This window comes from Marmota monax, unplaced genomic scaffold (assembly GCF_021218885.2).
Source record: "Marmota monax isolate L192 unplaced genomic scaffold, Marmota_monax_Labrador192_F-V1.1 WCK01_AAM20220418_F8-fsc00021, whole genome shotgun sequence".
NCBI classification, from domain to species: domain Eukaryota; kingdom Metazoa; phylum Chordata; class Mammalia; order Rodentia; family Sciuridae; genus Marmota; species Marmota monax.
Window position 1 is genome coordinate 11,419,951 of NW_026695228.1, and position 288,358 is coordinate 11,708,308.

Genomic DNA, 288,358 nt, shown 5'->3' on the forward strand with positions numbered 1-288,358 from the left:
TCCCTAAGCCACATGCTTGTTGTTTATACAGAGAGGGGGAGATGTTGAGAGCCACAGCCAAAGGGGCCCCAGCAAACTTCCAGCTGCCAGCAAACTTCCAGCTGCTGGCTGATGATTGGCTCACAGCGGCCCCAGCAACATCTAGCTGATTGGCTCCTCGGCCCCAGCAACATCTAGCTGATCGGCTCCTCTGCGGTGATGCTAATTGGGCTGTTTCCCTGCCCTTTCAGACCACGGAGCTGCTCATTGGGGGACTTTTTTGGCTCCGCCCACGTGACCCAGCCAATCGGCCTCAAGAGCACGAGGATTGTGGGAGGTGGAGAGAAGCTTGTGTGGGAGAGAGAGGCTTGTGGAAAGCCGGTGGTGGCAGTTGAGGCTCTGAGGGTTTTTCCTGAGAGGCTGTTTTGTTTGGCGTGTGTGGTTCTAAAAATAAAGTTAGTTTCTTTTGACAAGTGGCTCCTGATTGTGCCCAGCCAGACTGCGGCATCCAGACATTCTCAGATGGAAATCTGCAAGAATTGCCAATAGCAGACCTATCCTAAGAGAAGAGCTACAGTAAATTCTTGAAGCAGAAAGGTAAAGATAGGAGGAGGACTCTTAGAACATTAAGAAAGATGAACTAAGGAAAGAGTAAAAATAGGAGCAAGTCCAAAGTCCTTTCCCTTCCTAGATGGTTTGGAAGTTCTACTTGTTAATTCTTTTCCAGTCAATTTTCTGTCTACTGTTCAGATTGGGGTCTGTACACTGTTCCATCCAAAAGACTAGTTTAGTGGTTGTGTACAAGATATATTAAGGAACAGGAGAAGACAGGTTAAAGGACTGTGGTAATTTCTGCCTCAGGCAACTTCACTAATGAAAAAGAGAAGAGAAATGATGAACTGTGGGGTCCCTGGAGAACCTTCCTCAGAAGATCGAACCCCACTAGCTCCCCTGTCATAAGAACCGTGTATTGTGATGTGGCTTCAATTCATGTAGAGGAAATATTCAAGAGGATTACACGATGGTGGGGGGAGTTTGCAGAGTGACTGAGTCTACACATGTGATATAATGGCCCAGAGCTACACACACATTCTACCAATGTCACCTTCCTGGTCTTGGTATTGTCCTGCAGTTACATTCAACCATTCACTGGGGGAGATTGTGTGAAGAATACAGCAACTTCTGTGATATCTTTTCAACTTTCTGCAAATCTACAATTATCTAAAATTGAAAAACAAATTAATTGTTAATATATAAAGCAAAAAACCAAAGCCCATGGTGCCTAAGTAATGATTAAAGCTTAGTTTTCCATCATTTTTTAAAATGAACATTTCATTATAAAAATTATCACTGATAACTCATTTACGTGTGTGTGTATCTATCTATGGATAGGTAGATATAGAGATAGATAGATAGATAGATAGATATAATCTCCAAACATCATTTCATTTCATGAACTCATTTTTGGAGGAGCTGCTTACTGTACTGGTCTAAACCAAGGCAGAAATGAAGGAAAACCAAGCATGGCTTTGTCCTCAAGGAAATTAAGACTCAGTGGGAGAATCAAGACACAAAGCAGGAACCTGAGTGACGCAAGGAGGAAGACAGCAGAGCCCTGGCAGCAGTTATACTGCTTGTGCCCCAGGCAGCAAGTCCTACAAGTCCCGAGGACAGGCCTCTGTGTGCCACATGCCTGGAAAGGGCCTCTGGAGGCAGATGGCCCTGAGGTGGGCTCTAAAAGATGGTGGAATGGGCAGAGTGGACAAGGAGGGGAGAAGGAGATTCAAGCAGAAAAGGAATAATTTAAGTGAATGGGAAAGCAAGAGGCACATCTGGAGAAGAGACTGGTGGGATAGGACCCTCAGGGTTTGGCAGGGATGATTAGGAATTCAGGCTGTAACAGGGCCCTGGACTGGGGCTACCAGCGCAGGGTTGTTGAACCTCAGCATGGAGAGGCTAGCTGGGTGGCTGCATGCAAGGTGGATTAAGGAAATGGAAAAGCATGGTGGTATTTCTGCTTCAGGCAGTTGTGCAAACAAAAAATGAGCAAGGAAGTGACATTGACTAGCAGGAGGGACTGTTGTTTCTGAATTTCCTCTTTCCCTGAGCAAACCCCACTGGGTCCATCCCAGATGACCTTAACCCAAGGACACATGCATCAATATCACTTGCCATGAACTGCCCCTGAGGGCCAAGGGAAGCTGGAGCCCAAGGACCCATGAGGGAAGTCTCCTGTGCTCTCTGGTGCAGATAGGCTGCTCTAGTTCTCACCCTAAGTGGAAATGAAGTGTGTTCAGAGTGCCAGCCTCATCGACTCCAAGAATTACTGCTTTCTAGTGGAGCTCTAGTCAACATGTTGACATGGCATCTGAGCCACACATGTGATTTTAAATTTCCCAGTAGCCATATTTAAAAAGTAAAAGCAAGCAGGAGAAATGAATGTGAGTTGCTGCTTCTAGCCTCACTGCTGAGATTTTCAGTTACATGAGATAGCAAATTCCCTGTTTGTTTTAAACTACCTGGTGGGCTCAGGTGCTAATATTGACTTCTCCACATCTCCTCCCCTTGTACTCTAGTGGGCTCTGTACCCCCAAGTTAATGACCTTCAAGGAAGATAGCCACAGGCTCCCATTGCCCTCTGGTTTGCTGTTGGGCTTGGGCCTTGGGAGGAACCAGCATGAGATCAGAGTTCCTGACTTGAGGGCAGTGGCTAATAGGTGGGCCAGCTGGTCAGGGATTTGCAAAGAGCAGATTGGAAGATTGGTGACAAAATGCCAAGGGGAAAGATATCTATCTATGGATGGACTCTGCAGAGTGTGACCATAATCATGTCCTGTGTAAGTGCTCATCCAAGAATATTTGTGATGAAGGAGAGTTAATCATTAGGCAGATAAGGTGGATAGCACAACCTGGGGACATCAGTTGGCTGCGTCCTCAGGCACTCTGGTGCCAGCTTCACAAGACCATTTACAAAACATGCATGGTATCCAGGTAAGAGCCTCACGTGACATCACATCATGAGCTTATCCCCACCACCCTTATATGGCTACTGTACCTTTTTCTTTGTAACCTTTTTCTTTTTAACTACAAACCCTTTTTAAAATAAATGTAGGTTTTTAAGTTGCCTATTTCTTCTCAAGACAGTTTTGACACTTGTGTTCTGCAAGACATTTATTCATCTCAGTTGTTTCATTTATTGCCATACAGTCATTCACAATAATCCCATTTACCCAGTTACCATCTGTACAGCCCAGCTGGGGTGATGCCACCTCTCTCATTTCTGATATTGGTCATTTGTGTCTTCTCTTTCTTTCTTCCCCATCAGTCAGGCTAGAGGTTTAACAGCATTAGAGATTTTTAGAAGAATCAGATTTGGGTTTTACTAAATTTTCTCTATTTTATTTTTGTTTACTATTTCATTTATTTCCTCTTAGTTGTTATTCTTTTTTTTTTTTACTTACTTTGAGCTCCAGCTACTCTCTTTCTCTTAAAATGGAAGCCAAGGTCATTTGATTTGCAATTATCCTTTTTATGTAATAGACATTTGTTTTCCCCTAAACCCTTGCTGTTATGTGTCTCGTTCACAGGCTGTGCTGAGCTTAGAAATGGTACCATTTCCACTGGACACAGTCAGACTCCTGGTTCTTGATCCCCTTTCAATTTCTTGGGGAAATTGTTTGCCTTTGCAGGAATAGACACATATTTTGGGCATGCATTTGCCTCCCCTGGCTGCACCATTTTTATCAGCACTACCAGTTAGTGGTATTGCAGAATGCCTTTTCTGTTACCACGATATCTCACATAACCCTACCTTCCCAGAGACACATTTTGTGGCAGTGTAACGATGACCTCACTCTCAGAATCCCTGGTCTTATTGTATGCTCTATGATCAAGAAAGAGAAGGTTTGGTAGGACAGTGAGATCTAGAGCAGTTAAGTTCTTGGGCAGAGCATTCTGCAGGACACTCATATAATTCTATGTAAAGGGTCTATGTGGGGCTCTCTTGTACTCAGGCCCCATTAGACAATATGGAGGTAGGGTGAAGAACGGCCTGGGGACAGGGGTGCTAATTGGATTGGCATTTACCTATGAGAGGCCAATTTAGCACCAAAAGATAACGCCTTCTGCCTGCTGGATTAGGAGGTCAGGGCTTAGAACTCCACTCTAAGGTTTTGGGATCCCTCCCTCTGTGTCATGGTCCATTGTCATTCAGCAGAAAAGCACCCAGGTTCTGGGACCCAGGCAGCTTTGGACAATGGGAGATAATCTCCCCTTCAGGCAGATTGCACATGGTGGTGTGCGCAGAGAATAGCTCATTAATGTTTATTATGCATTTCGTGTTTTAGAGCCAGAGCACATTTCAGCAATAAGGTATACCATTCACTCTGAGGGTGAAGATGTGCTGGGCTAGGAGGCCCACACCTTGTGACTTGCAGGCCAAGGCTCTTAGTGCAAGAACAGGTATTACCTTGCCAGATCTGAGGCTCTGCCCACCTCTCTGCCTTGTCTCCAGATGTGGAAATAAACATGGCTCCTGACTTATGAGCAGGTCTTCTGGGAAGTAGTTTTGATGAGGCCATAGGTTAAGGCAGTCTGGTAAAAATTGGAAGAGGATGAGCTAGTACCTCAGGCCTTCAGCTACTCGGATCATCCCCTGCAATGGAGGAGGCCCCCTTCCAAAGGAACAATATATGACAATTTAAGATGCAAAGGAGAAATTTAAAAAAAAAAAAAAACTCATGCAAAATTAGAAATAGCAAAGCACTTCCTTAGCTACACAAACCACAAAAATCATATCAGTGTTGAAATGGTAACTGCTTTCCCTTTAAACCAGAGGTCATGCAAGATGCCTGCTTGCATGGATATTTTTCTGTGCTGTTCTGGAGGAACCAGCTTGTGCATTTGGGCAAGAGAAATAAACTGAAGACTTGAACATCAGGAAGCAAGATAGTATTTGATAAGGTTGTGGGTAGAAAATCAACATATAACAAAATCAATTGCACTTTTCACTATTAGCAACTAGTGGAAAATGAAATTAAGAAAAAAACCATAAAATCATCATTTATAATTCCTTAGCATTGATTTTTTTAAAAAAAAATCAGTTGCCAGGATTAAATTTTAAAAATGAACAAGTCTTCTAAGGAGAAAACTATATAAACTAAAACTTTATTGAAGAACTTCAGAGATCTAAATAAATGTAGAGATAATCTAGCATGTTCTTAAGCTGGAAGACTTGATATTGTAAATTGGTGTATAGACTCACCATCATCCTGATTAAAATATCAGCAAGCTTTTTTTTTCTTCATTTTTGTCATGGAACTTATCAAACTGACTCTGAGATTTGTATGGAAACATAGAAAGATAAGAACAGAACCCTCTTAAAGAATAACAATGTGGAAATACTTCCTCTACTGGATATCAAGACTTTAACACAATATAGTACTTAAAAAATGTGGTGTTGCTTAGTAAATATCAAACATATCAATGAAGCAAAATGAAAAACTCAGAATCAAACCTACTTGTCCAGTCACTTGATTTATGATAGCACTGAGAACAGTGGGAAAAGGCTGTCTTTCCAACAATCAATCCTTGAAAAATCAGGTATGTGTATACACAAATGTTATGAGTAGAAAAAAAATGAAAATAAACAGAATTAAGGCAAATCTAAGGAGGAGATGTTTTTGTAACATAACGTGACAATGGGCCCATGACAGGAATATCTGGTACTCCTGAGAATCTCTCTGAAGAACAAGGATGCGGGGGCTGGGGTTGTAACTCAGTGGTAGAGCACTTGCATAGCATGTGTAAGGTGCTGGGTTCAATTCTCAGTACTGCATAAATAAAGTTTCATTGACGAAAAAAAGAACAAGGACAGACCACCCAATGTAAAAATGGATGAAAGATGTAAACAAATACTTTACAAAACAAGAAATCCAAGTGGCCAATAAATTTATGAAAAAAAATGCTTGTATTAGTTTTCCTTCATGTAACAAAATACCTGAGAAAGACAATTTTTGAGGAAAAGAGGTTTATTTAGTCCAGTGTCTTGGAGGCTAAAAGTACAAATGGCAGAGCACAGGCTCTGATGAGGATTCTTCTCTCAGTTGTGTCACATCATGGAAATAGCAATGGTGGGAACAGATATAGGACAAATAATCATATTACCAGTCAGGAAGCAAGAGAGAACTGGGTGTGGCCAAGTTTGCTCCTTTTATAATAATTTTCTCTGGAGAACCAACTCATAATCCCATAAGAAATACTTTAATCCTTTCCAAGGGTACATCTTCAATGACTTAAGGACCTTCCACAAGGTCCCACCTTTTAAAGGTTCCACCAAGCTTCCAACACAGGAAACTTTGGTTATTATACCTAAATTACATCCAAACTCTGTGCTCGACCTCCTTAGGAATTGGGGAAACACAAATTTAAACCCCCTAAATATACTCAGCCACAGATTGTGTAAAATAAGAAAAGTGTTATCCAAGATACAACTCACAGAAATTCTTCTCTGCTGCTTTTTGTAAGTATAAATTGAAATACCACTTTGGACAATGGCTTGGCATATCAAGGTTGAAGTGATATATATTCTGACCCAGGAATCTTGCTCCCAGGTCAAGAATCTAGATAAAGGAAGGTTCATAGAAGGGATTATTCATCATAGTTCATTTTCACCATTTGGGAACAACCCAAACTTGTTTATGAATAAACTGTTGATTCATTCATGTGATGGAACATGGCACAACATAGAAACAAATTACTACATGTGACAACATGGATGAGTCTTTGAGTGGAAGAAACCATACACAAGACCTCTCTTACAAAGTTCAAATATGAGCAAAAGTAACATATGTTGTCAGGGGTGAATAATTATCTCTAAAGAATTGGGCCTGTGACTGGAAGAGGAAGGGCGGAGTTCGAGAGGCTAGTAATTTTCTGTCTTTTGATATAAGTGATAGATCTGATATAGGCATGAACTTTGTGATAACTCAAAACCATACACAAGATGATCCACACATTTATTTGTATATTATTCTTTTTTTTAATTTTTTTATTGTGGGTTGTTCAAAACATTACAAATTAATTGACATATCATATTCCACACTTTGATTCAAGTGGGTTATGAACTCCCACCTTCACCCCATACACAGATTGCAGAATCACATCAGTTACACATCCATTGATTTACAAATTGCCATACTAGTGTCTGTTGTGCTCCGCTGCCTTTCCCATCATCCACCCTCCCCCCTCCCCACCGCTCCCCTCCCCTCCCCTCCTCTCTCTCTACCTCCTCCACTGTATAACCCTGGGGGTCTCCTTCCATTACCATGCAATTTCCCTTCTCTCTCCCTTTCCCTCCCACCTCTCATCCCTGTTAAATGTTAATCTTCTTCTCCCGCTCTTCGTCCCTACTCTGTTCTTAGTTACTCTCCTTATATCAAAGAAGACATTTGGCATTTGTTTTTTAGGGATTGGCTAGCTTCACTTAGCATAATCTGCTCTAATGCCATCCATTTCCCTGTAAATTCTATGATTTTGTCATTTTTTAATGCAGAGTAATACTCCATTGTGTATAAATGCCACATTTTTTTTTATCCATTCGTCTATTGAAGGGCATCTAGGTTGGTTCCACAGTCTTGCTATTGTGAACTGTGCTGCTATGAACATCGATGTAGCAGTGTCCCTGTAGCATGCTCTTTTTAGGTCTTTAGGGAATAGACCAAGAAGGGGAATAGCTGGGTCAAATGGTGGCTCCATTCCCAGCTTTCCAAGAAATCTCCATACTGCTTTCCAAATTGGCTGCACCAATCTGCAGTCCCACCAGCAATGTACAAGTGCACCCTTTTCCCCACATCCTCGCCAGCACTTGTTGTTGTTTGACTTCATAATGGCTGCCAATCTTACTGGAGTGAGATGGTATCTTAGGGTGGTTTTGATTTGCATTTCTCTGACAGCTAGAGATGTTAAGCATTTTTTCATGTACTTGTTGATTGACTGTATGTCCTCCTCTGAGAAGTGTCTGTTCAGGTCCTTGGCCCATTTGTTGATTGGGTTGTTTGTTCTCTTATTGTCTAATTTTTTGAGTTCTTTGTATACTCTGGATATTAGGGCTCTATCTGAAGTGTGAGGAGTAAAGATTTGTTCCCAGGGTGTAGGCTCCCTATTTACCTCTCTTATTGTTTCTTTTGCTGAGAAAAAACTTTTTAGTTTGAGTAAGTCCCATTTGTTGATTCTAGTTATTAACTTTTGTGCTATGGGTGTCCTATTGAGGAATTTGGAGCCCGACCCCACCGACTGTAGATTGTAGCCAACTTTTTCTTCTATCAGACGGCGCGTCTCTGATTTGATATCAAGCTCCTTGATCCATTTTGAATTCACTTTTGTGCATGGCGAGAGAAAGGGATTCAGTTTCATTTTGTTGCATATGGATTTCCAGTTTTCCCAGCACCATTTGTTGAAGATGCTATCCTTCCTCCATTGCATGCTTTTAGCCCCTTTATCAAATATAAGATAGTTGTAGTTTTGTGGATTGGTTTCTGTGTCCTCTATTCTGTACCATTGGTCCACCCGCCTGTTTTGGTACCAGTACCATGCTGTTTTTGTTACTATTGCTCTGTAGTATAGTTTGAAGTCTGGTATCGCTATACCGCCTGATTCACACTTCTTGCTTAGCATTGTTTTTGCTATTCTGGGTCTTTTATTTTTCCATATGAATTTCATGATTGCTTTCTCTATTTCTACAAGAAATGCCGTTGGGATTTTGATTGGCATTGCATTAAACCTATAGAGAACTTTTGGTAATATCGCCATTTTGATGATGTTAGTTCTGCCTATCCATGAACAGGGTATATTTTTCCATCTTCTAAGATCTTCTATTTCTCTCTTTGGGGTTCTGTAGTTTTCATTGTATAAGTCTTTCACCTCTTTTGTTAGGTTGATTCCCAAGTATTTTATTTTTTTTGAAGATATTTTGAATGGAGTGGTTGTCCTCATTTCCATTTCAGAGGATTTGTCGCTGATATACAGGAATGCCTTTGATTTATGCGTGTTGATTTTATATCCTGCCACTTTGCTGAATTCATTTATTAGCTCTAATAGTTTCTTTGTAGAGCCTTTTGGGTCTGCTAGGTATAGAATCATATCATCTGCAAATAGTGATAATTTAAGTTCTTCTTTTCCTATTTTGATGCCTTTAATTTCTTTCGTCTGTCTAATTGCTCTGGCCAGTGTTTCGAGAACTATGTTGAAGAGAAGTGGAGAGAGAGGGCATCCCTGTCTTGTTCCAGATTTTAGAGGGAATGCCTTCAGTTTTTCTCCATTCAGAATGATGCTAGCCTGAGGCTTAGCATAGATTGCTTTTACAATATTGAGGTATGTTCCTGTTATCCCTAGTTTTTCTAGAGTTTTGAACATAAAGGGATGCTGTACTTTGTCGAATGCTTTTTCCGCATCTATCGAGATGATCATATGGTTCTTATTTTTAAGTCTATTGATGTGGTGAATAACATTTATTGATTTCCGTATATTGAACCAGCCTTGCATCCCAGGGATGAATCCTACTTGATCATGGTGTACAATTTTTTTGATATGTTTTTGTATCCGATTCGCCAGAATTTTATTGAGGATTTTTGCATCTAGGTTCATTAGAGATATTGGTCTGTAGTTTTCTTTCTTTGAAGTGTCTTTGTCTGGTTTAGGTATCAGGGTGATGTTGGCCTCATAGAATGAATTTGGAAGTTCTCCCTCCTTTTCTATTTCCTGAAGTAGCTTGAAAAGTATTGGTATTAGTTCTTCTTTAAAGGTTTTGTAAAATTCTGCTGTATACCCATCCGGACCTGGGCTTTTCTTAGTTGGTAGTCTTTTTATGGTTTCTTCTATTTCCTCAATTGATATTGGTCTGTTTAGGTTTTCTATATCCTCCTGACTCAATCTGGGCAGATCATATGACTTAAGAAATTTATCTATGCCTTCACTATCTTCTAATTTATTGGAGTATAAGGATTCAAAATAGTTTTTGATTATCTTCTGTATTTCTGAAGTGTCTGTTGTGATATTGCCTTTTTCATCCCGTATGCTAGTAATTTGAGTTCTCTCTCTTCTTCTCTTCGCTAGCATCGCTAAGGGTCTGTCGATTTTGTTTATTTTTTCAAAGAACCAACTTTTAGTTTTGTCAATTTTTTCAATTGTTTCTTTTGTTTCGATTTCATTAATTTCAGCTCTGATTTTAATTATTTCTTGCCTTCTACTTCTTTTGCTGTTGTTTTGCTCTTCTTTTTCAAGGATTTTGAGATGAAGTATGAGATCATTTATTTGTTGGTTTTTTCTTTTTTTAAGGAATGAACTCCAAGCAATGAATTTTCCTCTTAGAACTGCTTTCAATGTGTCCCATAGATTCCGATATGTTGTGTCTGTGTTTTCATTTATCTCTAAGAATTTTTTAATTTCCTCCTTGATGTCTTCTATAACCCATTGATCATTCAGTAACCTATTGTTCATTCTCCAAGTGATGTATGCTTTTCCCTTCCTTCTTTTATCGTTGATTTTCAGTTTCATTCCATTATGATCAGATAAGATGCATGGTATTATCTCTACTCCTTTATATTGTCTAAGAGTTGCCCTGTGACATAATATATGATCTATTTTTGAGAAGGATCCATGTGCTGCTGAGAAAAAAGTGTAACTGCTTGATGTTGGGTGGTATACTCTATATATGTCAATTAGGTCTAGGTTATTAATAGTGTTATTGAGTTCTATAGTTTCCTTATTCAACTTTTGTTTGGAAGATCTGTCCAGTGGCGAGAGAGGTGTGTTGAAGTCTCCCATGATTATGGTGTGGTGGTCTATTAGACTCTTGAACTTGAGAAGAGTTTGTTTGACGAACATAGCTGCACCATTGTTTGGGGCATAAATATTTATGATTGTTATGTCTTGTTGGTGTATGGTTCCCTTAAGCAGTATGTAGTGTCCCTCTTTATCTCTTTTGATTAACTTTGGCTTGAAATCTATTTTATTTGATATGAGTATGGACACTCCTGCTTGTTTCCGAAGTCCATATGAGTGATATGATTTTTCCCAACCTTTCACCTTCAGCCTATGTATGCCTTTTCCTATCAAATGCGTCTCCTGTAGGCAGCATATTGTTGGGTCTTGTTTTGTGATCCATTCTACTAGCCTGTGTCTCTTAATTGGTGAGTTTAAGCCATTAACATTTAGGGTTATTATTGAGATATGGGTTGTTCTTCCAGCCATATTTGTTTATTTCTGTTACTAAACATGGTTTGTTTTCCTCTTTGATTATTTTCCCCCCCTTTACTGTCCTACCTCCCACTGTTGGTTTTCATTGTTATTTTCCATTTCCTCTTCCTGTAATGCTTTGGCGAGGATGTTTTGAAGAGATGGTTTTCTAGCTGCGAATTCTTTAAACTTTTGTTTATCGTGGAAGGTTTTAATTTCATCCTCCATCCTGAAGCTTAATTTCGCTGGATACACAATTCTTGGTTGGAACCCATTTTCTTTCAGTGTTTGAAATATGTTATTCCAGGATCTTCTAGCTTTCAGAGTCAGTGTTGAAAGATCAGCTGTTATCCTGATTGGCTTACCGCTAAATGTAATCTGCTTCCTTTCTCTTGTAGCTTTTAAAATTCTCTCCTTATTCTGTATGTTGGGCATCTTCATTATAATGTGTCTAGGTGTGGATCTCTTATGATTTTGCACATTCGGCGTCCTGTAGGCTTCTAGGATTTGGGATTCTGTCTCATTCTTCAAGTCTGGGAAGTTTTCTTGTATTATTTCTTTGAATAGACTGCTCATTCCTTTGGTTTGGAGCTCTGTACCTTCCTGTATCCCAATGACTCTTAAGTTTGGTCTCTTAATGTTATCCCATATTTCTTGGGTGTTCTGCTCATGGTTTCTTAACAGTCTTGCTGAGCTGTCCATGTTCTTTTCCAGTTGAAATACTTTGTCTTCATTGTCTGATGTTCTATCTTCTAAGTGTTCTACTCTGCTGGTAGTATTCTCCATTGAGTTTTTAAGTTGGTTTATTGCTTCCTGCATTTCTAGGATTTCTGATTGCTTGTTTTTTATAACCTCTATCTCCCTGTATAGTTGATCCTTTGCTTCCTGGATTTGTTTGCGTAATTCGTTGTCGAAGTGATCTTTCATTGTCTGATTTTGCTGTTTAATGTCTTCCTTGATACTCCAGATCATCTGAAGCATGTATATCCTGAATTCTTTATCTGACATTCCATCTGCTGCAACTGTTACCTCTTCTAAAGTTGCATTGACCTGCATTGCTTGTGGTCCTTTCTTTCCTTGTCTTTTCATACTGCTTGCGTATCTTTCCTGCAGGTGCGGGCGGCGGCTCTGCTCTCTCCTTATTCCAATTGGGGTGTCGTGGCTACCACGCCAGCAGGTCACTGGGCCTGTTCTGGGAGCTGGCGGCGGCTCTGTTCTGCCCCTACTCCAATTGGGGTGATGAGTGTACCACACTGGCAGGCCACCGGGCCTGATCCCCCGGTCGGTTGCAGGTTTGCCTACCCTGCAGGCGCGGGCGGCGGCTCTACTCTGCCCCTACTCCAAATGGGGTGACGTGTCTGTCGTACCGGCAGGCCACTGGGCCTGTCCCGCTGGTCGGTCGCAGATCTGCCCACCTTTCAGGCATGGGTGGAGGCTCTGCTCTGCCCCTACTCCAATTGGGGTGTCGTGACTACCCCGCCTGCAGGATGCTGGGCCTGTTCCTGGCACGGGCGGCGACTCTGCTCTGCCACTACTCCAATTAGGGTGGTGTTTGTACCACACCGGGAGGCTCCTGGGCCTGATCCGCCGGTCTGTTGTAGGTCTGCCTACCTTGGAGGCGCGGGCGGCGGATCTGCCCTGCCCCTCCTACCACGCCTGCGGACCCCTGGGCCTGATCTGCAGGTTGATCACTGGTCTGCTCACCCTGTGGGCACGGGTGGCGGTTCCGCTCCGCCCCCACTCCAATTGGGGTCACGTGACCACCACACCAGCAGGGCCTGATCCGGGCGTGGGAGAAGGATCTGCTCTGCCCCTACTCCAGTTGGGGTGACGTGTGTACCACACTGGCAGGCCACTGGGCCTGACCCGCCAGGCTGTCACAGGTCTGTTTACCTTGCAAGCGCGAACGGCGGCTCTGCCCTGCCCCCCCTACCACGCCCATGTACCACTGGGTCGCGGGTCTGCCCACCTTGCGGGTGCGGGTGGCGGCTCCGCTCCGCCCCCTCTCCAATTGGGGTCACGCGGTCACCACGCTGGCGAGCCGCTGGGCCTGCTCCGGGCGCTGGCGGCGGCCCGGCTCCTCCCCTCTGGCTCCAGGACAAATTGAGGAGACTCGGGTGACTGTGCCTCACCCCCCCTACCAGGAGACCAACTGCTTATGTCACCGCTGGTATTGATGAAGTTCTCTCCTCCGCCGCTTTCTGCTGACATCAGATCTCTGCCATGTTGGTATCCTATGCGAATGGCAGCATTTCGTTCCCTTTGCCAGGCAACCAAAGCAACGGGTGAGTCCTGACCGGCCCTCAGCAGGACCCGGACCGAGACGCAGTTTCCGCGGGCTCCTAGCCCCGGTCCAGGGAAGTTCTGGGAGCCGGAACTCGGCCGCTCCATGCTCGGTGTAAGCTCCTATAAGTGTAAGCTCCAAGAAGCAGCCCCCGCGGGCTCAGTTCAGGGAGCCGGAATTCGGCTGCTTAGTGCTTGGTGTATGCTCTGATAGTAGCAGGGTCCAAGAAGCAGCCTCCGCAGGCTCCGCAGCCCTGGGCCAGGGCGGTTCCGGGACGGTTCCGGGAGCCGGAACTCGGCCGCCCCACGCTCGGTGTTCGCTCCGATAAGATCAGGTTCTAAGAAGCACCCAGGCTCTGAACCCTAGCAATCTGTCTGCAAGCCGCAGGCGAATTGCAGCCTGAAATTACCTGTTCTATGGCTGAATGAGCTGCGGTCAGTCGAAAACAGGGAAGGTGACGTCAGTTTACCAACATGGTGGCTGCTGGCCTCCTCTGTGGTCTGACCCGTGTGGAGAACCGAGATGGACCGCTTCCTTCCCCCGTCTCGAACCCAGAATTCAGCCCTGAGTACGGTGCTTGCGCGTCTGGCAGAAACTGCAGCACTGTAACCCTGCGTCTCTATCCCAGCGCACGCTGCAGACTCTAGCCGCGGGGCGATTTGCTGAATAAGCAGTGTTACCCTCCGTGCGACAAACCTCTCGCGTTTGAGTCCCCGTAGCCGATCCTTGTGCGATGGAAATCCTTCCTCCAGGTTCCGGAGCACCCCACTATTGCTGGAAATTCCTAACAAAATATCCTTTAGCCGTCCTGACTTGTCATACTCCCACACAGTGAAGCAGCACACGGGGGCAATGCACTCCCCTCGCCGCCATCTTCTCCCCAAACCTTTTTGTATATTGTATATTATTCTTTAATTTAAAAGTTTAAAAGATGGGTGCAAAAGAGTATCAAGTAAAGGAGTGTTTATGGCAAAAAGCATTAATAGAAACAGAAATATTTCATGATAAAAGAATCAATCCACAAAGAATATTCAAACAAACGTGGCGTCTATTCTAATTTCACTTCTTTGTTGCTTTCCACTTCAGTCACTATATTGTTCATTTCTACAATTTATAGCTGTCAGTTTTTAAGTTTGTGTCTGAGGAGTTACATTTTTTCATCTCTGAACATTCTGAACCCATGCCGTGTACTCTTCAGGGAGCTCCATCACTACTTATTCATTGATGGCAACCCTCCATTTATTGATTCTGCACTTATATCCTTTTGTTTCTTCACATGCTCAGTAATTTTTACTTACAAGTTTCTTTTCATTGAAGTTTGTCTTCCCTAGAAAACCCTAGAGGTTTGCATTGTTGTGGCAACTATGCTTTGAATTCATTTAGTGTTTGCTTCCACCAAGACTTTAGCAGGATTCCCAGGTTTTTATACTTGTTGCTGGGTTTGGGGCTTGCTTTCATGAGACTGAGTTTTCTGCCCATGTTCTGGGGGCCTAGTCCAGTCCTGAGCTCCTTCACACTCACCATGTACAATCCCTCACACCACAGGCTCATATGCTCTGGTAAATTATGAGCAGCATCCCATGTCAGGGGTGGGGAATATCATAGGATAAGGGGGCTTGGTCTCTTAGTGGTGGAAATATATAAGCCATTGAAAGATGAAGATGAGATGAGAATTTCACATAGCTAGTAATCAGTGACCAAAGAAATGAGAGTCCCAGAGTTCACAGGTATCTGCATGTACCATCACAAGTTCTAGCATTACTTACCTGTCTTTGCACACAGGGAGACCCTTGCTGACATGTTTCATACTATTTAGTGTATCAGAAAAATGTCAGATTTGTGGGAGAGATAATTTATTAATGATATCTAATTTCATAGAATTTTGGCATTTAATTGTCAATGTTACACTAAGACACCTGTATGGTAAGAGTAATGTGTGAGATCCCAGGGTCTCGCTATCCTGGCTCCATGAGAACAGATAGGCTTTTCTATCCTCCTCCTCAGAAGCTCCTTAGGAATTAGATCAGAGATACTCCTTACAAGTTCATAATCTTCCAACAAACTGGGCAAGAGTGGAGGAGATGATTCAGGTACTGACCTCAGGAACTTCCTTGCCCAGGGAAAGATGGTGTCAGAGCCTGACTCTAGGGCTTTCCAGTCTGGCTAATGAATGAGAAGTGCTGGTCCCAACTTGTCTAGCCCCATGCTGGCTGTGGAGGGAAGATTCACCCAGGGCTGTTGGGACTATGACCTAGGGTGTGGGGCTTATCTCAGAGATCAGATAGACTGGAACCCCTAGGAAGGCATTCTCCAGGATGAGGACTGAGATTTGAAAATATCAAAGGAAAACAAATGAGAAAGCCCTGTGTAATGGGACAAATGGGAGAAGTTCTCATCATTCCTCTCCATTCTGCCCCTGCATGAAGTGCCTATTCTCACCTTGCATTTGAGCTAGGAGCCAAGTACACTGACAGATGTCGAGGCAGAAGGATTGGTTGATACAGAGGCACAGTCAGTCTCACCCTTGCTCTACCTCTAGCACACAGAGACATTGCCCACCCTACCCCCCACACCATCTAGAGAGCGCTTCACTGTCCCTGAGTTTAGCCAAAGACACACTCAGGAATCTGAGGAGCCTATCTAACCCCTTTCTCTAGGCCAGGGCTTCTGGGTTCTCTGATATAGCCAACTTGGACCTAGCCATCTCAAGACCAACATGGTACCTTTATTGGAATGAATCACAGCCAAGCTCCCCTAGAAGGGGCCATTTTTTTTATCTCAAGGGCTGGCCTCAGAGCAAGACTGATCCTGCCCCCTCCCACTGGGCTGGGCCTGGAATTCATGGCCTGGAAACCACAGTCTCATACCCAGCCACTCATTTCCAACCCGAGATAGTCTGGGGCCTGGCCCTCAGGAAACCTGACTGTCTGTTTTCTCTTCTCTGGATTTCTTCAAGCTAGCGTTGGAGTAATAGTTTGAGTCCATTCTCAGAATCTGGGCATTGTGAATGGTATTCTTTGCCACTTCCTCAGACATATCATCAGGTGTGTCCTCATCGTTCCTCCTCTTCTTGAAACTGCTGTCAGAATGCTGAAGGGAATCTTTCTGTAAGCTGAGACAAAGTGGCTACTTTGAGGCACCTTCAGCCATGCCAGGCTTTGCACTCTGGGAAATGGGGCTTTCTCACTTCCATATGCCCAGGAGGGACCCTTGCCTCCCGGAACAGGCTGGTTCTATCTCCCTGCCCCAGCTAGACCCCTTCCCTTTGCTAGCACTTACTGAGCATCTGCCATATACCAGAACTGCCTCCAACTGCTCTATATGGGTTTAATCCTCTCAAAATCCCTATGGAAGAGGAAGTCTGGACTACACGGCTTTACCTCTCTGTGCTTCAATTTCCTCATCTGCAAAAGGGTAACAGGTCCCACTTCACATCTTGTTCATTTGAGGACAAAATGAGAGAAGGTACACATGGAATGAGACCTGGCACATGGTAAATATGCAATGAGTGTTTGCTCTAGTTATTACTATGTTCTTGTGCACATACTAGGAAGTATTAGCACAAAAAATTGAAATCCAGGCTCTCTGGCTGCAGAACCCACATTCTCCACTGCTCTGCTCTGTTGTTCATTATATTTCCCTTCTCTACTACAGTGGGGCAACCTCCTATCCACATTTCAGGTTCTACATAAATATCAGTTCCTCTGTGACATTCCTCAACTCCTAAGATAAAGTTCTTCCTTCCCTGGGCTGTTACAATAGGTCCTATACATCCACGGTCAGAGACCACTCATGATAACTGTTTGCATATCTACCTCCCTATAAACTATGGTTTCTCAAAGGTGAGAACCTTTGACCTCTGATACCCAGCCTTTGGACAATTCCTTACACTGGTGGTCCAATAAAAGTCTAAGGAGATGGGGAGAGAAGGAGAAGAGTAGAAAGGAAGACAAGAGGAAAGCCAGAGGCAGCAACTCCTACAGTATAGAGCAGAGGATACTATAGGACCTCAAGTGACCTCTGCTCCTCACTGCTGCTCAGCTCCCCTCAGGTCCAGGGAGACAGTGATGAACTCTGTTGACCCAAATCCCCAGAAGAGATGGTTCTGCCAATTATGACAAATCTTATCCAGGGGACACTTAGGGAATCAGAGACCAGAACTGCCTAAGGAGATATGGAGTGGAGCTCAGTTCCCAAATGGGGTCCTGGGTTGTTGGGGCTAAGAGTACAAAATCATTAATCAAGGCTGGGTTCTTTAATCCAGAATCATTAATCAAGGCTACTCCCTTGAGGGAGTAGGGACTCAGACAGAAAAGGAGAGTTATTCAGAAAGACAATTCCAAGTCAGTCCCCTGTGTCTGGGGAGGGAAAGATGCCAAGGTACCTCTGGAGTATCTCTGGAGAGCAGTGCTCCAGTCCAGACAGGCAAATGAAGCCGGGAAGAAGAGAGCCAGGCGGGGTAGGAGCTGTCAGAGGCTGGGCTGGACCTCAATGAGTGGCAGTACCTATAGATCTGGGAACACTGCTATGGACATAGGGCGTTCCTGTTATCCCAGGCCCTCTGGCCAAGGGGCCAGGATGGACAGTGCCTGACATATTCTCACTGCCAAGGGCAGTCTCATACACTTACCTTGCTCTTGAAAATTGCTCCATACTGTCAGAGAGGAGCTGGTTTTGTGTTTCCGGCAGCAGGGCGGAAAAACACAAGGCTGCGATAGAGGAGATGAAGCAGAGAAAAATGGGCAGGAGGGCTGGGAGCTGGCTGATGATCATCAGGGACAAGATGGCTCCACCTGATGAGGCCAGAGACACCAGCCCCAGACCTGTAGACCTGAAAAGTGGCAAGGAGAGCTGGTCTGGAAGGCTCGTCAGGCCCACAGACCAGGTAAGATAGGGGAGAAGCTACCTGGTGCTCCACACCCTTCAGTCTCCACCCATCCCAGCTCATTGGGTGGCTAGGGGGGAGTTTAGTTCTCCATGAATTTCAAGTAGGTAGTAATTCTAGCCTTCTTTTATGGGTATCAGGAGTAAGAGAGGTAAGAACCACAGGGTACTGTGTGGATGTGCAGGGAGCCGTTCTGGGTATACAGGAAGACATAGCTGCTGTCACGGAGAGCTCTTGCAGGGTCGGGGCTGAGCCTCAGGTGGCCCAAACACATTCCATCCAGTGAGTTGTGAGGTGGAGACTGGAGTCAGACCCACCCAACCTGGAACCCAGCTCTACCACTTGCTGTGTCTCACCTACAACAAGTACCCTTATCTCTTTGCTTTAATTGTTTAAAACATGGTTAATGGTGGCATTTGGGAGATCTTTTGAGGACTAAGTGAGGTCATCCTTGTGAACTGCTTAGCACCAGGAGAACGCTCAATCTTAGCTGCTATATTAATATTGTCATTGTCCCATACTACCCCTCCATGGTCTCCATGGCTCCCTCATCTACCAGACCCCATACCTGACGATGGTGGGGAAGAGCTCAGCAGTGTAGAGGAAGACCACAGAGACACTGGTGGCCAGGCTGAACTGTCCAAGCACAAGCACCAAGATTATGGCGGATTTTAGACCTGTGTCCAGAAAACACAGCTACCTAAGGCTGAGGCCATCTTCCCCTCAGTGCCCATCAATCCTTGATCCCTCACAGAAAGCATCTGAGCAATCCACCCCTACCACCTGGTCAGCTGTCCAGCAGACTCAGGCACTCTGTCCAAGGAGGATCAATCTGTAGAGGCCCAGCCAGGCCAGAAGTTAGCATATCTGCTGTAGGAGAATTGACCAGGAAGTCGGAGATACTACACTGGAAACCCAAAGGCCCCTCAGGCCACCCACCACCTTGCTGGGCCGAGCCCCCATATCTCTGCCTTTAGGGCTGTCTTTATTCTACATCCTCAAACAGCTGTAGCTTACCATACCCCACCCACCTGCTCCTTGGCCATCACTTGCACTAGGCTTCCCACTCAGGGTTCCCATCTGTGCTCTGCAAGGTGACCTGGGCAAGGATGTTTGGTCCCTGGGGTCTGCATGGCTGGGATTGGTCCTAAACACTCCAGGATGCCTGCCTATGGCAGCTAGACATGTGCTCTGAAGGAGAAACAAAAGACTCAGCATCTGGGGGAGTGTCCCTCAGCAAGTGCAGTGGGGCTGGAGCCCTTGTTCACTGCCTGCCAGGTTACCAGCTCTTCCCTGTCACCCCCCTGCAGGGTCCTGCTCCAGCTCCACTTCCCACCTTTCTTGACTCTGGGATGAAATCAAGATTGACAACTTTTCTCTATTAGGGAGTCTGTTCCTAGGTGCTCTCATGTGGGAGACTGACTAGCACGTGACCGTGTCTGACTCCCCTGCTGACTAGTGTGGCATCTGGTGGTCACACTGTAATCTGGATAGCCCCGGTCTTCTAGGGTGCGAGCAACTGTGTCTTCGTGCATGGGCGTGCCTTCCTATATCCCCATGGGTTGAGCTACGCTCACCTGTTCCTTTGTAATATTACCCCTTGCCCTGTTTGGGATAGAATGTTCATGAAGCTAGAGAGAGAGAGAGAGAGAGAGAGAGAGAGAGAGAGAGAGAGAGCACACACACACACACATGCTGACCCCTTTTATTGAGGAGAAGCTATTCAAATGAGGCAAGGGATCAGTTTTAAGGGGGCTGAGTCTAGCTTCATGATGTCCACTGTCAGTAGGTTAGCTGACATCTAGGAAGGCCACACCCAAGGACAACAGTAAGAGAAAGGGACACACAAAAGGCATTTCCATGGAACATTCTATCCCAAACAGGGCAAGGGTAATATTACAAAGGAGCAGGTGAGCGTAGCTCTACCCATGGGGATATAGGAAGGCACGCCCATGCACGAAGACACAGTTGCTCGCACCCTAGAAGACTGGGGCTATCCAGATCACAGCGTGACTGCCAGATGCTGCACCAGTCAGCAGGAGAGTCAGACACAGTCATGTGCTAGTTGGCCTCCCATACTCTCACAATCTAAGAACTTTAAATGTTTCTGCTTTTTTTTTTTTTTAAACCACCAAGCAGTAGAAATCTAATCATAAATTTGTTCAACCATTTTGATTTAGTCCATCAACATCTGCCAACATTTGGGAGGGGAAGAATCTCAACAGAGGACATACAATTCCAGCACCCAGAGAAAGGGAGGAAGCACCAGGAAGGGCAGACCCCAGATATTGCCTTCCCTGCCTGGGCCCCAGTCGCTGAAGGGGCTTCCTGGGGTCAGCAATTCCAAGCAGGTGTATACTGACCCTGCAGTCCTGTGTGCTGCAACCCAAGATCCTGGGACATGTTCATTGTCTACGGCTCTTTGAAATATTGAAAATACTGCTAGCTATCCCCTTCCTCCTTTGGGTTGCATTTGTGCACAATTTTTAGTGAATAGGTTATTCCTGAAGTCACAGATAACAACATGTAGTTCCCAATCAGAGGGGCTATAAATGAGAGGCAGAGCCTGGGATAGCAACTGGAGGAGTATCTGTCTTCATTCATTCACATTGAACCACTAGATCTGCTTCTGATGTGGGCTGGAATCAGGTGGTGAAGGTGGTCTGCCCTCCCACATAGGGATGATTTCTCTGAACAGCACACCCTCCTCTCTAAGGCCTCTGAGAGTGTATGGGTGTCCTGTCTTGAGGACTCCCACTTGCAACCTGATCCTTAGGGGCTAGGCCTCCTCAGGGTGGGTAAGCTGTGCCTGCAGAAAGCTAAATCCTGTGTGCCTAGCTGGCTGGCCAGGATAGGAGCCAGCAGAGGGGTTTTGAGGAAGCAGGAAAGTTGGAGGTGGCCTATCCGGGCAGGGTGGGCTATACCTTGGGGGAGGAAAAGCATAAGAAAGCACATGAAGGCGGTTTGGATGAGAATCACAGCCAGGCTCCATTTCCTCCCCATCTGTTCAAGGAGAACGATGCTGCACAGCCGGGCGGGCACCTCCAAGATACCAGGGATCGCCTGTCTGAAGTGGATGCTCACTCCAAAATCTCTCAACTTGAGACTCAGTGTAAAATAGCTGTAACTGATGGTAAGCCTGGAACACACATGCAGAGAGAGATGGCGCCAGGAACAGAGTCAGAGGCTGAGCAGAGAGGGGCAGGGTAGGATTGGAGAAAAGAAATAAGCACAGGGACCTGCAAGAAGCGTCCCCCTAGGCCCTGCTCCTCTTGCAGCCTGACCCTCCCCTATAGCCCTCCCAAGAGCTCGAGGCTGGAATATCAGTTTTCTATCCCTGCCAGCCAGCCCTAAATACTCACCACACGCAGCCCATCACCAAGGTCACCTTACAGAGGTATCTATTGCTGTAGAAGTCTAGGACAGAGGCCTTAGTCACCTTCTTTCCAGGCAGCTGCAGCTACAGGACAAACAGGAACAGCCAGAGGAAGGCCTGAGACCCCCAGCAGGCTCCCCACCCCCACAGGATCCACAATGCTCACCCTATCCCCAACAGCACTTAAGCTGGCTCTGGCCTTGCCCTGTTATCATCATTCACCTGGAAGGATGAGGGTCTTCCCCCAGCCCACTGCCTGGCCCCACTCCTGCCCCAAACCTCTTACCTCTTCCAGCAGGTTGAGAGGAATGGTCTTCTTGTTGACCTCAGCGGCGTAGCACAACACCTCCTTGGCCTCTTTCACCTTTCCTTTCATCATCAGCCACCGTGGGGACTCTGGGAGAATCCTGTGTTGCCCACCCCTCTTCTTGTCATTCCAGGATGCCCCAGAGAGCCAAGATGACCCCATCCTAGCCTCGGCTGTGGCCATCTTGCTCCAGCACGAGGTGACTGAGGTGCCTCCAAGGTCACTGCCAACCTCAGGATGCCCTCTGACCCTCCCTGGCAGTCAGTCCTTCCTCTAAGATACACACAGCCCCCACAGCTGCTCAGTGACACCCAGTCACTTGCTGCCTTCACCCTCAGTCATCTCTAAGAGCTCTCTTCTTTCCTACCTCAGGGGTTGTCCCCATCTGCCCACATGTGCCGAGGAATGTCTTCCATGCCCATATCCTCTGTGAGATCCCTCCTTGTCACGGGGTTCTTGCTATTCCCTCTCTGTCTCCTTAACAGCCTGGAGAGTATGGGGGAGGGGCCAGGACCCTGGATCTGACCCAAGAGCCGAGCACCCTACCTGGGTGAATGGAGGGGTGAGTGAACCTCTCTGCTGTGTCCCATCTCTCCCCTGTCACACCTTGCTGTCTTTGACCTCAGACTACCTTGCCACACTCTTTTTTCCTAATCCTCTTTGGCTGTCAGAATTCACACAGGTTCCCAGCTAAAGCACAGATGAAGTTCTGGGAATTATGCTCTGCGCCTTTGTATCATCTTGTTTAATCTCTACCCAGCCCTGGACCTATGTGATAATCCCATTTGATTCTCAGCCTCAAGGAGTAAGGACTTGGCCCAGGTCACAGAGGCAGAGCTGGTAAAACCTGGGTCCCTGTCTAAGGCATTCTCTACAGAGCTGTGCCACTGCCCTCTACCCACTTCTCACACTGTCACTGCCTCCAGAGCCTGGACTCTGTGGCTGATTGTTGAAAATACACCCAGGACCCTGGAGACCACTTTATCTACGCTGCTCCTACCCTCTTCCAGCAGGGTCCAGCAATTAGGCATTCTTTTCTACTGTAAGACTATGGAACTGTCCTGGTGAAAGCCCCTATGGCTTCAAAGAAGATAGGGGATTCGATGGCATGCCCACTAGAAAATAAGAATTTAAAAAATCAACTCTCAAGGACAGAGAGAATGGGAAAGGACACAGTAGGAGAAAGATAACAGTGAAATGAAGCTTAAAAGTGGATAAGAGAACTTCTGACTGAGCCAACTGAGTGGTCTGAATGTCTATGTCCTCCAAATTCACAAATTGAATCTTTTCCCCAGTGCAAGAGTAGTAAGAGCTGGGACCTTAAGGAGACAACGAGGTTACATGGGCAGCACCCTCATGAATGGGATTAGTAGCCTCATAAAAGAGGCCCAAAGGGAGCTTGCTTGTCCCTTCTGCCATGGGCAAACACATAGATGGTTCTTTTCCATGAGAAACAGGCCCCAACCAGACACCAAATCTGCTGGGTCTTAATCTCAGGCTTCCCAGCCTCCAAAGCTGAAGTGAGAAGCTTATGTTTATAAACTAGTCTAAAGTATTTTTGCAGCCTGACAGACTGACATCCAAGCACAGCCTGTGTTATATGGAATGCTGTGGGAGATACAGTGGACTGTCCTGGCCCTACAGGACTCTGAGCACCCAGTTCCCACAAATGGGACTATTCGTTCCCCCTGCATTGTGCACCTAGAACATAAGGAAGGCCAAGGAATCAAACACAGAGCAGGGGCAAGGGCCAAGGACAGATACAGGAGTTAAGAGAAAGTTCTCACAATGACAGCTAGAGTCCCAGCCACAAGTTTCAGTGGGGAGCACAGCAGCTGGAGCCTGGCCATGGTCCAGCTTTGGGATCCTCCGAGAACCAGCAGCCGCCCAACAGGAGTGATTCTCAGAGTGTGGTCATCAGCGCAGCCTGAGGAATGCAGATTCTCAGGCGTCACCTGGGCTTGCAAATGCAGAAACTGAGAGAGATGTCCAGCCCCTACCCCCACATCTTAACAAGCTTCCATATGATGCTGATGTTCTACACAGATTTAAGATCCATTTCCCTAAAGGTCACCAGCCACTTAGCTGCTCCTCATGATTTCCCTTTAGTTCCTTAGTGACTCTCTTAAATATAAAGGAATGACCCAGGATGGCTGGATATTGAAGAAAACCTCCCAAGTTTAAGAGGATGCAAACCAATCAAACATAAAAGAAAAGAATAATCCAGAAGGACATAGATAATATGGAGAATGGGAGCTGGGCGCAGTGGCGCACACCTGTAATCCCTGCAGCTTGGGAGGCCGAGACAGGAGAATCTCGAGTTCAAAGTCAGCCTCAGCAATGGCAAGGCACTAAGCAACTCAGTGTAGACCCTGTCTCTAATAAAATACAAAATAGGTGCCCTGGTACAAAAAAAAAAAAAAAAAAGATAATGTAGGGAATGGGGGGGGGGAAGAAAATTAAATTCTAACTTGTATTCTTCAAGAACATCTGAGATGTTTTGCAATTTCATATTCATGAAGTTTCAAATGCTACTGAGAAAAAGAAATCAGAGAATAAGGAATCACAGTGTAACCAAATGGTAAGTGAACTTTTCTGTTCTGGGATTTCAGCAGCAGCTCCCAAATCTGGGAACAATGGACAAAAAACCCTCACATTCTAAAGATACATTAGGGAGAGGAGTTGCTAAAAAAAGAGAGAGATAAAAAAGCCACATGATGCAGTGGACCAGTGGCCGTTCATGGAAGTGAAAGGGTCTTGAATATCTTCTCTACCCCATGTTCTCATCCACTCCAGCCAGGCCCAGGGGAGTCCAAGCAAACTCCATAGGTAGATTTGGGATTCTTTTCCAGAAAGGGGGTCTTGCTCTCCCACTCTCTGGCTGGAGTTAGAAACTTGAGGTCTTGCCCTGGTACTCTAGATAGTGAGAGGGTTTGTGGGAGGACAAACAAGTGTCTCCTGAAGTTCGAGGGCTACACAAACTTAGAGAATGGTGTCATCTCTTATCTGGCTAAGAGGAAGGCAGTAAGTTGGTGAGAGCCACCGTGGCGGGGGGTGGGGGGCTGAGGGACAGTAAGATTTTTGGCCAAGTGAACCCTGCAGTCTTGCAGGCATGTCATGTGCCAGGGTGAGGAGACTTCTACAGGAAGAAGGTGTGGATTGAACTGCCAGCAACAGGAGTTGGGGCAGGGGATCACAAAGAATGCAAGACCATTAGAAAACGCCAATGCTCAGAAGATCCACTGGAAATCTGAACATCTTTCCTCCAGAGGATACTGACAGCTCATCACAGCTCCTGTCACGCAAGTGTTTGGTCTCTTTTCTCTGATGCCCCATCCCCTTCCTAGAACCTGGAAAATCAAAGCAGGAAGAGGATGGTGAGGAATGATCTCATTGCCTTAGGCCACTAGCCTGAGCAGGGGCCAGGGAGCTGCTGAGGATTTGATACAAGCTGAGGTTTCAAGTTGGATTGAACTGGATTTTTTAGTGTCTGAAATTAAGTCTTTATTATCAAAATGAGACTTATTCTAGTAACTAAGAATGACTAGAAAGAGATAGTATCTGCCCAAAATATTGCCACATGTCAGGGAAGGGACAGCTGGTGGGACATGTCTAAAGACTGTAGATGAAAAAAACATCTCCCAGAGAATTCAACCCATTAAAAACTCCAGTGCTCTGAGTGCGTAGGGCTACTAAGACATCTACCAGCAGAAAGAGCTAAGAGTTCAGAGTGATGGCTTCTAAGAAAGGAACCAGGGACTATGATAGGGAGAGGACACCAGAAACTTATTTTTTATTGCAAACCTTTTTGCATTATTTAGTTTGTAATCATATTCTTCTGTTACATTAATTAACATTTCCAAAAATGTTTTTTAGGTCAAGTTATGCATGAACCTCAGTTTCCCAGCTACAAGATGAAGACATGGCACCTGGCATCAGATGGTTCCCACATTCCTTTAGGCATCTCAAGGACTGGCAAAACTGGTCTCTAGCTTCTACAGAACTGGGAAAGCCCCTGAGCTACATCCATGCTCTCCCTCCTAACTAGTAACCCCAACTCCTATAATCCATTCTGTGTATAGCGCAGTAGTTAAAACACACAGAGGCTTTGGAGCCAGATAAACTGAGTTAAAATCCCAGGTCCCCCACTTTTGAGTCATGTGACCTTGGACAAATTATTTGAAGCCTCAGTTATCTACCCTAATGCTCATCTTTCAGGGTTATCAAGATTAAATGTGCCAGGCATGGTGGTACACGCCTGTAATCCCAGCAGCTTGGGAGGCTAAAGCAGGAGGATCGCAAGTTCAAAGCCAGCCTCAGCAATAGCAAAGCATTAAGCAACTCACTGAGACCCTGTCTCTAAATAAAATATAAAATAGGGCTGGGGATGTGGTTCAGTGGCTGAGTGTCCCTGAGTTCAATCCCCAGTACCAAAAAAAAAAAAAAAAAAAGATTAAATGTGGTAATTTCAATATTAAATTTGGAGATTTCTTCACACAGAACTATCTAACCCTTAACAAGTGAGTTATCTCATCTCCCCTCCTCTCACCTCTATGGCCTTCTGTTCCTTTACTTTACCCACTGCCCACCATCAACAGTGCCCTCTCATTCCTGCTTCACTCCCCTCCTAACCCCTCCAAGCTTTGATCCACCCATGGTCCCTTCATAGCTCCAGTCTCTCAGGGGCCTGTCTGTGCCTCCTACAATGGAAAACCCCAGACACCCTCTCCTGCCTGCCTCCGCTGCCCATGCACACCATCCCCTCCCCCTCTCCCAAATCAGCTGTTTCCCAGGTGGCTCCTTTCCTTCCACTTCTACTCACTTATTTCCACTCCTGCCATTCTATTGAAGTCACCTCAAGAAGGTCATCAAGGCCAGCCTGCCCTTCCTCACTCCCCTCTCCTGCCTTGACCCTGACCATTCCCTGACCTTGAGCTTTGTCCTTTAGCACTCTTCCTCCTGGTCTCCCCATATCTCTCTGACATCTTTTTAGGGTGTCCTCTGAGGGGAAGGTGAGCACTGGGGTTCCAGAGGCTCTGCTCCTCATCTCCTCCACATGCATCTTTCCCAGGGGAGCACTGCCATTCCCACATGAGGACCCCCCACACCCTCCGTCTGTGCCCATCAGACCCAGCCTCATGAATGCCCTGAACTCATTTGCTCACCAAATGTAGGAGATGAGGGGGAACACGGGTACCGCGCCCACCAGAAACAGCATCCGCCAGTGGGGAAGGTTGTAGGCGAGCCCCGTCAGGAACATGATCCCCACAGAGAAAAAGCAGTGCTCCAGGATGACGGCATGGGCCCGGTGTTCCCCCACAAGCCACTCAGTGACTGTACGGAAGTAAAAGGACAAAATGGTGCTCAGCTCAGGGTCCCTGGGGCTGCCCCCGATCCCTGGCATGTCAACAGTGGCTCTTCGACCTTTTTATGACTTAACTCCATCCTGTTGGCTTCCAGTAGGTTGGTGCCAGCCCACCCTTGCTCCCTGAAGTCCAAGACACCCCTCAAAACTAGACAGACCACTTCTGTGAATCCCCACCAGGGCACATGCTGGGCTTCCTAATACACACCTGCCTTCCATCTCTTCTCACCCTGTTGCCTCTACCCTTGCTGCCTGATCAGTGCCTATTCCGGGAACTGTGTGCCTCACATGGCCTGTCTCATAGCCAGGCAAGGAATCACTATCTTGCCTTAGAGCACATTAGTGTTTTGTTCACCTGAACATGTTCCCTCTGTCAGGCTTCCAATAAGAAGTCTTTTGCCAGAGAAACTGGAGCATACCAGGAATTGCAGGTATAAGAGTCTAGGCACCAAACCTTATGAGGGTAGGATATAAATGTATGCAGACTGGGGACTTTTAATACCACCTCGCCTGCATTGAAATCCAGCTCCTTACTCCTGTAGGACCCTGAGAAAGTTGGTTAACTCTGAGATGAAATATCTTCTTCAGCTAAAGGAATGATAGAATAGTGCCTACCAAAGAGTATTGTTGGGATGAAATGAGCCAATACAGATAAAAAGGCTCAGCAGCTCCTTGACCCTTAAGGGTTCCACATATATAAGCTGGGTTGGGGGACAGGGTACATAAGGGGAATGTGAGGGACACAGGGGACTAGAATGGAGGACAAGGGTGGAAGGGTAGTCTGAACACTGGTTCTCTGACATCTCCAGGCAGCAGGAATGGAGAGTCTTTCCACTCCTACCTTCCCTGATGAGGCCTACGTCATGTTGGCTCCCAATCCTTTTGGCTGCCAGCCCACTCTGGTCCCACTCCCACCTTGCCTGGGGTCCCTGCTCCCATCCCACTCAGCTCTTAAGGCCCAGTCTCACCTAAAGTCAGGCTGACAATGGCATAGCCCATCACAGCCTGGGAGACACCAAAGCGGAAGAACAGGTACTGGTGAAAGCTGTTCACAAAGGCTGTCCCGAAGCCAAAGAACATCAGCCCCAGCAGTGACAGTAGGATGGTAGGGTAGCGGCCCAACCTACAAGCATTGAGGGGAGGCTGCACCAAGTGCCCACCTCCCTGGCTGGCCCCCAGCTGGACACCTGAGCCAGGCTCTGAGCTGTCCCAGGCCCCCAGAGCACCCCTACCTTTGCCTCCCCAAGCCTGGGATTCTTCAACTCTGAATGCCCTCAGGTAGAAGGCGGGGCATCCCAGGGACCAGAGGGAACTCCAGGAGACTCACTTGTCACTTAATAACCCGAAGATGAGAGACCCTATCAGTTGGCCCGTCATGAACATGGTCTGCACGGTTTCCTTGTCCAGTTCCTTGCCACACACCAGGTCAAACTGGGGGTTAGATACAGGGATTGGCCACAGTCCTCTCACCCAGGATCAGCCTTTTGAATCCAGAGACTGACCCTGGCTTGGGTGGACTTACAGGCAGAGGGCACCTGTGGTAGGGGTAGGTAATTGTGTGTGCAGAGTGCCTCAGCTCCATTATGTCTGTATCTCACCCTGTGCCTAGCAGACCCTGGGAGCTAGGCCAGGAGAGAGGGACCAGAGGCACAGGCCAAGAAGTGGTATGGATAGGGAGGTAACCATGCACAGTCACAGATCACTGAAGATCCTTTCCAAAACACAGGTGCTGGTCATGTCTGTGCTGGAAAAGATCTCGGGTTATGAAACCCTGTGAGAGATACCTGAGAGAAGTTGCTTCTTTCCCATCCCTATCTTCTATGAATTCACAGGGCAGAGCCACAACCTTGGAAGCAATTCCCTGATCAGATAGAAAACTCTGCCATCCATCACCTGTCTCTATCCCCAAATGCTCTCTAGCTTCCTGTCTAAGCAAGGCATGGTCAAGGGTGGACATTAGGAATCCTGATTTTCTGTCCAGGTCCCACCTCTGCAGGGAAACTTCAAAGAATTGCTGACCCTCTTTGAGCCTCAATTTCCCCACCTGCTCAGTAAGAGTGGGCCATGTCTATAGCATGGTGTGGGGACAGCTTCAGACAACCCAGGACAAAACATACCTCACTGATCAATGATCGCCTCTTGGACTCAGGGTAGATCCATCCATCTTCGCATGGGTCTGTGATGTTGAGGCCAAACTGAATGATGGACTCCAGATCCCAGGACACGGGCAAGTACATAAGACATGTCAGGAAACTGCCATTGTGTGCTCGGGGCAGGGTCAGGTTCATTTGCTCAGCCTCTGAGAGGTTGGGGTCCAATGCCAGGATCCAGCTGGTGTTGCAATAGGGCTTCTCTTCTGAGAACACAAAGTGGTCAGCAAACATGAAGAAGGACGACATGATGTTGGGAATAAAAGTGAGGACTATTAGCCTCCACTGGAATGTGCCAAACTCCCCCACTGCATCCAGGACATCAGCAAACTTGTCATCCTTCTTGGTATCCATGGCCCTCAATCTGCGTAACAGAGTGTCAAGGGAGCAGGAATAGGAAGACCCTGAGGTCCCCTGCCTGTTCGAGCTTCCGGAAACCTGGAATTCATTCTCTGTCCCAGAGTCCTTTTCTCTCGAAATCTGTTTGAAAAAGGGATGCAGTTCAGTCTCCTGTCACCAATTCCTAGACATCAGACACCAGCAATGGGAGCCACTTACCAGAACATGGCCTCTGGCTTGGAACTACGTGGAGTCCATGGTTTCCTCCTTTTCTTCTACAGTTTCTTAGTTCATATAGAGTGTTGTCTCCCACCCACTTTGGCTAAACCATCCCTGGATTTTAGTGTAAATAAAATTTTTAATGTTTTAGAAAAAGTTTGTGCTTCTATGGCCATGGGTAAGTTCTGAGGAACTCTCTTGCAGTTTCCCCACAACTGAAACTTTGTTTACATGCATACTGATGTACCACTGGAATTGCAAGAGGTAGGACAGAACCTTTCCTTAAATAATAAATATCTGCATCCGTGACCAAGAGCAGAGGCCAAGGTCCGTAGCTGGTGGCCTTGACCAAGAGCTGGGGTTGAGGAATGATACATCAACAAGATCTAACCATCATAAATATTTATGCCCCCAACAATGAAGCATCTAAGTGCCTCAAACAAACCTTTCTTAACTTCAAAAATCAAATAAACCATAACACAATAATACTGGGTGACTTTAAGACACCTCTCTCACTACTGGATAGATCTTCCAAACAAAAACTAAACAAAGAAACAGAACTAAATAATGCAATCAATGATTTGGACTTAACAGACATATATAGAATATTTCATCCATCAATGAGTACACTTTCTTCTCAGCAGCACATGGATCCTTCTCTAAAATAGACCATATCTTATGCCATAAAGCAACTCTTATCAAATATATAATACCCTGCCTCCTATCAAATCATAAAGGAATGAAATAAGAAATCAATGATAGAATAAAAAATAGAAGCTACTCTAACACCTGGAGACTAAATAATAAGCTATTGAATGATGAACGGATGACAGAGAAATCAGGGATGATATAAAGAATACTTACAGGTAAATGAGAATAATGATATAACACATCAAACTCTCTGGGACACCATGAAGGCAGTGCTAAGAGGAACATTCATTGCTTTGAGCTCATTCATTAAAAGAATAGAAATTCAACAAATGGGGCTGGGGATGTGGCTCAAGCGGTAGCGTGCTCGCCTGGCATGCGTGTGGCCCGGGTTCGATCCTTAGCACCACATACAAACAAAGATGTTGTGTCTGCCGAAAACTAAAAAATAAATATTAAAAAAAAGAAATTCAACAAATGAATAACTTAACATTATACCTCAACGCCCTAGAAAAGAACAAATCAACCCCAAAGCAGCAGAAGACAGGAAATAATTAAAATCTGAGCTGAAATCAATGAAACTGAAACAAAAGAAACAATTCAAAAAATTGACAAAAGTTTGTTCTTTGAAAAAATAAATAAAATTGATAAACTATTAGCCATGCTAATGAAAAAAGAAAACCCAAATTAATAAAATTCATGATGAAAATGGAAATATCACTACTGAAATATAGAAGATAACTAGAAACTATTTTGAAAATTTATACTTCAATAAAATAGAAAATCTGGAAGACATCAACAAATTTCTAGAGATGTATGAACTACCCAAACTGAACCAGGAGGATATACACAATTTGAACAGATCAATCTCAAGTGATGAAATAGAGGATGCCATCAAAAGCCTACCAACTAAGAAAAGTCCAGGGCCAGAGAGATTATCAGCCAAATTCTACAAGACCTTCAAAGAAGAATTAACACCAATACTTCTCAAATTATACCAAGAAATAGAAAAGGAGGGAACCCTTCCAAACTCATTCTATGAAGCCAGTATCACCCTGATACCAAAACCAAACAAAGACACATCAAGGAAAGAAAACTATAGACCAATATTCCTAATGAACATAGATGCAAGAATTCTCAATAAAATTCTGGCAAATTACATAAAAAACATATTAAAAAGATAGTGCATCACAATCAAGTCGAGTTCATCCCAGGAATGCAAGGTTGGTATAACATATACAAACCAATAAGTGTAATACATTACATCAATAGTCTTAAAGAGGGCTGGGGTTGTGGCTCAGCAGTAGAGCACTCATTTAGCATGTGCAAAGCCCTGGGTTCAATCCTCAGCACCATATAAAAATAAATAAATGAAGGTATTGTGTTCAACTCCAACTAAATAATAAATATTAAAAAAAAAGTCTTAAAGACAAGAATCATATGATCATTTCAATGTAGAGAAAGCATTTGGCAAAATACAGCACCTCTTCATGTTCCAAACATCAGAAAAACTAGAGGTAGTAGAAACATACCTCAACCTTGTCAAAGCTATCTATGCTAAGCCCAAGGCCAACATCTTTCTAATGGAGAAAAATTGAAAGCATTCCCTCTAAAAACTGGAACAGGACAAGCATGCCCTCTTTCACCACTTTTGTTCAACATTGTCCTTGACTCTAGCCAAAGCAATTAAAAGAAGATTAAAGGGATACAAATAGGAAAAGAAGAACTGAAACTATCACTATTTGCCAATGATATGATTCTTTATTTAGAAATTCCAAAAAATTCCACCAGAAACATTCTAGAACTAATAAATGAATTCAGCAAAGCAGCAGGATATAAAATTAACACCCATAAATCAAATGTGTTTCTACACAAAAGTGATGAATCCACTGAAAGAGAAATTAGGAAAACCACCCGATTCATAATAACCTCAAAAAAAAATTTAGGAATCAATCTAACAAAAGAGGTGAAAGACCTCTACAATGAAAACTATAGAACATTAAAGAAAGAAATTGAAGAAAACCTTAGGAGATTGAAAGATCTCCCATGCTCTTGGATAGGCAGAATTAACATTGTCAAATGGCCGTACTACCAAAAGTGCTATACAGATTTAATGCAATCCCTACAAAAATCCCAATGACATTCTTCATAGAAATAGAAAAAGCAATCATGAAATTCATCTGGAAAAATAAGAGATCCAGAATAGCCAAAGCAATTGTTAGCAAGAAAAATGAAGCCGAAGACTTCATAACACCAGAAATTAAATTATACTACTGAGCCATAGTAACAAAACCAGAATGGTATTGGCATCAAAAACAGATACATAGACCAATGATACAGAAGGGAAGACCCAGAAAGAAAACCACTAAATACAGTTATCTCATACTAGACAAAGGCACCAAAAACATACATTGGAGAAAAGATAACCTCTTCAACAAATGGTGCTAGGAAAATTGGAAATCCATATGTAGCAAAATGAAATTAAACCCCTAACTCTCACCCTGCACACAAAATTCAACTCAAAGTGGATCAAAAACATAGGCACTAGAACAGACCCTGCACCTAATAGAAGAAAAAGCAGGCCCAAATCTCCACCATGACAGCTTAGGAAATGACTTCCTCAATAAGTCTCCCAAAGTTCAAGAAGTGAAATCAAGACGCAATAAATGGGATGAAATCAAACTAAAAAGCTTCTTCATAGCAAAGGAAACAATCAATATTGTGAGGAGAGAGCCTATATAATAGGGAAAAAAAATCTTAACCACACACACCTCAGATAGAGCACTAATCTCCAGGATACATTTTTAAAAAAAAAAAAAACTCAAAACTTAACACCAAAAAAAAAATAACCCAATCAATAAATCAGTCAAGGAACTGAACAGACACTTCACAGAAGAAGAAATACAATTGATCAACAAATATATAAAAAAAGTTCATCATCTCTAGCAATTAGAGAAATGCAAATCAAAACTATACTGAGATTCCATCTGACTCTAGTCAGAATGGCAATCATCAAGAATACAAGCAATAAGAGATGTTGGTGAGGATGTAGAGAAAAAGGTACACTCATACATTTATGGTGGGACTGCAAATTGGTGCAACCACTATGGAAAGCAGATTCCTAAGAAAACTTGGAATGGAACCACCATTTGACCCAGTCATCCCACTCCTAGTTTTATACCCAAAGGACTTAAAATCAGCTTACTACAGTGACCCAGCCACATCAATGTTTATAGCAGCTCAATTCACAACAGCCAAACTATAAAACCAACATAGGTGCCCTTTAACAGATGAATGGATAAAGAAACTATGGTGTATATGTACACAATTGAATATTACTCAGCCTTAAAGAAGAATGAAATTATGGCATTTGCCAGTAAATGGATGGAACCAGAGAATACCATGCTAAGCAAAACAAGCCAATCCCAAAGAACAAAAGTCCAAAGGTTTTCTCTGATATGTGGATTCTAATTCACAATTGGGATGGTGGGGAAGGGAGAATAGAGGTAATTTGGACTAGACAGAGGGGAGCAAAGCAATTTGTGATATAAGTGAGAAATTCAGAAAAAGCAATAGAGATCATAAGTAAGAGCCATTCAGAAATTATGGAGCTGAATAACTCAATAAATAAAAAATACAGATGAGAGCCTCAAAAACAGACTCAATCAGAAAGAAGAAAGAATTTGTGAGCTTGAAGGCAGGTCTTTTGAAATATCTCAGATTAAAAGAAGAAAAAAGGCTTAAATTAATTTAAAAATTAAATTAAATTAAAATTAAATTAAAAAGGCTTTGAGATTTTGGGATACCAGAGAATAAGCAACATTTATACTATTGAGGTTCTAGAAGGATATAAGAAAGAAAAAAGGTATGGAAAACATATTCAGTTAAATAATTGCTGGAAACTTTTAAAATCTTGGAAAAGATATAAATGTGCAGGTCCAGAAAGCCCAAAGGATCCAAAATAGATTTGACCAGACCCTCTCTGAGGTATATTATTGTCAAGCTGCCAAAAATACAAGAAGTGAGAATTCTAAAAGCAGAAAGAGAAAATGATCAAGTCATTTTTAAGGGAATCCCCAATTGAATAAAGGTAGTTTTCTCAGCAGAATATTTTCAGAGTAGCAGAGAATGGAATGAAATATTCGAAGTCCTGAAGTTAAAGGAAAAAAAATCCAGCCAACAATACTATACCTAGGCAAAGCCACCCTTTGAAAAAGTAAAGCTGATCCATGATAAGCAAAACCTGAAAAAAATTATCACCATTAGACTAGCCTTACCAGAAATGTTTAAGGGAGTCTTAAATTAAAAGCAAAAGAATGACAACTATCATCACAAAGATACATCAAAGTACAAAATTTAACACTAGAACAGACACACAAAAGAGAAAGAGACAAGTGTCAAACTATCAATATAGAAAACCACTAAACTACAAAGATGAACATGAGATGAAGAAAGGAATAAAAGATGTACTAAACAACAAGAAAACTTTAACAGAATGAGAGGCGTATGCTCTTATTTATCAACAATAATTGTGTTAGTCAGTTTTTTCATTGCTGTGACTTAAAGATCAGATAAGAACAATTTTAGGAAAGGAAAAGTTTACTTAGGGGCTCACAGTTTCAGAGATGTCAATCCATAGACACCAGGCTTCATTCCTCAGAGCTCGAGGTGAGGCTGAACATCATGGTGGAAGAGTGTGGCAGAGGGAAGCAGCTCTCATGATGATCAGAAAGCACAGAGAGAAACTCCATTCTTCATATACAAAATATATACTCCATAGCTACACACCCAATTAACCACTTCCTCCAGCCACACTCCACACCTGAGTCCAGTTACTACTCAATTAATCCCATCAGGGAATAATTCACTAATTGAATTAAGACTCTAACAACCATTTCTGCTCCAAACCTTCTTGGGTTGTCTCACACATGAGCTTTTAGGGATACCACATCCAATCCATAATATTCTGCCCCTGGCCCCCCAAAGCTCACACTTATCTGACAATGTAAAAATACACTAAGTTCATTCCCAAGAGTGCCCATGCTCTAACAGTTCCAAGATTGCTCAAAGTTTAAGTCCAAAGTTCTTCTCTGAGGCTCAAGGCAATCTTACAGTGTAAGGTCCTAGAAAATTAAAAGCAATTTATAAGCATTCAATATATAATGGTACAGAATAGACATTTCCATTCACAAAATTACAGGCATAGAAAGAAGGGATAGGACCAAAGGAAGACCAAAATCTAACTGGTCAAACAGGTCCTGTAGCTCCACTTCTGGCACCTGGAGTGCATGGCGTTGTGATGCTCTGTCCAAAGGGCTTCTGCAGATCCACCCTGTGGCCTTGTTGGTTGCAGCCCAAGTGGCCTTTCTGTTCACTTGTCTACTCAATTCCTGCAGCTTTCCTAGGATAAGGTCCCATGTTACTGGCATTTCTTAATCTTGGGGGTCTCCACTACAGCTTTGGCTTCCTCCTCAAATCTGTAAACATTGCCCTGTAAGGGGCTGCCTGCAGGGACTCCAACTCTGTTGAACTTTTCTGGTCTCCCAGACCTTCCTTTGAAAACTTGGTGGAAGCCTTCAGGACCCCCTAATTCCAGCATCCTGCATTCCAGATCCAGCAACATGTTGTTGTTGCCAAGGTCTGCCACCGTTTTGAGCAGGCTTCCAGGAATCCTGGCTGCATCAGCCCTTGACTGCCTGGTTGACGAAGTATGTTGAAAAAACTTCCTAGCCCCCCTTGTGCAAGAAGTTTTCCCCCAACGGTCTTGTCTCAAGAGAATTTTCACTTTTACTCTCTTTAGCCAGAGATGGATGTGATCTTGCTAGCACCTGAGATGCCTCAAGCCATCTTTCTTAAGACTTTGTCTCTGGGCAAAGTCTTTAGCATTTCTTTAAGGGCAATAATATCTTTAACAACTGCAAATTTCTTAGCCCTAGTTTTACTCCCATCTTTTAAGTCCAAGTTTTTTTTTTTCAAATATTTCTGCTCTACTTTCTGATCCTGAATAATACAATAAATTTGGCTAAAAGCCACCAGGAATATCCATGCTACATCCTGAATGCTATGCTGCTAGAAATTTTTTCCATCAGATTAAGAAGTCCATCACTTTTAAAATCAGCATCACAGAAAGTCTCAGGAGAAGGGCAAAATGCAGATGACTTCTTAGCCAGAACATAATAAAAATGGCCTCTACTCCAAATTCCAAGAGAGTCTTCCTCTGAACCCCCTTGAGCCCCATTCTTACTGTCCATGGTCCTATTAGCATTCTGGTTTCTGAGTTCCCACCAGAATTGGCCATTAAGCTCTGCTTGCAACAATCTAAAACATTTCCAGCTTACACTGCTAAACATCTTAAAATTCCTCCCACCAATTTCAAAAAACTTAAAAAGCTTCTGAACCACATGGTCAAGTTAGTCATAGCAACAACCCCACTTCTTGTTACCAATTTCTGTTTCAGTCAGCTTTTTCACTGCTGTGACTAAAAGACCCAACCAGAACAATTGTAGAGGACGAAAGGTTTATTTAGGGGCTCACAGTTTCAGAAGGGTTCAGTCCATAATGGCTGACTCCATTCCTCTGGGCTCAAGGTTGAAGCATATCATCATGGCAGAAGAGTGTGGCAAAGGCAGCTCACATGTGCCGCAGTCTGGCTGGGCACAATCAGGAGCCACTTGTCAAAAGAAACTAACTTTATTTTTAGAACCACACGCGCCAAACAAAACAGCCTCTCAGGAAAAACCCTCAGAGCCTCAACTGCCACCACTGGCTTTTCACAAGCCTCTCTCTCCCCAACAAGCTTCTCGCCACCTCCCACAATCCTCCTGCTCTTGAGGCCGATTGGCTGGGTCACGTGGGCGGAGCCAAAAAAGTCCCCCAATGAGCAGCTCTGTGGTCTGAAAGGGCAGGGAAACAGCCCAATGAGCATCACCGCAGAGGAGCCAATCAGCTAGATGTTGCTGGGGCCACTGTGAGCCAATCATCAGCCGGCAGCTGGAAGTTTGCTGGCAGCTGGAAGTTTGCTGGGACCCCTTCGGCTGTGGCTCTCAACACACATGATGATCAGAAAGCAGGGAGACAGACTCCACTCACCAGATACAAAATATATATATACCCCATAGCCATGCCTCCAATGAGACACTTCCTTCAGCCACTCCCCACCTGACTTCAGTTACCACTTAGTTAAACCCAGAAGGGATTAATTCACTGATTAGGTTAAGGCTATAACCCAATCATTTTTCCTCCAAACCTTCTTTTATGGTCTCACACATGAGATTTTGGGAGATACCACATCTAAACCATAACAATAACCTCGAATATCAAATTCAATTCCCCATTTAAAAGACTATCTGGACCTGGGGGAATAGTTCAGTGGTAGAGTGCTAGCCTACCATGTGCTAGGCCCCTGGTTTCCATTCCCTGCATTGCCAAAAACAAAACAAAACAAAAAGATAGAGACTGAATACGTTTTTTTTTTTTTAAATGAGATCCAGAGATATGCTGCCTAGAAGAAAATTCACCAGTAAGAATGCATATAGGCTGAAATGAAGAAATAAAAAAAGATATTCCATGCAAATGGAAATTAAAAATTGGAAGGAACAGCTATACTTACATCAATACACTTTAATTCAAAAACTATAAAAAGACAAAGAAAGTTACTATATAATGATAAAGTGATCAATTGGTCAAGAAGAAATAATTATATGTATATATGTACTCAATACTGGAGCATCAAATTACATAAAGCAAACAGTGTTAGATCTAAAAGGAGAGATAGACAAATACAATAAAGTGACTGAAACACCCACTTTCATCCACTGATGGATCACCAAGACAAAAAAATCAACAAAGAAATATCAGAGTTAAACTGTAGGCCATATGGACCTAACAAACATTTAAAGAACATTTAATTCAACAGCTGCAGAATACACTTTATTCTCGTTAGCATAAGGAACATTCTCCAGGATAGATGACATGTTAGGACACAAAAACATGTCAGAAAATTTTTTTTTAAATGTAATCATAACACATATCTTCTCTGAGCACAATGGAATAAAACTGGAAATCCACAATAAAATAAAATACTCAGGAATCAACAAAAGAGATAAAAGACCTCTATGCTGAAAACTATAGAACACTAAAGAAAGAAATTGAAGAAGATGTTAGAAGTTGGAAAGATTTCCTACGCTCTTGGATAGGCAAAATAATATCATCAAAATGGCCATATTACCAAAGCGCCATACAGATTCAATGTGATTCTAATTAAAATCCCATCACTGTTTCTTATAGAAATAGAAAAAGCAATCATGAAATTCATTTGGAAAAACAACAGGTCTAGAATAACCAAAGCAATCCTTAGTAAGAATAGTGAAGTAGGAGGCATCACAATACCAGGCCTTAAACTATACTACAAATCTTTAGTAACAAAAACAGCATGGTATTGGCACCAAATTAGATATGTAGACTAATGGTACAGAATAGAAGACACAGAGACAAACCCACAAAAATACCGTTATCTCATACTAGACAAAGGTGCCAAAAACATACATTGGAGAAAAGACAGCCTCTTCAACAAATGGTGCTGGGAGAACTGGAAATCCATATACAGCAAAATGAAAATACACCCCTATCTGTCACCATGCACAAAACTCAAAGTGGATCAAGGACCTAGTATTTAGACCAGAGACCCTGGACCTAATAGAGGAAAAAGTAGGCCCAAATCTCCATCATGTCGGATTAGGCCCTGACTTCCTTAACAAGACTCCTAAAGTGCAAGAAATAAAATCAAGAATTAATAAATGGGATGGACTAAAACTAAAAAGCTTCTTCTCAGTAAAGAAACAATCAATAAGGTGAACAGAGAGCCTATATTTTTGAAGCAAATTTTTGCCACAGGCATGTCAGAGCACTAATCTCCAGGATATATAAAAAAACTCAAAAAACTTAACACCAAAAAACTAAACAATCCAATCAATAAATGGGCTAAGGAGCTGAGCAGACACTTCTCAGAAGGAGATATACATTTGATCAACAAATGTATGAAAAAATGCTCAACATCACTAGTAATTAGAGAAATGCAAATCAAAACTACTCTAAGATTTCATCTTATGCCAGTCATAATGGCAGTTTATCAAGAATACAGAAAACAATAAGTCCTGGTTCCCCCTGACCAAATAACAACCCTCTCTGAAACCTCAGTGGTGCCTCATATAAATTCTGATGTTGGGATCTAAATTTATTCCCTACCTTTAAATGTTAAGCCATGTAGATCATTAACCACTATTTGCCTTTGTATTATGCTTCTCAAAATTCTGTTATCTGTAAATTCTCAGGACACCCCCCTTTTTCAAATTTTTGTGCTATAAAACTGTGTTCCTAAAGAGCTAGGATACTAATCTCTAGCCCAGGATTTTCAGGAAAGACAGTCCTGGCTAGCTCCAGTACACCAACACAAGCTTGCTTTAATTTGATTTAAAATTGGAGTCGGCAGTCTTTTTTTTGCATCGGAGTTTAACACTGATACCAAAACAAGACAAGAAAAGCTAACTTCTAACAATATCCCTAATGAACATAGATGCAAAATTTTAAACAAAACACTAGCAAATCAAATCCAACAGCACATAAAAAAGAATATACACCATGACCACCAAGTGGAATTTCTCCTAGAGATATAAGGATGATTCAACATATGCAAATTAGTAAATGTAATAATCACACCAACAAAATGAAGAATAAAAAATTGTATGATCATCTCATCAGTTGCAGATAAAGCACTTAATAATATTAATTGAACATCCCTTCATAATAAAAATCTTCAACAATTAGATGTAGAAGGAATGTATTTCAGCATAAAAAAGTCTATATATGGCAATCCCACAGCCTATAGCATACTAATGGGGAAAAACTGAAAATATTTCCTCTAAAATCAGGAGCAAGCCCAGGGTGTTCACTTTCACCACTCTCAATATAGCATTAGAAGTCTTAGCCACAGCAATAGGAAAAGAGAAGGAAACAAGAGTCATCCAAATAGAAAAGGAGGATGTCAAATAATCCCTGTTTGCACAAGACATGATATTATATAGAGAAAAACCTAAAGACTTCACCAAAAAATACTGTTAGAACCTCTAAACAAGTTCAGTAAGGTCATAGGATACAAAAGCAACCTACAAAAATAAGTAGCATTTTTATACAACAATTATGAAAGGGAGAAAAAAAATTGACATGATTCTATTATCTACAAAAATAAAGTAAAATAAAATACATAGGAATAAATTTAATACAGGAAATGAATGATCTCTAAAATGATAATTACAAAATATTGATAAAAGAAATTGAAGAGGACATACAAAAAATGGAAAGATGTCCAATTTTCACATATTAGAAGAATATTGTTAACACTAGACATCTATCTGCTCTCAGAGAACCATTTCTGCACCTACCATGGCCACCTTTGTGGAGCTCAACACTAAAGCCAAGATGTCCATTTTGGGTCTGGACACCTAGAAGTCTCCCCCAGGCAGAGTCAAAGAAGGTGGCCAATGATGCAAGATATTGCCACATATACTGTGCGTATTCTATGAAAATGAGGTGAGAGAAGCCATCCAGAAGAAGATCCAAGAGAAGCTGGTGACACAGGAGGACTTCTTTATTGTTAGCAAGTTGTGGTGCACCTTCTTTAAAAGAAACCTTGTAAAGGAAACCTATTAGAAGACCCCCACAGGCTCTGAAACTGGACTATCTGGGTATCTATCTTACTTACTGGCCCCAGGGATTTCAGTCTGGGAAAGACTTATTCCCCAAAGATGATAAAGGCAACAACCTTATCAGTAAAGTAACATTCTTGGATGCCTGGGAGGTCATGGAAGAGCTGGTAGATGAGGGGTTGGTGAAATCCCTTGGTGTCTCCAACTTCAACCACTTCCAGATGGAAATAATCTTGAACAAGCCTGGACTCAAATATAAACCACTGACTAATCAGGTCGAGTGTCACCCATACCTCACTCAGGAGAAACTGATCCAGCATTGTCACTCCAAGGGCAACACTGCCATACCCTATAGACCATGGGCCAAACCAGAAGTCTTCCAGGTCACTACTGGAAGACCCCAATATTAAAGCGATTGCTGCAAGCAAAAAAAAAAAAACCAAATCCCTTGGCCCAGGTTCTGATCTAGTTATAGATCTAGAGGAATGAATTCCCAAGTCTGTGACATCAGAATGCACTGTTGAGAACTTTCAGGTTTTTTACTTCAAATTGAGTGATGGGGATATGGGCACCCATACTTAGCTTCAATACAAACTGGGGTGTTGGGGGGCATGTCCTGTCTGACCAGGCTCATTGGGTGGAATACCCCCTCAATGCTGAATCTCCTGATGAGACATCTAGTGGATTCTTTCTCTTCACTGAACTGGAACTTGTTCCCCTTTAAGGCCTATGTTAGCCTATGTGAAATCATACTGTGCCTGACCTTGTTATAGGTCAGAATCTAAGCAAGGTTTATTAAAAATTTTGTTAGTGGTGCATTATAATTATACATAATGGGATTCGTTATGCCCTAATCATACATTCACACAACATGGGTTACCCAATCTCCTCAATCTCCTTCCCAGAACCTTCCTTTACCACTCCTCCTCCCTACCCCTAGGCAAGGTTTTATTTAGATCCATATGTTGAACTAGGAGATTTATCATAGAGAAGTATGACTCAGATGAGCCTAATTTTTCCACTTTTTTTTATCTGACCAATGTTTGTTTAACAACAGGATCTCTGCTAACATCGAGGATGCAAAAATGAAAAGAATTAAAAAACAATAAAAGTTAAAAAGATAATATTGTTAAAACATCCACAGTATCCAAAGTGATCTTCAGATTCAATGTAATTCCTATCAAAATATTGATGACATTCTTCATAGAAAAAAGAAAATTCATATGGAACCATATAAGACATGGAATAGTCAAAGCAATCTTGAGCAGAGGAACAAGCTGGAGGTATTATAATATCTGACTTCAAAATATACTACAAAGCCACACTGAACAAAATAGCAATGTTAATGGCATAAAAATAGATATATAGACCAATAGAACAGAATAGAGAAGACAAAAAATAAATTCATGGATTTACCACCACCTAATTTTCGATAAAGGCAGCAATACATATACTGGAAAGAAGATACTCTAAATGGGGCTGGGGAATATGAATATCCAATGCAGATGAAAATCGACCTCTATGTCTCCCTTATACAAAAAATCAACTCAAAACTAATAAAAAATCTAAATGTATGAGCTGAACTATGAAATTACTAAAGGAAACGCTTTAAGACATCGGTCTGGAAAAATATATGTATATTTTTTAGATTAAGGCCCCAAATTGCACAGGTAACAAAATTTAAAAATGGACAAATTAGATCATATCAAACTAAAGAATCTTCTGCATGGCAAAAAAAAAAAAAAATACTCAGCAGAGTGAAGAGAAAACTCACAGAATGGGAGAAAGCCTGCAAAATATTTATCTGTTAAGGGGCTAATATCCAGAATATATAAAGAACTAAAAACATTCAACAACAACAACAAAAAAATATTAGTCCAATTAAAAATGGGCTAATGATCTGAAAGAAAACATATGGCCAAAAGTATATGAAAAAACATTCCATATCACACACTTCATCATGGAAATGCAAATCAAAACCATAATGACATATGCCTCACTCCAGTTAATGCCTATAATCATAAGATAAAAAAGGAAAATTACAAGTCAATGAGGATGCAAGAAAGGGGAACTCTTCTACACTGCTGGTAAGAAAGCAAATTATTACAGCCAATGTGAAAAATTTTTACAGTATGCAGTTCCTCAGAAAACTAAAAACAGAACTGCATACAATTTACTACTGGGTATGTACCCAGAGGAAATGAAATCAGTATGCCAAAGAGACAAGAGACAGCTGCACTGCCAGGTTTATGGTAGCACTATACTCAAGAGCTGAGATATGGAATCAGACCAGTGTCCACCAATGAATGAATGGATAAACAAAATGTAGTATATGTGTGTTCCATTGAGTATTGCTATGGAATATTATTCAGCCATTAAAGAACAAAATTCCATCAGTTGCAATGACATAGGTGGAACTGAAGGACATTACGTTAGGTGAAATAAGTCAGGCACTGAAAGACAAACACTCCATGTTCTCATTTAGCTCAAGGCAAAGTTGATCTCGAACAAGTAGAGAACTGAGCAGTAGTTACCAGAGCTCGGACAGGTGGGGAGAGAGAAGTGCAAAGAGGATGGATAGGAGAATAGCATATATTGTTCTACAGCACAGCAGGAGCACTGTAGTTGCTGACAATTAATTGAATATTTCAAGATACCTGATAGAGAAAATTTTGAATGTTCCTAGTACAAAGAAATGATATATGTCTAAGGTGATGGATATGTCCATTACCCTGATTTAATCATTACACATTGTATACATGTTTTGAAGTGCCACACTGCACCTCATAAATAGGTGCAATTGCTATGTGTCCATTAAAAATGTTAATCAAGTAAAAAAAATAAAAGAGCAAAAAAAATTAAGTCAGTGTTCTTTTTTTTTTTTTTAAATCATGGCTAGTGTTTCCCAGTTTCCATAGAACTTACTCTGCATATCCTTCTTGGGCTGGTATTGTCATCCATCTTGCTGCTTTCCCTCTCAAAAGTGTTGTGATGTGGATAACAATTTGGTCACCCTGTAAGAAGACACACGTAAAAACAAGGTCATGAAAAGGCAGGGAGTAAAAGCATGGAAAAAAATTATATTGGGCAAACATGAATCAAAAGTCAGCTGATGTACCTCTTTTACTAGCAAACAAAATAAACGTCAAGATACAGCATCATTTGGAATAGAGAGATTCACTACCTAAAGATAAATGTTCATTCACCAAGACTGTTAATTTTTAAAATATCTGGCCTAATAAATGTTTTCAAAGACTTCATACAGTAATACGTAGAAAAGGAGAAACACAGTTCCAATATAATAATGAGAGATTTTAATGCATCTCTTTCAAGAGGTCAAATATATAGATTGAATAACATTATTGGAAAGCTTTACCCTAATAGTCATTTATAAAATTCTTCATCTAATAACTAGAGAAAACAATTTTTCCCTCAGGTTATTTGGAGCATTTACAAAACTTTATTATGTAGTAGGCAATAAAACAAGCTTCAACAAATTTCAAAGTATATATAGACCTGTCTTCTGAAACAGTGCAATTAAATTAGAAGTCAAAAACAGTTTAAGAGCTTGATTTAAAATTTGTATGTATTTTTTATACTTTTGAAATACAGTTAAGATTCATTTGTCACAATCTGCAACTCCATCCTAGGGTTTCCCCACCTCCTCAATGATTTTTGTAAAAATTTGTATATATTAAGGTTCACCCTGGGGGGTAGGGGTAATAAAAGTTCAGAGGGTTAAACAAAGGGGAATGAAGGGAAGGGATGGGGGAATAGGAATAGGAAGATAATGGAATGAATCTAACGTAACTTTCCTATGTACATATATGAATACACCAGGAAATCTCAACATTGGTACATCCACAAGACTGGGATCCTGATTAGAATAACATATATTCCATGCTTGTATGAATATATCAAAATTGATTCTACTGCCATATATAAGTAAAAAGAACAAACAAACAAAAAGTTTTACCCTTTGGGCTTTGCAAATGCAAAGGGTGATATATCTACCGTTAAACTATCATACAGCAGCAGCTCAGGAGGCTGAAGCAGGAGGATCACGAGTTCAAAGCCAGCTTCAGCAATTTAGCGAGGCCCTAAGTAACTTAGCAAGCCCTGTCTCTAAATAAAAAATAAAATGGGTTGGGGATGTGGTTCAGCGGTTAAGTGTCCCTGGATTTAATCCCCAGTACCCCCCAAAAAATATCCTACAAAAGTATCACAGCCCTTGTGATATTTTTGTAAGATACTTTTGTAGAAAACCCCTTATGCTGCCTATTCAGCTCCTTTCCCCTTCTCAAACCCCTGGCAATTACTTAAGTTTTACTGCATACTTTGCCTTTTCCACAATGTCATCAGTCCTTGCAGACTGGCTTCTTTCATTTAGTGATATGCACTTAAGGTTTATCCATGTTTTTTGTGGCTTAATAGCACTTTTAGAAAATCACTGAATACTCCTCTTTCATATCCGTGTATCACAGAGTTTTCTCACCCTTTCGTCTCTATTGAAGAACATCTTGGTTGCTTCCACTGTTTGGCAATTGTGACTAAAGCTGTATAAATACAAAAACTTGTGTGGACATAAATTTTCAAAGCAGTTGGGTGAATATCTCATGAATGCTGGATCATATGGCAAGAGTATGTTTAACTTCGTTAAGAAACTGCCAACTGTCTTCCAAACTGTCTGTACCACTTTGCATTTGTACCAGCAATGAATAAGCATTCATGTTGCTTTGGTTCCAGACCAGAAACTGGTATGGTGGTATCTTATTGTGTAGTAAATTGCATTCCCTAGTGACAAATAATGTTGACTGTCTTTTCATATGCTTATTTACCATCTGTAATCTGCTTTGATGGCTTATCTCTTCAGATCTTTTGCCCATTTTTAAATTTGAGTTTTGAAGTCTTTGTACATTTTTATATAAGTCCTTTATCAGGAATGTCCCAAACATTTTCTCCCAGCCTGTGACCTGCATTTTCATTTTTCTAACAGTGTCTTTTGCAGAGCAGAAGTTTTTAACTTTAATAAAGTCTAAATTATCTACATTTTCTTTAATTCTGTCTTTGGTGGTGTTATCTCCTAAAATCTCATTGTGTTGGGGCTGGGTTGTGGCTCAGCAGTAAAGTGCTTGCCTCCCATGTGTGAGGCACTGAGTTCAATCCTCAGCACCACATAAAAATAAATAAACAAAATAAAGATACTGAGTCCATGTACAACTAAAATATATTTTCAAAAAATTAAAAAATAAAACCTCATTGGGGAACTCAAGGTCATCTATATTTTCTGCTATGTTTTCTTCTCAAAGTTTTATATTTTGTTTTACATTTAGCTTTCTGATCCAATTTTAGTTAATTTTTATAACAAAGTATAAAATCTCTATCTAATTATGTTAATATTTTTACATAGGTACTTCCACAATTATCCCACTACCATAGCATCTATCTATGTTAATGTTTTTACGTGGGTTCTTCCAATTATCCCACTACCATTTATTGAAATGACTGCCCTTTCTCTATTGGATGGCTTTTGTGTCTTGTCAAAGACTGGTGGACTATACTTGCATGGGTCCATTCTGTCCCAGAAATCTATGTATGTACTCTCAATACCATACAATCTTGACTGTGTTGGCTTTATAGTAGTAAGTCTTGACATCAGGTAGTTTTGAGTCATCTAACTTGGTTGTTCCTCACTATTAAGTTGGCTTTCCTAGGTTTTTTGATTTACTATGTGAAATTTAGGACCAGTTTGTTATCTATAGAACAACTTGCTGTGCTTTTGATTGAGACTGTATAGAATCTATAAGTCAGCAGGGAAGAATCACCATTTTAACAAGAGGAGTAGTTCAGTCCATGGACATGAACTATAGATATAGATATCTCTATATATTTTAAGTAAAAAAAAAAATCTTGTAGATCCCTTGCAAGAAGGAATCATAGTGGAAATTTTAAAAAATTGCAAATGAGTAATAATATAATTTCCACATGTCAAAAGTTGTGGATGGTAATAAAAAGTGGCACTTTGTGAAAAATAACAAAAGAATAAATTCAAACTAAGTAAAGGAGATAATAAGGTTAAGACAAAAATAAAGGAAATTGAAAAAAATATATAATAAGAGGATCAAAAAGGTCCTATTCTTGGTTCTTCAACAGATTCATAAAATAGACAAACCTCTAAAGTTATATTAAAAAAATAAAAAGGTACAAGTGAGTCTTCTATATATACAAAAATAATATCCAAATACAGCAAAATTTAAAATATTAACTGAATTCTAATATTAACTTTATGCTAAGACATATGAAAACTTAGGCAAATTGAATTCCTAAAACAAAATTAATCAAAACAGATTGTTAGATTCTATAAGGCTTAAAGAAATAGAAAGTCTGCATGGTCTGGCAACCAGGAGAGAAACATGTCCTGTGCCTGCACGGACAGGCCCACCCCACGCTGGTGTTCCTTATTCACCAAAGCGTGGCTCTACAGCCCAACATTAGGGTACACATAGGCTTGAGGCTGCCTATATATAAAAAACTGGGATATTGCCACTTCTATCAAGGGACAACAATAAGGACCTGGTAAGACATCACCAAGGTCCCTGTGGGCCTGGCTGCACCAGAGGTTATCTCTACCAAGGGTGATAATAGTTATCCTGTTGCTAAGGTAACAGGGAGTCTTGCACGGGGTTGCCTGTCTCTTGTTTCTCCTACTAACAGCCAACTTCTTATGACTACCCTCTCACTAATCACATAATCTAATACCTCTTTATTCTCACATCCTACTCATAAACATCTCAGTCAACCCCCCCAGTCCCCCTTCTACCATTAGAAACTGTAAACCATTATGCAAATCTGTTGACTATATGGTAGAAGATAACCAAATTCATCATTTCTGATTGTAGCTACAAAACTGTACATGTAAAAATAGAAGCTAACGGATCTATAGCTGCATGTTGGGTACATTGAATGCTGTAATATTGATCTCCCCCTTAAAGGTGAGGTCTTGGTAATCTGTAAGGACACTATAAGATAATAGGGCAGAAGCTGTAATACCTTGGAGCTACACTGCAAGAGAGGAAGACACATAGACATCATGAAAAAACAAGGAAGAAAAGTGCCCCAAACAAACCAAGATACTACAACCATAGAATCCATAGATAGTGCAGTAGATAAAATGTCAGAGAAGGAGTTCAGAATATACATAACTAAAATGATCTGGGAATTAAAGAATGACCTAAGTGAGCAAATACAGGCAAAAATCGATCACTCCAATGAAGAAATAAGAGAATAGATACAGGTGACCATAGATCACACCAACAAAAAGATAAGAGAGCAAATATAGGTAGCAAGAGATTACTTCAAGAAAGAGAGATTCTGAAAAAAAAAAAAAAAACAGAAATCCTTGAAATGAAAGAAACAATAAGCCAAATAAAAAACTCAATAGAAAGCATCACCAACAGACTAGATCAAGTTAAAAAACCAAAGGAGAAACCCAGTCAAGTTAAATACCAAAAATAAACAAAAAATTACCAGAAATACACTATCAGTAGAAGATAGGGCCTCAGACAATGAAGACAAAATATACAATCTTTTTTTTAATATTGATTTTTCAGTTGTAGTTGACATGTGGTAATTGTATTATTACTCATTTTCAAATTTTTAAAAATTTCCCTTATGATTTCTTCTTGCAAGGGATCTTGTTTATTTATTTATTTTTTATGTGGTGCTGAGGATTGAACCCACAGCCTCGCATGTGGTAGGCAAGCACTCTACCACTGAGTCACAACCCCAGCCCCAAAATATGCAATCTTGAAAATAAAGTTGACCTCACAGTGAAGATGGTAAGAAACCATGAACAGAATATCCGAGAATTATGGGATACCATTAAAAGATCAAATTTAAGATTTACTGGGATAGAGGAAGGTTCAGAGATTCAAACCAAAGGAAGGCACAATCTCTTCAATGAAATAATATCAGAAAATTTCCCAAGCATGAAGAATGAATTAGAAAATCAAATACAGGAGGCCTATAGGACACCAAATGTACACAATTACATCAGATCTATGCCAAGATACAAGGCCACAAGAGAGAAAAATCATATTACTTATAAGGGAAGACCAATTCAGATCTCAGCAGATTTTTCAACCCAGACCCTCAACACCAGGAGATCCTGGAACAACATATTCCAAGCTCTGAAAGATAATGGATGCCAACCAAGAATCTTATATCCAGCAAAATTAAGCTTCAGATTTGATGATGAAATAAAAACCTTCCATGGTAAACAAAAGCTAAAAGAATTTACCGCAAAAAAGCCTGCATTACAGAACATTCTTAGCAAAATACCCCACAAGGAGGAAATGAAAAATAACAATGAAAATCTGCAAAGGAAAGAACTATAATAAAAGAAAAGCCAACCAAAGGAGAAACCAAGTCAAGTTAAATACAGAAATTACCAGAAATACAAGTTATGTCTCAATAATAACCCTAAATGTTAATGGCCTAATCTCACCAATCAAAAGACAGACTGGTATATTGGACTTTTTAAAAAAAGACCCAAAATATTCTGCTTTCAAGAGTCTCATCTCATAGGAAAAGACAACCACAGACTGAAGGTGAAAGGTTGGGATAAAATATACCATTCACATGTTCTGCATATACAAGCCGGGGTTTCCATCCTCACATCAAATAAAGTAGACTTCAAGTCAAAGTTAATCAAAAGGGATAAAGATGGACATTTCATACTGCTTAAGGGAACCATACATCAACAAGACATAACAGTTATAAATATATATGCCCCAAACAATGGAGCATCTATGTTCATCAAACTCTTCTCAAGATCAAGAGTCAAATAGACCACAACACAATAATTCTGGGTGACTTTAAATCACCTCTTTAATCACTGGATAAATCTTCCAAACAAAAGCTAAACAAAGAAACTATAAAACTCAATAATACAATCAATAACTTAGACTTAACTGACATATACAGAATATATTGTCCATTCACAAATGAATATACTTTCTTTTCAGGAGCACATGGATCCTTCTCTAAAATAGACCATATATTATGCCACAAAGCAACTCTTAGTAAATATAAAAAAGTAGAGATACTACTCTATGTTCTATCAGACCACAATGGAATGAAATTAGAAATCAAGGATAAAATAAAAAATAAAAGTTACTCCAGCAGCTGGAAACTAAATAATATGCTATTTAATGAACAGTGGGTTGCAAAAGATATGAAAGAGGAGATTAAAAAATTCTTAGAGGTAAATGAGAATACTGATACAACATATCGAAATCTCTGGGACACTATGAAGGCAATATTAAGAGGAATTTCATTTTATGGAGTTCATTCCTTTAAAGAAAAAAAAAGTCAAAAACTAAATGACCTAACATTACATCTCAAAGCCCTAGAAAAAGAAGAACAAATCAACCCAAAAGCAGCAGAAGACAGGAAATAATTAAAATCTGAGATGAAATCAAAACAAAAGAAACAATTGAAAAAATTGACAAAACAAAAAGTTGGTTCTTTAAAAAACTAAATAAAATTGATAAACCATTACCCATGCTAACGAAGAGGAGACAGAAAACTCAAATTACTAACATACATATGATGAGAAAGGAAATATCATAATACACACTAAAGAAATACAGAAGAGAATTAGAAATTATTTTGAAAATTTATATTCCAATAAAATAGAAAATATCAAAGGCATCAGCAAATTTCTAGAGGCATATGATATGCCCAAACTAAATCGGATGATATACACAATTTAAACAGATCAATTTTAAGCAAGAAAATAGAGGACACCATCCGAAGCCTACCAACAATTCTTAGCAAGAAGAGTGAAGCAGGAGGCGCATCACAATACCAGACATTAAACTATACTACAGAGCAAGAGTAACAAAAACAGCATGATATTGGTACCAAAATAGACCTGTAAACCAATGGTACAGAAGAGAGGATACAGAGACAAACCCACATAATTATAGTTATCTCATATTACACAAAGGCACCAAAAACCAATTATATTAGAGAAAAGATAGCCTCTTCAATAAATGGTGCTGGGAAAACTGGAAATTCACATGTAACACAATGAAATTAAACCTCTATTTTTCACCATGCACAAAATTCAACTCAAAGTGGATCAAGGACATAGGAATTAAACCAGAGACCCTGGACCTAATGGAAGAAAAAGTAGGCCCAAATCTCCATCATGTCAAATTAGGCCCCAATTTCCTTAATAAGACTCCTATAGCACAAGAATTAAAACCAAGAATCAATAAATGGGGTGGATTCAAACTAAAAAGCTTCTTCTCAGCAAAAGAAACAATCAGTGAGGTGAATAGAGTGCCTACAGAATAGGAGCAAATCTTTACCACAAGCACATCAGTTAGAGCACTAATCTCCAGGATATATAAAGCACTCAAAAACCTTAACACCAAACAACAACAACAACAACAAATAACCCAATCAATAAATGGGTGGTCAATTTTATGCTGTGTACATTTTACTACAATTTTTAAAAAATGACTTAAGTATGTTCAAGACCTGAGTATAAAATTAAATCTATAGGAATGTGATAAGGAAGAAAAATAAAAGATAGCTGATGGTCATAAATAAAAGCTGTTAATTTTTCCCTCTATTAATCTACAGATTCACTAAAACTCTAGTCAAACTCAAAATGTAAAAAAAAAAATTTTAAAAACCCAAATAGTATTTTTCAAAAAATCATTTGGCAAGATGTTTCTAAAATTTATATGGAAAAAAGAAAGTGTATTAATACCTAAGCGAATTCTAAAGAATGTTAAAGAGGAATTATTTACCATCATTATCAAAATTATAAAAATTATACAAATTTGTTATAGTTATATTAATTACAGACAATGTAGTATTAACTGAGGAACAGCTAAATGGAAATCCCAGAAATATATCTTGGCAAAGTTTCAACATATGAAACAGAAAAAGTGGAATGACAGATATAGATAATTAAAATAAAATAAAAATAATTAAAATTGGATTCTTCATGTCATAAAATTTCCAATTCTATTAAGGACTTAAGTTTCAAGACGAATACTTTCAGTAGAAAATACAGAGGAATGTTTTTCTGACTTTTGGATGCGGAAGGATTTTCTGAATCAGGACATGCTATTTTATGCTAACAATAAAATTTAAAAATGAATCCCACTACTTAAAAGGGAAAATCTTAAAAGTAGAAAAAAAAAAAGCCACAACTGGGAGAAGCTACTTGTATACACACAAACTAATAAGGATGGAGATCAGCCTATGTCAAGAACCTCCACAAATCAATAAGACTATGATGATAGTAAAATGGGCAAGAGCCATGAACAGGCATTTCAAGAAGAGGAAGTTCATGTGACCTGCAATCATAGAAAGAGATGCTCAAGCTCAATAACAATGAGGGGAAAGCAAATCCATAAGATCTTTACACTGATTTGATGACAAAACTTGAGAGTTTAACAATACTGACTGGGTAGAATCTATTTTTCATTCATAAGAACAAAAATGTCCATGACGCATTTCAAATAAGGGCGTGGGGAGAAAGAGCTCAAATGCCCATCAAGAGCAGAAGGCCTCAATTGTGATATATTTGCATAGTGAAATACAGCAGTGAAAATGAATAAGCCTCAGCTCCATCTATTAACATGAGGAGTCTAAAAACCAGTTGGGTGTTTGAGCTTTTTATAAAGTTCCAAAGCAAGCAAAGCTAGATGTGGTCTAGGTATGCTTTGCAAATTTTTTGACAGCAAGGATGAAATTCAGGGTAATCACCTCTTGGGGGAGGAGGGAAGATTTGGGGAAGAGGTGGGTGTAAGTCATTAGTAATGCTCTGGTTCTTTGGTTGGGCGAAGGGTTCGCAGGTGCACAAGGACCCTTTCCTAAAATGCACATTCTCATCCTTTCTGCAGGAACGCTTGTCCTCTGATGGAGATGGATGGAGATGGCAGGGACATCTGTCATTTAGGGCGTCCTGTGAGCCTTTGCCTGCTCTTCCTTGCTCTCTGTATTTTCCACAGCCTGAACTCATCTCACAATGACCTCGTTACTGGCTGCAGTTTTCATCAAGGCATTGTTTACTTTGTCATGCTGCTGAGCATCCGGGTCTCCACATTGTCTTCTCGGGATTCTAGGTAACTCTTTTGTACCCATCATTGTGCAGAGGGCTCTCTGTCCCGGGGCTTGTGTCCAAGAATTGGGACTAGTTGATTACCCTTATACCTTATGTCCAGGTGTCACCCAAAAGGAGAAAACTATTTCATTCTACAGCTGTTTGTGACTGTGTTTCCTTACAATCCCACTAGCCCTGGGCTTTATGGTTTGTATTGATTTTTAGTCATTTCATGGGTATGATGGGACACTGTCCCATCTCTGTCCTTGTTGTTTCTTTTTATTCTGATGGAGGCTGAACACCTATAATGTCAGGCCAGGTCCTCTGAAGGGACATCCTTACATGTGTTCATACTTGTCCTGTGCTCTGGCCTTTAGTTTAATAGAAACTTGTTTCTTGAGTACTGAATAAGATACACAGAGACAGAGTTCAGATGATGAACTTGGGCATCTCTTCCTCTCATTTCTGTCAATCTCCCTGCAGACTCTCTGTCATCCAGGAAGGTTTCTCCAGAAAGGTCTTTCAAGAAGGGTCTTGGCTGAGACCCAGGGGCTCTTGCCTGGCTGGGGTTTGCACAGTTGTGGGGCCAGAGGGTGAGAAGCTGTAGGAAGACCAAGCTGCACACACCAAATCTATCCCCTTAAGCCTGGCCCTTGAAGAGTGGCCCAATCTGGTCATCAGCCCTCATGTGGTCCTCACCTAGCATGTTACCATGCTACCCTGCTCATCCCAGCTATGGCTAGGATCACTTTCAGGAGCCACAGTAAGCCCTGCACTCTACTCTGGGACAGAGTAGACAGGAATGGAGAGGAGTTCGCTCTCTGCTTGGACACACACTCAAGTACACATCCCTTTCCCCCTAGTTTCCTACCAGCCACACTAGAAGGCTGCCTCCCTCCCAGACCATGACTCTTCTATTCCATAATCCAGGCAAGATGTCTCCAGCTTGTTGCCCACTGGACAAATCCAGCCTGCAGACACCTGTCCTTTGGCTAGTCCCCATGGATGCCTCTCTCTGGCTTACAGAGTGAATTAGCTGCTCACAGATTTCCCATAAATTCAGCATCTTCTTTGTAAATTCTGGCCAATGGGATGGTATGCCCACATGGTAAAGCTGTACAGGGTCCACTTCGTCAGACTGAGGAGCCACTCTGCTTCGGCATGGGTCATGCTATTTCTTATTTTTGCCAACATGAGGCGCCTGGCATCATTCTTTCCTTTTTCACTGGCTACATCTCCTTCCCAGCCCCAGAGTCTGGAATTCCTTGATATCAATAAGAATAGAAGGAGGAGCAGAGAGCGCACATGCCTGGATATAGGAGTGGAGTTAGTTGGCTGGGGATTGATCATGCCAAAGATGTCCACATCCCAGTCCCCAGAACCCGTGAATATGTCAACTTACGTGACAAGGGGACTGAAGCTGAAGATGAAATTAAGGTTACTCATGGTCTGATTTTAAAACAAAGAGATTATCCTGGATTAGCCAAGGGGGCCCAAGGTAATCTTGGGGTCCCATGTATGTGGAAGAAGCAGCAGGAGGGTCAGAATCAGAGAGAGGCAGCATTCAAAAGATTCCACTGGCCATTGCTGGCTTTGAAGATGGAAGGTGGCCATGAGCCAGGGAAGGCAGCAGCCTGGAGAAGCTGGAAAAGGTCAGGAAATAGTCTCCCCTAGGGCCTCCAGAAAGGAGTACAGCCCTGTTGACCCCTTGACTAGAGCCTGGTGTTACAAAGTATCCATGTGTGTTGTCTTAAGCTAGCAAGTGTGAGTGTGTTACAGGGACCATAGAAAACCAAGGCACTGGGTGGAGACCAGAGGGGAGGAGGTGGGTGAAGGAGACTGCCCAGGGAAACCAGGAGGGAACCTAACAGATCTGGTTTCTAAACAGCCCCAGCTGTCCCAGCTTCCTGATGCAGGGTCCCTTTCAGTGTTCCCTCGCACCACCTGAATACCCACAGAGGCTGATAGTCTGCAAGGCCCCAGAGCCCCCCTCCCTGAACTGATCCCAACAGTCCTCTGCCAGGTGGGCAGGCCCCAGGCAATTGGCTCTCAACATACAAAGGAAGCTGAGGCCTAGAAGAGGTATGGCCAGGAGGAGCACTCCACCTGAGGACGGGAAATGGCCAGATGCCACGCCTGAGAACTCACGCTTTCCGTGAGGGCAGCCTGCTCTTTCCACAGACTCCCCACAGCCGAACAGGCCCAGGCAGGCTCCTGTCCACATCTGCGCTGAAAACATGGCCCCACAACTGCCGGGTGTTATCATAATTGACACCCTCCACACCCTCCCAGGCCCTCCTCCCTGGAGATAGGACCACAGCCAAAGCCAGGGCCCACCTGACCACAGTCCAGGCCAGCCAGACCCTTGGGAGCGGAACCCTTGGGTTCCATCGGTGGCTAAGGGATAGTGTCATAATGGGGTGGAGAGGGTGGGCTGGGAATGGTGAGGGCAGCATTCTATTCCAGGGGCACAACTGGCACAGCCCCTAGGGACAGAATGGGACAAGACAGATTGTGCACATGAACCAGCTCTATGGCTTTGTGCAAAGTATTTCCTGTACCTGCAACGTCCACCCTCCCAGGAGGGCCCTACCTCCACTGAGGGAAATTCTCCCATCTGTCGAGATACCACTTGGTTGTCAGCTGTCCTTCAAGCCTTCCTGATCCCACAGCTGGGAACAGCTTGTCCCTGCCCCCAACACCTCTGCTCTGTCTGGGACACACCCCAGCCAACCAGTCTTGGTCAGAGCCACCTGTCTCTGAACCACTTTCCCATGAGCCAGAAGCCTCCTCTGCCAGTTTGTGGGATCATGGTTCTAATCTTGGTGTGGAGTATGGGTGGGGAATCAGCATAGGGCCCATTAGGAGGCAGGCCCTACAGGGGAATTGAAGAACCCTTGCTGAAGAAGAGAAGCTTGGTATCTCTGAACAGTCTGAGCCAAGCAGGACATCGCCCCCACGTGCCCTGCTCTCTCCACTGCCCACTGCCCAGCACAGGGCCCAGAGAGACAGGAACAGCAAGGAAGGCTGAAATCCAGGGCTGCTTGATTCCCTGATCGGAAACGCAGCATGTACTCCGGATGCTGGCAAAACTGGGGCACCAAAATACATTAAAAACACTTTTTGAAGATTTCCCTATATTTGAGGAAAGCCATTGAAATATTAATCACGGGGAAACCTCCCTCCAGTGACTTTGAGATTTACTTCTGGCTTCAGTCTTCCTGTGTTGGGGCAGTCACTGCAATCCTCCCTCTTTTACCAGGCCTCCCTGATGTCTGTGGGTCACCTGAACGGCTGGTCCTAGTCCCCTTAGCCTCCTCTGAATTCCCCTAGCAGCACTGCTAGGGCCAAAGGGACCAAGCAGGTGGCACCTACCAGTCTTCCATGAGGCTGATGACCAGGGTGAGGAGTCCCCTTTGTTCTGGTTATAACAGACCCCCGTCTTTTGGCCCAGTCTCTGGACAGAATGTTCCATCAGCTCAGTGAGGCAGAAGTGCATAATCCAAAGAAACATACTATTTCTTACACATGTGAGTTTACTCATACTAGCAACAGATGTTAATTATCTATACTTAAAAATCATGAGGTCATTTTTTTTTTCTTGATCAGAGACTGAGAAAGTTAGTAAATATCAGGGTCTTTCCACTCACCTGGGCTGAATGCTCAGGACTGATGGTCCTCATTGCTGAAATCTCTGAGGAGGGAAGCAACCAGGCACTGGGGAGGCCACCACTTCCACCTGCAGGGGAAAGGTCAGCACCAGGAAGACCCTGGCCATGTCCTGGGAACTTGGAAGCTAGACATTTCCCAGTCCCAATACAGATGACTGTCAAGGCCTGTCCCAGGCCCCTCTGTAGGCAAGTGGCCTGGACTCTCTGGCCAGTGGTGATCCTGGCTTGATTGAGAGCCAATGACTCATCAGACCAGTGGGATCAGGAGAAACTTCAGGAGCTGAAATCTCTCACCTCAAAGGAAAGTTGGGGGCAAAAGCAAATTCAATTCAGAGGTCCCCACAAACTCGCCTGATTGCCCAGACCCCTTGCCTAAGATGGGGGGTCATAGAGAAGAGAGACTGATAAGGAAAAGGCCCTGCCTTCAGCAGCTCCCAGGTCTGGGAGGGGGGTTGGAGGGGGGAGCAGAGGAAAGGGCCTTGCCCTTAGTGGTGTCACTGCCATCTCTGTGCACGATGGTTCCCTTCATGCAGCAGCAGGGAACATTGAGCGGCAGGTGAAAGATTAGGTGGTGGGCAGTCTAGGGAATGGCCACATGGTGGCTCCCTATTTCTAAAAGGAGGAGAAGGTGCTTTCAGTGAGGAAGTGGAGGATGGGAAGCACACCCAGTGGAGGTTAGAAATGGCCATTGGAGATGGAAAGCAAGCTAGCTAGGGGTCCTGGGCCCTTACAGATCTGGTTGAGGCTGGCAACCATGAATCCATGGAAAATAGACTTGGCCAGCATGTGACTCTCTAGCAATGACCAGTGGTCGGGGGTGCAGAGAAAGAGCAGGCAGATAATTGAGCTTATATGCTGCTGTGGTTTTGCTAGTGGGAAACAACCACAGGGTAAAAGAACTAAAGTGTAGGGCCAGAGATGGAAATGCTCTCTCTCGATAGAAATTAAAAGGTTGGCTCCATTCTCTCATCTGAGTAGAGAGGACAGAGAGAGGTAGGGAGAAAGCAAAGGGTCAGCAGACCAGAGGGCCCCAATGAAACCAAAGATAGTGTTATAGGAAGAATGCTTGTATCTTCCCCTGCTTCCAAATTCACATATCAAAACCCTAACCCCCAATGTTCTTGTATTTGGAGATGGGACCATGGGGAGTTAATTAAGGTTAGATAAGGTCATAGATAAGAGTGGGATCCTCCAGATGAAATTAGTGGCCTCATAAAAAAAGAGAGAAAAATTCCTTTCCTTGCACATGCACCCAGGAAAGTCTGTGTGAGGGCATAGAGAGAAGGTGGCCATCTGCAAGCCAGGAAGGGGGCCCCCACCAGAACCTAATCATGCTGCACCCTGATTTTGGACTTCTAGCATCTAGAACTTTGAGAAAATAAATTTCTGGTTTTAAGGAAATGTCTTATGATATTTTGCTGTGGCAACCCTCGATGGCTAGGTCAGTTGGGAATGAGACAAAGAGACCAAGATGGAATGCAGTGGTCAGAAGGCAAGACGTCTGAGTTAGAGGGCCATTCATCTTTTCATTTATATGCCAGAAATGTCTTTAAGAATTGGAGGTGGAGAGGGATTTTCCTATGAGGATGGCAGCTCTGGAGGAGAAGGGGTGACTGAACCAGGCACGAGTTTTAGATGAATCGGACTGTGTGATCTGGAGGTCAAGAGGTGGGAGCAAGGGAGAGAAAGAGGCCACCACAACAGGGGATTTACAAGAAGGCGGGGACATAATGGTGGAGAAGTAGTGGAGAGTAAAGAGCCCTTTCCCACAGCTCCCCAGCTGTGAGCAAGCTCAGAGTCAGAGGAAGAGGCTGGGGATGCAAAACCTTCCAGGAAGGGCTGAAGATGTGGGGACATCTGCTGGCTTTTGAGTGGCAGTTCCAGAGATACAGTGTCATGGTCTGAATATGAAGACTTTTGTCAAAGACTTATGTCAAAGTCCTGGTCCCCAGTGCAGCAATGTTCAGAGGTGGAAATTTGGAGAAGTGATTGGATCACGAGGGCTTTAACCTCATCAATGTATTTATCCATTGTTGGATTTGTGACTTGATGGCATTATCGGGAGATGAAGGAATTATCGGTGGTGTGATCTAGTTGAAGAGAGCCAGTGCTTTGGGATGTGCCTTTGGGGACGATAGCTTGTCCCCAGCTGTTTCTTCTCTCTCTGCTTCCTGGCTGCTGTCAGGTAAGTATCTTTATTCTGCCACATGCTTCCTCTGCCTTACCACACGCCCACAATTAAGAACTAAAACCTCTAAAACCATGAACCAAAATAAATTTTGCCTCCTGTAATTTTTTTCCTCCAGTATTTTGTCACAGTGACACAAAGCTGACTAACATATACAAGTTGTACCTGTGGGTAGAACTGGGTGAGGTGGAAGATAGTTTATAGGGGACAGTGTCAAGGTAGAGGGGCAGTTTGGCTGGGGAAGTATGGGGACAGCTTAGGCTTTGGAAATGGAAGCAGAGAACACAAGATGAGAAGAATGGTAGTTTTAATTTCAGAGGTCCCCCTGACAAGGGCAGATTGCTAGACTCCTTTGCTCTCCATGCCCAGTCAGGGCTCCCAATATTATAATCTTGGAGGATTTGTGCAAAGGGACCTATGAAATTGTCCATTCTTTTTCTTTTTTGTGGGGTGCTAGGGATTGAACCCAGGGTCTCATACATGCTAGCATTCTAAAATAAGAAGGCTGAGACCCAGAATGGGAGGTACTCCTGCCAGTTAGGCTTGAGATCTGAGTCCTGCACCAACCCCTACAAAACCAACCATAATATTGGTAGGTTCATTGCTAGTATGTGCCATAAATATGGGTTGTTCTGTATTCAATAACACCCTCTGGAGGACAGCCACCATTTGGCATATGCTGGCCACTGCCTGGCACAGTGAGATCCCCTTTCTGCTGTGCTCCTCAGGGCTAAGACGAGATCAGGCGTCCGACAGGTACCAGCTAGTGACCTCCCATCAGCAACTGCAAAAAGACAAACATTTACCCACTAACCAGAACAAGCCTGGGGATACTTATAAATACATAGAGAAAGATCTTTTGTCTCCAAGCACCCATAATTCCTAAAAATAAAAATCCCGAAAGACTCCCAAAAGCATTAGGTGAATCTCTGCATTTACACTGGTGTCAACAAAGGGTCCCCTTTAAGGCTCTTCCAGGAATGACAAGCACTTTGCCTCCTTTGAGGAGCATGTGTCCAGAATCTTAGGGAGGAAACTCCCTGCAACTCTGAAATGGTCCTTTCCCTAAATCTATTCAGGGTGTGTTTTGTTTTGTTTTGCCATCACATATTGGAAATTTCAACCTGGGTGGCTCATTATATCAAGGAAGACTCTGTGTGTCCCTACAAGGAGAGTTTAGCTTGGTATTTGATGAGTTTGTATGCTGTAGGAAGTTGAACAGAACTTTTACCCATCACTTCAAAACTGTATGAAATATCCATGTATTTGAAAGAGAGGCTCTGGACACTTCCATGCTGGATGCACAAAGAACTGGTCCATCACTGACCACCTCTGTACATTATATAAGAAAAGTTGAATGCAAGGGAGGAAGTTTCTGGAAGAACCTGCCATGGTTTGGAAATGGTTTCAGTGCCGTCCCCACCAAGGGTTCATGTTTTGGGATCTTGGGCCAAAGTGTGGCAATGTGAGAGATGACAACACCTTCCAGATATGGGGCTTAGTGGCCCCTCTGCTCTTTCTGGCTTGTGATGTGATCTCTCACTCTCCCCCACACTCCTGCCACTGCAATGCCATCTGCCATGAGGCCCTTACCACACCCATGCCCTTAAACCTCCAGAATTGTGAGCTCAATATAGTTCTTTTCTTCATGAAATCACCCAGTCTCAGGTATCTCATTATAGTAATGGAAAAAAGACTAATACAAAACCCTTCTAAGGGGTGCCTGTGAGAAAAAAAACTAAAATCTTCTTCTTGGCAGGAGGTGAGCTGGAGCAAGGACTGGGGAAAATGAATGAGCAAGCTCTTTTTCCACCACTTGGTGGAGCAATGATACATGGTGTTCTGTGGGCCAAACAGATGCTGGGGAAGGTAACCTGGCTTGAAGTAGCTTGCTGGGAGTCCCCCACCCAACAAGGTGGTCTTCTAAAGTCTGGGGATGCCAGCAGTAATACTATATGGAACAACGCTAGGGTGGGAACTGAAGAAGGGTCTAAAGAGAAGGTTGCTCATATTAAGGAACAACACAGTGGCCCAGAGAAGATCTCTGAAAGTCTCATGAATATGGCCCCACGGAAGAGCCAGAGGTAAGAAGCCTGTCAAAATGCACTGGAAGATCAGTAGAAACCTGGAAACAGTGACTGGTGGCCAAGTATAAAGACCTATGTCCTTCTCCTTTCCCTGCCTGGGCCCTAGAAGAGCCAGAAGCAGCAGAGCACAGTGGGTAGGGGCAGAGCCATGTAGTCTCCCTCTGCAGAGCTCATCCCTGAGCCTCACGTAGGTTAGGCAAGAGCTAAGTGTGGGGCAGGGGATGGGGCAACTTCAAAGAGAATATAGGACAGTCTTCTCTTAGCAGGATTGAAGGTCCTAGCACCTTAGCCAGAGGGGCCTGGTCCAGCCACTGGAAGAAACTACAACCTTCTCCTCATCGACAGCCCTTTATCTACCTGCTGCCTAGAGTCCACAACTTCAAAATTTATTTCCTCTCCACTTGATCCCACTACTCAGAAAGGCCCTATCTAGTGCTCTGCTCTGGATTTGACTGAGTTTGGGGGGCAGGGGGTGCTCCAGACTGAGGGACCAGGATGCCATAGCCCCACAAACTATCAGAGAACAAATGAAGCCCATGACACACCCAAGACCCTAACTCGGGGCATTGGAGTGGGGCTCTGGGAATGAGAGAGGTGAAGGAAGGAGGGAAGTCCTGTCCCAGATGCTTCCAGGATTGGACTCAGCAGTGGCAGAGAGCTGGGGCCATGTCCTGTGCGCTCCTCTATAAACAAGGCTCATCTGTGTCCTCTTGGGGACACAAAGGGATGTGTAGGCAGCTTCCTGCTGCTGGTGGTCTGATTCTTAGAGACCACAATCAGAAATTTGTGCTGCTCACAGTGGTCACCCCTAGAGTAGAACTTCTTCCCGTAGCGTCCATTTCTTTCTCTGGGGGCACTGCCGTCGGAGATCTGCAGGGAAAAGAAGGCTCTCGTTGTTGTCCAGAAATTGGTCCCATGGCATCACCCCTCACCATCTCCCTCCTGAAAATACGGGAAATCTGACCCAAGGTCAGTAAGATGTGTGGTTCCACAGGGATCCATATTGGCCTCTAAGCAATGATGGACTAATGGTGAAGAGGAGGTCTGGGTTTCTGGTAGAGGGGCCTCTGATGTGGGGCCCAGGTCCTGGGCTTCAAAGCTAGAAAGCTGCTCACCGTGTGCTGGGCCCCTGATCCAGGTCCTGGATGGTGTCCTTCAGGGCCTGGCCACGTGTCTCTGGCAGCAGAATACAGAGTATACCTGCCCCGATGGGGAAGCTGCCGTAGATGAGCATAGGGAGTTCCTTGCGGTACTCGCCCAGCAGGAGCACAAGTGGTGTGAGAATGCCACCTACTCTTGAAAAGATGCTCACCAGCCCCATGCCTGTTTGCCTGCAGGAAGGCCAGTAAAATTTGAGCAGAATAGGCCTCAACCTGAGGCCACAGCTCTACCCCCAGACCCCTAATTGTAGCACCCCCCCACACCCCCAGCCAAAGGCCAGCAGGGTCTCCAGTCTCCTCTGGCTTATTTAGTGCTCCTGCCCCTGCATGTACCTCCCACCTCCAGGCCTCCCTGTCTGCCTGTTCCCTGTGTGACCTGTCCCCCTCTAAGGTCAAAGGCTATGGCTCCCAACCACCCCTTCCCTCATCTGAGTGTTTCTTCTCCTGGGTCATTCATTCTGAAATTTCTCCCACATTCCTGTCCTGACAAGGCCAGGCCATGGCCTACATCCATATCTGTCCTCTGCCAGCCTGGAGATACTTGAGGACTTGCACTACAGCTCTGGTTGTCAGGGACCCAGAACCAGCCTCATTAACTATTTGTGGGCTGGTGGTGAGGGTAGCAGAGGACTGGCCAAAATCAAGGCCCTAGAAGCAGAAAAGCAAGAGTCATATCAGCAGCTCTTACCGGACGACGGTGGGAAAGAGCTCAATAGTGTACAAGTAGGAGATGGTGAAGCCAGCAGAAGTGGCGAACTTCCCCACCACGGCCAGCACGGTGACCACCAAGGGCATATCTGCTGGAAGATGCTGGTCAACCACACGTAAAGTAGGCCACCCACCACTTGGGCCCTGCCCGCCACCTTGTCCACCCAAACTCCTCACCTCTTCTGTACCCAAACCCTGGGGAAACCTTTACTCCCGACAGGAGAGTGATGGCCATTGGTCCAGCCCCTGCAGCAGGGGTCAGGGAGGGAGGGAAACATCCAGTCATACCTTCTGGGATAAAGATGATGATAATACACATGAGGCCACCCAGAATCAGAGTCCCCATCTGGCTCCACTTGCGTCCCAACTTCTCCATCATGAAGATGCTGAGAAGGCGGGCAGGCACCTCAGAGGCTCCAAATATTAGCTGTGTCAGGTAGATGTCCAGGCCAAAGTCTCCCACTTGGAGGCTGAGGCCATAGTACCCAAGACTGTCCACAAACCTGTAAGGCACCCAAGGGTTCCTGTCATTGCTGAGTGTTCAACACCATCACATCCAGAGGACGAGCCTGCCTTGGTCAGTGTCACAAAAGGAGAAACTAGCACAGCTAGGGAGAGAGCACACAGCCTGAGAGCTACCATCCCACCACTTGGTGGACACACGGGAAAAGTGGCCATGGAAGGGGCAGCGTATTGGCACTGTCCTCAGGAAGGGGCATGAGCCCTGGGCAACTCACCAGACACAGATGAGAATCAGGGTCACCTTCCGGAGATGGGGGTGTCTGAAAAGATCCAAGGCATTCCCTGAGGAGGCTGTCTTCTCTGGGGCCAACTGAAAGAAGATGCAGGGTGAGGGGTCATGCAGAGGCTCTTTGGGGGTCAGCGTCAGGGGCAGGGACAAGCCCTGGCCTGCTGGAAGTACCTGGTCCAGAAGCTCTGGGGAGATTTTCCGCTTGTTGACTGAGGCTGCCTTCTGAACTAGTTGTTTGGCTTCCTCTATCCTCCCCTGGGTGAGGAGCCACCGAGCAGATTCTGGCAGAATCCTGTTGACCAGGAGCAGCTGTGACCTTGGGGTCTGAAGTCCCGTGGAGCCTTCCTAGCCTTTCCGCACCTCCATACTTGGAGACTTCCTCTCCCAGGCCAGCCTCCGACCGCCCCAGGAGGTGAGTGTGATCACTGCATTCCACCCCACAAAGCTGGCCTAGGGGTGGTTTGCTCCTGGCAAGTGGCTCCTCACCAGATGTACGAGAAGAACAGCAAAAAAGGAACAGCGCCAGCAATCTGAAGGAGCCTCCAGTTGCGGATACCATATGCAAGTCCTGCCAGCACCATCTGTCCCAAGGCGAAGGTGAACTGGGCCAGGATCACAGCCCGAGTCCTCCACAAGGGGCTCACCCACTCTGAAACTGTGGGGACAGAAAAGCTGAGACTGGGCCACACCCTGCCCCTTCACTCCCTGCCACTCTCTAGATGCTGCCAGGTCAGCATGTCCTCAGTCCTCAGGCCTCAGTCCCTGCACGAGAAGCTCCCCTGGGACTGCCTCAGGTATGGGCAAGGTATGTGCCTGACAAGGCTCCCACAGGCAGGGTACTCACGCAGGGTAACAGTGCTTATCATAAATCCAGAGACAGCGGTAGCCACAGCAAAGCGCAGGACCATGTAGAACTCAAAGCTGGGCACAAAGGCCGTGGCCAGGCCCACGAAGGCAGTCAGGAGCAGCTGCACCAGGAGAGAGGCTTTGCGGCCAATCCTGAGGTAAAGAAGCAGAGCTGTGTGTGGTAAGGGAAGGGGCCCTGCTGGGGAGGAAGCAGGTAAAACCCCACAGGCCTCACCTGGGCTGTCTGAGGGAGGAGACGTGGCCCTTCTCTGGGAGCCCCATGGAGGGTGGTGGGAACCAGGCCTCTTCCTGGAGGCCGGCATGAGGGGCACTCGGGGAAACTTGGGCCCTAAGGAGTCTAAACACATGCTAGGTCAGGGGAGAGCGGGTCAAGGTTCATACCAGTCACAGAGGGGCCCAAAGATAAGGGCCCCAGCAAGGAGTCCGGACATGAACACCGACTGTGAGGTCTCCTTCAGGTGCTTCCGATGGCACACCAGGTTGAACTGAAGCAAATACAGGCAGATGTGAGTCTGGGGGAAGTGCTGAGGGCAAGTTCTTCACCACCTAGCCCTTAACCTCTCTTTTAGGGATCGTGTCTATGATTTCCAAACTGTGTTCCAAGGTACTCCAGGGTACTACAGTGAACTCACTGGGCACAGCAGAGTATATTCAAAGGGAAATAAATAGAGTGATATTTGACATCTGTCTGACATGACACAAAACTACCAGCCCAGGATAAGTTTGTACTTCAACATGAGATCACCCTACTTTTCTGTCAATGACATCATATCTCTGTGAAGTCCTGTTTTGGGTAATAGCTGTGGAACAACAACAACAACAACAAAAAAGTAAACCATGTACAAATCAGCAGGGAACCAAAAATGGACCTAGCAGTATCCAAGGGCTTGGAAACTATGTGTGCTCAGGAGCCACATACATCCCATTAATAAGTTGTTGCCTTTCTTTAAGAATGAAATAAAATGTTTTTTCTTTGAATTTAGGTGTACTATTCTTTCAAACCACTAGTAAATTGTTAGGACATAAACACGTGTTATTCTTTGGACTTAACAATACATAGAACCATATTTCTTTTAGCCTAAAGGTACCATGTATAATCCCTGACACATTAAGGATATAAAATTTGAGAGCCTATGATCTACCACTGATGGTTGCATCCTGACAAGTAAGTAGGGTCTCTTCCCCTCAGCTCAGGCATCCCTGTGACCCACTTGGGCCTCTCCAAATTTTCTCATCTGGCTGCAAAATCCCCTGAAACACTCACCAAACACAGGCAATAAGGAACATTCACACACACCTGACTGGGACAGAGGAACATATACACATAGTGGGAGGGCGGGGTGGGAGATACATCTGGGCAAAAGCTGCCAACCCACCTGGAGACTTAGAGACAGCCTAATCCACAGTCTAGGAAATGAAGTGGAAAAAATACGTGGATCCACACAGCTCTGCACACATGTCCGCTACATGTGCACGTACAGTACACATGACTCCCTCATGGGCATTCTGCACCCTTTGCACACAACTCAGCTTACACATGAGTGTTTGTAGGGGAACGTGCCATGTGAACCCTCCTCCAGCTTCCCTCCTGTGAGGATGCCTTTGAGTGCCTGTTTTGTGCCATGCACAGGGTGCTAAGCGCTTTACACGTATTACCTCAGATCACTGCCACAACAGCCACTGACTTATTGTTATTTTCCTCCGAGGGAGGTTAGCAGCTAATCCTACATCCCACAGCTGGATGGCAGCTGGTGTAACTGACACATTTCTATTGTCTAGACAGGGAATGAAACTGAGTGGAGTCTAAGGGAATGTTTGCTGAAAACGAGCAAAGGAACCAAGGCCAGCACATCGATGACCAGTCAATCACTATCAGTTAAATAATCTTTAGCAAGAAATTAACCAATCCAGGAGTTACCACTGTGCTCACACTTCCATTCTCAAGGACAACTGTTAATTTTTAAGGACTTTCAGTAGATGTCAAATGATTAACTGATTACCCCTGAGAATGACATGGGACACAGAAGGGCTCTTAACTGTTGGTCCATCCTGTTTGTTTTTGCCTAGTAACTATGGATTGCCTTTGTAGTAACATACCATTTAAAATAAATAAAGGCTTGCAACTGCCAAGCTCTAGGGTCAGAACTGAGTGACTTTGTGTAACCTTGAGCCTGTTAGTCTATCCATCTGTGTTTTGGTTTCCAACGTGTACAAAGTTGGTGATAAAACCTGCTATATGGTATGTATCATCTGATAGGATTAAAGGAAGTAACACATGTGACATACTTGGCTTGGTGGCTGTTATACAGGCTGCGCTCAGTAAAGCTCTGTAGGATGGCTACACTAGCCCTGTGCTCACCAGGCTTTCAAGGCTACAGTGTTCTGCAGGCATGAATGCCAAGCTATGGGGGTCTTCCAAGTCTGGCACCTCTGGTCACTAGTCACAATTCTACTACCTCCCTATAGTTTATACCCCTTATATCATTAAATTCTCACACTTAGTCCATTGTTCAGCAGCAGCAGAGACTGTGTCTTGGAGAGGTGCCAAAGTACACCCAAACTCACATAGTGTCATCATGTTGCAAATGGCGCAGAGATGAAGAGGACTGCACTTGGGATGCCATTTATCCACCTCCCCAGCCCTAACACCAATAGTGTTTGGTTCTGCTCAGGGACAGCCACAGTGACTTGCAGAATTCCACCCTCATTTCTAGAGCATGTCTTCCTTATTCTAAAACCTTCAAGGCCCTCTTGGATCTCTAGCAGAAATCCCATATTCTTCAGCACTGAACCTGTAACCCTACAAGAATTTCCAAACTTCTTTTTTTGAGTATTCCTCAAAGATGCCAGACATTTTTATACCTCCAGACCCTAAAAATGACTGTTTTTTCTGATTCTCATTCTTTGCCATTCCAACGTTGTCCACAATCCCAGGAAAAGTGCTACTGTTTCTGCTATTCGTTGACAGTCTGTTTCCCTCCCCTTCAGAGTTCTATATGGACAGAGCCAGGAAATATTACACTGATAAGGTAAGAAATAGACAGGTACTATGACCTTCAAGGGCATGTAGCCTTAAGGAAACATGTTTTTTCTTTTCAGATTACTGTGGTTTTTATTTTGGTTTGAATATGAAGCCACAGGTTATACTAAGGACACTGGGGTGTCTACTTAGAGAGGACCTTCTGCATCAGTGTGCAGAGCTCTTTTTCATAGATTAAAAAAAAAAAAAAAAAAGCAGAAGCAGAAGATCTCATTCCAAGGGAGCTCTGCTCTAGAACCAAGCTTAGATTGTCCTGTGGCACAGGTCACAAAGTCCCAATGTTGTACATTCCCTTGAGAGTCACAGTTCTTGGAAGGGTTGGAAGTGGGAGGGTAAGAGGTCCAAGGCCCAACCCAGCCAACATGGACTAGGCTGCTGACTGAGGCTGAATTGAGGCCTCTGAGTGCTGCCCACAGGTTGTTGAAGAAGCTGAAGTCAGTTTCAGGTCTGTGCACGTCGGATCAAGTGGATACAAAACAATTTCAGTGAGGCAGACCACTGAGTGTGTTGCTGGGAGCCATAGTGCCATTGGGAACCTTGACTCCAACACAACAAACAAATCTCCACCTGAGTATGTGCTGTTTTTGAAAAGTATGCAGTTACCGGATTGGTGGAGAGCCATAGACTCTTGACCTTTTTGACACTGTAGGACAAGCCAATTATGAGAGATTATGGCAGTTGAACATCCACAAATGAAAGTGTTTCTTTTCTGTTTTTCAGGGGTCTCTGACCTCACTAGAAGTAAAAGAAAATGGGGTGCCTGAGATAATGCATCTACCATCTTGCTTGTTGAGACACAGATTGATCTCAGAGATGACCCCTCTCCTATTGAGAAATTTGCCAAGAGCAAATAGAAGACTTCAGAAAAGCTGTCCTTGACCAAAGGGCTGTCAAATGGGGTATTCTCACTCACATGGAAAGGCCTAATCAATGTGTTAGACACAGTAATATTAGTTGCCCTGGAGCCTCCTGTAGCTAAAGAAGGGCTTCAGGTGTGTGCTGTCATTTATTAATATATTCCTCATGTTAGTCAATTTTCCATCTGCTATGACAAAATACCTGAGGAAATCAACTTAAAGGAGGAAACATTTATTGTGGCTCATGGTTTCAGTCATTTGGACTCATGGCTATGGGCTTGTAGTGAGGCAGAGTGTTCTGATAAGGGTCATGTGGTGGAGCAAACTCATTTATTTCTTGATCCCTAAGGCATGCCCCCAAGGACCCACTCCCTTCTACTAGGTCCCACTTCCTACAGTTTGTACCATTCCATAGGAGTCGTTTAGTTAGGAATCCATCAATGGACATTGATGAGTTTAGAACATTAATGAGTTTAGAATATTAATGAGTTTAGAACCCTCATGACCCAATCACTTCCCCAAAGTTATACCTCTGAACTGCATTGGGGGCCAGGTCTTCAAAGCATGAGCCTTGGGGGACATTGGAGATCCAAACTATAACATTCCTTGACAGGTGCCTTTTCTTTTCCCCCTTGAGTAGATCCAGTGCTTGATGAAACTCAGGTAGCAATCAAGAAAATTTGTTTGTCATTTGCTGGTTTTTTAAAGGGGAAGTTACTTTTTAACAAATAGCAACAGCAAAACAGGTGCCAGATCCTTGAAAATATCCCCTACAAATCCTAGTTTACATTTACCACCCATATTCCAGGCACACCAAGTTACCTACACCTTGAAAACCACCTGTTTCTGGCTGCCAGGCCTTTCTTTTGATACTCTTTCTGCAAAAAAAACTCTTCTCTGGCAACATTTTTGAGCATCTTGTTGCCCAGCTCACATTAACACTTCATTTAGAAAGTTGTCTTCAGGAGAAAGCAAATTCTGGGTCTCAGAGGCCACCTAGCCCTCTACTCCAGTACAAGGGGTCCAGGTCTTCCCTGACCACCAGAGGTCCTTGGAGAGGGACTCTGTGTCTAAACCTTACCACCCGGGAAGCCACACAGGAAGGAGCTAGATGTTTCTGAGGGCCCCTCTTGCTCCGAAGTGGCTAGAGGGAGCATCTTTCTGTAAATGTACCCAAGTCTCTCCTAAGAGAATGAAGTTAGTAGGAGCAAGTGCTTAATTATCCACAGGATGAGTCTTAAGAGTCGAGAGTGTTCTCCAGCATCCCAGAGGCAGGGGCCTACAGAGAGAAGCCGGAAAGTAGGAAGCCAAGTCAAGCAAGCAGGATGGAAAACAAGTGGACAGAGAAAGCAACAATCTAAGAGTTAGGAAAGCACAGGACAGGTAATCAGGCCGACGTGCAAGGGTGAGCCGAAAGACAAGGGGAAATAGACAGCTAGGAACACGGGGTAGAGAGAGGCAGCATCAGAACAGGAAAACAGGGCACAGGCATAAAGGCAGGTGCCTGGGCAGACAGACAGAAGGACAAGCTTGGAGACAAAAGGACAGGCAAAACTGAACAGAGAGCTGGGCAGGCAGACCATACGGAGAAAATAGAGACTAGATGGACCAACAGGCAGAGGACAAAGAGAAAAGAGGTGACTGCAAAAGGTAAAACAGGCATAAAAATGGTCAACCACACAGGAAGAGTTACAGAGACAGCAACAGTCAGTGCAGGGTCAGGCAGAGGGACCAAGACAAGTGGACAGATAGGCACAAGGCCAGCCTTACCTCGTTCAACAGCGATCGGGGCTTGTCCTCAGGATAGTGCCAGCTGGTCTCACAAGGCTGTGTCTCATTGAAGCAGTGGCTGAGGATGTCCTCCAGGCTGGCGTTATTGGGGGGTGGCCGGAACATGAGGCAGGACTCAGGTCTGCCCTCAGCATCCAGAGGCACGCTCAGTGTCAGTTGCTCAGCTGCACTCAGGTTGAGAGTGTGGTTCTTGACCCAGGCCACTGAACAGTAGTGGGCCTCATCCAGGACCATGAAGACCTGGCTAAACATATAGAAGGGGGACAGGAAGTTGGGGATACTCATCAGGATCGTCAACTGTACCTGGAAGCGACCAAAGTCACCTATTTCAGCTAGAACCTGGGCAAATTGAGCCATGACTGCTGTTCACCCCTCCTCAGGTAACTCTGGAGATTAGCTCTGGTGCACTTGTTCCTTTGGACAGCAGTGACAACTGCATTAATGTTTAATCCAGCCTTGCCTAGATACACCTGTCACACAGCTCCCTAGTTGTGATCTGAGAAAAGCAGAATATAATGAAAAAAAATCATCCCGTCTAGCTTGTAGCATCTGAAGCTATTTTATTTACTGTGAGCAGGCATCACAAGGGGAATTAAGAGCAGTTTCTTGGGCCCTGAGCTTTAGCCAAACATTAATACAGCTTACAGTAGCCATACCCGCCCCACCTCCAATTGCAACATCCTAAACAATTCACACCAGCTCAAACATTTCCATTTCCTAGAGAATCCAAATTCTGAGACAAGTGTCTCCGAGAAACAGGAGGCTGCTCTAGACACCAGCCCACATTAGACAGTGTAGGGTAAGGTAAGTCCTCCTATTTCAGCAAGAAAAACCAGCCTGCAGACTCCATCTCCTGGGGATCACAGAAATAGTGGTGGTGGGTGCCATGTTATGTTGGGACAAAGGGTGACTTCTACATTAGACATCCAATGGGTTTGTAAAGCCTTACTTGAATTATGCATGTCTTTTAGTAATAGAAGCAGCAATGCACTTTACCTGTAATGAGGAAGATGGAAATGGAAATTAATTTCTCCCACTCCTTGGAACCTAGGGGCACTCCCATGTGTGCTCCAAAGAATGATGTTCAAGGACATTCATTGTTCTAGTGAAAGTGAAAGATTGGTGAGAACTTGATTCCAGAACCAAGACCTGAATACACAGTGAGGCGTGTCTGTACAGAGAGGCATTTTAGGCAGCTCAGGGAAACCAGGCACCTGTCTGCACTGATAATGAGCTCCAAATTAAGTATTGAATGTGCGAGAGAAGTACAAGCAGTGAGATAATATCCCCAACACAGAAAGACCCATGAATTCCATGACTATGTGCCCTCGGTGCACTTTGTTTCCTGTGAAGCCAGTTCCTACGTCAGAAGTGGTGTTATGCGAAACACCACGATGATGGATACAGCAATCCATGAATCCATGGATGGTGGTTTTGGCGGAAGCAGTGCGTTCAGGCAAGACAAATCCCAATCCAAAGTATCTATTCCAGGAAGAACAACATGCTGCCACTTCCATGAGGGAAGAGGTCCAATGTAATCCACCTGTCCCTCAGGTGGCTGGCTGATTACCTGAGAAATGATGTCCCAGGGAGGCTCAGTGCCATTCTCCACTGCTGGCAGATGGGGCCCTCAGCAGCGGCTGTGGCCAGGTTGGCCTCAGTGAGAGGAAATCCATGTTGCTGAGCCCATGCATAACCTCCATCCCTATCACCATGGCCACTTTGTTGATGAGCTCCTTGGGTGGTGACGCAGGTTGCTAGGGAGAGAGGCTGACTGTTAGCCACTGCGAAAGCAGGTTGTCCTGCACACTTGACTATTGAAGGCTTCCTTTGTTGAGGTCCCTCTTTGGAAAGCATTCACATGAGACATAACTATTTACTTATTTATTTCCCATTCATAACCTGGTACTCCATTGCCAAGTACTCCTGTAAGAAGGACTTCCACTGTTCAGTTTTTCCTGCATCTCTGCCTTCATTTGGCATCTGTCTCCTTTGTTCTGAGTCATCTTGCTCTCCAGGAACAACAGTCTGGTCAATAAACATCTTGTGATTAGTCAAAACTAAGAAAAAAAAAAACAGCCTGCATATTAACTCTGCCAAGAACCTAACCCAGCCTCTTAACCCTGATGGACTTCCTCTTCTCCTATGGATGCCTAGTGTTTGATAGTATGCAACACCAGCCAAGCCCAGGAGGCACTACTAGGTGTGTCAGGCACAGGAGCCTTTTCTTTTTTAAGCACCAAACACAATCCAAGAGTGCAAAGTAGTTACATGCAAAAACCATGAGTTGCATTTTGAGTACTACTCTAATCAGTGAAGAAACCATTATCATCTCCAAGAAAACAATAAATGCAGCTGCCTGAGGTTAGTGCTGAGAAAAGAGTTCTCAAACAATCTCAGTGATAACAGGAAGACAGGACAAAGTCTCCCTCCACCACACTCCAGGCACATCACACATATATACCATAGCACATGAACATACAATCTGCTTGTGTATGGGAAAAGTTCTTCCTGCTATGAATTTGAACCATCTTAAAAGATGGGCTGGGGATATAGCCCAGTTGGTAGAGTGCCCCCAGCACCACCAAAAAAGAAAAAAAAAAAAGATGGGCAGAGGAACACTAGTGGAGAAAACACAAGGAAGCAAGATTGCGCAGGGCAGTTCTGGATACTGTGTGCCTATACTGGTCACCTAGCTGGCCCAGCTGTTGAAGGTAGGGTAGACTGTGGGGGATAGGCTGCCAAAGGAAAGCACTTTCCTCTTGGCTCATCCCAAATTCCCTGATCAGGCTCATCACTGTCCTCAGCTCTATCTTTTTCTCTACCTAGCCTGCTTGAGTGTTCTCATTCTCTGCATCACCTCTATTGACTTGCCAAGAAAATGGTTGCTAGGAGGTAGGAAGCTTGGGTTCTGCTATTTATTCATCCTGAATCTGCCCCTTCCCACCTCCAAGCCTCAATTTCCCTATCTGAGTAAAGGAAAAGTTTGGACTGGATGATCTCCAAGGATTCTTCCACTTCTTGGATACAGAAAAAGAAAGATTAGAAAATCTCCAAAAGAAAAGCAAGACATGACTAAAGACCTTCCTAGAACTCATCTCCAGTTGGAAGTAGGATCCCCAAATTGGTACTGAGACAATGGATGTTTTAGTCAGCATTCTCACCACCGTGACTAACAAACTGAACCAGAATAATTTTAGGGGAGGAAAAATTTATTTAGGGGCTCATGGTTTCAGAGGTCTCAATCAATAGACAGTAGACTCCATTTCTCAGGGCTCAAGGTGAGGCAGGACATCATGGTGGAAGAGTGTGGCAGAAGGAAACAGCTCACATGATGATCCAGAAGCAGAGAGAGAGAGAGAGAGAGAGAGAGAGAGAGAGAGAGAGAGAGAGAGAGAGATCTCCACTTGCCAAATACAAACACATCCCCCAAAGCCATGCCCCAATACACACTTCCTCCAGCCACACCCTATCACTTCATTACTACTCAATTAATCCCTATCAGGGGATTAATCCACTGATTGGATTAAGGCTCTTACAACCTAATCATTTCTCCTCTGAACCTTCTTGCGTTGTCTCACATGTGAGCTCCAAACCATAACAATGGATGTCACTGGTCTCACTTTGCCTCTAATAGTTTTCAAATTCTATTTTTTTTGTTGTTGTTGTTGTTTACTTCTTTCTCCTGTTAACCTTGCCCTCCCCAATTCCCAATCCCAGTGAGATTGCCAAAGACTCCTCATGATGCTTCAAGGTCCAGAACAGGTTTCCTCTTGAAGGAAGCCTTTCCAAGATCACACTCAACTCTCCGTCCAGGGATCTTTCTCTAACTACATGAACCTGAGAGATGGGGCCTATCTCCAGTGGGCATGAAGGTCTCTGACTTCCCCATGCAATCTAGTTGTCCCTTCTTGCCAGTGGGACCGGAGTGCGGTTGCCTCCCTTCAGGAAGAGCCAACAACTTGTATGGCTCCTTTTCTCCATGTGAAGCTGTCTCTATTTTAGTGCACAACTAAAACCAAAAAGGGGAGTAACAGGAATCTTCTAACAACTAGGACACTTTTAAGTAGAATGAATAATTTTCTGTATGGGAAGAGTCAGTAAGCTCACCAGGAATCATCTTTCCATGGACTGGAGGGAGATGTTTGTGTGGGGGGTAGAGGCAGAGGGAGGTTGTCAAACATCTTATTAAAAGAAAAAAAAACAGAAGACAAATTAAACTTAACAGTATTGGAGAAAAAAAGACAATTAATGAATTGGACCATATCCTGAATCAATAAAAGTTCAGAGAGATCCACCCAATGACGTGGGCAGGGTAGACAAACAAAAGGAAGACACACACAGAAATAGCCTGATTGGTTATAGCCAGGCACTTGCTTTACTTGGACATGTTTTGGCAATGTGCTAAAAGCTCAACTGCTGCTTTTGATGGGCTGAGGCTTGGTTACATATTAAATTCACTACCTATAGAGGCAACTTCAGGTCAAATTTAACAATTTCTTGTGCCAATGGACTTAATGGCATCTCCAAACTCTTCCAAATTTGAGAATAACTTTAGCAAATAAAACCTTGGGGCAGGACTTTTGGTTTCTGGTCTGGCATGGAAGGAGCTACCTACCATACAACTGTAGCAGGTAAAAATATGAACAAACTGAAAACCACGTTAAACCTGTCAGAGAAAGTGAGTCACATGAAGTCACTGCCTCCAACTGGAGAGAGGTAGGTGACACAGAAAATTACCATTTACCTGAGCAGAAATCCACAAGAAGAAACCTCCACAGGAAATAGGACATGGATAAGAAAACCTGGACTGTCGATGAAAAATTACTGGAGGTTCAACATGGACAACACAAAAGTCCAAGGAAGGGCCCCCATACTTCTGCGAATTTTACTCCAGAGGCTCTCCTGGGTTCACAGTAAATAACAGGGTGGAGGGGGATTCCTTATGTTTCTAGCAGGGGAAGAGGAAAGTAACCACTTGAAATGAGTTAGAGCATTCTATTTTTCTTAACAAGGCCTACCCTCAAGAGAAGTTACTTTAATAGAGCCGAATTTATTGAGATTTTATCAGGCCCTAACTAATCTGGGTGAAGAGAAACGTTTAACTCATGCCTGGTCTAGACATCCTGTCCCAACTAAGGGGGTGGAGGGGAAGACTGACAGGCACTAGTTAGTGAAGGCTACAGCCCACTAAATGACTGAGACCTAATTCCAGGGCTACAGAACACTTCCCGCTCCCCACACCTCACCACATCATTAAAGAACAATTTACTGGAATTTTTCTTATACACAGAACATCATGTTGAGTTTCAATAAAATATTACCAGACATTTTAACAGGTGAAAGAACAAGCATCAGAAACAAACTCAGACATAGATAGATATAATATTGGGATTTATCAGATTGGGAATTTTTTATTGGTGCATTATGATTATACATAATAGTGGATTCACTATGATATATTCATCTGTTCACATAACACAATTTGGTTAATTTAGTCCCCCAGTATATATCTCCTCTTTCCCTTTCCTCCTCCCTCTTCCTGAGCCACTTCCTCTGATCTCCTTTGATCTATTTGTCTTCCTTCTATTTTTAAAAGTGGTGGATTTTTTATGGTGGAGATTGAACTCAAGGGCACTCAACAACTGAGCCACATCCCCAGCCCTATTTTGTATTTTATTTAGAGACAGGGTCTCACTGAGTTGCTTAATGCCTCACTTTTGCTGGGGCTGGCTTTGAACTCGTGATCCTCCTGCCTCAGCCTCCTAAGCTGCTGGGATTACAGGCATGCACTACCACACCCAGCTCCTTGTGGTGTTTTTTTTTTTTTTTTACTTTTCTTTCTACCTTCTGCATATGAAAGAAAACATATGACCCTTGACTTTCTGAGACTAGCTTATTTTACTTAACATGATGCTCTCTAGTTCTATCCATTTTCCTGCATGACATAAATTCATTCTTTGAATAAGACTCCATTGCGTGCATGCGTATGTGTGTGTGTGTGTGTGTGTGTGTATGTGTGTGTGACATTTTCTTTATCCATTTGTCTGTTGACAATACCGGGGCTGGTTCCATAACTTGGCTACAGTGAATTCCATAGCTATAAACATGGGTACTCACGTATCACTGTACCATGATGACTTCTAAATTTTTAGGATAAATACCAAGGAGTGGTATAGTTGGGGCCATGTGGTAGTTCCATTCCTAGTCTTTTGAGGAACCTCCATACTGGCTTCCATAGTGATTGTACTAGTTTACAGTCCCACAAACAGATTATAATTGTTCTTTTAACCCCACATCCTTGCCAGCATTTGTTATTATTTGTATTCTTGATGATTGTCATTCTAACCAGAAAGAGATGGAATCTCAATGTAATTTTATTTTGCCTTTCCCTGAATGATAAAGATGTTCAACATTTTTTCATATATTTTTTGTTGGTAACTGTAGGCAGGTAGGGTATGGCTGGAAGAAGTAGGTCATTGGAGCCAGGCCTTTGGGTTTTATACTTTGTCCCTGGAGAGCAAACAGTGATAATTCAACTCATTTTCTTATTGGTATCCTTTTTATTTCCTTCTCTTAAAGAATTCTCTGGCCAAAATTTTAAGTACTATATTCAATAGGAGTGGTGAGTGAATATCTTTGTCCTGTTATCATTTTAGAGGAATGTCTTTCCCCATTTGGTATGATGTTGGCTTTGGGTTTGTCATATATTATTTGTTAAGGAAAGTTCTTATTTCCAGATTCCTTCTGTGTTTTTATCATGAACAGGTAGTACTTAATTTTGTCCAAGCCTTTTTTTTTGCAACTATTCAGTGTTGGCAACAGGTCCACCTTGGCCCCTGGAGCCCTACCTCCACTAGTTTGTTCTGCATGCCAGTGTGGCCAGCTCACAAGGCCATGGCGAACTTGCGGTTTTTCTGTTCCTGCTTATCCGTCTGAGACATATGTATCCCACGGGAATGCCTTGACCTTTTCTGGTCTGATGGACTTATTGTTAAGGGAGGTTTCGGTACCTGACAATAATAGATGTTGAAACTAAATTTCTCCCCCCTCCCTCCTGCTTTTGGGTAGTTTTCCACTTCTGCTGCTTGGGGTATAAAAAAAGGTGTGTTAGCAATAAAGATTATTGACTCCTGGATGAAGAACCTTGGTGTCCTGTGTGTCTTTTAACCTCGCCGTCCCTCGCCGGACTCGGCTCCCTTGGCCGGACGCGGCAATTGGAGGTTCCCACCGAGATCCGGAAAGCAGGGGTAAGCGGACGGGGCTCACCTTCTAAGAAGGAAGGGGGAGGATTGGTTTAAAGATATTTTAAAGAGACAGGGTACGTACCATGGGTAACTCAACAGCGAAGGTTCGTCTGGCCAACGAACTGAAAGAGCTGTTAAATACACAAGGAACAGGAATAAAAACTAAGACTGCAACCGAATTCGTTGAAATTATTGCCCAGGCTTGTCCTTGGTTTCTGACAGGAGGATTTCTTAATAATAGTGACTGGGACCTGGTGAGGCATGACCTTCAGAAATTATTGAGGGACCGGGGCTCGGATAGTGTCCCAGTTGCCACCTTTTCCTTATGGAGGTTGGTAAAGGATGCTTTATTAACAGATAAAGTAAAGATCAAGGATCAGCTTGCTGAATGTGAACAGGCCCTTAATCAGGTGCAGGAAGAGCAAATGGCAGAATCCTTAAAGGATGAGGGTCCTCTTGAGGACTCGGGCTCAGGGGGTAAGAAACACCTCCAGATTTCTAAGCCCAAAAATGATCCTGAGGACCTCAGTTCTCTCTCTGAGGAAGAGGAGGGATTAGAAAGGGGGATAGAGGAATTAGAACATCGCCTTAAAAGGGCAAATGTGAGGGTGCCTAGGGCCCCCTCAATTGCCGCACCTCCTCCCTATAATCCTGATTGGAATGAGGACGCCCCTACTAGACGGGCGGGGGTCCACTGGGGTTCTAGAGCGGCTCAGGTTTTTCCAATGATTGAAAACGCCGATGCTGATGGACAGCCGGCCAGAGCCCATGTCCCCCTAGCCTTCAAGGACATAAAACAGCTTAAGGAGGCGGTCATTAATTATGGACCTCATGCCCCTTTCACATTGACCCTCTTCGAGTCTTTCTCAGCCAGTCAACTGATACCTAATGATTGGCAGCAACTTTGCAGGGCTGTGTTATCTGGAGGGGATTTCTTATTGTGGAAAAGTGAATATCATGAAAGGTGCCGCGAGCTGGCTCAGATTAACCTGAATGCGGGCCATCAACGGCGAAATGCTGAAATGTTGACAGGAACTGGGCAGTATGCCACCATAGGCCAACAAATTAATTACGACCCAGGTGTTTATGCTCAAATAGCCTCAGCTGCAGTCCATGCCTGGAAAGCCCTGCCCGTTTCTAAGACTGAAGCAAAAATTTCCAAGATCTCTCAAGGACCCTCTGAACCTTATTCGGACTTTATAGCCCGCCTAATGCAGGCTGCTGGAAAGATATTCCCTAATCTAGAACAGGCTATGCTACTTATTAGACAACTGGCATATGAAAACGCTAACACTTACTGCCAAAATGCTATTAAGTCCTCCCGGGCCAAAAGTATAGATGACATGATTGGAGCATGCAAAGATATAGATGGGCCTCATATTACTGGTCAGGTTTTGGCTGCTGCCCTTAAGACTGGAATGCAAAAAGCTGATAACAGGGGAACCCGCTCTAAGGGGTGTTTTAAGTGTGGGAAAGAGGGACATATAAAGAGAAACTGCCCGGAGAGGAGCGAGGGTGCTGGCAGAGGGATGCCTGGACTTTGTCCTCGGTGTCATAAAGGAAATCATTGGAGCAGTGAGTGCAGGTCAAAATTTGACATCCAGGGTAACCCAATACCATCGGGAAACGGGAGCAGGGGCCCGCCCCGGGCCCCGGGAGCCAAAGTGTACGGGGCAGTGCAGGGACAGAACAGTGCCCCAGGGAGTGGGCGTCTCCGCCGCCTCCCACTGACCAACCCCTTTCTATCTGGGAACTCCCCAGGGGAACACCAGGAAGCGCAGGACTGGACCTCAGTTCCACCTCCTGAGCGGTATTAACTCCCCAAATGGGACCTCAGACGCTGCCTACTGGGGTTTTTGGACCCCTGCCAGAGGGGACGGTGGGACTAGTGTTGGGACGAGGTAGCGCAACTCAGTGGGGCTTGAAGATTCTTATGGGGGTTGTTGATGCTGATTATCAGGGAGAAATAAAAATAGTAGTAGAAGCTACCCAAGGAATTGTTATTCTTCCCCCCCGGGGAGCATATAGCTCAATTGCTGCTGCTACCTTTAGCTTCCATTCCTGGGCACACCCTCCGTGGGTCCCGGGGCGACGGCAGCTTTGGCTTCACTGGAACTCCCCAGGCCTTTTGGGTAGCTCATTTGGATTCGCGTCCCAACCTGACCATTGAGATACAGGACAAGGCTTTCAAGGGAATACTAGATACGGGGGCGGATGTCTCTGTCATTTCTGAAAAACAATGGCCACCTGCCTGGCCCCTCCAGAGTCCCTCGGCCATATTACAGGGGATAGGACAGACCCGACCAAAAAGAAGTGCCTCCTTTTTAAAATGGAGAGATGGCAAAGGACATAGTGGCCATTTCCAGCCCTATGTAGTGACTGGACTCCCCACGAACCTTTGGGGGAGGGACTTGCTTCATCAAATGGGGGCTATTCTCACTACCCAGACTTTGAAAGGAAATAATGACTTTGTTAATGATGCAATGCTAGACATGGGATGGATCCCTGGAAGGGGACTAGGAAAGAGACATGAGGGCAGAATATCACCCGTGGATCCAGCAGAACAGGTTACCCGGTGGGGAAGAGACTGGAGAGGACTGGGAAATTTATCCTAGGGGCCACTGAAGTGCGGCCACCTCCACTGTCCATTACTTGGTTATCAGATGACCCTGTGTGGGTAGAACAGTGGCCCCTAACTAAGGACAAATTACAGGCCACTTCCCTATTAGTTCAAGACCAGCTTGAGTTAGGACACGTGGTGCCCTCTACCTCCCCTTGGAATACCCCTATTTTTGTTATACAAAAGGGGTCTGGGAAGTGGAGACTTCTTCAGGACCTACGAGCTATTAATAAAACTATGCAACCCATGGGACCCTTACAACCAGGGCTACCCTTTCCTACTGCGATCCCAAAGGATTGGCATCTTATTGTCATAGATTTAAAAGATTGTTTCTTCTCTATCCCCTTAGACCCACGAGACCGAAAGCGTTTTGCTTTTTCCTTGCCTTCCACAAACTTTAGGGAACCTTACCAACGGTATGAATGGACTGTCCTACCTCAAGGGATGACTAATAGTCCTACAATGTGCCAATATTTTGTAGCTGAGGTTTTATGACCCTTTCGACAGCAGTTCCCACAGCTCTACCTCATTCATTATATGGATGACATCTTACTGGCAGGGCCCAAGAAAAAAAGGCTTCTTCAATCTTATGAAGTCCTCCAATCCCTTCTAAAAGGGGCAGGGCTGGTCATAGCACCCGAAAAGGTGCAGTTTCAACACCCTTACAATTATTTGGGATACATCATTAATAACATAGGAATCTTTCCCCAGAGACCCCAGTTCCAGATAAATCAGCTCAAAACTTTACATCAGTGGCAGACATTCCTCGGAGAAATACAGTGGCTGCGCCCATCCTTTCATATTCCAACTGGAGAGCTCAAACCCCTGTATGACCTCTTGCGAGGAGATCCTTCTCCTACGTCGTGTAGAGTACCTACACCAGAAGCCTTACGAGCACTGAGGCTAATAGAAGAGGCTCTGCAGGACATGCAGATTACGCAGATAGATTATTCTCTGCCCTTGTCATTTATAGTTCTACCTTCTAAAATTACTCCCACAGGAGTGTTCTGGCAAACGGGTCCCATTTATTGGGTCCACTTGCCGGCTTCTAACCCCCGGGTATTGACTCCCTTTTATGAGCTAGTTATTAACTTAATTTGGAAGGCTAAATATTTGGGTGATGCATTGTTTGGAAAAACCTTTGACATACTTATTCAACCTTACACTCAAGATATGATACACAAGTTACAACAAGAACATGACCTTTGGTGTCTTTTCCTGTGCAGCTTCAAGGGTCAGATTGATAATCACTTCCCTAAACATAGACTTTTGGAGGGCTTTAAAAGGTGTCCCATTATCTTCCCAAAGATTATGAAAAGGGAACCTATTCCAGAGGCCCAAACTGTATATACAGATGGGGCCAAAAATGGATTTGCCGTCGTTTTTGATGGATCTCAAATTCTCCGACAACCTGTGTCAGGTCAGTCGGCCCAAAAGGCGGAAGTTGAAGCTTTAATCATAGCTCTCAAAGTCTATAGCTCTATTCCTCTTAATGTATATACTGACAGCTTGTATGTAGCCAATCTGGCTCTAGTCATAGAAACAGCATCATATATTGGAAAGCAATCCACCATCACAGAACAACTACAGGTAGTTCAGCTTCTCATTTGGGCTAGACGAGATCCTTTATACATTGGCCACATCCGAAGCCATTCAGGGCTCCCTGGACCTTTGTCAGAGGGCAACGCAAAAGCAGACGCTGCTACTCATGCTGTTGGCCTTTCCTGTGTGACGACCGAATATGATAAGGCCTTACAATTCCATAACAAATTTCATTTAAATGCACAGTCTTTACGCTTCCACACAGGATGTTCACGAGACCAAGCTTTACAGATTGTCTCATTATGTCCAACCTGTGCACCATTTATTCATTCTCCTTCCCTTGGAGTTAATCCAAGAAGACTACAACCTAATGATGTCTGGCAAACTGATGTTACACACTTCCCTAGCTTTGGTAAGCTCTCCTTTATACATGTTTCCACTGACACATATTCTGGCTTCATTTTTGCCACCTTACATACTGGAGAGAAGGCTAAGGACGTAATCAGTCATCTTCTAAAAGCCTTTTCCTCCATGGGCACCCCACGATGCCTCAAAACCGATAATGGTCCCGCATATGTAAGTCAGGCGGTTCAACGGTTTTGCACCCAATGGGAAATTAATCATAAGACTGGAATCCCTTATAATCCACAGGGACAGGCTATCGTGGAACGAGCCCATCAACATTTAAAAACTTATTTACAAAAAACAAAAGAGGGGGAGATATACCGGAATTGTCAGGGACCACAAGCACTTCTAAGCATAACCTTATTTACTTTAAATTTTTTACTCACTGACACTGGAGGGCGCACGGCTGCACAACGCCACTTTTCCCCTCCCACTGTACAAGATGCTCAAATAAGGTGGAAAGATTTATCCACTGGAAAGTGGCAACCCCCGGCTCCACTCTTAGCTAGAGTGAGGGGAGCTGTATGTGTTTTTCCCCCAGGAACTGAGAAGCCCATTTGGATCCCGGAGCGCTGCACCAGACCGGTGAATGAAAATTCAAGACAAAATGAAGTTCCCAAGATGGCTGATCCTGCCGCTGTTGTTCTCACCCCTTCAAGTGAGTGCCGAGACACACCTCATGAGCTGGACCCCGCTTGTGACATTCATTCTGGACAGGTTTGCTGAAGGAGGGCTTGACCCCCCCACCTGGGAATATTCATGAATATCTTTTTGGAGCCCCTTGTGAGTGTAAGGGAGGGCCCCGGCACTCGGCCCCCTCTGGTTATATCCAGAGCATTGATTGTGGGACTAAAGTAGCCTACATGGCGGCTGAACTCAATGAAAACATCGAAAGATTTAAGCAACCAAAATGGGTATGTGTTAATAAGCCCGGACTTGTTGTCCCTAATCCGACCGAGACTCTTGGAAGCTGTCCTGCCACTTGTCGTTACACCCCGGCAATGCACATCTCTTGTTATACATCAGCCTCAATTTGTGTTAATAATCAAGGAAAACAGTATTTTGAGGCCATCCTAACTAACACCCGTGGAGAATGGGGGACCACTTATAATTATATTCCTTTTCTTGGTGACCGGGGAAGGGAAGGCATCACGACTCGGTTAACGGAGGCGGGATGTGAGGGTGTCGTGGGTAAACCTTCCTGCTGGCCCATGCAGGCCCCTATCGGAATCTCTGATGGAGGGGGACCCACTGATGCTATTAAACACCTTCAGGTGATTAAGCTTTTAAAGCCAGAGATCCCTAAGCCTACATACCACCCCTTGATATTGCCCAAATCCCAGTTTCCTGATTTAGATGCCAATACATTAGATATCCTAGAAACTACCTTTTCTTTACTTAACAGTTCCAACCCTACCCTTGCTGGTGACTGCTGGCTCTGCATGACGGCAGGTGCAGTCATGCCATTGGTGGTTCCCATCAATTATACCATTGATGATGACAACACATGTCAATCTGGGCTACCCTTTAAGGTGCAGCCTCTAGGTGGTTTTATGTCATGCCTTCTGGGCATGATGCAAAATAATACCTATGATGTTGATGTTGGAATCTCTTCCTTTGGAAACTGCTCATTAGTAAAGAATTACTCCTCACCTACTCCGCCCATTTGTCCCCCTAATGGTACAGTTTTTATGTGTGGTGGAAATTTAGCTTTTCCCAGGCTCCCAGCAAATTGGACTGGTGGTTGCGTTCTGGCATTACTGCTTCCTGATATCACAATTATCTCAGGAGATGAACCCCTACCCATTCCTAGCCTAGACATCTTAGTTAGAAGACACAAGAGAGCTGTTCAGGCCTTACCACTCCTTGTTGGCCTTGGAATAACAGCTGCTGTGGGTACAGGCACGGCAGGATTGGGTACGGCTATACATTCTTACCGCCGCCTATCTCAACAGCTTATAGATGATGTGCAAACCCTGTCGGGAACCATTAAAGACCTACAAGACCAGATAGACTCTCTAGCAGAAGTAGTTCTTCAGAACAGGCGGGGTTTAGACTTGCTTACTGCCAATCAAGGGGGAATTTGTTTAGCCCTTGGGGAGAGGTGCTGTTTTTATGCTAACAAATCTGGCATAGTTCGCACAAAAATTAAACAACTCCAAGAAGACCTAGAAAAAAGGAGGAGGGAATTATTTGAGAACCCTCTCTGGACTGGACTTAATGGATTTTTGCCTTATCTTCTTCCCTTATTGGGACCATTGTTAGGCCTCCTTCTAGTAGTGGCAATAGGACCCTGCATTGTAAATAAGATAGTACAATTCATTAAGGATCAAATTAATATCTTAGCTTCTAAGCCGATACAGGTTCACTATCAACGCTTGAAGATGGATGATCGCCTCTCTGAGATATACTTCAGACCTATCCGAAGATGAGTGTCCTCCTTAAAAGAAGAACTCCTGCCATATCTTTTCTCTATGCATACCTCTCCCTCTTGCTTTCCTGTACTAGGATCTTTGCTGTCTAATCTCTCGGTCCAATCACATCTGCCATTCGGCGGTCGTGGGTCCCGTAGGTGGAGACGGTTAAGCGTTCACCGCAATAATGTCTTGATAGGTCATAACACCTTGAGCTGATCTTGTAGTACCCAGTGACGGGCAACTTTCACGCTTGCTGTGCGACCTAAGCCAGGGAATCGGGGCCTTCCCAGAGACGGGTAAGCATCGTAAGGGCTGTGAACGACCTAAGACAGGGGCTACTTGATTCCCACTGGCATGCAAAAAACAAAAGAGGGGGACTTGTTGGCAACAGGTCCACCTTGGCCCCTGGAGCCCTACCTCCACTAGTTTGTTCTGCATGCCAGTGTGGCCAGCTCACAAGGCCATGGCGAACTTGCGGTTTTTCTGTTCCTGCTTATCCGTCTGAGACATATGTATCCCAAGGGAATGCCTTGACCTTTTCTGGTCTGATGGACTTATTGTTAAGGGAGGTTTCGGTACCTGACAATAATAGATGTTGAAACTAAATTTCTCCCCCCTCCCTCCTGCTTTTGGGTAGTTTTCCACTTCTGCTGCTTGGGGTATAAAAAAAGGTGTGTTAGCAATAAAGATTATTGACTCCTGGATGAAGAACCTTGGTGTCCTGTGTGTCTTTTAACCTCGCCGTCCCTCGCCGGACTCGGCTCCCTTGGCCGGACGCGGCAATTCAGGTGATGATGTGGTTTTTATCCTTGATTCTATAAAGTGGTGAGTCACATTTATTGAATTGCATATGTTGAGTCATCCTTGCCTCCCTGGAATGAAACCAACTTGATCATGATGTACAATCTTAACATGTTGTTGAATATGGTTTGTTAATATTTTGTTAAGGATTTTTCAGTCTATATTCATCAAGGATATGGTTCTATAGATTTCTTTCCATGATATGTCCTTAACTGGTTTGGTTATCTAGGTGATACTGGTTTCATAGAGTAAGTTTGGAAGGGTCCCCCATTCCATTTCTACTTGATGGAATAATTTAAGAGAAGTATTTGCATTATTTCTTTAAAGGGATGATAGAATTCAGATGAGAATCCTTCTGGTCCTAGGCTTTTCTTTGTTGGAAGGATTGTTTTTTGTTGGGGGGCGGGGATACTGAGGATTGAACCCAGTGGTGCTTTATCACTGAGTCAGGGTTTTTTACTTTTTGAGACAGGGCCTCAGTAAGTTGCTTAGGCTTTGCTAAGTTGCTGGGGCTGTCCTCAAACTTGCAATTCTCCTTCCTCATCCTCCCAGGACACTGGGATTACAGGCATGTGCCACCATGCCTGACTGGAAGGCTTTTTATTACTGGTTCAATCTCATTGCTTGTTCTTGGTCTGTTTAGGTTTTCTATATCTTCTTGGTTCAATTTTGGTTGGCCATATGTGTCTAGAAACTTGTCCATTTCTTCCACATTTTCCCTAGTGTTGGTATATAAGTTTCCAAAATAGCCCCTAAAGATCCTCTGAATTTTAGCAATGCCTGTAGAAGATATGTTCGTTTTCATCTTTTAATTTTTCTTAATTTGGATAGTCTTTTTTTTTTTTTTGGTTATATTGGCTAACAATATAGCTCAATTGGTAGAGTGCTTGCCTTGCATGCATTTTTTTTTTTTTTTTGGTCTTGACTATTTGGGTTCTCAATGCATCCTGTATTTGAATGTCCACCAATATTATTCTCCAGGTTTGAAAAAAAATTCCTGCTATTATTTAACTGAATAGATTATCAATGCCACTAACCTGTATCTCTACTTCCTCCATACCAGTGATTCTTAAATTTGGTCTTTTAATGTTGTCCCAGAGTTCTTGTATATTCTAATCATGGTTCTTTTCTTTCTGAGTATTCAAATTTACATACCTTGTCTTCAAGGTCTGCCGCGGTCTGGCTGGGCACAAATGCCGCAGTCTGGCTGGGCACACAATCACGAGCCACCACACAGCTTGTAGATTCAAACAGCAACTGTTTATTCCCGAACTCACACCAGCCGTCTACAATCACGTTCTGGGGAAATCCACGTTCTCTTCCCAAATCCACGTCCACCTGGCTTCTATCTCCCAAAATATACTGTCTGAATCCCGTGAGAACTCAAGGGGAACTCAGGCAGCAGGATACGCCCTATTCCCAGCAGGAATAATCTTAAACATTAAACCTGGAACCTAAACTGGGAACGCCCTAAACACGATTATCTTAAAACCAGGAACACCCTAATCTGCCTTGGTCCTTGAGCAAGGTCACGTACATTCAATGTCACTGCAACATGGGGTACGCTGGCAAGGAAATTGTCATACCTACTTGGCTAATGGCTCCCAGCAAAGGTCTGAAGTTTCATCTTCTCTATGACCTAATATATTGATGAGACTTCCAACTTTTTATTTGGGTTTTTCATTTCCAGGATTTCTGCTTGGTTATTTTTCAGAATGTCTAACCCCTTATTGAAATGCTTTCATATCCTGAATTTTCTCCCTTAATTCATGCCTTATATTTTCCAGTCAACTTTTTAAATCCTTTATTCACTTCAATTGAGTATGTGATCAGTTACTGAAGTGTTATGAACTTTGGGTGGCATCTTATTACCTCATTTTTTTATGTTACCTGTATTTCTGTGTTGATTTTTTTGCATATCTACTAGAATGATTCTCTCTCTCTTCTGTTGTATGTGCCCCAGGCTGGGTGTAGATCTGTGTCAAGACTCCCACTCACTGTGTTATGTTCAGTCTTTAACACTGTTTTGATAAGAAATAATAATCCTAGTAACTGCAAATGCTTTAGAACAAAGCCATGAATTAACAAACCCTTAAAATCTTATTGAAAACATTCTCTAAAACTCCATTTATCCAAGTGGAAAATGGAAGTAATGCTCTAAAATAGGCTGAGAAACTGAGCATTAAAAAAGTAAAATTACTATTCAACTATATAGGAAATGAAAAGGAAAAAAGAAAAATGAGGAGTGGTAAAGTAGGATCAGATAATGCAAGAACAGAGAGATAGAGGAGTGAGTAGAAACATAAGCAAGGAGAAAAAAGAGGTAATTCCAACTAACACTTCAAAACATTAAAAAGAAATACACAAAATTGGATTAAGGAATGTAATATCAAAAAATAATAAGGGAAAATCTATCATGCCAACATAGAAAATAGTATCTGTGAAATAAAAAACATTAGAGAGTTTTATGTTACTCCATACTGGGCTATCTGAGATGGACAGACTTCTCATTGGGCCTTCCTGATTAGGATTTTATCAGGTTTGGGGAGGCTTAGTAAATGCCCACTTCTCCTTGGCTTTGCCTCCAACTTTCTCTGGGAGTAGAGGTAGCAATCTCACCAGTCCACATCTGTTGGCAACAGGTCCACCCTGGCCCCTGGAGCCCAACCTCCACTAGTTTGTTCTGCATGCCAGTGTGGCCAGCTCACAAGGCCATGGCGAACTTGCGGTTTTTCTGTTCCTGCTTGTCCGTCTGAGACATATGTATCCCACGGGAATGCCTTGACCTTTTCTGGTCTGATGGACTTATTGTTAAGGGAGGTTTCGGTACCTGACAATAATAGATGTTGAAACTAAATTTCTCCCCCCTCCCTCCTGCTTTTGGGTAGTTTTCCACTTCTGCTGCTTGGGGTATAAAAAAAGGTGTGTTAGCAATAAAGATTATTGACTCCTGGATGAAGAACCTTGGTGTCCTGTGTGTCTTTTAACCTCGCCGTCCCTCGCCGGACTCGGCTCCCTTGGCCGGACGCGGCACACATCTGATGTAAATCTAGGAGGATCCCTCTGCCCTTTGGTGTTTCCAGGCACATACTAGCTTTCTGAAGGATCAGAGGAGACAGCCTGTAATTATTTTTGGTTATATGCTCACCTATAGAAACACTTTATGTACCTGGAGCTCTCCAAACAGGTGGTAAGCTAGCTTATCTAGGTTTCAGATTTCCTGGAGTGCAACGGCCTATAGCAGGGGCACGGCACTCCTGTAGTAGTGGCACAGGGTGGCCAACAGTGTGGCCTGTTAGAAGTGCATGACAACTGCCCACAGTTGGAGTACATGTGGGCCATGGGCCAACATCTGGAACTTGGTAGGGCTGGTGTCTGGGATGTCTGTCGGTGGTCCACCTCTGTGGGACACACAGGGTTGCTGGGGTGCAGGCTCTGCCAGCTGTTAGGGGCTTGTGCAGCCACTGTGGGTTGTACAGATTCTGCCTGTGCTGGGTCCATGCTTTGCATACGCTGGCATCTGTGAAGCATGCATTTGTGGGTTGCTTCTGTGGGGTTTACAAAGCTGCTATAGTGTTGTGTGTGTGTGTGTGTGTGTAGGCAGGGCTTCTGTTGGCTGTTGTGAACCCGCAGCTGTGGCCAGCAGCTGAGGCACTTGCTATTCCCCAGGTATCACACTCTCTGATAAGTGATTTGCTTTCCAGTTCTACTCCACCCCACACCCCTTCAGTTTCAGCTAAGTTATCTCTCCATGCAGGTTACTCACAGCCCATATCAAAGTTGTTCCCTGAGATAGGATTTGTTGCTGTGTATAGATAAGATGCAGTTGTGTAGATTTAAGTGTTGTCTCAACAAAATGGCTGCACAGCAGAGTTTTCTAGCAATTTGAGATAAGCTGTGCACTTTTGCTAAGTGGCTTTGTAGTTCCTGTCCTGGTTTAACACTTCCTTTCTTTTCTATTGTTGCCAAGGTAAGCTTATCTCCTCTGCCTCTCCTCCTTTCTTTGTTACCCCTCTCCCATGACCTACCCTTAGAAGGGTTTGGGTTTAATGAATTCTGTTCTATTTTCTGTTCCAGTAGCCAGACTCTGTCCCACCTCTCTGACCAGCTATTCTCTCACTATTTCAATTCTGGACTGCAGAGGAATAGAGATTCGCTACCTAACTTCATTCTGCCATCTTGCCCCTTCCTCCAGATTGGGAATTTAAAACCATGATTGAGATGTTAAGGAATCCACTTGATAAAATAGCATAAAAAGAACAGAGGGGCAACATAAGCAGAGTTGGAAATTCTAACAAGGAACCAAATTCTAGACATAAACAACAACAACAAACAAACAAACAAACATTGTAACAAATGAAAAATGCTTTTTTTTTGAGACAGGGGCTTGCTAAATTGCCCAGGCTGGCATCAGCTTGAAGCAGCTGGGATTATAGCATGGGGCCTGAAGAATGCCTCTAATGGACTTATTGATAGACTAAACATGGCTGAGGAAAGAATCTCTGAGCTTGAGGATATCATTAATAGAAATTTCCCAAATTGAAAAATTAAGTGTGGGGGGTGGCAGGAGATGGGATGGTGTGAGGAGCCAAAACCCATACCAGAACAGACTATCCAAGAACTGTGGGACAACTACTAAAGGAGTAAATATGTGTAATGAGTGAAAGAAGTAACACTTGAAACAACAGTAACTTAGAATTTCCCCATATTAATGTCAAGACACCAAATCACAGATCCAAGGAGCTCAGAGAATACCACGTAAAATAAATGTCAAAAACAAACAAATTAAAAAAAATCCTACTTCTAGGCATATCATTTTCAAACTACAGAAAATCAAAGATAAATTCAGAGAGATGTCAGAGGAAAAACCACACCTTAATTATACAAGAATGAAGACTAAGAATTATATCTGACTTTTCCTCAAAAACTATGCAAGAGTAGAATAGGGCTGGGTTGTGGCTCAGTGGTAGAGTGCTTGACTCCTATGTGTGAGGCACTGGGTTCAATCCTCAGCACCACATAAAAATAAACAAACAAATAAATAAAAGTATTGCATCCATCTACAACTAAGAAAATATTTTTAAAAAAGAAGAAGAGTAGAATAAAATATTTAAGGTGCTGAGAAGGAAAAGCCACCAACTTAGAATCCTATATCCTATAAATTTATCCTCCAAAGATAGGAGAAATTAAGACTGAGGAGAACAAAAATTGAGGGAGTTTGTTGTAAGTAGACCTGCTTTGTAAGAACTGTTAAAAGAAGGTCTTTAGAGAGAAGAAAAATGATATAGGTAAAAAACTCAGAACTACATAAATAAAGGAAAAACACTGTAAAATAAATTAAACAAAGGCAAAACAAAAACATTTTTTCTTAGCTGTGATAATAGCAACAGATAATATGTGTGTTGTGGGGAAAAGGAGCGGGTTATGTATACTTGAGATGAATGACAGCAATGATACAAAGGTTGGGAGTAAAGAAATAGGATCATTTTAAACTGGCACTTTCTGTGAAGCAAAAGAGCTATTTAAAAGTGTACTTGGGCCCAGCACAGTGGCACACACCTGTAGTCCCAGCAGCTCAGGAGGCTGGGGCAGGAGGACAACAAGTTCAAAGACAGCCCCCACAAAAGTGAGGTGCTAAACAACTCAGTGAGACCCTGTCTCTAAATAAAATACAAAAATAGGGCTGGGGATGTGGCTCAGTAGTCAGGTGCCCCTGAGTTTAATCCCCAACCCCCACCCCCAGATAAATAAATAAAAATAAAAGGGTACTTGGGGCTGGGGCTGGGTGGTAGAACATTCGCCTCGCACACGCGGGACCCTGAGTTTGATCTTCAGCTCCACATAAAAATAAATAAGTGAAATAAAGGTATTGTGTCCAACTGCAACTAAAAAACATTAAAAAAAGGGGAGATACTTGGATTAGTTACAAATATATATTGCAAACCATAGTGTAACCACTAATAAAGGCTTTTTAAAAATAGTATAGTCGGATACACTAAGAGAGAAAATGAAGTCATATGAAAATCTCAATTAAAACCACAAAAGGCAGAAAAAGTTGAAGGCAAAGTACAAAGTACAAAAACATGGGCAAAAAAAAAATAGTAACAAATAAAGCAGATATTAACTCAACTACATCAATCGTTACCTTAATGGCAGTAGTCTGAATACATTAATTAAATAACAAAGAGATTATCAGACCGGATCAAACAAAATAAACACTAAGACCCAAGCAAGTGTTTTCTACAAGAAACCCACTTTTAATATAAAGACACATAGATTAAAAGGGATGAAAAAGATAAACCATTTTAACACTATTAAAAGAAAGTGTGGGGGGGCTGGGGTTGTACTCAGTGGTGGTGTGCTTGCCTAGAACATGTGAGGCACTGGGTTCAATCCTCAGCATCACATTAAAAAAAGGCATTGTGTCCATCTACAAGTTAAATAAATAAATAAACAAATAAATAAATAGAAATAAAGTGGGGAAGTGGGGCTGGCTGTGGTGGCACACACCTGCAATCTCACCTGCTCAGGATGCTGAGACAGGAGGATCATATGTTTGGTGCCAGCCTGGGCAACTTTATAAGGCTCTGTCTCAAAATAAAAATCTTAAAGAGGGCTCAGTGGTACAGTGCTTGCCTAGCATGTGCAAAAGGCTCTGGGCTCAAACCCTGTACATGCACACATGTGCATACACTCTCACACACATAGTGGAAGCAGTTGAGTTCATTTCAGCAGAGAAGACTTCAGACCAAGGAAAGTCATCAAGGAAAAAAGAGGAGGTATTACATAATGATAAAAGGATCAAGCTATTACAATCCTTAATGTGTATGTGCCTATCAAAATACAACAGATAAAACTGACCAAAGTGCAAGTAGAAATAGATGAATCTGCTATTATATTTGGAGACTTCGATCAACCTTCTATCGAAATGGAAAGATTCAATAGTCAGAAAAATCAGTAGAAGCACAGTGGAACTCAACACCACCATTGATCAATTGGATATAACAGACATTTGTAGATTATTTCAATCAACAATTATAAAGTACATATACTTCTTTAGCTCACATGCAACATTCCCCAAATTTGGGCCACATATGGGCCATATAACATATCTGAACAAATAGAAAAGATTAAAAATCATACAAATTGCTGTTCTCAGATCACAATGGAATTAAACTAGAAATCAAAATAGGAAGATAGCTGGAAAATACCATAATACAAACACACCCTTCTAAGTAACACAAGTAACACATGGGTAAAATTTAAAAAAAAAAACAAAAAACTCAAAAGAGAAATTTTTTATAATATTTTGAACAAAATTAAAAACATCAAGGGCTGGTGTTGTGGTTCAGTGGTAGAGTGCTTGCCTAGCATGTGTGAGGCACTGGGTTCAATTTTCAGCACCACATATAAATAAATAAATAAAATAAAGGTCCATGGACAAGCAAAAAAAATTAAAAAAGAACACATCTAAATTCTTGGGATACAGAGAAAATAGTGCTTACAGAGAAATATAGCACTGAATACACGTGTGTGTTTAAAAAAAAAAAAAAAAAACAGACCTAAATTAATCAACCATCTAAACTCCCAACCTTAGGAAACTAGAAAAGGAAGAGCAAATTATATCTAAAGTAAACAGAAAAAATGAAATAATAAAAAATAAATCAATGAAATTGAAAACAGGAAAATCAGAGATCAAAAGCTGGTTCTTTGGAAAGATCAACAAATTGGTAAGCATCTACAGACTAATTGAGAAAAAAAAAGTCAGAAATTGCTAACATCAGAAATAAGAAAGTGGACATCACTATAGATCCCACAAACATGAATACTTAGAAGGTTGAGGTAGGAGGATTGCTTGAGTCCAGGAGTTCAGGGTCAGCATGGGCAACATTTGAAATCCTGTCTCTTAATAATATTCAAAATAATAGAAAATTAGAATAAGCCCATGTCTATTTCTATTTCCATTTCTATTAAAGAAATTAAATCAGTAATAACATCCAAAACAGAAAGCACCAGGCCCAGATGGTTCCACTAGTGAATTCCACCAAACACTGAAAGAAATCATAGTAGTTCTCTACAATTTCTTCCAGTAGATAGAAGCAGAGGAAGTACTTCTTAATACATTCTATGTGGCCAGCATTACCATAATACCAATACCAAAGACATCAGATGAAAACTATATGGAGCAGTCTCTCTCGTGAACGTGAAGGGAAAATCCTCAATGAAATACTGGCAAATTAAGTCCAATAATGTATAGAAAAAACTATACATCACAATCAAGTGGGACTTACAGGTATATACACTTGAAAATCAATGTGATCCATCCCACTAACAGGCTTAAGAAGGAAAACCATATGATCATGTCAATAGATGGAGAAAAATCATTTGACAAAATCTAACATGCACTCATGATAAAAAATTTGGCAAACCAGGAACAGAGGAGAACTTTGTCAATTTGGTGAAGAACAAAACCCTTCGGTTAACATCATACTTAATGGTGAAAAACTAGAAGTCTTTCCTCTAAGATCAGGAATAACACAAGAAGGTCCACTCTCACCACTCCTTTTCCACATTGTACTTGAGTCCTACATAATGCAGTAATAAAATACAGCAAAATGTATAGAAGTTGTAGTCATCTTTGTGTTACTACAACAAAATATGTGAGAAAGGTTACTTGTGAAGAAAAGTTTATTTAGCTCAAGTTTTGGAGGCTCAAGATCAGGTACCCCCACTGCTTTGGAACGCTGGTGAGGAAAGTAGATAGCAATGACAATAGTGTATGGCAGAGCAGGTAGTCCCATCTTAAGTGAGGAAGCAGAGAAGGAGAGAATGGGTTCCCCTTATTCCCTAAAAGGGTAAGTCCCAACCTAAGGACCTCCCACGAGGCCCCATCCTAAAGTCCTATAGCACAGTCACCCCAAGGGCCAATTCTTGATTATGTACCTTTGAGGACACTCAAATTATACACAAACCAGAGCAGATTGGGAAGGAAAAATAAAACCTTTCTTGACTACAGAGGACACTATTGTTTATAATAGAAAACTCACAAGAATAATGGTAACTAAAACTTCTTGGAAGGAGTAGACTATAACAAGGTTTCAGAATACAGGATTAATATACAAAAGTTGATTGCTTCAATATACCAGCAAAGAGAAAATGCAATTTGAAATTAAAAGCATAATACCATCAAGGATGAAGCTCAGTGGTACAGCACATCACGCTCAGTATGCATGTGGCCCTGGGTTTGCTCCCCAGCACCACAAAAATAAATTAACAAAACCACTTACACTGGCACCCAACAAAATGAAATGCATGGGCATAAATCTACAAAATATGTAAAAGTTCTGTATTAAAAAATACAAAACTCTAATCAAAGACACCAAAGAGCTAAATAAATGTTCATGGATGGGAAGACAGAAGAACTATGACAGCCAAATACAATATGGGATCCTGGACTGAAACTTGGACCAGAAAAAAGAGCAGTAGTGGAGCAACTGAAAATTAGCATTGGGTCTGTAGATTAGTCAGATGGTATCATATCAGTGTAAATGTCCTGACTTTGAAAACTGTGTGTTGTTATATAAGATGTTTACATTTGGAGAAGCTGGAGGATGGGTATAGGTATATTCTTTGTACTGTTTTTGTATTAGTTTTTTTCTGAGAGTACAATTTAAGAAAAGCTCACTGAATACATACTTCAAAGATATATAGGTAGCAAAATGAGCATACAAAAAGATCTCAACAACATTATGCATTATGGAATTATGGAGCATCAGGAACTCTCACTCATTGCTGGTGGGAACACAAAATTACAGTCAATTTGGTGGTTTCTTACAAAATTAAACATACCATTATAATATGATCCTATAGTCCTTCTCTTTGGTAATTTACCCAAATGAGTTGAAGACTACACAAAAACCTGCACATGGATATTTTCAGATTTATTTATAATTGCTAAAACTTAAAGCAATTGTGATGTCCTTCAGTAGATAAATTGTGGTACAGACAATGGAATCCAGTGCTAAAAATAATAAGCAAGCTATGAAAAAACATGGAGGAACTTTGGATGCATATTACTAAGTAAAAGGAGCCAATCTAAAAAGGCTTCATTCTGTGTATTATAATGGTGGCTACATGTTATTACATATTTGTCAAAACCCACAGACTAAACTACATTGAGTGAACCCTAATGTAAACTATTGACCTTTGGTGATAATGATGGGTCAATATAGTTTCTCAATATCAAAGGTAGCACTCTGGTGTGGGATGTTGATAGCAGCTAAGGCTGTTCGTATGTGAAATCTGAGGGTAATTTGAAACTCTCTATACTTTCCATTCAATTTTTTTCCCAATTCTACTTCTAATTCAGCTGTCAAAGATATCAGTTTAGATCACAAGCCTTTTTTTATTCTGTTATATATGACAGCAGAATGTATTATAATTCATATTATACATTATAGAGCTCAATTTTTCATATCTTTGGTTGTACACAAATTAGAGTCACACCATTCATGTCTTTATACATGTACTTAGGGTATAAAATCGTGACATTTGCAGGTAAATGAATGGAGTTGGAGAATATAATGCTAAGTTAGCCAATCCCCAAAAAACCAAATGCCAAATGTTTTCTCTGATATAAGGATGCTGATTCATAATGGGGTTGGAGGCGGGGGGAGCATGGGAGGATTAGACAACTCTAGATAGAGCAAAGGGGAGAAGGGGGAAGGGGTGGAGGGAGCATGGGGGTAGGGACGAGGGTGTAATGAGATGGACATCGTTACCCTAAGTACATGTGTGAAGACCTGAATAGTGTGACTCCATTCAATTTTACTATGAAACCGAAACTGTTCTAAAAAATATAGTCTATCATAAAAGAAAATGGGGTAAATGATCTGACCCCCAAAGGAGGAACCTTGAACTGTTGCACTAAGCAACCATGCAAGAAGTAAAACCTAGTAAGCTGCTCTAAGCCTGTTTGAAAGAACGGGTAAGTGAAGAGGTCCAATTTACTCTTCCCCCAGCTTCTTATACCTTTTCCCTGTCCCATTAGGGTAATGATGTCCATCTCAATCCACTCTCTTCCCTACCCCCATGCCCTCTCCTCCCCTTCCCCCTTCCTCCCCTTTGATCTGGAGTTTGTCTAATCCTCCCATGCGCCCCCCCACCTCCAACCTCATTATAAATCAGCATCCCTATATCAGAGAAAACATTTGGCATTTGGTTTTTTGTGGATTGGCTAACTTCACTTAGCATTGTATTCTCCAACTCCATCCATTTACCTGCAAATGCCATGATTTTATACCCTAAATACATGTATGAAGACATGAATGGTGTGTACAACCAGAGATAGGAAAAATTGACCTCTATATGTATAATATGAATTGTAACGAACAATACTGAGTTCACTTTTATAACTCACTTGAAAACAAACACATCAGCTGCAGGTGATATGGGGCTCTAATGCCAGAATCCATAGCCTTCTGCTCTGAAATACTGGGACCCATAAGCAGGCCTACCATGAATTTTGGCCACTTCTCTTGGGAAGGATTACGATCAGGATCTAGTTGTTAGAGGACATGAATACAAAGGAGCCTAGAATCTTAAATGGAACTCAACCATTTGGTATCAAAGCTGAGCAGGGGCAGGTTTAGTCCTGCTCAACACTTCCTGAAAGGGATTTCCAAGGGCTTGACCCTGGCATCTTTCCACTGCCCCGAAGCATGAACAAAAAAACCCAGTGACTCAGAAAAGATCAAAACATAATACAAGAAGTTCCATATCCCAGCTTCTCAGATTTCCTTGGGCAGACCTCATCCTTTCCTTTTGGGGTTTCAGTTTCCTCAATTGTCAATGGTTTTAAGCAATTCTAGATAACCTATAGGTCAATAGATACATTTTATAGCTTATATGCACTTTCATTTTACATGAAAAATTGAAGTCAGTAATAACTCCATGACCTAGTCCCCACAACTCTCAACCAACAGCCACTGAAGTAAAGGATCCATACAACACAAGAGACAATTTATTCTTTATTGATTAAAAATGAAGAAAACATGCAGTAAAATACAAAGTCAAAAAAAGGGGGAGAAAGTTGAATATTTTACATCTTCCATAATCTAGCATATGTCATAAGGAGGAACCTCCACTTATTGATACACCATTATTCTATCCTCCAGATTATTAAACAGTATCAGCTGGCTCTAAGATTTGGTTTAAAACTTAAGCAAAAACCCCAAACAAATCCATTAGTAATTTAGAAAGACGATACTTTTCACAAATAGCATTGGCACATATTACCTTGTGCTATAGTTAGTCCCTAACTCCAGGGACAGGGGTATTCTGGGGACCTAGTAACAGAGATGCACCCTGAACCACTACTACTGGAAAGGAGTGAGGAGGCTCCCTAGGTCACATGCTATCGCACCTGGGCAGTTTCTGTTCACCTGTTTTCTCAGCATCACTGCACAAGCTGGCAGAGGGAATTCACCACACAACATGCAGAAGAAGAAATAACACTGTCATGGGACTTGGTGTTTGTCTCCTATTTCCCAGCAAGGCAACCAATGAACTGAACAACAAAAAAAGATAAGCCCCAGCTCCCACCTTCTATTGTCATGCCAATCCCACTGAAATTCAAAGCTACTGGTCGGCTAGAGACAGTGAACAAGGCCACTCACTCCCAGCCTGGGCCATACCACCTCCAAATGAAAAGCTAAAACAGTGATGTCACCCCCACCATGGGTTCATAAATAATTAAATTATAATGGGCTTGTTTGAAATAAAAAAAGGACTCTATGGCAAGCAACTAGCCTGTTGTCAAAGAGGACATTGTATCTTTTCCACACCTCATTACCAACTCCCTATCCTTGCTTCTCCATCGTTCACTACCATGATGACCACCACCACCACCCCCAAAAAAGGAAAAGGAAAAGCTAAATATTTTTCCAGCAAGCTGGTCAATCTCTTTTCTCTCTGCTGATTCAGCAAACTCCCTTCTTTTACCAATCATGCTGGGACCTTGAACTTTGGTATCTAATCTTCTAATCTTTCCTCCCAATCCCCATCCCAAATCCAACTCCTCTCACACTCCCCAACATCCACCCCTTTACCAACATGCCTTTACACCTGGAGCAGGTAAAGAAAGCCCATGACTAAAACTACAGATTCAGAACGAATGAAATAAAGGTACATCAAGTCAGTTATGGGGAAAACTTTCAGGTGTTTTCCAAGAGAAAACCAGGTAATCTTGTTCAGACCAACAACATTGGAAAGGGCTCAAGAGATTCTGTGAAAGTCAACTCTCCCTTCTCCGTGGGGCCACAGCCCATCGTTGTATGTCTCTTTAAGGCCAGATGGAGTATCCCATTCATACATAAAACTTGGTAACTTGGCAGGGTTATTAGCAATTAGACAAGTCTGACAATGAAATAGGAAAAAAGAAAACTCAAACCCACTGATTATTCACATATTGCATTATGAGTGTTCTTTTTTAAACCTAAAGAATAATTTATATAACTTCTATAGAAAATCAAATGAACACTGTCTACTCATAAAACCTAAAGGTCACGGCACATGTGGTTTCACTTTCCATCTTGAGTCAGTTTCAGCGCACAGGGTCCCCCTCCACAGAGTCAGTGCAGGAGAGGGATGGAAGCCAGGCCTCTAGCCCAGTGTGAGTCTCTGTTATTGCTGTAGTAATCTCAGCCTTTTATACCCACTTCCTCATGACTCAGAGGCCAGGTGCACTGATTTTCATTGGAGGATCGAGGAGCAGTTTTTCTTTAATTTTATTTCTTAAAATTTGAAAATAAATACTTCCCTAGTGATATGAATTATGATTATTTTTCCTGTTCAAAAACCACCTCTGGCAAAATTTACTTTCACAAGCTATTACTTGATGTTTTCTGCAAAAACAGTCCAAAGTTCCACTTTGAAGGATCTGATGGCTGAAGTTTGACTACAGTCAAATGTTTTGCACCAGCTGAAGTTAAGGCTAGCAACCCTTTCTGGAGGGAGCAATGAAGGGGGTGCCTGAGAGCAGCTTTAGCAAAACACTTAGAGACACCATGAACAAAACAGGAACACAGTTTAGGCTGCCTCCTCCGAGGCTGTGCTTTTTCCTAACAAAGGTTGCTAGAATTCACATCAGATACAAAGAAAAAAACACTAATTAAATTCTCTGGGCTCCAGCTAAACAATCAACTTTTAATTGCTACTTCAGTGGTAGAGATATCCCAAGATGCCCACCTCTGGGCAGGTGTGGGAGAACAGGTAGGAGAGGTTGCCCAATGTAGCTGCTACTTTCCACCTGGGCCATTACTGGAGTAAGGCAAGAATGAGCTGAGCGATCTCCCTCCTGAGCCTTGAGGCACACGGGCCACTTCTCAGATGGCGGAAGAAAGGGGACATGTGCAGCACATTTACTAACGGAACTCTTTGAGGGGATGCTGGCCACTGGTGATCCAACTTTACTTTCCCTGTGGGAAAAAGGGGAATGATGGCAGGAAGAACATAAAGAAAGAATTCTAAAGCTCCTAGCCGGGAGGTTCGTTGCTGGGTTCTTTGGCAGTAGTGGGTTTAGGCCAACAGAAGCAACAGAGATAACGCTTGTGTGGAATCTCCTTAGGCCGCCTCTTCTGGGGCTGTGTTTTAGCTGATGCTGAGCTGGGCAAATCCTATTAGTTTGCCATCATCAGGAATATCCGAGCCTTCAACACCAGATGCCTGAGGACCAAACAAAATGACAAGCTGTGGCTATTTATAAACAAAACTGCAGTAGCAATTAAAATTGACATGGGACTATGGGAAGGCAGGCAGTGGGTAAAGAGTCCCTGGGACACAAATGGGAGGTTGATGAAGGTGTTTTTTTCCTGAAGACAGGATATACAGCTGAAGTCAGACTGGCTTATAATTTCACTTGAGAACAGTTAAGGGCTTGGGGTTAGAGGGTTCTGAAAAGCAGAAAAAAAAACAGGGGTGGGAGGACATGGGGGAGAGACAGTTAAAGAGAGAACACTGCCATATTTTAATATTCTCATTATTCAGGGAATATAAAAATCTGGTCTGCAGAGGCTGTTGATGTGTAAATGGTAAGATGGTTTAATAAAGAGAAAGGGATGAATACCAGCTTGAAAGTGACAGATCGATTTGACTGAGGTTCTTCCACAATTTTCTGCAAATTAGCTGCCACTGTAATCATACAAACAGAGAAAAGCAATAAGAAGTTACATAAATCCACTATCAAAAAGGTTAAATGGTGGTTAAGCTTTGTACAATCAAAATGGAAGTAGAAAGATCAATCATTCCTCAAATGAAAGCATTTTTTAAATTCAACCCCAAACTACACAATGAATCTTGAATCACTGGCAAATTAACTTCATTTAAAACTTATCAACTAGCCTGGGAAGGACAGGTATGTTTTGTCCATTAATGGACCAGAAATTCCCAGAATGGAAGTCAACAAAGTATGACCTATGGTCTGGTTTTGTTCTGCCTGCAAACTAAGAATGATTTAAAATGACAGATGACATGTGGCCCACAAAGCTTAAATGATCCATTGTCTGGCTTTTTGAAGGGAAACTATTCACCTTCTCAACCTGATGGTCTTTCCCATCAGTAATGTACCTATAGCTTGTGCTTGTGCCTTTTCCCTTCCTTCTTGCTTTTCTAAATCGCTAATATTTGCTCACCTCTGTGCTCCACAGACTAGATACACCAAAACAGATGAAAAATGACCAAGCTCCCATTTTGTGACTTTTACTACCACTTTTACCAAAGTATCCCAGAGACCTGGGTGTGTTTTCATCTACTACCACTGGAAGTCACAAAGCAAACTTGAAAGTGGGATATTTCTGTTTGGTAAGGGAAATGTCCTCAGTACCTATAGTTTCAGCCAAGGCAAGAATCATTTCAAGAATCATCAGACCTATTCAGTGGAACACAACCCTGATTTTCTAGGCACTAAATATACAGACAGAGACATGGGGCACAAGGCACAGCACAGTATAGTTACCTATTACTAAATCCCTTCCGTCGACCAGGCCAGCAGAAATGAGTTCCTGAGAGACACCCTCTGCTGTATCTGAAAGGACAAACAAGAAGGCATTCCATTTCTTGTGCACATACATCATTGCTAACACTCAAAGCCAGCATGTGTGACAGTATTGCTTGGACCCAAATGAACTACTAAGTTCACAAAACCAGGGTCCTGTTCCACTGGCAATGATCTCAACTGAGAAATTCTCTTAGGTCTGGCTAGAAGGCAGAATTGGTATGAACCAGGTGTCAAGTATCAGCTCATTGTACAGATAACTTTTAAAATGGTGGAATGTAGAGGGTTAAGGCCCATGCCAGAAGAACCTTCAATAGTGACTCTACAGAGCACAATCCTAGACCCAGGCTCTGAGATATGATGTTGAATGTGGAACATCTCAAGTGCTAGTAAAACTTTCTCAAAACCTGAGAGAACAAATTATAATCTCTTCTCTTTTGGTATTATGTTTTAAGTTTTTGTTAAAATCATTTTCTTATTATCTTGTGGATTTTCTCCTTACTTAGTCGTCCCAGGTGGTATAATCTGAGCAATGGGTATAAAGAGAAAGTAAAAAAGAAGAAGATGGACTACCCCAATTTATCTCATTTTCAACTGACTCAGTGGTGCTGGTTCCTGAGGGCTGGACACTAAGCCCTGAGTGGGAGTAGGAGAGCCAATGGGAAGGGGTGCATATACTTTTACATGATGACCAGAAGTTTCAATTAATTCCTGAAAATGTGAATGAGTTTTGCATTGCTCTAAAAAATACAGATACACCTTAGTACATTTACATCTGTTCTCTTTAATGGCCAGATGTTAATACTGAGACAGCAACTATGGGATGTAAGGAAAGGTAACTGCTAGCTTCTGGCCACTCCTCAAATCAGAACACTGAATAACAACAGCAAAGCAAAACAAAACCAACCAACCAACCCTTGCTCTAGGGTGAAGTTCACAATCAGAAACAGTACATGCCAAGGTTCAGTTCTGCCTGAGGAGAAGGGAAAATGGAGGTGGCTTCTTCTTTACTACCACAAAGAATGAGCATGTACAGTGAGATAAGAACATGAACTATGAACTCAGATCTTGTTTGAACTTTAGCTACCTCTCTGCAGCTGTGTGACCTTGAACAAGTTACCCTGCCTCTCTCTAATCCTTGACATCATCATCTAGTAAATGGGGATAATAATTTTTCATTAGAAGGCTGTTGTAAGAATTTAATGAGCTAATGTAATGTATAGCAAAATACTTGGTCCATTGTAAGCAGTAAATAAGAGCTACAGTCATTTACTATTTGTATTATTACATTAGATTTTCTAAATGAGTTTAGTAGTAAAAGTAAACTACATTTTATTTCATTCTATTCATTTGACCCCCAAAACCTAAACCAAGAAATTTTTATCGTCTTAAAAAAGCAAAATATATCTAAAAGACAGAAATTTCACACTTGATGAAACAACACATTAGAAGTTAATCTGTTTTTAATGGTTTTGATGCCTCACCTCTCCCAGGAGTAAATTCAAATCTAATATCATTTAGTTCTTTTTTGGAATTCCTGTGGGGAAAAAAACAGATTTAAATAAAATAAGAATTTGTGAATTTATGCATAAGAGTCTTCCAATATATATCAGGAAAGCTGTGCCTTAGAAAGATTAGTCTGTTCCCACAAGTTATATGATTTGTCCTGGTGTGCTGACACTTCAGGGCTCAGAGCCAACAATTCAGAATTATACTCTAATTGTCCTAAGCCTTTGAATTTACGTCTCCCATTGAAGAACATAAAAATCTCATACTTTGGGGGAGATTCTTATATGTCCACTCCTACCGTATTTCTTCTAAGATGATGTTATGGTTTGAATAAGTCCCACAAAGTTCACATGCTGAAAACTTAATTACCAATGCACTGGGTTTTGTTTTCCCTTTTTCTTTTTCTGTTCTTGGTATTGGGGTTTTAAGACATGGTCTCACTCAGTTGTTTAGGGCCTCGATAAGTTGATAAGACTGGCCTTGAACTTGTGATCCTCTTGCCTCGGCCTCCTGAATCACTGCCCTCAGAAGATTGATTAATGTTGTTAAAGCAGGAGTGGGTTCATTATCATGAGTGAATCTGTCATAAAAGTGAGTTTGGCTGCCACTTGCTATCTTATTCTTCCACCATGGGATGAAATAGCACCAAGGCCTTCACCAAATGCGAGGCTCTTCTTGCTGCAGCCCCCCAAGCTGCTGGGATTGCGGGTGTGTGCCAACAGGGCCCAACACACTCTGTTCTTAATACATAATTTCTTAGTCTATTCTTTCTGGCAGCTGAATAAATTAAGATAGAAATGTTCAGCACCAGTTTACTGATTTAACTGGCACGGTAAGCACAAACAACATGATATTTAACTTCCCAAAACAGTCTGGAACATTAGTCATTAAAAGTTCTCTAAAGAATTCTATCTGCTTCTATCTCTATTATGATCCTATTGGGAAGACAACTAAGAATTCAGATGCAGAAGTGGGGTTAGTCAATAGTAAATCAGTGGGACTCTTTTTTAAAATGTTATTAATAGTTAAAGAGGGTTTGGGCTGTCTCACATGACATTTTTTCAATACTAATTTTTTCAAATATATTTATGAGTAGAAAGAGACCTAACTGGAACAATATAACACTAATAGCTATTTTGACATGAAAACTTTGGAATCCTAATCCAGAGTTCTTAATCCCCTGGCAGAAATTGAGGGGTTAGGGGTTGAGGGGTGTTTAAAATGAACAGATTGCTACCCAGGGCACTTACTGCTGAGCAGTCTGCTAGGACCACTCTGTACATCCCCACCAGAACTACCAACATTTGCCATATAACAGAGAAACAAACTAGGAATATACTTAGAGGTTTTCCTTTTCATCTTTATTTGATCTACCAATCACAAAGCACTCCCCTTCTGAGTTAGTCAATCCCAGAGTCCATAATGCTTATATAATCACTAAACTTCAGATAAGCCAGTGAGTGCTGCTCCCCTAAAACATTCTCAACTACAGACTATACTTTCTAATTCAAACTATGCTGCAAATGTACACATTTGTCACTATTAATGGACAAACTAGGAGGGTATGTGCATCAGTTAGTCACAGCAACTGCTAACTGCCAGGCCCTCACACTTTGCTATTACTTCTAAGAAAATAATACACCAGCAAATTAACACCTACTGATGCTGGGGGGACACAATCATGGCTTTAGCTATTCTCAGCACAGATTATTCAACACCTACAGGGAACTCACAAAACAGAAAATGTCCTCTTACCTTAATCTTAGTACTAGACTGATTGGGACCTTGGTTTCTTGTGAACCTGCTCCTGAAGACAAAGCCTAAAATGCATTGAAAAGTATAAAGTCATTGCCTGTGAATGTTAAGCATGAAGGTAACTGCAGAGGAATCATCCACTGGCAGCAATTCTCTTCCTCTCCAGCTGAGGTCATCCTGCTCCCTAAGACATTCATTCCCTGCTGTGGCAGGACAGGCACTCCACAGCAGCAACAAAAGCTAAATATCAACTTGTATAAACATAATTAAATAATTTTCAAACCCAGATGAAATTCCATATATTTTATATTTTTCTTGCCCCTGTTCCCCTATACAAAGGTGAAAAATTAGGTTTATCACTTTTTAAAAAATCTGCGCCTGTACCATTTGGCAACACATAAGTAGGGCCTAAATCAGCTGCCCCTCAGGGATCCTTCAACCGAAGGTTCCAGGTCTTTCTATAGTTAAACTAATCTCTCTGAAAACTGTCTAGGTATCTCCTGTTTAATGGCAGACATAAACTCTAAGTTACTTGTAAAATAATTCTAATCATTAGAACTTTTTGCCCCTATGATGGCAGAAATGGAAAGCTGGAAGGATGAAAGGTTAAAAGAAGTTATCTCCATGATTAACTAGACATGCCCAGTGCACTGGTCTTCAAAGCCAGAACACATGATACATGGCGCTACAAAAGGAAAAATCACAACTTTCATTTTTTTTTTCACTTAAACTATTGGGGGTGGGGGACAACTTCTAACAACTAATAAATCGACACAAAACCCTTACTTTAGCAATATAGCATAAGGTCACATATGTACTATCAGAAGTTTCCTGAAGGGAGCATGGGAGTTACACAGCATACTGGGGATTCACAGGGAGGACCTCATTCAGCTGCTTTCAGATAAATACAATTTAATGAAGTTTGTGTGTACTTTATTTGAGTTTAGACATCACTTAGTTTTAATAAAATCAACTCTCACAAAATTAGTATTTTTAAAAGAGTAATTTAGAAAAACCACAGGCTGTAAAAATACTAATAAATGATACAAGCAAAAATGAGCAAAAGAAAACAGTAAAGCAGATGATTCTCCTAGCCCCACCATGAATGCCATCATTTGCAATCTTAAGTTAATAATGATCTAACACACAGCCAATAAGAAATTAGCCAAAGAATTCTGATGTTTCAAAAGTTTTCAAACTTAACTTATTGTTGCTTAAGATCTTTATGAACTCTCTTACCTTCAGGTGAATATTCAAAACTATGAAGACATAATTTCTAACTTCTTCCAAAATCTACTAGGACAACAACCTGAGCACATTAGGCTATTTCACATAAATATCTGCTTTTCTTATCTACCAGTACTAGGTGGCCATTAGAAGACATCCCTGCTTTACCTGAGCTGTTTTTGCTGGCTCTGCAGGTGGTGGGAGAGAGACTTGAGTTGGCTGGGTAGACATCTGTCCAGCTGGCTGAGGTAGATGAGTAGAAATCTGTTCTGGAACTTGGAGCAAAGTACCCATGGGATCAGTTGTTGAAAAGAGCTATAATGAAACCATGCATACAGTGCTGTTAACTTGATTGGAAAGAGAAGCAGACTTACTGACAGTCAAACAGAGCCTTACAGGGTGACATTTTCAAAGCAGTTTTTATGATGTACTGGCTTGACAACACTTCTCTAAATATACATATCAAACAGAAGTCAAATATTTCTAGGCATTTTAGTTTTTTACAGACTTCCGATACAATTTACGTGCTTTTAGCTTCATCCATTTTAAGTGTATAATTCAAGGGTATTTGCACAGTTTAAAGAACTACACAACCATCACCAAATGCAGTTTTGGAACCCTTTATCACCCCAAAAGGTTCACAAACCCTTTTCGTAAATTCTTGCTTCCACATCCAGCCCTACACAACCACTGATCTACTTTCAGTCTCTGTAAATTTGCCTTTTTTGGGCATTTTGTGTAAATGGAGAATCTAACAAAAAGTGTTTTGTGTAGTTTTTTTCACTTTGTATCATATTTACTTATTTTTTTATTTTTTCAAAATAGTTTGAAATAGTTATAAAGTAAAAAGTTATTTTCTAGGTGTAGTTGGTCACAATGCCTTTATTTTATTTATTTATTTTTATTTGGTGCTGATGATCAAATCCAGGGCCTCGAACGTGCTAGGCGAGCACTCCACTGCTGAGCTACAATCCCAGCCTGCATCACATTTATTTTTAACCACATTTACTCCATCCCCTTCACACAGCCAAAACAGCTTCTCCAAAATAAAAAGTTAAGTAGGTAAAGTATTTATAAAGTATGTATAGTGTTTCTGTAAGAAATTATTGAAGCTACATTTTTTAACACATGGTGCTTCGATTTAACTGAATTCCCTGAATTCCCCAATACAGTGGTATAAAAAGGGGTGGAACCTTTAGGAGGAGGGGCTTAGTGGGAGGTAACTGAATCATGTCTGCCCTTGTGAAGGGATTTATGCTGGTCTTGTTGGAGTGGGTTAGCTTCCTTCAGAGTGGGCTGTTATAAAAGAGACAGCCTGACCCCTCCAGGTCTCTTGCCATGTGATCTTTCATATATACTCCATGTTTCTACCATTGATGCCATCTGCCATGCTACAATGCAGCCAGAAGGCCCTCTCCAGAGGCCCACCAAAGGGGGCCACATCATCTTTAACTTTTAACCTCTGAAATCATGAGATAATTAAATCTCTTTTCTTTACAAATTATCCAGCTTTAGGTGTTTTGATAACAGCAAAATAAAATGGGTTATGACGTGGGGACTTTTATTACATATGAAGAGATAATCAACCAATGATTCCTTAACATATCTAAAAATATATTTCAAAAATGGGTGTGAAGCTTTATAACAAACAGACACAATATAAATTATCTTGCATTTTGAATTATTTCATAAATTTTGATTATGCAATGTTGGGAAAAACAAAATTAAAAATTACAAGTTAGGGAAAAATACCAATGGCAATGGCCAAAATTTAGAAATGAAAGAGTAAAAACTTTCAAAAGGCAACAACAGAGGTCTAGTAGCTGATGAAAGTAAAATAAACGAGACCAGAAGTAAAATTTTATATCATTTAATCTCATACATCAGAGGAAGTAAAAAGTTCTTCATTGGTTTCAGAGTTTGACAGAAATATGGCACATTAATATTAGTTGGCCTCAAAGTAGAAGGGGGATTTTCAGGGAAGGGAAGGGGAAGTAGAGGTGCAAGGGAGGTAGAGTGGAAAGAAAGGCAAGGACGATAGAAGGGAAGTTAGGTATGATCAAAGCACAATTATGCATGTATGTAAAAATTACAGTGAAGCCCATTAATTTGTAAAATTAATATGTTGATAATTATAGTTAAAAAGATAACTTTTGAAAATGTACTATTTCAAAAGGTTAGCTTCCAAAGTGTATGTACATGTATGTTTATCTATAATAAAGACAAAAAGGATACATATAACAAAGCAATAAGAAGATGTACAGAAACTGGGATCCCAGTGCACTGTTAGTGGAAATGTGAAATGGTGGAAGTTCTAATGAAAAATAGTATGGTTGTTCCTTAAAAAATTAAAACATAGAATTACCTCATGATCCAGCAATTCTATTTCTAGATGTATACCCAAAAGAATTAAAAGCAAAGTTTTGAACAGATATTTGTATACCTATGTTCATAGCACCATTATGCACAACAGCCAAAAGACAGAGAGGTTCAAGTGTTCACTAAAAGATGAATAAACAAAACAGTATATACACACTATAATATAATATTTGGCTTTAATATGGAAAGACATTCTGACATAAGTTACAACATGGATGAACCCAGAGGACACTGTGCTAAGTGAAATAAACCAGTCAGAAAAAGACAAATACTGTATGAATCCACTTATATGAAATACCAGAGTAGTTAAATTTACAGAGACGGGAAGTAGAAGGGTGGCTGCCAGGACAAATATGGAAGAAAATGGAGAATTACTATTCAATGGGTAGAATTTTAGTTTGGGAAGATTAAAAAGTTCTTTAGATGGTAGTGATGGTTGTATTCCAAGCATGACTATATTTAATGCTACCAAACTAAAAATGATTAAGACAGTAAACTTTATGTCATATAAATTTTGTCATAATTAAGTTAAAAAACAATGTAATGAGTATAAGAATATGAGTGAGAATTCACAGAGAAGTTATTTAGCAAAAGCACAAGAAGAACACTAAAAAGAAAAACTATAATAATCTATAAAATAACTTTTCATTCAATTTCTGAGAAATTATCAAGTTTGACATAATTAGAAGTAACAAATAATTCTAAAACATCAGCAGATTAAAACAACGTTATTTTTAACTTTACTTTTTATTATTTCTTACACATACTTCAAGTATATCTCTGACCAGCATGAGTTCATCCCTTCATTCAGTCAAGGATGCAGATTATGGCAGCAGGATTAAGGAAACACAGAATCACAGAGTGACTCTTCTGCTAACTTTACATTGGTCAAAAGAACTGACATGACCATGCATAATTTCAAGGGTCAAGGACATACAATTCTACTAATGTACCTGAGGTACAGACTTATACACTGCTGATGGAACTGCATACTACTGCACTCTATAAAGCAGTATGGAGATTCCTCAAAAAACCAGGAATGAAACCACCATAATGACCTAGCTATTCCATTCCTTGACATTTGTCCAAAAGAACTAAAATCAGCATGCAATAGCAATATAGCAGCACAATTCACAATAGCCAAATTATGTAATTAACCCAGATGCCTATCAATAGACGAAGGAAGGAAATGTGGTGTATACGTGTATACACACACACACACACACACAAACACAATGTAGTTTTACTGAGTCATAAAAAGAATGAAATTATTATTTGCTGATAACTGGATGGAAATGGAGAACATTATGCTAAGTCAAATAAGACAGTCTCAGAAAATCAGGGTCAAATGTTTTCTCTCCCATGTGCAAGCTAGAGCAAAATAATGGAAAGAAGGAGGAGAGGACAGGATTTCATAAAGTCACAGGGAAGATCAGTAGAGCAAAAGAACAAGATCAAGTGGCAGAGAGGAGGGATGGGAAAGGAGAGGAAATGCAGAATGTTTTTTTTTTTTAAATTGAACTATGTGCATATACACATACAGTACAGGGAATTTCACTTTTATATATAAGTACAAAGAACCGATCAAAAATAGATGAGCGAAAGAAGATCAGTAGGAAGATCATGCATATACAAATTTGTCAAGATGAGCCCAACTATAATGCTCTAATAAAAAACTGAAGTATAACCAAAATACATATATTAAGGTACAGAATTTATTTTCTTTGTACTAGGGCTTGAATCCAGGGTGCTTTACCACTGAGCTACATTCCCGGCACTCAAAGAGGTTGGCTTTTAACTGGTTATGCTTCTGCCGCAGCCTCCCAAGTAGCTGGGAGTAAAGGTATGTGCCACTGCACTGGCTCATTTCTAAACTATAAAGTTCTATGTACATGAATCATGTATATAATTATACATACAAATTTCGTGGTATGTACATAAATGAAGTGGGAAAATTGTTTAAGAGATACGCTTGCCTTTAAACCAAATACTGAGCTCAGAATGGAAGATGCTGCCAGAGGAAGAATATGTACAGAATGGATCCATGAAATTATTTTTCTCAGGTAGTGAAAAGAAGGAAAGCCAACCTAACTGGATTCTGTTTAGTAATATTTCCTATCACACTGAAACAAACTACAGAAAATACAATTTACCTGAAAAGAGAAAAAGCTGAAAAAAATTTCAAAAATGTATAACAAATTCCTGGGCAGAGTAATGCATAAATATTGCTTCCCACTTCAAGCAGCACAAACCAAAAAAGCAAATCACGAAGTTAAGCAAGCAAGGACCAACATTCCAGGCTCTTAAACCAACTTTTAAAATGTAACTGGTAAACCATCTCTTCAAAACATCCTTGGCAAAACATTACAGGAAGAGGAAATGGAAAATAACAATGAAAACCAACAGTGGGAGGTAGGACACTAAAGGGGGGAAAATAATCAAAGAGGAAAACAAACCATGTTTAGTAACAGAAATAAACAAATATGGCTGGAAGAACAACCCATATCTCAATAATAACCCTAAATGTTAATGGCTTAAACTCACCAATCAAGAGACACAGGCTAGTAGAATGGATCACAAAACAAGACCCAACAATATGCTGCCTACAGGAGACGCATTTGATAGGAAAAGACATACATAGGCTGAAGGTGAAAGGTTGGGAAAAATCATATCACTCATATGGACTTCGGAAACAAGCAGGAGTATCCATACTCATATCAAATAAAATAGATTTCAAGCCAAAGTTAATCAAAAGGGATAAAGAGGGACACTACATACTGCTCAAGGGAACCATACACCAACAAGACATAACAATCATAAATATATATGCCCCAAACAATGGTGCAGCTATGTTCATCAAACAAACTCTTCTCAAGTTCAAGAGTCTAATAGACCACCATACAATAATCATGGGAGACTTCAACACACCTCTATCACCACTGGACAGATCTTCCAAACAAAAGTTGAATAAGGAAACTATAGAACTCAATAACACAATTAATAACCTAGACTTAATTGACATATATAGAATATACCACCCAACATCAAGCAGTTACACTTTTTTCTCAGCAGCACATGGATCCTTCTCAAAAATAGATCATATATTATGTCACAGGGAAACTCTTAGACAATATAAAGGAGTAGAGATAATACCATGCATCCTATCTGATCATAATGGAATGGAACTGAAAATCAATGATAAAAGAAGGAAGGGAAAAGAATACATCACTTGGAGAATGAACAATAGGTTACTGAACGATCAATGGGTTATAGAAGATATCAAGGAAGAAATTAAAAAATTCTTAGAGATTAATGAAAACACAGACACAACATATCGGAATCTACGGGACACATTGAAAGCAGTTCTAAGAGGAAAATTCATTGCTTGGAGTTCATTCCTTAAAAAAAGAAAAAACCAACAAATAAATGATCTCATACTTCATCTCAAAATCCTAGAAAAAGAAGAGCAAAACAACAGCAAAAGAAGTAGAAGGCAAGAAATAATTAAAATCAGAGCTGAAATTAATGAAATCGAAACAAAAGAAACAATTGAAAAAATTGACAAAACTAAAAGTTGGTTCTTTGAAAAAATAAACAAAATCGACAGACCCTTAGCCATGCTAGCGAAGAGAAGAAGAGAGAGAACTCAAATTACTAACATACGGGATGAAAGAGGCAATATCACAACAGACACTTCAGAAATACAGAAGATAATCAAAAATTATTTTGAATCCTTATACTCCAATAAATTAGAAGATAGTGAAGGCATAGATAAATTTCTTAAGTCATATGATCTGCCCAGATTGAGTCAGGAGGATATAGACAACCTAAACAGACCAATATCAATTGAGGAAATAGAAGAAACCATCAAAAGACTACCAACTAAGAAAAGCCCAGGACCGGATGGGTATACAGCAGAGTTTTACAAAACCTTTAAAGAGGAACTAATACCAATACTTTTCAAGCTACTTCGGGAAATAGAAAAAGAGGGAGAACTTCCAAATTCATTCTACGAGGCCAACATCACCCTGATACCTAAACCAGACAAAGACACTTCAAAGAAAGAAAACTACAGACCAATATCTCTAATGAACCTAGATGCAAAAATCCTCAATAAAATTCTGGCCACTCGGATACAAAAACTTATCAAAAAAATTGTGCACCATGATCAAGTAGGATTCATCCCTGGGATGCAAGGCTGGTTCAATATACGGAAATCAATAAATGTTATTCACCACATCAATAGACTTAAAAATAAGAATCATATGATCATCTCGATAGATGCGGAAAAAGCATTCGACAAAGTACAGCATCCCTTTATGTTCAAAACTCTAGAAAAACTAGGGATAACAGGAACATTCCTCAATATTGTAAAAGCAATCTATGCTAAGCCTCAGGCTAGCATCATTCTGAATGGAGAAAAATTGAAGGCATTCCCTCTAAAATCTGGAACAAGACAGGGATGCCCTCTCTCACCACTTCTGTTCAACATAGTTCTCGAAACACTGGCCAGAGCAATTAGACAGACGAAAGAAATTAAAGGCATCAAAATAGGAAAAGAAGAACTTAAATTATCACTATTTGCAGATGACATGATTCTATACCTAGCAGACCCAAAAGGGTCTACAAAGAAACTATTAGAGCTAATAAATGAATTCAGCAAAGTGGCAGGATATAAAATCAACACGCATAAATCAAAGGCATTCCTGTATATCAGCAACAAATCCTCTGAAATGGAAATGAGGACAACCACTCCATTCACAATATCTTCAAAAAAAATAAAATACTTGGGAATCAACCTAACAAAAGAGGTGAAAGACTTATACAATGAAAACTACAGAACCCTAAAGAGAGAAATAGAAGAAGATCTTAGAAGATGGAAAAATATACCCTGTTCATGGATAGGCAGAACTAACATCATCAAAATGGCGATATTACCAAAAGTTCTCTATAGGTTTAATGCAATGCCAATCAAAATCCCAACGGCATTTCTTGTAGAAATAGAGAAAGCAATCATGAAATTCATATGGAAAAACAAAAGACCCAGAATAGCAAAAACAATGCTAAGCAGGAAGTGTGAATCAGGCGGTATAGCGATACCAGACTTCAAACTATACTACAGAGCAATAGTAACAAAAACAGCATGGTACTGGTACCAAAACAGGCGGGTGGACCAATGGTACAGAATAGAGGACACAGAAACCAATCCACAAAACTACAACTACCTTATATTTGATAAAGGGGCTAAAAGCATGCAATGGAGGAAGGATAGCATCTTCAACAAATGGTGCTGGGAAAACTGGAAATCCATATGCAACAAAATGAAACTGAATCCCTTTCTCTCGCCATGCACAAAAGTTAATTCAAAATGGATCAAGGAGCTTGATATCAAATCAGAGACACACCGTCTGATAGAAGATAAAGTTGGCTACGATCTACATACTGTGGGGTCGGGCTCCAAATTCCTCAATAGGACACCCATAGCACAAAAGTTAATAACTAGAATCAACAAATGGGACTTACTCAAACTAAAAAGTTTTTTCTCAGCAAAAGAAACAATAAGAGAGGTAAATAGAGAGCCTACATCCTGGGAACAAATCTTTACTCCTCACACTTCAGATAGAGCCCTAATATCCAGAGTATACAAAGAACTCAAAAAATTAGACAATAAGAGAACAAACAACCCAATCAACAAATGGGCCAAGGACCTGAACAGACACTTCTCAGAGGAGGACATACAATCAATCAACAAGTACATGAAAAAATGCTCACCATCTCTAGCAGTCAGAGAAATGCAAATCAAAACCACCCTAAGATACCATCTCACTCCAGTTAGATTGGCAGCCATTATGAAGTCAAACAACAACAAGTGCTGGCGAGGATGTGGGGAAAAGGGTACACTTGTACATTGCTGGTGGGACTGCAAATTGGTGCAGCCAATTTGGAAAGCAGTATGGAGATTTCTTGGAAAGCTGGGAATGGAGCCACCATTTGACCCAGCTATTCCCCTTCTCGGTCTATTCCCTAAAGACCTAAAAAGAGCATGCTACAGGGACACTGCTACATCGATGTTCATAGCAGCACAATTCACAATAGGTAGACTGTGGAACCAACCTAGATGCCCTTCAATGGATGAATGGATAAAAAAAATGTGGCATTTATACACAATGGAGTATTACTCTGCATTAAAAAATGACAAAATCATAGAATTTACAGGGAAATGGATGCCATTAGAGCAGATTATGCTAAGTGAAGCTAGCCAATCCCTAAAAAACAAATGCCAAATGTCTTCTTTGATATAAGGAGAGTAACTAAGAACAGAGTAGGGACGAAGAGCAGGAGAAGAAGATTAACATTAAACTGGGATGAGAGGTGGGAGGGAAAGGGAGAGAGAAGGGAAATTGCATGGAAATGGAAGGAGACCCTCAGGGTTATACAAAATTTCATACAAGAGGAAGTGAGGGGAAAGGGGAAAATAATACAAGGGGGAGAAATGAATGACAGTAGAAGGGGTAGAGAGAGAAGAGGGGAGGGGAGGGGAGGGGAGGGGGGATAGTAGAGGATAGGAAAGGCAGCAGAATACAACAGACACTAGTATGGCAATATGTAAATCAATGGATGTGTAACTGATGTGATTCTGCAATCTGTATATGGGGTAAAAATGGGAGCTCATAACCCACTTGAATCAAATTGTGAAATATGATATATCAAGAACTATGTAATGTTTTGAACAGCCAGCAATAAAAAAAATAATAATAATAATTAAAAAAAAAAAAAATGTAACTGGTATAAAGGCTCATTTCCATTTAGGCACACATATAAAGACTTTTAAAATTAAAACTACAACAAAACAGAAGCATATATAAAACAACAAGGATTTAATAATTGCAATTACTTACCTCAGAATTTGTTAATGATTCTTTCACTCGAGGAGACTAAAAGAAATACAGAAAAGGATGCTTGTTAACTCAGACTTAGGTTACTTATAGTCAGTTCCAGGTAACTTCAAGTAATGTTGAATGCAAGCCAACTTTACTTCATTCTGATTCATAAATTAACTTATAAGTTATTACAGTGAGTCTTCTGAAAAAAGAAAACTGCTATGATACAATTGTATTCTTTGTCTAATTAGCCTATAATAGATGTATCAATATACTTACTGTATTTAAAATTTTTTACAGTTTCAGCTATATAAGTGAAGAGATGATGGGGACTGTCATTAGTTCTCAGGCAGTAGGGAGGTCACATTCAAAGTAACTATGAAAATACTGTGTGCCTAAAATTCTAGACCAAATAAACCTCAGGCCAACTATCCAACACACTCTCAAAGCACAGATTTGAGACAAGTGATTGTGGACTTTAATGGAGAAAAGTCTTGAAACAAAATTACAGAACAATGACCTGAAAGTTACTTTTCAAGAATCTACTACCTACAAAAAAATTCGACTGGGATATATATAATAGTAATGACTAGAAATTAGGAAAGTTGTGATAGTATGGAGGCAGCAGATAGAGGGATACTGGATCAAGTTACCCAAACACAAGTAAAGAGAAGTATTAAAGTCTAGTGTTATACAGAACAGTAGAGTGGCTAAGATTCACAATAAGCAATAATACTAGAAGAGCTTGAAAGCTCGAAACACAAAGGACCGACAAGGAGACAGAAACATTAACCATCCTGATTTAATCAATATATGTAATACACATGTATTGGAATACTGTACTGCACCCTATAAATATATACTAGTAGTATGTGTTAATCAAAAATTTGAAAAAGAAATGCTTAAGGAAATGAAATGTTAATGATTTGATCATTATACTCGAAACACATAGATCTAATTATCATACTGTATCCCATAATTTTGTCAATTACAATAATAATTTTAAAAAAGTAAGGAGAGGCTGGTCATGGTGGCACATCCCTGTAATCCCAGCAATGCAGGAGGTTGAGGCAGAAGGATAGCAAGTTTGGGGCCAGCCTAGGCAATTTAGTGAGGACCTGTCTCCAAAAAAAAAAAAAAAAAAAAGAGAGAAAGAACTTGGGAGAGCTGCTCTGGGTTCCATCACCAGTACTAAGAGAGGGGGAGGGGGCAGGGAGAGAGAGAGAAAGTAAGGAGGAAGGGATGCCTCCTACTACCCCTTACTCTTATTGCTAGATATTTAGAGATCTGGTACATAAATAAATGTGGGTTGTCTGAAAATAAAAATGGCTAAAAGAAAAAAATTAATATCTTCATACAAATTAAGGTGAGATGTCAGGTACCTGGTACAGATTAATATTTATTTGAAAATAACCAATTACAATCTGCCACATGAAAACCTGAGCTGTTTATTTAGTAAATCATAACAGCTAGAAATGATTCTGGGATCCAGACATTGTCATTTCAAAAAGAACTTACCTCTACACAAATATTAATGTATGGCAAATCCTACCAACTATGGATTTAGCCAGGCTACTTGAAAGGCCAATTCAGGTTTTATAATTTTCATCACCATTGTATTAAGTAAAATCAAGGTTCAGATAATAGCTAAAGTTATCACAGCAAGTAAGTGGCCGACCAAAACCCTTTTTAAAACACTTCTCTATTTGAGGGCTCTGAGGACAGCGGGGAACAGGGTATACCCTAGTGATAGAGTGTTTGCTTAATGTAAGCCAAGCCCTGGGTTCAATCCTCAATACTACTGGGGCGGGGGATTCTGTATTAGGAAATAATTCCAAGTTTTATTTCTCTTTCTTTTACAGAAAAGATGCTACAATAATAACAATACAAAAGATGCTTTTTTTTTTCACCATGTAAAGTTTGGGTGCATAATAGATATTTAAATCACTTTTCCTGTACCATGTGAGAATAAGCTGCATATACCATGGTTTACCACTTAAGAGAATGTGTGTTTCCTAAGAACAGAGACATTTTCTTAAAAAGTTTCACAGTACAGTTTTTTAACTTCAGTAAATTTAACAAAGATACCATACTTTTATCTAATTTACTATCCACAATCCAAACGCCAACAGACCCTTATGCTCCTTATAATCTTGTGATTTTCTTCCAGTGTAGGATGAAGTCTAGGATCATGTATTAATTACATTGTCACTGTTTCTTTAGATTTTTAAAATCTGGAATATTAACATTTTTAAAGAATATAGTACGCACTACCATACCACTACTTTAACAGAATATTATTTACTTGGGATTTGTCTACTGTCTCTTCATGATTAGACTTACATGAACTTCCAGTTGGAAATCTGCATAGTGATGTGTCTTTCATAGGGTATGAAATCTTCATCTGCCCCCACCAGTGAAGATTAATTTAATCATCTGGCCAAAGAGTTTTCTAAATTCTCCAGTAGATAGTAACTATGTTTTTTTCTTTATCTAGCAACTAAAAGGTAATCTTAAAAATATCCTGCTCCTCAAAACTTCCCCCTGTATTTGATGATTCTTCCCTGATCCAATGACAATGGCTATAAAATAATAATTCTTCTACCTCCAATTCTCATCTCCACATTTACCAGACAGCACTTGGCAGTTCAGTGTAATGAAAAAACATCTTTCTCCTCATTCGTTTATGTATCTATTAATAATTGGTACAGACTCAAAAGATTCCTATTTTTAAAGAAATTATTTGAATGGTTAAATTGTACCACACTGCTTCAAGCTGATTTCTGCATCATTTATTCCCTCAGATTTTTTTTTTAAACTGGTATAAAAAGATATTCGTGATTCATCTAATATTTTCCCTGTCCTGGAACCACTCATTTTTCAAAGAGCCCAGTTCTTTTAGTGGGGAATGATATTAGAGAAAATTATCTGGACATAAGGTATGCTCACTGTTATTGTGGTATCTTTGTTTCTAGGCCTTTCAGTAGACAAAGACTGAAAATACATTCAAGCATATACATACTTACATACATACATGTGCACATACACATTCAGATCACGCACACTTCAGAAGCCTGCATCCACACCAATGCCTACAATTCAAATCCACCTCCACAGAATCCTTTCTCACTTTGCCTATTTCACATTTGTATGTCTCTTCTTCTTTCATAATTAGAATCTTGGCTCCCAAGAACATTAAGACATTTACTCATTTGCTTAACCTCATTATACAAAAGAGTTTCAAAACTGCTTTGCATGTACAAATATGAAAAAAATCGTAATAAAAGGAGTTTATGATTTATCTGAAGTTTTCCCTCTCCTCTACCAACTCTTCTAAAAGAAGATAGTCAATTACCATGTCCCTAAATTACCTGGATTAGTTGTTTTTGTACCTCTTCAGTAGTTTCATATTCCCTTAAAATACAATTGTAGGCTCCACCTCTGTCAACAATAGGTAACAAGGGGCTAGATTTACCCTTCTGTCTGAAACAATAACCAGAAAGGAAACAAAGAAGAGCAAAGCAAAGAAAAACAATAAATGTTTTCAAGATACTGAAAAACAAGAAAGAGTGTGATCCCTGAAACACAGGAACCACCTTGAGTGTTTTTTGGATGCTGTGGCACAGGGAAGGGGAACCTAGGTGGAATCCAATTAAATGCATGAATAGAAGAAACAGAGCTACAAATCCAAGGAGGCCAAGACAGATAAGATAATAAGACAGAGTACTAGGGAAGAAAGAGCTACATAATGAGAGAACCCTAGAGATCTGCAGAGGATTCCATTTGAATATTTAGCAGAACACTTATCAATACATATATGTGAGAAAACAACTTGAGACTGGGGAAAAACATATTTTCAACTTACTTTACTATATAATCCAGAATATAGCTCAAGAAGATCTACCAGAATACAAAATGAGTGCCATGTGACAAGGTAAAATTCACAATGCTTGGCAGCCAGTCAAAAATCACCAGGTATGAAGATGTAGGAAAACACTCCTGTACCAATATGAAGAGAGTTATAAAACAAGTAAAATCAATCCAGAACTGACATGGATGTTAGAATTAGCAGGAAAACCCGTTAAAATAGTTATTATAAATGTATTACATATCATTAAAAGGTAGAAATGTGGAAGAAATAAGATAAAAAAAATAAACTTCTAGACTATTAGAACACCTGCAATATAGACTGAATAAAATTAGTAGCAGATTAGAAATTACAGAAGAAAATATATATGAACTTGAAGGATAGCATAGAACCTATGAAAAATTAAAAGAAAAATTAAAAAAAATTTTAGTTGTAGATGGATATAATATCTTTATTTTTATGTGGTGCTAAGGATTGAAACCAAGGTCTCACATGTGCCAGGCAAGCACTCTACCACTGAACCACAATCCCAGTCAAAAGAAGAATCTTTAAAAAATAAAAAGACAATTAATGAGCTCTGACACCACTTTGACCAGCTTAATAAACATGTTATTAGGAGAAAGAACAATTATTTGAAGATATAATGGCTGAAAATTTTCCAAACCTGACAAAAACTTATAAATCCACAGATCCAAGAAACTCAACAAACCCCAAGCACAAGAAACATGAAGAAAAATACATGTAGCATATTGTAATCAAATTGCTCAAAGCCATTTAAAAGAAAAAAAAAATCTTCAAAGCAGTCTGGAAAAAAAAAAAAGATACATTATTCAAAAAAAAAAAAAAAAGAGGGGTTGGGGTTGTGGCTCAGTGGTAGAGTGCTTGCCTGGCATTTGTGAGGCACTGGGTTTGATTCTCAGCACCACATCGATGACTAATAAAATATTTAAAAAAAAGAGAGAGAGAGAGAAGAATGTAGCCAAATTTCTTAGTGGAAACAGGGAAGATAAAAAATAGTGGAAAAACATCTTTAAAACACTGAATACAGAATACAAATGATGTATTTTAAAATAACTAGAAGAAAGTTCCCAGTACATAAAAATGATTAATATTTGAGGAGATGGAAGTGCCTTGTATTCTTATTTAACCATTACACACTGTATACACATATTGTACTATACTCCATAAGAGGTATAATTATGTCTCAATAAAATACATATTTCTAAGTCACAATAAAATTAGAAAGACTTGATTATAAACATAGTTTATAGTGAGATCAGAGGCAACATATTAATATATTTTAAAGTTTTTAGTTATAAATTTTCACAACACAATACAATAAACATTAAAAAATTGCCACATAACAAATACCAAATTAAACAGAAAAGGAACAAACACTCTATAAAGACATTTATCTCTTCCTATACTTGCTTCCTCAGTCAACTAGGAGGACATTGATAGCAAGAATTAAGACTATATTTGATACTCAAAAACTTGTAAAAGTATCTGACACATGGTATAACAATAAATAACATGTAAGAGGATCTGATGTATGGTATAATAAATATTTGTTGATTGAAAAAAAAAACTGGAAGAAAAAGCTGTCAATCAAGAATTCTACAATCTGCAAACCCACTTTTTTTTTTTTTAATAAAGGTAAATGAGAGATGTTTTCAGTCACAAAACCTTAAAAAAATCCTCACCAGCAGATCCACCCCCTACTCCGACCCCTACATACATATGCACACACACGTTAAGGGAAGTCCTCTGGGAATAAGGAAAGTAACAAGTGGAAATCTAGATCTATATGAATCCTTATTCTGAACGTGAACTTTGTCAATGGCTTCGACAAAATAAAAATTTACGAAAATAACAATATGACTTTTTGCCTTCTTAGACCTGTTAATATTAAAAGTTTTCTTAACACCAAACCATCATTGTCCCCATCAGATCATAGTATATTCTTTTTTTTTTCCCCTCCCTGTTAGGGATTGAACCCAGGGCCTCATACATGCTAGGTTAAAAACTCTACCACTCAGCTACATTTTCAGCTTCTATCATGGTATATTGTTTTCTTAATATAGTTCAACTTAGTTTTAAAAGATTCATTTTCTTAGAATTCATGGTCTCAAAAACATCTATAAATATAACATAAGAAATGTTGAACATAAATTTACTTATTCAGTAGATAAGCCCATAATTTTCTATGATATTTAGACACTAGTGTGTTAGGTTATGAAAATGCTAGTGTAACTAATTTAGAAGTACTAAATTTCTCTTTCTGATAAATAGCAGGTAATAATCAGAGAGTGAAAAGCTACAATTTATCTTTCTAAATATTTGTTAGAGGGAAAATAATATCATCATCTCTTTCACAGGGAGGAAGAACTACAATATTCATGTAGCTCTAGGTTCTATTAGAAGCTTTAATGTAACATTACACAAGAGCATCAATGTGTCCAGAGAGGAGTCACATGAAAAGATAAGGAAAAAAGGATGCCATGATCTCACATCTGTTAAATAATAAATTCAATTACATGTAATTAATGTTTACAATTCTTATCTTTTACAGAGCTTTTCCAAGCTTAGAGCTTAATAAAGTTTTGCCAATTTTCATTGGCAAAGTCTTAACAAATAACTCAGCAAAAGGACTAGACTCCAAGACTTCAACTGATAAACAAGTTCAACAAATATTGAAGGTTGATAACAGAGTGGTAAGTATTCACAGTAGAGTAGATCCTGAAAGTAAGCAGTGGTATTACCACTATTCCAATATTCATCTCACAAAAAAGATCGAGCAGGCAAGGGTATGACACTTACCTTTACACAAACTTCTGTTCTTGGGAATGAGTCCCCACAATCAACTTGAGGCATTAACTAACTTTAAGTAAGAATTATGAAAGAAACAAACTAAAAGGAAGGCCCTTGTCTTTGATGCTTCTAACAAAAACTAATACACACACACACACACACACACCCCAGACAGATAATCCAGGACACCAACTAAAGAACTGTTCTTCTTCAGGCAGAAGGACACAGACTTCAGGGACAAAGTTTTTTTTTTAATTGGCAGGCCTTCAAGTTCACTATTCTCTTCTGCAATGTCTAATTAGCCATTAATCCTACCTACTGTATTTTTTCATCTCAAACATAGTTTTCATCTCTAAATTTGGGTTTGGTTTTTTTTTTGTTGTTGTTGTTTTGTTTTGTTTTGTTTGTTTTAAATTGCTGAGGTTAGCTCTGGTCACTGGGATCACAGGTGTGCACCACTATGCCCAGATTAAATTTGGGTCATGTTTAAATAGTCTAAATATTATCATATTCAAACAGATGCACCAAGTCCAATTTTCCATGCAGAATGAATTAGACACCTGCTAAGTTTTTCAAAGAAACTCGGCCAGTTAACACTCGTACTCTACATTTTAGCTGGTTAGGCTGAACAAGAACCACATACAGTTAAATACAAAACTTGCCCTGAGTTGTGAAATTGCCGCTTTTCCTTCTTCGCTTTCTTCATCAAATTCATCATCACTCCATTCCCAGCCTCCATCCTCTGTTTTGTGAAGACGGCCACTGGAACCTGGTACTCTCCGAACCTGCTCATTAGAAACAGATGTGGATTGTTTAACATTTACTAAGCAGAAAACACAACCATACCCCACCTCTATCATTTCAACCTGCTAAATGAATAATTATTTTCCTCATGAGTAAGTATTCCCTCGTAACTTCATACCCTCCAAACCTTACTTGCTCTCTATTCACAATCTCCACTTATCAGTCTTTAGTCACAACCTTCTATACTGAGCCCAAACAACATAAAAACATTTTCTATGCCTCTTCGAATCTGACTAATATGTTAATGTCCTGAGACAGTTAAGAAATAAAAGGTTTTGGTTCTCAAAAATAAAACCAAGATAAAGAGTATTCTTTTATTTTTCAATTTCTTAAATCAAAATTATACTTGAAAATAGTTTACTTTCAACTCATTTTAGCTTATTATTTTAAAATAATGTATCACATTACTACCTTTTTGGTTTTAGGAATTATCTATGGAACGTCCCACTATGGAAGATGACAATTTTCACTGTATTATCAACTCCGTACTCTTTTTTCAAGTTACGCTGTAATCTTGGTTAGATCAATACTTGGTATTTACATCACATGATTATACATACATGATATCACTTTTGAGCCTTACTATAAATTATGATTAGCTCTCTTTGCTGCGTATCTTGTTTTCCTTGAAGTTAATATTTACTCTTTCAGCTGGGTAAATCTCCTCTCCCTCCATCTGTCCAGCCAGCCTAGTTTCATATCAGGGCTAATTCAGATAGTGCTCTACCACAAGGCAGAGGATTGAGCTTCCTGGGTCATACAACTGCCCTCTTTTTAGTTTAAATACTTCCTCCACATTTATTAAAGTCAGGCATTTCTAAACATATCCTGTCTGTATTCCCACATTTCATTCACAATTTGGTAGAGAAAAGGAATCTAAGAAATATTTTCTCCCTCCAAATTTTGAACTGTTCTACTACACTCTGGCTTACTGAGGTTATTGTGACTCCTGATCTTTCTTGTGACATATCCCCCACCCCCCACCACCACCCCGTACCCAGCATCTTAAGAGAGTACTATACAAATATTGCTAGTGCAGAAAAAGATCAAATTTCAAAATCACGGTATGTTTCTACTGAAAACCATTGTGCTTATTACTTAAGCACAATCACCAAGTTGAAAAAAATCCTAAATTGAACACCATCTGTACTTCATTATTTTTATTCCTGAATAATATCCCATTGTATGGACATACCATATTTTATATATTCATTCATCAGTTGATGGACATTTGTGTCCATTTTTCAGTTACTATAAATAATGTTGCTATGAGCACTTATGCACATTTTTGTGTGTACATATGTTTTCAATTCTCTTGGGTATGCCTAGGAGTAGAAGTGCTGGGTTATATAATAACTCTGGCCATTTCAGGAACCCCGAGGCTATTTTCAAAACTGCTGCTCATTTTACATGCCCATCAGCAATGTATAAGGATTCCAGTTTCTTCACTTCTTTACCCACAGTTGTTACTTTTTTTTAACTATAGCCATTATTAGTTGGTGTAAAGTATATTACTGTTATTTTAATTTGCACTTCTCTGATGGAAAATGATACTGAGCATCTTTTAACGTGTTTATCAGCCATTTGTATATTTTCTTTGAAGAGGTTTCTACCCAAATCCTTTGCCCATTTTTTTCAACTGAGTTCTCTTTTCATTATTGAATCAGTTCTCTATAAAGTTCTGATTCAAGTCCCATTTCACATTATGGTTTAGAAATATTTTCTCCCACTTGGTAAGTTTCTTTTCACTTTCTTGATGGGATCTACTAAAGCACAAAAGTTTTTCATTCTGATGAAGTCAACTTATCAATTATTTTCTTTTATTGTATTTTTGGTGTCATAGCTTAGAAAGCTTTGCCTAATTCAAGGAAGGTCCCAAAGATTTATTCCTATGAACAAGTCTCTCCTTCCCTAGTAAATACAATCCAATACCCCCAGTGGATTCTTGAAACCAAAGATAGTACCTAATCCTATATATACTGTTTTTTCCTATAAAGATACCTATGACAGTTTAATTTATAAAATTTTGTATTACTAGATTAATAATAACTAATACTAATATAGAATAATTATAACAACTTTCCTCAATAAAATTGCCAGCATTATTACTCTTATGCTTTAGGTCTATTATTGAATAAAATAATGGTTACTTAAACACAAGAACTGCAATACCACGATAGTTCAATCTGATAAATGGGATGGCTACCAAGTGACTAATGGGCTGGTAGCATACACAGCATGGATATGCTGAACAAAGAGATGGTTCACACCTGGGACAGAGCAGGACAAAGTAAGATTTCATTGTGCAGAATTTTCAACTTATGAATTATTTCTGGAACTTTCCATTTAATATTTTCACACTATTTATGATAGGTAACCAAAGCTAAGGAAAATAAAACTGCAGGTGAGAGGACTATTGTATTTTCTTTCAAGAGTTAAAGCTTTAGCTCTTACATTTAGGTCTACAATCTAATCTAAGCTAATTTTTTTGCATGGTGGGAGGAAAGGACCCAACCTCATTCTCCCAGTTGTCCCAGCACCATCTGTTGAAGACTGTTCTTTACTCATTGAATTATCTTGGCACAAATGCTTCTTTTTTAATAGTATCATGTTCTTGTTTTATGAAGGCAAATTCTTACCTCTGAAGAGTTATGATTTTATTTAAAGAATTTTCCTCATATACCCTTCGATCCTAGACACCTGCACTATTGCACTATTAAGATCCTGAAACTAAAAAATCAATTTGAAGCACTAAGCTTTTAAGGGAGTAAAATTTGCTGACTATGAGTTTTGCTGCAAAAAGATCTGGGTAGGCATTTCACAGGAGAACCCTAAACATCAGTACCTTTTAAATCTTTCCTCTGGGGCTAGTTGGATTGATCTTCATTAGATCTTCCAATATTCTGTCTGAAGGACAATAAGCTTTAATGCTTATGTTGAAGTAACTGAATAAAGTAATATGACTGAAGAGTTTTAACATTCAGTATGTACACATTCAATCAAATATCCATTTTCAGTAAGTTATTTCTATCTTCAACTATGCTTGGTGTCCTTTAGTATAAATACCATTTCTTTTATCTTTCTGCAGAATAAACTTCAATACAATGCCTAGTGTACAGCATGGAGTGAGGGACAGGAACTGTCAACCAATCTTCTGGCTTTTGGCCTTACTTATATTCTAAAGGTACCTGGTATTGCTACCGCACCTAAGTTTAGGGGTTTTGCTGTGTAAGGCAGGTTCTAAAACTTTAATGATGATTTAGCAATTGGAGTCCTCTGACTTGCCAAGTTCCTTACCACTAGCTTATTGACATCATAATTTTGAAAACTTGGTTGCAACCTTCATTTCTCTCATATTTTGTCAGTTTGGGGTTTATGAATTTTCTTAACATATCTTTTATTAAGTAGAGAGTGGGAATAAATGTAGCTATTCACTGTGCTATCTTTTTGAGGGTTTGTCTTCCTAAATAAATTACACTGAAGATATTAGACATCTCTCTCAATTGGGATTTATTGCAAACAATTATAAGCATAAAGATTTTAATATGCATTCAAATTATTTACTGGATATCTACAGAGTGTCAGGAACTGATCCAGGCCTACTGAAGATACAGCTACAATCCAAAGTCCTTGATCTCATTAAGCTTTTGTTCTAATGAAAGATAGTAAATGTCAGATGGTGATTAAGTCCTTTAAAAATATATATATATAAAGTAGGATAAAAGAACAGAAAGTGATAGGAGGGGACTATTTTAAGATAATCAGAAAAAACTATTTTGAGGAAATGAAGCTTGAGTAGAGACCTGAATGAAATGGAAGAATGAGCCATGAGTGTCTGACCAAGTGACTATCCATGAAGAGTAATCTTCAAGATTCCATTTCCTAGAGATGACTTAATTGGCTTGGCATTACACTACTTATGATGCTTGTTTTTTTTTTTAAGTCTCAAGGTAATTCTGATGTTAACAATGGATATAACCATTGAAAAAGGGGGGGGAAAAAAGAGTATAGCAAGTCAAAAGATCCTAAGGCAAGAGGGGAAATTTTTCCAGAAGGGAGGTAGTATAACTCTTTAAATGTAGGTTTAAAAGTTAGAAAATAGTAACCTGGTACTTCTCAAGAACTCCTTGTAAAGAAAAGAAGGACCCTGAGTGGTTGTCTATTTGTTAGTTGGTTGGTTGGTACCAGGAATTGAATCCAAGAGCACTTAACCACTCAGCCATATCACCAACACTTTTTATATTTTATTTAGAGACAGGGTCTTGCTAAATTACTTAGGGCCTCACTCAATTGCTGAGGCTGGCTTTGAACTCATGATCCTCCTGCCTCAGCCTCTGGAGCTGCTGGGATTACAGGTGTGTGCCATCACACCCAGCAGGAAGGAACCTTAATAACAAGATTTAAGTATCTAAGTCTGCAGAAGATGTATCTCTATGAAGTAGAGACGAGTTAATTGTGCTACCAGTGCTACAAATATCATTTCAAAGTGTTAAATATACTTTTCTGATTCTTTATCAATAAAAACTTTCTAAATAACATCAGAATTCCCAAGTACTGAAATCTATGGAGGTGAATAAGTCACTTATTAGATTTACTCGAACTTCCCAGACAATCCTACCACCATGCTCCATGAGGTACAATACCTTTCTTTACCTTCTCCCTCAAGTCTAACATCAGCAGAAGCCAACTGGCCTCATTTCCTTTAGACTGGATAAGTCTGTGTTGAGGAAAAGAAGGGAAAGGGAAGAAAGGGTTTTTCCCTACTGGAAGGAAAAACTCACATTTGCTCAAACTTAGATCTTAATGCATTTCTATGTTCACATTCTGACCAAAGTTCTTAGAAACGACTTATGAACAAGGTTCTTTTGGTCTTTCAGTCAAAGCAACAAAAAGTTTGCAGCTAGCAGGTACTGCAGCTATAAATGCTACATAAAATCACAACTCACTCAAGAAGCTGGAAAGCATGATTAAACAGGGGTCAGAATTAACTCACAGATTACTGTCCAGCATACCTTTGTATTCCAGTAGATAGCAGAGTAATGCCCTAGCATATGATATTTGTTGGATGAATATACCAAAGAATGCTTTAGAAAAGGTTGAGAGAAAATGAATAATCCTGCTTCAGTTAACTGAATATTAATTAACATTTACTTTCAAAATCAAAAATAAATCAACTCTTAAGAAATTTCCTAAGAAAACTTATTAGATCCTCCATTTACCTTTTTAGCTCTTTCAGAAATGGTAGGTGCTCTCTGCAATATTTTCTCTTGAAGAAATTCTTTATTCTGGAGGGGAAAAATACGTATTTTCTTTTTATAAAAATTTTTTGTTGAACCAATAAAATTGACAAGGAAATGTTCATCACAATTAATATGTCTTATGAAGTAGTATGAAACTACTACAGTACATTACTGCCATGGTTTTAGAAACTGAGACAGAGCTTCAATATGTTGAATAAACCATTATGGAAAGTTTGCTTTATTATATGGCAAAATTTGTTGATCCTGAATTTCCAAGTATAATAACATACCACTATCTCTGGGAAACAAATTATTCACAAATTAAGTAGTAAACTTTGAAATGAGAGTTCAATGTTTTTCACAGATTATAATGGCAAAAAATTAATATTAAATATTGCCATAAGTTTAACTTGACATTTAATTTATACCATAAAAAGATATTTACTGAATTCCAAAGCAAGTGTCTTATATACCAAAAATTATATTCATAATACCCTCAGTAATTATTATTTTATCTTCTATCATTCTTCCACACAGAATCATCTTAAGAAATACAACTTATGAACACTGAACATAATATGGCAGCATCATTTAAACACATATAAGATCAAAAGATAAAATATCCTACCTTAGCTTTCTGGAAAAATTTGTGCCTTAATAGTTCTGCTGCTGTTGGTCTAAAAGCAGGAAAAAAACCCACAAAAAACAGTTTTTGCAGTTAATTCAAGTGCAATGTGAGTTTATATCTTCAAAAATGAGAAAATTACTTTTTGAGCAGCAAAAATAAAAACTGAGTAGGCTCCACTTTCCTTAACCTGCTAAAAAACAAAAGTAGAATAACCTGGATATAAGACATCAAGTAGAATAAAACACTCAAATAGAAATGTTTTGATAATAATTAAGACATTCTTTGAAAATTTCATTAGTGAAATGTTGTTTCTGGAAGAATACTTCCAACATATTTACTATTTAATATTATTATTTCCCAAGAGAAATTATATACTCTAATTTTTTAGCAAAGCATAAAAACATATTTAAGATCACAAAGAAGAAAGTGAGTTACATTCCTAGACTTGCTAGTCCTCGAGGCATTGGTTTCCTACTGAAAGGAAAAACTCTGCTTCTTGTTACAAGGTTGCCTGACAAGTTTCAACTAAAGGCAACTAGATTCTGAAAACCAGACTTCACAATTTCCCTTAAAAATCTGAAGATTTGGGCCAGGGATGAAGCTCAGTAGTTAGTAAAGCACTTGCCTAGCATGTCCAGATCCTGACTTCAATCTCAGTATGAGAAAGAAAGAGGGAGGAGGAGTGAAGAAAGGAGACGGAAGGGGAAGGAAGACCAGAAAATTCCAAAAGTAAAGTATATTCCCCAGATTTAACCAAAGTTAATTTTTAATTCAACTGTGAGCAATATTTTTACAGTTTTGACTAAATTCATCACTAATTTAAAAAACTTTAAAAAATACATTATTTCAGAATAAAGAATTTTACACTTAAAAAACCTACACCTGATTATGTCACACACATAACACATATTTCTACAAAAATCACAATTCATCTAAGGTTCAATATTACCTAGTCAAGCCTCTAAGGGGTGGGGGGGAGGTTGTTGTTTCTTTGTTTTTGCATGCTGCAGATCAAACACAGGGCCTCAGCACACACTAGGCAAGCACCATCCCCAGCCTGAGCAGCAGTTCTTAATCACTGCTGTGTGTTAGAGTATCTGAGGTGTTTAAAAATCCTAACGAACAATGAAAGCAGAATGTATTGGAACAAAACCTAGTATCAGCAGTTTTTTTGTTTTTGTGTTTTTTTTTTTTTCTAACTGTCCAGGTCATTTCAATGTGCATTCAAGCTTAAGAACCAATCCCTCGAGGACTAGCAATCTAGGAGTGTAGCTCAGTAGTAGAGAGCTTGCCTAGAAAGACTGAGGCCATGGATTTAATGGGAGAGGGCTTTTAAGAAAGCAGTTAAATGTGAAATTAGTCAAGAGTTCATTGTTTTGGGGCTGGGATTGTGGCTCAGCGGTAGAGTGCTCGCCTAGCACGGGCGGGACCGGGGTTCAATCCTCAGCACCACATAAAAAAAGAAAATAAAGGCATTGTGTTGTGTCCATTTACACCTAAAAAATAAATGTTAAAAAAAAAGAGAGAGAGTTCATTGCTTCAACAATTTGCCCAAGATGGCTCCTTACTATTCGTTCTTCTAGGTTCATTTCCTTCTTTTTAAAGTTTTTTCCCCAGTATTGGGGATTGAATCCAGGGGAACTCTACCATTGAGTTGCATCCCCAGCCCTTTTTATTTTTAATCTTGAGACAAGATGTTGCTAAATTGCCCTGGGTCATCCCAAACTTATAATCCTCCTTTGTGTCTGGGATTGCAGGTGTGCACCACTGCACCCTGCTCAAAAAGTACAGCTTTTGAAGGGTTAAGTGAAAGGATGTGATTGGAAAACAATGTTTGTGTGAAAAACATCTTCACTTCATGCTCACTCTTTAATACTAATTAGACTAGATGGTGAATTCTGGGCTAACAGTTAACTTCTCTCAGCATTATTTAACTATATGCTGGCCTCAATTATTGTTACAGAGAAGTGGTTTTCAGTCTACCTGCTATTCCTCAGTAGGTAATGTGTTCTCTGAGGCTGAATATAAGAAGATTTTCAACACTGGAAAAGGTAGACAATGCCTGGAACCTGGGGAAAATGGTTCTTTAATCTGAGTTATAGTGTTTAATAATAAAAAAAAATGTTCAGCCATTATTTCTTTGACTATTGCTTCCCCTACATTCTCTCTAGTCTTTACTGGCTAGTTCATATATGTGTATATGTAAATATTTGTGTATTTATTTATATAGGTTAATCATCCCTAATTCAAAAATCTAAAATCTGAAATGCTCCAAAATCCAAAATTTGAGTGCTAACATAATGCCACAAGTAGAAAATTCCATGCCATGAAACTGTTTCATGCACAAAATCAACAATATTGCATTTTGTGCATGAAACAATCTTTAGGCTATGTATATGCTATGCAAGAAATAAAAACAATTTTGTGTTTAGACTTGGATCCCATTTCTAAGATATCTCATTATGGAAAATGCAAATATTACAAAATTGAAAAAAAAACCACTCTGGAATCCAAAAACTCTCTGGTCCCAGGCATTTCAGACAAGAGACATTCAACCTGAACACAGATGTGCGTAAGCACACCCTCACTCTCTGAATTTTCTCACCCTTGGAATGTTCATCTTTCTTTCATAATTATACCATTCATTTTTTGTGCTATATGTTGAACAATTTCCTTAATAAAGTGTAATGAGATTGAAAACAGGCACTCTGAAGTCAGATTGCATAGGTCAAAATCCTAACTCCACCATTTATTAGATGTGTGACTTCAGGCAAGGTTACTTAACCTATGATTCAGGTTTTTTTATTGGTAAAACAAAGAAAATAAGAGTGCCATCGTCATGGATGGCATGAAAATTAAACAAGATGACATACACTAAATGTTTATAAAAGTGCCTGGTACTTGCTGAGCCAATAGTTATCTTTTCTACAGGCTCTTTAAGGGGAAGTGGTTTACAGTCTACCTGCTATTCCTTAGTAAGTAATCTGTTCCCTGAGGCTGAATGTGAGACGTTTTGCAACACTGGAAAAGGTAGATTTTTAACCAGTTCATTTAGGGTTCTTTCGTTTTATCCTAGAAATGCCATATATATTAGAAATGCCCTAAACAAAGTTTGATTTTGGTTTAAATAACAGAAATTAGATTTTTTATACTTCCCAGGGTTTTTTTTTTCTTTTTTAAAAAAAACCACTTTATAACAATATCAGACTTATAGATTTGAGTTGCAAAGGTAGTACAAAGTTCTCACTTACCTTTCATCAGCTTCCATTAAGGTTAGCATTTTACATTACCATGGTCTAATTATCAAGCCATTAACTAAAACACTCACATTGGTACAGTACTATTAACTAAACTACAGGCTTTACTCAGATTCTCCAATTTTTCCATTACTTTCATTTCTCTCTCTCTCTTTTTTTTTTTTTTTTTTTTGGTGTGGTGCTGGGGAGTGAACCCAGGGTCTTATGCATGTGAGGCAAGCAGTCTACCAACTGAGCTATATCCCAGCCCCTCATTTCTTTCATTTTTCTACTGTAGCATCTAATGCAGGACACCTTGTTGCACTGAGTTGCCAGTCTCCATCATCTCCCCCTATCAGTGATAGTATCTTCTTAGTCTCTCCTTTCCTTGACACTTTAAAAAAGTACTGGCCAGGTATTTTGTAGTATACTCCTCAATTTGGATGTCTGATTGTTTTCTAGTTATTAACTAAAATTACAAATTCAAAGAAAGAATACTTCATAGGTGATGTGCCCTTCTAATTGCATCAAATAAATTACACAGTATCATTTCATTGTATTAATGGTGGTGATTAACCTTTATCACTTGATGGAGTTATGACCAGATTTCTTCTCTGTAAAATTGCCATTTTTTTTCTTTTTCATACTTTAATCCGAAACAAATCACAATCCAACCCACACTCAAGGGAATCTATTAAGTAATTTTAATTACTATATTTTTTCATTTCTAATAGTGCTACTTACATTTTCGTAATGCTCAAACTCTTGTGGGTTCTGATTTCTTTTATGATTTTAATTATATCATTGAATTATCTTAATATCTTGAACAAATAATGTTTCTACTTATACCTGCCACCTCCAATTCATAGTGTATTGTAATTTTAGACTGTGATCCTATCTTCAGTAGGACATTATATGCAGGAATCATGGGACCTGAAATTTGGAAATGTGCTTCTAGTGCATTTCTCTGAGATTCCTTCAGCCAAGAGTAAAACTGGCTTTGCAACAATTTTTTTTTTTTTTTACTTTCTAGTATGTGGGTTCCTGGGTATGAATTTAGACTGTCAACTTGTGGAACATCAAGGTTGAGGGTTTGACATTTAATCGGGAAAGATCTCTGTTTTCTCTTAATGATGATGATATGATGGACAGTTTTATTCTAGTCTACGGTTTTACTGAGTATGTAGACTTCTGAAGATCTTAGCTTAAGCAGCATGTCAGTGCAAAATCTCCTCTGTGGTGGGGAGCCCAAGATCTCAATTCTAGTCATAACATGGGAGTTAGAAATCCAAAACCTAGCAGGTTACTAGAATGAACAGTCCCACTGAAGGCAGCTACTGGATTAATTCCTAATACTTCTTCCCTAATCTATGGTTACCTCATTATTTCTGGTATCCAGGGATTTTTAAGTTTGATAGCTTTTCTCTGGCATTTCTAATTATCTGTAACAAGAGAATTTATTCTTTTTGTTCACTAACTTGGGAGAAGCAAGTGTTTCCTACTTTTAGGTATGAACTTTGCTGCCTATTTTTCTTACCCTTTCCAATAATTCCAACAGTAAATTCTGAAGCCCCATTATATATACTAGAGATATGATCAAGGATGTCAAAGTCTTACTTTTGTTGACCTTTAGAGAAAACAAAATTAAAGAACTTTAAGTGCTAAGAAACTCAGTGGAATACACAGTTGTCCCTTGGTATCTCAGTAAAACTGGCTCCAGAACCCCTCACCACTATCAAAAATCTGTAGATATTAAAGTCCCTTATAAGAAATGATACAATATTTGCACATAACCTATATACAATTCTCCCATGTACTTTAAACCATCTCCAGATTACTTATAATATCCAATAAAATGTAAATGCTATGTAAACAGTTTTTATACTATACTGCTTATGGAATAATTACAAGAAAGTCTATGTGTTCAGTACAGTTTTACTTTTTTTCTAGAATACTTTTGATCCATGGTTGGCTGAACCTGTGAATGTAAAACCTGTCTCTATGCAGAACTGATATACATATATGAAACAGAAAAATAAGGTATACAACAGAGGCCTAAATTATGATTAAAGACTTTTGAATTCAAGTTCCCACATCTATGACCACAGAGAAAAGCTTGTACTCAATGACATCCAACATTCTATAATGCTGTTTAATAGACAAAAATATATGCATTGAATATTTTTACTTATTTGTTCACTTGCCATTCAATCTGTCTAGAACTGACAAAGAAGCAACTTAAAATTCTGGTCCAGTTACTAAAAGCTTTCTAACATGGAAAGAAGTACTATTATTTGACACTAAATATAAACTTGTTATGTATATTCCTTTTGTTATTAAATTATAAATGATATTTGTTTACTTAAAAATTTTAAGTGCAAAGTAAATACAAACATCTCCCATTAACCTGACTTTTTACTAATACAGCATTCATAATATATAATTTTATAGCTCTAGAACACTAAGAAATAGTTAAAACTATTTAGGGTACACTATATACTAAAAAGAAGACAGAAATCAAGACCATCAATGTGAAACTGTCTTGTAAAATAGTCTCTGTATACTTTTTAAAACTTTATAGTTAGCCCTTTAGATATGAATCTCAGATCACCCACAATGTTTTACATATCAATGGACAGAAAAGTACAGTTTCTTTTACATTTTACCTTTTTTCTGGATCCTTTTGAAGGCACAATGAAATCATTTTTCTAAATGATTTGCCATATTTTTTCAGCATTTCTTTATCTTGAACACCAGTTTCCAAAGAAGGAGGATCATTCTGTAGTGTCAGCATTAAAACCTGTAAAAATTTTCAATACAGTGTAAACTTCTGAAGACTCAAAGAAATTTAATTAACAACTATGGTCCAGATTTTCAATACAGACATACTTTCCCTGCTACAAAATAAAAACAAATTAGGGAGCTGGGGCTCAGTGGTAGAGTACTTGCCTAGCATGCACAAAGCCTGGGGTTTGATTTCCAGCACTGCTAAATACGTAAATAAACAAACAAAAGTTCATATTAGGCCAGTTGTTTAAAACCCAGAGTTATTTGTTATTTTTTTTTTCTTAATTAGTCTTTATTTTATTTAGTTGTTTTTATGTGGTGCTGAGGATAGAACCCAGGACCTCACTGGTGCTAGGCAAGTGTTCTACCACTGAGCTACACCCCTAGCCCTAGAACCAATTTTTATTTGTGACTTCCACAGTAATAAAAAGTATACAGCTGGCTCTCCCAATAGTTTTCTCACAAAGGCCTACTGTGTCAACATTGATGTTCTTTAGTTAGAATCCTTTGTTTCTTGATGTCCCTCAGTCCTAATTCTTATACTGCCAAATTACTTTTAAAACAACATTAAAACCACAGCAAAATTAAGAGTGTGACCTCACTAATTTTACATATTCATGGGCCTGCTTTACTTTGACTCCTTGTACCATGGCCTTCCCTTTCTAGAGCTTCCACGACAGAAATCGCTAAAGATGGGCTGGGGATATAGCTCAGCTGGTAGAGTACTTGCCTTGCATTCACAAGGCCCTGGATTCAATCCCCAGCACCACAAAAATCAATCAATTAAAAAATATATACATATAACCAATGATGTGCAAATTAACAAAGCTATGTAAGTTCTCAGTCCACATTCTTTCTGCCTCCCCTGCAACAACTGACAATTTTGATTTTTCTATCCATCATACATTCCTTCCTGCTTCGGATTTCATGGCAATATACTAGCTTGATGCATAGAGATATAAGGAATGAAGGTCATAGTTATATGGAAGGATTCAAGTTATTTGTGTTTTTCTATATTGCTTAACTTTTTGTATAAAAGCATGCAAAATTTTTTAAAATATAAAATCAACACACAAAAAAAAGAGGCCCGAATCAGTGTTATTACTTGCTCTTCCGATTCAATTTATACTTACATAATTGGAATCAGTAAGGCTGGCAATGTTTTTTTTTTTTTTTTGAGCAAATAAGTTAACACGTATGTCCAGCTAGAACTGCAGGAATAATAATCTACAATGTTATGATAAGTAGACCTCACTCATCATCATCTTTTTAAAAGTAAGCCATTTGGCCTAAAAAAAGCCTCCCACCTTGCAGCTGTAAAAACATATCCTTTTAAAAAATGGATATATAAGGAAGGAAGATGGCGGTGAATAGAGTGCATCACCCCCGTGTACCACGTCACTGCGCAGGTGAATAACGAGTTAGAACAGCCAAAAGCTATCTTGTTAGGAATTTCCAGCAAAATTGGGGTGCACCAAAACCTAGAGGAAGGATTTCTATCCCCCGAGGATCGGTTACTGGGGCTCAACCGCGAGTGAACCGTCTGCCTGGAGATTCAGGCTGTTTGATCGGCGGCCAGCAATGCAGAGGAACGGTACTGAGGATTCTGTGGGGTCCTGCCGGCTGTGCCTTCACTGTGCTGCGGGCTGAGTTCTGGGTTTGAGATGGGGGAAGGAAGCGGTCCAGTTCTGTCCTCCACACTGGACAGCCCACCGAGAAAGCCAGCGGCCACCATCTTGGAGAGCTGACGTCACCAGCGCCAGTGTCTGACAGATTGCAGCACGCTCAGCGATAGAACAGGTGTGTGTCATTTAGACCATATCTCCCATACAGTGGGGAAATCGCATAAAATCTCTCCCTGGCTTTCCGGGAGCATGAATAAAGGCGTGGGGAAAGGTAAAGGCACCTGACCTCCAACTCCCCCCTCCCACCAGCAGCGAAAACGAAACCTGTCTTGCCAGCTCTCGGAGGAGGGGCTATCGGAGGGAATCAAAACAATAGGGGCCGGTTCCCAATAGCCATGCTACACATCCAGGAAACTGCAGGCCCAGAGTGTAGCTTGAACTGTGGAGAGGTATCACACTGGGAAAGGCCTGGCTGGCAGGAGAAGCGAGGTGACTAGAGACCAGGAATAAACATAAGCTAACAGATTTTGCGAGACACCAGGGTGGGAAGGAGAGAGCAGCCTCACACGGATTGTTTTCTACAGCCGGAGGGCAAAATCTTGGCCCGGAAAGCACAGCACCATCTACTGGAAGCGAAGAAAATAGAAGCCTAACAGTGCCCTTTTTTAAAAAAATTTTTAAATTTTTTTAATTTTTTAATTTTAAATTTTTTTAATTATTTTTTTATTTTTTTAATTGTAATTTTTATTTTACTGCATTTTATTATTTTATTTTTTTATCATTTTTCTTTTCTTTTCTATTCTTTTCTCTTTCTTTCCTCTCTCCCTCTCTCTTTCTTGGTTTGCTTCCTTACCTTTTCCCTCTTAACATGACCACCCAGATTACGTACAACTTACTAAGCCCTTAACTACCCCCAAGTACTCCTGTCTATTCTCTTGTTAATATCCGCCTGCATTTGAGCAACCCCCCAAAGAAGCTAACATACACTAACCTCCATACCATCAAAGCGCCCGACCTCAACATAAAATCCTAAGTTCAAACCTCAATTCTATACATGCCATCAAATTCTGTGGGCCTCTAATGAAACTAATGAATTTACCTTAATTCACAATTAAATCCAACATCTCTAAACATTGTCTCCCAACATAAAGGAGAGATGTTGGAACTATAAAAACCAAAACAAATTTAAAGAAGAAATCAGAAACACAGCAGTCAAACAGAGTTGGAAAGCAATGTGAGCACCATGAAAAAACAAGGGAAAAAAGGATTACAAACAATGAAGGACAACTTAAATTCACAGGAGAACCTAGAGGCATCAGAAAAATGGACAGAGAAAGAACTCAAGGCATACCTAACTCAGATAGAACGGAATCTTAGACAAGACTTTAGACAGCAAGTCCAAACAATGAAAGTATACTTTGAAAACGAATTATGTAAGCAAATTCAAATGGCAAAGAATGAGCTCTACCAGGAGATAGAGATTTAAAAAAAAAATCAAACAGTAATCCTAGAAATGCAGGAAACCATAAACCAAACAAAAACTCAAACGAGAATATTACAAATAGACTAGATCAAAAAGAAGTCAGAACATCAGATAATGAAGACAAAGTTTATCAACTTGAAAAGAATATAGTCAACACAGAAAGGATCCTAAGAAATCACGAGCAATCCATCCAAGAGATATGGGATGTCATAAAAAAACCAAACTTGAGAGTCATTGGGATAGAAGAAGGTGTACAGGTTCAAACCAAAGGAATGAACAATCTATTGAATAAAATAATCTTAGAAAACTTACCAGATATGAAAGATGGAATGGATTGCCAAATCCTGGAAGACTACAGGACCCCAAACATACAAAACCGTAATAGACCAACTCCAAGACACATAATTATGAAGATATCCAACATACAGAACAAGGAGAGAATATTAAAAGCTACGAGAGAAGGAGGCAGATTACATTCAGGGGTAAACCAATTAGGTTAATGGCTGATTTTTCATCACAGACGTTGAAAGCGAGAAGATCCTGGAACAACGTATTTCAAACGCTGAAAAATAATGGATTCCAACCAAGAATACTGTATCCAGCAAAATTAAGCTTCAGATTTGACAATGAAATTAAAATATTTCACGATAAACACAATTTACAAGAATTCGCATCCGGAAAACCAGCACTGCAAGGCATTTTGAGCAAAACACTACAAGAAGAGGAATTGAAAAACAGCACCTAAAACTAACAGTGGGAGGTAACTCAGTAAAGGGAAGAAAAAAAAAAAAATAACCAAAAAGGAAAAACTAGCCATATAAAAATAAATAAATAAATAAATAAATAAGCACAACTGGAAGTACGAACCATATATCAATAGTAACCTTAAACGTTAATGGCTTAAATTCACCAATCAAGAGACATAGGCTAGTAACTTGGATTAAAAAAACAAATCCAACAATATGCTGCCTTCAGGAGACTCATATGATAGGAAAAGACATACACAGGCTGAAGGTGAAAGGTTGGGAAAAATCATACCACTCACATGGTCCTCGGAAGCAAGCAGGAGTGGCCATATCGAATAAAATCAACTTCAAACCTAAGTTAATCAAAAGGGATAAAGAAGGATACTATATACTGTTAAAAGGAACCATCTACCAACAAGACATAACAATTATCAACATGTATGCACCAAACAATGGTGCTGCAACATTCATAAAACAAACTCTCCTCTCAAGTTCAAGAGTCAAATAGACCACAACACAATAATTATCAGTGACTTCAACACACCGCTCTCTCCATTGGAACAGATCCTCCAGACAAAAGCTGAATAAAGAAACTATAGAACTCAACAACACAATCAATAACCTAGACTTAACCGACATATATAGAATATATCAACCATCATCAAGTGGATACATGTTCTTCTCAGCAGCACATGGATCCTTCTCAAAGATAGACCATATATTATGCCATAGGGCAACTCTTAGTAAATATAAAGGTGTGGAGATAATACCATGCATCTTATCTGATCATAATGGAATGAAACTGGAAATCAATGATAAAAGAAGGAAGGAAAAATCCTGCATCACCTGGAAAATGAACAATATGTTACTAAATGATCAATGGGTTAGAGAAGACATAAAGGAGGAAATCAAAAAATTCTTAGAGATAAATGAAAATACAGACACAACATATCGGAATCTATGGGACACAATGAAAGCAGTTTTAAGAGGGAAATTCATTGCCTGGAGTTCATTCCTCAAAAAAAGAAAAAACCAACAAATAAATGAACTCACACTTCATCTCAAAACCCTAGAAAAGGAAGAGCAAAACAACAGCAAAGGTAGTAGAAGGCAAGAAATAATTAAAATCAGAGCAGAAATCAACAAAATCGAAACAAAAAAAAAACACTGAAAAAATTGATAAAACTAAAAGTTGGTTCTTCGAAAAAATAAATAAGATTGACAGACCCTTTGCCATGCTAACGAAGAGAAGAAGAGAGAGAACTCAAATTACTAACATACGGGATGAAAAAGGCAATATCACAATGGACACTACAGAAATACAGAAGATAATTAGGAATTATTTTGAAACCCTATATTCCAATAAAATAGAAGATAGTGAAGATATCGATAAATTTCTTAAGTCATATGATTTGCCCAGATTGAGTCAGGAAGATACACACAATTTAAACAGACCAATAACAAAGGAGGAAATAGAAGAAGCCATCAAAAGACTACCAACCAAGAAAAGCCCTGGACCGGATGGATATACATCGGAGTTTTACAAAACCTTCAAAGAAGAATTAATACCAGTACTTTTCAAGTTATTTCAAGAAATAGAAAAAGAAGGAGCTCTTCCAAATTCATTCTATGAGGCCAACATCACCCTGATCCTGAAACCAGACAAAGACACTTCAAAGAAAGAAAACTACAGACCAATATCTCTAATGAACTTAGATGCAAAAATCCTCAATAAAATCCTGGCGAATCGAATACAAAAGCATATCAAAAAAATTGTGCACCATGATCAAGTAGGATTCATCCCTGGGATGCAAGGCTGGTTCAATATACAGAAATCAATAAATGCTATTCACCACATCAATAGACTTAAAGACAAGAACCATATGATCATCTCGATAGATGAAGAAAAAGCATTCGACAAAGTACAGCATCCCTTTATGTGCAAAACACTAGAAAAACTAGGGATAACAGGAACTTACCTCAACATTGTAAAAGCTATCTATGCTAAGCCTCAGGCTAGCATCATCCTGAATGGAGAAAAACTGAAGGCATTCCCTCTAAACACTAGAACAAGACAGGGATGCCCTCTCTCACCACTTCTATTCAATTTAGTTCTCGAAATACTAGCCAGAGCAATTAGACAGACAAAAGAAATTAAAGGCATAAAAATAGGAAAAGAAGAACTTAAATGATCACTATTTGCGGATGATATGATACTATATCTAACAGACCCAAAAGGGTCTACAAAGAAACTACTAGAGCTAATAAATGAATTCAGCAAAGTGGCAGGATATAAAATCAACACGCATAAATCAAAGGCACTCCTGTATATCAGTGACAAATCTTCTGAAATGGAAATGAGGACAACCACCCCATTCACAATATCCTCGAAAAAAAATAAAATACTTGGGAATCAACCTAACAAAAGAGGTGAAAGATTTATATAATGAAAACTATAGAACCCTAAAGAGAGAAATAGAAGAAGACCTTAGAAGATGGAAAAATATACCCTGTTCATGGATAGGAAGAACTAACATCATCAAAATGGCGATATTACCCAAAGTTCTCTATAGGTTTAATGCAATGCCAATGAAAATCCCAATGGCATTTCTTGTAGAAATAGATAAAGCAATCATGAAATTCATATGGAAAAACAAAAGACCCAGAATAGCAAAAGCAATTCTAACCAGGAAGTGTGAATCAGTCGGTATAGCGATACCAGATTTCAAACTATATTACAGAGCAATAGTAACAAAAACAGCATGGTACTGGTACCAAAACAGGCGGGTGGACCAATGGTACAGAATAGAGTACACAGAGATCAATCCACAAAACTACAACTTTCTTATATTTGATAAAGGGGCTAAAAGCATGCAATGGAGGAAAGATAGCATCTTCAACAAATGGTGCTGGGATAACTGGAAATCCATATGCAACAAAATGAAACTGAATCCCTTTCTTTCGCCATGCACAAAAGTTAAGTCAAAATGGATCAAAGAGCTTGATATCAAATCAGAGACTCTGCGCCTGATAGAAGAAAAAGTTGGCTCCGATCTACATATTGTGGGGTCGGGCTCCAAATTCCTTAATAGGACGCCCATAGCACAAGAGTTAATAACTAGAATCAACAAATGGGACTTACTCAAACTAAAAAGTTTTTTCTCAGCAAGAGAAACAATAAGAGAGGTAAATAGGGAGCCTACATCCTGGGAACAAATTTTTACTCCTCATACTTCAGATAGAGCCCTAATATCCAGAGTATACAAAGAACTCAAAAAATTAAACAATAAGATAACAAATAACCCAATCAACAAATGGGCCAAAGACCTGAACAGGCACTTCTCAGAGAAGGACATACAATCAATCAACAAGTACATGAAAAAATGCTCACCATCTCTAGCAGTCAGAGAAATGCAAATCAAAACCACCCTAAGATACCATCTCACTCCAGTAAGAATAGCAGCCATTATGAAGTCAAACAACAACAAGTGCTGGCGAGGATGTGGGGAAAGGGGTACTCTTGTACATTGCTGGTGGGACTGCAAATTGGTGCGGCCAATTTGGAAAGCAGTATGGATATTCCTGGGAAAGCTGGGAATGGAACCACCATTTGACCCAGCTACTGCCCTTCTCGGACTATTCCCTGAAGACCTTAAAAGAGCTTACTACAGGGATACTGCCACATCGATGTTCATAGCAGCACAATTCACAATAGCTAGACTGTGGAACCAACCCAGATGCCCTTCAATAGATGAATGGATAAAAAAAAAATGTGGCATTTATACACAATGGAGTATTATGCAGCACTAAAAAATGACAAAATCATGGAATCTGCAGGGAAATGGATGGCATTAGAGCAGATTATGCTAAGTGAAACTAGCCAATCCCTAAAAAACAAATGCCAAATGTCTTCTTTGATATAATGAAAGCAACTAAGAACAGAGCAGGGAGGAAGAGCAAGAGGAAAAGATTAAAATTAAACAGAGACAAGAGGTGGGAGGGAAAGGGAGAGAAAAGGGAAATTGCATGGAAATGGAAGGAGACCCTCATTGTTATACAAAATTACATATAAGAGGTTGTGAGGGGAAAGGGAAAAAAAAAAAAGGGAGAGAATTAAATTACAGCAGATGGGATAGAGAGAGAAGATGGGAGGGGAGGGGAGGGGGGATAGTAGAGGATAGGAAAGGTAGCAGAATACAACAGTTACTAATATGGCATTATGTAAAAATATGGATGTGTAACCGATGTGATTCTGCAATCTGTATACGGGGTAAAAATGGGAGTTCATAACCCACTTGAATCAAATGTATGAAATATGATATGTCAAGAGCTTTGTAATGTTTTAAACAACTAATAATAAAAATAAAAAATAAATAAATAAAATAAAATAAAAAATGGATATATAGAGGGTTTTCATAACATTCTTTTACTGGTTTTGTTCCTCTCTATACTTTACAGTATTATAGGGACAGAATAATATCTTTTCTTTAGGTTCTATGATACAGTTGTGATACCTATATGACAATTTACAATAGTGGTCATCCATCCACAAGGCGTCTTTTGCAGTGAAAAAGCAGAACCACAACCACCAGTTATGAACAGAAAAACAGAATTCATGTACATATTATAACTAGAGAACAGCCACACAGATAAATGGTTATGAGCATTCTTGACAGAACCATACTGTAACACAAAAACTCATTCTGTCACTGATGTTGAAATAACCACATTTCTGGTAACTACTAGATCAGTACACAATGAATGACAGGCCATTTAATAAAAGGTGCACAGTGTTCTATCATGAAGCAAAATTTATATTAATTTCTATCCAATAGATAATGAAAATAATTAGCATATCTGGCATGTGAACACTATGCATGGATTATTTATTATTTGCAAAGCAATTAAAACAGTGCCTGAAACAGAAAATCATGTAAAACATGTTAGCTATATTTACACAAATACGTAATCCTCCCCACAACCTTATGAAGTAGAAATGATCATCATCCCCTTTGAGGCTGCTCTGTAAAGGTAACTATGGGAAACTGAGAGATGTTGGTCTATAATTTTATCAAACTAAGACTCAAGAGATGGAAAGGCATAACATAAAAAAGTCAACTATAATATAAAGCCATCCAATGCCAAGCACCTAGGTTGCATTTTAATGTTTAATTCATATTGTAACCATTACAGGGGTTTGAAGGAATACAGCACTGAACACTATGGGGGAGAAGATGGTGAGATGGGAAGTATCAGGAATCTCTTTCCACACACCTAGACAACTACACTGGATAATCTGAACTAATGATTTTGGAACTCTGGATTCTACTAAAGCTTACAAATTCCAAGGAAAGGCTTAGACAGTAAGTTAAGTTTTGGTTATTTCAGCTATTAGGAAAGAAAGAGCTACCCACCCCAACCTCCAACTCTAGGGTAGGAAGCTATTACATATTCCTAGAACAACTGCACTGTTATGGTTAGATATTAGGTGTCCCTCCAAAGCTCATGTGTGAGACAATGCAAGAAGGTTTATAAGAGAAATTATCGATTATAAGAGCCTTAACTCAATCAGTGAATTACTCCCCTGATTACTTCAGTGGTCACTGACAGGTGGGGTGTGGCTGGAGAAGGTGGGTCATTGGGGGCATGCCTTTGGGGTATATATTTTGTATCTGATGAGTAGAATCTCTCTCTCTGCTTTCTTATCATGTGAGTCACTTCCCTCTGCCACACTTATCTGCCATGATGTTCTGCCTCACCTTGAGCCCCCAAGGAATGGAGCTGGCTGTCTATGGACTGATGCCTCTGAAACCGTGAGCCCTCAAAATAAACTTTTCCTCCTTAAAATTGCTTGTCACATCTTTTAGTCAAAACAGTGAAAAAGGTAACTAAAACACACACAGTATGAAGATCCAGAGTGAAGAACAAAAGACTATGTCTTCTAACTAATGGAGATTGGTTCTCTCACTGCTGATTACTTTTGATCACAAAGATGCATATAAAGAGTCAGCAGCCAATGGTGGTACAAGTCCTTTCCTCTCCAGCTAAAGTGACTTCCAGGAGATTGAAAGAGTCAATCCCCGCCTTTCATTTTTCTTTTTCTCTTTTTTGAGAGCCAAATATTAAAGACCAGGAAAAAAACTACATATGTAGAGATTATTAAAAAGAGATCATCCAAACTCAAGAAAAAACAACTGTCTTAAAGATGCTCAAAGAACTAAAGAAAGATATGAAGAAAATCAGGAAACAATGCTTGAACAAAATAGAAATGTCAATGATGAAATTTTTAAAAAACTCAAAAGAAACCAAAAAGCTTTCTGACGCCGAGTACAACTAAAACACACACACACACACACACACAAAAAAAAAAAACCCACAACACTAGATGATTCAAAGGCAGATTTGAGTAAGCAAAAGGAACAATCAATTACTTTGAATGGAAATTTCTAAGAAACAGAAAGAAAAAGGATTTAAAAAAAAAAACAAAAAACAGAGCCTAAGAGACATTTGAAGTATCAAAGATCACAGAGAAAAGTACAGAAGTAATACTGTTAAAATATTTTCAAATTTTATTAAAGAAATAAATGTAAACAATCAAGAAAATCAATAAATTCCAAGTAAGATGAATATAAGGAGATTCAAGCCAAGATAAATCATAATCAAACTTTCCAAAGAGAAAGATCTTGAAAGCAGCAAGACTTCTCATATACAGGGATCCTCAATAAGAACATCAGCACATGGGCTGGGGATGTAGCTCAGTGATAGAACACTCATCGAGCAGTCACAATCCCTGGTACAAATAAACAAAATATCGCCAGATCTTCCTTATATTTTTATTAAGAACTATGAAGGCCAGAAGCAGAGGGCCAAAATGCTAAATGAAAAAAATTTATCAACTATCAACCAAAAATCCTATAATCAGCAAAACAGTGCCTTATAAGTGAGAGAGAAGTTAAGACATTCCCAGATGTCATTACCACTGCATCTGTCCAGGAAGAAATGATTAAACAAGTCCTACAAGGTGAAAAGAAAGGATTCTAGGCAATATTTTGAAGTCCTATGAATAAATGAAGGTATCAATAATGTAAATGGGTAATTATAAAATAGCATTAGTGTAATAATGCTTTGTTACTCTATTTTTCTTTTCTACATGATTCAAGAGACTAACACATTAAAATTTTATTAGTCTAGAAGCTAATATTATTGTAACTTGATTTATAATTTGTTTTCTACTTAATTTAAGAGACTAGTGCATTCAAAGTAATATCAGGTTTTTAATTAATTAGGGGTATAATGTATAAAGATGTAATCTTGTGACATCAACAATTGAAAGTGGTAGGGGCAGAGCTGAAAAGGAGCAGCATTTTTGTATGTATTAAAGTTAAACTAGGATAAATTCAAATTAGAGTGCTACAGTTTTGGGATGTTACATATAATCCTCATGGTAACCAAAAAGAAAATGCCTGTTTGACAACACACACCAAGAAGTAGAAAGAAATATTAGTTTCTAACAACAACAACAACAACAACAACAAAAAAACTAAACAAAAAAGACAATAGCAGCACCACATAAAAATAAAGATATTTTTAAAAAATGATTTAGAAAAATAAAATTTAAGAAGCACAAGAAAGATGTTAAATCAACAACCTAAGTTTGCAACTGAAGGAACTAGAAAAAACTAAACACAAAGCTGGCCAAAGGAAGGAAATTACAAAAGGTTACAGCTGAGATGAAGAAACCAGAGAACAGAAAAACAGGAGAGAAAAATCAATGAAATCAAAGTTGGTTTTTGAAAAGACCAACTGCCATTATGAAAGCATGACCTCTAGAAGAACAGATACTCGAAAGAGGAAAGTATCAAACTGTATCACCACCTCACTACAAAGGTAAACAACAGAAGAAAAGAAAGGAACAAAGGATGTACTATACAACAGAAAAAATTTATTAAATGACAGGAATAAGCCTTTACCTTTCAATAATAATCTTGAATGTAAATAGATTAAATCCCCCAGAGTTAAGAGATTTGGGATGATGAATTTTAGAAAACAAATCCCAATCATACACTGCCTACAATAAACCCACCTCTCCAGTAAAGAAACAGACCAAAAGTGAAGAGATAGGAAAAAACATTCCACAAAAACAAAACCAAAAGCAAACATGAGCAGCTATACAGATAAAACAGACTTTAAGTCAAAAATTGCAAAAAGGGACAAAGATGGTTACTATATTATGATATCCTATTTTCAACAATAGGATATTATAATAATTGTAAATATATAGGCACCCAATGCTGAAGCAATAAATTATAGAAAGCTAATACTATTTGATGTAAAGCAAGAGATTACAATACAAAAATAATTAAGATATTCAAAACCTACTTTCATTAATGAAAAAAAATCACCAAAGAAACATGGAAGTTACATTAGACTAAATGAACCTAACAGATAACATTTCATTCAATAGCTAGAGAATATACTTTCTTCTCATCAGCACACTGGAATATTCTTCAGATTAAACCATGTTAATCTACAAAACGATTCTCAGCAAATTCAAAACCTGAAATCATATCACATATCTTCTCTGAACAAAATGGAATAAGACTAGAAACCAACAAGAGGAACTTTAGAAATTATATAGATAATGGGTATTAAACAATATGCTCTGGAATAATCAATGGGTCAAAAGAAATCAAGAGAGAAATTAACAAAATTTCTTGAAACAAATGAAAATGGAAACACAACATATCAAAACCTATGGAATATAGCAACAGCAATACTAAAGAGAAAAATTTATAGCAAAAAGTAGCTACATCCTAAAAAGGGCAGGGGCTAGGGTTATGGCTCAGTGGTAGAGCACTCACCTAGCATGAGTGAGACACTGGGTTCGATCCTCAGCAACACATAAAAATAAATAAATAAAATAAAGGTATTGTGTCCACCTATAACTAAAAAATATATTAAAAAAAAAACCATAAACATCCTACTGATGCAACTCAGGAAACCAGAAAAAAAAAAAAATAAGTCAAACCCAAAATTAGTAGAAGGAAATAATAAAGACCAGACCAGAAATAAATAAAAGGGAGGCTAAAAAAAATGATACAAAAGAACAACAGAGTTGATTTTTTGGAAAGGTAAACAAAAATCAATCAACCTTTATTTAGGCTAATGAAGAAAAAAGGAAAAGATCCAAGTAAATAAAACTGAAAATGAAAGAGGACACATTACTGATACCATGAAAGATCATTAGGGACTATTATGACAAACTATACACCAAAAATTGGAAAACCTGAAAGAAATAAATTTCTAGAAACATTTACCCTACCAGAATTGAACCATGAGGACCTAGAAAAGATAGCACAGATCAATAACAAGCAACAATACTCAACAGTACTGTTTCCCAACAAAGAAAAACACAGAACTCAATGACTTTATGGCTGAATATTACCAACTTTTACAGAAGAACTAACTCCAACTCTTCTCAAAGTATTCTAAAAACCTGAAAGGGAGGAAACCCTTTCAAACTCATTCTACATGGCAAGTAAGTATTATTACCCTGATATCAAAACCAGACAGTATACAACAACAAAAGAGAACTGTAGAGAAATACCCCTAGAGAACATAGGTAGAAAATTTTTCAGTAAAATACTAGCAAACCAAATCCAATAGCACATCAAAAAGATTGTGCACCATGATCAAGTGGTATTCCTCTCAAGGATGCAAGGGTAATTCAACAAACCATTAAACAACATATCACATTACTGAATGAAGAACAAAAACCATCATCTGAATAGGTGTAGGAAAATCATTCAATAAAATATAACATCCCTTCCAGATAAAAACTCAGCAAGGTACATAAAGAACATACCTCAACATAATAACATCATACTGAATATGGAAATGATTAATTATTTCCTCTGAAATCAGAAAGAAGACAGAGATGTCCACTTTTACCACTCTTTTTCAACATAATATTGGAAATCTTGACCAGAGCAATTAGGCAAGAGAAAGAAAGGACATCAAAATAGGAAGGAGAAATTATCCCTGTGTGTTCATCAGCTTCAAATTACTCTAAAAAAATACCTAAATTAGTTAACTTAGAGAGAAAAGGCTATTTTGGCTCACAGTTCTAGAGATACCCACCAAAGATTAGGCAATTCATTTGCTTTATGGTCTCTGGAAAGGATGGCACATTATAATGGGAGCATATGGCAGAGCAAATCAATCAACTCATGAGCCAGGAAGCAAACGAAGAGGAAGAGATCAGGGTCCCACCATCCCTTTTGAGAGCACAGTAACCTAAGGCTGTCTGTGAGGGCCAATCTTAGCACCAATCTGGGAACCAAGACTTTTAGCACACATACTTTTGGATAATATTCAACATCTGAACTATAGTAGCACACTGTCTGTAAATGACATGATCTTATATATGGAAAAATGTGAAGACCTCACCAAAAAAAAATACTGTTAGAATTACTAAATTCAATAAGCCCAGAGGATACAAAAATCATAGCAGGTGCTATTATTGTTGGGTTTTTGCAGTACTGGGGATTGAAACCAGGACAGTATCATTTCTATACACCAATAAAAACCTGCTGCAAAAGAAAACAAGAGTTGGGTGCAATGGTGCATGCCTATTATCCCTGTAAAATGGGAAACTGAGGCAGGAGAATCACAAGTTCAAGGCCAGCCTCAGCAACTAAGTGAGACCCTGTCTCAAAATAAAATTTTTTTAAAAGGGCTAGGGGTATACCTCAGTGATATAAGGCCTCTGGGTTCAATATTCAGAGGAAGGGAGGAAGGGAGGAAGGGAGAAAGGGAGGGAGGGAGGGAGGAAGGAAGGAGGGAAGGAAGGAGGGAGGGAGGAAAGGAAGGAAGGAAGGAGGGAGGGAGGGAGGGAAGGAAGGAAGGAAGGAAGGAAGGAAGGAAGGAAGGAAGGAAGGAAGGAAGGAAGGAAGCCAATTCTTACTAGTTACAAAAATACCTAAGAATAATTTAACCAAGGAAATGAATTACCTCTCCAATTAAAATTATAAAACACTGATGTAGAAAATCAAAGACAATATGCAAAAAATGGATAAACATCCCATGATCATGGATTGGAAAAATTAATACTGTTAACACATAAATTCCACATGAAACAATTTACAGATTCAATGTAATCCCAACCAAAATAACAAAGGCAACTATTCCCCAAAGACCTTAAAAGAGCGTACTATAGGGATACAGCAACATTGATGTTCACAGCAGCACAATTCACAATAATTAGACTGTGGAACCAACCCAGATGCCCTTCAATAGATGAATGGATAAAAAAAAAAAAATGTGGCATTTATACACAATGGAGTATTACTCAGAACTAAAAAATGACAAAATCATGGCATTTGCAGGGAAATGGATGGCATTAGAGCAGATTATGCTAAGTGAAGCTAGCCAATCCCTAAAAATCAAATGCCAAATGTCTTCTTTGATATAAGGAGGGCAATTAAGAACAGAGCAGGGAGGAATACCATTAAACAGGGACGAGAGGTGGGAGGGAAAGGGAGAGAGAAGGGAAACTGCATGGAAATGGAAGGAGACCCTCATTGTTATACAAAATTACATATAAGAGGAAGTGAGGGGAAAGGGAAAAAAAACAAGAAAGAGAAATGAATTACAGTAGATGGGGTAGAGAGAGAAGATGGGAGGGGATGGGGGATAGTAGAGGATAGGAAGGGCAGCAGAATACAACAGACACTAGTATGGCAGTATATAAAAACGTGGATGTGTAACCCATGTGATTCTGCAATCTGTATACGGGGTAAAAATGGGAGTTCATAACCCACTTGAATCAAATGTATGAAATATGATATGTCAAGAGCTTTGTAATGTTTTGAACAACTAATAATAAAAAAAATAACAAAGGCATTCTTCACAGAAAAAAAAAATCCTAAAATTCATATAGAACCAAAAAAGACCCTGAATGGCCAAAGCAACTTCAATAAAGTTAGAGGTATCATGATACCTGACTTCATAACACACCACAAAGCTATAGTAACCATAACAGATGGTACTGGCATAAAAACACACATACAGACCAATCGAACAAAACAGATAACTCTGAAATAAACCCACCCATCTACAACTTATTTTCAACAAAGATGCAAAAAGTACACATTAGGAAAAGGACATCTTCTTCAAAATACAGGTGCTGGGAAAACTGGACATTCATATGCAGAATAAAACCAGAACCCTCTCACCATATTTAAAAAAAAAAAAAATTCAATTCCCAGACTTCCCCTGAGCAAAAAAAAAAAAAAAAAATCAACTCAAAATGGAAAGACCTAAATGTAATAACTAAAACCCCTAGTATCACCAAAAAAAAAATTTTAAGAAAACACTTAGATATTGACAGTAAGATATTTCACATTATGAATATATTTAACATCACTTAACTGTATACTCACAAATGGTTAAGATGAAAATTTTATGGTAAATGTTACAGATATTTTGCCACAATAAAAAAAAAAAAAAATTGGAAAACCAGGGTAAGACCAGCAAATGAAGAAAAGCTCTGAAAAGAAACTGGGACTTGAACTTGGGTATAGTATTTTGAATTTGAGCTTTACCTTCATTGGTGGATACTTATGGTAAGGAGCTGCCCCTGTAGCCAGTTCAATTGCTGTGATTCCAAAACTCCAGATATCAGCTTTGAAATCATAACCTCGGACCTGTAAAGAACAGAAAGATGTGCATGATTATTTCAACCAATTTAAAAGCACTTTTTAAAAATTTTTTTCTTGGGGCTGGGATTGTGGCTCAGCGGTAGAGTGCTCTCCTAGCACACACGAAGCCCTGGGTTCATCCTCAGTGCCACATAAAAATAAATAAAGATATTGTGTCCAACTATAACTAAAAAATAAATAATTTTTTTAAAAAAGGTAATTTCTACTATATTATCGTCAAGAACAATGAAAAGCATTCATAAGCATTAAAGAATAAAATAATCTAAAGTAAACAAAAACTAAATATACTTGGTAATGGGGAAAGAGGCAACCTGAATGTTCATAAAAAGAGAAATTGTTAACTATGGTATAGTAACTTATAAGAATATTACATAATCAATTAAAAGCAATGCTTATTAATTCTACATGAAGACAGAAAAACCATTTGTGATAAAACATTTATGAAGAGAAAAAATAATATGAATTGTCAAAAGTTTGACACGGTAACAAGAGATACATCATCTCTCTCTTTTTTTTTTTTGGGGGGGGGGGTACTGGGGATTGAACTCAAGGGCACTCAGCCACTGAGCCCCATCCCCAGCCCTTTTTTGTATTATTTTTTGTATGTATTTTTTTGTATTTATTTTTGCATTTATTATATTTAGAGACAGGGTTTCGCTGAGTTGCTTAGTGCCTTGCTAAGGTGCTGAGGTTGGTATTGAAAGTTGGAATACTACCAATTTCAAATGCCACCAAAGAGAAAAATAAATAAGAAATAAGCACTAGATTTGAGAATCAGCAGAGTTTTCTTTAAGTGATGGGATAAGTGACAACAGGTTGTAGATATGTGAAATGCAAATAAGAAATGGGATGTGGAGATCACTTAGACCTTCAAGAAACACCAACAAAACCACATGTAAGGGCTGGGGCTGGAGCTCAGCGGTAGCACACTTGCCTTGCAAGTGTGAGGCACTGGGTTCGATTTTCAGCACCACATATGAATAAATAAAATAAAGGTCTATCAACAACTAAAAATAAATTTTTTAAAAAAACATGTAAAACTACTAGATAATTTATTTTGTATTAAGAAAAAATTTTTTTAAATTGTTATTATATTATGTTCTGAGTTATGCTTTGGCTTTTTTGTTTAGATTCTTTTGGGGGATTTTACAGCTATGGTGCACACCTATCATATCATGTACTCAGGAGGCTGAGGCAAGAGAATCATAAGTTCAAGGCCAATCTGGAAAACTCAGTGAGACCCTGTCTCAAAATAAAAATAAAAGGGGATGGGGATGTAACTCAGTGGTACAGTGCTTGCCTAGCACACATGAGGCCCTGGGTTCAATCCCCTGCACCATACACACACAAAAAAGAGTAGACTAAGTTTTAACCAAGGAGGAGAAATATACATTTCTTAAAGCTAACCTGGTATATGTACTAAACAAAAGCAAACATTTAGTTTACTCAGTTTCATCACAAAAACCTAAGCCATTTTTTTAAAAGACAAAAATCATAGTACCTGTTCCATAACTTCAGGTGCCATCCAGCAAGGGGTGCCAACAAAGGTCTTCCTTACTTTATTTCGGGTAATATCACCACCTGTTGCTAGAAAAGCACTAACCCCAAAGTCTGAAATAGAATACAACAGCACAGAATTATAAAGTCAGTAATAATTATAAACCAATAGGAAACTAATATGTTATTAGTCACCATCCTATACATAAGACGTATATAGAGAGACCAATTTGCTGAACTTTGTGGCTAAATTAAGGTATAACTTAACAGGTCCTTCATTCCATTCCTCTCCACTCTCACAAAGTATCATCTTAATCTGCTCCTTGTTCAAATCCATTCTACATACTAGGATGGGATCCATCTTTCCTTCCTCTCTTTTCGTTTCCTTTTCTACCATCTGGCTCTTTCAGCTCAAAAACTCCTACAAGTTCAAAAAGCTCACAAGAAGATGGTTCCAAATAAATTAGAGTTAGTAATTCTAATTTAATATCCCATCTTGACTTCTTAATAGATGTATATCATTGGTAAACTGAAGTTTATCCAAGCCTCAGGATTTTCTCCACAAAGATTTTATTCCAAAATATTGAAACCAAAGTCACTGATGAGGAGGACTGCCTGTCTCACCAATATTCCTCCTTTTATAGTAGTTCTGGTCATGTAACTGTGTTCTGTGATGTTGACACCAGGGCATAGCTGATTTGAGCCAGGTTTAGACACCTTAATCCAAGCTTGATCAATCATAGCTCTTGCCTGAAGCTTGAATGGAAAAACAAGAAAAATGGGGGTCACTGGAGTCAAGTCATGTTAACAGAAGAATCTTGTTCACTAGCACAACTGGGTTCTTGTTCATCCTGAGGCTTAGTTGTTGGTTGATTCTTTCTGTGTACTCACTCCCAGCATATTCAAAAAATTCCTGCTTTGTTAAGTTAGCCAATGATAATTTCTGATTCAACCAAAGAACAATATCTAATATAGTGAAGAGTTTTATATACTTTAGTAAACACCTTATCCAATTCCCTTCTTGCTATTTCAGAACACCCTGTGGTATGTAAAATGGGTCTATACTTGAAAATAGAATAAATTATAGACAAACCTAGTGTGAGAAAGATTAATTCTAGCACTGTAAACTTTAAAATTCCAGATTTAGAAATCTGTTAATTCATTCATCTTGAAGTGATTATTGACTTGTCTCTATGTAAAACAGCACATCTATACAAAACAAGTTTTTAAAAAATTTATCTTAATTCTTAAGTCTCCTAAACTGGTGAATATCTAGGTATTTTAAATGTTAATCCATTTGTAACAATAAAAAAAATTTAAAGTACATTCAAGAAGAAAAAAAAAAACACTTCAAGGCATTCAGTTCTGCCACTTGCTAGCTGAATTTTTTTTTATTTTTGTTCTACAGTTTCTTCATCTGTAAAAAGTGGTAAATAATAGCACCAACTTAAAATGGTTGTTGTTAAGGAGTAAATTAAAAATTCCCTGTAAAATACTAAGCACCTGATTAACTATGGGTATTTTTACTAATAGAACAAGCCTATACCTTAAAATTCTTAAATATAAAAGACTAACTAATCAGGTTATGTACACTATATCTTCAGGTTCAATTATGAGACTTCTGATTTTTTTAAAACTTACTCAAAACCTAGTAGCTTTAAAATATCCAGAATTCTAAATCCAGAATTTAATGATTCAAAATCTTCAGATTTTCCTTTTATACACTTCTCTTATCCCTAAGACTTACCAACCCTGAAGACTTGAGTTAAAGCAGTCAACTAAGGCATGTAAATGAGAGCATCCACTTTACTAAAATGTCCACTGTTACTCCAACTATAAAGAAGAGAAATCAAGCAGCAAATACCCTACTTGCCTCAATTTAAATTGCCAACTAAAGAAAAGAGTAACTAAAATTTGAAATAAACCATTTTAACTCCTCTGTTAACAATTTCAATAAAGTACAAAATGGAATTTGGTGCCTACTAAATGACAGGATCAAAAGTAAAGGTCAAGGGAGACATGTTCCCTACCTTTATGCAACTTCTCATTATAGAAGGTAGAATAGGTAATTAGAATACACTATGCTAAATTCTATATAGTATAAAAAAAATAACTGTAAGCCCAAAAACTATTTAAAAAACACAGGGGAAATACTTTATAATATTGGATTTGACAACAACTTGTTGAATATGACACCAAATCCTGGGAAACAGAAAAACCAGATAAATTGGACTTCACCAAAATTTATTTCATCAAATTTTCTTAAAATATCGCTCTCAACAGAGTGCAAAACATAACCCAAGAATTGGGAGAAAATATTTGTAAACCAAAAATTTCATAAGGGATTGATATCCAGAATAAAGAACTCCACACTTCAACAATTTTTAAAAATCCAATTTTAAAATGGCAAAAGACTTGAGTAGACATTTCACCAAAGAAGGCAAATGGTCAATAAATACATGAAAAGATGTTCAATATTTCTAATTGCTAGGCAAATACGAATCAAAACCACAATGAGATAGATACCAACTCACACCAATTAGAAAAGCTACTATTAATTAAAAAAAAAAAGTAGGGCACATGGCAGATGCTTGTAATCCCAGCAATCAGGAGGCTGAGGCAGGAGGTTAGCAAGTTTGAGGCCAGCCTAGAGAACTTAGGGAAACCCGTTCACAAAGTAAAAATATAGGGAATGGGGATATAGCTCAGCGGTAGAACATTTGCTTAGCATGTTCAAGCCCCTGGGTTTGATCCCCAGCACCACAAAAAAAAAAAAAAAAGTAAATAGGAAAGAAAGACTGGGGATATGGCTCAGTGGTAGAGTAACCCTAGATTCAACTCCCACTACAAAAAGAAAAAAAGGAAAACAGCAGCTGCCATGTTTTTGAGGCAGTTCCTCAAAAAAAAAAAAAACACCACACACACACACACACAGAATTATCCAATAATTCTACTTATGAGCACATACTCAAAAGAAATGAAAAACAGGGACTCAGATATTCATATACATGTGTTCATAGCAGCATTATTCACAATAGATAAAAGGCAGATGAAACAAGCTTTTATCATCCTTGATGGATAAATGGATGAATATAGTATATGCATACAAAGGAATTATTATTCAGTCTTTAAAAGTAATGAAAATCCACAATGTGCTATAATATGGATTAACCTCAAAGATATTATGCTAAATAAAATGAGCCAATCACATAAGAAGAAATGTTGTATGACTAGTTATGATGTACTTAGAGTAGTTAAATTCACAGAGACAGAAAGTAAAATCATAGTTGTTCAGAATCAGGGTGACAATGTAATGGGAAATTACTTTTTAATAAGTACAGAGTTTTAGTGGAAGAAGATGAAAAAGTTCCAGAAATGGATGGTTGTGACAGCTACACAACATGAACATACTTAATGCCACAGAACCATATACTTAAGAATGGTTAAAATGGCAAAATTTATGTTATATTTTATCACAATTAAAAAAAAATACAAATAGGGCTGGAGGTGTAGCAATGGTAGAGGACCCACCTGCCTAGCATTTGTTAGGCTGTGGGCTCAATACTTTGCACCATACATACAAAAACAAATAAATATATAAAAATGAAAAAATATTTAAAGTTATCTAAGGAGGCAGTATCTACCTGGAGATAGACTGGACACAGATGAAAGAGAGGCAGCAAAGTTGTTCCTGAATTCCTGTTTGGTGCCATTCACACTAGGCTAGGATATGTCTATCATCCTACATTGTAATTTTATTTTTAATGTTTTTGTATGTCGCTGGAGATCTGTTCATTTCCCTCATTATATATAGTATTCTGATATATAAATTAGTCACAATTTATTTATATGCTCTACTGATGAAGTGATGAATTTTTTCAAACTCATAATGATTAAGATTACTGTGGTAAACATAGAGGTGAGTTTTTCTGGGCTATATATGCAGTAATCATAGTCTTACAATATACACCTCTTCAATTTTAATAAATGGTTCTAACTCATTTATACTCCATCATTAGTGAATATATCACCAATAACTGGTACTGCCAGGTATTTCTACAAAGTCAGTCAATTGAGAATATTATTCCAATGTGATTGTACTTTTCATTTAATAAAATTTTATATTTATGTTTGGATTTCTTCATTTGGGAAGTGCCTATGTCAATTTTTTTGCCCACTTTATTATTTTTTTTTACCTTAGTGAGTTATTCATATGTTCTAAATTTGATCCCTGTTAATTATTCATGTTGCAAACATCTACTCTATGGCTTGCCTTTTTACCATAGTCATAAAACTGCTTGTTCCTCTTCTGATAAACAGAATTGCTATTTTTAAAGGACTCAAATTTATGTTAGAGCATTATGTGGCTTGGTTAAAACATTTCCTTAACTCAAGGACATGAAGATGTTTGCCTAAATTATCTGCTAAAGGTGAAAGAAATAATTTAAGGTCTGGGTAACCACCTTTTTCCTGTCAAACATTTGACTGTTTTAGCAGCTTGGGACCAAGCTGAAGGAGGCGGTGTTTCATCAGGATAGCCACCTTTGGCAGGCCTTGGCCTCCAGCTCTTATTATCCCACAGTTATGAAGCTGCCAAAAGTGCACTTCCACTTCTCAGATTCCTCTTGATAATTAACAAATACTTTCTCCTAGGAAAAAAGCAGCTCTATATTATCTCTCTACAGCATATTTACTCTTAAACATAGTGAGGATTCTTGACTATTTCTCCTTTAAAGCAAAGTACAGAATGCTAAGCATAGAATGTGATGAGAATCCAAAGCAGAAGACCGTGATCAGGATGAGGAGTGGACAACTGGAAAGTAATGAGTAATGGTCAGAAAAATGTCCAAGATCAGAAATGAGGGATGAGTAGTAGAAGATATCTTGAGAGTCAGCAGGGATGTACTAACACAGGATGCTTGAATAGAGAGGGCCCAGAGAACAGGAAAAAATACCAACATAAAAGATATGTAATGTGGTTCTACTGACCATTAAATCAGAATAAAAAGGAACACTAATCCTTACCTGCAATCTGTACTGAGCCATCTTCTCCAAGAAGAATATTTCCAGCTTTCACATCTCTTTAAGGAAAAAAAGTCACATCTCAAAAAACATATATTCTTTGGAGTAATATACTTTAAGCAATTGTTTACTGTATTTACACAACACAAGCAATATTTAAATGCTTTATTTTGTATTAAAGGGTATTAAGGCCAACAATAAGCTTTTTAAAATTTTAGTCACTTTACCAGAATCTAAACATTGAACAGAAAACCACAATAAGGTATAGGTTCTTCTTATAATATCTAGAAAAAACTTAAGGTGACTAAATATTCTCGACTGAGATCACAGTGGCCAAAGAACATGACCTGCATATCTCCCCTCACCTAATACTAACTTTTCTACTAAAGACTTTTTACAAATACTAGATCATTCTCTCTCTGGAACCTCAAATACCCACCCACCAACTCCTAACTGATCAATTTTGTTAAAATAATCAATATGCACTTGAAAGTAGAGACTATTCTGAGCTTATAGCATAAAGACAGATATAAATTATTCCAATCCAACTATACTTTTATTGATATTTATAACAACTCAAGTAATACAGGAATATATTCTTGTTACAAAAAAAATTTTTTTAAACATCACTAAGAAGATCAAAGTCCTTTGACCATCATTCTCAAGTCTAGTATTCTCTCCAAAGTTGTTAAATGTTATTAGTCCAATTAACAAATATATTACCTATGGCTTACCTGGACATTTCCCCCAGTATAAATGATATTATACTATCCATTTAAGTCTACAAAATGTTTTCTTTGGTATACTAAAAACCTCTAAGTCCTAAGAACAGCAAATCCATTTCTTGATAGCCTAGAAAAAGCCTCACAGTGGGGGCTGGGGTTGTGGCTCAGTGGTAGAGTGCTCACCTAGCACGTGACACACTGGGTTCAATCCTCAGCAACACAAAAAAATAAATAAAATAAAGGTATTATGTCCATCTACAATTAAAAAAAAAATTTATATATATACATATATGTGTGTGTGTGTATACACACACACACACACATACAGAGATTCCTCTGCAGCACTGTTTGTAATAACTAGCATAATAACAACAAATAAGGCAATGACCTAGACAACCAGCTATAGTGGAAAGGTTAAATTAATTCTGCTACATCCATGAAACAGAATGTCCATCAACAGATTGTGAAATGAAATGCCTTCTAACACATTTTAAATGAACAAGTCAAATAAGAGTGCATTTTATGACTATTTTACTTACATTTACACACAAACACAACACACACACACACACACCCACACACACACACACACATCCTTTAATGGTTTCCATGGTGATGAGTGGGGCTAAAGTCAAGGGGAACAGTGTTCAAATATCTTCTAAGAATGTACTCATATAGTCATTTTGCAATTAAAACAAATATAATTAAATAAACAAAAGAAAGGCAGTACCTTAGGGGCTGGGATTGTGGCTCAGTGAGAGCACTTGCCTAGCATGTGTGAGGCCCAGGGTTTGAGTCTCAGTACCGCATATAAATAAAAGTCCATTTACAACTAAAATAAATATATATATTAAAAAAAATAAAAAGAAAGGCAGTACTTAAGGCTAGATAAGAAAAAAAAGCAAGGCCAGCTCGTGGAGGAAAGCTTTATCTATCAGGAAAACGAGTCAGAGAAACACACGTCATTCCTTCCTGTCCATGTCCCTTTTTCCTCCATCTTTAAACATAACCATTTGCTGGCAAACAGTTTCACAACTGTTTGCAGCAGCATCATACCACAGCATATAATGCGTTTCCTTGATATATACTGAAGCATAAGGAAATTGTGATCTTGAGTGTTGTATATTGCTCAGAAACCCAAGCACGTTACGAGTGTTTTCCCAGAAGCTGATTCAATAGAGTGGAAGAAGCTGACTTGCTTTTGCTCCATGAACCCAGAGTCTCCTGACTTTAGATACTACAAATAGGAAAGAATTCAGGACATTCCCTTCCCTTAGTGACAAAAGCCATTCAACTGAGTCAACCACTAACTTCCAACTCCCTTTTCTGAGCTCATCAAAAGCTGTGGGGGGTGGGGGGGAGTAGAGATTAGCCACTCCCTCATGTGTTTTTATAGCAGATTGTATTACAATGTTACCACAGTGTATTACTGTATGATTGTATTTCCAGGTCTGCCTCCCCATTTTATCCTGAATTACATCTGGACCTATATCTTATTTAGCATGTCCCAGATACCCATCAACTAAACTATGCAGGACACTACCTGACTCCAAATCCTCTTCTGTAAAGAAGTGGATTATCAACAAAGTAAATAAAAATTTCAACTAAACAACAACAACATAAAAAAAAAAAAAACCTAGATTGTACCCTCCCTGATACTCCAACCCCTATCCTTGACCTCATACTTCGTTCCAGATGTTAGAGTTATAAACTAATACACTTCAGTCAAAGAATGTGAGAAACCTAACCACTGCATCAGAAAGAAACCAATTAAGCTGTGGCACATCTCATTCATACCATGAAATACTATGTATAACGAATGAATACCTGTGTTTTATCCTTTCCTTGTTTTTGATGTTCTTGGCAGTTCTGAGAAGCATTAGTCAAGTGCTTTGTCAAACATTCTTCTAAAGAATTTATATGACATTTTTCTCATTGTTAGACTGGTGTTGGGTTTGAAAGGAAACTCATGAGTGTCATTTTTAATCACATCACCTCAAGGTATATGGTATCAACATAAGTCAGCACAGATGAAACTTTTTACCATACACCATCTTGTGTTGTTGGAATGCTTTAAGCCATGTATAGGGATTACCTATACAAATGTTTTTTAAGTTTCTGTCTTTCATAAATGAAAACATATCAATACGATTTTCAGTAGAGCCTGCACTTTTTATTTTTCCTGATAATCAATTATGTTTCTCTTTTGAACCCAAAGTGCAATCTGCAGAACAGTCTCCAGGAGTAAAAGCAGAGGAAAATCATGACCCAGTGAATAATCAAATACACCACAGTCTGTCCTCACACACAACAGGACAATGGACCTTTCAAGGAAAAAGATCTGTAACTATGTATCTGAAAACCAATCTAAGGCCTCAGATTAAAGAACTTTTTTCACTTTGTCATAAACAATTATTAAACAACTCAGCAGCCCCATCAGTTGATTCATCCACCTACTATTATTTAGCAAGAATAGTGAGTTTTGTTTTTCACTGCTTACTGTCATTTCTCACATGTCACCACTGCCCAAAAGTTACACATTCCTCCTAAAATTAAAAAGAATATCAAAGAATGCTTGGCCTTCTCATAAGTACAGAATACAAGTTTGTACTCATAACATTTTTATTACTCATCAATAGGCACAGTTTATGGAAAAATTGAAAAGAGGTCAAGAGAAGCAATGAATCAAAACCAGAGCTGGAAATATACCACATTTAAGCATCTTAAAATATCCAACATTTCTGTTAGAGCTAATCTTCTTAATGGGAAAAATATCTGGGTTGGTAGACACAGAAAGAAAAGTCTAATTTAGAGATATGTTTATCCTAATAAAAATCTCTAAAGCTAAAGGGTCAGGGGAAAACACAATAGAAATGGAAGAAAATTATGTGACCTGATTCAGCAGGCTAACACACAAATCCACCTACAGTAACAACTGGACCTTAAACATATGAGAAGTAGCAAAACCTACTAAAAATATCCATCTCTGTGTAAGTCTCTGTATATTTCAGACTGCTCACTGCTAAAGTCTAAGTAGTAGTTCTCTACCGTGGCTGCATGTTAGAATTACCATGGGAGTTTTTAAAAGCTTCAGTGCCATGGCTTTATTCCAGGCCAATTAAATGAATTTCTGGCAGTGGACCAAGCAGCGATACTTTTTAAAGCTTTCCAGATGATTTCACTGAATATGAAAGATTGAATCTCTGATTTAAAGTGTGAGAAGCTGGGCGTGGTGGTGCACAGCTGTAATTCCAGCAACTCAGGAGGCTGTGGCAGGAGGATTACAAGTTTAAGGCCAGCCTGGACACATTAGCAAAAAGACCCTGCTGTTTTGGAGACATTGTCTCCAAAAAAAAAATGAATAGGGTTGGTGATAGAGCTCATGGTAGAGCTCTCCTAGGTTCAATAGCCATGGTGGGTGGGTGGGTAGAGGTGCAGGGGTGGGGTATGAGACAGAAAATTCCCATCCCAAACAATATAGCACAACTGCATGGAAAGCAGAGACTGTCATTACTAAGTCCCAGGCTCCTGCCCCAAAACATACCCTTCACTGCTAAAAACAAAGAAATCCTGAATAAATTAGGAAACAAAAATTACCAAGTAGATGAACATGAAACAAAGAAGAAGTCCTCATGGTAAGAAGAAATGAAAGAGACATTTAAGAAGCAGAACAGTAAATCTTGAGAAACAGAACCAAGACAATGCCCAAATGGGTAGGGGGCTCATTTTTAAATTTACACCTAAACATAGTACTGGGCTAATTTAAGGCTAGGTACTCTTTTAAGTGTGACCTTTAATAAAGCCAGAACACAGGGAAGACTGATTACCATGAAATATACTTAACAAAAGCAAGCTAGTTTAGCTATGTTAAAATAAAACATGATTGTCTTTAACATAAGCACATTTTTAGGATAAAAGGGATCATTACGTAATAACAAAAGAAAAATTTATCAGGAAAATAACAATCCTGAATATGTATGTTCCAGTTACATACATCCAATCACAAAGAATTGTAATTCAAAGGGATCATTAGAACTACGGGGCCCCCACTAGAAATTATCACAGCTTGCTAGACAGCTTCCAACATACAGCCTGTTACTTTTGTGTTTTTAACATTTTTAGTTGTGGTTGGACACAATACCTTTATTGTGTTTGTTTAGTTTTTTTATGTAGTGCTGGGGATTGAACGCAGTGCCTTATGTGTGGTAGGCAAGCGCTCTACCACTGAGCCACAACCCCAGCCCAGCCTGATAGTTTTGACCACCATCAAAGGATGCTAATTTGCAGATTAGCTGATATGAAGGACCAGTAGAGTGCCCAAGTGAGGTACATTCTGCCTCTAATACCTAATGGGTTCAGCAGGGTGCTAGGTCTTCTTTTGGGTAGTTAACGGTGAAAACTGGAGTTTTCCTCAACTGCCAGATGAACTGAGCATTTTGAATCTGTCCAAATAGTTCTGTGAAATTTTAAGGGATTGCAAGTGGAAGATATTCATGTCTTGGACCTTATTTAAGAAGTCTCTGGGGAAACCCAAAGACTTCTAAAGGGGGACAAAAATCTTGAAATAAGCCAAACAAAACACTTTATTGTAGGAGAGCAAAAAAGAATTACATCCAATTTCTCTTTAAGAAAACATGCATGCAAGAAGACAGAGGAAGTGAAATATTTAAAGTATTGAGAGAAAACCCCACCAACCTCCAATTTGTATCTGGTGATATTACCTTTCAAAAGTAAAATAAAGACTTTCTTAGACAAGAATTAAGAAACTCTTAATTAAGGAACTCAATATCTGTGATGTAAGAAATGTTAAAAGAAGTTCTTCAGAGAGAAAAATGATATGCGTCGGAAACACTAACCTACAAAAAGCAAGAGAACGAAAGTTATATTTTTAGAGAGAAAATAAAGTGGATAAAATTGTTAGAAAAGGAATAAAAATTGATATTAAGTTCAGGCACAAAGAAGTTCAGTCAGCTTTACTTTGTATGATTGTAACATCTACTTTGTTCAGTGTGTCAGTTCTTGATTAGCTAATTAAGCATCACCTCTTTTAACAGTTACCTAAGAGGCTGCCATTTAAAGAGTATTACTTTGACATAAAATCACAGCCAAAAATATCTTTGAAATTCCCATTCAGAATGGTCCTCAAAATTAGTTTATAAGCCACTGAAAACTTCTTTATAGACCCGTTCTGTAAGCTTAAGCAAATCCCCTAACTTAACAAGGCTTATTTTCTTCACTTGCAAAGTGAGATTAATAATAGCAACATATTATCTATGCATGTGGCGATATGTAAATTTTCTTATTTAGAAATTAGTTTTAAGAATACAAAATATAACCATAAAACCTTTTTCTTTAGAGATTTTATTTAAGGGCTTCTTTATAGAAGGAAAATGTATTTTTTATTTTTGCTCCTGTGTGTGTGTGTGTGTGTTGCTAGGGATCAAATCCAGAGCCTTGTGCATGCAAGGCAAGCACTCTGTCAACTGAGCTATATCCCCAGCCCCTGCCTTTTAAATTTTACTGATTCTTTTTAATTATATATTATAGAATTCATTTTTATGTAATTACACAAGCCTGGAATATATCTTATTCTAATTAGAACCCCATTTTAACGGACGTACAGGATGGTGGGACTCATTATGGTGTATTCATATATGTACCTAAGAAAATTATTTCAGATTCATTCCACTGTCTTTCCTTTTCCTACCCCCCGTCTTTCCCTTCATTCCCCTTTGTCTAATCTACTGAATATCTATTCTTCCCCTCTTCTCCCTTATTATGGATTAGCTTCCACATATCAGTGAAAACATTTGACCTTTGGCTTTTGGGGACTGGCTTATTTCACTTAGCGCGAGAATCTCCAGATCCATACATTTACTTGCAAAATGTATTTATTCTTAAGACAATCTCAAGACAAGAAAATACATGTGGAAGAGTGGATCTTCTAGATACAATTCAATGAGGAAATTAATAGACTTCCCCCCTAAAAATCAACCTTAAAGCTGAACAAATTGGACAAAACAACCATTTCAGTACTCTGGAAATTAACCTGAGAAACATTTATGCTTGAAAACACTACTGCATCACAGATAAGAACAGTGTGATTCCATGGTGTTCTGGTCTGGAACCATCCCCAGCTTAGTCTGCATGGAGATAGTACCTCTAAGGTAGATGCAACTTGATGACTGGCAGCTCTTCTGTCAGAGTTGAAGCGCTCTCTTGATTACAAATGGTGGACAACACCTACATCCAGTGACACTGAGTGGAAATGACTTTTTCAAGACTAACCAACAAGAAAGAATCAAGAGTGCCTCTATAGCCTGTAACTTCAGTCCAGATTGAGATAAAAATATCCTGGCTGAAGATACACACACGCACAACAGAGACAAAGAGGCCTTTGCTAGTCAAATACTTCTGGCCAACCTTGAGAATACACACAAGAACACAGAAGACTCAAAAAGACCTGGTTCAGGGTTGGGCACGGTGGCACACACCTGTAATCCCAGCGGTTCAGGAGGCTGGGATGGGAGAATCCCAAGTTCAAAGCCAGCTCAGCAAAAGTGAGATGCTAAGCAACTCAGTAAGACCTTGTCTCTAAATAAAAAACAAAACAGGGCTGGGGATGTGGCTCAGTGGTCAAGTGCCCCTGAGTTCAATCCCCGATACAACCCCCCTACCCCCCACAAAAAAATGCTTGGCTCAAACTGAAATCCAGGTAAACTGGAAAACAGAACTTTGAAAATGCTCATTTTTAAATTCATAGAAGGATTCTGGTAAAGCAAAGCCTTAGTGGTTATTCACTGGCTGAGTACTCAGAGGGACATAGGGTAACTCCTAGGAAACCAGACTTTAAAATAAAAAGAATTTAAACAACCACAAAAAAAAACTAAGCAGAGAAATCACATCAATGACTACCTACCAAAGGGGAGAACAAATTTCACAGATTTGTCCCAGGCAAGTTAATTAAGCGGGGGTTAAAAAAAAATTAGAATACTAGCCTTCAGAGAAAAAAAAAAAAATCAGAATCCAGAGTTTCTACAAAATTACATCTAAAATTTCGGGTTCTCCAACAGAAAAACAAGAGATTTGCAAAGATAAATGAAAAGTGTAGCCCATATTCTGGAAAAAAAAAAAAGTGCAATCAATAGAAATTATCGGAGTGTTCCCAGATATTGATTTAGGAAAGATCTGAAATCATTTACTATAAATAAATTATGTTCAAAGAATCAAAGGAAACCACACTTAAAGAAGTAAAGTATAAGATAAAGAAGCAACAAAGGGGGCTGGAGTTGTGGCTCAGTGGTAAAGTGCTTGGCTGGCATGTGTGAGGCACTGGGTTCAATCCTCAGCACTACATAAAAACAAACAAAATAAAGGTACTGTGTCCATCTACAACTATAAAAAATATATAAAGAAAAAGAAGCAACAAAGATTCTTAATGCTGATATAAAAACATTTTAAATAGAACCAAAAGGAGCCGGGCACGGTGGTGCACACCTGCAATCCCAGTGGCATTGGAGGCTGAGACAGGAGGATAGTGAGTTCAAAGCCAGCCTCAGCAACAGTGAGGCACTAAGGAACTCCGTGAGACCCTGTCTCTAAATAAAATACAAAATAGGGCTGGGGATGTGGCTCAGTGGTTGAGTGCGCCTGAGTTCAATCCCCAGTAACCAATAAAAAAGGCCCAAAGGAAATTCTGGAAGTAAAAAGTATGATTACTGAGCCAAGTATGGTACACATACCTATAATCCCAGCAGCTTGTGAGGCCAAGCCAGGAGGATCATGTGTTCAAAGCCAGCTTCAGCAAAATAGAAGCACTAAGCAACTCAGTGAGACCCTGTCTCTAAACAAAATAGAGCTGGGGATGTGACTCAGTGGTTAAATGCCCCTGAGTTCAATCCCCAGTATCAAAAAAAAGAGTATGATTTCTGAAATGAAAAATCTACCTGCAGAGTTTAACAGCAGGTTCAAGATGGCAGAAGAATCATTAAACCTCATTAAGCCTAAAGATAGAATTATCAATCCAAGAGATAGAGAGGAAAAAGATTAGAGCCTCAATTTGCTTTTCCTTCCTCTTATTTCATATATACTTCTATTTTATATATATAATATCAATCAGATTGCCATTTGGACTCTGGATGTGGGTGGGCAGGGCTTGAGTAGCCCCAGGCAGGCAGCAGACTGGGTGTTCAAGGTAGAGATAGGTTCTGACCTCCCAGCTACCACAGCACTTTCCCATTGTTCAGCAGGGTCCCACAAGGTCATGGTCATGGAGACCTAGCCATGCATGGTTTGCTTTTCTGGCTTCCTCCATGCTTTGTAGCCAGCCTCACACTCCAGTTTAGAAGTTCAAGCCTGAGATAATAGTGTATACTCAATATAATCACTCCCATTCTGCTCTAGATCTATAAAAATTTAGTGGAGCCATACTTATACCCTCCAATTTCCCCTTTGTTAGTCATATACAGACTAGAAAATCCAACCATAGGGCTAGGTTTGTATGTAGCTGAGCTCATACAACAGTTTGTATGTGCTTGCCTAGCATGTTTGAGGCACTGGGTTCAATTCTCAGCACCACCTATAAATAAATTAATAAATAAAATAAAGGTCCATCCACAATTTTAAAAAGATTTTTTAAAAAAGAATCCAATCGGGGCTGGGGTTGTAGCTCAGCAGTAGAGCATTCGCCTAGCACAGGCGAGGCCCTGGGTTCGATCCCCAACACTACATAAAAATATATAAAGACATTGTGTCCAACTATAACTAAAAAAGTAATATTTTTTAAAGAGAATCCAATCATAAAAATGAAGGCAAAGTAGACAGAGAATGCAGACATAAATGGATTACCAAAAAAATGATCAATACATCTTTGATAAAAAGAAAAACTAAAACAATTTTCCCAATGGATCTCAATTTTTTTTTTTTTTTTTTGGATCTCAATTATTTTGAAAATGAATCTGATAATATAAAGCAAAGCACTTTCTTTGTAACTGTTTCTGATTTTTTTCCTCTGAGACATAAACTCAGGATAATTAAGATATTTACTTGACACTAATCAGGAAATACATGGTATTTATATTTAAAATGTATTTTACTTAATGACCTTGTCCCAGAGTTCTTTGTTCCTTAAAATGGCTATCATTTCTATTGTTGTAGTTTTAATAATATGAGTAAATATAAGGTTTGTGCCAGCAGACATTTTATTACTAAATCAGCACTTAAAAATCCTTAGGCCTTTAGCATTCATTCATATGAATTTGACTACTATTTGTTCTAATTTCTTTAGGCTCTACTTTGAGTGGAGTTCAATTTCACTGTGAAATAGTACAAATGATGATGTGAAACATAAAGATATAATTACTGTCTAACACAATGGAGCAGCTTATCCATGAAAGTAGTAATTACTATTCTTTGCTCTGAGGAAGATAGAAATGATAGGGAAATGGGGGAAAACTTCTTGGGGGAAAAAAGGCAATATCTTTTACATAAATGTCTAATATATATTATAGAATTCTAATCCTTTCTCGATTCCTTTGAATCCCACAAATGTATTAAACATTCAGTTAAAAGAAAAATTCCCAGACTAGGGTGGTGGCTCAGTGGTAGAGCCCTTGCCTGGCATGTGTAAGGCCAGGTTGAATCTTCAGCACCACATAAAAATAAATAAATAAAATAAAGGTATTGTGTCCATCTACAACTAAGAATAATTTTTTTAAAAAAGAAAAATTCCCTTCAGGCATTGCCATCCACCGTCTTTATTGCTGCCATCATTCAGTTTCCCAGTTGTTTATTTAAGCCCAAATGATCTTGCCATTATTCTAAGAAACTTCAACCATCACAGAGATGATCATGCAATGCATTCCTTCTCAGTTCACTAATGCCACCTCTACAGACCTCCTCTTCCACCACCCCTTAGTCATCTCCTTCCTCAGTTTTTTATCTTGTTTTCATCAAAATGCAGTCAAGTACAAAATTACTACTCTCTAACCATAACCTCCTATTTTTCTAGGTAACCATAACCTACTCTTTGACTTCAATGATGTGTATGTATGGAAGTAAGAACATCTCCAATCAACCAATCCATCTTGACTTTCCATCAGCACATCCTATTTTCCAGATTTTAATCACAATCTGGCAACCTCATTCCCTCTTGCCCCTCTATTCTACAAGTTGACCAAGATCCAAACAGCACATCCTTTAGCCAAACTAAGACAAAAACTGAAAAAAGGCCATTCTGAACACATAAAAAATTCAGAATAATCAAAGTAGCAGTGAAATCCCAAAGAAAAACAGGCAAAAGTCAGAAGCAAACATTTCACAAGAGGAAATACCAATTACTCCATACAAATCGATATTTAAACTCACTACTAATTCAGGATATTAAAATTAATACCATTCTTCCTTCATCAAAATTAGCAAACTGAAATTTTAATGGGCAAGGCTAGCACGGGTCCAATGAATTCTACCGTTTACATAACCTGCAAACAGGGGCATAAATCTGTACATTTCTGAAAAGATGTGGCAATTTTTTTTTATAAAATGTTTTCCCTTTGACTCCTTGACTCTTTATAGAAAGCTAGATTTAAAAAAAAAAAAAACACAGAGGAAGATGTTTATTTCAATGTTGATAATAATATAAATAGAAAATATTCAGAGAACGGGCCCATATAACATGTAAAAACCTGTCATATTACACTCAGAATCTTAACTCAGGAATGAAATAGATTAAAAACAAATCATGGTGCCATCCCAAATCTAGGGATTTGTTCCAATCCCCCAAAAAATTATATAAATTTTACACAATAGAATATTACTCAACATTAAAAGAGAATAAAATTATGGCATTTGCAGGTAAATGGATGGAGTTGGAGAATATCATACTAAGGGAAGTAAACCAATCCCAAAAAACCAAAGGCCCAATGTTTTCTCTGGTAAGTGGATGCCAATACATAATGCGGGGAGGAGCATGGAATGAATGGAGGAATTCTAGATTGGGCAGAGGGGTAGGGAGGAGGCATGAGGATAGAAACGATGGTGGAATGAGATGGGACATCATTACCCTAGGTACACGTATGACTACACTAATGGTGTGACTCTACTTCGTATATAACCAGAAAAATGAAAAACTATGCTCCATTTAAGTACAATGAACTGTAGTGCATTCTGCTGTCATGTGTAATTAATTCAGGCAAATAAAAAAAATTTAAGTTATATAAATTTACTTTCCCCTGCTCCTTCTCTTTAAATACAACTAAAATTCCCAGACATAATTCACAATCACAAAAGAACTCTGAAAAGTGAAAAGAGAAGAGCAGAGTGTTTAAGGGCCTTAGGACATGAAAAGCAACAGGCCATTAAGTTTCCTAAGCTTTCTTTTAATCTTCTACATCCTAGACTGGGCACTTGAGGGCCCTGAAACTGAGAACTACAAGCATAGGTCAAAAAAAGGCCCAAGCATGCTTTCTCTGATCAGAAAAGCAGTGAAGGGGCAGCCTGGGAAAGTACTAACAGGAGGCCTCACCCTGGACTCCACAGTTGCAAGAGAGCACACTATTCCAGAACCAGAGTCACCAATGAAGACCAACTCAGAAAACTTTACACCCTGCCCTATCCCAAGGGCAGCAGGTAGGCCCATACCACCATCAGTAGGCACAGCTGGCATCTCACAGCCCTCCAATTCAAGAGCAGAGGGCAAACCAGGCCTAGTATCTACCAGCCTTTTATCAAATAGCAAAGGACAACAGTAGGCTCAGAGTGTCCAAACACTCCAAAGAGCACCAAAAAGTGGCCTAAGGAAAAAGACTTCCAATTCCCATAGGACTGAATGAGAACTCCACCTGCACATAATGGGCCTGGGAAAGTGCTCAAAGATTCCTGTACCCAGAATCAATCACTATTCACTTAGCTATCACTATTCATTTAACAGTACCAGAACCAGGTTATGTTATCTATTTGAAAAGAAAGGGAAAAAAAGTTTTAATAAAAACAATGCTATTTTACAAAGAACTTTTCATAATTTGGGAAAATACTGAAAACAAAACAAGTAACAGACAAAATTATATACACATCATTATCTTAGATACTTTTAAAGCACATAAAATAAAATGAAAAACAATGTTCCAAATGTTATTAGTAACTGCCTCTCAGTAAAAAATTGCTAATTTTATGTTTTCTGATTTTATTGAAGTACTTATAACTTAATTTAATACTCACCAGATGTATAATTAAAGGTCTAACCACAATGTACTGAAACTATTGATACAAAGAGCCTTGACAACAATTAGAGCTATGAGTAATTCTGTAGAAGAATGAGACTGGCCTCAATAACATGATACAGCACTGCTATCTATCCAAAAGATAAAAGTATCATGTTTTATATACCTGTGAATCTGCCCATTTTTATGCAGGTATTCCAACCCTTCTAATACTTCTCGAAGGATTGTAGCAATGGTAGGTTCATCCAGGACTCCACTTTTGTGTTCCCCCTTTGCCACGATGTGCTTAATAATATCCAAAACAGAACCTGAAAACAGAAAACACAGTTTATGAAAAATTTTTAACTTGTTCAGTATAATTCAGATCCATTTTGGAATCAAAACATATTTAAACCTTTTCATAAAATTAATTATGTAAGAAAGGAAAAAAAGAGTGACATGAGGAAACAGAGACATTTAAAAGTAATCATTTATTCCCAATTCCAATCTAAAACACAAAGTAAACTGCTATCATCCAAACAGTATGTTAGACCAGCATCTCCTTTAGACCTCTAATGAGAATTTGGAAGAAGTAGGGAAAGAGTTTTAACCACATCTGTATACTTCCTAAGTGAACCATACCCATCAGTACTATTCAAATGTAAGATATCACAAACTAATATAGACCTCCAATACCAGATTAGAGTAAGCAGTGTTGTATGACTAAAGATATTGATCTCCATCACTGCAAGAAACAGAGACAGAGAAAAAGGAGAGATAAAAACACAACTGAAATAGAGTTAAAACAGGGAAGTTAGAAAATGAAGATCAGATTTGTATACAAAGTAACTTAAACACTTAAAGTTTTCTGGTTAATAAATTATAGAAATAAAATAGGTAAAGACAAACATGAATAACAATGGAAGTTCTCTTTAAATAATACCCCAGATGTCTTATCAATCCTATTCTTCCCAGGATAGGAAATAATGCTTCTATTAAAGAATGAGAGGAGAGAGAGGAAAAGACAGTAATTAAAATCACAGAATGCTGACTACAAAAACTGATAATAATTATTATTTTTAAAAAAGGCATGCCAGAGATTTGGTTCCTAAGGTGTCTGGAATATACTGACCTATTAAGATCATAGAAGCAAAACAAAACAATCCTCACTATTAGAAACTATGATAAGAAGTCTGAAACAGAAGACAGACTATACTAGAAAGATTTAATATCCATTTTTTGGTACAAAACCTCAATGATCAAGACTAAAAATCACTTACTCAACCCTGCTGAAAACATACCCTATTGGATGGTTTTATTTCATTCACTTAAAAAGAACACAATACTAATTCCAAATACATGGTAAGAAGTGGTCTAGGTAAGATCCTCAAAAACACAAAGGATTGGAGCTGGGGGTATAACTCAGTGGTAGGACACCCTGAGCGTAATTCCCAGAACTCATGAAGGACTGAATTTAAATTCACCCTAGCTCCCACTTAAAATACAATAACTTGATAAAGTTTATTTTTAAAAGGAGGGGGCATAAATCCAGGATGAACAAAGAGAACAGGAAAGAGATTTTTTTAATAAGGTTGTGTGGCGGGGAGGGGGGGAAATGGCAACAATATTATAGAAGAAAGAAAGCAGAAATATAAAAAGTAACTGACTAAACAAAGTGAAAAAATTTTACTTTCAATGCCTGCAGAGGAGGTATACATTTAAGAAAAAGTGATCCTTCTGGAGTTCTGGCTCCAAAAAGGCCAGAACTATACACAAATACCACATAAGAAGTGAGAGGGCAGTGAAGGAAAGGACTGAAAACGAGAAAACTATTTTTATCTTTGGTTTTCTTTACAGTACTGGGTATCAAACCCAGAGCCTCGAATGTGCTAGGCAAGCACTATACCACTGAGCTATATCCTGAGTCCTAAAACTGGTTGAAAATTCAGATGAAAAAGAGTAAGATTCTTTATCTTTCCTCCCCTATGAAAGCCTCAGTTAGTTTATTTTCTCAAGATGATGAACCACAGAGGCTCCAAACTCTAGACAGTGTTTCCCTTTCTTGTTTTATTGGTACCAGGGATTGAACTCAGAGGCACTTTACCACTAAGCCATATCCCCAGTCCTTTTTATTGTTCTTTTGAGACAGGGTCTCACTAAGTTACTTAGAGCCTCCCTAAGTTGCTGAAGCTGACCTCGAACTTGCAATCCCTCCTGCCTCAGTCCCGAGTTACTGGGATTACAGATGCGCACTGTTGCACCAGCTCAGACAGCACTTCCTAGCATATTATCAAACTAGTTCTTTCCCCTCTTATTGCTGGGATTCACATGTTTGTGATATGGAAGCAGGGAGGCCTAAGGGAGAAACTTGGTTCAGTTTAGTTTAATCAATCACACATTGATCCCTAAAGCAAAATGATTACACCAATGGGCCATATTTCATTCTTCTGAGAATTTCAACCCACATAAAAGCAGTATTTACTGCTTAGCAAAGAAGACACTTATATAATCACTGAGCAAGCTGCATGTTTGTAACTTTAAGGATATCTAAATCAGGGAATGCCAAGGAAAAAGTTCCTACTAGGAATTTAAAATTAACAGTTTTTTAAAAAATTAAACAACAGCCAGGAGTAGAGGTAAACACCTGTAATCCTAGCAGCTGAGGAGAGTGAGGCAGAATGCTCGAAAGTTCAAAGCCATCCTCAGCAACTTAGCAAGACCCTAAGCAACTTTTCAGGAAGACTCTGGCTCAGTGGAAAACTGTCCTTGGGTTCAATCTCTGGTACCAAAAAAAACAAAGAAAAAGAAAGAAAAGAAAAATTAAGCAGTGTATTTACTTAACAATTAAGCCCCATTATATTCAAGATCTAGTACTGGGTGCCACGGAGTATGACAAGAGATATATGACATGACTGCGTACTTTCAGGGAATTTCCAGACTGATAGCTCAAAGAAAGGAAGCCACAAAGATCTTAGAGCACATCAAAATTATTAGTTCTGGGCGTGCATGGCAGTATTTATGGCTGGTGATGCAGTTTCTTGGTCTCTGAGATCCCTTCCTGGGTCCCTTCAGTATCCGCTGCCATCAAAGACTCCAGGCAGCTTGCGCTTTTTAATAAGGCCGGGTTAAGAGTCTTGGGGTTGCTGTTCAGCGGTTGCTGTTCAAGGGCCGTAGAGGAGACTCCTGTGCTGTAGGGCAACTTGTGCCTTTCTTCTGCGGGTCTTGCTCAGAAGAGAAACAGGGTTTCTTCTGTGTGACCTAGAGGGCACCGATAAGCGGGATGGAACCTGTGACCTCTAGGGACCCCACTAGAGATGGGTCCTATGACCTTCAAGCCCACCCCTGGGTTGGGACCTGTGACCTCGTGGGAGACCCACTTCAAAAGGCAGGAGTTGTGATCAGATGACTGATCCCACAAAGTGGGAGAAGGGCTTACAGCCACAGTAGCTCTTCAGGAAGATGTCCTAGGAGTTTTTATGTTTTCTACTGGCATCCTAAAACTGGCAGGCTACCTTGTTAGCTGCAAGGAAGAGCATCTTAGACTTTCCAGTTCCTGACAACTACCACTTCCTGAGTCCCTGGCCCAGCATGTAGCAGAAGGCTATCTGCTGTTCCTTGGTGTTTCAGCAGCAGTGATCCCAGGATGCCAGAGCTGAAATCCCTTCTGTGGCTACAAGGCTAGTATGTGGCACCTGTGTAGTATGACATGGATACTCAAAATGATAAGTAAGGCCTGACTTGACCGTGTTGACACTAGTGAGAAGTAAAGCAGAATTTGTATCTTAATTGAGCAGATTTGAAGCCTCACGTACTTCTAAAAGGAATCAGCAGTATCTTGTTCTTGGCCTGGGCCAAGAACATATATTTAAGAGAACTTTCTGGGTCCAGGTTTGGGCCCCATTTTTTTATGCCTCCAGAATAAGCCTGGCTGAAGGGCCTCAGGCCCTTCTAGCATCTCCCAAATGAAAAATGAGATATTCAGGGGCTGGGGTTGTGGCTCAGAGGTAGAACACTCGCCTAGCATGCATGAGGCTCTGGGTTCGATCCTCAGCACTACATAAAAGTAAAATAAAGATATTGTGTCCACCTATAACTAAAAATAAATAACTAAATATTTGTTTAAAAAATGAGATATTCAATAAACATTGTTTTAAATGTGTAAAAAAAATTATTAGTTCTATATTTTGGAAGAGTGTGAAGGAAGAGCTCCTTTTCAAAATTTTAAATTTTCAAATTAATTTCACATCATCCAACAATCAAAATTAAGAGTAATGCACATCCCAGTGTAAGTCCAAATCAGGCATCTGAACAAGGCATAGACAAAACTCTCCCTTCCTTGGTATAACTATTTCTTTTCCATTTTAGTCTCCTTCCAAGAATAATTTTTATAAGTGGCAAATCTTCATCCTTAATTGACAGGTATTATTTCTAGAGTCCCCCCAACCCTTCTTATCTGTTTGATTTTCCTGGCATCACATGATGCTACAAAGCACCAAACTCAATGATGGTGCTTGCAATACTTGCTCCTCAAATATCAAAATCACACAATTTAAATGTTAACTAAGAGAAAGTTGAAGGTAAAGCATGCTAAAGCAAAAGGAAACTACAGATTATCACTGGTGACTTTATTAATATCTTTTTTTAAAAAAAAAGTAGAAACAACTGGGAACGTTATAATAGTGTACACAATATTGTGTTCTCAAACACAATCTGAAAAAACAAATACTCTGCTAGGATAATCAGATCTTGAACTCTAATACATGAAGGAATTACTTGGCAAGTAAGTAAAAGATGCAGACCCTAAAGACTGTCATTCAAGATATCTGAGCCCAAGAAGTGCTTTTTCAGACATTTTAACAACCTATGCTACTTTGATAAAAGCTGTCCACCACTAAAATTTAAGCATTTTTCAAAATAAAGGCAAATAAATCACAATGAAAACTAAGGGGATTTAGTAAAAATTCTATAACATAAAGCAAAAAGTTAAAACACAGATCTATCCCCCCCCTCCAAAATTATATTCTATGTCTTCACAGCCTGTGGCACAGAACATTTAAAATAAAACAATGCGATGCTGGGTGTGGTGGCACACACTTGTGATCTCAGTGACTAGAGAGGCTAGATCCTGTATCAAAAAATAAAAAGGGTTGGGGATGTGGATGAGTGGTGAAGGACCCCTAGGTTCAATTCCCAACACTCTACCCCCCACCTCCACCCAAAAAAAACTGCAAAAGCTTTAACTGTCCAAAAAAATCATTATGATAAAATAATATCGACAAAGTAGGGAAGTACTGGCTGGCTTAAGATTCCTGTTAAACTGACAATTACTACTCAAATTAATTACTCAGTCAACACATTAATTTCCTCATTACTTTTATGAAAAGGCCCTCTGCCAGGAAACAGGCATAAGCCTGTAATCCCAGCTGCCTGGGAGTCTGAGGGAAGAGGACTGCAAGTTTTAAGGGCAGCCTGGGAAACTTAGCAAGACCTTGTCTCAAAATTCAAAAAACTAAAATGGCTGGGAAGGAGTACCCCAGTTTCATTACCTAGTAAAGGGAAGTTTTTTTTAAAAAAAAAAAAAAGACATTCTTCGAATACAAAATTAACTCATTTGGACTGAGGCTGTAGCTCAGTGGCAGAGCGCTTGCCCAACATGTGTGAGGCACTGGGTTCCATCCTTAGCACCATGTAAAAACAAACAAATAAAGGCATTCTTTCCATCTACACCTACAAAAAAAAATTTTTTTTTTTAAATCAACTCATTTGATTTAGTTAAAAGTGTCTCTACTATGAAGTTTTAATCAATCTTTAGGCTAGGTTTCAAAGGGGCCAAAATTGGCTTGGTTAATTATTCCATTTCAGGCCCCTAGAAGGTGCAAAAGTTTTAAAAACCCTCCACTGTTGACTGAACCTTCAAAACTAATCTATAAATATCTGGTACCATACCTGGGTTCTGTGTAGATCAAGGAAGTATTCACACTTTTTATCTCTTAGAAAATGACAAAGTTGGGGGGATTCCTAAAAAACAAAATACCTCACTCTCTAGGGCAGTTCATTTAAATTAGATTTCTTCATCTCTATATACTACAGGTACTTCTTTCTCTTCCTCTCGTAAGTTTTCTTAATTATCTGGGTTTCTAAAAAAAAAATCTCACATGACAGTTTGGTACTTATAAACTGTATAAACAGCTATTTAGACAAAACATGCTTCTAATTTCTAAAGATTCATTAGAGTACTAACAAATCCCAACATTCAACATCAGGGTTTTAACTAACAAAATATAAGAATATTACTGTTATAAGAAAGCATTATGAAATAATTGCAGTACTGCCATTTAATGAAAACTTTTTGTTTTGTTTTTGTGCTATTGTGGATTGAATCCAGGGGTATTCTACCACTGAAGCTACATCACCCTTTTATATTTCATTTTGAGGGTTGACTAAGTTGCCAAGTTTGGACTCAAACTTATGAATCTCCTGCCTCATCCTCCCAAGTAACTAAGATTACAGGCAATATGCCACCACATCCAGCTAACTTATTTAACCATGATGTTCACCCAGTTGATGATTTAAGAGTGTCAGTTACTATTTATTTTACGATTTAGTTTATTAAATTCTACATTAGTACAATGTTGCTAAGTCAAAAATATACTTTTGTTTTAAATATTGTGGCTAAAAAGCTGATATAAAAGAAGATATTATATTCATATTTGCATTTTCTGGTAATTTATATTTTTTAAATTATTCAAAGAGATTGTCATAGCCTCCCCCAAAGGTCTTCCCAAATCTTCCTGTGGCTGTGGCACCCAGATACCCAGATTCTTGAGACACTCCACATTCCTCCATCTTTATTCCATCCCTCTTTTGTAGAGTGTCCTCTATCTGGATAGCTTCTCTTATCCTTCCCCTTATACTACCTCCATCCCTCATTTCACCTGGCTAATTATTGCTTATTCTTTTAAGTCTCAGCTGGATGTCACCTCTTAAGGGAAGTCTCTGTTAATCCTAGTGCATCCATTACCCCTCAATAGGTTAGGCTCTCCTGTAACGTATTCCCATGGCACTTGGTACTTCTTCATGGCACTCTACACACTTGTAATTACTTAGTTATTATTTATTATCAGTTATGAGGCCCATGGAGAGCAAGGAACTATCTATTGTATTTACCAAAGTAGTGGTGTTCAATAAGTATTGATGAATACTGTTTTTTTTAATTGGTTTTATTTTTTAAATACATGACAGCGAAAATGAACAGTGTATTAGTTGCACTATAAACCCTCATGTAATTTCCTCTACTTAAAAAAATTTTAACAACCAACAATAAAAATTAAAAAAATAAAAATTTTAAGATGTACTTAGTTCTAGCTTTTTGTTTCCCTAAATATTGCTTAATATATCTCTTCTGTTTAAATGTTTATTCACTTAATACTAACAAGATTTCATTTTCAAAAAAATGCAAAAATTTTAATATTTAAGAAGTTTAGATGTAAAGATTACGTTAGTTCTTAAAAATGTAAGTAACTATTATGAGTTATGACTGGGACATGATTGAAAATTATCCTTCAGGAAATTTCTGAGTATAAGGATGGAAAAACTAGACACTACCCAAGGAAATCAAAGACCAGAAGGGACAAGGAGCTATTTTTAAAAGGCATTTCACCCATCTACATGTCCACCCCTTCTGTGATCAGAACATATACTCATTAACAAAAGAATAGGAATCTTTTTTTCTTTTTTAGTTATAGTTGGCCATAATACCTTTATTTTACTTATTTATTTTTATGTGGTGCTGAGGATCAAACCCAGGGCCCCGCACGTGCAAGGCAAGCGCTCTACCACTGAGCCACAACCCCAGCCCGGAATAGGAATCTTTAAAAAAAAGAAGAAGAAGAAGAAGAAGAGTCTTTCTGCTTAGAAGTAGCAGAAAAGATGGGCTAGCATATAGAAAACAGAATTATGTATACAATTTATTCCTATATCAGAGAATTTTTCTGCAAAACATTAAAAACTCTGTATTATACATTTTTGTAAATTACAAATAAATTATACCATAGGTGATCAATAAGGAAAGATACAGTATTACCTAATGTTCCCATATCTGTCCATACAGAAAGAACCATGCTTGACCACCATCTTGAAAGGTGGTTGGTGTTAGCAAGGCTTCCAACCATCATATGAACAGGGCCTTTAACAAAGCAATCCAGTTTCTCCAGTGTGTCACTAATGGGATTGAAACAAAAAGGTGATTCTGGCTACACTGAAAAGCATCAAAATATAGGAAGGGAACATTACTACTTATGAATAAAAATTTCTTGTGCAACTCTTACACGTCAGCACAATAGTGGATGCTTTACATTTATCATCTTATTTACTCCTCACCAATACACTGAAATGCAGGAAGGTATCCTCATTTAACAGCCATGTTAAAAAAAACAAAAAAGGTTCAAAAGGTTGAAACAGTTTTCCCAACGACATACAATTGCTAAGCTAGAAAGGCGGAACTTACTCTAAAGCCTATCTTTTTACCTTTGGAGCTTCTCTGGAGAAGTACAATGTTCAGTGAGGGACAGTATTAAAATTATAAACTAAACAAATATGAATTCTTTTTTCTGTAACTCTGCATTCTAAAATGAAAAATCATATTCCCTCACAAAATACATAGGCAAACAAAACCAACAGGCAGAAATGAGAAGCCTGGAGTGGCTCCAGGGTCAGCATTCCTGAGTCCTACCAATGTTGCCACATAACTCAAATCCAGACCTGGCAAAAAGACTAATTTATCATGTGGCATGGACCTTCAGGTAACAATAACAAAATTTTCAATCTATTCATGCCCAAGTCCTTTCTTTGCAATTAGCAATATTTATATTTTATTGTAAGGATAAAGTAGAAATAATAGCGTGTGTGTGTGTTGTACGTGTGTGTCTGTCTGCAGGATACAGCGCACATGTAATTATGTTAATATTGTGGACCAAGATCTTTTTGTAAGAGGAAAGAGATTCGAGCATAGTATTACAGAAGTTTTGTAAGTCTACAATATTAAACTTTGAATTAGAAATATGAATGTCAAATTATTATTTATAATATATATATTTCTAAATTTTAGGAGCACCAACAGGGCAGTAGCAATGAGCATACCAAGTACCTAAGTTATGCTTTCTATATATCATTCCCCAGAAAAAAATAACAGAGCTGCTTAGAGTATTAAATGATTCTGAGTCTGGAAAAAAAGAATATAAATGTCAACCTAAGAAACGTTCAATCAAAAAGAAAGGATATAATCAAAGATCGGTGGGCTCATGTCAAAAGAATACAAGAGGGATCTTAAAGGATTTTTCACTAACAAAATCTGGACAACCCAAGCAGCAAAGAGAACCAAGTACAACTGACTGATACACTGCCAACATACAAAAAAACTTGAGTCATAATGATATGCAAAAAAGTGAAGGCCCAACACAACTAGAAAAAAGAAGGAGGGAAAAAAAAACCTCTCTCATTTGCTACTGTTGGAAGTAATTTTTGAGCAACTTTTTACTCTGAAAATTGGTTTATAAAACCTGCCTTTTTCAGTTAAACTACAGTACAGATTAAGTACAGGGCATCAGTTGGTAAGGCAAAGTTCCTCTTCACAAAAGAATGACAATTTATAAATGCAAAAGAAATGATACAATAAGAAAAATCACATTTTAAAATCCTTGATGAACTAACTGATGCAAACAAGGATTATTAATGGATGGTAAAGTCATTTTAAAAGACGTGGGGGCTAGATATTCACACAGTGCCAGAGTATCATTTCAGAGATTACTTGCTGGATACAAAGGGGAAAAAAGTTAACTTTCCCATGGAGAGGTCTGGCTGTCATAATCTTAAGCAAACAAAATTAAAATCACTATTAAAGATACAACCAGACAGCAAACACTTTCTGACCTGATGTAATACGAAGTGTCCAGCATCACCTACAAAGTATTCTGCCCCAAAATATTTAACTTGAATTTAATAAAGTATTTACAGCTAATTTTCAAAAAATAGAGAAATCTAGATCAAATTAAACATCAACAAGAAGAAAAATCAAATAAATCCAGAATGTGGAACCTTCTACAAAATAACTGAATCAAGACTCTTCAATAAGCTTATGGCATGGAAGGCAGGAAGGGGAAGGGAATCATCCTAAATTAAGAAAGATTTAAGAGGCATAACAACCCAATGCAATGTGTGAATGAAATCTGCCTCAGCTTATACACTAGCCTCTTTAACAGATAATACATTTTTGGTATCTCCCCAAATACAAATGTCCATGAAATCAAATCAGGATAAAAAGAAGGAAATTTTTAACTTTTCAACCTGTGGAACAGAACATTTTACTGCACACCACTCACCTCCACTTAGCAGCTTCATGACTAGCCACAGCTCATCTTTTACCACAAAAGATGTGTAGTAAGACACAATATTAGGATGATGGCACTGACTCATGGCTTGAATTTCTTTCTACAAACAGAAAACATGATAATTCATTATATGCAAGCTTAACACATACATTGCAAGTTAGCAAATACAGACAGGGATTCCCAATACTATCACAACCTTTTGGAAACTCCACAGCCCTGATCTCTTCAAGAATAATTAAGCCAAAAAGCCACTTGCCTTCCCACAATCCATCCCCAACTTACCCCTTTAACTCACTTCAGTAGTCATCTTTGAAACTTGAAACACACACTATATACCACACCCTGGTACAATACCACAAGAGTCCTCCACTGGGACACACATTTTTATTTCAAGGTGTCCTGAAAGAACCATCTTGGGAAATATGGTTTAATAGCCACAGAAAGTAATTACTAATAAACAGAGAATAGGGGTTTTTGTTTATGTGGGATACTTTAAAAAAAATATATCGTTTTACTCCCATTTTTGAGAAATGATTAACAATTATCACCCTAAAGAAAAACACACTGAAATAGGACAAGGTTATATACTAAAACAGAGTAGAAACCTGAACCAGATATCTAAGCTTACTCTACCATAGATTATGAGTTTAAATTAGATTTGGTATGATAAAATGCCTTAGAAAGCCCTGGGTATAATCAGGGCCCAGTTTAACACTCTGGTTTCATTCCTAACTACTTTGACCCAGTCCTATGATCCAGCCACAGAAAACTTGAAATTTGCCATGCTTCTTCTAACTCTGGACATTTTGATTCTTCCTTCTGATCTCACTCTAAATAAAATTTCCTCCCAAGTCTGTTAGGTTCCCTCTTATCTTCCAAGTACCATGTCTTTCATTCCATCACCTCATATAATGTACTGGATAGTACACTGTATGCTTATTCATCTCTCACTCCTAGATTAAGAGCCACATGAAGGCAAGTACTTAACAGTTGATTCCCAACCCCTGTGGAATTCATCATACCATACTATAACTGCCTATTTATTTTCTGCATCCCCTGCAAAACTGTAAGTTCAGTGAAAACTAAGACTCTTTTTGGAACTCATCATTGCACCCAGCACACAGAACACCTTCAATAAATATTTGCTGAGTAAATGAAATCCAACAGCACTTTATGTAGCTTTTCATTTACTCATGCCCTTGCACAAGGTCCTTGGTATCTGTTCAATAAGATACATAGTGTGTGAGTTGCTCATAATTTCTGATTCATAAGAAGTGCTCACACAAAAGCCAGTTTTCTTTTTTCTCAACTTCTACTTGAATATAAATTCACTTATGTCAAGGACCTTGTCATATATATTTTGTAAACCCCAAATTCACCTGCATGGTCTTCTTCACTAAAAGCTAAGTAAATATGAAAGAAAAGGAAGAAGGAACTGAAGTAAGCACTTGCCTACTGACATACAGAGTTGAAGAGATAAGATATGTACATAAAAGAGCTAACTGACAGGACAGCACATATGTGCTAAGTGAGTAATAAATATATTAAATGTTATAAGAATCATAGGAAAGAATAGTTAAGGCAGGCAAATGTGACCAAAGAATTCTTTACAAAGGAGGTGGGAACCAGGTTTAGTTCTATAGGATGTGAAAAAAAGGATAACAGTATAAGGTGCAAGGTAAAGTGATTTTTAAATAAGATGAAATATGTCAGATACATTTAAGACACAATAAATAAATCTGCCTACGGCAAACAATTCATGCTTTCTACAGATATTTTTTATGTGCCTAATATACCAACTGTGTGCCAGGTACCTTGCTAGTTATACTGTTACAACAAGAATAGTAAATATAATTTTGAGAGAAAAGTACTAGATATTATATAAATTCAGTGAAGAAACATATTGAGAAAACATAGGAGTTATAATCAGTGAAGTCTTTTAAGTTTTACTGCACTGACACTGAAATAGGAAAGATAAGTAGGTTTTTGATTTTAAGGTTTTGATTGTTTAATTACCTACAACCAGAACATAAATGACCTTGTAAGTATGTCAAAAAAGTTAGCCTTCATCTTAAAAGCTATAGGAAGGCATAAAAAGTTTAACCATATATATTTTTTTCATAAATCACTCTTGCTACAACATAGGAAGTAAATGAAGCCAAGACTAGAGGCAAAGACTTTCAAGCTATTGCCACCATCTGGGTGAGAGATGATGGAGGAATGATAAATTTCTCAATTCTGTTAATTGCACTACAGTTATGTTAACATTAGAGGAAGTTTGATGAAAAGCACGTGGGAACTCTTTGTACTACTTCTACAACTTTTCTGTTAAAAGTTTTCTCAAAATAAAAGGTTTAAGGGCTGGGGCTGGGGCTCAGTGGCAGAGCGCTTGCCTTGCCCTTGTGAGGCACTGGGTCCAATCCTCAGCACCTCATAAAAATAAAGGCATGCTGCCATCTACAACTACAAAAAATAAATAAATAAAGGGTTTAAAAATTTAAGTGGCTAGGGTGCAGCCCAGTGGTGGAGCGTTTATCTAACACACATAAGCCGCGTTCTATCCCTTTAAAAAAAAAAAGAGGAGGGGCTGGGGTGGTGGCTCAGTGGTAGAGCGCTTGCCTAGCATGTGTGAGGCACTGGGTTCAATTCTCAGCACTGAATATTTATAAATAAAATAAAGGTCCATTGACAACTAAAAAATATTAAAAAAAAAAAAAGAAGAAGAAGAAGAGTCAAGAGGTAGTAATAAAGAGACATAAGAGGTCTTAGTGACTTAGTAACAGAGAGCTAAGGGGAAAAAGAATTACACAGGAGGGTGACAATAGTGCAAAGACTTGGGATCAAACTATGGAAGGTCTTAAACGTAAAGCTAAGGATTTTGAGCTTTAACTTGAAAAGGGCTTACTACAAAGGGTTTTCCAATAGGAAACTATAAAAAAAACCCACAAAATTCAAACATGAAAAAGGACTTAAATATTTCTTTTCTTCCCCTCTATTCCTTTAAACCCTAACTCCCACTAAAATTATTTTTTTCCTCTTCCTTTCAAAAGGAAAAATAAATACATAAATGTTTTCCAGAAGTGGTATATTCATTCTGACTCAAAGTTCCCAGCAGTTTCCTCAACAACCATTAGTAGGGGTAAATTCTACCCCTACTAATGAAACTGCTTTCTTAAAAGTACTTTATTAATCTGTTATGTAAGGCTTTCTGTTAAGACTACTTAGTTCTCCACCTAAGCTTTCTTATTCCTTTAATAGTGACTTTTCATTCCTTTGTGAAACTCACTCATCTTGATTTCTAACATTTACACTCCAGTTTTCTAATTACTTAAAAGTAGGCAGTTTTCCTCCATTTCACACAATTCAGTCAGTCCCCCAAGTAATGTTACTGTATTCATTTATTCATATAGAATAAATAAAGCCTCTGCCCTCATGGACAGTTTATTTGGGACTATAAACAAATTTTGCATCTAAGAAACCTGTGTCTTCCTTTCCTTTACAATTGTTACAACCTGAATGTACAGTCTCAATACCTCTCAGTACACCTCAAATTATGAGTTGTAACCTATTTATGGGTCACAAAATCAATTAAGAAAGTTGCACTTAAAAATATAATAAGAGAAAATGAGTATGTTCCACACAATCAAGAATTATTCCATGAGAATGTTGTTTCAGTTACATTAACATTATATCTAATAGAAATGGACAGATATACATATATATGTATTTCTACAGAAAAAATATGATTCATTATAAAATTAGAGTATTAGCTGATTTCAGCATTCCATATATTCCTGAAATTTCTTCAAGTCCAGTGGAATTTTCTTGCTTATTTCCCCAACTCCCCCAAAAGCCAATTATTTTTAACTTGTTCTATTAAAAGTCACTTTTGCTCTTTTTCATATTTGCTAATAAGTACATATGTACTATACTTGCCATTTAAAACTTTATTAAAATATTTGGATAGCCAGCATGGTGGCACATGCCTGTAATCCCAGCAGCTAAGGAGGCTGAGGCAGGAGCCTCACCAGTTCAAAGCCAGCCTCAGCAGCTTAGTAAGACCCTAAGCAATTTAGCAAGACCCTATCTCAAAATAAAAAATAAAGAGGTCTGGAGATGTGGTCTAGTGGTTAAGCACTTCTGGGTTCAATCCCTGGTGCCAAAATATATACTTCTGGATAAAATTTAGAGATCTCTAACCAATTTTATTTCTTTTGATAAATCAATTTGTATTCCTCTAAAAGTAAGGCCTTGACATAAAAACAAAAATACTGTCCAGAATGTTTTATGATATTTAAGAAGAGATGTTCTACTTTTGAACTAAATTAAAAGCAACATACTACACAAAACAGAATAGACTTGAGTCAGAAAAACTGACTCTACCTCTTCTACGATTTGTTTCCCTCATCTAAGAAATAATGCTATTACCTATCTCAGACATGTTTGAGGCTAATGTACTGAAAGATGTTTGCTATTATCATCATGTGATCTTAGCCAAGTTATTTAAGCTTTGAACCTCAGATTCTTTAGTCCTTAAGTAGTAAATAAGAAAGCTTTTTATTTACCCTGTCTCTTGTCTCTATCATTATAGACAATGTACAATAAATAGTAAATAATGAGTATTCAAATTAGGCTTCTCAAACTCTAGTATTAATATGTAGATTAGAATTTTGCTTTGCTTTGACAGTTTACAATTTGCAGGCTTCCCTTATCATCATTGCAGTTCAAATGCTGCTGTATGATATTGCTGGCAACTGTAAATCTAGATCTTCAAATAGGATTACACTCAGCCTCCCATTTCAAGTGCATGTTCTCTCACCAAAGATGGGACAAGATCATTCCAGCAACTCACTCCTGCTTCTGTGCATGTGTTATCAATTCCAGAAGAAATACATGTGTCATACTTGCTAAAAGTTCGAAATATAAATCCATTTTTTTTTCATTTCAATTACTATGTAATACTAAAACTCTGTACAGACAATATCAGAAATTAAATCCGACTTGGGACAGTGGAAGGCTATAAGTATATAGCTCAGTGGTAGAGCACTTGCCTATCATGAGAGGCCCTGGGCTCTATCATCTCCAGCATCAGGAAAAAAAGAAAAAAAAAAAAAAAAAACACACTTTAAAAAGAAAAGAAAGAAGAGAAACAATTTGAGTCAGTGGAAAACTTTGGATAGGCAGGTCATCCTAGTCCTAAGCCCTTCCTTTTCTATTACTAGCTTTATATGCTCTTAGAAAAATTACTAGCTCATTTTATATGGTTTTAAATACTGTTTATAGCTTTATAGCTAAATAAAAGAAATTAAAGTTTATAGTGGGTTTCAAGAAAAACCTCATGAGGTACCCAAAACAGGTATTATTATTTCCATTTAAGAAAGAGGATTCAAAACATTAAATGATAATTGATATATTTTCCTTGCTGAGCCCTTACTACGTATTTAAAACTATTCTAAGCATCACCGTGCACAAAAGAAGTACAAAACAATTATTGTATGATGACATTTTAATCTCTTACAGTTATTAATCTTTGAGACTCACATTACTTCTTCCTTTCCCTAGCCTTTGTAGAAGACAATGCTGCCTGGGGGAGGGTGGGAGTGGGTATTTTCTCAACTTGCATCAATGGTCTTAATACAAATTGGTATTTAGGAATCTAAAATTTAGGAAATCTATGTCTTTTTGGAATATTCCATTGATCCAGGAATCACAACACCATAATATTTAAGGGAACAGAGAAGTAAGCAAGCATTATTTATACCAAGAAGAAAAGAAGAAACATGGTAATCATCCAGTACTAAAGAACAAGTTAAATAGTCATCTATCAACAGAATACTACAACAAAAAAACAACATTAAATCCACATTTATAGACACAGAATCTGAGTTGAATAATAAATTTTTCAATAAAAAAATAAATATATAATTATCTTGCCACTAAAAAAAAAGATGTATTTTGTTTATTGGTAGTGCTAAGAATCAACCCCAGGGCCTTGCTCATGCTAGGCAAGTGCTCTACCACTGAGCTATTATCTCTAGCCTGGAATAGATTTAAATGTTCACAATTTGAAAGATTATATAGCAAATGTTAATCTCGGAGTGAGACGATTATAACTGATTTTTTTCTACTTACCTGGGTTTTATACATTTTACAATAAACATTATTTACTAATGAAGAAATAGTAAGTCCCACCCAAGCATGGTGGGGCACACCTATAATCCTAGCTACTTAGAGAGGTCAGGCAGGAGGATTGCAAGTTCAAGGCCAGCCTAGACAACTTAGTAAGACCATGTCTAAAACTAAAAAAATAAAAAGGGCTGAGGATGTAGTAGAAATAGAACACTTGTCTAGCATGCACAAGGCTCTAGGTTCAATACCCAGTACCACAAAATAAGTGAATAAATAAATATAAACCTTTTTTTTTAAAGAAACAAACCAAAAACTTCATATTATTTCCCACTCTCACATAAATATATAGATGTATGCCCCTCCATTTAAGAAATCAGATGTGCATACCAGGAGTTCATCCATGCTAGTTTGACATTTTTCAAGATTTATCCGTTTGATTGCCACTTTCTCCTTTTTAGGGGTACAATAAGCTGCTTGAACCACAGCAGTTGCTCCACTCCCTAAAAATAAATACATAAAATGAGTAAATAAATAAATGTACACAGAGAGACATGACACTTCTAATTCCCATACTATTTAAACAAGAGTCATATATTATTCCTAGAATAAACAACATGCAAAGAAACACTCTAAAAGAGCAAAGTGAATAAAAGCATCAACCACTTCATATTTACTGAAAATAAATACCAGTGCAAAAATTCAAAATTCCTAGGGTACTAGTTCTAGAATATGATGGCACAGGCCCACATTTCCCTGCTCTTCTATCATACAACTGAATACCCTAAAAACAACACAACATACAATTATATAAGGACCCTGAAAGTTAGAAAGGAGGCAGAAGATTAGCTAGGGAACTCAGGACTTGAGGAAAGCACTACTGTGAGTTCTCTGGGGTTTCCTTCTATTTTCCACATATCCCAGACTATACACCAGAGAGGCCTGTAACCAGGTACCAACAATAGTGAGGGAGGTGGGTGGACGGGTGGATGCACAGACAGACAAATGAGAAAACTCTGCTCTCTGGCCAAAGGACTATGAAAGGGACAGCTCAACAGAGACCAAATGGAGAGAAAATTTCCTAGTCCTCATGAAAAACAGTGATATGCCAGCTTCCCCACAGCATCAGCAGGGCCCTCCATCCCACACCTAAAACAGTGGTAGGCCAGACACACTGCAGGGCAGCTGCATCCCTGCCCTACACCTGCGGCAATGCCAAGCCAAATTGCCCTTAGCAGTAACAAAGCCAGGGACCCACTGCCACCAGACAGCCAAGGCAGCATCTAAAAAGAAGGAACAGTGGTGTCAAGAGAATAAAGTAGAAGAGAATAGCACTGCAAGAGCTCTGAAAACTAAATTACCATAGGAATTACAGCTCACAAAAGTAGGACAGAACCTACGCTAAACCTAAACAGGGAACTGCTAAATTAGAAGATTAAAATAGACTCAAGAGTGTTCTAACATAATATTCTGAATGTCCAGGATACAATCAAAAATTGACATGTCCATGAAAAACGAGGAAAAACACATCCAAACAAGAAAAAACATCATACTGACATCAATACCAAGATCAATCAGATGTTGGAATGTTATGACAAAAATTTCAAAGCACACTGGGTGTGATAGTGTGAAATCCCAGCAGCTCAAGAGACTGAGGTAGGAGCATGGTGAGTTCAAAGCCAGCCTCAGCAACTTACTGAGGCCCTAAGCAACTTAGCAAGACCCTGTCTCAAAAAAAAAAAAATTTTTTAAGGGCTGGGAGGTGGTTCACTGTTAAGCACCCCTTGTTCAACCCCTGGTACTTCTCTCCTCCCCCAAAAAAAATTTTTTTAAGGCAGTCATCATAAAAATAATTCAATAAACAATTGTGAATTCTACTGAAACAAAAAAAACCAGAAAATCTCAGCAAAGAAATGGAATTTGAGCAGAGGGGTTTCTGGGGATTACACCCAGGGTCTCACACACACTATGCACATGCTCTAGTACTAAGCTACACCTCAGTCCCAGAAGTTATTCTTAAAAGTATCAAATGAAAATTATACAACTAAAACTTATATAATTACTGAGATAAAACCTTTCCTAAAAAGGTTCAATAAGAGAGTAGAGATTACAGAGGATAAACTCAGTGACTTTAGGGACAAGATCAATTGTTTACTCAATCTAAACAACAAAGATAACAGACCAAAAAAAAAGAACAGAGCCTTAGGGAACAGTGAAATAATGATGAAAAGATCTAAAACCCATGTGGTATATAAAAATAATGCCTCCCACCCCAACATGTATGTGTTCTAATCCTTGAAACTTGACAGTATGTTACTTATGGCAAAGGGATTTTTCAGATGTTATTAAATTAAGGATCTTGAGGTGCGATTACCTTGGATTATCTGTGCAGGCACAGTACTCACAGGAGTCCTAATGTGAAAGAGGGGAGAGCAAGAGGGTCAAAGTCAGACAAAGAGATAAAATAATGGAAGCAAAGGTTGCAGTGATGTATCCATGAGCCAAGGAATAAATACGATACATGCTACAACGTGGAGAAATCCTGAAAACACCATGCTTAATTAGTAAGAGAAGCTAGGTACAAACACTCACATACTATTTGATCACATACTATTTGATTCCATTTATATGAAATGTTCACAATAGACAAATCCAGAGAAAAACTAGATTAGTGGTTGTCATGGACTGGAAAAAGAGGGAGGTGAACTACTACTTAATGAACATGGGCTTTTTCTGGAAATGCTCTGGAATTAGATTTTAATACACTAAAAATAAGTGAAGTGTACTTTAAAATAGTAAAATCTTACCTCAATTTAAGAAAAAAAAAAAGGATAAGGGAATACTACAAACAACTTAGTTTGTAATTCAATGAATTAGAAAACATGGACCAACTCTTCAAAAACAACTGAAATTCAGCCAAGATATGGATAATACAATAACATAACTACTTTGAAAATTAAATTTGTAATTCTAAAGTTCCCCCAAAATCTCCAGGCCAAGATGGTTTTGCATTAAAAGAATTAATAGCCATTTTACACGTTTTCTAGAAACAGGAAGCAGAAGCACTTCCGAATTCATTTTAAGAGGCCATTTTACCAATACTAAACCCAGATAAAGATAAGAAAACCACACACCAGTATCTGTTAAGAATTTAAGATGTAAAATCTTGAGGCTGGGGTTGTGGCTCAAACCCAGTACCTCACACATGTGATCCTCCTGTACCACATAAAAATAAATAAGATATTGTTATCCATCTACAACTAAAAGATGTATTTTAAAATAAGATGCAAAATCTTTAATAAAATATTTGCTAACTGAATCAGCAACACAGAATACATCACAACCAAGTCAAATGATTCCAGATATGCATAGCTAGTAAAATATTTAAAAATCGATGTACTACACTATAGCAACACATTACAGAAGAAAAATTACATGATCACATCAACTGGAATAGAAAAAGCATTTGAAAAATTCATCAACATGATAAAAAGCCTTTGCCAGGAATAGAGAACTTCTGGCCAACTTCATTAAGAATATCTAAAAAATAAATAACTTACAATTTATATCCTATTTAATAATGAAAGACTATTTTCCCTCTAAGATGAGGAATACAACAGGAATATCCATTCTTAACTCTTATTTGACAAAGTATTGGAAGTCCTATCTACAACAATAAATCAAGAGAAAGAAATAAAAGTCACCCATATCAGAAAGGAAGGAAAAAAAAAAAAACAATTCCTATTTGCAAATGACAGAGCTATAAGAAAGGTTCATATAATTAGTAAGCAAGTTTGGCAAGGCTGAAACATACAAGATCAATGCACAAAAATCAATTTCATTATACACTAACAATAAATGAGTAAAAGCAAATTTTAAAATGTTAATACCATTTATAATTGCTCCCTCCAAAATTTAATAGTTAGGTATAAGTCTAATAAAACATGTACAGAATCTTATGTATGCTGAAAATTACAAAATACTGATGAAAAACTTTCATCTTAAAAATCTTTCAGGATGAAAAACTAGTGACACAGACATTTAACTGTGTTTGTGGATTAGAAGTCTCAACACAGTAAAAATATCAATATTCCCCAAACTGATAGATAGGATAGAAATTGCATTAAATAAACCCTATTGCAAAGTATTTTGTAGACAGGTTTATTCTAAAGTTTATATGGAAAAGGAAAGACCCTAAAATAACTGCTATGATTTGGATCTGGAATGTTCCCCAAATGCTCACATGTTGACAGTATGGACCTCAATGCAGCAAGATTCATAGAGGGAAAACTGTTTAGACAATGTCTGGATCATGAGAGCTCTGATCTCATCAGTGAATTAATCCACTGATAGTGGAATGGATTATTGGGAAATGGGACTTAGATGGAAAAGCAGATCATTAGCCGTGTTCCCTGAAAGAATATATTTTGTCCCTGGCCCCTTCTGTCCTACCTCCACCCACCCACAGCTAGGTAGCTTTCCTCCGCAACACCCTTCCACCATGATGTTTCTGCCTTGGAGTACGCAGAATATGGACTGAACCTCTGAAACCGTGGGCCAAAATTAACCTTTCCCCTAAGTAGTTCTTATCAGATATTCAATCACTGCAATGAAAAGCTAACACAATAGCCAATGCACTAATGAAGAACAATAACAAAGCTGAAAGATTGGTCTGGGGAAGTGGCTCATTGGTTGCACCTAGCATGCATGAGGCCTTAGATTTAATTCCTAGTTCCACCAAAAAAAGGAAAAGACTCACTACCCAATTTCAAGACCTATACAGTTACAATAATCAAGACAGTGTGGTATTGGCAGAGGGATAGATACACAAAACATATAGAAACCACAAACAGATTCACATAAATATGCCCCATTTTAGCAAAGGTACAAAAAGCATTTCAATGGAATTAGATAGCCTTGTCAATAAATGGTACTGGAGCAGACAGACATCCAAAGACAAAAAAATGAACTTCAACCTAAATCTTTTATTTAAATAAAATAACTCAAAATAGATCACAAAATTAAATATAAAACAGAAGACTATAAAAATTAAAGAAAGGAACACAGAAGAAAATCTTTGGAACCTAAGGACTAGGCAGAGTTCTTAGGCATAAAATCAAAAGCACAATTCATAAAAAGAAACCCTGATAAATTTAACTATCAAAATTAAAAACCAGGCTGGGATTGTGGCTCAGCAGTAGAGCGCTCACCTAGCGTGTGCGGGACCCGGGTTCGATTCTCAGCACCACATAAAAATAAAGGCATTGTGTTGTGTCCATCTACAAAAAAAAAAAATTAAAAACCAAGGAGGCTGAGACAGGAGGAGGATCACAAGTTTGAGAAACCTCAGCAACTTAATGAGGCCTTAAGCAAATTAGTGAGACCCTGTATCAAAATTAAAAAAAAAAAAAAAAAAAGGATTGAAGATGTTGCTCAATCGTTAAGCACTCCTGGGTTCAATTCCCAGTACTTAAAAAAAATTTTTTTAATTAAAAACCCTTGCTCTGCAAAGACCCTGTAAAAAATATGAATGTACTTGACAAACGACTTCTATGTAGAATGTATAAAGAACTCCCAAGGGCTGTAGATGTAGCTCAGTGACAGAGTACTAACCTAGCATGTACCAAGCCCCGAATTCAATCCCCAGTACCACAAAATCAAAATAATTAAATACAAATTTTAAAGAAAGAATTCTCAAAAATCATTATTAAAAAAAAAAAAAATCCCTATTAAGAAATGGGCTCAGGGCTGGGGATGTGGCTCAAGCAGTAGCGTGCTCGCCTGGCATGCTTGCGGCCAGGGTTTGATCCTCAGCACCACATACAAACAAAGATGTTGTGTCCGCCAATAACTAAAAATAAAAATAAATATTAAAATTCTCTCTCTCTCTAAAAAAAAAAAAAAAAAGAAAGAAATGGGCCCAAAGCCTGAAACAGTGGTACATGTCTGTAATCTTAGCTAAGGCAGGAGGATCACTAATTCAAAGCCAACCTCAACAATTTAGTTAGACCCTGTGTTAAAAAAAATAAAATAAAAAGGTCTGGGGATGTTGCTCAGTGGTAAAGCACCTCTGGTTCAATTCTCCGTACCACATACACAAAAAAAGAAATGAGCCAAAGAAATGTGACATTTAATCAGAGGATATACAGATGACAAATAAACACAAGAAAAAGACATTGAACACCCTAGCCATTAGGGAAATGCAAATTAAAACTACAATGAGATATCACCACCCAATATCAAAAATGGCTTTAAAAAATAATAACAGTACCAAATGCTGATTAGGATGAAATCAAACTAGATTATCACTTATATACTGCTGGTAGGATTGTAAAAAATGGTACAGTCACTCTGGAAAATAGTTTGGCCATTTCTATTAAAACAAAAAATGGACTTTTCATATGACTTAGCATTTGTAATCCTAGACATGTAACCCAGAGAAATGAAAACTTACATTCACATGGAAATTTGCATATGAATGTTGACATCAGTTTTATTTTAAATAGCTCATATTGGAACTTATCCAGATATGCTTCAACAGGTAAATGGTTAAACAAATATGGTACAGCCACACCATGGAATACAATTCAGCAATAAAAAGGTATAACTACTGGCACACACGATAACTTGGATAAACCTCTGAGTTCTACTGAGTTAAAAACAGTACTCTCAAAAAGTTACATATTTTATTTTATGATTCTACTCTTTAAATAACAAAACAATAGAAATAGAGAACAGATCAGTGGTTGTCAAGAGTTGGGAGTGGGGGCAGATAGGACTCCAAAGGGACAGCCCAAGAGAGCCCTGCGGTGAGATGCAATTCTATTATCTTCATTTTAATGGTAATTACATGAAACTACTCATGTAATAAAATTGCATATAACTATACACACATGCATACAATTGAGTTCATCTGTGCACAACGTGTGCAGAGTTACCGTACAATACCAAATGCTAGAAAAATCTAAGTCCTATGGCTTTTTTTTTTTTTTTTTGCCTAGGTCTCAATTCATCCACTACCATTAATGAAATAATCTTCACCATTTGTACAATGGCACACCTCAAGATCCCTAAATCACAGCAGCTACTTGACATTATACTTGATAACTGAACAAGTTAACTTATTTTCCATACCCTAAATACAATTTATTTTATCCCCACCTCCATGCCTCTGTGCAAGCCATTCACCCTGCTTTCTATCTTCAAGAAACTCTGTGGGAAGTAGACTTAGACTGAAACCCCAGCTCTACTACTATTAGCAAATTTCCATTTCCTGAACTATGTGCCTGGATATAGCAATGCTCAATAAATGGTTGCATTTATTTTTCACTTGTTTATCCAATACCAATACCAATATCACAAGCTCTAAGTCAGCCCTGATGACTTAGCAAGACCCTGTTTCAAAAAAAAAAAAAAAATTAGTGTAACTAATTAAAACAAATAAAAAATTTAAAAAATAAAAAGCTTCAGATGTATCTCACGAGTAAAGCACCCCTGGGTTCAATCTCCAGTACCATTAAAAAAAAAAAAAAAAAAGGCGGGGAGGTAGTATTTATATCAGACCACTTTCTGATTCTACTGTTCACATACCAAGTAAAGCTAATGCAGATCATCTATAGCGCATCTCTTCAATAATCTGAGGTTATATTTTCAGCCCAAAACTCCAATTGTTAATAATCCCAAGGATCACCTCAAAGTGTTTCCATGGCAATCTGTGGTTGTTTCCTTTAAAGGTAGAACCTTAGCTGGGCACAGTGACACACACCTTTAATCCCATGGATTTGAGAGTCTTAGGCAAAAGGATGGCTATTTTGAAATCAGCCTCAACAATTTATCGAGGCCCTAAGCAGCACAGCCAGACCCTTGCTACAATAAAAAAATTAAAAGTGCTAATAAGGATGTAGCTCAGTGGCAAAGTGCCCTCAGTTGAATCATCAGTATGAAGAACAGGAAGAGGAAGAAGAGGAGGAAGAGGAGAGAGAAAAAAGAAAAAAATTATCTCAGAAGATTTTTTATACCAGCCTAAAAAAACAATTACGTAATCTAAAAGAAAGTATATGCTTTAAAACTCAAATATCTTAAGGGATAAAAGCAAAGAGCAAAGCAGTATGTTAGAAGCCAATGTTGTTGTTGTTGGTGGTGGTGGTGGTGGTGTAGTGTTGGGGATTGAACTCAAGATTTGGCATATGCTAAGCAAGCACTCTATCACTGAGCTACACCTCAAGCCCCTCCTACATAAAAGGATACACATGTTTAAGTTTTCTAAAAGGAAATACAAGAAACTATTAAAGTTGTTTAACAGGAGTAGGCAAGGAGTACCTCTTCATCAGCAAAACACCAGATTAAAAAACAGTACTATCCACTAAGGCAGGAAGATCACAAATTCAAAGTCAACCTCAGGCACTTATCAGACCCTGTCTCAATAAAAAATGGCTGAGGATGTGGCTCAGTAGTTAAACAGCCCTGGGTTCAATCCCTGGCACCCAAAACAAAAAGACAAGAAAGTACTGTCTGTAAATGTTAATGCACAGAAACATAATTTAAAAAGAAGTTCTTGGGGCTGGGGTTGTGGCTCAGCAGTAGAGCACTCACCTAGCATGTGCAAGGCTCTGGGTTCGATCCTCAGCATTGACTTACTATAAAATAAATAAATAAATAAATGGTACAAAAAAAAGTTTTTTAAAAAAATAAGTTCTTTTTTCCCAATTAATAAGTCATATTTTTATTTATACTACAAGAAGAAAATATTTATATTATTGAAATAAATACTCAAATCTTCTAGAAGCTTTCTAGATTTCTAGCAAAGAACCCATATTGCAGTAGCAGAAGAAACTTGATAATTTTTGTAATAATTTCTGAATTACAAGCCAACTTAGATAAACATGAAAACATGGCAGAGACCATCTTAAACCTGCCTTGTTTATATGATCTAACAGTAAAGATCTTAAAGGGTTAGACTCAGATACAGTAATTGAATATACTATTTAAAATTTTACTTTTTTCAATGTTACTATCTTTTCATTATTTTTATTATTCCTATTCATTCAAAATAATAATTAACATATAATGCATATGTATATAAAACTTCCCAATAGAATTTTCAATTTTAAAAATCCCTTCACAAAACTGTAAGCTACAAATTACACTCACTAAATGGCTAAATCAAAAAGACAGACAATAATAAGTGCTGATAAAGATGTAAAAACACTGGAACCCTCCTACTTCGCTGGTAGGACTGTAAAATGTACAGCTATACAATGAATTATTTGGCAATAAGAGGAATAAAGTACTAATACATCCTACAACACAGAACTTTTTTTAAATTTATTTTTTAGTTGTAGTTGGACACAATACCTTTATTTTATTTCTTTATTTTCATGTGGTGCTGAGGATTGAACCCAGGGCCTCACACGTGCTAGGCAAGTGCTCTACCGCAGAGCCACAACCCCAGGCCACAGAAGAACTTTGAACACACAAAGTGAAACCAGACACAAAGGCCATATATAGTATGATTCCATTTGTATAAAATATCCAGAATAGGCAAATCCATTAGGAGCAGAAAGTAAATTAGCCATTTCCAGGGACTATAGGGAGAGAGAAATGGAAAGTACTGTCAACAGGAATGGAGTTTCTTTTTGGAATCATGAAAATGTTCTGGAATTAGTGGTGGTGGTTACACACCTCTGCAAATATACTGAATTGTACATTTTAAAAGGCTGAATTTTATGGTATGTGAATTACATCTCAATAATGCTATTACTTAAAATCCTTCAAGTGTGTCAAATTTCTAAATTAATGTGTTTCAAACATTAAAAATTGCAAATGATACACATATACAACTATCTAATTCAACAGAGTGTACATGTGTTAAATATAAATCCATTTGAAAAATCCTTGTCTAAACCACACACACATAACCACAGTCAATACTGACATAGATAAACCCAAATCCCAATACTACCAAAAACTGCACAAAACTCAAATAACGCAAAATTTAGATTGAGATCTAATATTTAAGAACACATTTACATTCAATAACATCGTCCAATATTGTAACTGAACAATTTTCACAACTGTTTAGGAATACTAAAATCCTTTGCTTAATAAAAATGATCCAACAGGCTACTACTGAAATTGTTTAGTTTGTCTGCTTCTTGGTTGAACATCCTCTATTGCACATGAATACAGGTAGAGTTGAGCAGAATGGTAGTGCTTGCAATTAAGCTCCCTTCCTCTCACATCACTTCAAGGAAGCCCTAAAAAAAATCTAAACTCTCTTGTCTTCAGCAAGTAGCCACTGCTTGACTCTTGGAAACACTACAGAATAGAAGGAAGCTAATCATGGAGCAGAAGCATTCTCAAATCACAGAGGACACAATGTGGCCTCCAATGGCCCTATATAACAGACATCTTCTAATATACAGATGTGTTCACTGATTATTAATTTTCAAAAATGTACAAAATGGTGTTAGTTTTTTTAACCAGTGTTAATTCTCACATCTACCCCTGGGTAACCCCATATTGACTATTTTACATACACAAAACCTGAAATAGCAGCCTTAAACATATTAATGTTATACATATGTAAACCAAAACCATGCCAAGGTTAAAAATATAGTACTCTCCCCTTATCTACAGGGGACATCTTCCAAGGCCCCCAGAGAATGCTTGCAACCATGCACAGCACTAATCCCTATATATACTATATTTTTTATTATATGCATATACTTATGATAAGATTTATTTTTAAAAGTGGGCACAGTAATAGGTAAGACAATAATAAAAGAACATTTTAATAACATATTTTCCAGTTCTTAACAATTTCCCAGATAGAAGACTCATTCTTACCATATATCTTAGCAACAATTTTTTTCTTATTAGGAATCTTTACCCTTTTGCATAAAGAAAGCACTTTGTGTCTTCTCTTTGGAATATTCAAATTGCCCTCATTTTGCACTTTTACTGAGTAGATTACTTTAACACCAGCACTACAATACCATGACATTAAATCTGATAACCAAGATGGCTATTTAAACAGGCAAGGGGACAGGTAGCAAATACTACTTGGAAACACTGGACAAGGGAATGATTCATACTGGGGATGGGTGATATGATACTTCATCATGCTACTCAGAACAGTACACAATTCAAAACTTGTGAATTACTTTTTTCTGGAATTTTCCATTTAAAATTTTCAGACCTCAGTTGACTGCAAGTAACTGAAACTGCAGGAAAAAAACCATAGATAAGGGAAGATACTGCACAGATAAAGGAATAAATTTAGTTACACCAACAATGAAACATCAAACCTAAGAATTATCAATCATAATTGTTCATGTATTAAAGTATCTTTATTTCAAAGATTCACTCACTTAATGAATAAATCTCCCTAAGTTCTGGTGTGATTTAACCAATGACCAAAGACAAACTGTAAAGGTTTCACCAAACCCAGTATTAAAAAGAGACTTGCAAGCTCCAGTTCTATACAACAATCATTTTCATCCATCATCATATGATTTTTCCCAAAACAAAAACAAAATATTTTAATATTCTAAAATAGAGAAGTACAGTAATCCAATAAAAACTCAATACTTTCAATACCATTAATTAGAAATAGTCAACCATGTTCTTTCATCAGAAAAAAATTTACTTTATAGAAAATAGCAATTTACTGGGCATAGTGGTGCACATCTGAAATCCCAGAGATGGAAGGCTAAAGAAGAAGGATTACAAGTTCAAAGACAGCCTCAGCAATTTATCGAGGCCCCACGCAACTTAGTGAGATCCTCTCTCAAAAAATAAAAACAGCTGTAGAAGTAGCTCAGTGGTTAAGCACCTCTAGGTTCAATCTCCAGTATCAAAAAGAAAATAGTGGGCTGGGGTTTGTGGCTCAGCGGTAGACCCATCGCCTCATACATGTGAGACCTGGATTTCATCCTCAGCACCACATAAAAATAAATAAACAAAATAAAGATATTGTGCCCATGTATAACTAAACAAATATTTTTTTTAAAAAAAGAAAGAAAATAGTAATTAATAATGTAAATAGGAGGGTAAAAGAATACCTAAAAAAATTTTATTCATAATTATTTTTAAGTGAACTTTTTTTATTCTAATTTGTTATATATGACAGCAGAATGCATTACAATTCTTACTACACATATGGAGCATGATTTTTCATATCTCCGGTTGTATACAAAGTATATTCACATCATTCATGTCTTCATACATGTACTTAAGGTAATGATACCCATCTCATTCCACCATCTTTTTTAACCCCATTCCCCCTCTCTTCCCCTCCCACTCCTTTGCCCTATATATAGTTCATCTAATCCTCCCATGTTCCCCCTCCCAATCCCATTATGAATCAGCCTCCTTATATCAGAGAAAACATTCGGCATTTGGTTTTTGGGGATTGGCTAACTTCATTTGGCATTGTATTCTCCAGCTCCATCCATTTACCTGCAAATGACATAATTTTATTCTCTTTTATTGCTGAATAATATTCCATTGTGTGCATATACTACATTTTCTTTATCCATTCATCTTCTGAAGGGCATCTAGGTTGGTTGGTTCCACAGTTTAGCTATTGTGAATTGTGCTGTTCTAATTAACTATTATCTCCAATATTTTTCAAAAATCTAGTAACAAAAGGATTGCAGAACAAATTTTTTAAATGCTTTATCTTCTCTTTAAAGCAGGCTTCTTAAGGCAGTTTTTTTTAAACTACAAGTCTATTTACACTGGGCTTACCATCATTTTTCTTAGTATAAACAGAATCGGTAAGCACTATAGGCAGCAAACAAAAATGTTACTTTGTAAAAACTGTTATTTCAGTATGAATACACATACATTTGGGTAAGAAGTACTACTCAGGAATGATTTCAAAGTGTGAAAAGCTATCTTCACTAAGCACTGACCTGATATAATGAAAATTTTAAAGCAATTTTCAATAAAACACCCAAAGTCAGACTTTCATTATTTTGCACTGGTTTGTATTCTAACTTCTGTTCTCTCCTAGTTAGTTCTTTAACTGCATTATCAGTGTACACACCAGAATGGAGTGGTGTGCAAAAATAGAGGTGCAGCTTTCTCCTAAAACCTTTCAAAATGGAGAGTAAGAAAAGGAGTTACCCACACATGAGGGAAACTAAAAATAAAAAAGTTCTGAGTCTCTCTCCAACTTACCAGACCCAGAAATTGAGGGAAGGTAATAATGAATATTACTCCTACCTGTGAGGAAAAAATAAGTCAAATAAGTCAGATCAATTGAAGATATTTTCCCCAAAATTTTGGTCACAGCTCTAACAGGTAAATTCCAAAGACTATTTAAAGTAATCCTTAGTAAGGTTTTGCATTTATTAAAGGAATGAGCCAACCCAGACTGTTCATTTTAAAAGGCAAACAAGGTATTGTCACCTGAACTGTGGAGTAAGCCCTTTTCTAAATAAGAATCTTGTCAGAGTATCACTGAAAATTAAGGCTCCTAGAATTGGCACACACATACACACACAAAAAAAAAAAAAAAACAGGCATCATCATAAAAATCAGGCTATTCTCTTCATACAAGATGAAAATAAAGATACATTGCCATATGTGTTGAGTAATTATTCAAACAGCACGATGGTCCTGCAGTGAATCATCCCTCACCCTCCTCCTCATTCTGGTGATCTCCCAGCTCAAGGGACAGTAATGCCAATCTTCCTGACACTCCAGCCAAAAAGCTTGGAATCATTTTATCTCCCCTTTCTCTCACATCTAATCCAACAGCAAATTCTCTTTTAACTTCAAAAATATATCATATCCAGAGTCTAACCGATACCACCTCCACTACTACACTTTCCCCACCCCTTGATAACCTCTCCTATCACCCTTACAAAAACTATTCTCACAACTATTTTACCTCTGCTCAATATCCTGCAATGATTTTCAATCTTACTCAAAGCAAAAACCAAATTCTGACAATGACTTTTCTGATAAGGACCATGCATCTGTACCACTTACCTTTCTGACCTCTTCACCTGTCACTTCACCCTGTCTCCCTCAGCTCTGGCCTCCCTCACCTCCTTCCAATTCCTTATTCACATCAGCATGCTTCTACTTCAGAGCCTTTGTGTTCATTGTTCCCTCTAATTGGAATAAGGTTCCTATAGATAAGCACTTCTCACCTACTTCAGGTCTTAATTCAAATGTCACCTTCTCAGTGTGGCTTTCCCTGACCTATTTAAAACCATACCCCACCTCCATCCCTAGTAGTCCCCAGTCCCTATCACTGCTCTATTTTTCTCCTTCACTACCACCACTAGATTACGAACCCCATGAAAGTGGGAATTTTATCTATTTGCTTTACTACTTTATCTCCAGTATTCAGAACAGTGCCTGGCTTATAACAGCAGTTCAAGAAATATTTGTTTAATGATTTTATCAATCAAGTATAGAATATATTTTCAAGGAGGAAAAAAACCTACTTGCTTGGGTCAGAACAAACACAAAATAACCCAGTCATCTTCGGCATGTCCGCACTGTTACCATCATGAATGATAACATTTATTGTATACTTATTCTGTATACCAAGAACTATACTGAGCACTTTCTTTACTTGTATCCCTTTTTTTCATCTAGCTATTAAAATAATCCCATGAGTTAGGTATTACTGATTTTACAAACAACGTAAGCAAAGGTAAGACTTAAGTCATAGAGTTAATAAGAAGCAATACAGGGCCTACAAATCGAAACTACATGATGTTTCAATATTATATTTTTAATTGGTAGGCAATTACCTCTTTAGTTTCCACCACCCCCCCCCCCATTGGTACTGGGGATTCAGCCTGGAGCACTTATATCACTGAGCTACATACCCAATTCTTTTTGATTTTTTAAAAATTTTTAAAAATATTTTTGTTGTTGTTGTAGATGAACACAGTACCTTTATTTTCTTTTTTATGTGGAGCTGGAGATGGAACCCAGTGCCTCACGCATGCTAGGCAAGCACTCTACCACTGAGCCACAACCCCAGCCCCCCCAGTTCTTTTTATCTTATTTGATTTTTTGACACAGGGCTCACTATGTTGCTGAGACTGGCCTCGAACTTGCAATCCTCCTGCGTTTTCCTCCAGAGTTGCTGGGAATACAGGTGTGCACCACCACACCCAGTCACCTCTTTAGATTAAAGGTAACTTACATATGATCACTATGTGTCAGGTTAATTATTTACTTGCAATGTATTTTTTAACTATTTTAACTTAAAAAAACCCAAGGCCAACATTTTTAGTTGCTTATCCAACTTACAATTTCCTCTTCTTTAATAAGAGAACCCCAACCTATTTTGTTTGAAGTAAAAACATATTACTCAGCTAAAAAGCTTCATTTACCAACTTCCCTTGCCAAAAAAATAAAATAAAAATTACATAGTTCAAACCAATAAATAGAAGTGGAAATCCCTGAGTAAGGCACCCAAGAAACGAAGCCCTTTGAACAGGAGCCAATTTAGCTGTCATGTGTCTTTGTCCTTTTGCCACATTCTTCTTCTGGTCCACATGCAAGCATGAAGCTAGAGATGGAACAACTATCTTGCAGCCATGAGAATGAGAGCTAAAAGCAATGATATGAAAAACCAGGATCATTGGTACCTGACAGTCTGGACTGGCTGCCACCTCCAGTTCTCTTGTCACATAAGGGGAAAAGTATTTATTAAGCCATTGCTATGCCTCATTTGCATTACATGCAGACAAATATAATCCCTATTTTATAGAACCCTATGAAACTGTTGTTGCCTTCACTGAAAATGTTACCTCAGCAGAGTCTCCCAATCAAGGGGAAAATATACCATTACGCATCACTCTGTTGATAAGAGCACGAAGATCCTCACATTTATGAAGGGATTTGAGGTGAAGTTCTGAAATCTGGAAACTACTACTTAAACATCAATATGTGTAGCTAATTAAAAACTAATAAAACAAAAAAAAAGCGGGGGGAGTAGAGAATAAAGCTTGTGGGTTGCCTTCACCAAAGCCAAGTGAATCATGCCCATCTTAAAGAAGAAGAAAAAATCTTAAACCTACTCTGAAATTTTTCAATTTTCTAAACCTAGTCTTAGGTACATACTAAATATTTATTGAGACTTTTCAAGACATGACAATAAAAGCCACATGATGCAGACTGGTTTTCATCTTTGCCATCATACTGCACTGTTGGCAATACCATGGTGGCAGGACTTACACAAGGTATACTACCATGTCTAACATGAATCCCTAAATCCATCTAATTTGAATAAGACCTGGAACTGAGAAAGAAGGAAAAAAAAATGGAAGATGAAGGAATGTTCCAATACACAAGAATAGATTCAAAATATTGAAGTGTTACAGTGTTACAAGATTACAAATCACACAGTATTTTATATTTTGTCAATACCAAAATTTGAAAACTGTAAATACAAAAAAAGAAAGAAGGAAAAAAGTCTGATATAATAACAACCACTTTTTGGACCATTTAATATGAGCTGAACACTTTCTACAATCAATCCATATAAAAGCCGCAATGACACAGGTACTATTATCACCATTTTAGACAAAAGCTAACAGTAAAACCAGTTATATAATTTGCCCCCAAGATCATAAAGCTAGTAAGAGCCAAGATTTGAATTCAAGTCAGTCCACACCTTTATAATAAAAGCCCACACTTTCACAACTACTTCAATACATGTCAAATACAGTATAAAAGGCTCAAAAATCCCAATACAAAACTACAGGCTAGAAATGAGCTCACAAATAGTAAAAAGATAATTAATTATAAGAAGAGCACATACCTTTTTTTTTTTTTTTTTACAAATAATTGTACATAGATAACTTTTAAAATCTTACAAAAACATGCTTAGGATGATACAATTCTTACAAGAAAGTCCTTTGAATTCCCAAATGATACACTTTTAATATGTTCCTAGGGAGAGATTTTTTTTTCACCTGTAGGATTTTTCCATATTTTTTTTGGGGGGAGGGGGCAAGGGAAGTTGGTAAATGAAGCTTTTTAGCTGAATAATATGTTTTTACTTAAAACAAAATAGATTGAGGTTCTCTTATTAAAGAAGAGGAAATTTATGTTGGATAAGCAACTAAAAATGTTGGTAAAATCCTACAGGTGAAAAAAAAAAAAACAGAATGAGAGAATAATTAAATATCACAGTGCTAAGTAGCACATGTGAAAAATATTACAGGCCAAATAAATATACAGGTTTTGAAATAATTACACTAATTTCCCTGGAACATAATCCTTTGAAAATTAAATCTAAATGATTTCTCAAATCCTTTTTTTTCTAGATTCCAATCATTTGTCTCCTGAAAAAAAAAAAATGATGAAATATAAAGGAATTGTGAAGATTCACTTGAAGGGCTGGGGTTGTGGCTCAGCAGTGGAGCGCTTGCCTCGAACATGTGAGAACCTAGGTTCGATCTTCAGCACCACTTAAAAATAAATAAGTGAAATCAAGGTATTGTGTCCAACTACAACTAAAAAACAAATAAATATTTTTTAAAAAAAGATTCACTTGAAGATTATAGTTAATTATGAAATACTGTGTTTATGGACTAGGGATTGTAGCTCAGTGGTAGAGCCTTTGCTTAGAGGGTACAAATCCCTAGGTTCAATCCCCAATACTGTCCAAAAATAAAATAAATAAAATAAAAAAGTGACAAATAAAACTTCTGTATTTTAAAAGAACACCACACTAAGGGGGCTGCAGTAAGTGCTCAGTAGTAAAATGCTTGTCTGGCATGTGTGAGGCCCTGGGTTCAATTCTCAGCACCATAAATAAATAAATAAATAAATAAATAAATAAATAAATAAATAAAATAAAAGATCCATTGACAACTAAAAAATATTATATATTTAAAAAAAAAAAAGAAAGAAAGACACACCACTAAGAAAATGAAGACAAGGCTGAGTTGGCTGAGTGGGACAGCACTTGCCTAGTATGTGTGAGACCCTGGATTCAATTCCCAGCACCACTCACACACACACACACACACACACACACACACAGGAAGACAAATAAAAATACTTGTACTGAAATCATACACTACACCAGATGAAAGACTTATATGAAGAATGAATACACATATACCACTCTCTTTCCCTCTCCTATAAATCAGTAAGAAAACAAAACATAGCAATGGATAATCCAGACAGGCAAAAGATACTGTTATCAGTCATTAGAGAAATAAAAATCAAAACTACAGTGAAATACCACTTCATACCCACTAGGATGGCCATAATCCAAAAGACAGGACAGGGCTGGGGATGTAGCTCAGGGGCAGAGCGCTTGCCTAGCAGGTGTGAGGCACTGGGTTTGATTCTTAGCACCATGTATCAATAAAGAAAATAAAGGCCCATTGACAACTAAAAAAAATATTAAAAAAAAAAAAAAAAGACAGGGCTGGGGATATAGCTCAGTGGTAGAATACATGTGAAGTCCCAGGTTGAATCCCCGGTACCACATAAATGTATACAAGATAGCACACAGACAACAAAGCTGACCAGAATGTTGACAAATGGGAATTCTCATACATTAGTTAGAAGAATGTGAAATGGTATAACTACTTTGAAAAAAGATTGGCAGTATCTTAAAAAATTACCAAATTTATCATATGACTGAGCCATTCCATTCCTGGGATATACTCAAGGAAAATGAAATACGTTCACATGAAGATTTAATGTAAATTCTGATAGCAGCCTTATTCCAAATAGCCAAAAGCAGAAACAATCCAATGTCCATGAACCGATGTCCAAAAAAAAGGAACCATGTACTGCAACATGCTACACTACGATGAACCTCAAAAAACATTATGCAAAAAAATACAAATAAAAAAGACTACATATTATATGATTGCATTTATATGAAACATCCAGAGCAAATCTATAAAGACAGAAAGTAGATTTGTGGTTGCCTGGGGCTAAGGGTGGGTATAGGGAGTTACTACAAATGGACATGAGACATCTTTTTGGCTTGACAGAAATATTTTAAAACTGCCTTTGGTGATGACTTACCAACTCTGTAAATTTACCTTTAATCAGGTAGACTTTTAAAAAAATCATGTTATATGGATTCCATTTATGTGAAAAATTCAAAAAACACAATCTATAGAGGAAAAAAATAGATTTGTGGTTACCTGAGACTGGGGAAGGGAAGAGAGATTAACTATGAAAAGGCACAAGGGAATCTCATTGGGCAGATAGAAATATCCTAAAATGGGGTGATGGCAACAATTAATCAGCAAATCTACTAAAACACTGTTACATTTTATAAATAAAATAAGAACATTTTATAGTATTAAATGTAAAAGTTGTTTTAAAAAATAAAATAACTCTGTAAAGTTGTTTTAAAAAATAACCTAATCAAATCACAGTAGAGTTCTTAACCTTTGATGAGCCTTGGACTACTCTGTGGTTAATGGGATAAGAAGTAACCCTATCCTGGAGGACTCGATGTCACTCTCTATTGCCCATTTACAGACAATTTACGGTTCTGAGGACACCAAATTAATAATATCACTAACTCTCTAGAGCCGTTGCAACACTGAAATTCCATGACATCTCAACAACAAACATACTAAGAATGACTACAGCCACCCTTTCCACCTTAGAAGTATCCGTACCAGAAAATAAAGCAAAACTCCTCTTCTAAAGTAACTGTAGAGAGCCCTTTCTTTATTTTTTCTGTTATCATTTTGGAATCTCCCATTTAATCCCTTACTTCAATATGAAACCCTGATTAAGGGACCCAGAAGTAATCAATCAAAACAGAGATCTCGCTGGGTGGGTGGCACAGGCCTGTAATCCCAGCTACTCAGAAGGCTGAGCAAGAGGATAGCAAATCTGGGGAGAGCCTGGCAACTTAGTGGAGACACTGCCTCAAAATTTAAAAAAAAAATTTAAAGGCTAAGGATGTAACTTATGTTAAAGACTCCCAAGGTTCAATCCCCAGCACCCCTCCCCAAAAAGATCTAACTAGCTAAATCAATACATGTCAAAGACCCAACATGTAGCAAGGACACAGACCCAAGAAGTGACTTAAAGTAAAAGATATGGTATCTTTTAGATAAAACTTAGCTTAGGCTGTTTTAAAACCAGAGGCAAAGCCAGGCATAGTGGCACATGCCTGTAATCCCAGCAACTCAGGAGGCTGAGGCAGAAGGACTGCCAAGCTCAAAGCCAGCCTTGGCAACTTAGTAAGGCCCTGTCTGTCTCAAAATAAAAAATAAAAAGGGTTAGAGGTGTGGCTCAGTGTTTAAGTGCCCCTGGGTTCAATCCCCAGTACCAAAACAAACAAAACAACCAAGAGGCAAGAAAAGTGGGGGAAAAAAAAGAAAAAATTTGACATTTCTTTAAAACACAGACACAATGCTGATAACATTGACACCCCCCAAGACAGCTCAAGAGTCTTCAGTTAGTCTTTGTTATAAAACTAATTTTAGCACAGCATGCTGGCAAAGTAGACAATTCTTCCTCCAATACACAGGGGTCTGCTCATGTCAGCTGGATTGAGCCTCTGTTTAGCTAAACCCACCCCCTTTTGATTTCTAAGGTCACTTGAGTTATTGTTGTCCAACAAACAGTACCCTCATCCACAGTTCCCAACTTCCCCCTTATCACTAAGCCTCTCTGAAAATTACAATCCACCTTTGTGAAAGTTTTGATCTCTGCCAACTAGTATTCCTGGACCCCCTTCAAATTCACTCCAGCACAGCAGTCAGATCTATCAGATCGTGTCATATCCCTGGTTGAAGACCTCCAGTGACACTTAAAATAAAATTTCAAAATCCTTACATGGCTGAACAGGTCCCCCTTATCTCTATCTATGCCAGTCTTCCTTCGGGTCCTAAAACATATCAAGCTCTTTCCCTCTCCAGGGCCTTTGCATTCCTTCATCCTTCAGTTAAGTGGGAAAAACAAGTCTTCCCTAGCTCTTTTAAGACTCACTTCTCATCCTTCAGAGCTCAATTTAAATATCATTGCTTCAGAAAAAGAATTTTCCCTGAAATCACCCTAACTTGGTCTCCAGGTTACTCTCTATCAGAACATTTTATTTCCTTCCCGTCACCTGCTAAAAACCTGTTCTTTCTCTTTCTTTCTTTCTCTCTCTCTCTCTCTTTCTTTTTTTTGACTACTTAGGTAATGTATACCTCCCTGACCAGCAAATCCGTTGGAAGGAAACAGAAGTTGGGTCTACATTCCTCAGCGCAGTACCTGCAGCTTCCCCAGCAACCTCTGGCACTTCCTGGCGGGGTTCTCGAACGGATGCAGGAATGAATCTACCTCACAATCCCAGAAATAGGGGGCTCAGCCCGCAACTCCAATATCCCACTTCTCACACGACCCCCAAAAGGCCTCTCCCACACCTGCGTTTTTCTTGCTCTTCAAGACAATCTGTCGCTCGCGTGCAAGCATCTGTCAAATGTACACAAATCTTCCACGAGCCCCTCAAGCCCCACCCCACCCCGCCTCACACGCGCTCCACCAACCCCGTGCTTCATACACGCGCCTAACAAACCTCTGGCCCCACGAGCGCCCCTCCAATTCCCGTGAATGCTGCAATCCTCGAGTTCCCGCAGCTCCCCACGTTCCCGCGTGTCACCCGCCGCCCAGCGCGACGCCTCCCCTCTCAGCGGCGCCTGCTCTCACCGATCACCTCCTGCAGCTCATAATCGTCCCTGTTGATGGACCAGGGCAGGGCGCTCGAGTCCTCAGTCATGACGGCGGCAGCGGCTCTCGGTCCTCCCTCAAACTCGCTGACCTCTCTCGTCTCCTCGCCGCGCGGCTCCCCACCCCCAACCGCCGCCGCCGCGCCCCCACCAACTGCCTAGGGAACAGCCGCCGGTCGGACAGCGCCTGGGTGCGAGGTCACTGCACGGCAAAGCGACAAGGGTTCACAGCTGCAACGGATCTCGCCTCCTGGTCCTCCGCGTCCAGCACTCTTCGTCCGGGTCCACGTCCCAGCCTCGGCCTCCGCAGCAGCCGCAACAGAAGGTTCTCCTGGGCCCAACCCCTCTGTCCCGCCCTCCACCCGAGCCCCACGCACGGGCCAAACTTTCCCTTCTCCCTCCACCTGCCGACACGCAGCGCGCTGACGTCACCGCGCCGGTCACGCCCCGCCTCGGCCCCGCCTCCAGCTGCCATTTCAAGTGTGGCTGGTTACTTAGCAAGCAAGTAAAAACTCCAAGAAGTTGTAAGTTGAGGGTGAAAGGAAAGAAAGGTGAAAGAAGGAGTTCTTCAAGGGCATCAAAAATCCAAAGAAGAGACAAAAATACTACAGAGGTAGTGGGTAGCCACACTAAGCATGGCGACCAGAGAAGCCAAGTAAGGAGGGAGGAGCCACTTCTGGAGGCCGGGGCACGTTGCCGTCTCCGTCGTCGCATTCATTGGTTGGTTTGAGAAGGAATGAAAAGAGCAACGGGTGTGTGTGGATGCCAGTCACAAGTTTAGTCCCGCCTCCAGGCTCTCAGCTAGTGTCTTGGCGGTAGGATTCCAGTCCTTCAAGATGTTCTGTACTTTGCTCTCCTAACCCCTTTATCTGCAGTGACGTCACTACGTAACCGTCACACTCTGGAGACGTGCAAATTGCTCCTGAGGGTGTGGAGAAACCCAAGGGAGCGGCTGGGTGGGGTCGCTTTTGAGTGTGGACAACTGCCAACTAGGATTAAAGGCCCTGAGCTACCAGCCAGAGTGGAACCGGAAGTTTGCCCCGTGACGACATTTTTTTTTTCAAGCGGAAGTTCTCTGCAGCGTCCGACGCGGCGCGCCCTCCAGCGTCTTCTTGAATTGATCGAGTTCTGTGGGTTCTCAGCTTTAGGACTGGAGCTCAAACGAGCACCTTCCTTGCAGTCCTCGAGATCATCTATTTTTTTCCCCCGTGACGCGGCTGGGGCTGTTAAAGTGAGAGCCGGCTCACGCAGCTTGGGGTCATTTCAAAGGCCTTGAATTTTGTGCAGCCTCATTGAACCTCACTTTTCTCAGGTTTACTAGATGGGGCCACTGAACAATGCTTTGGTAGCATGGCCAAAAAGAAAACAAGCCTCAGCTGATAGGACTAGGTGCGAAACTTCTCAACTGAACACCTCAGTCCAAACACAGCCACCAAAGGAAGAGACCTTTACCGAGCCGCGCACTGGAAACCCCGTGCTGAGCCCTCCTGTAGGAAGTCCACTGACCGTGAAGGGTAGCAAGTCTCCTCCTGGTTGATGGGATTGGAGAACGTTTCATGGAAGCAATAGAGTTTGAGCCAGACCGTGGAAAGCTAACATGATTTCAACAGATGGAAATTGAGAGACCATTGCAATCATAGCAAAGGTGCCAGACTTCCAGAAGGCATGGCACAGCCCTTACTATAGAATTCGGTTTCAGCCATTAATACTGACACCTTTGTTACTGCACGTGCTACCTTTTTTCTTTTTGCGGGGAGAAGAGGAGCTACATCTGATGGTAAAAGTTAGAAATCTCAACGTTTGTGCCAATAGAAAGACCCACAAGCCAAAGATTAACTTGGGATTGTTAGGCTGTGTGAACCATGGACAGACCAGATTTTTGGTTTTTTCACATCCATGATATCGTATGAATAATAGTAAAGACTTCAGGGAAAGATTTGAAAAACCTTCCTTCCTCTCTTCCCCTTCCCCTGAGAAAAGGAACTACTTACTAATCCAATGGTGAAAATTAAAGATGTTATTTGGCCCACATTGTTGGGCAGTAACTATATGACGTCTATCTCCTGAACACACATGGGTTGATGCATTATTCAAACTAGAACCTCCTCTGCAGATCTGGTCATTTTATTTTCTCTGTGGCTTGATAGAGGTTACTATGATTTTTAATGAACAAAGACCTGGTGACTGTTCTAGGCCAGAAGTCCAAACCTCAACCCCTTTCTCAGCCTGTGGAGTATCTTCCCATGTGAGAATGCTGTCATAAACGGAATACAGTGGTGACCAAGGCAGCCTTAGTTCCTCTTTTTGTAGAGAATATGGTTTTCATAGAGAAGAGTAAACAACAAACAGATAAGTAATTTTAAGTTACAAATTATCATGCAGGAAAAAGGTAGTTATACTGTGATAGAGAATAATTAGGAAATCAGACAGACAAAGAGTGGGTGGTGGTGGTGGTTTTGGACCAGAGATTGAACCCAGAGCCACTGAGCCATGTCCCCAGTCCTTTTCATTGTGAGACAGGGTCTCTTGCTAAGTTATCACTAAGTTGCTTGGGGCCTCCATAAATTGCTAAGCCTGACTTTGAATTTTCAGTCCTCCTGCCTCAGCCTCCTGAGCCTCTGGGATTATAGGCATGTGCTACCGCCACTCAGTTAAGAGTGTTTTTAAAAAACAGGATTCAGGGGGATTTAGCCACATTTGAAGCTATTAATAATACTTGGTATTCCAGTTGTGTTGCTGGGCCAGGTGTGCTGTAATCCCAGCAGCTCAGGAGGCTGAGACAGGAGGATCACAAGCCTCAGCAACAGTGAGGCGCCAAGCAACTAAGACCCTGCCTCTAAATAAAATAAAAAATAGGGGTGGGGATGTGATTCAGTAGTTGAGTGCCCCTGAGTTCATTCCTTGATTACCCCCCCCCAAAAAAAATTGTGTTGCTGGTTTTTGCATATGGCTCCCTCAGTAATTATTTTAGGAAAGAGAAAAAGGGAAAGTAGGGTAATTCTGGAACCCTATCCCTTATATCACAATTTCCTCAGATCTTACCCAGGATTCTTGAATGTATGACAAATTTTCCTGGTGAGAAGGACCTTGTTTTTCCCCTCATTGTCAAAAGAGTTCCTGACTTAGGTTCAGTTTCCCTTAAAATCAGACTCTGAGACTGACCAGGATTTAGTTGCAAATAGTTTGTCCAGGAGGTAAACCCCAGGAGGTGCTCTGTAGGAATGGAGCAGTGAGACAGGAAGGGAAGGACGGTTGTTAAAGGGTACATTAACAAGGGGTTACTGTATGGCTCAGTCATGTCAGGAGACACCTGAGAACTAAAACATCTTAGAATGGTTCCACTTGACAAAGAAGGTGAGTTGTTAAAACACAATCTCCTTTTCTTCTTTAATAAGTTAACACTTGGCCTGGAGATGTAGCTCAATGGTAGTGCTTGCCTAGTATGCAAGTAGGCCCTGGGTTAATCCCCAGTACCACCAAAAAAGAAGCTCAGTACTTTGAAGAACACATTTCTGAGACCAGAAAAAGCATACAGACAATCATAGGTGCTCTTTCTCATGTATTAGGACACTGAAAGCAACCTTTGCTGCAGGCCCAAAGACTATGAGCAGGGTGTAGACAGCATCTACCATTTTGTGTAAACCTAAAACATGATAATCACTCTGGATTGAGAAACCAAGAGTGAAAACGTATTCATGCTTTGCCTTCTTACTGTCATCCCTAAGCAACTTATCAGCCTTGTATTTTGCTTTTACACCTTCAGGATAGAGAAGGAAAGACTAGGGACATCCTTAGTAATCACTAGTAAGTATAGAGCTATAATAATTCAAGTTTTATAGGTGCTTTGTGTGTGTATGTGTGTGGTACTGGAGATTAAACCCAGGACCTCACACATAAATCACTATACCTTATCCCCATCCCTGTTTTTCTTTTTTCTTTTTTTGAAACAGTCACTAAGTTGCCCAGGCTGGCCTTGAACTTGCAGTCATCCTGCCTCAGCCTCCTAAATTACAGACATGTTTACATTGCAGACATGTTTTACTATATGCCTGGCTTTATAGACCCTTTATGAAAGAAACTGAAGTCTGAACATTAATATAGAAATGTGAGAAACTAAGAAAAGCACAATTTTATGTTGCTGGGATGAACTGACTTTCTCAGTTCCCTATCAGTATATGCACTAACAATAGACTCTTAAAATCTGTTCCCTACCATCAATCCCTTTATCATATGCCAACTGTAGTGTGATGTCATCCCTTGTTATGAGAAGGGACAATAACCTTGCATAGTGTACTCTCTGCTTAGTGTCTGGAACAGTGCCGTGTAAAGGCACACGTTCAGTCATAGTGTTGATTAAAGAGTATAAAGATATATCCAAGCTTAGAATCTGAAGCCCATAAGAAACTGACATCTTGATAAATTCAGAAACGAATGTCCAAGGTGACAGGCACTCAGGTCCTATAAGATAGGTAGGTATATAGATTATTTTAGGTGGGTAGTGGGGAATCAGTCAATACAAGGAATCTTATCATTGCTAGACTTGGAGCAAGAGAGGAGCTTCAGAGTCTCCCAAGCTGACAACATGCCAGCTTGATGAGCTTCAGCTGAATTGAGCAGAAGGCAGGAAATACCTGACTGAGGTAGAACTGGTTCCTAAGTGCCATCAATGTTTCAAACAGTATCTCTTAAAGGTTTCATGTGTCTGTGCCAGCATTGGTAGTGGTACATGTCTGTAATCCCAGCTACTTGGGAGGCTGAGACAGGAAGATTACAAGTTCAAGGCTAACCTGAGTAACTTAGTAGACCTCATCTCAAAATTAATGTTTTTTTTTTATTTTTAGAAAAAGGTCTGAAGTATGACTCAATGGTAGAGAACTTGCCTACCATATGTAAGGCCATGGGTTTCATCCCCAGTAACATACACGTACACACAAAAGTGTAATATGACTAAAAATCTACTTCATTAAGATATTTATTGTAGCATTATTATAAAGGGGGAAAATTAGAAACAACCTGTGAGTCCATTGATAGAGAACTGGTAATTATATATATTATGTGGAACATCTTAGGATGCATAAGAAGTTTGTGAGTGTAATTTAACTCTAGCTGAAGTGACAACCTAAAAATCAATCTAAAAATCTTAGTTTTCATACATACACACACACACATGCATGCACACACGGTAATAATGTCTATCTCATTCTATCATCCTTCCCATCTCCACCACCCCAGTCCTCCCCTCTGCACAATCCAAAGTTCCTTCATTCTTCCCTACACACCCCCTCACTATGGATCAACATCCACTTATTAGAGAAAACATTTGGCCTTTGTTTTGGGGGGATTGGCTTATTTCATTTAGCATGATATTTTCTACTTCCATCCATTTATCTGCAGATGCCATAATTTCATTCTTCTTTAAGGCTGAGTAATATTCCATTGTGTATATGTACTAGATTTTCTTTATCCATTCATCTGTTGATTGATTGGTTCAATAATTTAGCTTTTGTGGATACCATAATCTTATAAGTCCTCTTTGGAATCCTAGATCCTCCACATTTAGCCAGCCCATCAATTCAAAGAATACTTACAAACATGGGCCAACAGTAGATGCTGTGTCCATTACTTTTTTCCGTGTGTGTGTGTGTGTGTGTGTGTATCCATTACTTGTGAGGAAATCCCAAGTCAAGGAAACTGGAAAATGGTTTCCCATGTGCACAGGAAGAAGAAACTGATGGTACTGGTGAGCAGCTAACCAGTTTGCTGCACCTGCTAACTTTGGTGGTGCACAGGTTAAGTAAGGGCTTGTTGAGGATAAAAGTAGAAAGACTTTTGTACATTTTGAAGTTGTAGGTCCAAGTATTGCCTATTAAAAGAACCATTTTTATGACTTTTTTGTTAATTTGAAAAGTAATCACATAAATAATATATTTTTCTTAGTTAACTATGGGCTGACAAACAATATGAAGATCAATTGTCCAAAAAATGGAAGAGAGCCAGGCATGGTGGCATGTGCCTATAATTCCAGCTACTTGGGAGGCTGAGGCAGGAGGGTCACAATTTGGAGGCAACATAATGATACCCCATTTCCAAAAAAGATAATTCCACAAAAATATCTTGGGAGCTCATAAACATAAACCTTGGCTACATTAATAATCAAAAAAGTACAAATTAAAACTAAAATGAGAAAATTTCAACCCTCCAGATGGGCAAAAAAGTTAAAGCCACATAATATTAAGTGTTGGCCAAGATAAAGAACAACAGAATCTGCCATCTTCTGCTATTTGGAATGTAAATTGATGCAAGGTCTTTGGAAAACAATGTGATATTACCTATGCTGCCCCTACATCCCAACAATCCTACTCCTAAATATTTACCTAAAATAAACTCTTGTACATGTGTATTCCAAGTAACATACAAGAATACCATCATCAGGCATGTTTTGTAATGACTAAGGAAACCAGGGAAATAAAATATTAAAATATTTGTATGATGGATACTATACACCAGCAGAAATGTATGACCCCTATGCAAAATAAATTGGATAAATCTGAAAACAATGCTGATAGAAATGAAGTAGCAGGATGGGGGTGATGTTCATTGGTAGGGCCAATGCCTTCAATCCCCCACCTCAAAAAATAAATAACAAAAAAACTATATAGGGTACAAGTCCATTCACAAAAAATAAAAATCGGGTACAATTGAATGAATTTTTTTAGATTGTATACTTGAGAAGAGCAAGAGAACAAAATTCAGTTTGTTGATTAGCGGTGGGGGAAGGAAGGCTATACACCCACAGTAGAGCACACGGAGGACTTACTAGATACAAATGTTTCATTTCTCAAATCCACAAGTATTCATATATATTAATATGCTCTTTTTAGGTGAGTTTCACAATTTGTAAGGCTTGGTTTCTCACATCTCAGGTTTATGGCACCCATGCTTCAGCCCTTCCCCTCTTTCAGACCTAGGGAACTTCAGCCAGCACTCTCCAGTGAGGTCTCAGGGTGCCTGCCTTAGCCTGTCACTCAGGCCACACCTCCTTCCAGGAATGAGGCTTCACTTCAGCCCCACCTATCTGGGTCTTACTTTCTCTTCCAGAAGCAGCAATGGCCCACCCTCCCTCCTACCCCACCGGCCCACAGGAATGCTTTTTCTGAAATTGTTCCAGCCCTGAGGACAATCTTGAGTGCTGACTTCCTCTTTCAGACCATTTCTGGGCACTTAGCCTGTGCTGCCCTGTACCCATAGTCTTTTTGTGTGTGTAAATAGTCTGTATTTCAAATTAGGTTGTGGGTGGCCTGTGGGGAGTGAGGATATTTTAAGATAAGAAGTAAAGGTTTTTATGACATTTGTGGGGTTTTGCCCACCTGTGCCATGCCAGCACAGCCAGGGCAGTGTGGAAATTTATAAAGAGCTGTTTTTCTCTCCTTTTTTTAGAAAAAATTGACAAAATATTATATACCAGTTTGAACCTCAAGAATATTAGAATATCCAGGGGGAGGGAGCATAATTTACAAAAAAATCCCAAAATACAGATATCCATCAATAGCTAAACTAAGAACTAAATACTCATTTAACTTCTAATAACTTGATATCCCCCAATCTCTGAACTTAGGAACTGAATAAAGTCAGACAGCATAAAATATCATGCCTAGTTTCATAATATAAATTCAGAGAAAAAGCCCAATAGAAATCTCATGGCAACAATTAAACTGTCAGGCAATGTGCAATATAAATACTTCTATTCAGTAAAATAGCCTTGTGAGGTTTTATAGATGAGGAAATAAACTTAGAAAGGTTAAAAAACTTGCCTTCAGAAATTCCTGGAAATGCTGAGCATAGCTTCTGTCTTATTTTGAGTGCTCTGTAAATATAATTGCTACTCATCAGCTGGTGGGAATAGAGTAAGAGCATTATGGAGACAGAGGTTGAACAAAAGTGCTACATGGTTTGATTCAGGTCTTCTTACTCAGGAAAAACAGGTTTCAACCACCATCTGCAGGATGTCACACCAGTTGCTGCTGTATCACTGCTTGCTTAATTTCTCATTGCAAAATCTAATTAAGGAAATCAAGACTTTCTCCTTGATTCCTAGTGGATTGGAAGCCTTGTTTGCCCTTAGCACCCAACATGAATGATTGAATTAGGGTTGTGGAGCTATAAATATCAGAGTCCTCTGCCTATCTGACCATTGAGTTGAAAATCTTAGGACACCAAGAAACAGTTTTACCTGGTGCACTGGTCCATCAGGTTGGACAGGCACCTCAACCCGCTCTTGTGCAATGGAGATGGTATACACTGAGTGGGTGCAAAGGCACAGTGTCCTCTTCTCACATGCAACCCCACTGCCTGCCTATGTCTCCTCCAGCCTTCCACTTGTGCCCCAAAGGGAACAGACCTGATCACATAATGAAGAAAAAGAAAGCACAGACCTCATTATTATTTCTTTTGCTTATTTTGAATCAATTCTCTCTGCTCCCCCTGCCTCTTGACCTGTTTCTTAAGGTAGAAGCTGAGGTCATTTGATTTGCAGCTGTCCTTTTGGCTTCTTAGCTTCCTAAAATCTGTTTCCCATGAGCCTCTGTTTAGCTGGGTAGGAAGGGTAATCTTATACTTGCCTATTATCTACCCTACTGAATGGGGAGGTCAGAGCTTAAATTCCATTCTAAGGTCCTGGGGAGCCCCCACTCTGTCAGGGTCCATTGCTCTGTACCAGGAAAGCAGCCCCAGTTCTGGATGATGGAACATGATCTCCTTTTTAGGCTAGTTTGTCACAATTTCACATGAAGAATAATTCATAAATGTTTATACAATGCATTTCATAGAGACTGAGGGGCAGTCTGATGGACCAGTGCACCAGGTAACACCCAGGTCAGAACAGGTGCTTTTTGGATTGACCAGCTATCCCCAAGCCTTGTCCTCTACCTGTGTACCACCAGTAATCATCGGCTTATTTGCAATGATATGAACACCATGAATTTCCAGGATGCCAGTAAGGAGGCTATCCCTGCCCTCCTCAACACATGAGCAACTCAATTCCAAAATCCTATTTTAAGGCCACTTCTTGTATCAATCATTGTGCCAGTCAGGAGTCAACAGGAAATGAACTGTACAGTCAAAATGGATAATCTGAGATCAGTTCCAAAAAGAAGCTATTTGTAAAGTCAAGGGCAAGGTGGAAGGAAACCTAAAGGACGAATACTATACTCCAGGGCCAGTGACCTTGGGGAGCCATGACCACACAGAACCCTGAGGGAGCAATGAACAGAGGACTACAGGAGCCAGTAGGGGAAAGAGAAAGAGAGGCTACCTGAAAGCAGCTGCATCTTTGGTAGAGAAAACAAGAGGATAAATACACTGACCTCATTCACTTCCTGCTCTCTGATCTCCAGCTGGTTCCACCCAAGGCCCAAACCCAATAGCAAACCAGAGCCCATGGGGAGCACAGAGCCTGTTGGAGAGCAAGGGGAGGAGTTGTGGAGGAGAAGAAAGACAATATTAATATTAGCACATGAGCCCATCTAGTTTAAACAAACAGGGAATTTGCTGTCTCACATACCTGAAAATCCCAGCAATAAGACTAGAAGTAGGGGTTCACATGATGTCATTGGTGCCAGACCCTGGGAACTTTGACACAATGAGAAGAGAAATAAAATCAAGTCAGGCAAAGATTTTACTGGGACCTCTTCTTGGGAGAAGAAACACAGCTGGGACAAGAAGGTATCTGCCTGGCCCACTGCAACAACAAAAGAAGCTAGTGTTATTGTATTGGCTACAATAACATTGTATTGGCTGCTCTCAAGGGTGAAGTGTAAGACTTGCCCTGATGAGGAAAATGAAAGGACCCTGGCTCTAGTGCACCTAGTCCTGTTTGAGGATGGATCAATGAAGAACATTTCCTATCTGACAAACTGAAGGTTGAGGTGAGACCTTTTAAATGGCTGTCAGGTTATGAGCTAAGACCCAGGACATTTGCTCTTTGGCCCTGCGACTTCATCATCAGTATCTGGCTTGTTTCTCTTTGCATTTCCCTACACAGTGTTGTCCCATCATGTTCCAAAGTGGCTACAGAACTTAACCTTTTTTTTTTTCAAGTACAATTGGATCTGTCAAGGGCTGCAGTGTATCTTATTGACTCTGGCTGGGTTTCATGACATGCTTGAACCCATCAGAGAGCTCAGAAGAAGGAGAGGTGCTGCTTGATGTAGGTCTGTGTCGAAGCTGGGGCTGAGGAAAATTATGGTGGGAAACTCCAAGGAGGAAGAGGAATGCTGATGACTGGTACCAAATGCCACCACCCTACAGCTCCCTCCCCACATGGATGTGATGGAGCTTCTCAACCTTTCTGCACCTATGAAACACTGGGGGACCCTACTAAAGTGCAGAATCTGATCAGTTAGGTCTGGAGTAGAACCAAAGAGTACCTTTTACTTTTTTTTTTTTTTTTTTTTTTGGTATCAGCGATTGAACCCAGGAGCACTTAACCACTGAGCCACATCCTCAGCCTTTTTAAAAATATTTTATTTAGACGGTTTCACTGAGCTGCTTAGGGCCTCACTATCACTGAGGCTGGTTTTGAACTTGAGATCCTCCTGACTCAGCCTCCTGAGCCACTGAGATTACAGGCATGCACTGCCATGCCCAGCTGAGAGTCCTCATTTCTTTTTTTCTTTTCTTTTTTTAATATTTTTTAGTTATAGACAGATGCAATATCTTTATTTTGTTTATTCTTTTTTATGTGGTGCTGAAAATCGAACCCAGCGCCTCACATGTGCAAGGCAAGCGCTTTGCCACTGAGCCACAACCCCCCCCCCCACCCCGTCCTCATTTCTAATAGGGGTTGTCAATGCTACTGGCCCAGGGACTACACTCTGAGTAGCAGAGTTCCTTAGTCACTCAGTCCTGTCCCTAGGGTGGTTACTAGCCACAGTAGGGATTGAACCCTTAGAATAAGGCTACTTCAGATTGGAATATACTGAAAGCATAAAATATAAACCAGATTATTAAGACTTGATAAGGAAAATAAATGTAAAATCTCATCAATTGTTTTCATATGGTTTACATGTTGATATGTTACTTTAGATATAATGAATTAAATAAATTATTCATTTTATCTGCTTCCTTTTGCCTTTTTAATGTGGCTATTAGGAAATTTAAAATCATATATGTGGCTCAGATGCCATGTCTGTTGACTAGAGCTCCACTAAAAAGAGGTAATCCTTGAAGTCAATGAGGCTGGCACTCTTACCACACTTCATTTCCACTTAGGGTGAGAACTAGAGCAGCCTATCTACACCAGAGAGCACAGGAGACTTCCCTCATGGGTCCTCGGACTCCACTTTCCCTCAGGCCCTCAGGGGCAGGTCATGGCAAGTGGTATTGATGCGTGTGTCCTTGGGCAAGGGCATCTGGGATGGACCCAGTGGGGTTTGCTCAGGGAAAGAGGAAATTCAGAAACCACAGAGTCCCTCAAGCTAGCCAGTGTCACTTCCTTGCTCATTTTTGTTTGCACAATTGCCTGAAGCAGAAAGTGCCACCATGCTTTTCCACTTCCTTAATCCTCCTTGCATGCAGCCACCCAGCTAACCTCTCTGTGCTGAGGTTCAACAACCCTGCGCTGCCAGCCTCAGTCCAGAGCCCTGTTGAAGCCTAAATTCCTGGGACCCTGGTCATCCCTGAAAAAACCTCAAGGGTCTTGTCTCACTAATTTGTTCTTCTTTCCAGATGTGCATCTTGTTTTTCCCATTCACTTAAATTATTCCTTTTCTGCTTGCATCTCTTTCTCTTGCTTTTGGTTCACCCTGCCCATTACACCATCTTTTAGAACCCACCTCAGGGCCATCTGCCTCCAGAGGCCCTATCAAAGCATTTGGCCCACAGAGGCCTGTCCTTGGGACTTGTAAAACTTGCTGCTGGGGGCTCGAGCAGCACAACTGCTGCCGGGGCTCTGCTGTCTGATTTTGAGTCACTCAGGTTCTTGCTTTGTGTCTTTATTCTCCCATTGGGTCTTAATTTCCTTGAGGACAAAACCATGCTTGGTTTACCTTCCTATTCTGCCTTGGTTTAGACCAATACAATAAGCAGCTCCTCCAAAAATGAGCTTATGAAATGAAATGGTATTGGGAAACAATACTTTTATAAATGTGTATTATCAGTGATTACTTTTATAATGATGTGTTCTTAAAAAAAAAACATGATGGAAAACTAAGCTTTAATCATTTCTTAGGGACCCAGTGGCTTTGGTTTTTACTTTCTATATTAACAATTGAAAAAAAAAACACTTTATTTTTAGATACTTATAGATTTGAAAGAAATTGCAAAGCTATTCCAGAAGAAGATCCTATATCCTTCTCACAATTTCCCCAGTGAACGAATGTAACTGTAGAACAACATCAAGACCAGGAAGGTGATATTGGTAGAATATGCATGTGTAGCTCTGGGCCACCTTATCACATGGGTAGATTCTGTCACACCACAAACTCCCTAACATTTACAACTGTATAGCTCTGCTTGGGCCGTCTATTCATTCCACCCTCCCCTCCTTGATGAGCTCTAGGCCCTGGCACTTCTGATTACTTCTCCATCTCTGTAATTTGGGTTTATTTGCAGTGTTGTAAGAGTGTCTCTGTGTATAGGATTTCATAGCTCTGGGCAGAACATTCCCTGTAGCTAATGTGTCACAGTTCTACCTGTGTTGACAGTAGAACAGTTCACTGGGATAAGAAGGCCTGTGCTCCCTTTGGGCTACTTGACTCTCCCCACTTATCATGTAACCATCTTAAATATTTTCCCTACACGATTTGAAGGCACATCACAATGCACAGTGCTTAAGACAGGGGACCTGGTAGAGTTTGATCTTCTGAAGAAGGAGGACATTCTGGGAACCCCACAATCATTTCCTTTGCCTTTTTCATTAATGAAGTTGCCCAAGGCAGAAATTTTCACTGCACTTCTCCTGTTTCTTATCTTGCACTCAACTGCTAACTAGTCTTTTGGATTGAACAGTATACAGCCCCAAACTGAAAAGTAGACAGAAAATAGACTGAAAAGAATTAACAAGTAGAACTTCCAAACATCTAGGAAAGCAAAGGGCTTTGGACTTGCCCCTATTTTTTATTATTTCTTTAGTTATTCTTTCTTGATGTTTTAAGATTCCTCCTCTTATCTTTTCCAAGAAATTCTGATAGCCCTTCTCTTAGGAAATCTTGCAGATTTCCATCTGAGAACGTCTTGATATCCTCTTCTGAAGACTGTTTTCACTGGATGAAGGATTTTTTTTTTTTTTTTTGGAGAGGGGTGAAGGATTTTGAGTGACAGTTCTTTCTTCCCAGCACTTGTTAAACCCCTGCTTTCTCACCCCTACAGCTGCTGAGTGGAAACCTGAGGTTGTTCAGATATTTCTAAGATCCCATTTGTCCTGACTGCTTTCAAGATATTGTTTTCTTTGTCTTTGGTCTTCAAAGCTGGACTCTGATATGTCTTAGTGTGGATTTCTTTGGCTTCATTATGGATGGGGTTTGCTCAGTTTCTTGATTTATGCTTTTTGTCATTTTTTTAGTTTCAACCATATCTCCTTGAATACTTTTTTATTAGTTGCTGATGGACCTTTATTTATTTATATGTAGTGCTGAGAATCGAAAGCAGTGCCTCACACATGCTAGGCAAGTGCTCTACCGCTGAGCCACAACCCCAGACCCTTGAATACTTTTTTTAGCTCAAATTTCTTTTCCTCTCCTTTCAGATTTGGGTGGCATACAAACTAGTTCTTTTTTGTACACACTCTGTTAATTATTTTCCAGCCTTTTTGTTCAGGTTGGGTGCTCCTGGTTCTGCATTCTGCCCTGCTGAGATTTGAGCCCAAGAGGAGGAGGGAGCCCCTGCCCAGCCCTCTGGAACCCACCCAACCAGCCAGCCTCTCTTACTGGTGAGAATGCTACCCAGCTTACTGCTTCCAAACGCCTTTCCTGAGTGTGTGTGTGCACACACATACCCACATATACACACCTTCCCAAAATAGAATATTTTTATTATAAACCCAAAATAGAGAAAGATAAATGACAAACACAGGCATTTCTCAGATCTCTTTGAAATTCTCACAAATTATATGAAAAAGGGGTGGATAATGCTTTCTTGAAATTGCTGTAAAATTCCCAATATCAATGGGAGGACAGGATTCTTGGAATCCTGTGGGAAGGCACCTTGCCCCAGCCTGGCCAAGGTGGAGCAGGGAAGTGATTTTCTATTATTTTAGGGCCTTGGGGTCTGTCCTTGAACACAGAGAACTGGGACCATGACATTTTCTCCCTCATAGAGAATTTGAGGGGAAGGTACAAACCACCTTGGGAGGAAGAAAATGTCCGTGCCTGCTATGCCAGTCCAAGGAGCTCTCCTACTCTGTCTGCCCTTCATTGAAACGCTGGCACCTTGGACCCTTTCCAGACTTTGGTTTTAAAGAGAAAAAAGGAATCAAGAGCACCCATTCTTGTCCGGGGAGATGGTCAGACCCCCTTGAAGGTGGAACTTTCCCATGCAGCTGTCCCTGGGAGCTGCACCAAAGAAACATGTACATGTAGGTACCTCTGCGGGTGAGAGTGTATGAGTCAACTTGTATGTGCTCATGTGGGGAAGATTAGGAGTGGCTGTGTGCCCACAAATTTTGGGGAAGGATGTTCTTATGTGGCTTCTGTTTGTTGGCAAACAAAGCAATAGAAATATAGAAAGATAGTGGGAAAACTCTCTGTGGGTGACCCAGGAAGGAAGGTTCTCTGTTGACATGACCCTGGTGACTCAACCCCAGAGGCCTATCTGATGATATGTCAGAGGCCAGGATGCCAATCCAGGTCAAGAAGAACTGAGGAGACCTGACAGGTGTCTGGATGAGTAGAAGTGAAAAGCAGCACCAGCTGTTCAGGATGGTCTTTTGGAGCAGAAGCTTGGGGGAGTCAAAGATGTAGCTGAGAGAAGACCCATTAGAAGCAGGCTCAAGGCGGGATCTGTTAGAAGGAGTAGCCAGCTTCCTCAACTGCCCTACAGAGAGGAGGAAGGGGGTTGTGAGGTGGTGAATAGACATCACAGTGGAAGCAGCTGCCCCAGCAGGCGCATGGTCCCACTGGTGGCCAGCATGTGGTCTAGCAGCAGTCAGCTCTTTCTCAGCCAAGATCGTCTCCTCCAAGAGAGCCAGAGCAATACTCAACCTTTTCCTGCAGTGGTTTGAACACAGCTCCCACCAAAACTCCACATTGTACTGCTCAGGTAGAGAAAGTGAGGTGGAAGATGTGTGAATGGCTCAGAGGTGACTTGGCTGCTACTCTTCTTACTTACTCCTGAGCAGCTGGTGCTGCTTTTCACTTCTCATCCAGCTGACCTTGGTTTACACTGTCCTGGCGGATAACTCAGCAAGTGAAGGTACCAATCCTAGTGGTGGTTCCATCAGGACAGAGAGGTGGTGTCCACATGATGTCTGATTAGTGCAGATGTATCTGTGGAGTTGGCACCTCTAGGAACAGAGAGGCAAGTGGAGCACAGATTCCTCCCACAATCCCAGGAAGAGGCACCAGCAGAAGCACATGGACAGGGAGACAGATGGAGGCACCCCAGGGATCTTAGAGTCATCTTCAGGGCAGGGACAAGGCCCTGGCAAGGCGTGTCCAGAACCAGGACTGGGTGCAGGGGTTGGTGTAGTCACAGACAGTGATGAACCGCAGGATGCTGGGGAACTCCTTCTTCATTGCCTTGTACTTGATGGGGATAAGGCGCTTCTGATGGGCACCTGTAAGCAAGTGTTACAGCACTTTCACCAGGCCCTTGGCCCAGTCAAGGGATAACATCAGACCACCCCCAGTTAAATACATAACACCTATTTACTCACACAAAGGCACAGGGATGCACACAAGCTCAGGTGTGCAGAGACCTGCATCTGGCCAGGGCAAAACTAAGCTTACCTGGGGAGAGGCTGAGTGCAAACTTGGTCTGGAAGTCACATTCCTTGCTCTGCAAGTAATCATCTGACACAACCACCACCATCCGGCGACACCTAAGGGAGAGTGGGCAGGCTGCACATACTATGGTAACTTACTTGAGCGTATTCCCAGGGGGCAGCCTCAGAGGAGGGCCATTGTGACCACGGTAAACAGGGCCAGCTGGCAGGAAAAGCCCAGCATCTGGACCTTTGAGCAAGTCGTCATTCACCCACCCACCCACCCACCCACTATTGGGCCCTAGTCAACCTCTTTTCGATGAGTTCACTAGCGATGGACCAGACACAGGTGCCTGGCAGAACATCACGATCAGACACACACAACTTCAGCCGATATTCTGTCTGTTCTAGTTGCCGGATCATCTCCTGCACAAACTGGATATCGCTGGGGCAGTAACAGATGAAGGCATCAAAACGCTCAGGTACTTTCCCTGGGAGCAGAGCAACAAAGAAGTTGTGAAGGAAACCAGCCAAGAGTTCATTGCCCAGGCAACCTAGTCCTGGACTCCACACCCATCCCAAGATGACATGACTCAGAGAAAGTGCCCTTCTCAGGAGAGGACAGGTGAGGCCCTGGGGACCAAGCCCTGGGTTAACCATCATTTCATGAGAGTCTCTGAGCAACATAGTGGTAGAACTAGTAGTAGCCCCATTTTTTCAGTGGGAAAAACAAATCTCAGAAACCAAGGCTTGCCCAAGGACTCACAGCCCATCTGCTCCCAGCATCCATGCTCTGCATATTACACTGTCCTGTGGCTGTGGCCCACCTGTCTGCCTGTGCCACAGGAATAGTATTGGGCCCTTACCCATGGGGTCATCAAGTGTGGTGATGCCTGACAGCTCCTCTGTCCGTGGTACACTGCTGTCTACTCTGGCCACCTGTAAGGGCTTCTCAGATTCCTGCTCTTGCTGCTTCAAAATGTACTTCTTGCAATCCTCCTCTGTAGGAGAGAGACAGGGTATGTCAGGTTTTCCAGCCCTCCACCCACAGACAGGATCTAGCCTGTCTCACCTCTTTGGCTTTTTTGGAGTCTAGGCCTCCAGCTGCTGGAGCCATAGGCGGCTCCAGAGCTCTGGCAAGCTATGCATGCACACATGCACTCGCCCCCCACCACACACCACCAGAGCTTTGACTCTCCAAAAAGGATATTGTGGAGCTCTGGCCTTGTGGGAAGCCAGCAGCATCCCCTGACCCTTGTCCTTGATCCCCTTCTAGGGCTCCTGAGAATGGAATGAAGGTCTTTTTTCAGGATCCAGGGCAGATTGTGAGAAGGGGGATGAGAGCATGTGAGGAGGGTTGAGAACCCAGGGTTATGGTGCAGTGATGGCAGTGACCCCAACCCAGCAATGTATGCCTGTCTGGGCAGCTGGACCTCCTGTGCAATACATTATAAGAGTGCCAGTGAGTGGCAGAGGAGTTCTTTTCCCAGGCACCTGAAGTTTCTAGACCATCAGCTTCCAGTCCCTCAGTTGTCCTGTTGCCCTACCTGACACAGCTCAGAGGCTCCAGTGCAGCCTCAGACTAACATCTGGCCCAAACTGAGAGCCTCTGCTAAGTTTTGCCCCCATCTTCTTTGCCTCCCAGGGCCTTTGCCGCATTTCCTCTATCCTTATCTTGTCAGAGATACTGACAAGGGACCTGATCATCTCCCTCTGTGAACTTTTCCAGCGCCCGGAGCCATCCCACAGGCTGCTGAGGCCTGAGAAAGTCAGCCTCCCACACCCTGGATCCAAGGCCTCACCGATGCTGGGCCGAAGCTCCACCAGCACGTCTTCACGGCCCAGCGTGGAGAGCAGCTCCAACAACCGCCCTACGGAAGCGCCAGGGCGGCCCTGCCAGGCGTCCAGCAGGCTGCCGGTTGGGTCTGGGCGCGCCTCAAACTGCCGGATCTCCAAATACTCGAAACCCATCTCCTCAGCCAGAACGGTCCAGTCGGCGGCCACCTGTGTCCGCGCATTCAAGAAAAGCGACAGGCGGCGCCGCACTCGCACGTTGAGCGCAGCCAGGGGCAGCGAGGATGTAGAAATGGCCGGGGGTGCAGACTCATCACTGGGGACTTCTGAAGACATGACAGGGTCGTCCTGGAGGATCCTTGACTCTGTAGGGTCGCGTTGCATGTCCCACTTCCTCCTTCTACGGCTCCCTTCCCTCGTCGCCCCAGCTGCTTTCGCTTTTTGAGAAGCGCCGCCCTGCGGTAGAATCTGAAGGCCCACGCAAGGGTGCCAAGTTGGAGCGCCCCACCCCTCACTTGGAGACTTAAGGGCGGTGAATATAGGAATCCAGAACCTGCCCTTTGAGTCTCTTTCTTCTTTCTCTTTTTTTCTTTTCTTTTCTTTCTTTCTTCCTTTCTTCCTTCCCCCCCCCTCTCTCTCTCTCTCTCTCTCTCTCTCTCTCTCTCTAATACTGAGGGTCCATACCAGAGCCTCTCCTATGCTAGGAAAGCGCTCTACCACTGAGCTATATCCCCAAACTTGTCCCCTTTTAATTTTGAGTCAGGGTCTTGCTAATTTGAGTGTGCTGGCCTGGAATTTATGATCATCCTAGCTCAAACTCTGGAGTATCAGGGATTACAGGCATATGCCTCCATACCCAGAAGAACCTTCCCTTTGAGATCTGGATAGGTCGTCTGACTTGTCCTCAAGGGGTCAGGTAGTGGTGGTGAGTGAAAGACCAGAGAGAATGGCCCTATTTCGGGAATTGTAGGAAACTGGCCTAGCTCTATGGGATCTGATGGTGTCACATCCATTTCACTGGGGATCTAAGAGGTTCAGATGGTGCTACCCTTGAGGGTGGTGGAAGAGAAAGGGGGGGGGGGTGTCACCAGGTCTGTTCTCCCTATTCTCTGGGGAACACACAATCCTGTCCGAAGGAGAATGGGAAGAGACCAGTTTTGCATCCCGAAGTGGCAGTGGAAAAGGACACACTGCCTTAAGTTTGAGGCAGGCTATGGCTCGGTGCTCAAAAGGCGGAGAGTTATGATTTACAAGGCGCCTGGTCCTTTGGTATCTGGGTAAAACACAGGACTACTCGCACAGGTCTCTAGTAAATGCATGGTCTTGCCATTGTCCGTCAAGGAGTATTTGGTTTTACTCTTTAGTATTAGGGACACAGTACAGATCTAGGGAGCCTTGATTGGTTTCATTAATTCAACAAGTATTTATTTATCACTTACTATGTGTCAAATACATTGCAGGCGCTCTAACATAGGGTTCTCTCTACCTTGGTGTGGATGTTCTAGAGGGGAGGATGGATACTAATTAGATATTCCAAGCCATGTAAAATTGGTATCAGAATTGTGAGATGTTCTCTCTCTAGCTATAGAGCTTGTCACACTTTCGTATATTTGAAAATCCGTTCTCAGCACCGGCCAAGAATCTTAAATTGCCTAGTTCTGGAAAGACTTCCCGGGAGAGTCCGACCCCTTCGGAGTAGGATTGGGAGCATCAGAAGTATTTAGGTCCTTGGGATTGGATGCTGGGGAACAGAGCAGACTAGGATCTGGGAACTGGAATTAGAGCCCCGACCTCCTCCAACCAAAGCAAGAGGCGGGCTCCAGGTGTTCAGCCTTCTGTCTGGCTGCGGGCAGCGAGCGGGCCGTTGGAGGAAGGGGCTCCTGTTCGAGGGCCCGGTTATTTCAAGAAATTTACAAAGCTCTAGAGTCCCGCCTCGGATTTGGATACTAAAGTCTAGCAAAGGGGGTAAGTTTCCAGGCGGCATTTCTGGGCGTGGCTTCAGAAAGAACCGTACCCTGATTGGCCAAGTAGGCGGGACTTTGAATGGTTGTGCCTCTGGGTCCGGCTTGGGAGGGCCGGGAGAGAGGGGCGGTTCCGCGCTTGCGCGAGTGACTTTTTATTTCCGATGGTCGGTCGTGAGTCCCAAAGCTGGTCTGCTTATCCCAGCGGCGTGATGTGGAGGTTACAGGTTGTTCTGGGTCATCTCACTGGCCGGCCCGAGTCCGGCCCGGCGCTGCAGGCCGCGCCGTGCTTCAGTAGCTTCCCGCAAGCCTCGGCCGCGGACGTGGTGGTGGTGCACGGACGGCGCACTGCGATCGGCAAAGCGGGGCGCGGGGGCTTCAAGGTGAGGCCCCCAGGCGCTGGCGCCTGGAGTAACACGGTGGGGGGCGGGGAGCTGTCATCTGCTAGGTGGACCCAAGGATGCGCAGGCAATTAGAACTCGAACTGCAGTCGCTGTGTCTCCCTGCGGTGGCTATATCGGGCCAGTCACCACAGCTGCGCGTCCCGTTGCAGGACACCACCCCCGACGAGCTTCTGTCAGCGGTCTTGTCCGCAGTTCTACAGGATGTAAAGCTGAGGCCTGAGCAGCTGGGGGACATCTCCGTGGGTGAGTGCACCACCCAGGCCCTGCTATGGGGTCTCTTGGTCTTCCCATCCCTCCAAAGTCCTGCTCCCACGCCTCCAGTCCCAGAGCTGTCACTAAGGAGAACTATGGACTATGAACACTGACTTCGATGTGCTCTCCTCCTGATAGTAGACCCAGACACTTTGCTCTTCTTCCTCGGGTCTTCTGCTTGTTAGAGAAAAAGCAGACATCCCAAACACAGACAATCTAGGAGTTCCAGGTCATTCTGGGAGGCAGATGGGTGTTCTGAATGTGTCCTGATATCCTGTCTGTGCCAGGACAAAAGAGAATGTCAAAACCCATCTAATCCACTCCATTCTTTACAGATGGAGAGACCGAGGCCCAGTGTATTTGCTCCAGAGCTAGAACATGAACCCAGAGTCTGGACCTTCAGGCCAAACTTGATTTCCACCCACACACCTCTTCCCTTGAAATATAACAACACAGTATGTAATACTGTTTCATCCATCAGGTGCCACCACTAGGTCAGGAATCATTTTTTCTTCTCTCTGCAGAGACAGCAGGGCCTGGAGGAGGACACTAAGGGGATGTACATTTTCAGAATCTCATTTCCCTTGCCCAAGTACCAATGCTGTTGGCCTTCAGGCTTTGCTTTGTGTTTCTCTTTCCCTTCAGTCTTCCATGTTACTTGGAAGGGTAGGACACCTGCCTAGTCTGTGCTGATTTGGAAGAGCAGGGTGCATGGGCAAGTCATTTTGGAACCCTCCAGCATGGAGACTGGTATATGACCTGGACACACTGTTATATGTCTAGCTGTCCTTACTCTATACCCTGAAATTCCAGAGTATCAAGTGGGCCTGCCATAAACTCATGTTCCTAAAGAAAGATATGGAATGTTTCCTCTGGGGTACTCGGAGCTGTACTTTTTTGCCGAGACACCAACTGGCACTGAATAAAGGCTTTTCTGTCCATAGGCAATGTTCTTCAGCCTGGGGCTGGGGCTATCATGGCCCGGATCGCCCAGTTTCTGAGGTAATCTTTTCTACCACTAGCTCTGAGTTGGCCACTGTGACTAATGAGTGGGTCCTGGATCCAGGGAACTCATTCTGTGGGTGGTGGAGAATAAAATTGGATACCATGTCAAAAGATGTAGGGAAACCTGAATGCTGCTCTTGTGGACCCAACCTTTCTCCCACTGTAAGGTTGGTATGTTACTGGCTATGAGCCAAGACCTACAGGGCTTTGGTAGTGGTTATCTGTGGCATGATTGTAACCAAAGCTAACTTGTTGCTTGTGTTTTGAAAAAGTGGACTCTGTCCTCATCTATCAGGTAAATAACCACATAAACATGCTGAAGAGTGATTCTGCTTCCTTTGCTAGTTGAGCAAGCTGGGAACTCCAGGTCAGAACCCTGGGGCAGCGAGGAACCCAGGAGGAGCCCTGGTCATCTTGTCTTTTAGCACTCTGCCTCCCACTATGGGCAAGGAGTGATTCTGTTATTTTCACTTGTAGATTTAAGACACACTTGTCTTTGTCCTTTTATTTGCATTGAGTAGAAATAGTAGGGACATTAGCCAGTGACAGAACAGGAAAACTTCTAGGAACTGGGAAAGCCTCAGACAGCTTTGTCTGCAGTTCAGTGTCTCCCACTATCTCTAGGCTAATCTTTCAGCCTCATCTCTCAACTGGTTACTCACCTTGATTTTTCCTCTTTCTTTTCCCTCCTCCTTCTCTTTTTGGCTTCTCTGCCTACTGTCCTCCCTATTCTCTTCATTCTGTGCCTGGGGAGTGTTGTCCCTCTCTCTTCCCTAGCTAAACCCTGCCTAAACAATCTTGCCGCTAAGACACTGCTTCTCCAAGTTCTCAGGCTGAAAATGAGAGACCTTCCTCTTGAATAAGAGTCTTATGCTACTCTTTGATGTGGCCTTGCCATCTGGTCCTGCTACTTCACTCTCCTCTTGTGGATTCATTTTCTGCGTGTTGGTTAAGCATCCTCTAGGAGTTCTATAAGCATCTAAGAACTTTTAATCAATAGGTATTTGGTGAAAATTTAGTGGATCGGGTAAAGAGGTAAGAATCAGGTGTAATGGAATTAGGACATCTGGGAAAGTTTCAACAGGCCTAGGAAGCCATGTACTTCTAAGGGTCCCTACAGAGTTTGGCCCAATCAGTATCTCCAGGATTACCAAGCCTGGCTGCCCATTAGAATCACCAGGATGCTCAGGGAACTCCCTGAAGTTTTAAGTGGGTTGAAGTATGGCCTGAAAATATCACTAGAGCTTTATACTGTTTGCCAAGGCAGGTTTCATTGGAAGGGCCAACTCTGTACTACCTTCCAGGGCTAAGCCCATGGTGAGACCCTTGGGAGCTCCCAGTGGATGGGATGTTAGAACAATGGTGCCTAGCAGAGCTTTTCTTCCTGGTGGGAACAGGCTTTTGGGGGAGACAATAGAAACATAATACCCAGCCATGTGGGTACTAGTATGCTGGAAGGTAGAGATGGTTGCTGGCCTCATACTTGACCATGGCTTTTGCTCTGATAGCTTATCCAAGCAAAAATGCCCTCTCCTTTCTACTTTTGGGGAAATAGATGACTAGTTTTTACTGTGGAATTTTTCAGCGGGACAGAAAGAAGGACTCCTGTGACCCAAACAGTCTTCCCTCTTTCTAGATTGAGGAAATTCATAGGATGGAAGGGCATGCTCTTGTAGGGCCTGGGGAACAAGTACATACAGAGACACAGTTTGCCCAGGAGCTGCCCACCCCTATCCAATGGATCTATCCTGGCATGGGCAGGTTGTTCTCAGGTTGTTCTCCTGATCTTTGCACCCTCTGATGGGGACAGTCACAGGGCCCTGGAGTACAGACCTGCTTTCCATGAGAGCCTGCAGGACAAGGGATTGACTATGCCTCTTACCCTCTGTTTCAGTGGCATTCCAGAGACTGTGCCTCTGTCTGCTGTCAATAGACAGTGCTCATCAGGGCTGCAGGCATTGGCCAACATAGCTGGTAAGTTGGGACTGGGTGGTGCCCTGGGCCAGGGCCTGGGCTTAGTCCTGTCCCTGAGGGTTACAGTCAGTGATGTCACTGTCTCCTGGACCAGCAGTAAGCATTTCTGAGAGGACTCTGAGCACAGAAAGAGTTCAGGAGCTCCCCTTGGCACTGCCCCACTCCTCTTCAGAACACTCCTGGGTCTTTATCTCTGGGACTGGACTGAATGGCACCTAGGCTGAGAGCAGGTAGGACAGGGGCTCTGCTGCTCCCAGGACAGACAAACTTTGGCTGAGGATGATTATGAAATCCTTTTGTTGCAGGTGGCATCAGAAATGGGTCATATGACATTGGCATGGCCTGTGGGTAAGAATTTCCTTCTGCCAGAGCTCCTTAACCAATGGGGATAAATTAATTTCCTTCTCCTCAGTTCTCAGAGGCCACGATTTCAGTATCATCCCCTGGCTCCTTTAGGCAGCTAGCTTGGTGTAGGTTCCTATAGATGAAACCTAGGAGTGGCCCCCAACTCTGGGTGATCAAGAATAGTTCACATCTGAGCACTAGCAGGAGAGGGCAGGTGGCTTCTAAGCTTTCTTTCTTGAAAATCTGTCAGACTGGAAACTGTGGGCACCATGTTGGAAAAATACACCACTGAGACTTCCGTCGGTGACTTTTGTTGATTCTCACTGCTACTGAAAGAGAAGTGGCAGTTTCAATTCTCTAAACCTAGGGACAGTTCCTACTGTATGTCTATTCCTTTTCCTACGATGTCTTTATCTCTCCCCTGATACCAAGATGGAAACTTCTAATTGCCCACCACGTTTTCAGGGACATAGTCAGATCTCAGGTGATTTGGTCACTGTCACCTTTACCTAGACTGTGACTCTATCTTTACCTGTAGCACATCAAGCGCTAGAAATTTTGGGTAGAGCCTCCAAGGAAGGGCAGGGTGCTATATCCCTGGCTGGGGGCTTCTGATGCTGGGTGGGCAGGCTGGTGAAGACACTGGCAGGCTGAGGTGGTGACCAGCCCTGGTTCTGATGTCTTTCCATTGTCTTTCAAATCCTCTCTAGAATGTTTTTTGATGAAAAGTATTGCTGGTCCCTAATTGGGTCCTAGCTGACCTGCACTGGGTTGCCCCAACTTATATCTCAAAGAGAGCAAAGACTAGAAGAAATAGGGACTTTATTATGACATAGGTCACTGCCCAGCCTGCCTTTTGATGTGTTTCTTGTTACACTCTTACTGGGGAAAGAGCAAGTTTGGAAATTTAGGAGAAGGACTAAAGCCTTAATGAGTTCCATAGGGGGCTTCTGATTCTTAAGCAGCATAAGTATTCTCGCGCTTGCACAACACCCATATCACAATCTGACAGTCCCCAAGGGCTTGAACATTCAGTGTTGCCTAGGGCATCCTAGGTAGAAGGGAGTTCCTGGAATAAGCTGTATAAATTCGGGTCCAGGCTGAATGACCATGGGCAAATTACTTATTTCTCTGGACCTCAGTGTCCTCAGCTATAAAAGGGGGTACTATCTGAGCTTGGCCAATGCTTATAAGAATATTAAATGAGGTCAGGTATGGTGGCATATGCCTATAATCCCAAAGACTCCCGGTGACTTCGGAGGCCGAGGGAGGAGGATTGTAAGTTTGAGGCCAGCTTCAGGTACATAGTTAGACCCTGTCTCAAATTAAAAAATAAAAAGGGCTGGGGCTAAGCACAGTGGTACACACCTGTAATCCTGGCAACTTAGGGGACTGAGGCAAGAAGATCACAAGTTGGAGATCAGTTTCAACAACACAGCAAGACCCTCAGCAACTCAGTGAGACACTGTCTCAAAATTTAAAAAAATAAAAAGATCTGGGAATGGAGCTCAGTGCTAAAAGCACTCCTGGATTCAATCCCCAATGCCAAAAAAAAAAAAAAAAGAAGGAGGGGGGAGGGGGAGAGGAGAGGAAGGGGGAGGGGGGAGGAGGAAGAAAAGGAGAAGGAGGATGAAGAAAGTGGAACCATAATCAAGCTAACACTATAGGGTACATATCATGGGGTGGGTACTATTTGAAGCCTGAAAAGAGTTCAAAGTAATGCTGGGAACACAAAGCACTAGTCAAGGTCATCTGTTACCATTTTTTAGGGTTTCCCCTTCCCCAGTCCTTCTTGATCCTTCTATACTAGCCACCTCACTTTCCTCTCAGAACATTGCACCTCCTTGTCTGTGCAGGTCAGGTTGCTCTTTGATATGAGCTTTTTGGGTCTTCTCCCCTCTGAATTTGTGGACCCTGGCGGGGACAGGGCCTGGACATGTTGGATATGTTTGTAGCAATGTGGTATATACTAGAAAGCTTTCCTCAGGAACTTCTAATTGGCTGGTTCAGCAGATGTATACAGAAGCATGCCCCTGCACCCAGGAGTGCAGACTGTGCAGTGTACACTGTCCTGGGGTGGAGATAGAGACGAGGCTCAGCAGCCCCCCAGCCCCAGCTCTGCCTCGCTTGTCTGTGCCTCCCGGACAGGGCACTGCAGTTCCCGAGGGCTCCCTGGCTGTTTCCCAACACTTGCCACATGTCCCCTATCCTTGGATGTGTTCCTGTTAGGACTCAACTCCCGCCTTCTCCTCCCCCTCCTCAGAGTGGAGTCCATGTCCCTGGCTAACAGAGGAAACCCTGGAAATATCACTTCACGCTTGCTGGAGAATGAGAAGGCCAGAGACTGCTTGATCCCCATGGGGTAAGTGCCTGTGCCCCCTCAGCTCTGTCTCTCCAGGAGCCAGGGCTGGGGAACTTTCTCATCTGTGCCTGCCAATGCTAAGGCTTGGCCTGCTTCCTGTGTGTAGCATCTGTTCTTCAGAGACTCAGCATGACACTCAGTACTTCCTGTTTCTGAGGTCCTCAAGTCTTCTCTGAGCCTGAGTTTCTAAACGTAGCCTGCTCTGTCATGCCCCCTCTGAGGTGTTCATTCATAAGTAGGTCCCCCCGATAAACCTTCCTTCCCCTCTCCTCTGTGCTGAGGCAGCTCACCCAGAGAACACACTCTCTTCTGCTCTGCTGCCAATGCAGGCTGCCCTCCCTCTTTTGTGAGGGGGTGTCTTTGGTGTATGAACTCTGAGCATCTGGCCAGCATTGGCGACTCCCTGTCTGCCCCATTCCAATGCTGGGGGTGGAGTGCCACTGCCTGATTCCCCAGTACTGTCTCTGTGGCATGAATGGCCCTGGTCCCCATGCTGCCAGCCTTATGCCCAGCTGGGTACTACTTTTGTCCTAGGATAACCTCAGAGAACGTGGCTGAGAAGTTTGGCATTTCACGAGAGAAGCAGGATACCTTTGCACTGGCCTCCCAGCAGAAGTGAGTGCTGCTTGGGGTGGAACCTTGAAAGGACTGGATGGTGAGGTTGTGAGGCCATCCTGGGTGGTCTGAGGTCTGAGGTGGATGTGTCCCAAGAGTACAGCTATGTACTAGGGGTTTACAAGCCTCCTGCCTCCCAGCTGGGGATCGGAAAGGGGGCAGTGCCATTCTGAGCTGGTGGCTCTTCCCTGTTCCCCTGCTGACTGTCCATGCTGAGTACCTTCTCCCTACCTAGGCTTCAGTTTACCCTCTGTTCTTTGGGGCATAATGAGGACCAGATCATGTCTAGCTGCTGCTCAGGAACTGAATGGGGCAGCCAGAGGCTTCCTGGGGACCTAGAGTATGGGGTCAACAATGCTCTGGACCAGCCAACCTAGTTTCTGGAGCAGGCCTGTGTCAGGGCAAACATCCTGAGCCTAGGGCAGAAAACCTGAGGCTCAGCCTCAGCATCAGCAGACAGATTTGGCCAACCCTGACCAAACTGAGGAAAGACAGCAAAGTCAGGTGGGCTTCTCCAAGGCAGGGACTGTTAGCCTCTTGGGTCAGGTGGGCATTTGGGCTTTGCAGGAAGCTCTGGGTTCCTCCCATTGAAATGCCCCTAAGTGTTATAGTTTGCATAAAGTTGTAAAGGTAACTCTAAAATGCCTTGGGGTTCAACTCTGTTTGAATTGGAAAAGACATCAAGGAGTTTAGGATATTTCACTTCAGATTTGAGGAACCTGGGAAACGGAGGAAATTCAGATGTGGGGTACCCAGGAAAGCTGGCAGAAGTCATCACAAATGTTCCTAGGACTCCAGCCTCAGTGGAGCAGAAGAAACTGACAGCTCTTGGATGAAGGGCTTTAAGAAGTAAACACCACCCGCAAGCTCCTTTCTCCCCCCTTGAGTTTGAAATGGGCCATGATGTGGACATCTGGAGTTGATAGCAAATGATGCTCTGGATGGCCCTAGACAAGCCTCCCCCTCCCAACAACAGGGTTTCCTCAGGATCTCCAGCTGATCCCTCTGATGTCCCCTAGGACCAGACATATCTCTGAATTTAGCAGGCTGAGGTTGCATGTCTGCCACAATGGGCCAGAGTGGGGACAGGAGGAAGGGAGCTCCAAGGGAGCCTGAGCCTGGCTGTCTGCTGCTGGCAGGGCAGCAAGAGCCCAGAGCAGGGGCTGTTTCCGCGCTGAGATTGTGCCTGTGACCACCACCATCCACGATGACAAGGGCACCAAGAGGAGCATCACTGTGTCCCAGGATGAGGGAATCCGCCCCAACACCACCCTGGAGGGCCTGGCCAAACTGAAGCCTGCTTTCAAAGATGGCGGGTCTACCACGGCTGGTGAGTACGGGCCAGGGTGTTGGAGTAGGGCTGCCACCAGGGATTGTCATCAGGCTGGCTCTTATGCTATGGAGTCTGGGGCAGACCAGATCCCTTGGAAGGGGCCCGTGGGAGAACTGGTTCTCCTCTGCTCTGCCCTGATACCTCCTTACCCCAATACTTCCTCCCTAGGAAATTCTAGCCAGGTGAGCGATGGGGCAGCTGCAGTCCTGCTGGCCCGGAGGTCCAAGGCAGAAGAGTTGGGCCTTCCCATCCTCGGGGTCCTGAGGTCCTATGCAGTGGTTGGAGTCCCACCTGATGTCATGGGCATTGGACCTGCATATGCCATCCCTGTAGCCTTGGAGAAAGCAGGTCAGGTGGCTCCTTCAGACCCTAGACCTGGGTCCCCTCATGCCCTGCTGCTGGGGCTGGGGGTGACTACTAGGATGTCCCTGTGGGGACTGCAGAGTGGAGGTTAGGCAGGCTAGCACTCCATACCCAAGGCCTTCATGACCCACAGCTGAGACCCATTCACTTGTCAGACATACTACTAGGCATTGTGGGTCTGTGCATGGCTGGAGGTCTGGGGAGACCCAGATTTGTGCTTGGGGGCCTCTATCATCTCAGGTCTGAACCTCACCTGCAGGACTGACAGTGAATGACGTGGACATCTTTGAGATCAATGAGGCCTTTGCAAGCCAGGTGAGTCTTTGTTTCCCCATTGCCTGGGCCCTGGGCACCCAGTGGGAGCCAGTGGACAAGCCATGCAGGGGAGGGGGCCAGCGTGCCCAGGTGCTGCTGTGGCTCCTTTCCAGGCTGTCTACTGTGTGGAGAAGCTAGGAATCGCCCCTGAGAAGGTGAACCCTCTGGGAGGAGCCGTGGCCCTGGGCCACCCCCTGGGCTGCACTGGGGCACGACAGGTCATCACGCTGCTGAATGAGCTGAAGCGCCGTGGGAAGAGGTGAGGCTGTTCCCCTTGGGGTGATGTGGGGTGTCATGGGGGATGCTGAGCTGCGGCATCAAAGGGTGGGGGTTTGGGAGTTCAACATGCACTTTGAACTGGGCATATAGGGACATGATCCCTGTTATCCCTGAGGGTCAGCCTCAAAAGGGCCTCTGGCCTACAGAGGGCATCTGCCACTGAGTGTGTGCCTAGGTGGGCAGTCAGGGGACAGATTTCCCACAGATCTGGTCTTCTGGTTTTGCATCCTCTGTTTAGGAGGGCCTTGGTCAGGGAGTTGGGCCTCTGGTCAGGGGATTGGGCCTCTGCCCAGAGTGCCTGTGCCCAGCCAACCTAGTTCCCTTTCTCAGGGCATATGGAGTGGTGTCCATGTGCGTTGGCACTGGGATGGGAGCTGCTGCTGTCTTCGAATACCCTGGGAACTGAGTCCTTGGCTCAAGGCACTACCCAGAAGGCCCTGCTCTGGCAGCCAGAAAATGACTCTGAGGAAGCGAATCCACGTGGGACATTCAGCACTGGTGGTGGTGATGGGGACAAATCAAGGCACTTTAACTAATTTGGAAACTGTGAACACTGAAGACACACTACATGAGTGGGCGGGATGTCGGGCCTTACCACCAGGCCCCCTCTAGCTGGGCCAGTGTGGGTCACCTAGCCCACAAAGCCCCCATGTAATTCCGAGGGAACTGTGGCCCTATGAATGAGGGTAAAATGGACATAATAAACATGTGTTCTCATCTTGGTGGCTGTGGATTTTTCCAAGGGTGGGTGTTTTCCTTGTTGGACTTCTGTGTGTTCCATCTGAGTAGTGAGTCTAAACTGCTATAGTCTTCATGGTAGTATGGCCTATCCTTTGTGTTAGCTCTGGGAATTATAATGCAGGGCCTAGGCCAAGACCATTGCCCTGGAGGGGGCTCTTCCATCCCAGGAACTGTTCATAACCTCCGGGTCCATGTCCCTGCCCCGCTGATCTGCTCCTCAGCCTGTGCCATCCTCTTCCCTCAGCTGGGTCTGTTCTGATCACTGCATTCTCCACACTCCCAGGGGCAGGATGATGTTCTATATAATTCTGCTCAACCAGTGAATTGTTAGTTCTCACAGAAAGGCTTCTAGTGAGGGCTGCAGTGTGGGGATCACATCCTTTCAGCCCTTGCCTGCCCTCAGAGTCCACCAGATGTGGACTGCAAATGTGTTTGAAGTCAGTACAATAATCACATCCAAGAGGGACCTGAGCTGCACAGAAAAGGAGGTGTGATGGCATTGACAGGAAAGCACAGTGGCAAGTGTAGACAGCTATACTGTCCTCAAAATGGACTGTGAGTTGAGGAGGCATATGGCCTATAGAATGACAACTGGTGGCCCTGATAGTGTTCCCATGCCTAAAATGCTAATTTGAATTATTTTCATGTGTTAGTAGTGCTACAGTGTGAGCCACATAGTGTTCCATCATTCCATTTAATTCTCTTAAAAACCTTGGTAGAACTGAGTAGGCATCCCATTTTATAGAGGAGAATTCTGAGGTCCTGAATGGTGGGTAATTTGTCACGGTCACCCATTCTGGACTCTAATTAAGGCATTCTGGCCCAAGGGCTTGTTCCCAGCTAGAATGGCCTGAACAATACTTCACTCTCCAACTCTTGGCAATAGTCAGCATGTGCCAGTGCCAGTGGTATTGTCCCTTCCCCACAGACACTAAGATCCAAGATTTCTCAGAATCATAGTTCTTAACCTGCTTGGTAACCAAACGGCTCCAGAGGAACTTACGAGGCTCTAGTCATGCTTCTTACGTCACTCGCATCTGTTGCACAGTGAGACCAGGGAAGGTGAGAGACACTAAATGGCAGGGGATGCAGTGACCTTCGCCCTGCCAGAGTCCCTGTTTGTGGACTTTGGATCTCTTCCAACTAAGACACAGGCCAGGCAACCAAGTGGAGGTCATCTCAGCCCTGGTCAAGGGCCAGTGATGCTTCCTGTCCAGAAACATCCAGAGAGGATCCCAAAGCAGCCCAAAAGGTCAGAACCAGTGCGACTTACCTCCTGAGGCAGCCAAAGCCTCCTCAGCTTTATTTTTCCGAAGAACAGAGACTTTTTCAAGCCTGAAAAGTTTTCAAGAGAGCCAGGTACGATGGCACATATCTGTAATTCAGCCACCAAAGAGACTGAAGGATGAGGTTTGCAAGTTTCATATCAGTGAGGGGAACTTAGCAAGATCTTCCCTCAAAAACGAAAAAGATCTAGAATGTAGCTCCCTAGTCTGGCATTCACTATCCAAAGCAGGAAAAAAAAAATGTGAGAAGAACCTTAGAGGCTGTCTGTCCTCACCTGCAAGTGCTCAGGTAGGGTTTTTTCCTGAGTAGCCAGATTTAGGGACCACTCCTAGGCTGCATCAAGAGGGACCTACACCAAGCCTACACCAAGTTCCTATAGGTATATAGGAACCAGGGAATGATCCTCAAATCATGGCCTCTGAGAACTGAGCAGAGGGAAAGTAGTTTGATTGTCACCATTGGTTAAGGAGCTCTGGCAGAAAGAAATTCTTACCCACAGGCCATACCAATGTCATAAGACCCATTTCTGATGCCACCTGCAACACAAGTATTTCATAACCATCCTTGACCAAGGTCTGTTTGTCCTGGGAGCAGCAGAGCCCCTGTCCCACCTGTTCTCTCTCTAGGTACCACACAGCCCAGCTCCAGAGACAAATACCCAGGGGTGTCCTGGAGGTGTGGGGCAGTGGCAAGGGCAGCTCCTGCACTCTTTGTATGCTCAGAGTCCTCTCAGATGTTTACTACTGGCTCAGGAGACAGCAACATCACTGATCCTAACCCTCAGGGGCAAGACTAAGCCCAGGCCCTGGCCAACGGCACCATCCAGTCCCAACTTACCAGCTATGTTGGCTTCAGCATGAAACCACTGGAATACTGCAGCCCTGAGTACTATCTGTTGACAGTATATAGAGACACAGTCTCTGGGATGCCACTGAAACAGAAGGTGAGAGGCACAGTCAATCCCCTGTTCTTCCAGGCTCCCTTAGATAGCAGCCCTGTGCTCTTGGGCCATGTGACTGCTCCCATCAAAGGGTGCGAAGATCTGGAACAATCTGGTAGCCCAGTGCCCATGCCAGACCAGATCCATGGGATAGGTGCACGCTCCCCAGGACCCCACAAGCACATGTTCTTCTGTCTTACAATTCTCCTCAACTGAGGTGGGGAAGCCTGATTGGGCCATAGAGGTCCTTCTTTTTCTCCTTTTGGTGACTGAACAAAGACAGCTAGACCTCTCTGTTTCCCCTGGAGAACAGAGCCGTGAGCTTTTCCTGGGACAGGCCACCAGAGTAAAAGCCAAGTCTCAAATATGAGGCCAGCACCCATCCCCACCCTCCGCAGCCTTACTAGTAACCTGGAAGTCTTTTTTTCACATTCCATTCTCTCCCCGTGGGTCTGCTCCCACCTGGATAAAAAGCTCTGCTTGGCACCATTGTTCTACTATCCCTTGCTCTAGGGCTCACATGCTGTCACACTGGGCTCAGCTTGCAGTTAGGAAGGCTGACTTTCTCAGTGGAAACTGCCTTGGCCAACAGTACCTGGGGACATTTCCAGGTCATCCTATACATATCTAGAACCTTAGGGAGTGAATGCACCCAGTGGTTCTGGGCTGCAGCCAGGCTTGGGAACCCCTGAGCTAGTGCCCAGGCCAGACTCTGCAGAGGGCCTCCCAGGTGGATGGCTCCCTAGGCCTGTGCAACCCAGACCCACTGCCCTAATCCCAAAACACTGGTTACCACCCTTCACCAGTTCCACTGTTTTCCCAAAATCCCTTCTGAGCATAGGGCTCCACTGGTTTCATGCTGAGGAGCTACAGTACTGTGCCCTAGAGGAGGTCCCACCAACATACAGAGAATGTATCCCACAGGAGATGAATAGCAGGGCCAGGTGTCACAGTCGCATCACAGGGAAGCACAGGCTACCTACTGGAGAGGAAGATCTCTCACTGTAAGCCTGAGAGCTTGGGGAAGCCATGTGCAAGTGGTGAGACTGTATTTGGGGCAGGATTTAGCTAGGGCAGAGAAAGCAGGTAGGAGCAGCACTCCATGGGGACAGAATGGGCACAGTAGGGAGGACAGAGGAGGCAGATAGTTTAACTGAAAGGAGAAAAGTCACATGAGTGAGAAGTCAGGAGATGAGGCTAAAGGGTTGTTCTGGATACAGGGAGTGGGAGGCCCTGAAATGCAGGCTCAGCAGTCTGAGCCTCTGCCAGTTCCTAGAGATTTGATTTCCTTTGCTGTTCTCTCAGTGGCTAATGTCCCTATTATTTTGACTCCATGAAGCTCAAAGGACAAAGACAATTGGTTCTGAGCCTACATGTAGAAACGATTCAAGGTTTTCATGGGTCATTTACCTGATAGAGGAGGAGAGTCCACACTTCCAAAAGTAAGCAACAGGTTGTTCGGAATAAAAATCAGGCCACAGAAAACCGTTGCCCCAGTCCCACAGATCTGTGTGTCTTAGCTCTGGTCTGGATAACACACCCTTTCCCATTCCAAAAGCAGGTGAAAGGTTGGGTCCAAAGAGCAGGGTCTCAAGCACTCTGGTTGCCCTGACATCTTTTGACATCTGATGTCCATCCTGATCCCTGCTTCCAATGGGTTGAATTTTAAGGGGCTATGACTCACTCAAGATTCACAGTGGCTAACCCAAAGGTAGAAGTAGAAGAGGTTACCTCAGAAACTAAGCAATCCAGGCCACAGTGGCCCCAGCTCCAGGCTGGAGCTCATTTTCTATTGACAAAAGCTATTATTCAGTTCCAGGTATCTGGAACTGGTATCCTGGGAACTAAGGTACAGCCGTGAGTACCAAAGAGAAGACACTCCAGATCTTTCTTCATCATATGTCCTTGGCAAGTTCATTAATATTCTGAAATTTCAAGGTCTAGAGAGGTACAGCCAGATACACAACATCCCATCCAGGTCATATACCATTCTCCATGCTGAAGGGTCCTAAGCTTATCCACAGTGGTGTCCTATAGTTCAGGAGATCAAGGGATCACAGCTTAGATACACAGCCACCTCTGGTATAGGAAGAATCCAAGCAGATGACCTTGATGAGCTTCTGTTTGCTGTCTTGACTGTGGGTCTATAGGACAGGAAGCTGAGGCTTGAGCAACTGGGAGACATCTCTGTGGGTGAGTGCACCCCCCAAGCCAGGTGCTGGGAACTCCCTGTCTTCTTATCCCTCTGGTGTCCTTCTTCCATGCCTTCAGAACCCAAGTTGTCACTGAGGGGAGTAACAGTAGACTCTGCTGAGTTCACCATAATTGCTTCCTGAGAGTCAGCGAGCCCCCATCCCCAGAGGCTTTGTGCCCCCTCCAGGCACATTCTGCATATAACGGAGGATAGAAAGCAGAAATGCCTACTGGCAGACACTCCATGGCTCACAGGCCTCCGGAAACTCCCTGAGGCAGGAGACCCACAGTTGTCTGTGTCCCTTGTTGTCCTGTCTATGTCTATGTCAGGCCAGAATATCAAAAAACACCTTGTCCAGCCCACCATTTACAGACTGAGAATGAGGCTGCTGAATTTACTCTAGAGCTAGATCTGGACCCAGCACCTCACCTTAATTCCAACCCTACACCAACCCTACACCTCTACTCTTGAAATGTAACAAAATCATACAAAACACTGCTTCATCAGAGTGTGCCTCATTTAGGTTGGGAATCTACAGTGACAGCAGGGCCTGGAGGAGGACCTGAGGGGATGTGTGCACTTCCATTATCTCATTTCCCTTGCCCAAGTACCTTCAACTTGTTGGCCTTTTGCATTATGTTCCTCTTTTCCCTGTAAGAGAAATTATGTTAACATAATTTTGCATTATGTTCCAGGTTACCTAGAAGGCAGGACAACTGCTCAGTCAAAGTTTATTTGGAAGAGGAAGGTGACTGGGCAAATGAGCTTGCGACCCTCCAGCATTGGGGCTGGTATATGAATTGGGAAAGCTGCTGTGTGTCTGGAGGTTCCTCAAAATGTTAGGCATGGAACCAACATATGAACCAAACTATACATGAAAAATTAAAGTTATCACTCTGTGGTGATACACACGTACCTGTGATTATAGCAGGACAATCCAGAATAGCTAAACTATGGAACCAGTCTCAGCATCTGCCGCAGTCTGGCTGGGCACAATCAGGAGCCACTTGTCAAAAGAAACTAACTTTATTTTTAGAACCACACACGACAAACAAAATAGTCTCTCAGGAAAAACCCTCAGAGCCTCAACTGCCACCACCGGCTTCCCACAAGCCTCTCTCTCCCACACAAGCTTCTCTCCCCCTCCCACAATCCTCCTGCTCTTGAGGCCGATTGGCTGGGTCACGTGGGCGGAGCCAAAAAAGTCCCCCAATGAGCAGCTCCGTGGTCTGAAAGGGCAGGGAAACAGTCCAATGAGCATCACCGCAGAGGAGCCAATCAGCTAGATGTTGCTGGGGCCGAGGAGCCAATCAGCTAGATGTTGCTGGGGCCGCTGTGAGCCAATCATCAGCCAGCAGCTGGAAGTTTGCTGGCAGCTGGAAGTTTGCTGGGGCCCCTTTGGCTGTGGCTCTCAACATCTCCCCCTCTCTGTTTAAACAACAAGCATGTGGCTTAGGGACCGTGCCTGTTAGGCAGTCCAATTCAACATATGGTCCTTACCCGTCATCGGATGAACTGACCTCTAGGCGTCAGCCTCCTGTCTTAGGTTGGTACCACTGCAATTGGATCATACCCGTCACTGACTACCGGTCCAGCATACAGCCATACTTGTGGATAGGCCTTTGCACCTGTGGGGGGGTGAGGTTCTTTGCCTCACCTCTGTTGGCCCCCAAATTTTAGACCATCACTAGTAGAGGAGGATGCAAAATGCCATGACATTAAGCCAATTGAGGGCTCCTTTGAAAAATTGTACCACCGGTGACATCATCAGCAAAAATACCCCAACACTACCACAAGTCACTGCACCAACAGATAGTTCACAATGCATACAGGTGAGCTCACAATGTGTCCAGGCAAGTTCTGCAAGCAGTTCAGTGATGGCTATTGTAGAAGCTGTAGATTGGTTTTATCTTTGACTTCACCAGCACTGGGATGAAGATAGGAATTCTGGCAATAATGGCTAAAGAAAAAATTATGTAACATTACAGAAGGCACTAAAAGAAAACAATTTTCTTAACAATTTACATTGTCTTTAAGAGAATTATTAAATATAATGAAAAGGAAAGGTGAAAGTAAACAAACAGATCTGTTAACCTTCTTTTTTGTTTACATATTAAAACAATCCTCAACAGTTGTTTACCCAATTTAAATTAAACCATATAAATCACGTGAAAAAAAAATATTTGGATCCATTTTATCATGAGCGCTCATCATATATGATATATGGACATACGTACATTCAAACATATAACACAAAACACAAGTGTGCACACATAATATAATACATACAACACATAACATTATAGTAAAGGCCTTATAACTTTTTACAGGTGAAATCTCCATTGCAATGTTTAAAAACTCTATAGTCAAAAAATAGAACTGATCAGCAAAACATTAACCTAGGTCTGTATGAGCTCAAAAAACAAAATAGAACTTCATGATATGGCAAAGGGCAATAATAAAATAGATATTGAAAAAAGCATCCTGGTTCTGTTGCAGATGTAAGAATAGCCAAACTGGAGTTTTGGATATCAGTTGTTATGGATTTGAGCCAAATCATCTTCTTTTTGGTCTGTAGAAATCGCTTTAGTTAATCTTTCTGGAATCCAAATCGGCTGCTGTTCTCCCTGTGGAAACACATAAACAGACCCCCGACTCCAGACAATCACTGGGTCAGGACCTTGGTTAATCTCTCTGGAATCCAAATCGGCTGCTGTTCTCCCTGTGGAAACACACAAACAGACCCCCGACTCCAGACAATTACTGGGTCAGGACCTTTCCATTGTCCTGTTAGAATATCCTTCCAAAGTACCTTGGGCTTATGTACATTTTTTGGACACATATGCCTTTCTGCAGCACTAAGTCCTGATGAATCCAAATTTAAAAAGTTTAGAGTAAAAAGGGTTATTTTAAGTTTATCTTTGGGGAATATATACCCCTTCCCAATTCCTTCTTTTTGCTTTAATAAGTACATTTTAATAGTTTGATGAGCTCTTTCAACTATGCCTTGTCCCTGTGGATTGTATGGGATTCCTGTTATATGAGTAATGCCAAATGTTGAGCAAAATTGTTTAAAAGAGGTAGAAGTATAACCAGGGGCATTATCTGTTTTTAACTGTTTTGGAACACCCACAGTGGCAAAATTTTGTAAGCAATGAGCTATAACATCTTTAGTTTTTTCTCCGGCATGAAGGGAGCCCATCAAAAATCCAGAAGAAGTATCAACTGTAACATGCAAATATTTTAATTTTCCAAATTCTGGCAAGTGTGTGACGTCCATCTGCCAAATATGGTTGGGTATCAATCCTCTAGGATTGACTCCAAGATTAACTTGTGGTAAAAAGGTCACACAATTTTGACATTGTTTTATTATTTGTCTAGCTTGTTCCTTAGTTATTTTAAAACACTTTTGTAAAGTATTAGCATTGACATGGAACTTTTTATGAAAATTTATAGCTTCTTCTAGTGTAGAGAAAATATGTATGTCATGTGTAGTTTTATCTGCTAAATCATTGCCCAAACTAAGGGCTCCAGGCAATCCTGTATGTGCCCTGATATGTCCTATAAAGAATGGATCTTTTCTGTCCCAGATTAGACTTTGTATAGTGGAAAGCAAAGAGAAAACAGTAGAAGAAGGGGAAATCCTACCAGCATCTTCAAGAGATACTATAGCATTAACTACATACTGACTATCAGAAAATAAATTAAATACAGAATCTTTAAACATCACAAAAGCTTGTAAAACTGCATTAAGCTCTACCTTTTGAGCTGATTGTTTGGGTACTAAAAATGTAAAAGTTTGATCAGGGGTAACGACTGCTGCTGTACCATTATTTGACCCATCAGTGAATATATTTGGAGCATTCATGATAGGTGTTTTTCTTGTCATTTTTGGAAAAATTACAGGATGCAATGACCAAAAAGACAATAAAGGATTAGATGGTAAGTGGTTATCAAATGAAACATTAGATTTGCACATGATTATTGCCCAAGTATTTAACTCATTAGCTAACTCATCAATTTGATTCATAGTATATGGAGTAATAATTTTATTGGGAGAAATTCCAAACACTCCCTTTGCTGCTTTTATTCCTTTGAGTATTAATTGTCCTACAGCCTCAGGATACCTAGTAAGAATAGTGTTAGGAGAATAAGATAAATGTATCCATAATAATGGACCTTCTTGCCAAAATACTCCTGTAGGAATATTTTTTGTTGGTAGTACAATAAATAATAAAGGCAAACTTATATCAATTCTATCCAAATGCATATTTTCCATATATGTTTCAATGATTTTTAATGCCTTTCTTGCTTCAGGCGTTAACATTCGGGGTGAATTTGGATCTGATGGACCTTTTAGGATATCAAATAAAGGTCCCAACTCTCCTGTTGGTATACCTAAATAAGGCCTTATCCAATTTATGTCTCCTAATAACTTTTGAAAGTCATTAAGTGATTTGAGTTGATCTACTCGTATTTGAATTTTTGGTGGACGGACCATGGTTGAGGATAATAGAACTCCTAAATAATTAATTGGAAAATTTAATTGTACTTTATCTATTGCTATCTCTAGATTATAATTTTTTAATAAGTTTGTAAGTGTGGCATAACATTCTAGCAATGTGTTTTTATCTTTGTGTGCTAATAATACATCATCCATATAGTGAAATATTTGTAGTTCAGGATTTTGATTTCTAAGTGGCTGGATTACTTTGTTAACATAAATTTGACACATAGTTGGGCTGTTAGCCATCCCTTGAGGGAGTACTTTCCATTCATATCTCTGATCAGGACCTTCATGATTCAGTGCAGGGATAGTAAATGCAAAACGTGGACTATCCTCAGGATGAATTGGAATTGAAAAAAAACAATCTTTAATATCTATAACTAAAACATACCAGGTTTTTGGCAAAGCAGACAACTGAGGAATCCCTGATTGAGCAGGTCCCATAATAACCATCTCATTATTAATGGCTCTTAAATCTTGCAATAATCTCCATTTACCAGATTTCTTTTTGATGACAAAAATGGGAGTATTATGGGGAGATACAGAAGGTTGTATATGTCCTTCTGCTAATTGTTGTTTGACCAGGTCATGGGCTGCTTGTATCTTTTCTTTAGTCAGGGGCCACTGAGGAACCCATACTGGTCTTTCTGATTTCCAAGTAATTTTTATTGTCTCAGTGGCCCTTTCTGAAAATCCAACCCATGTCTGTCTGTTCCTTGATCTATTTGTATTGGTGCTGCTATACCTTGTTCTTGTTTTTCTAATCTTTTTCCTTTCCTAAAACCTTGTCTAGTCATAATAGTGGGTGCATTTTGGTTGATGTTATTTGTTAATGTCAAACCTAATTGATCTAGGACATCTCGTCCCCATAAATTTACGGGAAGATGATCCAATACATATGGCTGTATGGTTCCTTCACATCCTTCAGGATCCTTCCAATCTAATACCATTGCACTTCTATGGGGATTAGTCGCCACTCCTAGGCCTCGAAGCGTTTGAGTGGCTTGTTGTAATGGCCAATGTTTTGGCCATTCTTCACGAGAGATGATGCTAAGGTCTGCACCTGTATCCAGTAGCCCATTAAATTCATGTCCTTGAATATTTAGTTTTAGCATGGGGCGAGAATCTAAATTTAAAGAAAGCATAGCCCAATCTACACCTGTGGAGCCTAATCCCTTGGAACCTCTTTCTACAGTACGACTGGAAAATTTATCATGTAGGCTGGGTATTATTAGTAACTGTGCTATTCTATCTCCTGGTGAAATTACTGATATACCCTTTGGAGAACTGGCTATAATTTTTATTTCACCTTCATAATCGGGATCAATTACCCCAGGACTTATCATAAGTCCTTTTAGAGTAGAAGAGCTGCGTCCCAATAATAAGCCTACTGTTCCTTTGGGAAGAGGTCCTTTCACCCCTGTGGGAATGATTTGAACTCCCATCTCTGGAGTTAGTACTGCTCTGGCGGAGGCGCAGATGTCCAACCCTGCGCTCCCTCTGGTTTGTCTGATGAGGGATCTGATGGACAATGTGTCCTGGGCACTACCCTGATGGGGTTGCTGGGTTCCTCCAGTGCTCCGTATATTTGTGGTTTGGGGCCCCGGAGCATTGGGCCCCCCTGTCCATTTTTTGGCAATGGAGCCCAATGCCTTTCTCCACGATATCGTGGATAAACACCTGGTCCTTGTTCGTTTTTTGATAATGGAGTACCCTCTATGGTGGTTTGAGAACGGCATTCATTAGCCCAATGTCTCCCTCTACGGCATCGTGGGCAAATACCTGGTATTCTACTCCTTTGATACCTAGTTTTGTTAAACCCTCCTCCAATGGGGCAATTCCTTTTAAAATGTCCTGTTTGTTCACAATTGTAGCATGTTCTTGGCCTGGCATCTAAAGCCTGTTTTACTGCAGCTGCCACAATTTGCCCTTGTTCATTAATGTCTCTGGCATCTAAAGCCTGTTTTACTGCAGCTGCCACGACTTGCTCTTGTTCATTAATGTCTCTACATAATTTAATATATGTGTTTAAATCTTCATGTTTCCATGGTCTAATGATATCTCTGCACCAACGATTCGCTTGCTCATAAGCCAGGTGTTTTAGTAATGGCATTGCTTGTTCTGTATTCCCAAAAACTCTGGTAGCTGTTTGAATAAGCCTATCTACAAATTCAGCATAAGGTTCATTAGCTCCTTGTATTACCTTAGATAATTGACCTTGTAAACCTCCATGTCCTTGTAAAGTCTTCCATGCCTTAATTGCATCTGCAGCAGGATCATATGCAATTTGTTGCTGCTGATCCTCATAAGGTCCCTTTCCTAACAACATATCTAGATTTCTCTGAGGATAACCAGCTGCTGCATTTCGCCTAGCCGTCTCCTTGCAAAATTCCTCATTGGCAACCTTCCATAACAGGTATTGTCCTCCATTTAGCACAGCTTTACACATATTAGCCCAATCTGCTGGCGTCATGTTCAAGTTGTTAATGGATTCGACCAAGCTTACAGTGAAGGGTGCTTGAGGACCATAGGTTGTTACAGCCTCTTTTAGCTGCTTCACTGTTTTGAAATTTAAAACTTGGTAAAATCGCTGCCCTCCTGCCTCAAATACAGGGCATGTTAATATTTGAGACCTTGTCTCAGGATCCCAACTATCAACTGCGGGGGTTGGGGGCCTCCCAGCATATGGAGGTGGCGCTGTTAGTTGGACACTTACGCCCTCTGGTGATAGAAAGGTGTTAGTAGCAGTCTCCTGTAGAGGTGGTGCTGTTGGTTGGACACTTACACCCTCTGGTGATAGAAAGGTGTTAGTAGCAGTCTCCTGTTGTAACTTTCCCCCTGATGGCTTTTTCTGTTTTACACTTTCTTTCTCTGTCTGACTAGCTTGAGAGGCCTTCTCTTTTACTTGAATCATTATGTCTTCTCCTTCCTCTACCACTGTCTGAACTGAAGGCTTTGGACTAAGCAAACAAGATACGAATGTCCACAATCGCAATGTGCCAACTGGCAGAGTCCCTGGGCTTTTCTTTTCTATTCTTTTTAAATCTTCACCATGATGGTTCCATTGTGATATATTTAACAACTCCTCCTTAAAAAGCCATGGGCTACATTTTTGTATTGTATCAACGTATGCCCTGATTGTTCTTGATTTTACTGAGATGCCTCCTTCCTCTAACAATTTACTTAACACTCTTTCAGTTTGTTTTTTACTAATTTCTGATCCCGTATTTCTACTATAATACAACCCAACAAGATAACGCCTAACAAAACTGAAACTGAGTGAAACAAAATTGGAACAACACAAAATCATTATAATAGCCTCCTGAAATGTCCATCCGTCCTTTCTCCCTATCTGTTCCTCAGATGTGAGCGGTTTTTCTTCCATCTTACACATCTCCAGGGACAGGCAACTTAAAACAAAAGTGAAACAAAATAACAAAAGAAGAATCTTAAAATGGCTACCCATCCTCTCGCCCTGCCCTCAGGGGCGAGCAGTTCACTTACCCTCAGTCGCTCCCCGTGCGAGCCACCAAATGCCGCAGTCTGGCTGGGCACAATCAGGAGCCACTTGTCAAAAGAAACTAACTTTATTTTTAGAACCACACACGACAAACAAAATAGTCTCTCAGGAAAAACCCTCAGAGCCTCAACTGCCACCACCGGCTTTCCACAAGCCTCTCTCTCCCACACAAGCTTCTCTCCACCTCCCACAATCCTCCTGCTCTTGAGGCCGATTGGCTGGGTCACGTGGGCAGAGCCAAAAAAGTCCCCCAATGAGCAGCTCCGTGGTCTGAAAGGGCAGGGAAACAGTCCAATGAGCATCACCGCAGAGGAGCCAATCAGCTAGATGTTGCTGGGGCCGAGGAGCCAATCAGCTAGATGTTGCTGGGGCCGCTGTGAGCCAATCATCAGCCAGCAGCTGGAAGTTTGCTGGCAGCTGGAAGTTTGCTGGGGCCCCTTTGGCTGTGGCTCTCAACAAGCATCCATCAATGGATGAATGGATAAAGAAAATGTGGTGTATATATACACAATGGAGTTTTCTTCAGCCATAAAGAAAAATAAAATTATGTTATTTGCAGGAAAATGGATAGAACTAGAGACCATCATGTTAAGAAAAATAAGTTGAACTCCAAAGGAGAAGGGTCTTACATTTCCTCTCTTATGTGGAAGCCAGAGAGGAAAGAAAAAGAAAGGTGGGGCGGATCTCATGAAAATCAAAAGGGAGATCAGTAGAGGAAAGGGACCAAGATGTAGAAAGTGGGGAGGGCAGGGGGAAGTACAGGGAAATGATATTGGCCAAATTATATTGTTGTATCATGTGCATGCATGAATATGTAACAATGAATCCCATCATTGTACAACTATAATGTACCAATAAAAAATGGGTGTGAGGAGCTGGGGTTGTGGCTCAGAGATAGAGCGCTCACCTAGCATGTGTGGGGCACCAGGTTCGATCCTCAGCACCACATAAAAATAAATAAAGATATTAGGAAAAAAAATGGGTGGGGGGAAAAAAAGAATTCAATCCCTCCCTGAAAAAAGGAATCAACCAAAAAAAAAAAATCTCTGCACTTTCCCTGGCAGCAGAGCACAGGTGATAGTGCACCACAGAAGCTGTGAAGAAGCCAGGAGTTCATTGTCCAGGCAACTTTGGTCCTGGGCTCCACACCCATCCCTAGATGTCACAATTAGACTAAGTGCCCTTCTTGGGAGACGAAAGATGAGGTCTCTGAGGGCCTAGCCCTGGGTTAGCCTTCACCCACACACATTTCATGAGAGTCTCTGAGCATCATAATGACAGGACTAGTAGTAGCCCTATTATTTGGTGGGGAAACCAAAGTTCAGAAAGGTTAAGTGGCTTGCCCAAGGACCCACAGCCCATCTGTTTCCAACATGCATGCTCTGCACACCACACTTTCCTGTCGCTGTGGCCCACATGTCTGCCTATGGCAGGGGAACAGCATTTGGCCCTCTCCTAATGGGGAAAGTGACAACCAATTGAATCATCGCAAACAGATGTAAAATTGTTCTAAGAAGCGTGGCATGTTCTCTGTCCAGTTAAAGAGCTTGCTACATTTCCTCAGCTTTGTAAATCTGCTCTCCACGACTACTGGGAATTAAATTGCTTGGCTTCCAGAAAGACTTTCTGGGAGAACCTGACTCCTTCGGAGTTGGGCTGGGAGTATGAAAAGTATGTAGATTCTCCAGATTGGGTGACAGGACATAGGGCAGAGCAGAACAGATTAGGATGGGGGAACAGGAATTAAAGAGTCCCGAACTCCTACCAAAAAAAGGCAAAGTCTTTCTGTCTGGCAGCAGACAGGATGCAGGACTTTGGAGGAAGGGTCTTTTGGTTGAGGCCCAGATTATGTACAAGACTTTGGGGACCAGCCTGGGTTTGGGCTTCCAAATTTGGATAGGTAGAATGATTTCCAAACTGAATTTGTGGGCGGGACTCCAGAAAGAACTGCCTCTTTATTGGCCTGGTAGCCCATGGTAGGCAGGACTTTGAGTGGAAAGAACAGCATCTACCCCCACCCCCACCCCACCCCCCACCCCCGAGTGTTTGGGCCCTGGGGACCCAGTGGCCTTACTGGGCGTGTCCTCAAGTTATGCTCCTTCTGGTTGGCTGAGACGGGGTAGGCGGAACCTTTGGAGGGCAGTGTTCAGGCTTCTAGCTTCTATGTTTGAATCGAGGTTCCGCTTCTGCGTGGGATTCGCATCTGCGCACAGATCCCAGACTGCTCAGTTGGTCTCAGCGGCTTGATGTTGAAGCTGCAGGTTCTTCGGGGCCACCTTACCAGCCTGCCTGAGTCAGGTCCCGTGCTGCAGACCGTGCCTTGCTTTGGTAGCTTTCTGCAAGCCTCGGCCGCAGATGTGGTGCTGTTGCGTGGAGGGTGCACTGCCCTGCAGGGCCGCAGGTGAGGCCCCTGAGAGTTTGAGCCTGCGGTGAGACCAGATGGGGGCCGGGTCCATCACCTGCTCCGTGGTTCAGGGCCAGAGGCAGCACGCAAGCTGTAGTCACTTTCTCTTTCTGCTGTGGGTATCATAAGCCAAGCTCACCACAGGTGCAAGTCCCGCTGCAGGATACTACCCCAGATGAGCTTCTGTCTGCTGTCTTGACCGCAGTCCTCCGGATGTAAAACTGAGGCCTGAGCAGCTGGGGGACATCTCTGAGGGTGAGTGCACCACCCAGACCTTGCGCTGAAGCCTCCTGGTCTTCCCGTCCCTCCAAAGTCCTGCTTCCATGCCTCCAGTTCCTGAGTTGTCACTGAAGGGAACTACGGAATCCACTGACTTCAATGTGATCTTCTCCCGAGAGCCAGTCTCTGTTCCAACCCTAGACACTTTGCACCTCCTCCACGTGCGTTCTGCTTAATGAGTATGAGGAAAGTAGGTATCCCAAGGGCAGAAATTCTAGCGCCTAAGGGTACCAGGACAGGAGGCCTGAGACTAGGGTTCTCTATGCACCCTAGATCCTGTCTAGTCCACAACAGAGATGAGGGAACATCAATAACTATGTAGTTCAGGGAGGTCTCCTCTCTGGGCACCACTGCGGTCATCTCAGATGCGAATTCTGATACTACCTCGCTATCTCAGTGGTCGCTGAAGCTGAAACGAAAGTGTCCTATAAATCAACCACCTCCCGCACCCCTACAGCCATTGCTGCTGCCTCTGATTCCACTGCTACCAGCCTGAGGTCTTCTTTCTGGATGTTGCTGTCGCAGGAAAAAACGCTGCCCTGAATGCAACTGAAGCCGACACTGCTGCTGACCCCTGGAGGTCGCCTGGTGACGCTGCCCCCACAGCTGAAGTTGCAGCTGCTGTTGACCCGCTGCCTACTGCCAACAACCACTGCCACTACCGCTGCTACCACAGCCTAAAGGGCTGCTTCGGGGAAGACTCCAGGTTTGGTTGCACGTGGCTGCACCCGTTTTGGGACACAGTACTAGCAGGTTTACCACAAGACCCTCTGTCTGGGGACTTCAGCTGGGACCTGCAGGTCCAGTGTGGGGGTTCCTGCAGGTTTGGAGGAGTCTGGGGTCTTCCTGCTAAGAGTGCTGGTGGCCCTTGTCTTGCTGATGCATCTCGGAATTGCTCCTTTGCATGAGTGTATCCCTGGTGGTCTCTCTGCAAGTAGGAATAGCATTGAGATTTTGGAACTGCAGCATGACGGATCCTGATGTATCTGAAGCCCAGATCCCTGGGATAGAGACTGGGTTTTCAAGGGCTGATCTGAATTTGGTGGTCCCAAGAGATGTCAGAGACAGGACTGAGAAACTGTTGAATACTGACAGAGACAGTTCCCTTTCCAGCAAGATTTATTTTATTTTATTCTTGATTTACTAATCTCTCTACCATATTTGGAACAGGATTTTTTTTTAAAAAGATTTATTTTATTTTATTCTTGATTTACTAATCTCTCTACCATATTTGGAACAGGATTTTTTTTTAATGCATCAATGATATATGAATGGGATTTTGCATTTTTGTTATATTCTTATGTCTTAAATTTTTTCTCTTTGTCTTCTTCCTCTCTCTTGTCTGTTTTCTTTCCAACTTTTCTCCAGCCAATAGCCAATCTCTGTCAGCTCCTCTTTCACTCTTCCTGTGAATTTTTACTTCTAGATTTTCTCTTCCTCTCTCGTGAATATTGCATACTACACTACCTCAGTTCTCTCATCTACCATTTGAAATTGTAAATCATTTTAACATATATTCTGTTTGTACTGTAGATAATTATTGAACTCATCATTTTGGTTTAATGCAAGAAAGCAGTAGTTGCCTTAGTTTAAGGCTATACATTGTGTATACTGGGTGCGGTTGATATTGGTCTCACCAGTAAAGGCCAAGTGCTGGAAACCTTCAGGAACACTATAGGTCTACAGGGTAGAATTTATCATGCCTCAGAGCCATACTTTTAGATGGGAAAACACACTAAGAACATGAAAAAACAAGGGAATAAAGCACCTCAAACAAACCAAGATGTTTCAACAACAGAAGCTACTGATAACACAGTAGAAGAAATGCCCAAGAAGGAGTTTAGATTGTGTATAGTTAAATTGATATGTGAAGTAAAAGATAGTATAAGGAGTGAAATCAAAGAAAAAATATAGGAAGTGAAAGACCACTTCAAAAAAGAGTTAGAGATCATGAAAAAAAAAACAAACAAGCAGAAATCCTCGAAATGAAGGAATCAGTAAACCAAATTATAAATTCAATAGAAAGCATCATCAACAGATTAGACTACTTGGAAGACAGAGCCTCAGACAATGAAGACAAAATATATAATCTTGAAAGTAGTGTTGAACATGAAACATCCAAGAATTATGGGATAACATGAAAAGACCAAATTTAAGAGTTATCAGAATAGATGAAAGAGCAGAGATATAAACCAAAGAAATGCACAATCTTTTCAATGATATAATAGGAGAAGATTTCCCAAGCCTAGAGAATGGAATGGAAAATCAAATACAAGAGGCTTTCGGAACCCCAAATGTTCAAAATTACAGCAGACCCACACCAAGACACATTATAATGACAATGACTAACACAGAGAAAAAGATAAAATCTTATCGGATGTGAGAGAAAAAAATCAAATTATATATTGGGGGAAACCAATTCGGATCTCAACTGATTACTCAGCCCAGACCCTCAAAGAGGTCCTGGAATAATATATTTCAAGCTCTGAAAGAAAATGGATGCCAACCAAGAATATTATATCCAGCAAAATTAAGTTTCAGATTTGAAGATGAAATTAAAATATTCCATGATAAAAAAAATTAAAAGAATTCACAACTAGAAAGCCTATAATATGGAGCATTCTCTACAAAATATTCCATGAGGATGAAGTGAAAGAAAAAAAAGTGAAAACCAGCAAAGGGAGGATCTACACTAAAGGGACATTCAACCAAATGAGAAACTAAGACAAATCAAAAAGCAGAAATAAATAAAAATGACAGGGAATACAAATTATATCTCAATAATAACCTTGAATGTTAATAGCCTTAACTCATCAATCAAAAGACATAGATTGGTAGATTGGATTAAGAAGCAAGACCCAACAATATGCTGTCTCCAAGAGACTCACCTCATGGGCAAAGAAGACATCCACAGGCTGAAGGTGAAAGGATGGGGAAAATCTTATCACTCATATGGATTGCATACATAAGCAGGGGTTTCCATTCTCATCTCAGATAGACTTCAACCAAAGTTAATTAGAAGAGACAAAAAAGGACATTCCTTACTTCTTAAGTATATAGAAGCAGGACATAACAATTATAAATAAGGGAAGTATATATAAGCAAGACATAACAATTATAAATAAGGGAAGTGTATATAAGCAGGACATAACAATTATAAATAAGGGAAGTATATATAATCAGGATATAACAAATATAAACAATGGAGTATCTACATACATCAAACAAGCCCTTCTGAATTTCAAGAGTCAAATAGACCACAATACAATAATACTGGGTGACTTTAACACACCTCTCTCACTACTGGACAGATCTTCCAAACAAAAACTAAATAAGGAAACTATAGAACTAAATAATACAATCAATAATTTAGACTTAACAGACATGTATAGAATATTTCATCCATCAATGAGCAAATATACTTCTCAGCAGCACATGGCTCCTTCTCTAAAACAGACTACATGTTATGCCACAAAGAAACTCTTGGTAAATACAAAAAAAAAAAAAAAAAAACCCAGAGATAATCTCTGCATTCTATCAGACCACAATGGAATGAAATTAGAAATTAATGGTAAAATAAAAAATAGAAGCTACTGTAACAAATGGAGATTAAATAGTACACAATTGAATGATGAATAGATAGTAGAAGAAATCAAGGATGAAATAAAAAAATTCTTAGAGGTAAATGAGAACATTGACACCACATATCAAAATCTCTGGGACACTATGAAGGCAGTAATCAGAAGAAAGTTTATTGCATTCAGTGCAATCATTAAAAGAATAAAAAGTCAACAAATAAATGACCTAACACTATATCTCAAAGCTCTAGAAAAAGAAGAACAAATCAACACCAAAAGCAGCAGAAGACAGGAAATAATTAAAATCAGAGCTGAAATTAATGAAATTGAAAAAAAAAGAAACAATTGAAAAAAATTGACAAAAATAAAAGTTGGTTCTTTGAAAAATTAAATAAAATAGATAAACCCCTGGCCATGCTAACAAAGAGGAAAAAGAGAGAAAACTCAAATTACTAAAATACAAAAGGAATAAGGAAATATCACAACGGACACATCTGAAATACAGAAGATAATTAGAAACTATTTTGAAAATTTATACTCTAATAAAATTGTAAATATCAAAGATATTGATACATTTCTAGAGACATATGACCTACCCATATGACTGAGGAGGTCATACATGCTTTAAACAGATCAATTTCAAGTAATGAAAAAGAAAACACCATCAAAAGCCTACCAACCAAGAAAAGCCCAGGACCAGAGGGATTCTCAGCAGAGTTCTACAAGACGTTGAAAGAAGAATTAACACCAATACTCCTCAAAGTATTCCATGAAATAGAAAAGGAGGGAACCCTTCTAAACTCATCCTATGAGGCTAGCATCACCTTGATACCAAAACCAAACAAAGACACATCAAGGAAAGAAAACTTCAGACCAATATCCCTGAAGAACATAGATGCAAAAATTCTCAATAAAATTCTGGTGAACTGCATACAAAAACAGATTAAAAAGATAGTGCACCATGATCAAGTGGGATTCATCCCAAGGATGCAGGATTGGATCAACATATGGAAATCAGTAAATGTAATTCATCATATTAATAGACTTACAAACAAGAATCATATGATCATCTCAATAGATGCAGAAAAAGCATTTGACAAAATACAGCACAACTTTATGTTCAGAACACTAGAAAAACTAGGCATAGTAGGAAAATATCTCAACTTGATTCTAAATGGAGAAAAATTGAAAGCATTCCGGCTAAAAACTGGAACAAGACAAGAATGTCCTCTTTTACCACTTCTATTCAATATCATCCTTGAAACTCTAGCCAGAGCAATTAAACAAAAGAAAGAATTTAAGGGAATACAAATAGGTAAAGAAGAACTCAAACTATCACTATTTGCTGATGACATGATTCTATATCGAGAATTTCCAAAAAATTCCACCAGAAAACTTCTATTACTAAAAAATGAATTCAGCAAAGTAGCAGGATATAAAATCAATACACATAAATCAAACATATTCCTATAAATCAGTGATAAATCCTCTGAAAGAGAAATTAGGAAAACTACTCCATTCACAATAGCCTCAAAAAAACAAACAAACAAACAAAAAAACCCCCTGAGAATCAATCTAATAAAAGAGGTGAAAGACTTCTACAATGAAAACTACAGAACACTAAAGAAAGAAATGAAGAAAACCTCAGATGATAGAAAGATCTCCCATACTCCTGGATAGGCAAAATTAATATTGTAAAAATGGCCATAATACCAAAAATGTTATACAGATTTAATGCAATTCCTATTAAAATCCCAATGACATTCTTCATAGATATAGAAAAAGCAATTATGAAATTTATTTGGAAAAATAAGAGACCCAGAATAACTGAAGCAATCCTTAGCAAGAAAAGTGAAGCAGGAGGCATCACAACACCATACCTTAAACTGTACTACAGAGCTATAGTAACAAAAACAGCATGGTATTGTCACCAAAAGAGACTTATAGACCAATGGTACAGAATAGAGGACACAGAGACAAACCCACATAAATACAGTTATATCCTACTAGACAAGGGTGCCAAAAACATTCACTGGAGAAAAGGTAGCCTATTCAACAAATGGTGCTGGAAAAACTGGAAATCCACATATAGCAAAATAAAATTAAACCTCTCTCTCCCATCCTGCACAAAAATCAATTCAAAGCAGATCAAAGACTTAGACACTAGAACAGAGACCCTGCACCTAATAGAAGAAAAAATAGGCCCAAATCTTCACCATGTCAGCCTAGGATTTGACATCCTTAATAAGACTCCTAAAGGGCAAGAAGTAAAATCAAGAATCAATAAATGGAATGGATTCAAATTAAAAAGCTTCTTCTCGGCAGAGGAAACAATAACATGAGGAGGGAGCCTATAGATTGTGAGAAAATCTTTACCACATGCACCTCCAATAAGGCATTAATCTCTAGGATATATAAAGAACTCAAAAAACTTAACACCAAAACTAATCAATAAATGGGCTAAAAAACTGAACAGACACTTCATAGAAGTATTACAATTGATCAACAAATATATGAAAAAGTGTTCAATATCTCTAGCAATTAGAGAAATGCAAATCAAAACTACTCTAAGATTTCATCTCACTCCTGTCAGAATGGCAATCTTAAAGAATACAGGCAACAATAAATGTTGGTGAGGACGTGGGGGAAAAGGTACACTCATACACTGCTAGTGTGACTGCAAATTGCTGTAACCGCTATAGAAAGCAATGTGAAGATTCTTCAGAAACTTGGAAATGGAACCACTGTTTGACCCAGCTATCCCACTCCTTGGTTTATACTCAAAGGACTTAAAATCAGTTACTATATAGTGATGCAGCCACATCAATGTTTATAGCAGCTCACTCCATAATAGCTAGCCTAGGTGTCCCTCAATAGATAAATGGATAAACAAAATGTGGTACATATATTCAGTGAAATATTACTCAGTTTTAAAGAAGAGTAAAATTATGGCATTTGCCAGTAAATGGTTGGGATTGGAGAATATCATGAGAAGAGGAATAAGCCAATCCCACAAAACTAAAGACTGAATGTTTTCTCTAATCAGAGGATGCTAATTCACAATAATGGGGGGGGGGAACTAGGGAAGAATAGTGTTATGTTAGATTAGGTAGAGGGAAGTGAAGGGAGGGGAGGGGATGTGGAGATAGGAAAGATAGTAGAATGAAATCGACATTATTACTGTATGTATATGTGTGACTGCATGACCAATATGATTCTGCAACAGGTACACTTGGAAAAATGAGAAATTATATCCCCTCCATGTATGATATATCAAAGTGCACAAATGCCGGAACCTTCCCGGAACCGCCCTGGCTCAGGGCTGCGGAGCCCGCGGAGGCTGCTTCTTGGACCCTGCTACTATCAGAGCAAACACCAAGCACTAAGAAGCCGAATTCCGGCTCCCGGAACTGAGCCCGCGGGGACTGCTTCTTGGAGCTTACACTTATAGGAGCTTACACCGAGCACGGAGCGGCCGAGTTCCGGCTCCCGGAACCGTCCCGGAACCGCCCTGGCTCAGGGCTGCGGAGTCTGCAGAGGCTGCTTCTTGGACCCTGCTACTATCAGAGCAAACACCAAGCACTAAGAAGCCGAATTCCGGCTCCCGGAACTGAGCCCTCGGGGGCTGCTTCTGGGAGCTTACACTTATAGGAGCTTACACTGAGCACGGAGCGGCCGAGTTCCGGCTCCGGAACCGTCCCGGAACCGCCCTGGCTCAGGGCTGCGGAGCCTGCGGAGGCTGCTTCTTGGACGCTGCTACTATCAGAGCAAACACCAAGCACTAAGCAGCCGAATTCCGGCTCCCGGAACTGAGCCCGCGGGGACTGCTTCTTGGAGCTTACACTTATAGGAGCTTACACCGAGCACGGAGTGGCCGAGTTCCGGCTCCCGGAACTTCCCTGGACCAGGGCTAGGAGCCCGCGGAAACTGCGTCTCGGTCCGGGTCCTGCTGAGGGCCGGTCAGGACTCACCCGTTGCTTGGGTTGCCCGGCAAGGGGAACGAAATGCTGCCATTCGCATAGGATACCAACATGGCAGAGATCTGATGTCAGCAGAAAGCGGTGGAGGAGAGATCTTCATCAATACCAGCGGTGACATAAGCAGTTGGTCTCCTGGTAAGGGGGGTGAGGCTCAGTCACCCGAGTCTCCTCAATTTGTCCTCGAGCCAGAGGGAAGGAGCCGGGCCGCCGCCAGCCCCCAGAGCAGGCCCAGCGGCTCGCCAGCGTGGTGACCGCGTGACCCCAATTGGAGAGGGGGCGGAGCGGAGCCGCCACCCACACCCGCCAGGTGGGCAGACCCACGACCCAGTAGTACATGGGCGTGGTAGGAGGGGCAGGGCAGAGCCGCCCTTCGCGCTTGCAAGGTAAACAGACCTGTGACAGCCTGGCGGGTCAGGCCCAGTGGCCTGCCAGTGTGGTACACACGTCACCCCAACTCGAGTAGGGGCAGAGCAGATCCTTCTCCCACGCCCGGATCAGGCCCTGCCGGTGTGGTGGTCACGTGACCCCAATTGGAGTGGGGGCGGAGCGGAACCGCCACCCGTGCCCGCAGGGTGAGCAGACCAGTGATCAACCTGCAGATCAGGCCCAGGGGTCCGCAGGCGTGGTAGGAGGGGCAGGGCAGATCCGCCGCCCGCGCCTTCAAGGTAGGCAGACCTACAACAGACCGGCGGATCAGGCCCAGGAGCCTGCCGGCGTGGTACAAACACCACCCTAATTGGAGTAGTGACAGAGCAGAGTCGCCTCCCTTGCCAGGAACAGGACCCAGCGTCCTGCAGGCGGGGTAGTCACGACACCCCAATTGGAGTAGGGGCAGAGCAGAGCCTCCACCCGTGCCCGAAAGGTGGGCAGATCTGCGACCGACCAGCGGGACAGGCCCAGTGGCCTGCTGGTACGACAGACACGTCACCCCATTTGGAGTAGGGGCAGAGTAGAGCTGCCGCCCGCGCCTGCAGGGTAGGCAAACCTGCAACCGACCGGCGGATCAGGCCCGGTGGCCTGCCGGCGTGGTACACTCGTCACCCCAATTGGAGTAGGGGCAGAACAGAGCCGCCACCAGCTCCCAGAACAGGCCCAGTGACCTGCTGGCGTGGTAGCAACGACACCCCAATTGGAATAAGGAGAGAGCAGAGCCGCCGCCCGCACCTGCAGGAAAGATACGCAAGCAGTATGAAAAGACAAGGAAAGAAAGGACCACAAGCAATGCAGGTCAACGCAACTTTAGAAGAGGTAACAGCTGCAGCAGATGGAATGTCAGATAAAGAATTCAGGATATACATGCTTCAGATGATCTGGAGTATCAAGGAAGACATTAAACAGCAAAATCAGACAATGAAAGATCACTTCTACAACGAATTACGCAAACAAATCCAGGAAGCAAAGGATCAACTATACAGGGAGATAGAGGTTATAAAAAACAAGCAATCAGAAATCCTAGAAATGCAGGAAGCAATAAACCAACTTAAAAACTCAATGGAGAATACTACCAGCAGAGTAGAACACTTAGAAGATAGAACATCAGACAATGAAGACAAAGTATTTCAACTGGAAAAGAACATAGACAGCTCAGCAAGACTGTTAAGAAACCATGAGCAGAACATCCAAGAAATATGGGATAACATTAAGAGACCAAACTTAAGAGTCATTGGGATACAGGAAGGTACAGAGCTCCAAACCAAAGGAATGAGCAATCTATTCAATGAAATAATACAAGAAAACTTCCCAGACTTGAAGAATGAGACAGAATCCCAAATCCTAGAAGCCTACAGGACGCCGAATGTGCAAAATCATAAGAGATCCACACCTAGACACATTATAATGAAGATGCCCAATATACAGAATAAGGAGAGAATTTTAAAAGCTACAAGAGAAAGGAAGCAGATTACATTTAGGGGTAAGCCAATCAGGATAACAGCTGATCTTTCAACACAGACTCTGAAAGCTAGAAGATCCTGGAATAACATATTTCAAACACTGAAAGAAAATGGGTTCCAACCAAGAATTGTGTATCCAGCGAAATTAAGCTTCAGGATGGAGAATGAAATTAAAACCTTCCACGATAAACAAAAGTTTAAAGAATTCGCAGCTAGAAAACCATCTCTTCAAAACATCCTCGCCAAAGCATTACAGGAAGAGGAAATGGAAAATAACAATGAAAACCAACAGTGGGAGGTAGGACAGTAAAGGGGGGGGGAATAATCAAAGAGGAAAACAAACAATGTTTAGTAACAGAAATAAACAAATATGGCTGGAAGAACAACCCATATCTCAATAATAACCCTAAATGTTAATGGCTTAAACTCACCAATTAAGAGACACAGGCTAGTAGAATGGATCACAAAACAAGACCCAACAATATGCTGCCTACAGGAGACGCATTTGATAGGAAAAGACATACATAGGCTGAAGGTGAAAGGTTGGGAAAAATCATATCACTCATATGGACTTCGGAAACAAGCAGGCGTGTCCATACTCATATCAAATAAAATAGATTTCAAGCCAAAGTTAATCAAAAGAGATAAAGAGGGACACTACATACTGCTTAAGGGAACCATACACCAACAAGACATAACAATCATAAATATTTATGCCCCAAACAATGGTGCAGCTATGTTCGTCAAACAAACTCTTCTCAAGTTCAAGAGTCTAATAGACCACCACACCATAATTATGGGAGACTTCAACACACCTCTCTCGCCACTGGACAGATCTTCCAAACAAAAGTTGAATAAGGAAACTATAGAACTCAATAACACTATTAATAACCTAGACCTAATTGACATATATAGAGTATACCACCCAACATCAAGCAGTTACACTTTTTTCTCAGCAGCACATGGATCCTTCTCAAAAATAGATCATATATTATGTCACAGGGCAACTCTTAGACAATATAAAGGAGTAGAGATAATACCATGCATCTTATCTGATCATAATGGAATGAAACTGAAAATCAACGATAAAAGAAGGAAGGAAAAAGCATACATCACTTGGAGAATGAACAATAGGTTACTGAATGATCAATGGGTTATAGAAGACATCAAGGAGGAAATTAAAAAATTCTTAGAGATAAATGAAAACACAGACACAACATATCGGAATCTATGGGACACATTGAAAGCAGTTCTAAGAGGAAAATTCATTGCTTGGAGTTCATTCCTTAAAAAAAGAAAAAACCAACAAATAAATGATCTCATACTTCATCTCAAAATCCTTGAAAAAGAAGAGCAAAACAACAGCAAAAGAAGTAGAAGGCAAGAAATAATTAAAATCAGAGCTGAAATTAATGAAATCGAAACAAAAGAAACAATTGAAAAAACTGACAAAACTAAAAGTTGGTTCTTTGAAAAAATAAACAAAATCGACAGACCCTTAGCGATGCTAGCGAAGAGAAGAAGAGAGAGAACTCAAATTACTAGCATACGGGATGAAAAAGGCAATATCACAACAGACACTTCAGAAATACAGAAGATAATCAAAAACTATTTTGAATCCTTATACTCCAATAAATTAGAAGATAGTGAAGGCATAGATAAATTTCTTAAGTCATATGATCTGCCCAGATTGAGTCAGGAGGATATAGAAAACCTAAACAGACCAATATCAATTGAGGAAATAGAAGAAACCATAAAAAGACTACCAACTAAGAAAAGCCCAGGTCCGGATGGGTATACAGCAGAATTTTACAAAACCTTTAAAGAAGAACTAATACCAATACTTTTCAAGCTACTTCAGGAAATAGAAAAGGAGGGAGAACTTCCAAATTCATTCTATGAGGCCAACATCACCCTGATACCTAAACCAGACAAAGACACTTCAAAGAAAGAAAACTACAGACCAATATCTCTAATGAACCTAGATGCAAAAATCCTCAATAAAATTCTGGCGAATCGGATACAAAAACATATCAAAAAAATTGTACACCATGATCAAGTAGGATTCATCCCTGGGATGCAAGGCTGGTTCAATATACGGAAATCAATAAATGTTATTCACCACATCAATAGACTTAAAAATAAGAACCATATGATCATCTCGATAGATGCGGAAAAAGCATTCGACAAAGTACAGCATCCCTTTATGTTCAAAACTCTAGAAAAACTAGGGATAACAGGAACATACCTCAATATTGTAAAAGCAATCTATGCTAAGCCTCAGGCTAGCATCATTCTGAATGGAGAAAAACTGAAGGCATTCCCTCTAAAATCTGGAACAAGACAGGGATGCCCTCTCTCTCCACTTCTCTTCAACATAGTTCTCGAAACACTGGCCAGAGCAATTAGACAGACGAAAGAAATTAAAGGCATAAAAATAGGAAAAGAAGAAATTAAATTATCACTATTTGCAGATGATATGATTCTATATCTAGCAGACCCAAAAGGCTCTACAAAGAAACTATTAGAGCTAATAAATGAATTCAGCAAAGTGGCAGGATTTAAAATCAACACGCATAAATCAAAGGCATTCCTGTATATCAGCGACAAATCCTCTGAAATGGAAATGAGGACAACCACTCCATTCAAAATATCTTCAAAAAAAATAAAATACTTGGGAATCAACCTAACAAAAGAGGTGAAAGACTTATACAATGAAAACTACAGAACCCTAAAGAGAGAAATAGAAGAAGATCTTAGAAGATGGAAAAATATACCCTGTTCATGGATAGGCAGAACTAACATCATCAAAATGGCGATATTACCAAAAGTTCTCTATAGGTTTAATGCAATGCCAATCAAAATCCCAATGGCATTTCTTGTAGAAATAGAGAAAGCAATCATGAAATTCATATGGAAAAATAAAAGACCCAGAATAGCAAAAACAATGCTAAGCAAGAAGTGTGAATCAGGCGGTATAGCGATACCAGACTTCAAACTATACTACAGAGCAATAGTAACAAAAACAGCATGGTACTGGTACCAAAACAGGCGGGTGGACCAATGGTACAGAATAGAGGACACAGAAACCAATCCACAAAACTACAACTATCTTATATTTGATAAAGGGGCTAAAAGCATGCAATGGAGGAAGGATAGCATCTTCAACAAATGGTGCTGGGAAAACTGGAAATCCATATGCAACAAAATGAAACTGAATCCCTTTCTCTCGCCATGCACAAAAGTGAATTCAAAATGGATCAAGGAGCTTGATATCAAATCAGAGACGCGCCGTCTGATAGAAGAAAAAGTTGGCTACGATCTACATTCGGTGGGGGCGGGCTCCAAATTCCTCAATAGGACACCCATAGCACAAAAGTTAATAACTAGAATCAACAAATGGGACTTACTCAAACTAAAAAGTTTTTTCTCAGCAAAAGAAACAATAAGAGAGGTAAATAGGGAGCCTACATCCTGGGAACAAATCTTTACTCCTCACACTTCAGATAGAGCCCTAATATCCAGAGTATACAAAGAACTCAAAAAATTAGACAATAAGAGAACAAACAACCCAATCAACAAATGGGCCAAGGACCTGAACAGACACTTCTCAGAGGAGGACATACAGTCAATCAACAAGTACATGAAAAAATGCTCACCATCTCTAGCTGTCAGAGAAATGCAAATCAAAACCACCCTAAGATACCATCTCACTCCAGTAAGATTGGCAGCCATTAGGAAGTCAATCAACAACAAGTGCTGGCGAGGATGTGGGGAAAAGGGTACACTTGTACAATGCTGGTGGGACTGCAGATTGGTGCAGCCAATTTGGAAAGCAGTATGGAGATTTCTTGGAAAGCTGGGAATGGAGCCACCATTTGACCCAGCTATTCCCCTTCTTGGTCTATTCCCTAAAGACCTAAAAAGAGCATGCTACAGGGACACTGCTACATCGATGTTCATAGCAGCACAGTTCACAATAGCAAGACTGTGGAACCAACCTAGATGCCCTTCAATAGACGAATGGATAAAAAAAATGTGGCATTTATACACAATGGAGTATTACTCTGCATTAAAAAATGACAAAATCATAGAATTTACAGGGAAATGGATGGCATTAGAGCAGATTATGCTAAGTGAAGCTAGCCAATCCCTAAAAAACAAATGCCAAATGTCTTCTTTGATATAAGGAAAGTAACTAAGAACAGAGTAGGGACGAAGAACAGGAGAAGAAGATTAACATTTAACAGGGATGAGAGGTGGGAGGGAAAGGGAGAGAGAAGGGAAATTGCACGGTAATGGAAGGAGACCCTCAGGGTTATACAGTGAAGGGGGTAGAGAGAGAGGAGGGGAGGGGAGGGGAGAGGTGGGGAGGGGGGAGGGTGGATGATGGGAAAGGCAGCGGAGCACAACAGACACTAGTATGGCAATTTGTAAATCAATGGATGTGTAACTGATGTGAATCTGCAATCTGTGTATGGGGTGAAGGTGGGAGTTCATAACCCACTTGAATCAAAGTGTGGAATATGATATGTCAAGAAATTTGTAATGTTTTGAACAACCCACAATAAAAAATTAAAAAAAAAATGCACAAATGCATTCTACTGTCATGTGTAACTAATTAAAACAAATTAAAAATTTTTTTAAAAAATGTAGTTCAGCACCAGTTTACAAATGGAGAGAGTGGGGGCTGTGCATTTGCAACAGAGTTAGAAATTGAACATGGGGCCTCAACCTGTGCTCCAATCCAGTTTCCCACTCCTACACCTCTTCCCTTGAAATGTAATAAAAGACAATACAGGACACTGTGTGCCTCACTTAGGTTGGAACTCACTATTTTTCTTCTGTAGTGACAGCAGGGCCTGGAGGGAGGACACTCAGGGAAGTGTACATTTTCAGAATCTCATTTCCTTTGCCTAAGGGCCAACGCTATTGGACTTGAAGCTTTGCATTGCGTTGCTCTTTCCCTCATGTCTTCCATGTTATGTGGAAGGGCAGGTCACCTGCCCAGTCTGTGGTATTTTCGAAGAGTAGGGTGCATGGGCAAGTGATCTTGGGACCTTCCAGCACAGGGGTTCATACATGATCTGGACAAGGTGTTGTGTGTCTGGCTCCCCCTGCTGCAGACCCTGAAATTCTAGAGCCTCAAGGGAGCCTGCCAAGGGCTAATGATTCTGAAGAAAGATCTGGAATGTCTCCCCTTTGATACTCAAACGTTGACACTGGATAAAGGCTCCCCACCAGCCGCACACAGGAAATGTGCTTCATCCTGGAGGTGGAGCCATCATGGCCAGGATTGCCCAGTTTCTGGGGTAATCTTTTCTACCTCTATCTCTGGGTTGGCCATTGTGATTCTTGAGTGGGTCCTGGCCCCAGGGAACTTAGCCTGTGTCTGTCTAGTGGAGATAAGGTTGGACACCAAATATCAAAAGATGTCAGGGCAACCAGAGTGCTTGGGATCCTGCTCTTTGGACCCAACCTTTCCCCTCCATTAGGGAGGCAGGTGTTACTTGGCTGAGAGCCAAGACACATAGAGTTTGGGGAGTGGAGCAAAGGTTCTTTATGGACTAATTGTAGCCAAAATTGACTTTTGCTTTACCTTTTAGACTCTGTCTTCCTTTGTCAGGTAAATGACCACATGAACACCCTGAATGGTGACTTTGCTTTCTTTGCTAATTGAGAAAGCTGTGAACTAGAGGCCCATCCCTTTATTAGTACAGGCTGGGAGATGGGGAGGACTCTGGGTCAGGGGGAGCCCAGGAGGAGCCCTGATCATCTGATCCTTCCTGGAGAGAAAACAGAATGTGATAACCATGTGATTACTAGGAAGGGTGGGGTTGGTTGCTGGCCTCATATTCGAGACATGACTTTTGCTCTGGTGGCCTGTCCCAAGAACAAACCCATTGCTGTTTTTTTTGGGGGGAAACAGAGATGTCTGGTTTTCATTCTTGAATCTTCAGAGGGTAAAAAAGGATTCATATGGCCCTGACAGACTTCTCTGCCTTGGGTTAAGGAGAAACATAGGATGGAATATCCTATGCTTATCATATGCCCTGGGGGGCATGCACCAATAGAGAGGAGGACTGCTGAGTAGCTCCCACCCTGTCACATGCATCAGACCTGACATGGGCTCACGGTTACCAGGATGTCCCCGAGATTTTTGTAATCCTTGATAGGAGCAGTCACATGGCCCTGGAGCATAGACTGCTGTCCATAAGAGCTTGTAGGACAGGGGATTGACTAGGTCCCTCACCTTCTGTTTCACTGGCATCCCAGACACTGTGCCTCTGTCCATTGTCAATGGACAATGCTCATCAGGGCTGCAAGCAGTGGCCAACATAGTTGGTAAGTTGGGACCATGTCATGCCCTCTTCCAGGACAGAGACTTATCCTGTCTCTGAGGATTAGGTCTGCAATGTTGCAGTCTCCTGGACCAGCAGTAAGCATTTCTGAGAGGACCCTGAGCACAGAAAGAGTGCAGGAGCTCTCCTTTGCCACTGCTCCAAGCTTCTCAGGACACTCCTGTGTTTTCATTGCAGGGGCTGGGCTGAGTGTCACCTAGAGAGCAGGTGGGACAGGGGCTCTGCTGCTCCCAGGACAGTCAGACCTTGGTCGAGGATAGTTATGAAATGCTTTTGTTGCAGGTGGCATCAGAAATGGGTCTTATGACATTGGCATGGCCTGTGGGTAAGAATTTCTTTCTGCCAGAGCTTCTTAACCAATGGTGACAATCAAATTACTTTCCCTCTGCTCAGTTATCAAAGGCCATGATTTCAGGATTGTCCCCTGCTCCTTAGGCAGCTGGCTTGGTGTGGGTCCCTCTAGATGCAGAGACATGACTTTTGGAGCCAACTCTGGCTGCTCAGTAAAAGCTCACATCTGAGCACTTGCAGGTGAGGGCAGGTGGCCTCTTAGCATTCTCTTTGAAATCTGTGAGGCTGGAAACTGGGAAGCAGGTTGGAAATAAATATATAGCAATTGAACTTTCTTGCTTGGCTTTACTTGATTCTTGATGGTTCTGATACTTTGCAGCTTTGGTTCCCTAAAGCCATGAATAGTTTCCTACTATATATTACTGTTTGTTTTCCTGAGGTATCTGTGTCTTTGTTCCTATCTTGGTCCTCAGATGGAAATATCTGGATGCCTACCAGTTCCTGAGGGGCATTTTCATATCTTGGTGATTTGCCCACTGTCACCTCCATCCATACCATGGCTTCATCTTTGCTTGCAAAAAAAAAGGAGCTCTGAAGTTGTTTTTGGCAGTGTCTACAAATTTGGGCACAGCTGCTGGGGCTGGTCAAGCAGGGTGAGGGAGTTTGTGGCAGCCTTAAAGGTGACCAGCCTGGGTCATTGCATGCTTCTGCTTGCCTTTTAGATCCTCTGTAGAATGTTTATTGATAGGAAGGATCACTGGTCTCAGGCCAGGTCCTGGCTGACCCTTGTTTGGCCTGACCTACGTCTTAGGTGGAGGGTAGCCAAAGACCACAAACAGAGGCAGGGCAAGGGCCATAGCCCAATGGCCCCTTGGTGTCCCTGGTGTTTCTGTCTTACTGGGGAAGCATAGGTGTAGGTAATTTGAAGCATTGAGACTTCATGAGTTTCCTAGTAGGCATCTGATTCCCCAGCAGCTTAAGCTGTGTTGCTGGGGTACCAAGGTTTGGGGCTAGGAGGATTTCCACATCACAAACCGACCATCTACTAGACTCTGTGGACTGTTTCCTGGCACTTTCTAATAGGGAATGAGCTCTGGTGCAAGACTGCCTAAATTGGGATTCAGGCTGGGTTACCATCCACTCAGGACCTCAGTGTCCCCCATCTATAAAAGGGTATCTGTAGCTCAGCTCTGTCCTGATTCATAACAGGATTAAATGGAGTCTTTAACAAGCTAAAACCAGCGGGTGTTTATCATGTGATTGATCCTTTTTGAAGTGCTCTCTTGCTTGAGTTCAGCCTAGTGCTTGGACACTGGATGGAAATCACCTGTTATCCTTTTTGAGGCCTTTGCCTCCCTTCTTCTCACAGAGGAGAGACCTCTCCACACTGGCCATCTCCCCTTCTTCTCAGCCTGTTACACCTCCCTGCCTGTACAGCTCAGGTTGGCTTTCAATGTGAGCTTTGGACTGACTTTAAATTTTTTTGTCTTTCCTCCTCTGAGTTTGTGGGCCCTGAGGGCAGGGCCTGGGCTTACTGGATATGTTTCCTGTACTGTGGGGGATACTAGAATGCTTTCCTCAGGAGCTGCCAATTGGCTGGTTCAGCAGAAGTATAGAGAAGCCTGTCCCTGCCCCCGGGAATGCAGTACTCTGTCCTGGGGTGGAGGAGAGACAGGGCTCAGCAGTGCCCCAGCCCCAGCTCTACTTTGCTGGCCAGGTGCTTCCAAGACACTGCACTTCCTAAAGACTCCCTGGCTTTTCCCATATCTTGCCAAGTGTCCAGCCATTGCTACTGGAACCCTAGCTGGTTTGACTCGCCTCAGTTTCCTTTTTCTAGGGTGGAGTCTATGTCTATGGGTTGGAAGTTGAACCCTGGAAACATTACTTCCTGTGTGAAGGGGAACCAGAAAACATTCTAGGATCCCCCACAATATAGGAAACATGTCCAGATGAGTCTGGAGGTCCATTTTCAGAAGGCCAGAGACTGCCTGATCCCCATGCGGTAGATGCCCATCCTCAGCTCCTCCTCAGCTCTGGCAATGCCAACCCTCTTCCTCTCTCCTTTGGATGACATCTGCTCTGCAGGGACTCTGAGCATGGAATTCAATGTTGCCATAATTTCCTGTCCCTGAGGCCCTTGAGTCTTCTCTGAGTTTCCACATATAGCCCATTTTATCATACCCCCTCTGAGTGCTTAATCACGAGTAGGACAATGACAGCCCATCTCCTGAAACCATGGGATCCTAGAATGTTGACTGCGGGGAGCTTCTGATCCCTGAACATGCTGGTGAGGGACCTTAGGGCCTGTCACATGCAATCTGTGATGTGTGCTGCATCAGTCCAGCACCTTGGTCAGCAGCCAGTGCCACTGAGCTGGGGCCATCTGCAGGGCCTGTGGGCAGGGAGGCCTGGTTCCCATGGATGTATGAGGAGATTGAGGCTTGGATTGTATCTTGGAATTGACCACATATAGTACCTCCATGGGCAACCTGGAGACCTTAGTAGAAGCTGGCCATAGGGAGCCATTAGGGCCCCCCAAAAACCCCTTGACTCTCTTCTTCAGCTGAGACAACTCACCAGGGAACACTCTCTTCTGCTCTGCCCTGCATGCAGCCTACCCTCCCACTTGGAAAGAGAGTCTGGCCAGCATGGTGACTCCCTATCTATTCCATGCCCATGCTGGAGAAGGGAGTGCCACTTCTAGAGTGCTCACTATTGTCTCTGTGGCATGGACCAGCCCTCCCCACCTTTAGTCCCATGGGCCCAGTGTACAAACACAGTGTTATAGCCTGGCCTTGGCCCCCAGGCTCCCAGACCAACGCTGAACCAGCGTGCTGTTTGTGTTCTAGGATAACCTCGGAGAATGTGGTTAGGCGGTTTGGTGTTTCAAGGGAGAAGCAAGATTCCTTTGCACTGGCCTCCCAGCAGAAATGAGTGAGACCTTGAAAGAGCTAGAAGGTGAGACTGTGAGGCCAACCTGAGTGGTCTGAGGTCTGAGGTGGACTTGTCCCAAGGGTAAAGCTGTGTACCAGGGTTTTGCAAACCTCAAACCTCCCAGCTGGGGAACAGAAAGGGGGCAGTACCATTCTGAACTGGTGGCCCTTCACTGTCCCCTACTTGACTGTTGATGTTGAATGTATGAGTGCTCTAAGAAACAAAAACTACCTGCAAGCTCCCTTCTCCCCATTGAGCTTGGAATTAACCATGATGTGGACACCTGGGGTTGATAGCAAAGGAGGCTCTGGATGACCCTAGGCAAGCCTCCCTCTCCCAACAACAGGATTTCTTCAGGACCTCCAGCTGATCCCTCCAATGTCTCCTAGGACCAGACATGTCCCCGAATTTAGCATGCTGAGGTTGCAAGTCTACCACCATGGGCCAGAGTGGGGACAGGAGGAAGGGCGCTCCAGGGGAGCCTGAGCCTGGCTGTCTGCTATGGGCAGGGCAGCAAGAGAACAGAGAAAGGGTTGTTTCCGTGCTGAGATTGTGCCTGTGACCACCACCATCCATGATGACAAGGGCACTAAGAGGAGCATCACTGTGTCCCAGGATGAGGGAATCTGCCCCAACACTACCATGGAGGGCCTGGCCAAACTGAAGCCTGCTTTCAAAGATGGCGGCTCTCCCACGGCTGGTGAGTATGAGCCAGAGCAGGTCTGGGACCAGGACTGAAACACAGCTATCCCCAGTGACTGCCACCACCTGGCTCTTCTTCTCTGGGATCCAAGAGCCAAGTGGGTCCTCGGCAGGAGCCCATGGGAGGGCAGGTTCTCCTCTGCTCTGCCCTGATGCTCCTCACCTCCAATACTTCCTCCCTAGCAAACACTAGCAATGGGGCAGGTGCTGTCCTGCTGGCCCGGAGGTCCAAGGCAGAAGAGTTAGGCCTCCCCATCCTCGGGGTCCTGAGGTCCTATGCAGTGGTTGGGGTCCCACCTGATGTCATGGGCATCGGACCTGCATATGCCATCCCTGAAGCCTTGGAGAAAGCAGGTCAGGTGGCTCCGTCAGACCCTAGACCTGGGTCCCCTCATGCCCTGCTTGAGGTACTAGGAATGGTCCTGAGGGTGCTGCAGAGTGAAGGTGGGGCTAGAACTCCATACCCAAGGTCTTCCTAACCCATAGCTGTGACCCACTCACCTGTCTGAAATAACAGACACACTAAGCAATTGTGAGCCTCTGTATGGGTAGAGGTCTGGGGATACTTGGATGCCTCCCCACCCAGGCGTCTCTGTCAGCTCAGGTCTGAACCTCGCCTGCAGGGCTGACACTGAATGACGTGGACATCTTTGAGATCAATGAGGCCATTGTAAGCCAGGTGAGTCTTAGTTTTACCATAAGCTGGGCCCTAGGTACCCAGTGGGAGCCAGTGGACAAGCCATGTAGGGGAGGGGGGAGCAGAGTGTCTAGGTGCTGTTCTGGCTCCTTCCAGGCTGTCTACTGTGTGGAGAAGCTAGAAATCCCCCCTGAGAAGGTGAACCCTCTGGGAGGAGCTGTGGCCCTGGGCCACCCCCTGGGCTGCACTGGGGCACGACAGGTCATCACGCTGCTGAATGAGCTGAAGCGCGGTGGAAAGAGGTGAGGCTGCTCCCCATGGGGTGTTGTGGGGTGTTATGGGGAATGCTGAGCTGGGGCTTCAAAGGGTGGGGGTTTGGGAGTTCAACATGCACTTTGAACTGGGCATATAGGGACATGATCCCTGACGTCCCTGAAGGTCAGCCTCAAAAGGGCCTCTGGCCTACTGAGGGCATCTGCCACTGTGAGTGTGTGCCTAGGTGGCAGTCAAGAGACAGATTTCCCACAGATCTGGTCTTCTGGTTTTGCATCCTCTGTTCAGGAGGGCCTTGGTCAGGGGGTTTGTTTGTTGGGCCTCTGCCCAGAGTGCCTATGCCCAGCCAAAGTAGTTCCCTTTCCCAGGGCATATGGAGTGGTGTCCATGTGCATTGGTACAGGGATGGGAGCCACTGCTGTCTTTGAATACCCTGGGAACTGAGTCCCTGGCTCAAGGCACTACCCAGACGGCCCTGTTCTGACAGCCAGAGAGTGACTCTTGGGAAGCGAATCCACGTGGGAAATTAGGCACTGGTGGTGGTGATGGGGACAAATCAAGGCACTTCAACTAATTTGGAAACTGTGTACATCGATGACACACTACAGGAGTGAGTGAGGTATTGGGCCATACCACCAGGCCCCCTCTAGCTGGGCCAGACAAAGTCAGTGTGAGTCACCAGGCCACAAGGTCCCCATGTAAATCCTAGGGAACTGTGGCCTCATGAATGAGGGTACAATGGGCATAATAAACATGTGTCATCTCATCTTGGTGGCTGTGGATTTTTCCAAGGGTGGTTGTTTTCCTTGCTGGACTTCTGTGTGCTCCATCTGAGTAGTGAGTCTAAACTGCCATAGTCTCCGCATTGGTGTGGCCTATCCTTTGTGTTAGCTCTGGGGATTTACAATGCAGGGCCTAATCCATGATTCCCCTGAGAGGGCTCCTTCATCCCAGGAGCTGCTCAGTATCCCTTAGTCCATGTTCCTGCCCAGCACACCTGCTCCTCAGCTTGTGCCATTTTGTTCACTCAGCTGGGTCTAGGGTTGGGGGTGGGATGAGCCTCAGTGCTGGTGAGGTTCCAAGAACCTTTCGTCATAAGAATCTGGCCCTGGAGCCTTAGGGTGCAGAATCCTCCACCCAGCATAACTTCGACCACCAGTGTGGACTCAAACAGCTCGTTGCTTCTGTGGGAAGGGTGGGGCTGAGATCTCTAGAGCTCTGGGCAGGGGCCCCCAGCCCTGTGACAGTGCCAGGGAGGGGGGGAAGGAGCTGTACCTAGGAGTGAAGAATATTTGCAGGGTGATGAATATTGGAGTCACATTGGTAGGTCATGCCTCCAGAATCCCACTGCTTGGGGAGACCCCAAAGGCCTCAGCCTTCTGGGTGGCACTATGCTATCCTATGTCAACAGGAAGGGAAGACACACATGGGCACAGGCAGCTTCATCTGTTATACTGGTAGCCTTCCCTTGCTCCAGGTCAGCCCCTTCTCTAAGGAGTCACCTTTGGTCTTACCAACACCACCGGGCAAGGCAACTGGGTGGCAGCAGCCCTAGGTGCCAGCCTTACACAGATTGGGCACATGCTTTTAGAAGTTGATTTGATCTCAACTCCACAAGAAGCAGTGAGCAAATTGGCCATCAGTATGGCCCAGTAGCTCCTCAGCTGCTGAGGTTCATCAGGTAGACTTCCCGGACTCTGCTGGTTCACAAAACAGGTTCTTAGGTCCACCTAGCTGGTGAAGAGCTACAGCTTAGGCACAGCCACAGTGACTGACGGGGCCACCACCTGGGGGACAAAGCCTTTGACTTGGCAGGAAATGGAGCACTGCTGTAGGCTCTAAGCTTGAGTCACTGAGACAGAGGGAACCTTGCTGTCTGCAAGCACCCATACCTCTAAGCAGAGCATGGGCAGCAGCATAGCTAGTAGCAGAGGGTCCACATTGTGATCAAAAGCCAGGGGCAATTATGATTATGCTTGGGAAGAGGCCAGGATGGCACCATCTGCTCCCACTGCTGTCCCTTCCAACTTCACTGCCATAGAACTCTGTGGTCTTCTCTACGTTGGTAGGTCAGTTAGTCATAAGGTTTCCTTCTCCTCTCTTTTCTCCTCCCTCCTCCTTCCTAAAGAGCCAAGGCATTTTCTCAGGTTGTTAAAAGCAGGTGATACTTTCACATTTGGAGCTGAGTTCTGCTTCCCTTCTTTGCTCCCTGTAGGCCCAGCAAAGTCTGGCTCAGACCCTGGACCAGCTCAGCCTGCTGGGACCCAGACAAGTCCAGGCTGCCTGATGAACAGCCCCGCAGCGCCACCACGTGGACATTCATTCTACACATGCTGCCCCACCCCTTGTCTGTGCCCAGAACCTTTGTGGTGCAGGGACAGCCCTGCTTGCCCTCAGGAGTCAAAAGCTAGAGGAGAGGGACAATAAGCAAACCACCATTTGCTGCCCAGAATGACCAGGGCTGGGTTCTGGCCACCCGTAGGCCGAGGAAAGACTTTGTCTTTATCCTGAGACCAGTGAGGGGCCTGTGATGGATTTGAAGCAGGGGTGTGTCCAAGTCTTCTTTGCCTTCCATAAGGTCTGGCTGCTATTGGGAGGTGGGCAGAAGGAATATGAGAGAGTTGAGGAAATCAATCAAGTGGCCAAGACCAAACAGACCTACAGGATGAGACATGAGCTCCTGGGTCCCAAAGACAAGTCTATGGAGCTAGCTCAACAAATTTCCCCAAGGCACCTATATAGATTCCTAGACCCCAGGGGTCAACAGCAAGTCAGTAAGACCCTTTATTAAGACCTTCGAGGGTTGGGGATATGCTCAGTTGGTAGAGTGCTTGCCTCACATGCACAAGGCCCTGGGTTTGATCCCTAGCACCATAAAAAATAAAAATAAAGCCTTGGAAATATTTGATTGTATCTCCTAGGCCTTTTCAACTATACCAATACAATTTCATGTAAGCTGCTGCAATGTTTTATATCCGTGTTATCCAATTCAGTGACCAATAGCTGCATGTGGCTATAAGGACTTTAAATGTGGACAATATGCCAGAGAAATTGCATTTTTAAACTTATTTAAAGTGGCCATTTGTTACTAGTGTCTATTGTCATGCTGAATGGAAACTCTGGAAGTGGGCCCCAGAAATCTGTATTTTAACAAGGTGATTCTGATAAATGCTCAAGGTTGAGAGTCACTAACTTATTTAGAGTTCAGTAACAAAAAGATAAATATAGCACCTTTATATATTTGGAAGTTTTAAAACTTTTCTAAACAATTCTAGGTTTAAGGAAAAAAACACTACAGAAATTATAAATGATAATAAAAATAAGATTGTGTATCAAAACCTGCGGATCACAGTTAAAACAATAGTAAGAGGAAATAGAGTCTTTTTGCTTTTATTAATAAAGAAGAAGGGCCAAAAATTAATGAGGTAGGGATTTCAACTTAAGAAGTTATAGTAGAATAACTAAATATGCTCATCAAATATGTCAAGAGTGGAATAATGTAGATAAGAGCAGGGGTTTGGGGGGTGCAGAGTATGTGCTTACCATGGTTCAATCCCCAGCACTGCCCCCCAACCCAAAGAGAGAGAGAGATTAGTGAAATAAAAAGCAAAGATAAAAAGGCCTAAAATTGGTTATTTGAAAAGATTAATTATATGGGCAAATACAAAAACATCTGCCAATTCCAATTCTTTTTTGTTTGTTTATTTGTTTGTTTTATGAGATAGGTTCTCACTATGTTGCACAGGCTGGTCTTAAACTCTTGGGATCAAGTGCTCCTCTCACATCAGTCCTCTTTCTAGCTGGGACTATGTGTGTGTAACACTGCATCTAGCAATTTCAGTTCTTTTAAAGAAAAATAAGTGAAGGTACGAGAAAACAAGATTAGGAATGAAAAAGGGAAAGTGAGGCCAGGGGATCAAACCCAGGGCCACTAGGCTACATTTCCAGCCCCCAAGTGTTTCTCCTTATAAGAACTCTGGTCACTGGATTGGAGCCCAACCTAATCCAGTATGATCTCATCTATGAAGACTCCATTTCCAAATAAGACACAGTCATAGTACCAGGAGTAAGAACTTGAACATATCCTTTTGGGGTACATAATTCTATCCACTACATGGCAATAGTTCCTTTACTTTCACTCTTTAATGAAAATATTTGAGAATATACATTTACCTCTTAGTATGTTCTAAATGTTCTAATAGGATGTTTTCCTTTTCTTGCTTTTTGTATCAAGGATTGAACCCATGGGTAATCTACTACTGAGCTACATCCTCAGGTCTTTTGTTTCTTTTTTTTTTTTTTCAAGTATTTTTTAATACCTTTTTTTTTAGAGAGAGAGAGAGAGAGAGAGAGAGAGAGAGAGAGAATATTTACTTTTTAGTTTTTGGCAGACACAACATCTTTGTTTGTATGTGGTGCTGAGGATCGAACCCGGGCCGCACGCATGCCAGGCGAGCGCGCAACCCTTGAGCCACATCCCCAGCCCCTTTTTAATACCTTTATTATTTTATTATTGGTATTTGTGTGTGTGTGTGTGGTACTGAGGATGGAACCCCAGGTTAGAGCACTCTACCATGGAGACACAACCTCAGCTTCCCCCCTCCGCCCCCCCCCAACCTTTTTCATTTCTTCTTTTGAGACAGGGTCTTGCTAAATTGCCCAGGTAGTCCTTGACCTTGAGATCCTCCTGTCTCAGCCTCCTGAGTAGCTGGGATTGCAGATGAATCCTATGGTGTCCAGCCGTTTTCCTGTTTTCTAAATAGCGTACTATATTTTTATTTCCTTCTCCAACCCACTCATTATTTAGGAGAGTTATTTAAAAGTTCTAAGCAGTTCAACATCCCCTCAGTGATTATCTTCTTTTTCCTTATTTTTAGTCCAAAAGTTAAAAATTCAACAATTCAGAGTGAATTTAAAATGCAAACATCCTCTAGATACTGGTTTCTAAATCTTGCTCTAACAGATAATTGTTATCTTTTTGAAACTTTCCTTCCTGTATACAGAATTACTCCCCTTAATTAGCTGCCTTAAGTGCTCAGAGGGGTGGAAGAGTTGATTCTAAGGGAAAAATGAAAACGCAACATATTCACAATATTTAATTTTCATAAACCAAATTTGCCTCTAATGTGAGTACAAACACACAAACTGCAGATATATTCACACTGGTAAAATAAGCACTTTTCTCTTCAGAGCTCTTTTAGAGTGTTTGCTTAAACATCAAGGTCCACCCAACTTTCCTCCAGATATAAATGCAAAATCAGCTTTTTAAAGATCTTAACCTCAGCTCATGAGTTACTTATTTAACTAGAGGTAGGCACACCCCCACTCTCAAACTTGAACAAACAAATCTGTGATGTTTGCCCTGCTGGGGGCTATAGTCCAAAATATTTATGTTCACTCATAACAGCTTCCCATTGATTTTAAAGATAATTTTACTGCCTTTAAGATAGAACAGACAGAAGAAACATTTAATTCCTAACATATCCCAGGATAAAGTCCTCTGTATATACATATGTTGTAAAATTGCAGATACATATAATAAATTAATGAATCTGAATTATAAGTGATTTATCTATTTCTTTTCCTAATTTCTGGTTATTTTAATTCAGTAACTTTATCTTAGAAGTAGAAGGAATAGGAAACAAAACTACTAATATATGCCCAACTTTTCACTTTAAGAACTACTTATTCATTAAAAAAATATGTAACTCTGGATGGTTTCAATATTTATGGATACTAACACAGATTTAGGGATGTGTAGGGTAAAAACATCAACTAGTCTGCTATTTTTCTATTAACAGTAAAATTAATAATAAGGCATCTCAGGAGACTGAGGCAGGAGGATTGTTTCACCTAGGAGTTTAAGGCCAGTCTGGGCAAGGTAGGAGAAACCTGGTTGAAAATAAATAAATAAGTAAATGATAAAACAATGCATCTTTGGCCTGGGGTTGTGGCTCAGTAGTAGAGTGCTTTGCCTAGTATGCATGAGGCACTGGGTTTGATCCCTGGCACCACATAAAAATAAAAATTAAAAAACAAAATAAAGGTACTGTGTCAATTTACAACATATATGTATATATAAATATATATACAAGATTAGTAATTTAAAAGGGAAAGTGAGGCCGGGGGATCAAACCCAGGGAAAAATGAAAACTCAACATATTCACAACATTAAATTTTCATAAACCAAATTTGTCTCTAATATGAGTACAAACACACAAACTGCAGGTATATTCACTATGGTAAAATAAGCACTTTTCTCTTCAGAGCTTTTTATTACATATATAAAATGCATCTTTATGAATAAAGCACACTTTCCTAAGAATTTTGCAAAGAAAACACTTTATGTAAAATCCATTGGATGTGACTGCAAAAACTTCAAAGGAAGAAGAATGTCCTAATGTTTTCATTGGAAACCAGAGGACAAGAATTGGATTTATATTTATCTCTGCTTTCTTATTTTACAATGGGTTTTGTATTATATATACAACATAAAGCTTTTTCTGTCTCCAAAAAGCTTATATCTAGTGCTTACTCCAAGATGAATTAGTTCTCACTGATTTCTGTTCTGATGTAATTTATTCAGCTGAAAAACAACAGATTCGAAGAAAATGCAATAATTCAAAATCAAAGACTTTGCAAAGAGAAGAAAATTCAGGCTAATGTCTTTGTAGAATATGTAGCATCAAATCTTTGTGGCCTTAGGTGGGGAAAGCACTTCATAAACAAGACCGAATAACCTGGAAAACAGGGCAAAAAAAAAGTATGGATTTTAATTGTATTCAAATTAAAGATTTCTGGGGCTGGGGATGTGGCTTAAGCGGTAGCGCTCTCACCTGGCATGCGTACGGCCCGGGTTCGATCCTTAGCACCACATACAAACAAAGATGTTGTGTCCGCCAAAAACTAAAAAAATAAAATATTAAAAAAAAATTAAAGATTTCTAGTCAATAGAGGGAAAATGGACAAAGCTAACAGATAAATGGCAAATCGGGAGAAGAGAATTGCAACATATAAAACCTACAGGAAATTTACATCTTGAGATTTAAGAAACTTTTGAAAATCCACAAGGAAAAAAATACTCAATTTAAAACGTGGGCGAAAGACCAGGTGCAGTGGCACACTCCTATAATTCTAGCTGCTTGGGAGGCTGAGGCAGGGGGATGGCAAGTTCAAAGCCAGCCTTGCAACTTAGCAAGGCCCTAAGCAACTTAGTGAGACCCTGTCTCAAAATTGAAAAGGGGCTGGAGAATGTGGCTCAGTGTTTAAGTACCCCTGGGTTCAACCCCTGGTACCAAAAACGAAAAAAAAAAAAAAGTGTGGACAAAGGACAGAGCAGGGAATTCACTGAATGGGAAATCCCAAGTGGCTAAGGAATATATATATATATATATATATACAAAAAATGAATCAATAATGAGAGAACTATAAATTAAAACAATATTAAGAAATTGTTCCTCACTTATCAGTCTGGAAATAGAAGGTTGGAAATACTAAATATTAAGTGTAGGATGTGGGCCTTGTACATTCCAGGTGGGAGTGTCTGCTGGCACGGCACAGCCAACCTCAAAAGGCAATCCAGAACCTCTTGGTTAAATCAGTTATGCAAACATTATATAAACCCTAGTCCCATAAGTAAAACCTAGACACATTCTTTCACACAGGCCCATAACCATGGAGGAGCACATTCCCTGCGGTGCTCTTTGCATTGAACTAGAGTTCACCCATGCAGACTGGGTCTGGGCAACAAAACGTGGGGTCAGCTCGCTATCAAATATGATCAACTAGATCAGGGGTTCCCACATGTTTTCCCTGCATGGCACCCTTAAAGTCTCAACAATTTTTTTAGGTGCTCCTTGGTCAAAAGAAGTAAGAGTTTTGGTTAATCATGGTGTTCTCTTCTAAGTAGTTAGGTCCAAAGAGCTTAATACATTTTATGTCCCAATAACAATTCTATAACAAGGCCACTCCTTTGGAGTTGTCCTTTGCTTCCCCCTCCCTAATACTTTTAGGTACCCTCCCATTTGTCCAGCATTCTAAATTCTAGAGAGGCCACCTAAATGGTTAAGATGTTAACTGCTGAATCTTTCTTTAAGTTTACAGAGCCTAGAACCTCTGGTGACTTTTGTAACACCTTGTCTTAGTCATTAGTTTTGATTGTTTTCTGTTTGTTTGTTTTTGTTTTGTTACTTAGGATTGAACCCAGAGGTCCTCTACCAGTGAACTACATCCCCAGCCCTTTTATTTTTTTATTTTGAGACAGAGTCTCACTAAATTGCTTAGCGTCTCACTAAGTCACTGAGGCCGGCCTTGAACTTGCCATCTTCTGTCTCAGCCCCTGGAGTCACTAGGTTTACAGGCTTGCACCACCGGCCCTGGTTTAACCATACTTAATATACTAAGTGTATGAGTGGTCCCATTGGGCACTGTATAATTTCTCAAATGTTTGGATCAAATTGGACACTGAGTCCTTATTGGCTGTCTCAACTTTTATATAGTACTTGCTTGTAAATAATTGCCTGTAATTACTTTGTTTTCAGTGGGTGGGTAAGTAATTGCTGAAAATACAGCTTCACAAAGATACACCATGGAAAGGAAGATATCACAGTCTAGTCCTAGAACTCAACCACACTTCAAGTTAATAGTTCACATGGTACCTGGTAAGTATTTTGGGGGCTCAGAAAAAAATGTCACCCAAAGTGTGGCATTTGAGATACTGAGCTGAAGGAACAGTCTTAGAATCCAGGTCTCTCTGACCTTCTCTTTTTTCTCCCTTAGATTCAGAGTGACTCTCTTTTTGAAGTTCCATTATCTGACTGAGAAAACTTCTTCCAAAAGAAATGCAATTGTCTTAAACTCCCTCCCTAAGAATTTCAAATTTTATTTTCAATTTTCTACATATCAAATAACTAGGAACAATTAACCAGGAGTGAGTGGATTCTTCTCTTAGAAGCAGCTCTCCAAATTACCAGGGAGGTTTTATCTGCATAGTAAGTCACTCTTTACTCCAAATGAAGGTCCATTCCTCACTTAACTGTAACTTGTCACAACACCTCTGTTTCTGTCTCCCCTGTTGATATGCAGCAGATAGACATGAGTGGCAAGGACAGAAAGTTAAGGGAACAATTATATAGACTGAACCTATGTTTGGGCTCTACGCATTTTCTTTTAAGAAGCTATTTACTCAAGGCCATTCTGACTCTGGCTTAAGTCAATAGGATATATTACGGTTCTTGACAAACAACCTGTTATCCTCAGGGTTATTCTGAGGGCTGAGGAATGCATGTCCAAAAACTCTTCCACTGATGAAAGTTACCCTGACCCTTGTTCAACAGGGATGAAAAGGGGACCTTTGCGACCTTTACACAAATCAATGATTCCAGGACTCAGGGAAACAGGATAATTAAAGGCAAAGCTCACTGACTGTAAAATCTGAAAACAAATTCCAATTAGGACTGGTCAGTGCAGGCCACAGTGACTGAGAATTGCTTTAGATCTTTAGCATGTCATTTTAATCTCATTGTAGCCAGGTGCAATGGTGCACGCCTATAATCCCAGAGACTTGGGAGGCTGAGGCAGAAGTTCCAGGCCAGCCTAACCAATTTAGTAAGGCCCTAAGCAACTTAAGGAGACCCTGTCTCAAAATAAAAAATAAAAGGGCTGGGGATGTGGCTTTGCCCCTGGGTTCAAGCCCCAGTACCAAAATAAAATAAATAAAAACAAAAATAAGCAGGCAAAACACCCCTAGGTTCAATCTCCAGTGTGTACACACACACTGTGTATGTGTGTGGGGGTGGGTTCTTAAACTGTTGTGGGCTGGATGTTCCTGTCCTTGCAAAATTCATTAAAGCCCTAATTCCCACTGTGATGGTCTTAGGAGGTGGGGCCTTTGGGAAATGAAGTGGAACCCCCATGAATGGAATTAGTGCCCTCTCAAGAGGAAGGCTTATGAGAGTTTCCTCTTTCTGCACACACACAGGGAGGAAAGGCCATGTGAGCACACAGGGAAAAGATATCTGTCTACAAGCCAGGAAAAGAGCCCTCACCAAGAGCTGAATCTGCCAGCACTCTGGCCTTAGATTTTCCTGGCTTGAGAAATAGTTGTGTGCTGTTTAGGCCACGAACCTGTGGTATTTTGTTACAGCAGCACAAGCTGACTAACACACTGAGTAAGGTCTGTGGGCTCTGCTGAGTCTGCTTTTACTGAGGTTTCGATGACCTCCCTCTTCATTGCTAAACATGAGGGACTGGTTTCTAGGTAGTATGTAAACCTGTCAAAATCTTTTTTTTTTTAAATATTTATTTATTTATGTATCTTTAGCTTTAGGTGGATACATTAGTTTGTTTTTATGTGGTGCCAAGGATCAAACCCAGTGCCTCATGCATGCTAGGCGAGCACTCTACCACTGAGCCACCACCCCAGCCCCACTGCCAAAATCTTTACCTCCCAGGAAGTTCTTCTAGTGGCTTCTACCACATGCCTTTCAAGGTGTCTTCCTGTGCTTTGGACTTGTTCTTCCTGGGAGTCTCCATCTGTCCTACTCTGAGCCCTTTCTGACTTCTAACTTATGCCCATTGTGAGCTGGTAACTCCCAAATAATTGTTTTCAGCCCAGACCTCTTTTCTGAACTGTATCCAATGGACTGGCCTGCTCAACATCTCCCCTCAGACACACCACAGGCCTCAAGCCTACCATCTCCTGACTAAACACCATCTACCTTCCTTTCCCAGACCTCCTCCAATGTCTCCTTTTAAGAGAATGGAACCACTGTCCTGGTAGTGGCCTGTGGTAGATTACATTTTTTACTCCAATTCCTGAGCCTTCCTTGCATCCACACCCTTGGTATGGCTTTACCCCACCACTTGACTTACTTTGGCCAGCTCCATGGAGTTAGAAGTGCAGTATGCCAGTTCTAAGTCGAACTTTCACAAGCCTTACACGGTTGCCCATGTCCTATGCTGCTCTCTTGCTCTCAGGAGACAAGCATGCCCAGGATACCTTGCAGGTTCTAGGAGGAGGATGATAGACACATGAAGCAGAATGCCCCCTACTGAGCCTGCCTTGATGTGCTGACTGCTGACTTCCCTGACCTGCTGACATATGAGTGAAAACAAAAGATAATTGTTTTAGTTAGGCATAGTGGTGCATGTCTAATATATATACATATGCATATGTATGTGTATATAAAAATATAAAGTTAATGTTTTTGGCTACTGAGTTCAGGGATGTTTGTTATGTGTCAGTAGTTAACCAAGTGTTCCAAGGTCTTAGGTTGCTTTTGCTAAAAAGCACTAACTCTTCACTTAGGTCTGCAGATGCCTAGTGGGTAGCTAAAAGCAGAATAAAACTTGGCATCTTTGCTTTTTTTTTTTTTTTTTGGTACTGGGGATTAAACCCAGGGGGGCTCAACCACTAAGCCACATGTCTAGCCCTTTTGATTTTTTAAAATTTTTTTTAATATTTATTTTTTAGTGGATACAACATCTTTATTTTATTTTTATATGGTGCTGAGGATGGAACCCAGCGCCCCACGCATGCCAGGCGAGCGCTACCACTTGAGCCACATCCCCCAGTCTTGGTCAAACTGTGGTCTGGTTAATTATTCTCTCAGCTCCAATCACACAGTCTTATGGGTCTCATGGAAATTGCTGAAGCCTAGGGGGGAAATCTCCACTTGCTTCTACAGGATGTTTATCAGACTTGGATTGGAGGAATTCAGTTACCATGAGTGGTAACTGAATCCCCTTTTGATTTTTTATTTTGAGACAGGATCTTGCTAAGTTGCTTAGGACCTTGTTAAATTGCTGAGGCTGGCTTTGAACTTGCAATCTTCCTGTCTCAGACCCCCAAGCCTCTGGGATTAAAGGTGTGCACTGAAGTGTCCAACTTCTGCCTTCATTTTGTATCTGACTCCTTTATTACCGTAAAGTTTTGAGTCAGATTCCTGCTTGTTTCTGCACACAGTCATGCTAAGACAAGGCTTACCAGCCCTAAATCTACCTAACCTATCTTGTCCCCCTTCAAGAATGAGAACACCACAATAGAGTAATGAAGGTATTTTTTGAGATTTGCAGGGACATTCAACTACCAGCTTTTTACAGCATCCATTCCAGATGCCCTGGAGCAGTACCGAGAAGCCTCTAGTCATCGCTGGGTACTTTCTAGGAACAGTGAAGCCTTGTAGGCAGATCACTCCATGATGAAACGGACCCCCCACCTACACCCCCCGCAGCAGAAGCAATCCACTCATGGTAACTGAATTCCTCCAATCCAAGTCTGAAAAACATCCTGTAGAAGCAAGTGGAGATTTCCCCCTAGGCTTTAGCAATTTCCCTGAGACCCATAAGACTGTGTGATTGGAGCTGAGAGAATAATTAACCAGACCACAGTTTGACCAAGACTGTTTAAATATGCATACCTCTCACCCACTTCTTCCTCTATTTAAACCTAAAGCTCACACCAGTCCCTCTGAAGATGGGAATGAGCCACTTGATCTCACTTGTCTTCCCAATATGGCCATATTGATTAAAGTTGCTTTCCTGCTTTTCACCATTACTTTTTCTGTTTGGTTTTGAGGTGAGTGGCCAGACCTGATTTGTTGGGACCCCCAGAGTCAGGCCTCTGACCTAGTACTCTGGAAACACAATAGATTACCTAAACCAGAAACCTGGGCATTACCTTTGATCCCTCCCTTTCCTACTTCACAGAATCCTCAGAGCTTCCTAAGTATCTTCCAAATCCATTTAATTCTCTCCATCCTAGCACTTGTGCTCCACTTGAGGCCTCCTGTGATTATGTTCTAAGGATTTCCTCTTCTTTCTCGTTGCCCCCATTCTGCACATAGCATCCTGAGCAAACTTCCTAATGTGCAGATCTGATCTAGGAATCCTATTATGTGCATCTACTTCACCCTCAGGTTGTCAGTCAGTGACTAGATAAGAGAAGGCACCTTGCTGGGAAAGGTAGGCAACCCTGGTCACTGTGATACTGTAATTCCAGATTCATGGGACCCCAATAGGCCTCCAGGAGCCGAATCCGATGCAATCACACAAGAGTCTTTATTGCAAGCTCGAGCCTGGACTCACAACTGTTTCCAACGCAGCGGTCCTGAGGAGTGAGCCCCGGTCCTTTGTTCAGTGAGATTTTATAGGTTTTGGGGGATACTCTATGTGTCACAACATCACACAGCAAATCATTTCACACCGCGGAAAAGTCAAACAACAACTCTTAACATTGATTAGCACATTCATTGGCAGGAACAAGTTGGGTAGAGGAGATTGATTAATACAAGAGGGGGATTCTTTTAACTGATTGGTTTAATCCGTGAGAGGGGTACATGCTAAATTACATGGTTTCCCAACATGTTATCAACCACCAAAAAATACTGGGGGGTCATCTGGCATCCCAGGTATTTTCCCTGTCTCATGCTGATTGGTGGTTGCTAGGGGGTTGCTATGAGTCCTCATCTAGCCTAACTGAGTCAGGGACACCTGGCGCTGCAGATCTCTCCTGTTATTTGCAGACAAACAACTCAGCAGGGTGCATATGTGCCTAGGAGTGCTCTGTGGGTTTTTCCAAGGACAAGGGTCATGCCCCCTTCCTTGGACAGGCTTTGCTCTGAGGTAGAGGGAAAGCTGGGAATGGAACCACCATTTGACCCAGCTATCGCCCTTCTCGGTCTATTCCCTGAGGACCTTAAAAGAGCATACTATAGTGATACTGCCACATCAATGATCATGGCAGCACAATTCACAATAGC

The 288,358-nt window shown here is 40.8% G+C and overlaps 6 protein-coding genes and 1 pseudogene across 9 annotated transcripts; 3 read left to right on the forward strand and 4 right to left on the reverse strand.

The window, feature by feature from the left end:
• Positions 1-14,118: 14,118 nt before the first annotated feature.
• Positions 14,119-60,231, reverse strand: Slc22a14 (solute carrier family 22 member 14). Its single transcript, XM_046437437.2, has 12 exons — positions 57,265-60,231; positions 44,410-44,498; positions 29,546-29,784; positions 28,756-28,859; positions 28,397-28,551; positions 27,229-27,397; positions 22,043-22,163; positions 21,743-21,840; positions 21,305-21,519; positions 18,949-19,057; positions 18,126-18,326; positions 14,119-16,607 (listed from the first exon to the last, which is right to left on the reverse strand). Exons 2-12 carry the CDS (start codon positions 44,414-44,416, stop codon positions 16,406-16,408), a joined length of 1,620 nt encoding a protein of 539 aa, XP_046293393.1. The 5' UTR covers positions 44,417-44,498; positions 57,265-60,231; the 3' UTR covers positions 14,119-16,405.
• On the forward strand, positions 29,811-42,208 carry LOC124087602 (aldo-keto reductase family 1 member B10-like; annotated as a pseudogene).
• A 488-nt stretch (positions 60,232-60,719) lies between the features above and the next one.
• On the reverse strand, positions 60,720-72,455 carry Slc22a13 (solute carrier family 22 member 13). 2 transcript variants are annotated; one of them, XM_058576601.1, is made up of 12 exons: positions 72,305-72,455; positions 71,684-71,730; positions 70,714-70,978; positions 65,428-65,531; positions 65,024-65,178; positions 64,666-64,834; positions 64,351-64,471; positions 64,166-64,260; positions 63,717-63,931; positions 63,409-63,517; positions 62,676-62,891; positions 60,720-62,430 (listed from the first exon to the last, which is right to left on the reverse strand). In XM_058576601.1, exons 3-12 carry the CDS (start codon positions 70,966-70,968, stop codon positions 62,337-62,339), a joined length of 1,533 nt encoding a protein of 510 aa, XP_058432584.1. In that variant the 5' UTR covers positions 70,969-70,978; positions 71,684-71,730; positions 72,305-72,455; the 3' UTR covers positions 60,720-62,336. The 2 variants fall into 2 exon arrangements, with proteins under 2 accessions (XP_058432584.1, XP_046293390.1); XM_046437434.2 differs by lacking the exons at positions 71,684-71,730; positions 72,305-72,455 and having other exon boundaries at positions 70,714-71,663.
• Positions 72,456-97,782: 25,327 nt separating this feature from the next.
• Positions 97,783-209,271, reverse strand: Oxsr1 (oxidative stress responsive kinase 1). Of its 2 annotated transcripts, none has more exons than XM_046436601.2 (18): positions 209,140-209,271; positions 187,858-187,970; positions 181,333-181,441; positions 171,144-171,285; positions 158,041-158,096; positions 153,020-153,129; positions 151,402-151,503; positions 134,822-134,955; positions 128,920-128,968; positions 128,271-128,336; positions 122,910-123,032; positions 115,587-115,622; positions 106,477-106,623; positions 105,082-105,146; positions 103,302-103,354; positions 101,779-101,847; positions 100,891-100,955; positions 97,783-100,490 (listed from the first exon to the last, which is right to left on the reverse strand). In XM_046436601.2, exons 1-18 carry the CDS (start codon positions 209,207-209,209, stop codon positions 100,416-100,418), a joined length of 1,584 nt encoding a protein of 527 aa, XP_046292557.1. In that variant the 5' UTR covers positions 209,210-209,271; the 3' UTR covers positions 97,783-100,415. The 2 variants fall into 2 exon arrangements, with proteins under 2 accessions (XP_046292557.1, XP_046292558.1); XM_046436602.2 differs by lacking the exon at positions 209,140-209,271 and adding an exon at positions 179,040-179,176 and having other exon boundaries at positions 187,858-187,872.
• Positions 209,272-223,164: 13,893 nt separating this feature from the next.
• Positions 223,165-227,318, reverse strand: Myd88 (MYD88 innate immune signal transduction adaptor). Its single transcript, XM_046436604.2, has 5 exons — positions 226,878-227,318; positions 225,942-226,076; positions 225,386-225,566; positions 225,101-225,192; positions 223,165-224,928 (listed from the first exon to the last, which is right to left on the reverse strand). The coding sequence occupies exons 1-5, from the start codon at positions 227,251-227,253 to the stop codon at positions 224,774-224,776; spliced, it is 939 nt and encodes a 312-aa protein (XP_046292560.1). The 5' UTR covers positions 227,254-227,318; the 3' UTR covers positions 223,165-224,773.
• A 1,661-nt stretch (positions 227,319-228,979) lies between these two features.
• Positions 228,980-238,799, forward strand: LOC124087980 (3-ketoacyl-CoA thiolase B, peroxisomal). 2 transcript variants are annotated; one of them, XM_046437212.1, is made up of 12 exons: positions 228,980-229,213; positions 229,384-229,477; positions 230,431-230,488; positions 232,386-232,465; positions 232,771-232,813; positions 235,074-235,172; positions 235,707-235,787; positions 236,927-237,117; positions 237,289-237,468; positions 237,743-237,798; positions 237,912-238,057; positions 238,408-238,799. In XM_046437212.1, exons 1-12 carry the CDS (start codon positions 228,995-228,997, stop codon positions 238,481-238,483), a joined length of 1,323 nt encoding a protein of 440 aa, XP_046293168.1. In that variant the 5' UTR covers positions 228,980-228,994; the 3' UTR covers positions 238,484-238,799. The 2 variants fall into 2 exon arrangements, with proteins under 2 accessions (XP_046293168.1, XP_046293169.1); XM_046437213.1 differs by lacking the exon at positions 237,289-237,468.
• Positions 238,800-253,512: 14,713 nt separating this feature from the next.
• On the forward strand, positions 253,513-275,042 carry LOC124088010 (3-ketoacyl-CoA thiolase B, peroxisomal-like). The gene is given in 14 exon segments (XM_046437271.1): positions 253,513-253,650; positions 253,800-253,878; positions 253,881-253,925; positions 268,654-268,711; positions 269,644-269,744; positions 270,044-270,086; positions 271,890-271,944; positions 272,014-272,054; positions 272,902-272,982; positions 273,496-273,686; positions 273,872-274,042; positions 274,312-274,367; positions 274,482-274,627; positions 274,967-275,042. Coding segments are annotated over 14 exon segments (1,281 nt in total).
• Positions 275,043-288,358: the final 13,316 nt, after the last annotated feature.

Bases quoted from the DNA above. Each gene is read 5' to 3' on its own strand.
- LOC124087980 (XM_046437212.1), top strand. From the start codon at position 228,995: ATGGTCGGTCGTGAGTCCCAAAGCTGGTCTGCTTATCCCAGCGGCGTG. The intron at 235,788-236,926 runs GTGAGTGCTGCT...TGCTGCTGGCAG, and splicing joins GCACTGGCCTCCCAGCAGAA to GGCAGCAAGAGCCCAGAGCA. The intron at 238,058-238,407 runs GTGAGGCTGTTC...TCCCTTTCTCAG, and splicing joins CTGAAGCGCCGTGGGAAGAG to GGCATATGGAGTGGTGTCCA.
- Slc22a14 (XM_046437437.2), bottom strand. The intron at 27,398-28,396 runs GTGAGACTGGGC...ACTTCCGTACAG, and splicing joins CATTGTCAGCCTGACTTTAG to TCACTGAGTGGCTTGTGGGG. The intron at 22,164-27,228 runs GTGAGCAAATGA...TGGGCAACACAG, and splicing joins CCCCTCATCTCCTACATTTG to GATTCTCCCAGAGTCCCCAC.
- Slc22a13 (XM_046437434.2), bottom strand. From the start codon at position 71,091: ATGGCTCAATTTGCCCAGGTTCTAGCTGAAATAGGTGACTTTGGTCGC. The intron at 65,532-70,713 runs GTAAGGCTGGCC...TATTTGCTTCAG, and splicing joins CCCGATCGCTGTTGAACGAG to TTCAACCTGGTGTGCCATCG. The intron at 63,932-64,165 runs GTGAGTTGCCCA...GGTGCCTTACAG, and splicing joins CTGATTCTCATCTGTGTCTG to GTTTGTGGACAGTCTTGGGT.
- Myd88 (XM_046436604.2), bottom strand. From the start codon at position 227,253: ATGCAACGCGACCCTACAGAGTCAAGGATCCTCCAGGACGACCCTGTC. The intron at 226,077-226,877 runs GTGAGGCCTTGG...TCTCTCCTACAG, and splicing joins GGAGCTTCGGCCCAGCATCG to AGGAGGATTGCAAGAAGTAC. The intron at 225,193-225,385 runs GTTGACTAGGGC...ACTCTCCCTTAG, and splicing joins AGTGAACTCATCGAAAAGAG to GTGTCGCCGGATGGTGGTGG.
- Oxsr1 (XM_046436601.2), bottom strand. From the start codon at position 209,209: ATGACTGAGGACTCGAGCGCCCTGCCCTGGTCCATCAACAGGGACGAT. The intron at 181,442-187,857 runs GTATGCACATCT...TTCTGTTTGTAG, and splicing joins CTAGCATGGATGAACTCCTG to AAAGAAATTCAAGCCATGAG. The intron at 100,956-101,778 runs GTAACTATACTG...GTATGATTACAG, and splicing joins CGGAAGGGATTTAGTAATAG to TGGCAGCTAATTTGCAGAAA.